Source organism: Podarcis filfolensis (assembly GCF_964270895.1).
Source record: "Podarcis filfolensis genome assembly, chromosome: 7".
Classification (NCBI taxonomy): Eukaryota; Metazoa; Chordata; class Lepidosauria; order Squamata; family Lacertidae; genus Podarcis; species Podarcis filfolensis.
Window position 1 is genome coordinate 51,211,304 of NC_139603.1, and position 288,358 is coordinate 51,499,661.

The 288,358-nt window shown below is 41.0% G+C and overlaps 6 protein-coding genes and 1 long non-coding RNA gene across 14 annotated transcripts in view; 4 read left to right on the top strand and 3 right to left on the bottom strand.

The window, feature by feature from the left end:
• The window catches only part of SPIDR (scaffold protein involved in DNA repair), a 161,904-nt gene extending 138,211 nt beyond the window's left edge, over positions 1-23,693 (top strand). For 3 of the 7 annotated variants that reach the window (XM_083622897.1, XM_083622894.1, XM_083622896.1), the window contains exons 11-20: positions 428-586; positions 4,297-4,384; positions 5,914-6,063; positions 6,164-6,223; positions 13,198-13,396; positions 15,134-15,286; positions 18,598-18,691; positions 20,383-20,497; positions 21,848-21,901; positions 22,635-23,693. In XM_083622897.1, the coding sequence (XP_083479023.1) occupies positions 428-586; positions 4,297-4,384; positions 5,914-6,063; positions 6,164-6,223; positions 13,198-13,396; positions 15,134-15,286; positions 18,598-18,691; positions 20,383-20,497; positions 21,848-21,901; positions 22,635-22,766 (1,204 nt within the window). In that variant the 3' untranslated portion in view covers positions 22,767-23,693. The remainder of the gene's footprint in view (positions 1-427; positions 587-4,296; positions 4,385-5,913; positions 6,064-6,163; positions 6,224-13,197; positions 13,397-15,133; positions 15,287-18,597; positions 18,692-20,382; positions 20,498-21,847; positions 21,902-22,634) is intronic. The other 4 variants (XM_083622898.1, XM_083622899.1, XR_014550261.1 and 1 more) reach the window with 3 other exon arrangements.
• Positions 23,694-25,483: 1,790 nt separating this feature from the next.
• Positions 25,484-27,286, bottom strand: CEBPD (CCAAT enhancer binding protein delta). Its single transcript, XM_083623099.1, has one exon. The coding sequence runs from the start codon at positions 27,004-27,006 to the stop codon at positions 26,053-26,055; it is 954 nt and encodes a 317-aa protein (XP_083479225.1). The 5' UTR covers positions 27,007-27,286; the 3' UTR covers positions 25,484-26,052.
• Positions 27,287-35,744: 8,458 nt separating this feature from the next.
• On the bottom strand, positions 35,745-121,977 carry PRKDC (protein kinase, DNA-activated, catalytic subunit). The gene is made up of 86 exons (XM_083622813.1): positions 121,532-121,977; positions 119,599-119,675; positions 119,355-119,447; positions 118,572-118,646; positions 117,675-117,783; positions 116,143-116,255; positions 114,847-114,946; positions 113,799-113,854; positions 113,671-113,701; positions 113,213-113,370; positions 112,631-112,777; positions 111,725-111,889; positions 111,074-111,242; positions 110,159-110,208; positions 109,310-109,447; positions 108,205-108,357; positions 106,625-106,740; positions 106,182-106,341; positions 104,639-104,725; positions 104,324-104,443; positions 103,735-103,894; positions 103,265-103,371; positions 100,010-100,100; positions 97,565-97,728; positions 96,775-96,927; positions 94,694-94,801; positions 93,912-94,138; positions 93,587-93,681; positions 93,102-93,201; positions 92,436-92,566; positions 91,110-91,364; positions 90,332-90,558; positions 88,929-89,137; positions 88,692-88,824; positions 87,913-88,071; positions 84,974-85,177; positions 84,146-84,331; positions 82,882-82,986; positions 81,965-82,132; positions 81,442-81,569; positions 80,824-81,031; positions 80,509-80,687; positions 79,967-80,135; positions 77,987-78,052; positions 76,350-76,422; positions 75,992-76,140; positions 75,354-75,491; positions 73,489-73,608; positions 72,626-72,769; positions 71,991-72,142; positions 71,358-71,489; positions 70,368-70,479; positions 69,567-69,691; positions 69,318-69,467; positions 68,765-68,938; positions 68,379-68,477; positions 67,087-67,297; positions 66,309-66,480; positions 65,510-65,725; positions 65,064-65,176; positions 63,382-63,513; positions 62,990-63,169; positions 61,323-61,540; positions 60,098-60,236; positions 58,837-59,025; positions 58,025-58,249; positions 57,661-57,769; positions 57,077-57,188; positions 56,568-56,757; positions 56,204-56,378; positions 55,885-56,075; positions 54,387-54,567; positions 52,936-53,096; positions 52,265-52,476; positions 50,836-50,923; positions 50,498-50,641; positions 49,607-49,811; positions 47,964-48,031; positions 47,478-47,698; positions 46,476-46,568; positions 44,725-44,817; positions 43,668-43,739; positions 43,104-43,305; positions 39,966-40,154; positions 38,067-38,206; positions 35,745-37,137 (listed from the first exon to the last, which is right to left on the bottom strand). The coding sequence occupies exons 1-86, from the start codon at positions 121,695-121,697 to the stop codon at positions 36,933-36,935; spliced, it is 12,429 nt and encodes a 4,142-aa protein (XP_083478939.1). The 5' UTR covers positions 121,698-121,977; the 3' UTR covers positions 35,745-36,932.
• A 351-nt stretch (positions 121,978-122,328) lies between these two features.
• On the top strand, positions 122,329-134,894 carry MCM4 (minichromosome maintenance complex component 4). Its single transcript, XM_083622966.1, has 16 exons — positions 122,329-122,628; positions 123,625-123,783; positions 124,498-124,658; positions 124,798-124,899; positions 125,219-125,314; positions 125,401-125,496; positions 126,265-126,403; positions 127,026-127,246; positions 128,786-128,906; positions 129,461-129,720; positions 131,113-131,478; positions 131,813-131,940; positions 132,479-132,686; positions 132,902-133,130; positions 133,276-133,409; positions 134,428-134,894. Exons 1-16 carry the CDS (start codon positions 122,535-122,537, stop codon positions 134,518-134,520), a joined length of 2,607 nt encoding a protein of 868 aa, XP_083479092.1. The 5' UTR covers positions 122,329-122,534; the 3' UTR covers positions 134,521-134,894.
• Positions 134,895-144,250: 9,356 nt separating this feature from the next.
• Positions 144,251-159,552, top strand: UBE2V2 (ubiquitin conjugating enzyme E2 V2). Of its 2 annotated transcripts, none has more exons than XM_083624204.1 (4): positions 144,251-144,378; positions 151,128-151,273; positions 156,372-156,497; positions 158,678-159,552. In XM_083624204.1, exons 1-4 carry the CDS (start codon positions 144,363-144,365, stop codon positions 158,822-158,824), a joined length of 435 nt encoding a protein of 144 aa, XP_083480330.1. In that variant the 5' UTR covers positions 144,251-144,362; the 3' UTR covers positions 158,825-159,552. The 2 variants fall into 2 exon arrangements, with proteins under 2 accessions (XP_083480330.1, XP_083480331.1); XM_083624205.1 differs by lacking the exon at positions 144,251-144,378 and adding an exon at positions 150,701-150,725.
• A 9,170-nt stretch (positions 159,553-168,722) lies between these two features.
• LOC310766587 (chloride channel protein D-like) lies at positions 168,723-231,457 on the top strand. Its single transcript, XM_083622982.1, has 15 exons — positions 168,723-168,901; positions 174,141-174,221; positions 174,992-175,167; positions 175,561-175,653; positions 178,146-178,389; positions 185,470-185,664; positions 187,559-187,656; positions 188,341-188,444; positions 189,198-189,369; positions 191,037-191,208; positions 198,805-198,971; positions 205,990-206,169; positions 227,111-227,207; positions 228,661-228,756; positions 230,697-231,457. The coding sequence occupies exons 1-15, from the start codon at positions 168,773-168,775 to the stop codon at positions 230,925-230,927; spliced, it is 2,235 nt and encodes a 744-aa protein (XP_083479108.1). The 5' UTR covers positions 168,723-168,772; the 3' UTR covers positions 230,928-231,457.
• Positions 231,458-279,821: 48,364 nt separating this feature from the next.
• Positions 279,822-287,047, bottom strand: LOC310766683. The gene is made up of 3 exons (XR_014550355.1): positions 286,931-287,047; positions 283,309-283,399; positions 279,822-281,337 (listed from the first exon to the last, which is right to left on the bottom strand). It is a non-coding gene; the product is annotated as an uncharacterized lncRNA (long non-coding RNA).
• Positions 287,048-288,358: the final 1,311 nt, after the last annotated feature.

The following is a 288,358-nucleotide window of genomic DNA, read 5'->3' on the forward strand; positions in this document are numbered from 1 at the left end:
TACAGAAATTTACTGCCTCTGATAGTAAAAAGTACTAGGAATCATTGCCTTGTAGGGTGGAGGAGATTAATTTTTTGTTACATCCTTATATTTTAAAGCACCATGTGAAATTTCTTCATGGGTACATATAAAGATAATGAAACTGCCTTCTCTAGAGTCAGAGGCTACATATTGTCTTCCTTGATTGGCGGCTGCTCTCCAAGGCCACAGGCAGAGGACGTCCCATCATTTGGATCTTTTTAACTTGTGTAGCTACAGTAAATCAGTTTTGCTACCAGTTGTGATGCATTAAGATTTCATCAGAATTTAATAAGCCTTTACGAAAACCCAAGGCTTCTGTCCTTTGAACAAATGTTTAATTCTGAGATGTTAGAGAGCTCCTTTGGGCATGCCACTAACAGACTAAATTTTATACACCTTTTTGCAGGTTGTGCCTCCTCGTTCAGGATGCCTATGGAATATTCAGTGAGGTACAATTTCATGCCCTGTTTTCTTCAGAACAGATAGAAGAATGTATCCAAAAATGGGAAGGAAAATACTGTCGTTTATCAGGAATTAAAATTTTGCAGAGACTTACTAGAGGGAGGTAAGAATAACACCATAAGTTTATCTTCCAGAACAGTATCTGTGTTTGAGCCCTACATTGGGCAAAAGAGTCCTGCCATGCAGGGGATTGGACTACATGTCCCTCAGGATCCCTTCCAACTCTACAATTCTGTCCTTGTGTGATACAGCAAAAACACCAGCACCTTAAACACTAACAGTTTTATTAAGGCATAATAACTCCCATGGTCTTTGAAGTGTCACAAGATTCATTGTCGTCTGTGCTTTAAGATTATGCTTTTATGGTGTTTCTGGACTACAACTCTCATCATTCCTGACCCTCAGCCATGCTAGCTAAGCTGGTAGGAGTTGGAACAATATTTGGAAGGCCACAGGTCCCCACCATCCCTGATATAAACAATGGGTGACAAACCTGCATTATGAATGCTATAAGTGGCACTGACAGGATTTGAGGCAGAGAGAGCAAGAATCTGACTAATACAGAAACTCAGGCTTCACATACCTGCACTGTGCTGCTTTCCAGACACAAAGCCACAGCAGAGCATTGGGGGAATGCTGCATATGGTACTATGGTGCATGGCAGTGTGCCACTCTATTGTGACTCTTGGCAGAAAGGTTGGCCAGGGTCCTCTAGATTGTTCAGTAGTCACACAATTTGGAACCTGTAAAAAAAGGGAGGGGGAGAGTTGCATTCAAGCAATCTCGCTCTTATTATTTAAAAATTAGAAAATAGTTTACATTTAGAAAATTAAAAATGTCAATGTAACAAACCAATTATCCTGCTTTCAAGTAAGATTTGATGCTTGGGTAAAAATGATCGATCCTTTGAAACCTTTTAGTTCTTCTCTCCACTCAGATGATGGGAGTTGTAGTCCATAGGGCTTACCCCCTGTTCTAAAGCATGATGCTTAAGCAGGTGAGTTAAGAGCACAGTGCCATGACCACAGTTTTGTTTGGGTTTCTCTTTAAGAAGAGAGAGAAAAGGGGAAGGTAGGTACCCTGCATGAGTGGCTATTGCTTTTTCACTCCACCATCGCAAGCTGCACTTTACGAAATGCTGTGTTTTGTACAAATATTTTAAAATTGAGCCTTTCCTACTCTCCACATTAAAGAGAGAAGGCTCATAATGGGCGTATACTGTATTGTAATAACAAGTTGAAGTGGGTCCCATGTTGCAGTTTGGGAATGCATAAAGGTCCTGGGCCTGAAAGGCTGGAAGACTACTCTTCTAAAGCACTCTTGTCCATGGTGCTTTACCATTAAACATACTTTATAAATATATTGCTGCTCTGCCCCACTTCATGCTAGCATTTCTCCAGGGCATTCTGTTCTCATGGACTTGACAGTGTAACCTAAAGGGTGACTATCGCTTCAGCTTTTCCTCATAAAGAAGACATTTGTTATCCCTGACCTTTTTTTATTGCTCTTCTGAGTTTTTGAGAGGGGGGACTAGAACTGCATGCGGTTGTTACTAAATCCGATGCGTTATCAGCATGTAGGGCAGTATCTTTGTTTCCTGCCATCCTTGCATGCTATTGCTCTTACTCACATGACTACCAGCATTCCCTGAGCTCTGCTACCTTAACCTGAATACTTTGTCGCTGCCTAACAGAGGGTGACTAATGAGAGATGGTGATAAAACTAGGAAAAGAGAGCAATGTGCTGAATTCTATATTTGTCAGAATTTGTCAGGTTTCTGTCATTCTGTGTAGGAAAAGAACTAGAACCAGTCCTCAGTGATTCCTAGCAATTTAGGTAAAATCTTCCACTGAATAGAGGCTCTGTCATTAAAACCTTATGTCTTAAAAACAATTGAAACCCATCTTTCCCTTGATTTGTCATCTTTATCCCAGACTTTTTTATTTGTTGTGTAGTGCCCAAGAGTTGTAAGCCCATAAGCAATATGAGCACAATAGTATTGTGTTTTCCTGATGATACATACTTTGAATCAGCAGTAATCCACAGAGATTAAATACTAGCTCGCCAGAGGTGTGCCCCTTCCAATTCCACTGATCACATTATTTACTTTATTTATTAACTGAATTTATAAGCCGTCCATTCATGGATCACAGGGGAGTTGTAACAACATTAGGGCTCCAACTCCACTTGAGTGGAGTTTAGCCCTGGAACTTCCCAATTAACTCTTGTGTTGCCAGGAAGATAGCACTACTTGCCATCATTGTGTTTCCATGGAATTATTCTGTTTTGGTGGCCTTTCCATCTCTCCTCTGTCTCTTTTGCAACATACTTATCTTCATCTTTCATTAGTCCCATACCTCTTGACATTTCCTCCTGAGTCAATGTCTCTAGCTGTACACTGTAAATGTGGAGCTCTTCCCCCTTTCCCATTTCTCAGTCAATTTGGGAAAACCTTTATCTGCTTTTTCACAGACATACCACCACCTTTCCCTTTTTTTCTCCTCCCAAAGTTGGTGACTCTTAAGAACTACTGCTTTCATCTTTGTATCTACTGATAAACCTCTTTTTAAAAAGGCTAGTAATCTCTCGTTAGGTTTTCGCATCAGTTTGCTAGCCTTCCATCCTGCCTTTTTTTACCACTTCAGTTATTTCAGCAGGGGGATTCTGAATTATGCTTCCTTTTGCTATGCTAATGCAATTATCCTGACCTTTAATCTCTGCATTGGCACACTGTTGTTTTCTGCTGTATATCTACTTCAAACACTTTTTACATTTAACATGCTCTACCTCTTTGCCAAGGCCTGTTCTCCTAGACATTCTGCTTCCCTACAGCCAGCGTTGGTAGATTGGATGAATTCTATTATCCTTCCCATGTTATCATTGCTCCGCTCTGTAGTTGGTGGTGCTGGCATGGGAAAGAATCACATAAGTTGCCTGACTGGCATTGTTCTTCTTTATAGACATTGCAAAAAATGAATCTGGTTAGCTATGTATTTGGTTCTTATACTTCTCCTTATTCTTCTGTTTACTTCACACACTTTGGGGCCGGCTTCTCTGTCAACTATTCCCTTGGTTTTCTTCTCCCATTCCTTTTTAGTCTACCACCTCCCAATGCCCAAGATATCTCTAGCAAGATTCAGCTTCTGATATTAGCAAAAAGAGCACCTAGCACAACTCATCAGACCTGTAAGATTGTATTTTCCAGCATACATATAATTTTAATTTTATGAAAGTGCATGACAACTGGTTTGGGGTTTTACTTCCTTAAAAAAACGGGTATGATGAGAGAATGCTTTGTGTACTGTGGGCTCAGATCATATCATTGTGTAACAAGTTGTTGTATCATACACAAGCTCATTCTGAAACTTGGGCAGTTCCAACACAGTTTGTTCGTAGATATGTTCCTCTTCTATATTGTAAATAGTTAGTGTCTACAAATGGAGACAATTTCTTAACCCTAGGTAGTAGATATTATTTCTTTGCCTAATAAATAATATCCAATAATAATATTAGAAATATGTAGAGAGCACTTCCATAGAATTAAATTAGCTTATTCAACTTTTTTAAAAGCAGTAGTCAATTCCTCCCTCCCCCTTGTAACAGCAAAATGGAATTCCATTAGGGAAATTAAAATCTAGAATGCAATGTTCAATATGGCAGGAATTTGGTTTTGTGGTGTTTCAAATTATTGAAATTATCTGAATATAGCATTTTAAAGCATCGTAATACAGCATTGTAAAGCTAAATTTCACCATGTTTGTGTGTTGTCTGTTTTGTTTTGTTTTGTTCTTTGTTTTGTTCTTTTCTTCAAAGAGTGCCGGGACTTTTTAGCCTAATAGACAGTTTATGGCCACCATTATTGCCTGTAAAAGTTCATGGTCAAAGTCAAGAGAGTGAAATGGTAAGCTGCTGTTTCAAACTCCTCCTTTCCTTTTCATTTGTTCTTCGTTTCAAATAGTGCTTTCAAAAGGCAGTAACTTTTAATTACCCATTTATCTATTATTTATTTATTTATTTATTTATTTATTTATTTATTTCTAGTATCACTCCTCCCCATCCCCCTTTTCATCCAAAAAGGCTTCCAAAGTAGTTTCCATATCAGCAAAAACTCAGACAGTCCCTGCCCTCATGCTTATAATCTAAAGACATGACACAGAAGGAAAAAGGAATGAGGATGGAAGAGGAAAACAACAAACTCAAGCATCAGTTACAAAGAACTGACTGGCACTGAAATGGTTTAGGGCTAGTGAGAGCCAAATGGAGCCATTAGAGTAGATCTTCCTTCCTCTCCCTCTGCTACAGCTGTGTTTACATTATCATAATGCCTAGCATTTGTGTAGCACATTTCAAGTGTTTGACACGTAGGCCAGTACTACTGTTTAGCCTGCGTTACAGAAAAAGGTAGAGAGCTGAAGCTGAAACAAGATTTAGAATTTGGGTCTTCCCATATTGTAGATAGTGTTCTCCAACACTTGGTTAGCTCTTCTTTGAGCCAGGGATGTCATAAGCAATCTTAGGAGCTGCCAGTTTCTATATATATTTGTTCATGTCCATCATTTTTAGCAACACAAATGTGTCCGTACAGTACACATTCTTCTCCTTCTAAATTTAAATCTTTATGTTAATTTATTGTTTCTTCCTGGAAGGATCTGTGAGTCATCAGAACCCAGCGTATCAACGAGAAATGGGAAGAAATCCAGTCCCGGGCTGACATTTTGTGAGCAAGTCAGGGACGGGGATTAATAGCTAAACAGCTGTTTTCATTAATCCTAATTTATTTATGTTTTTAGTAACTCTCAGGCGATGACTCCCAAAATGAATAATATATTACTTCTATAGCACTAAACGAGAGATAAACACATTGATCTATAATCTGTATAAATAGTGGATATTCTCCTGAAACAAAAAAGATTTGTTCTCATCATAACAAGGGGAGAGAGTCACGTTGCTTCATGTTCCCTATTATTCTCTCGCTGCTTAAGATTTAATTTGGCAGCATTCATGTTTCTCAGTGACGCGACTTCATCTGTTTATTGTCAAATTCACCCACGTGCTAAAATTCTCAAATGTCATAGAAATCATCGAAAGGCATGAAAATAATGGAATCCGTTTCATCCGTGACTACCATGACAAAAAAAAAAGATTTTTTGATTGTTGATTGTGCTTAGCTATGTTTTCTTGTGACATAGATTCATGGGTGTAGCCACTCAGGAATGTATAAATGATATATTGTTCCAGATTATGCCAAAAGGGTCAGCCTTCTGACATTTGGAAGACAAGCTACGATTAACCATGCCTTAAGAAAAAGTTTCCCTATGTCAAATGTGCCATTCCCAATCATTTTCACCAATTTACTCCACCAAGTAAATAAGTTTAATATAGAGCATTCACATTTTATGACCATGCCTATTTTGATTGCTTAATTTTCAGCAGATTACTGCTAACCTGCCTGCTCCTAGTTTCTGTTACATTATTGCTGCTCAACCGGACCAAAGACAAATTGATATAGATGACAGCGAAGAACAAATTTCAGATTTGTATTTCCCCCCAGCCGTGCACAATCTTGAGGAAATTCTTCAGGTATTCTTGTTGTCATCACAGGTTTTGCAAGTGGCATATTTATTAGCATATTAACATGTTTGAAATTATGCATTTTGCTTACATTTTTATTGCATTTCAGATGGTTGGCTCACATCAGTGTTGCAGCTTTTGGGCACATGTTGTACATCGAAGACTGCAGGTAATTCTTTGAGTGGGCTGGTTAGTTGGTTTTAGAGGTCTGTGTCTTTGCAAACTAACAAAACATTTCTCTTTAAACATAGCTGGTCCAAACAATATATACAGTGGTACCTCAGGCTAAGAACCTAATTCGTTCTGGAGGTCCGTTCTTAACCTGAAACTGTTCTTAACCTGAGGTACCACTTTAGCTAATGGGGCCTCCTGCTGCCGCCGCGCTGCTGGAGCACGATTTCTGTTCTCATCCTGAAGCAAAGTTCTTAACCCGAGGTACTGTTTCTGGGTTAGCAGAGTCTGTAACCTGAAGCATCTGTAACCTGAGGTACCACTGTATATGTAGATGGCTCCTCTCTCTCTTTTTAGTCTTTTTTGGATATCATTTCCCAACCTTGGGGACGCAGGTGGCGCTGTGGGTAAAACCTCAGTGCCTAGGACTTGCCGATCGTATGGTCGGCAGTTCGAATCCCCACGGCGGGGTGAGCTCCCGTCGTTCGGTCCCAGCTCCTGCCCACCTAGCAGTTCGAAAGCACTCTTAAGTGCAAGTAGATAAATAGGGACCGCTTTATAGCGGGAAGGTAAACGGTGTTTCCGTGTGCTGCGCTGGTGCAGGCTCGCCAGCTGCAGCTTCGTCACGCTGGCCACGTGACCCGGAAGTGTCTTCGGACGGCGCCGGCTCACGGCCTCTAGAGCGAGATGAGCACGCAACCCCAGAGTCGGACACGACTGGCCCGGACGGGCAGGGGTACCTTTACCTTTTACCTTTCCCAACCTTGAGCAGGAGGATACTGTTTCCGGTTAGTGGAAAGGAGACAGAATTTATCCAAATTCTTTGAGAGCGCATACATTTGCACTGTTTAAAGCAAGCAACAGGTAACTGATGCCATTTGATAACAATCAGAATAACAGGTATCTACAGCTCCTATCAGTACCACCCAGCGTAAGAGATGCTGAGTGTTGCAGTTCAACAACATCTGGACGCACCACATTGGCTGTCCCTGATTACCTATGATGTGATTCTGCCTAATGGGATTTGGTCTGACTGCCGGCTGTCTATAGAGCAGAAATGGGAAACCCATGGACATCTGGTTAACCACAGAACAGAGTACTGGAGCAGGTGGACTTTTGGCCTCTTCCAACAGGCCCTTCTTACATTCTTATACAGTGGTACCTTGGCTTGGCTCCTGGACACCACTAACCCAGAAGTAAGTGTTCTGCTTTATGAACATTTTTCGGAAGGCGAACATCTGACACGGCTTCCACTTGAGTGCAGGAAGCTCCTGCAGCCACTCGGAAGCTGCACCTTGGTTTTCAAATAGTTTCGGGAGTTGAACAGACTCCTGGAATGGGTTAAGTTTGACAAGGTACCACTGTATTAACCTTTGCCCCTTCAGCTGTTAATTAGATTCCAGCCGCTTTCTGCCCTAGTCAGCAAGGTCAAGTAATATCAGGAGGGCCACAGTATCGTGCTCCTGATATAAAGAAAGAAGTTTACCAAAGCATTTGCAATTCAGCTAATAGTATATATACGGGTTGTAGGGATTAAAAGATAGATGGAAGGTGGGTGTACCTGCAGGGACCCTAACTTGTATTGAAAAAGATTGGGGAAGCATTGGCAAAAGGTGGATGAGGAGTTCTGCGGGTGGGAGGTTAAGGCACTTTTCCCAACAGTCCCAGCATGCACTTGAGGAGTGCATGCAGGCCAGGAGTTGTCGACCTGTGATTTGGACAGTTGAGGCTATAGCATTGCAAATGGGCCAATTACAAAAAGATTGGCAGATTGGAGAGAAATTTTTACTATGGTATGAATTGGGGCATTTGCTATTGCCGTAACCAGAAACCACCCTGAGATGCATAAATCTGACATCAGATTTATATTTGGGGAACAAAACAAGCACTCTTATATAATTATAGGAGCGATGACTAAAGTTCCTACACCTAAAAATTGCATTACAAAAACTGCATACGACTGAGCCATATTTCACCTGCCCCTCCCTCTGTCTCTTAACAATCCAGGCGTGTTGTTGTTTTTCTCTTCTTCTGCAATAGTCCTACAGGTCCTGGTGTTTTCCCCTCACTTAACATTTCTATATTAGATAGTGGGCACTTGCTGGGGGGTGGGTGGGAGGTTTTGTAGCTGCAGTACAGAGCAACCCTGCCAATGGATGTAGTTTTTCAATGCTAGCAAAACATATTTGATGTCTCTTATTGGGTGGCTGACAACACATAAAAATATATGTAAAATGGCCCATTAAATTAAAATCCATTTAAACATGAACAAAATCCGAAACTTGTCATTTTGGATGTAACTCTAGAAAGTTCAGGTAAATGATTAGAAATAGTCCACTTCATAAAGATAGCCAAACTTAGGCTGAGTCCCTTTCTTTTAACTTAAGCGATGCATGATTAATTGTCTTAAAGCCATTATATGTTGTTGAAGGGCTAACTCCAAAGATTGAATTGGTCTTTTTCATAATAGAAAATTCTTTTTTAAAAAAATAAATCTTGTGTGTTACCCAACAAATTAATTGTTGGCAAGTCGCATGCCCCAACATTGCTTCAAGCTGGTTGTGCTCTGCTCTCACATAAATTTGTATGCCTTCTGGATACATGGGCCTCACATTTGGAGGGAGTTAACATCCAGAGACTCAAGACACCAGCAAGCTCTGTTTAAATCGCTTTCTACTTCTAATTTCAGCTCAGTGTTTACTGGATGCTTCCTTATCCCTGGGCAGATATGTTGAAAAGATATCATAGCTACTCAAGTAATTCACCTCAGCTGTCTTTAATAAGTGATAATTCTAGATATAAGTGTTTTATAGCCACAATCCAGTGTTTAAATCTTCAAGAATGATTTGAAAGAACTAAAAGCGTTTGATTTTGCAGCTGTGAAGATAAAAAAGGAACTTACCTTTTGTAAACATTTTGGAAACAAAATGCCATGGCTGAAACTTGTTTACTGCTTCAGTCTTTGCCAGTAAAGATTTGTCCTTCGCACAAGTCTAGTGCATCATAAAATATGAAGGTGAAGACCTTGGCTTAGTTTGGTTTTCTCTTGTTGACTAACTTTTTCAGAACACACACAGAGAAAGAGAGAGAAACCCCTGTATGAACCCTGTATGAATTTATGCATTTTATTTATAAAATAAGTTTTGTGCTTAACAATGATAAGATTTTTTTTATCACCAGTGTTGTTCAGTATAGCTCTTTGAACTAGAACTCTTCAGGACTTCACTTAATGTGAAGTGAGAAATGGAAACATGGCCATTTTTATTATTACTATTCAAAATAAGTATTATGGTACAAAAGGAAAATAAGGAAATATATTCCATCTGTGCTTGGGGGAGCTGTACTGTCGCATAACTCAATCCTGCTGCTGTTTTGTCTGTTTTGTCCTTTCTGTTCAGAACAAATTGACACAGAAACAGAAAGATGATGGTATTAAAATGATTTATTGTTATTTACTTTTTGGCTGACTGTCCCATTGGTCAGAATCTAAAGGTTAGAGTTTCAGATTTCTAATGTTTCTCCATGTGAGTCTTCTTTAAAAAAAACACCCTGAGTCTTTCAATTAACTTTTAAAATCTGTAGTTATGGAAAGTAAGTCCTGGGTATGAAATATAAAAGTTTTTTTTAAAGAACAATAGCAAAACTGAATTTAATAAATTGCCAAATATAAATTGCCAAATTGCCAAATATTTTGTCACTCATATTTTCCAACCTCTCTGCTATGCAGCTATTAAATAAATCATTAGATGGGTATATTTTTTTTTAAAATAAATATTTATATAAGTGGTGACATCCGAATGAAACCTTAACTCTACAACTTCCAGAAGGGTAGGAATATCAACAAAAAAGGAAGCAAAATGATATTATTGTGTCACTTTAAAGACTAATCAACTTATTATGGCCACCAAAGCATTTGCCACAATATTTTTTTAGCCTTTTAGAGTGCTGCAAATCTGTTTGTTGTTTCCCAGACAATACTGTTTTATTCTTTAAAAGTATAAATACTTCATTGTAACAAGCTGCAAATAAGAGAGAAAAATAAAACAACATTGTATGCTTTTACCTAAGCATACTCACTTCAATAACCTTTGCTTATATATTTATATATAACACCATATTTCTAGTAAACTACTTGGGTCCTAAAGGAGCCCAAAGACAGCTATAAGGTTTCTGTGAATAGTATGAGACTAGTATTGTGGAGGCCTGGGTTCAAATCCCCACTCAATCATGAAGCTCATTGGGTAGCCTGTCTCTCAGCCTAACCTGTCCCATGGAGAATGGAGGAGCTGGAGAACCATGTTTTTCTTATAGGAAATATAGGGTATAAATTCAGGGAATAGTATGACTGTTTTTGCCATTAGCACTGATGGCATAGGACCAAAGAGCTCATCAAGTGTTCATTTATATTTTGGGTTAAAATAAATAAATCAGTAACTGCATTGATATTTTCAGTCTGTAACATTACGTAAACACTTTCGGTAGTATTATGTAGATGCTTACAAGACGCCATTTTGCAGAAACAGTGAAGACATTTGGGGTTATGTGACTCCTCCCAGAGGGCTTTTTGTTCTAGTGGAGGTTTCTCTCAACAGAAGTGGGGAAAGGCAAAGTTCACTGATTCCCCCTTTCTCCCGAATCTCCTGTACAACTTCTAACACTGCTCCAAAGGGCTTCCAAGGGCAGATTAGATTTATTTTTTATAGTGGGTGGGGTGGGGGGATTTGGGGAACTACAAAAGGAAGATAGAATCAGTGAAAATCTTCTCCCCATGCCTTCTATTCATGGAAGCAGCTGCTAGAGATAGGAGCCTTCCTTCCATGATTGGATTCAGCCCCTAGGCAGTTTAGTGATAAACATGAAAAAGTTATAAAAACTACAGACAAATTTAATCAAATTGCATTAGCTATATATTTTTCCAGTAAAATAATTAAATGTCCTAATTTTGAGCTGGAACTACTTCCAGTGTCAACCCAAAAGGTAGGCACTTTTACTATGAGTTCATTTGTTTTTGTATCCTTTACCTTTAGCTTGTTTTCCCCTCTGTTCTGAGCAGGACATTTATGTTGTTTGGGTAGATGTATTTGTTTCTCCCATTATCTTTCATGAATCATCTGGTTTAAATGCATCCTTGAAAAATGTTGACATTTATCCAAGAGGAAAGATTCTAGGTTCATACCAACTGCAGTTTTTACCAAGGGAGTGGAGCATATTACGCAGCTTAATAATAATGCTTCTGGTGTTTTTCTTATTCAGAGGGAAAAAATGTAAATTTGTAGATTTCTTTAAATGAACTAGGTCAGAAGTCATAATCTGACATCATGAATAAGAAGTGCTTTTTTTAGTTGATTAGTAAAGAAATGTTCAGGTAATATGTTTGAAAACCCTAGTGCAGGCAAGGAAAACATTACAAGGAAACATTTACTTATTTCATTTAGGAGCTGCTTCCTATGAAGCATCTTGAAGTGATTTCACACTGTGTGGACTATTGTGGCACCCTCAAGAATAAAAAATGTATTATTATGTAAGCTTTTATGGGATACAGCCCACTTTATCAGAAGTTTTGCCTTGAGTTTTAGGTATGCTGTGCAGGGGGAAATTGCAGACAATGAGGTCAAAAGATAATGAAAAGCAGGAAAATACAGTTGGTGATAATTATGTTAACAGTGGTCATGCACATTGATAACATTGACATCCTGAAATTCCAAAGCCAATCAATACATGTAGCGTGCTTTTCTAAAAAGAAAAACCATTTGTCCCAATTCATTCTATAAGTGACGGCACTGAACTTCTTCATGGATTGTAATTCACTGGTTTCAAGCTGCAGGCTACCCCTCTGGAAAAGGAAAATGTTTATCCTTCCATCTTATTTGCCAGTTTAACTGCTAAGATTTATGCTACAACAGTTAAGCAGCAATCTGTGGCAAGGCAAGATTCATGCAGTTCTGTTCCATAGGCAGGGCCAGATTTAGGTTTGATGAGGCCCTAAGCTACTGAAGGTAATGGGGCCCTTTATATAGCAGGCGGGGCCCATTACTTACATCATAGGAGCCTACGCAACACAAAACACTGTTGCTGTATGTAGGTTTTATTTTATTTGTTTTTTATCTTTTATTTTGGAAATGTACATCCAGTTGTTTTTTTCCTATAATTTTTTTGGGGCCCCCAAGAGAGTGGGGCCCTAAGCTATAGCTTGTTTAGCTTATACGTAAATCTGGCACTGTCCATAGGACTTCAAACAACTACAGTTTATTGCAATCATTTACTGGTTCAAGGTTGTATAATAGCTTCGGGTGTGAAAGCAAATGCAGTCCTTTTGTTAGTACAGTGGTACCTCTGGCTACTTACAGTGGTACCTCAGGTTACATACGCTTCAGGTTACATATGCTTCAGGTTACAGACTCTGCTAACCCAGAAATAGTGCTTCACGTTAAGAACTTTGCTTCAGGATGAGAACAGAAATCGTGCTCTGGCGGCGCAGCAGCGGGAGGCCCCATTAGCTAAAGTGGTGCTTCAGGTTAAGAACAGTTTCAGGTTAAGAACAGACCTCCGGAACGAATTAAGTACTTAACCCGAGGTACCACTGTATAGTAATGCCACATAAGGACTTCCCTGCAGGCTGAAGGCAGTAGTGGTGATAATTGATGCTGTCCCTATGCATACAGTGATACTTTGAGTCTTAAAAATAAAATTTAAAAAAATTGGTTTTCATAATAGAGAATTACAGACATACTGTGAGTCTTATACTCAGTCCTTTGCTATACTATTGTGACACAGCAAAACATAGAACCAAGATCTATATCACGTTAAGTATTATAAAATTCAGCCTTCAGAATTAAAGGTTTAAATGCTACCTGCTAAACTGTGGATTATATCCACTGAACTGATTAATAGTTTTGATCTAATCCTGGAGAGAAAAAGTAATGCTTTGTTAAATTTTAATGAATTACTTATGCTTTTTCTTTCAAATTCTAGGTAACAGGCAGCACTCCTTCAAACCAAAGGCAATTTTGGCTGTTTGTGACTACTTTCTCCCTGCAAAGTGGGGCTGGAACTCCAAAAACTCTGCCAGTTTCTATTGCTTCATCATGTGTGATCAGTGTAGAAGTAATGGAGGCACTGAAGAGCACATCCCCATGTGCAGTTTTCTTCAAAGATGCTCTATGTGGAAATGGTAAGCTCCAGCAGAAGTGGAGACAGATAAATCTTAAATAAGATTCATAAGCTTCCTCGTGCCATTGCAAATTACAGCCTAATGAGTCTCTAGGGTGGCTCCTACTGCTGTCTGCAATTGACTTTCCACAAGGGTGGTATACAAATTTAATAAATAAATATGATCTGTCCACACCAGTGAGCATGGCACAATGCTGTGAATGGGGCCATTTGTAGCCATTCACTGTAATTCTTGGGTGCCATTTTTACGTTGTTTTTTAATTATTGCTAAAATGCTTTTCTTGCTCTCTTTTTTAACAATCCCAAAAACAATCACCCCACTGCACCAGTAATTCCTGAAAGAAAAACTAGCAATGTAGCTGCATACTGCACCTTAAACCTAGTGTGTAATTTGGCCTTAAAAGATGCGGTGCAAAAGGAAAAAGGGATGAGAAGGAAAGAGACAAAATAAGTGAACTTGGGCACAAGTTCACAAAACAGCAGAGTACAGTAGTTATAATGACCAGCTGGAATGGACAGAAAACGAAACTGGTCTCACAGCAGATTCAGTGGAGTGTTCTTGATTCCTTTCTCTCTCCCTCTGCCACATCCTGATGGAATGGATGCTGGCATGTGAAGGAGGGGGGGATTTGCTCAGTGGAATTGGTATATCAATAGAATCCGTGGAGTATTCCTGTTTCTCATTCCTGCCTCTAGCCTCTTCAGGTAGCATTGTTGTACATAGCAAGTTGTTGTTGGGATACATTTATTTATATGTAATCAAGATACATTTGCCAAAGTGAGAGTTATGTCTTGCACACCACATTAGTGTAACTATTGAGAAGGCAGTTGAAAGAAAGATGCACTGGTGTGAGATCTCCTGTCTACTTTGATAACTACTTATGTTGCTGCACACATAATGTTGGTTTCATTTTTGTTATATCCCACCTTTCATTCAAGCAGCCTAAAGTGGTATACCTGGTTCTCCCCCTCCCCATTTAATCCCCACAACAACACTGTGAAGAAGGTTAGGACGAGAGGCAGTGACTGGCTCAAGGTCACCCAGCCAACTTTGTGGCCAAGTGGGGATTTGAACCCTGATCTCCCAGGTCCTAGTCCACCCCTCTAACCACTACTGTGCTCCCTCCTGCAGTCCTCTTAATACAGTGTCCAATAATGACCACTGTCCCTTTCTTCCCACCTGAAATGGCTAACATAGTATATCAATGGTTGTGCTGGAAAAAAATAGAATTGGATTGTGCTCATGCTTAGGGTAAGTTTTTCATTAGATGATTATGACCTTTGGTCATTGTGAACCTCTGTTGCATTTGAGCCACTGACCTACTTACAAAAGACTCCTTTCATGCATCCAAACCCATTGAATCATCCACGTGACACTCTGCTGAGCAAAGGTTTGGCCCTCCTGTCTCCTGCTTTTGAGAGCAAAGTGCAACATGTCTAGCCTCAGAACAGCTTGGCACCACGAGAGAGACAGAGAGACAGAGAGACAGATCCCACAAGCAATCTCAAGCCAGTTAGATTTTCTCCCCTTTAAATAATTGACACATAAGATAGTTTGGACTGGAAGCTGCTTTAGCAAGAGCATAGCATGTGCTTCATTTCAGAGTTTGTGAGTAAAGTGGACCAAATCAAGCTCTGTGAAAGACTGGCTGGGAATGTTGTCTTTATTGGCCCAGACAATTAACATGGTCACCTTTTTCCTTGTTACTGTAACATATCAAAATGTCTTTGTTGGCAGGTAGGATTATTTGCATTGAACGTACCGTTCTCTTGTTACAAAGGCCCCTTTTGTATAAGGCTGTTGGTGCTGACATCACTGAACTGACTGGTCCTGTCAAACTAGATGAGCTGGATTCTGCAACCCAAGTCAATTCCATTTGTACTGTAAGAGGTTAGTAAGCTTTTCCCAAAGCAAAAGTTGATCAGTCTTTCTTGCGTACTGGAAACCTTAATTTCATTGTGTTCCTCCAAAAAGCTTAGGGCAGTTTGCATGGCTTCTCCCCATCTTAAATGCCCCATAGTAGACGTTAAGCACTACTTGCAAGCAGAGTCACAGTGCAGTGACGGATGCTCCTCTTCACCCACGTGTTCAAGGGGACAGGGCAGAGATGGAAGAATTTCATTTCCCACATTCTTCCCCATCTCTTAACAGGTATGGGAAGAGCAGAGGGAGGGGAAAATAATATATTTCTCTCCTTTGCCTTTCTTTTTTCACTTCAAACCCATCTTTCACTGCTAAATCCTTAGACAGCGCAGCGCAGTAGAGGGAGGAATAATTATGTTTTCCCCTCCTTGCATCCCTTCACCATGAAGGAAGTTTACAGAGGTAGTGATGCTGTTGCTGCTCACCCTTAAGCTCTGGAACATTTGGGTCAAATAGGGAATAGATAGTGACTCCTGCTAGGCTCTTCCACCAGGTATAGGCCTAAAATGGGCAGAGAGTCACAAAAGCCTTTTCTCCTGCTACCATTTCAAATCGGGAGCAGGCCTGCCCCATATACAGTACAGGACAAATACAGTAAAACAATCAAGTAAATCAAGTAAAACAATATAAATACTTAACTGACCAATCATGTCGGTTCTGCCCCCCCCCCCAAATATCCTGGTGATGCCCATGAAAGGAGGCCTATAACATCAGCAGTTGTTAATCATTGAATGTCTGTTTGGGAGCTATGTCACTTTTGAGTACAACCCTCTGCAGCATCACCTAGCTGGTTGGATGTAAGTAAAGCTACAGTAAATGGCTGCAGTTACAGTATAGCACTTGCTTTCAGTTGATGTTTTTCCCTCTTCTGTACAGCAAAAGCTCCCATTTCAGAATGTTTTATTACATTCACTTAATATTGATGTGTGTATGAAACAGTGGCCTCTGCCCCTCATATTTCTGAATAATGATAATTGATTCACTTGTTTAGGTAGCTTTGCACCCTATTTCAAACTTACTGCCTGTATTACCTAATTTAAACATTGGCTTAGTCACCAGTCTGATGGAGCAGCTAGAGTGCTTGGCTTGGGCCGGAATTCAAATCCATGCTCAGGAATTCAGCTTAATTAGGGAGTGGGATTTGGTGACCTCATTATGTCACCAGACATAATTGTGTTATCTCATAATGTCATCTCAGAGGTATTACTTATTTGACAGGATCAATGCAAGGATAAGTTTGGGAAAACCAATATTTACCAGCTTGAGTTCCCTAGAGGGAAAGTGAGATGCAAATGTGACCAGTCAATCTGCTGCACTCAATCTATTGATGCTTCTCACTGTGCTTCAGGCTTTCCTTGAGAATTACTACTTTTTTTTTTACATACAGTTGGAAATAGCTGTCAATCCTAAAATGTTTCGGAAGCTCCTAAGATTGGATATGAAGCAACAAAAAGTCTTACATGGATGCTTTCCTTTTTTTCACTTTAAATAAAGTGCTCCAGCCTTGCTACTCCAGTATACATGACTTTGCCAGTTTTGATTCTCCAACATTTTAGTTTACCATAGAATTAAGTGCCTCTTACTCAACATAACAAGGATTACTAGGTGATTGGCCTTTGACATAAACACTGTAGGCTTGGCAACTGTAATCCCTTTACTTGCAGGTGTCCCAAGATTATCCATTTGTATGTTTTGCTCACAAACAGTGCTACATCCTTAATGTTTACTGCTTGGATCAACAAATCGCCATTGTTCTAAATCTTTTTACTAGCCTTCCCATAAAATGCCCCATTTATTTGCTTTATAATACTTGGCAACAATGCTTCGCGATCCAGAATATCTCTCTGACCTTCGGTTCCCTAATGTTTCTAGTCACGTATGTCAGGGTTTTTTAGCGGTTTCAGTTTCCAATTATGTGGATATAAATAAAAAGTAAGTCCCTGTTTTAGACCATTGTAAATGTTTTAAGAAAGCTATCTTATCTGTTGATATTCCACACCCATCCCTCTGGCATTTTCCAGATATAGGATTGAAACCATTGTGACTAAGAACATTTGCTCTCTAATGCGGAAATGTAGAATAGTGACAGAATTTTTAAAAGCTGTTGGGTGAGAACATAGTAAGAGCCCTGCTGAAGCAGGCCAAAGGCCCATCTATTCTAGCATACTGTTCTCACAGTGGACAGCCTAATGCTTATGAGAAGCCCGCAAGCAGGACACGAACACAACAGTTGTCTATCATTACTAGTATTCAGAAACATACTGTTTCAGATTTGGGGTACTAGATTCTATTAGTTTATAGTAGAAATTAATGAATGTCAGGATTTAGCTAATATTTGGAGCAATGAAGGGAAGATTCCAGCCCAATGGAAAATCCAGGCTAAACTTCCTTTCCAATCCTCGCCTGGGATCGAGATGTTAACATGACAAAAGGTGGTGATGGCCCATATTGGAGAGAGGAATCCTTGGGCCTGGGCCTGGGCGGACAGAGGTTGCCAAGATGTGTGTGTGAGGTGACAGGAAAAGAGTGTATTTAGCAAGGTGTTCTGGGAACAAGAAGGAAGAACAAAAACAGAACCATTCTGTCAGGCTAGCTGGGAGCAATGCGTTGGACTCCAGTGCTGCACTGCCGTGGGGAACAAGCCCCTCTTGAGATGACTGTGCTGTAAGAGCAGGACTCCCTCCAGCCAAACTCAAATGTTAAATATGTGAATTTCTTAAAGCTATGACAGTCTCCGCCTCATCTTGATTCTAAGAGGAACAGAGACCCTGGGTGAGCACCTGGAAATTCCCTGGATTCCCTCTACCACTCAACAGGGATAGGAGTGGCACAGAACCTCTGTAACAATTTTGTCTCTGATATTGGAAGTAGTACACAGCCATAATGAATCGTAGCCAATGGAAGCTTTATTCTCTATAAATTTGCCTACTCCCCTTTTAAAGCTGCCCAAGTTGGTGGCCATCGCTTCATCTTCTGGTAGTGCATCCCCAAGTTGTGTTGTGTATGAAAACATGTGAATTGCCTTTGATGGGGCTTTTAAATAAATGGCATTAGAAGAATGGTTTCTAGATGTTGTGAAGCTAATCTAAAGATATTTTCAAAAATGAACAGGTTGTCATATACCTGAAATCCCCCCTGCCCCCGCTTTATGAAAAAAAATGCTTAATTTTGGCAGAGAAAAAGGAGCCATCCTATAACAAGCCAAGAGCTTTGGTCATCTCTGATGCTTGTGTCAATGGCTATTAAGCCAGTAGAAACATTTCCTTTCTTTTTTCCAGGCACTGTTGTTGGTGTTAATGAAAGAACTGCTTTCTCATGGCCTGCGTGTAACAGATGTGGCAATGGGAAAGTAGAGAAGCGTCCACAAGACAGGTAAGAACAAGCTTGTGCCAACTGACATACAGATAAGGGCAGTCCTATTGGGCACTGTATATTTGGAGTCTCAGCCTTTTGACAGAGTGCATTCCCAAAGGCTGTAAGGAAATTTAGAAGTAAAGGGATAAGAGAAAAGTTCCCTTAATGTAGTGTTGGGCAATTTGTGGCCTTACCAAATTTTGATCAAGATGTTACAAAGGTTTTTCTATTTAATTTCATCTAGTGGATTAAAAGTTGTGGTACAGAGATATATCTCATATTTTAATGTTACACCCCTCTGGGTTTTTTAAAATATAATTACCCAGCCAATTGTTTCTCAAAGAAGCATCAGAATACTTGGATGTGAGTCTTCTCCATATGGGCAGTGTGCCCAGATATAGAGGACTTCCCACTATGCTTTCTTTCCTCCTTCCCACATGCAAGCAGCACGACTGGACATTACAGAGTGGGAGTTATGTGTATGTCTCCTATAATTTCTGTCCATCTCCTTTTCTCTGCTTGATCAAATAACACAAGCTCTGGACCTCAGGAAGAGAGGAATGGATGGGGAATGTGAAGGGGGCAAAGCATGGCTCTATTAAACCCTCTGCATATGGACACTGACTGGGCTCACTTGGAGCTGTGTCGGTTTATAAAACTGAATAGCATGAAGAAAGTGAAAAGGAAATATTTTATCTCCTAAGACATTTTGTTCTCTTCGCCATCCAATAAAAATGATTGGCAGTATATTTGGGAGAAACAAAAAGTACTATTTCGTGCATGCAGCACGTAACATTTGTAATTCAGTGCCACAGGATGCCATTTTATAGGGTTAGACAGAACCAGAGGGAATGGATCTGTCAATTGTTGCTGTAACTAAGAAGAAAACCTGTATCTCTATGAATATTGCTGGGAACAAACAACACAGGATGGATTTCTCATAATCTCCTCTTTGTTCACAATGCATTCCATCAGGCTGTAGCATAAGGAGGCATGGAAAGTAAGGCTCCTTCATCAGCTCTGCTGAGAGACCAGGTCCACTGAGTTTCTCCTTTTGGAGTTGTTTCCGTTTCAGCTGGATATAAGAAGAATTGGTTACCTGAAGAATTGGTGTCTGCGTTGTTTGCCTCTTTCTTCTTCATTCTCCCCTCCCCCCCCCCCACGTGTCTTTTAGATTGTAAGCCTGTGGGCAGGGAACAGCTTGTTTTTAGTAATCTTATGTAAGCCACTCTGGGAGCTTTTTTGGCAAAAGAGCATGTTAAAAAAAAGATATAAAAACAAATAACCCCTGAACAAAACTTTCTAAGGACATTACTGCTGGAATATTGGAATAAAATAGCAGGGTAGGATTGAGGGGTACTTAACTCTGCTGCTTTTCTTACAGGCATGTGCCTTCCTAATTAGTTTTTCCTTAAACTGGGTTAATTTTAGTCTTCGAGCCTTACTGGGGGGGGAGCATGGGGGGGATAATTGGTGAGGATGGAAAGGTTAAGCTCCCCTCTTACCCCTGTTCTCGCTTTCAGATTCCTTCTTCCCTGGCATTAGCATTATGAAGAGAACATGGGGGAAAGATAGCTTTTCCTTCTCCCAGCTAATGATCAAAATTCACATCAAGAAGACTGATTTTGGTCACCTTCAAACTGTCAAAGGAATAAAGAAAAATGAGGTGCTGGATGCATATATAACATGAACCTTTCCCTGTATTTCAGAGGCTTGCTGTACTGCAACCAATGTTGCGATGCCATAGCTTCCCCACTTCTCAAGATGCACCTGGAAGTCTTTCTGCACTGCCAGTCCAGACCACAATGCATAGTAAAAGTAAAGGTATGAGAAGAACAAAGTACAGGTTATAAGACTTATGTCCTTTATAAAAAATACAGCTTAATATAATAAAAAATATATAAGCTGTTTAACATAAAAGTAATAGCAATCTGACATTCAGTAAAATTTGACATATCAAACCAAGTTGGTAATGGGCACTCAAAGAAGCCACTGAGGTCACCTTGATCTGTTTTCACAGTGATGGATCTAGGAGCACTCCCAAACTACTGTATGTACCTGCTCTTTCAGAGGGAGTGCAGCCCAGTTCCTGGGTACCACCTATCCACAGGGTCTCTGTCTCGACAGGACTGAGTTGCAGTTGATGAGCTGTCATCTGACCCATGACTGCATCCAAGCACTGGCTGGGGACACGCACAAACTCTACCAGTTCATATGTTACAGAGAAATAGGATTGTTCTGAGACGTGTGCCAATTTCTGGAATGAACAACCTTACCTGAACAAAGATATTCTTTAATTGCAATGCTCAGAACCCTTTTTTATGGGACATTTATAATGTAGATGAACTTGGTTGATCTGTAAAGAGTTAGGGGTGGATTGCCATGTGGAGTGATCTGCCTTATAATTTGGACTACAGGGCCTTCAGAAACAAATGGAACAGATGCTCCTTTGTTAGTTCCAATTTCTAGAGAAATACTTCCAAGTATATATGGACCAAGGACTAGTAATATTTCTAATGGCAAGGTTTGGTAACCTTCAACCCACCACATGTTGTTTGTCTCCAACTCCTGGCTAGCATGGGCCAATGGTCAGGGTTAATGGAAGTTGTGTTCCAACATCTGGAGCCTCACACATTAGCTACCCTTGCCCAGAGGGAGAAGGGACAAGAATTTAAAGCTCTGCTCCAATGTTATTATTCATTTGTATCATGATGACTCAGGGCAGGCTACAATGTGTCTTTATCTTTCACTCTGACTTCACAAGGCTGTTTAGGAGGCTAAGATGAGATAGAGCTGCTTCCCCAAGGCCACCTATTGAATTTCAAGATTTAACAAAGTTTTGAGTCTGTCAGCTATGTCCTGTTGAATTATAAATCCACGGTGCAACTCTTTTCTAAAATGATATTTCTGCAATAATTTCTAAGGACTTATATGTGGGGAAATTTCTTTGAGGGGTTTTACTGGGATCATGATCATGTTACGTAGCATACAACAACTTGTTGGGAACTTAGACCTTAAGGGACATAAGTTGATTTCTGTTTGGCTTTATCATAATCAAGAGGACAGATCATTATAGGCATACAATTTTAACTTTTACTAAATACTGTTGTTGTTTTATGTAGCCAAATAAAATTTAAACATGATTCTTTTCTTTATCTCCATTTGTTATATTAGCTGCTGCAAAATACAATTTCTTCACTCCTGGAGTCCTCTCCCTCTGAGAATGGGGTATGTATACTTAAAAACACATTGATTAAAGAAATTGAAATGTCATCATTCTAGCTGTAAAAGGGTGACATTTAAAAGTGGGCTGAGTCACATGAAGGTGCAGTGAACATGGGCAATTGATAATGGTTTAAGTTTATTGAAGCATCAATAAAAACAACTGTCTCTGTAGAAAACACAAATATTAATTGATTCACCTTTTGGTCTAAAGATCCTTTCTATTGGATGCTTGGAATGTTCCCTAGAGGCAGTTTGGTTCTCACTTAAATTGAACACAGACAGAACAATTCTGTACATGTCTACTCAGAATTAAGTCCCATTGCATTCAGTGGGACTTACTCCCAGGGAAGTGTATATATGATTAGCAAGCCTGATTAAGCAATTTTTGTGATACTGTATCACATTTTAATTCACATTTGTTTATCAAAGTGATTGTTTTTCAAACTCATTAGGAATATAATAACAACAACAACAACAACAACAACAACAACATCCACCTGCCCTTCACACTTGACCAAGGCTAGTTACAACAATTAAAACATGATCATAAAAGCAGTTGAAAACTACTTGCAGTTGCAGAAATGAGGTGTATGCATGCTACTTTTCTTTTTGAGCAAGAAAAAACAAGAAATTTTACTTTGGATATCACCTTGCACTGGGTATATTTCAGCTGTTTGGTGACTGGGACAAAATGTACAAGATTGTTTGTTTTAATGAATGTGCTTTATCATTACAGAGTTATGAAGTGAAGAGTGTGCTGGGAAAAGAGGTGGGGTTTTTATATTGTTATGTTCAGTCTGTAACCAGCCACCCAACTAGCTATGTTGGATTGGAAGAAATTGCTCTCCCAGATGCAGGAAGAAACTAAAGGAAATACCGTCTGCTACTCTGTCTATGAACTTTGTAATATAGTTATTTATGGACTATTCTTGTATATAATGTGTAATGCAGACATGATAAATACTGCATTTTAAAAAGAGATTACTCTGAAAAGAAACTGCTATTTTTTTGAACGTGGACATTGGGCATGTGCCAGGCAATATTAAGCATGTTCAGCTTCCATTGATTTTCATGAGATAAGGTAAATGGATGTGCTTCTACATCTGCCATTGAAACCAGTGGAACTTGCAAATGCTTAACTGTGATGGCACTTTTTCTACTGTGTATGTTTTTCTTGTAATCCATAAGTAGTTTTTGGAGCACTGAAGCGAAATGTATTTTTGTAACAATTGTCTTGATCTATCTGTAAGGTATTTTTTGTAACGGGTTTCCCAAGCTATCCTCCTCACCTCCCCCAGTAGATGTAAAAATCAATTATGCATGTTTGAAGAGGTATTTTAAAATAATTTATCTATACGTTTTAACATAAACTGTGGCTGTTACTCCAGTAACATATGTTCTAATGAAGCTTTCCTGAATGGTATGCATTGAAACAGTGTGTCTAATATTACATGGAGTAATGCTAATTTATATTTGTTACAAAAATTGATTAAATATTACAAAGAGTTAAATAAGTCTTTTTTTCCTGCTGAAGTGATGAAGGGTGTCGGGGGCATGTGTGCAGCATTAACCATCATCTAAATATAAATACTGAACTGTTGTATCTTTAAAACAAATTCACATAAATGGGCTATATAGTTCATAAAAACTAAAGAACAGTGGCTTCAGAATAGTTTCTAACCATATCAGATATATTGTGATTTTAAACATATTGTCATTTTAACTACACACTTATTTCTCTAAGGAATCATAATAATTTTTTGCACCAAACAAAATAAAATAAGTTTGCTTTAAACTGTTTTTAATTGGACTTGAAATGTTTTAACCCAACCTAGGTAAAGGGCAGGTGCTGGTGATAATAATATATGTTAATAATACCACAATCCTACAAATATCAGGTGAAATCCTGGGAACAGCTAGACTTTCTTGTGATAGTTGTGATACAAAGTCTTGTACGTGTATGAACTGCTTTTGCAGAGAACAGGGAACTCCCTGCATACATTCGCATACTCAGGTGTTGAATTTCTGTATTGGAGGTGGAGAGAGATAGAGATAATATATTGGGATCTTGAATCCTAAGCATGCATACTTCAGGTTGGTTTGTTTGTGAATCATCAAATTCCAAAATTTTCAGAACAGTGCCTAGAGACTTCAAGTTTGTGCCTACCTATTTGTAATTCTAAAATGAGTAATAGTTCTGCCTTATTTGGGGCTTTTAGCCAAGAAGCAGTATGAAATCTAGGTCGTGCATATTTTCTGTGGGCAACAAAAAGAAAGTGGCTCACGTTTTTATTGTTTTTAGCAGTGGAAAGGGGGGTTTCCTTGATGGACAGAAAGGTTGGATGTAAATGTTTTAAATGCTACCCTCTTGTGATGAAGCTACAGCTATGCACGTTGCTGTGCACTTGGAAGCCATCACTAGGACTTCCCAACACACACACACACACGGAACGAAATACATGCGTGTGGTCATTGTGTATGACTATTTGGATGCAGATTGTACAGCAGTTCCTAAAAGTGTTTTGTGTGCCGGAATGCTGTCAACATTTGAAGTAACCCAGTAGCATGGCCCTGTAGCAACCCAATTAAGGCCAAACCCCCTTTCCTCCCCCCCCCCCAATGATTTGTGTTAAGAGGTAATGAAAGTTCAAGATTTTGAAACCAAGCCAAGGTTATGTTTAGAGCTGGAAAAGTCCTACTAACACTACTCATATTTGTGTTCTTGTTTACAGGTTCAATCTTTCTGTGGCTTCATTTGCCTTCACAAGCGTCATTACAATCACTGCTTAAAATTACTTCTGCTAGCTATTCAATCTCCTAACCAAACCACCTTCTGTTTGCACTGAGATTTTACCACTTTGCAATGCTGCCCTCTGATGTAAAGATGGCATTTTCAGGAAACATGGTGTACATGTATCTGTTTGAAAACTGACATGTGGATCCAATGCTAGTCTTGCTCATGGTAGACCAAACAAAAATTAATGAACAGAAACAATTTAGGTGCATTAATTTAAAGAGGTGTAATCTGAGTAAAACTTAATTGGCTACAACCCTTTATGTATTCCCCCCAAATATATGTGTGTGTGCAGTTGCACTGAGTGTGTGCTTAAAGTTCAGCTTCTCTCTTAGAGGCTAGAGCAGGATTTCCCAAACCTGGGTCTCCAGCTGTTTTTGGACTGCAACTCCCATCATTCCTAGCTAGCAGAGTCAATGGTCAGGGATGATGGGAACTGTAGTCCAAAAACAGCTGGAGACCCAAGTTTAGGAAACCCTGGGTTAGGAGCATACAGTTGGTTCTTACACAGGGTTAACCTCCCACCCTGACTGCAGAAATCTGCAGCTAGTGTGTTTTTGCAATTAAAGAGCAGAGTACAATATGGATACCTTCCCTTTAACTCCCGTTTTATTAGCATCTGTCCACCATAAAACTGGCATTTAAATGTCATTTAACACAGCATTAATCATGGTGCCTTTTTTTACATGCTTAAAGTCAAGAAACCGCACACTTAACTCTTGCATGGAGCACTATTTCTTGCTGCATCCCCTCAGCAGCTGCCCCCAGCATAATAAATACAAAGTCAAAAGTAAAATTCAAAAGTTTTTTTTTATTTTTAGAAATGCTGTAAAAATTTATATAAAAGTTTTGAGCATGCTCAGTCTGTTTCCCCCCTCTTGCTGTTTACAATAAAAAGTATTTGCAAATCATGTGCTTCTTACAAAGTACCGTAGCTGCATCCGTATAAGATAGATGTAGAAAAACGAAAACTATCATTACAAAAATAATTTAGGAAGATAAAAGGAGACATTTAGCTTTTTCTTTCACCCTTTTTTTTTTGGCAAGTTTTGTGGTTAAAAGACCCAAGCTTAGCCCATATTCGAAGAAAGAAACGCGAAAGGCAACACATTTTCACGAGGCGTTTCTTTCCGGCCTTGTAGCTTAGGCTGCTTCTTCCTCAGCAGGGAAGAAGTCCGGAGAGGGGAAAGGCGCCCTTTGGCCCAGTCCGGGGCGCCGCCGCAGGCCTCTCCTCCCCGCAACCCCCTCCCTCCCGCGCAGCCCCCGCTGCAGTCCTGTGCGGCTCGCTCTGAGGTATTCTGGAAGAAGTTCAAAGTCTGTGGCAGAGCCAGCCCGGGGGGGCGGCTCCCTCTGCAGCCGGTTACCGGCAGTCCGTGGCCGCGGCCGCCTGCAGGAAAGGGTTGCCGGGCAGCTGCTTGAAGAAGTGCCTGAGGCTGGTGAGGTCCCTGGTGAGCTGCTCGCACTTCTTGTGCAGCCGCTCGTTCTCGGCCGACAGCTCCACCACCTTCTGCTGCATCTCCTGGTTGCGGCGCTTGGCCTTGTCGCGGCTCTTGCGCACGGCGATGTTGTTGCGCTCCCGCCGCTGCCGGTACTCCGGGCTGAACCTGTCCACGCACTTCTTGGCGGCGCGCTCTTTGCCGCCGCCCGACGACGACGACCCGGACGAGCGGCTGCTGTAGCTGGACGGCGAGGCGCTGCCCGGAGGCTCCGGGGAGGTGGGCGGCGTGGGCTGCCCGCTCAGGTTGACGATGGTCTGGGCGCAGGTGGCGATCTGAGAGGGCAGCAGCGAGCCCGAGCCCGACGCCTCGTCGCCCCAGTCGGGCTCCTGCTTGACCGCGCCGCGCAGTGGGCCCGGCGGGACGCTGGCGTGCAGCAGGCTGGCCAAGGCGCCGCCCGCGGGCGCGTGCTGAGCCGGAGGAGGCGGCGGCGGCGGCAGGTAGTCCCCGTAGGCGCCGCTGCTTCCTCCGCGCTCGCTGCCCTTGTGGTTGCTGTTGAAGAGGTCGGCGAACAGCTCGTCGTTGCACAGCTCCAGGTTGGGCACGGCCGCCATCGAGTCGATGTAGGAGCTAAAGTCGATGGCGCTCTCGTCCTCGTACATGGCCGGCGCGGCGGCGCTCAGCTCGGCCAGGTCGCGGCTGCCTCCGCCGGGCGCTGCTGACGAGACCTCCTCGGCGCTGGCGCTCATGCCGCCCGCCTTGCACGAAGGACTCAGCGCGCCGCCCGCCTTGGCGTCGTAGAAATTGGCGGGCTCCAGGGAGGACCAGCTCCTGTAGCACGACAGCGAGTCCAGGCAGTCCAGGGTGGCGGCGCTCATGGAGGGCCCGGGGGCCGCGAGGTGAGTGAGCAGCGGGCGGAGAGCCCTTTTTCTCCCCGCTCGCAGGTGGAGGCGGCGCGCGCGCGTGTGTGAGCGGCGGCGGCGGCGCACCTGGCTGGGCGTGGACTTTGCCTCAGAGTCAGGCACCTTGCTTTCGGCCTCCCCCGCCCGTCGGCTCCTCTTTGGGACGCGGCTTCACGCCGGACTTCGCCTCCTGTCCGGAGCTGCACGTGTGCGTGTGGGGCAGGGTGAACCTGGCAGCGAGGTGCCGCCTCGGCCCTTTATAGAGGAACCTCGGACCCCACCTCCTGGCCCTTGTGACTGCGGGAGGGTGTTGCTGGAGAAGCCCCGCGGGGCGGGAAGGGAGGGCGGGGAGAGCCCTGCGCGCTCTCGGGCCTCGCTGCCAAGGGGGCGGCGGGAGCGGCAGCAGCCGCAGCCGTCAGGGATTGGTCTGGGCGGGATGTGCTTCAACCCCCCCCCCCCCCGCCTTGCCACCTTTGATCCGGAGGGCAGCGACCGGGGACTGCCGTTTCCTCCTCCCGCCCCCCCCCCACTGCCGTACATCGAGGGCGCCCCCTGGAGGGAGGAAAAGCCCGAACCCACCCGGGTTGGTGTCTTGCCGCGTCTGGGGAGCCGCGAGCAGCGAGAGTGTCGTCTCTCCGGCCCAGGGGCTTTGAAGCGGATTCCCTCCCCAGGTCAAATTCCTCAAGCCCTCCGCGCAGGAGAAAGTGGGGCGACACGCCGTCCTGCCAGGTGTAGCGAGGGCAGTTGGAGCAGGGAGACCTGGGGCGCACGAAGCTTAAACCCCCGCACCCCAAGTTGCACGGGGCAGCACTTTCCGCTGGGAGCCGTGGTGGGATTTCCAATAATGTGCAGCGGGGGGGGGGAGGGTTGGGATGGCGCAGGAGCCTTCCTGGCTTATTTCCTGGGTGCTCTCCCCCTTTTGTTTTCTTTTCTGTGCTTGCGTCCGGATTTGAAGGAACGGATCTGTTCCTAACAACCGCTCACCTCCCCTCTTGGCTGTTGGGTTAGGCAGCGCAGCTACTGATGTCAGTGAGACGTCAAGAGAACCGACGGCAGCGTTTGAGAGAAGGGGAGCCCTGGGGCTTTGCTTCTGGCAGCCACATGTGGTTGCAGCTATTCCCGTTGGCGACTTCGCCTGACTTTGCCTCCCTTCCTGGAATCGTCGTAGATCGTTGCGACTCGCTGAAGGCTAGTTGAACCCAGTAGTGACATTTGAACCCAGGCTTTGGACGTTAGTTTAGCAAGGCAGGCTAGAGGCACATTTATAATAACGTCAGAAGGGTCGGGGGTACGCTGATTAGAATAGCAGGAGGTGCCTTGAAAAGATCCCGAAAGTCAGCTTATCTTGCGTTTACCAACGTTGCCCTTAAAGCTGGATATCTGAGTCCATCGGATTTTTTTTAAAAGTTAACTTCCCTTGTTATAGACTTGAGTGACATTTTGCTCCCATGTCATTGCTAGAAAAAATGGCCAAAATATGGACTGGCCTCCTCGTCAGCCCTTGACGTAAAACTGTTCCATCTTTTAAAAACACAAAGTAATTGGACACAAAGTAATATTTCTCTTTTGCTTTGCCATGCCAGTTTCCCCCTCTGTAGCTGCTTTTATGTTTACTTGCCACAGAAAATACCCGCTGATTTATCTCCTTAGTATAACCGTCAAAGCATTGCCCCCTTGTGGCTGAATATCGCAATAATACTGTACAGTAGTAATATTCTGGATGATAAAAGTATGTGCAAACTGCAGAGTAACAACAGGTGATTCTGTTTCCATATGACCATTAGAAATAGGCATGCATGAAGTAGAGGACAAAGAAATCATAAATTTAATGCTGAAAATGAACATCAGAAAGGGAGGAATATCTATAAAAACATTTAGTAAGCTTTTCCACAATTATTCCTCCAAGGAGGAAACATTTAAGGCCAGAAATAGCACAGACTGAAGTTTAAGTAGGAGGTATTTTTCAGGTAAAGTACCACAAATGATTTAGAGAATCACAACAACAAAGCATATTGAGCTTAGCACAGTTGGTTTATTAAAAAATGCAAGCTTCACAGCACTTTTGCCTCGTATGTTTTTTTTTAGAGCAAGTTGACAGCTGTTGCAAACAAATGAAAATGTTCAGCAACAAAACTCTAAAGTTGCACTGCAAGTCTCACAGCTTGCCTTGGGACACTTAATGACAACCTAGTATACTAACAGTGCGACTAACAATTTATTTATGAATATGGGTAGAACAACAACAAGAAGAAGAACAACAACAAGAAGAAGAACAACAACAAGAAGTGAGCCTAGTGGCAACTGGTAAAATGTCTCAGTTAAGGGCAAGGATTAAAAAAATCCAGGCACCTTCCTAGCAGGTAACCACTGATGAATAAAATCCTTGGTTTGCCATCTTGCACTTGGGCATCCACAGAGCTCAGCCTCCTGTTTAGCTCCTAGAAAAACATCACAGGTTCTCCACTTCTCCTTCTGCTTAAGGGTATGATCAATAGGGAAATAATTTCGTGGCATTCAGGAGAGATGTGCATTCAACTGCCAGTGTGATGTAGAAGGTGCTTGGTATTTTGCTGAAATCTGTCTGATCAGTTATTCCCTCTCCTTGAGGAATACTGAGAATTGCAGTTTTACGAGACAGGTTAGAACTCTCCGGCAGATGTGTCTCAGCACCCTCACCAAGGTACAAGTCCCACTTTTCTTAATACCATGTCAATGTCATTCACGAAACTTAAGTTTAAAATGTAGATAGGTTCTCAGACTATTTACTGGGTCAGCAAAGGTTTGTATTGTAGGTAAGAGCACAAGCTTTGCATCCAAAAGGTCATAGGTTCAATCCCTGGCATCTCCAGTCTGGACTGGGAATGGCTTCTGCCTGAAACCCTGGTGAGCCACTGCTAGGCAGTACTGTCTAGCCCATACTGGGCACCATGGATGAACAGTCTGACTTGGTACAAGGCATCTTTCCATGTCCCTCTTAGGCTTTCAGTTACATCATAAAACTGCATTTATTTCTTTTTTTTTTAATTAATTAAAAATTTATAACATACTAATAATAGCGGGACAAGGGCAGCACAACCAGTGAAATCCACAGATAAAAAAAAAATTCATTGGCCCTTATCCAGCAGAGGCCAAACTACCGTATTTTTCGCCCTATAGGACGCACCGGCCCATAGGATGCACCTAGTGTTTTTTTTGGGGGGGGGGAATAAAATATTTTTTATTCCCCTCCCCAGCCGCGGCTTCAGCGCGCCCCGCGCTCCGTGCAGCTGGCTGCTATCCGCAGCCTAGGGAGCCCTGCAGGAGTTCCTGCATTCGCGAAAGCCTGCATTCGCCCCATAGGACGCACACAGATTTCCCCTTCATTTTTGGAAGGGAAAAAGTGCGTCCCATAGGCCGAAAAATACGGTATGTATAGGAAATGGGTTTTTGGATGTGGATGCTGTCTGCCACATATGCTGTAAGGTTAATCCTCTGTACTTAGCAGGTGTGCTTGTGTAGGGTTTTTTAAATAAAAAAACCATTTTGTTTAATTGAAATATTTTCATGGATAACAAAGGTACATGTGTCTCTGTTTTCAGTTCATAAAGTCCTTTCTACAGGTCAGTTACATTTGCTGTAAGCCACTGCTATCATTGTGAAGTGCGGGGGGGGGTGAGTGGGAGGGAGACGTGGGAGAAAGAAGTGGGGTAATGATGGTTTATTTGTGGAGATTTGTGTCAGCGTCATGTGGTTAGTTAGTTTATTCATTTATTTGTTTTTGTTGGTGTGAGATAAAGGAGATCCCAGGGCCTGGTTGGTTGCAGTCGGTTGATTGTTGCGAGTTTTTGTTGCGTGCATGGGGGGTGGGTTGTTGGGTCAGGTTAGCCCAGGCACCCCCAACCTACGGCCCTCCAGATGTTTTGGCCTACAATTCCCATGATCCCTAACAGGACCAGTGGTCTGGGATTATGGGAATTGTAGTCCAAAACATCTGGAGGGCTGAAGGTTGGGGATGCCTGGGTTAGCCATATAAATTTATTTGCTGTTGGGGAGTTTAGCTTATTGTCTTGAAGGGAAGCCACACCAGGGTGAAGGCCTCCTCTTTTGTTTGTCCCAGTGTTAATTTCAGTTTGTTGCTTAGCTTTTCTAAGAGGCCTGAGGTATCCCTGACCATCATTCAAGGCACCTGAGGGTGCCATGGCACACTGGTTGAAAACCACTGGTTTACACCATTGGTGTATTGGTGTATTTCATATCCTATCTCATTCTCTCATTGGTCTTTATTGTGAGGAGTCATGGACTACTATTTTGTATATTGTGAATACCATCCCCCTGCTGTGTCCCTCAGTTATTAGGAGGAGTTTTTCAAAGGCAGTTAGGCCTAGTGGCTGCTGCTTTTATTGCTGGATTATTTAAGAAGGTGTGTAGTTGGTTGTGAGTCAGCCAGGATATCTGAGTGTCTCTGTCATGGGCCAGGAGTCAGCTTTGCCTGCTGAACCGCAGCCCAAAGGCGGAGTGACTCCACCTGCAGCTGATCAGCCCATCAAGGACTCAGAGGAGAAAGCTGATGAGAACCAGCTGGCTTCAGCCTTCTTAAGCAGAGCTTCCAGCAGCAGTCAGGTGCTGGTAACAAGACTTGTAGTTCCTAGCCTGACCTTGCTGCTTCCTGCTTGTCTTTACCCTTGACCATCCGATTCCCTAAGCCCCTGGACTGCTTGACCACATGGATTGCTGTTTGCCTGACCCTAGGACTGGACCTGACTTTGGCTACCGACTCTGCCTCCAGGCAAGTACACCTCAGAGACTCTTTTGGTTGGCTGGCCTCCCACTCCCCTTAGCTCTGCTCATTGTTGCTCAGCAGTCTCCTAGTTTGTCTTGTTATGCAGTCTCCTAGTTTGTCTCCTAGTTTGTCTTGTTATGCAGTGTACGCCTTTGGTGTGCCATGTTTTTATTTGGAAGCTTTGGGCTGCATGGTAGAATATTGGGTGGTGAGCCAGGGGGATTCATGGGGATGGGGTTTGAGTAGGAGTAGGAGTAGTTTTCCTACTTTTTATTTCCTGTGTGAACCTGTTTTGTGTTGTGGGAATTTTCCTTAGTTTGTGGGAGGAATGGGTACACTGTGGGAATTGTATCCATATGCACCTATTGTTTTGTTTCGTCTACTAGGTTGTATGGGATTGTGTGGCACACTTGGTTGGCGATGTAATACAGTTCTGTGTTGGGAATTCATCCTCCTCCTCCTGAGGAGAGGAGAGGAGATGCAGGTATTTGGGTATTATTCATGGCTTGTTGTGTAAGATCAATGAATGTAGCTTTTTTTCTGCCATTTACGGAGTTGGGTTGGGGAAATTCACATTGGGAGTTTGGAATAGGTAGGTTACTTTTGGTTGCGTTATAAAATTTGATCATGGGTATTCTGAGAGGGTGAAGTTGGCTTTATTCCATTTCTTCAAGTCTTTGTTAATTTCCCCCCATATGGGGTTGTAGTTGTGGAGGTACAGTTAGGGGTACAAATAACCAAGAACCTTAACTAACTATCTGGATTTGGTGCAGCAAGGTTGTGTTTTTTGTGTGTGGTGTCAGTGAATTCTTTTTGGATATGAGGGGTCATGGTGTTGAAACACATGGCATCAGATTTTGTAAAGTTCACCTGTAGGCCCGACGCCATTGCGAATGTGTTGAGTTCTTTGGTTAAGGTGGCTGTTCATGGGGTCTGGTGTTGTGACCATTAGGTTATCTGTGAAGAGCGCTAGTTTATAGGTTTTGCCTTTTATTTCTACTCCTTTCATGTTGGGGGTGGGGGATGCTTGTGTAGTTGAAAATGCCCTTGCCAGCTCAGAAATCCGCAAGTGGTACAGTAGCTACCATAGCCAGAGTTTTGGGGGAGTGCAGAGGAAAGAAAGGGTAGGGCTGAGTTTGGAAACATCAAACTGATAATCAGCTTGGTACAACTCTCATGGCTCACTGGCTTAGGATTGTGGAGGGCCTATTAATCAGTATGTATGAAAATGTTCCCCCACCCCATCCACCTACTATCTCATTATGAGTATTAGTTTCATTTTGGTTGTTATTGGAATTTCATGTGTTTCTGCTAATGTTGCTGCAGCCACTTAATACCAAAGCTTTGGTCTGACTGTCTTTGTGAACACTAAAGAATCAGTATCCTCACTGGAAAGGCCCCAAAGGTTTGTCACTTTACATAGCAGAAGGGATGAAATAGTGGAGTGTATGTTAGCAGCAGAGAATGTTTAGCTAGGTAGGTAGTTAAACTTTAATCATTTGCTCTGCCTGGAAAATGCATTGTCCTGTTAGAAAGAAGTGTGATTAATACTGGCTTGACATGCAGCAAATGTTATTTTTTGCTGTCTTCAAAGAACTGACCAACTGTATGAAGTAACAGTGCAAGACAATAATAATTAAAATGGATTACCGTATTTTTCGTCCCATAGGACGCTCAGTCCCATAGGACGCACCTAGTTTTTTGGGGGGGAAACAAAGGAAATCCCCCCCTTTATTTTCCCCCCAAAACCAGATTGGGGAAACTGAACCAGGTCGAGGAACAGTGGGATGGCGGCGCTGCGCCTCCCTGCTGTCCCCCGAGCGGGACGCTCTGCTTAAGGGCGGCTCTCGCGCCGGGCGGCAGGCTGCTATCCGCAGCGTGGGGAGCCCTGCGGGGAACTCCTGCAGGGCTCCCCACGCTGTGGATGTTTGCCCGGCGCGAGGGGTGCTCTGCTTTAGGGCGTCCTTCGCGCCGGGCGGCATGCTGCTATCCGCAGCCTAGACAGCGCTGCGGGACCTCCCGCAGGGTTGCCTAGGCTGCGGATGCGTTCACCAAGCGCCGGGCGCTCTGCTTTCAGCGCGCCCGGCGCTCCGGGAATCAGGCTGCTATCTGCAGCCTAGACAGCCCTGCGGGACCTCCCGCAGGGCTGCCTAGGCTGCGGATGTCTTCCTGAAGCCTGGAGAGTGAGAGGGGTCGGTGCGCACCGACCCCTCTCGCTCTCCAAGCTTCAGCGAAAGCCTGCATTCGCCCCATAGGACGCACCCAGATTTCCCCTTCATTTTTGGAGGGGGAAAAGTGCGTCCTATAGGACGAAAAATATGGTAAATTCTAACAGAATAAACTGCCAATTTGCACTGGGTCTCTTATTCTCCAGAACATCACTATGATATATGCTGCCTTGTGTGGACATACTTCCACTGTTCCCTTTTTGAGGAGAGTTTGCAAATAGTCAGAACCATTGCTTGGCCATGGAGGCAGAAACATTGACAGAAAGGGCCCATTAAGGTAGCCTGAGCCATGGTCCTAGTGACTAACATTTCAGCATGGTTTTGCTGCATTTAAAGCTACCCCGAGCTCCACCTGTTTGGATCCTGCACACACGGATCTCCAGACCACCCTCCCTCTAATGTCATGCATTCAACACCTGACCTTGCTATGGACCTCGGTTGGTCGCCTGTTGAAGGGTTCTGGTAGGAATTTTTTCCACTTGGCAGATTGGCTAAAGCCACTTAGTTTTTCACATACCTCGTTAGGTTTGGCGGTTAGGCATTGGAAAGTGCGTTGTGTGTTGGAGGGGAGGTTGTGGCCATCACCTACCCCTCCCCTTGAAGGGTATTCCATTAAAGGAATCTGGCTGTGTGGTTCCTGTCCGATGCCCAGGTGGTGGGATGACTCCTAGGGGAAAGCTTCCAGTTTATTTGCATCTGCAAGCTCCCCCTACAGATTGTTAACCCTTGTGTGACTTCCTGCAGAGGCCTTTTTTAGCCCATTAACCTAAAATACTTGTGTCCATGTCTCTTATTTCACCATAAAGCGGGGGTGGGGCCTTGACTAGATTTCCCCTAACCTTGCAGATTTGGCCCTTGTGTGTGGATGGTGCTGTTTTGGCTGCATAACCACTAGCACTCAAGAGAATGAGTTTGAAATTTGTATACAGCATGATAGGCAGTGCTGGGGAGGCTGGAACCGGGAGCAACCTAGTAATACTGAGCAGGGGAGGCAAAGGGTGGGGGAACTAAACTGTAGCCTTGGACATTTAAACCTTTTGACAACCAGATCTTCCACCTTTGAAATCTTAATTATTGCTGGCTATGTCATTTCCACCAGACTGCCTGATTGAAAACGCTGCTATGCATACATGACTATCAATTAAGGACTTGGTTAAATTATAAACTTGGAACTTTGATCTGTAAGCTTGGAGGGTAAAGTGCTCTGTAAGATGAGGGAATGAACAAAAGGATATCTGAGGCAGATATCTGATTTGTGAGTGGTTGCATCTTATCACATACCTGTGTGTTATCAAATTGTATTTGCAATAATGCATTTATTTTACTTTATAAGAATTTTTAGTCCACCCTTAACCATGCAATCCCAGTAAATCATATAGTACAGGGTTGTCCAATAGGTCATTCTGGTCCCCTAAAAAAAGCTCAAGAACTTTTACCTGAACTACTCCCAAATGGGACTTTCCTCCCTAAAAAAAGCCCAACAAAAAGGGGTAGGTCACTGCCAGTTTTTTTATTCCGTGAGTAGATCGCAGTCTCTTGGGAGTTGGATGCCCCTGGTATAGTACAATAAAACCATAACGGTTAAATCAGACAGATGTGCTGATTCCATCTTCTACTCCTAAAGGCCTGTGCAAAAAGGTGTCTTGCTCAGACTCTGAAATGCACATAATGACACAGACATGCAAGCACACTTGTTTGAAGTCATATTGAAAACACTTTCACATCACTTTCCAATCTTGACACTTTTATTGATAACAAATATATAAAAGGTGAACTGTTCTATTACTGTGGAGATTTCTCTGTAAGTGGAGAGACTTTTTTTAAAAAGTGGCTTTAGGACATATCTAATTAATGTATTCTAAACTGTTTTTGCATTCTTATGTTTTTAAAATACAAAATGAAGCTACAGAAGTATTAGCTGCATCGTAACATTTTCTGAAATGAAGGTAATTTAAATAGGTTTGTCAAATAATGCCCATTCATTCAAAATATTGCACTAATCACAGAATATTTGTTCCAAGGTTTTCACCTTGCTTTTCCTTTGCTAATGAACTATTGAAGAAAACCTCAGTGCAAAACCAAGTAAATGTATATCTTTTAAGAGAGAAATGTTTTGTTTTTTTTTGCTGTGCTTCACAATGCACAGAAGTCATGAGAAGGTAAACAGAAGACTTAGTTTAGTAACATTTTACCAACATGCCTCAGTATCAAATATTCCCTAATCTTCCAAAAGCAGAGTTTGCCCTTCTCCAAGTTTGGGAGCAATAGAAGTTGTAACTTTGCTTGTTTCATTATTAGAATTACAGCCAAGTTGGCAACAGAAAGAAAACATCTTCATGAGATACCGAATTTGCTGATAGTTCTTTATTGCCTAAGGACTACTGGCATGACTACTGCTGCTTATTTGGGGTATCACATATTCAAATGTCAGCTTAAGGTTAGCTGTTATAGAACCACACATCTGGTGCAGACAAAGTTGCACTAATTAACACAAATAATTGTGCAAGTCGCCTACTTACATCAATAGCAAATCACTAGAGAACGTAAGATTGTGATTCCTCTTCTGTCTATAGCAAAGTCACAACTTTAATTTTTCCTTTGGCTTTTCCTAAGTTTTGGGGAAGCACCGTTTGTTTTTTATTTTCCTTCATTAGCAACAGCAATTAAATGTGTAATTACTGAGCTGTAAACATAATGGTTTAAGTTTCCCTAATTTAATACCTCAAACAATGTGACATTAACAAATTGTCAGCATATATCATTGAAATTCTTCTGCTACATCACAACTTCGACTCATGTGCATTAAATGCCATCTTCTTTGTTACTAGTACACAATTAGATCAGTCTTCACTTCCAAGATAAACTGAAATATTCTGGTAATCTTAGCAGACAGGCACTGATGAGGATTCAGTTTTTCACATCCAGGGCTCCCATCCTTCCCAAACTCTGCCAAGGACATTTGGATCTCTGGCTTGGTCTATAAGGCACTTCACCTGCGTTTCTTCTGAAAGTCCATCCTCTGGTTCTCTGGCTCGTATGTTACATTCTTTACTTCCTCGTGCCACAGAAACATAATCCCTGTAGGCAGCTGATTTCTCATGGCCCAGCCGTAATTCATCACTTTAAAAAATGATATTAAATCACTGATATTAAAATCAAGCAGTGTACCCAAGTTTCCCTATTCGGATGCAATACCGTATTGGCCTGAATATAAGCCTCACTTGTCCCCCAAATTCTGACAGTGAAAAGTTAAAGTGTGGTTTAAATTCGTGACCTTACAAAAATTGGCTTTTACGATATCGCTGCTGAAACAGACATACGGTAAAATGGAATGGGTGTGAGTGTTTACGGAATTTTAAGGGAGCGGCTTTTACAGTGGTACCTCAGCTTACAAACATTTCAGGTTACAGACTCCGCTAACCTAGAAGTAGTACCTCGGGTTAAGAACTTTGCCCCAGGATGAGAGCAGAAATCACGCGGTGGCGGTGGGATGCCCCATTAGCTAAAGTGGTACATCAGGTTAAGAACGGTTTCAGGTTAAGAACGGACCTCCAGAACGAATTAAGTTCATAACCAGAGTTACCACAGTATTTGGGTATTGTCTCCCCCTCCCTTGAATTTTAATGGTGTGGCTTATATTTGGGGCAATATGGTATTTTTCTCTCTCTCTTTAGCTCAAGAGCTGTATGCACAGGTCAGCTTTTCCCTTACTCAGTATTTATTGTTCAACTTCTGGTTTATCCATTGTTGTTTTTAAAAAAGCCTGGCTTCTGGCAGCCCTGCCTTCAGACAATGGGGCTGCAGCATTGACCCTACTTGCTAAGTGTGCTTTATTTTTCAATTTTTAAAATGTGGGCTTCCTTTCTGCAAATGCACCAAGGTGCTCAACTTCCAAATTTACCTAGATAATTACTGCAGGTCCCCAGCAATTATTCATTTTTGTTTCTATTCAATCACACACTTTATGAGTTCTGTGCTTGCACACAGCCTCATTTAGGAAAGCAAATCAACACGCTGAACATTTCAAAGCGCTTGAGAGAAACATATACCTGGTAATCACTGCTGGATTAGCACCTGCTAATTTTCTTCTTGCAAAATTTACTTTTTGAATGGGGTACCAATTAATCTCCTCTGTGTTTATTTCCTTAGTCCATGTGCCTCCTTTTTTCAGCTGCTTCAATTCAAAATTCTGGAAAGAAATGGCACATAGCCAATCATGAAAAACAATACTGCAGTCTTCACAGTATACATCACAGCATAAGGCATGATAGACATGCCTGATATTTAGATATTTGAGGGGGCGTGAATATGGTAAAAATGATAGGAAAATGGCATTATGGTTCTTTAGTATTGCTTAGATTTTCAATACAGAAAGTGCACACTTTTCTAATAACTGACTGGAAGAGTAATGATGTAAAGATAACTATAGTAGTCGATCTTATTTTAAAATTTTGTTATAAGCTCCTTCAAAGGACTGTCATGCAATTCCTCCCTTCTGAAGGCCTTTTGATTGTTCACAGTGGGAACCCTGCAGTGTGTGCCCTTGCCATGCTGCTATAGTAGGTCATGGATGTATGGGAGTAGTCCTTATGGGGTGGCTCCTTCCCATGTTAGTTTTGTTCCAGATTATGGTAAAGATGCTGCTGCTGTCAAAAGGAACTGTGGGTGAGTGCCTGGATTTCTTACTTTATCAGGCTGGCATGGAATGAGAACTAACTTCATGAGTTCCAGCAGTACTAAGGTGGTATTGGAAGGCTGAACACTCTTGAATGAAGTGTTTTCTAAAAATGACTAAAGTGCTACAAACTACTTTGTGTAACGAATCCTTTAAAAACATGAATTTTCATCCAACGTTTGGGCTAATACTTAAGCGTGTACCATATTTTTCGCTCTATAGGACGCACTTTTTCACCTCCAAAAATTAAGGGGAAATGTGTGTGCATCCTGTGGAGCGAATGCAGGCTCCTTGGCTTCAGCGAAAGCAACGCGAAGCCTCCAAAGCGCTACGGAGGCTATGCGTTGCTTTTGCTGAAGCCTGGAGCACCGACCCCCTCTCGCTCTCCAGGCTTCAGGGATAGCCGCCTGAAGCCTTTGGAGCACAGCAGGACCTTGCGCTGCGTTCCAAAGGCTTTGGGGTTAGCTGCGCAAAGCCTCCACAGGGCAGCGGGGTGCCTTCATCCCGCTGCCCTCCGGAAGCTTCGCGGGCTGTCCCAGAAGCCTCCACAGGGCACGGGGATGAAGGCTCCCCGTGCCCTGCGGAGGATTCACGCAATGCTAGACCAGCTACCCCAGCAGCTATCCCAGAAGCCAGATCCCTCTTGATGTTATGGCTTCTGAGATTCAGAATTTTATTTTTTCTTGTTTCCTCCCCGCCAAACTATAGAGCAAAAAATACGGTAATTGTCCTCCTGACCTACCTCAAAGCAATAGACTGTGGGGCAATCTTCGTTACATTCTGTCTCTGTTGATCAACAACTCACTTCTTAAACCATCCCCTACCTCTTCTAAGCCAGATCTTTCTTTCTTCCTCCCTCCATTATCCGACTCCTCCCTCCCTAAATCCCTGCTCTCATGAATGGTATTCCCACCCATATTTTCTTTCCTCTCTTTCCCATCTCAATCCTCCTGGCATATGCACTGTTTGTGACAAGCCTTCCCTGCCACAAACACAACAATGCAACCTAACATTGGGAAACTGCAACTTATCACTGTGTACTAAATAGGAAGTTTTACAAATCACTCTTTTCCTTACAGCAGAGGTAGCCAATGTTGCCAGACTCTAGTTCCCATCAGCCCCAGCTAGCATGGCCTGTAGCCAAGAATGATGGGAGTTTGTAGTCCAACTATGTCTGGTGGTCACAACAACGGCTACCCCCTACGTTACAGCAGTCACATAACCATTCCTCTTCACTTTGTTTAGACAAACCAGGATGAAAAAAAGAACCTACTTTCCAATCTAAGGAAGGCTCCTTCACAAACACATCCATAGTATTAATGAGAAAATCTTGATCTGCACGGTAGGCTCTTAAGGAATGCACCATCACATTGTAAAGAAGACCCGATTCCTTCATGGGCAACATCAAATTAATGAACTGGCGAGTCAAACGGAAAGGCATCAACTCTGGCACTGGCAGAAACTGCATACAAGAAAAATTAAAAGTTTATGTATTATTTATGGATTTTTCAACCACTAACAATTGCTCTTTTCCTTCATACACCAGGATTCATAATTCTTTCATACAGGTCATTTATGGAGAGGCAGAATTCAGTATAATATTTAAGGGAAATTGCTTTTAATGAAACCAGCATATGTTTATCTTGCCTTTTCTTCAGGGAGCTTACAGCAGCTTTCAGCTTGCCATCTCTGTTTTTGGCCCATGTAAATCTTGCTCTCCTTTCTGCCTTTTTACTCAACAATTTAAGGTGATCCATTCTGTAACCACCATGAATTGGAGACCCAGATCCTCACCATCTTGGTTTTACTAATACTGTATTATAGTGATAGAGGTGGTTTTGTTTGTTTTTTGTTTTAAAAAGATTGTCATGCTTCAACATGGGGGGGGTGTTAGGGGGGGGTGTTAGGGCCATTAACTTCAGTGGGTCTTCCTTGAATAAAACTTAGTTGAATACCATGTTTTGATTTTTCCAGTCTTCTGCTATGACAACAAGCTCCTGCTTAAAAATGGCTGGACTATTCCCTGAATGTTCCAGGTGAGTATGGATACTTTTAAAATACTACACTGAAGAAAAAGACAATTGAAACCTATCCTCATCAGTGATAATAAGGTTGCATCATCCGCATACAGTAAAAGTGGGACTGGGTTTTGGTTAATTTGGGGGGCATGTGATTCTGTTTTTTGGATGTGCTATGGAAGATCTGATAAAGAGGAAAGGGGCAGGAAGACAACCTTATTTTACATCTTTCGTGTTAGGGATATCTGAGGAGAGGTAACCTTTGATATTGAGTTTTATTTGGCAGATGTTACAATAAAATTCTGTATTAAGATCAACAAACTTGAAATTAATGTATAATTCTAGTGAACTATATATTTATAATATCTAAATTAGATTAAGGGATATTGAAAAACAAAACATTGAGTCAGCTGTAAAGAAAATCTGCTCCCCCAAGTTCTATGGGTTAAATACAACCAATAACAGGATCACTTACCGTATTTTTCGCTCTATAGGACACACTTTTTCCCCTCCAAAAATTAAGGGGAAATGTGTGTGCATCCTATGGAGCGAATGCAGGCTCCTTGGCTTCAGCGATAGCAACGCTAAGCCTCTGAAGCCTGCGCTCCGGAGGCTTCGCGTTGCTTTCACTGAAGCCAGGAGAGTCTGGTCTTTGAGGCTGGCGGTGGGGGAAAGCAGCGCTTCCGCCCAGCGCCAGCCCCACAAGCTGGGTCAAAAAGCCCGCAGGAGCCGTGCGCTCTTTAAAGGGTGCGCGGCTTCTGTGGGCGTTTCTATGAGGTGGGCGAATTCCCCCACCTCGTAGAAAAGCCCGCAGGAGCCGCGCCGCTCTTGGGGGCTTTTCCCCAAGGAGGGAGAAGGGACCGACTGGCCGTGTAAGTCCCTTCTCCCTCCTGGTCGAAAAGCCGGCAGGAGTCGCGTGCGGCTTGTGTGCGCTTTTGCGGGAGGTGGGGGAATTCCCCCACCTCCCGCAATAGCAGGGAGAAGGTCTGGGAGAAGCGCACAGGCTGCATGCAGCCTGTCTGCTTCTCCCAGAGCTTTGGGGGGGGGATCATATTTCTTTCCTTGATTTCCCCCTCTGAAAACTAGGTGCGCCCTATAGAGCGAAAAACACGGTATATCTCAAAGCTAGTACCGTATTTTTCGCTCTATAGGACGCACCCGACTATAGGACGGGGAGAACAGGGGAAAAAAATTCTCCCCCTCTCTGCTCAGCGCCCCTTCAGCGAAGCGGCAGGAGAAACAGAGCCCCTTCCATTTCTCCTCCCGCTTCGCTGTAGGGGCGCTGCGCAGAGAGGGAAAACTGTGCAGTGCCTCTCCAGCAAAGTGAAGCCTGGAGAGCGAGAGGGATCGGTGTGCACCGACCCCTCCCACTCTTCAGGCGGCTATCCGTGAGCCTTCTGAGCACAGCGAGAACTCCCGCTGCTCTCCGAAGGCTTGCGGATAGCTGCCTGAAACCCCTGGAGCACAGCGTGGACTGCCTTGCCTCCGCTCCCGGACCTGGGGGCGGGGGAAGCCCGAGCTTCCCCCGTCCCCAGCCCCCAGGACAGGTTGGGGAGCAGCGGTCCCTTCTCCCTCCAGGGGAAAAGAGCCGCGCGAAGCTTGTGTGCGGCTCTTGGGGGCTTTTCCTGCCTGCCTCCCCCCGGCATTCGCTCCATAGGACGCACAGACGCACAGACTTTCCCCCTTAGTTTTTAAGAGGGAAAAAGTGCATCCTATGGAGCGAAAAATATGGTAATTCCAACCCAACACAGTGCATTTATGTTAGCCCAACTGAATGTTTTCCCCTCAGCCTTTGTTAAGGGCAGGTATTTAAACATCCCTAGAAATGATAGACATTGCGGATGTAGAACATATTCTTTTCTACTGTCCACTGTACAACCAGCTACGGTACTTAAACTATCCAAAAAGAGGGAAAATACATATTTAACATTATGGCACAATGAAAATAGCAGATTCTACCTGTCTGATATTAACTTGGAGGTGCAAGGGTGGCTGAGTTTCTGTCAACAGTAACTTGGAATGATGAATGGCATGATTTAACAGGAAGACACTCAAAAAGTTCTATTACTATATATCTTCTGTGGCTGCTTCTTTGTATATATTTTTAAAATTTTGCATAGGGATGTTTTAAGATGGTCTATATCTGTAACGCCTAATAAAGACTTTGAAGAAAACCAGAAAGTGTCATTAAGTAGTGTGCAAGGTTCAAAAAGTGGGGCGGGGGGGGGGGACAGGCAGTATCATGCAAGATCCTGCTCCACCTGACTAACAAGCAAAATAAATAAATACCCCAAAGAGGAAGCAAGAGTGATTTTGAACCTTTACAATCCCACTGAACTATTAGCATTCCATTCAATTTAATATTCCAAAAAGCAGTTTGAAAAGGAGAATACCTGTGTGGCTGAACCGAACGCATGTCCAAAGTCTATTCCCACCATGCCACCTGTCTCCATGCTGATCATGAAGTTGGATAAGTGTCTGTCTCCAATACCAAGAATCCAGTGGCTGATGCACATCAACGCATGGGAGCTGGCGAAATGGGATCGCAGAGATAGCAAGGCCTCCGGTGTTGTACTCATCTTAACAAAGGCCCTCCTTAAGAAAAGCAATATATTTATACATATTAAGGTTGGCTTCAGCTGTTTCTAAGAAGGGGAAACATTATGAATTCAGACAAAGAGCTGCCCATCTTCCTCACTGTTCCACCCACATGCTAATAATCGGAAACTGGAGAAGGGGCTAGATGATTATCAGTGTGGCACAGGCTGAAGTTTGAAGGGCCCAAAGAGAGGGTTGGTGTTTTGTTTTGTTTTTAATAGGAATTGCGGGCCAGCAGCCTGCATGTGGAAAAATGAGGAAAAAGGAGAAGGCCATATGAGGATTACTGGAAGCAACTCTTCATTCAGCAACATTAATCCTCGGTACTATTTTGAAACCCATATTACACAAGAACACACCTTAACAGGTCTTCAGGAACACGGTTCTCTCGGCGATGGAAAGACATCACTGTTTCTTTACGATCAGCTCTCCTAGAAGCGAGCAAAACAATGACAATTATAACCATATAATTAGAAAATGGGAATCAAGCAGAGACAACTGATTTCACCCACCCACCCACACACCCTTAGGTTGAATTGAACATTTTGGACCGGCAATATGCTCTCTTATATGGGCAAGGCATGGTAGCAGCAGACCTGGCAGAGTTCCTTTGGTGGGTTCCACAACCTCTAGAGTAGGTTGGGTGGAGGGAGACTGCAGAAAGGAACTTCCTGTTTGTGCAAGCAGATATGTTATGCAAGCAGGACAGCACCATTTGATATTGCCCTTTATCGTTGGTGCCCTGAGAAACGTTTTCTGTAAGAATCGGCTTCTTCAAGCCAATGCAGGAATCGGGAAGGGGCACCAATATGTGCATGCAATCACTGCAGATTACTTTTTTTTAAAAAAAGGAAGAAGTGGGTTTCTAACTCCCAATTTTTCTGTGGACATGAGCCAGTAGCCAGCAGCACAACCAGAAAATCTCTGCCACATTAGTAAGGGAAGAAACTTAATGATCATCATCATTTGAATTTCTATACCACCCTTACCCAAGGAACACAGGGTGGGGTTACAATATAAAAGCACAAAAATACAAACCTTTGTGACAAACGAAAACAAAATAATCTGCCCACACACAGTTTAAAAAGCCATGGATTGTTTAGTTGGCCAAAGGGCCTGGGAGAAGAAGAATAATGTTTTTGCCTGGTAGCTAAAGATATGTAACAAAGGGGCCAGGCAAGCTTCCCTGGGGAGAGGATTCCACAAGCAGGGAGCCACTGCAGAAAAGGCTTGCTCTAGTGTTGCCACCCTCCAGACCTCTCGTGGAGGAGGCACATGAAGAAGGGCCTCACATGATCACAGAATTGGTGGAAGTGGTGCCACCCACCCCTGACTTGGATAGCTGTTGAAGGATAGCATGGTTGATATCACAAGCCACTGAGAGATAAATGGGTAACAATTATTTCTAAGACTCACTTGTACATGTATGTGTAGCGTGCAACAGGGTTTGTATTCTTCTCTGCCATCTTGGACAGCCAGTCAGTATAATCAGCACGAGGACCCTTGTAGCTGAATAAAAAGGGGGGAAAGCAAGTAATTTACTTCTATATTACCTGAAAGGAACACCAAGCATTGGGGTACTGTGCTGTTAAAGAGCAATTAATGAATCAAACCATTTCTGAGAGTGCACTCAGGGAGATGCTGTTTTCCAAGCATCATTGAAGAACGAGCTCCTAGGAAGTACTGAGTCTACTATATTTTGTCCTTAATGTTTGTTTATAGCAAATTTCTATTTCAATAGGCACACTAGTATTACACAAGTTCCTGACTTGCAGAACACATTCGTGACCACATTAAGCAAGCTTTGTCATTTCCTTCTGTCTTCTTCCAAGTAACATACAGCTGGTACAGCTTTATGAACCGATTCTTCAGCATTGAACACACTGGCAGTTTCTTCCTCAGTGAAAAACACTCCAAACGAGGCACAATACATTTAAAGCATTGTTAATTCAATTCATTCCACAACTACCACCTTAAAAGTGTAAACTTGTAAAGAATAACTTATCATTTGCTTCGCTAGCTAAGAAATAGTTTCTGAATATTAGTACTTTCTACATGATTGTTATGTTTATCAGCAAGCAAATTCTCTTTGAATACTGAGTGGTATTTAACTCACGTACTCAGAGCAGACTCACTGAAATATAATGGAACTCACTTAACTATGCTCCTTACTTTCAACACAGTGGTACTTTGGTTTATGAACTTAATCTGTTCCGGAAGTCCATTCTTAAACCAAAACATTTAAACTGCTTTCCCATACCAGCAGGGGACTCAATTTTACAAATGAAACACACTCAACAGGAAGCGAAACATGTTCTGCTTCCAAGGCAAAGTTCACTTCTAGAATCTAGTGTTCACACAAAGATAAACTTTCATCTTCTCCCATTCTTACTGCTATTGCACTATCTAGAGCTAAGCTGTGGTTTGTCTCACTCTCAACAAACCATGATCTGTAAAAACCAAAGCTTGTTCTTGATTTGACAGCTCATGATTTGTTTGGAGAAGACAAACCACAAGCCTGGGTGCACACATAATGTTAAGTCAAACCATGGTTTAGTTCTGGAGCAGCGTAGCAACAGCAGGACAGAGGAAGAATAAAACAGCCACAATTCCCCCTCTGAAGTCACTGCCTGTCACTACACTTACTGGTTTGTTTTCAACATTATAGGGTTTGCTCATGTGAGTACAAGTTAGTCCCAAGATCAGAACAGGCTTTGGATATGGTTTCTGGTCACAATGGCAAGTTAAGAGTTGTGGCTCTCCAGATTCTCCTTATTCTCCATCACAGGAATTATAATCCATTTCCATTGATTTCAATGCTGAACATGCATTTATACTACTCTCCATTCTGACTGAAGTTCACTTCCTAATTCAAACTAACATTTTAAAAAATCCTTTGCTTGTAAAAAGCAATCTGTTGATAAGAAAATGATGAAGAAGCCATGGGTGATACATGCTGTTTGTTTAAAGAAGCAGACAGAAAATGTAGGTCAGAGGTGAAGTGTCACCCGTTAAACAAATAGCTGCCAATTATTAATCTAAGATAGGAAGTACTTTGACATCTGATGATTAATGCCAATTGTTCCTATGGATATTATCACAATTCTTCAGCTATCTCCAAAGAATGCCATTAACATCCAAGAAACAGATTTATGCACCTTCATTACCTGTTATAATCGTTTTTTTCCTGTTCAGACATGTTCTTCAGAAGGAACTCCTTTAAAGTGCAGGTATTCTCAAGCCACTCAATCAGCCCTAGTCTGAAAGAAAATATAGCCAAGGTAACAACAAACACAGAAAATTATTCTTTAATAAAGGGGTAAAAATGTAGAGGATGCAAACTAGTGGACACTTTTCTTTTGTTTTTAGCTTCACTACTTAAAGTGTATTAAAATGTAATTCACACAAGAATTAAAAAGGTAAGCAAGAGTTTGGGGGGGAAATCTGCTTCACTCAAGCAAATTATATGCATCCATTTGTAAAGCGGTATAAAGCACCAGCTAAACATTATGATAGGCATCTAATGCTGCTTCTTCCTTTATTGCTCTGATGCATGGATTTACCTGGTTGTTACTGTTTCTCTATAGATAAATCTTCCCTATGTTCTGACCATAGGTTCAGACAAACCATGCATGGGAAACGGTCAAGGAAGATGGTTGGGTAGTGCAAAGATGCACAGCCTGCTCTTCGGGATATCTCACATGTTTAAAATTATGAGTTCACGGGAAGACACAGAAAACTTTGCAGTTAAACAAGCAACACAGAAAAATTTTGCCGAAAAATTGCCAGTTTGCAATTACTGGTGTTGAGCAACCCTACAAAAGATGTTCCAAGGTTCTCCTTATATGGTGGGCCTGCTGTAAAGACATTTCTCCTCCTAATTCATGCAACAAAGACTGGAGCACATATACAGTGGTACCTCGGGTTAAGTACTTAATTCGTTCCGGAGGTCCGTACTTAACCTGAAACTGTTCTTAACCTGAAGCACCACTTTAGCTAATGGGGCCTCCTGCTGCTGCCGCACCACCGAAGCACGATTTCTGTTCTCATCCTGAAGCAAAGTTCTTAACCTGAAGCACTATTTCTGGGTTAGCAGAGTCTGTAACCTGAAGCGTATGTAACCCGAGGTACCACTGTACTATATGTGAAGGAGGTCAGGAAGCGCCTACCTGGTAGTCATTGGTATAACTTGGTAAGTTTTTAATTTCATGTTTCTTTGGCTGCAGGCAGCATCTCTTGAAAGGATGGTGTTCATAACATCAAAGAGCTGCTCAATGCGCTGGTCTTGCCGGAGATCCTCTCCTCCCTTCACAAGAAAGGGATATTCCCGCTCATCGCTACCTCTGATAATAATACGCTTTGGTTTCCGGATGGACTCCATAACTTTTATCTTGGACAAAATGGGGTGGGGAAAGGTTTTCACTCAAGAAAGGGTGAGAAAACATTGCAATATATAAATTACATTATAGGAGAAAGTCCATCTGCATCTCTGCAGTGTGAGAATGCAGAAAAAAGTTACTATAGATATAAAATTTCACCAGATGTGGATGATATCTGTTTATATGCACAATGCACACTTATTAATATATCCGTAAGTGTACCTTTACCTTTCAATAGACACATGAAAAAATATGCACATTAATATAGTAACATACCCTCTCATCAAATCCAGAAATTTGTGCATGATATTCTGGCAATGGTTTTCCTTTACCGTCATATTGACCTGAATAAATAAAATGTAATGCTTTAGTTGAGCTTTCAAACATTTATGTGATTAACAGTGCATTCCTAGCCTACTGATCCAGTGGATGGAGGGGAAAGTGCCCCTTTACCACTGAGAGGGGGGGAAATCAGCTGCAGAGAGTTCCATGGGTGTAAAGCTGGTGGTGTTTTTGACATCTGTATCCTGTAGAATGGGGCATTCTGGAGCCAGGTTACAGGAAGTCTTGGATGCAAGGCCCCTTTAAGAGGCCCCAGGCTGTGGTAGGCATGGTTAATTCCCCCCCGCACTGGTTCCAACTGAGGGAAGGATTAAAAAAAGCAAAAATCTGTCCCTTGACCTCCTGTCCTGGTCAGCATGCCCTCCACCCTATCCACAATTGCTGAGTAAGGTAGAAACATTATACTGGCAGAAAATTCCTGTGGCTGAGAGACTCTTCTCATGATCTTGTTTGTGCTGGGTGTGATCCCAACATTATTCTAACAATCCTGATCATGACAGCAAAACTGCCCTCAAAATAAGTTGCTGGTTATCAGCCTTGCTAACCATGTTAGACTCCGAGGAGGCAGGACAAAGACTGGTTTCAGGGAACAACCCCCAGCTCAGTTTCCTTTCTTTTAGAAAAGACTGTGGCTGCTAAGGATACATGGTGGCACTTGGTCCTGAACAGTGGCAAATAAGGAGCAAAAGTGTCTCGCACAGGAGTCCACATATTCTGTGCTTCAGACGTGTCACCAGCAAGACATATTAACTTTGTGGCTCTTAGATCCACTACAGGTTTTAAAATAAATTCCAACCACAATCATTCATTGCAATTGGTACCATATTTTTCGCTCTATAGGACACACTTTTTCCCCTCCAAAAATTAAGGGGAAATGTGTGTGCGTCCTTTGGAGCGAATGCAGGCGCCTTGGCGTCAGTGATAGCAATGTGAAGCCTCCGAAGCGCAGAGGGAGCGCTCCCTCCGCGCTTCGGAGGCTTCGCATTGCTCCAGGCTTCAGGGATAGATTCCCCTGGCTTCAGCAAAAGGAACGTGAAGCCTCTGGAGCACAGCGGGAACTCGCGCTGCGCTCTGGAGGCTTCGGGTTCCTTTTGCTGAAGCCAGGAGAGCAAGACTCTCCTGGCTTCAGCAGAGAAGGAGAGCTGCACAGCGCCCCTTCAGCGAAGCGGGAGGAGAAATGGAAGGGGCTCCGTTTCTCCTGCTGCTTCGCTGAAGGGGCGCTGAGCAGAGAGGGGGAGAATTTTTTTTTGTTCTCCCCCTCTAAAACAAGGTGCGTCCTATAGAGCGAAAAATACGGTATGTGTTTATTTTAACGTGAGCTATTAGATTTTGGTAATACATTTGGGCGGAACTCCTAAATAAATGTTACATCCTGCAAAAGTTGCTTAGAAGAAAGTCATAATGGTCAGAAAGTATCTGCCAAAGAATAAAAGTTTATCTACTTTTTAGATAGTCAGTCAGTCACTCTGTAGGTCTTAACTATGCAGTGTATTAAACGAAAATGAACTTTAATAACCATTATTTCATTTAGCAATGGAATAATATTCTCCAGATTACCAACCGAAACCATAGCTTACCAGGAACTTCCAGCTCAGTCCTCAAGAATTCTGGTTTGAAGTCACTCATCCAAGTTGAGCACTCCTTCAGATTTCCAGGTTCTTTTTGACAATCTCTCATCTTTAATAAAAGAGGCTCCACAATACTGTTGAAGTCCCTGTCTGTCATATTTAGCAGCTTGGAACCTCCTTTTCCAAAGTGTTTGTCAAATTCCTTCCCAAATTTCTGAAGCAGAAATTTAATCAGACAGTAATTTTTCACTCTTGTTAACAGCCAAAGTACTTAAACTAGTTTATCACTTGATATAGCTGAATGAGGAGGAAATACCACTTGGTGAAATGCCAGAACTTATTAAATTTCTCTTCCACCCTATCACAGGCAGGTGTTTGACATACTCCTATGCAATGCCTATAACATAGCAGCCAGCTACTAGTATCTCAAATTGGTAGAACCACAATTCTTACTAAGCTCTGGTCAGCACTGACTTACATATGCCTCAGCTGTTCCTATAGATAAACCCAGAAAACCTACAGAAGTTGTGAATGCAGATGAAGGACAACTCCTCTCCACTCAGTAGTACCAGTTACATCTCTGTAGTAGAACAAAAGTACCAGTGGCTATACTTGGGCTAGAACTGGAAATCATATTCCTGATCTTACGAACCACAGATTGCACTCCTTTAGAACTGTTTTAATTCTTGCTAATGTTCCATGACACAAAGGGTCAAGGACTGTGGTGGCAAATAATACACTTAACTACAACATCCATTTCTGAAGCCTATACAGATGTGCAAGGCATGTTCAGGGCCATAATAAAATGCAATTATTTAGTTCAGGTTTTCCATATTATATTTTAACTTTCCTGCTATACATGTAAAACATTCAACCAAAGGTGCTATAATTAATACATGCCTGAATGAACTTCTTTCTGTACAACCCGAGACCTGGAGCCTGTAAATTTCCCAGATTCTGGAACATTCCATCATACAACTCCTGGATGTTATTTTTACTCTTCTTAGTTTTCCCCAGCTCATTTCTAACATCTTCAGTCCAATCCTGTGAATCCAGAATAACACCACTTTACCACGTTTCCCATCCAACCAAAGGACAAAAGTTAAAACATAGCAGCTACTAATGGAAACCAGGCTGCTTTGATAATTATTCAGGTGTGCCCTCAACACTCAAAAAGCACATGCATGCATTTAAACATCACAGATCCCCTCACAGTATGAAGAATTCAGTCACTGTACCTTGAAGAGCATTGCAGGGTTGGACAGCTGCTCGAGGGCATGGACAAAACCTTGCACCACTCCTCCTCTGTCCAATTTGTTCTTCAACCTAAAAGAATAAATCACAAAGGGAAGAGGAAATATAACCACAGAAGCATTCTCTTCTGCTTTGTGGATAGATAATATAGCTCAATTCCTCCATAAAACACCAAAGAAGCTTTCTTAAACTGCAATACTAAAACAGAATATTTATTACTTAATGGTGAGTGTGCTTGAGGTATTTAGGTAAAAAGGACCCCTCCAGTCACGAACGACTCTGGGGTTGCAGTGCTCATCTTGTGTTATTGGCTGAGGGAGCTGATGTTTGTCCACAGACAGTTTTTCCGGGTCATGTGGCCAGAATGACTAAGCCGCTTCTGGAGAAACCAGAACAGCACACAGAAACGCCGTTTACCTTCCCGCCAGAGCGGTACCTATTTCTCTACTTGCACTTTGGTGTGCTTTCGAACTGCTCGGTTGGCAGGAACTGGGATCAAACAACAGGAGCTCACCCTGTCATAGGGATTCGAACCGCGGACCTTCCGATCGGCAAGCCCTAGGCTCAGAGGTTTAGACCACAGCGCCACCTGCGTCCTGCCTGGTAATTTAGGTAAAAATGGATTAAATGTCCCCCACCCCCCGGCCTAGGCAGTGAGGATATGTGATCCAGACTTTTATTGGCTAGGCAAGGTTCCTTCCCATTTCCATCGTGCTGCTAAGCAGAAGAGAAGCAAAAGCAAGCATGCTCCTCTGAGCAAGCATGAAACAAAACATGTGAATCTAATTTACAGATTCCTGCAATAACTTAGAACAGCTCTCTCGGCAAATTAGGTGGGGCTGGGTGCCTCCTGCACAAGCACCAGAAGTAAGCTTCACAATAAGTGACCAAGTGGTATCTACTGACAGAAAACACACCAACTGGTGGAATAGGGGCAGGAAGCAATTTATAGCAATTCCTGCTCTGCCTTGCCACCTACCCCTCTCAAAATTTGCTCCGGAGGGTGGAGGGCAATATGTCTAGAACATATTGGAGGGAGTGGGGGGCTGCAGGGGAAAAGAAGCATCGCTGAAAATTGCCTCCCTCTACCATTCCACAGACGGAGGCTTTCTCTCAGTAGAAGGCAAGCATTGAACACCACCCAACAGAAGAGAAGGAAAATAAAAACAGTTGTTACTTTTAATTTTGCTGAGAAGTATGTTACAAAATTGGAACTCTTTAACAGCTAAGGAAGTGCAGAAAAGGGAAACGCCTATATTTCTTAAGATACAATGCCTACCTCCAACGCTTCAATTTAAAATGTACTATACTGTAAACTTGTGACTGATATATGTGCTTTTTGGAATGTATAATTTCTTGTTACCAGCAATAAAGATTATTTGCTTCCAAAAATGTATCGCTCAACATCCTCACCTTGCTACAAACTCCTTATTCCTATGGCCCACGACAGTTTCCTGGAAAGAGAAGCTCTCACTGCTGATCATGAAAGGATACACTAAGGCCTGTGGGTAGTTGTTGGCAATTTCTTCCACTGCATGTTGTACGGCAATTGCTTCCTCCTTGTCAAGCATCGCCATCAACTGGCTGATCCAGCCAATGAACTGCCAACAGGGTACTGAGGAAATCTGTTTAAAAAACATGTAATGTATGTGAAGGTGGCGAAAAGCAAACAATACACATTTCTTCTACCCATCTCAGCTGAGCCAACAGAATAAAATGCAGCATTTACCCTCTTGTAACTTTCATCTGGTAGTGTGCATGGATGATATCAAAATTGCATCAAGTGTTGACTTTGCCAAAGCACATTACAGCACATTTCCAAGAACGTTAACACAGAAATAAACAAGAATTCTTAACTAAACTGGGAATAAAAAAAGTAAATCTTGTGTTCAGCTGCTAAAGCAGTTTTACACTTCCTTACACTGAACTGCATTTGCACCATTTTACTGCCCACTCACCCAGTTTGGAGAGATCTTTTCAAAGCTCTTTGCAATCCCTTCTTATTTTTACTACCCTGAATAATTTTATGTCATATCAAAACCAACCTTATATTTTTGTTTGCCCACAGGGAAGGGAAGGCTCACCTCTTGTGCCATGAGGCCCAAAGTCTCTGTTGGGTACTTTTCTACAATTTGCAACAGCCTGGGAAATTTCAACCTGGCTTCTTCAGAATTCAGTTTTAGAGCTTTGATGACTTTCTCCACCACAATGGCTGGAAATACCTGCAAATCCACAGCATTTATATCTGACAAGACACAAGACGACAAACAGAAAGCCATAGTTTGCAAAGTTCAATGAAAAACTATATTTCAATGAAGTACCTTGTCAAAGCCTATATATTTAAAAACAACAGCTAACTCTGTTTGGCCTCTTTCAGACATTTAGTCTGTGATAATGCAGCTCACTGCTCTAAGCATTTTGCATATGTGGGTATTATAACATTCTCTCCATGAGACAATAACCTCGGGACTCATCAATATTGATGGTTGGCCAGAATGAAGTTTACAAAATGATGGTTTGGGGGCATCTAGCACTTTGGAGCACAGTGTATGCTAAATCCATTTCTTTAATTGTAACCTGTTGTTTTTGTAACCATCTCAGGACTCAACTGGCAGTATCTCATTGTTGTTTTTTAAATAACTATTTTATCAGTTTTTACTTGTTTTAGTTGTATTGTTTTATTGTTGTATACCACTATGGTTTTTATAATGTTTAGTGGTTTATAAATATTCCAAATAAAATTTTTTATATAAGATTGAATAGCATGTGAATGAATGAATGAATCTTTATTTGCATCAGCCATCGGCCATAGCAATAAAACAACAATATGATATACAAAGAATAGAAATAAAAAGTCAATTATATAAAATACATTTTAGGGTTTTGAATCAGTAGTCAAATAGTAGATCTTATTCTAATTGCCCCAGCATCAAAACCTTGCAACCTTTGCTATCACCTGCTCATCTTGATCTGCCAAGAGAAAGGACACTGTGGCAGTGGCTGGGCGACCCGGAATGGACAATAAAAGAGGGGTGATAACCTCATTCCTCAAGTCTTTATAAAGAGTGCAAGCCAGAAGGGCATGTGCCACCGATTCAGTACTGCCATTTCCACAGGGACATAAGCATTTTTCGTTTGGAATCGTCTCTCAAGTACAGTGGAGGGCAATACATTCAATCTTGCAAGAGTAAAAGTGTCTATATTTTAGAATTGATAGGTGAATAACGTGTTATTTTCTGATGATGTAAAACCACCATGAGTTGATTTTACTTCTTCAGTTTTGGTTAGGGAAAACATTTGTAGGAACAGATCATTGTGGTAAGGGATGATATGTACCTTACCAGAACAAACATGAAAACTAAAATCCAACCTGATGTTAGATATAGTAGCTGTCATCATTATCAAAACGTTCAACTGGGGTAGATTTAACTGTCCAAGAAGAATGCATCACTGTGGCCTTAAATATATACCCACCCACCAATCTATCTTTGTCATAGCTGCATAACTGGCATGAACAACCCCTCTTTTATCTCACCTGCTGAGCTTTCTTCTTCCTTCCGGAGATGACTGTCACAGAAATTAGCCAACGTCATATAAGCATCTATGACACCCTTTGTATCTATGTGTTCAGATGAGATGGACTGTACCTCTTCTTCAGCTTTCCTTGCAGCCTTGCTGAAGCATTGGAACGCCCTCTTATTCAAACCTGCTATAACCTGAAATTACAACAAATCAGAAATCCCAGAACCAAGCTCAAGAGTCACGGAAGTGGGCACTTAAATTTAGAATCTAAATAAAAGCATGTTAAGGCAACAAGATTATAAATGATTTCTTAAAACAAGACTACAAAGTGCCTTTAAGGCAGACAGATACTAAGGCACAGGCACAGAAATAGGAGGCAGGAGGAAAGAAAAGATTCAAAGAAGGAAAGCAGGAACAGCTTAAAAAGTGTGATACAGAACTGTTCATGGACAGAGCACATTCCTCAAGCTCCCCCCCCCCAAAAAAAACCCCTTGGGCTGTGGAAGTGTGCCCTCCTGCTGCTGCCAGCACCTAGAACTTGGGCCAGTAAATAAAATCAGTTGATAGAAATTAAAGTATGTACAACTGGAAAATACCATTTCATGCAATGCAAAAATTAACCTATGGAGATTCATTGCTACAAGATGTGATGGCAACCACTGTGCTGCATTTGTGAGATTCTTAATGGCATCTGGCTACTGCTAGGAACAGCAAGGAGGAGGAAGATGGAGAGCACAGGAGAAAGGTCATCCCTGCAAGTCCCTGCCTATTCCCGCTACAGGTATTGTGAGGCAGAAGGCTTAAGATGAACCAGTGCAACACAAAATTCACTGGTGCAGAGAGTGCCATCCAGAAACCAGTAAGAAGATTTCATGGCATGGAATTAGTAAGTTCCACTGAAATCACTATAACATTTTATTATTATATAATAGATATGATATAATCCAGTGGTTTTCAACCAGTGTGCTGTGGCACCCTGGGGTGCCTTGAATGATGTTCAGGGGTGCTGCGGGCAAGACTGGCCTCTGTCCCTCTTTCATTCCCTCCATTCCTCTGATGCCCTCTCGCGTCTCTGCCTGTTAAAGACTTGCACAGCTGTTTGTTGCAACAGCTCTGGCGACAAGCTCCCCAGCTGAATGGTGCCTCTGGGGCTGGCCAAGAGGTGCTTCCCATGCTCCTGGGGGAGGGGGGCAGCTCAGAGACCAGAGGCGGCAGCTGCAGCTGCCCAGAGGACTCCTAAGGAGAGGGGAGAGGAGAGGAGGCTGAGGGAAGACTTCACAAGGGAGGGTGTTTGAAAAAGGGTGAGAGGCTGCCGGCTCTGCAGGCAAGGGGTGCCATAACTGGGCTCCTGAGCCTCACAGGGCTGCCGCAGAAATAATGTAGTTGGTCAAGGGAGCCGTGGACCCAAAAAGGTTGAAAACCTCTGATATAATTGATTAGGGCAAGAAAGAAGAACATCAAGTTGTACCTTCAGTCACTTGTTTAGCAATTCTGAGAGAAAAAGAACTTACCTTTTCAATATTATCAGGCTTTTCTCCTGAAAGCACTAAGACCTTTTTAGCTTTCTCTTCCTCGATTTGGTCAAGACACCCTGGATCCTTGCAAAGGGCACTGGCCATGATGTGGAAAGTGGTACCCAGGAGGTGGTTTTGGTTGCGGAAGGTTAAGGCACTGCTGCTCAAGCTGCCCAATTTATCCTCATCTGTTGGACCAAACATTGTAAAACTGACACTGTTACAAATATGATATATGCAGAAAGCGCAGTTAAGATCCTCTCTTAACCAAGCACGGTTGCATTATGCATAGTAGACCGCTTCATGAAACACATACCTAGAAGGGAGGTGGTTTTGAGTACTGTAAGTATTTGTTCAGGACTACTCTGGCTTTGGCTGCGACTGTGGCTGAAGCGGCAATAGCTGTGGTTCCATCTCACAAGCCAGTCTTCTCTTGTCTTAGAATCTGCATGCAGGTCCTTCAGAAGTTTCATGGCTACTGAGAAGCTGTTCTGCATTAACATTTCAGGGGGGCGGGGGCGTGTGGAGAGAAACATCAGTAAAAAACAGCAAAGGATATGGAAGAAAGGCAAATCTATTCAATATGAAGGTAAGAAAAGGGTAACAGAAGCATGTGTTATCCAGATCTACTTCTTATGTTTTTATAATGGATTAAGGGCTGCTAAACAGGACATAGGCACCTGTTTCCTGGCACTCTCTATCATTTTCATTTTCATGGTAAATTTGCAGTTTCTAATCAGTGAGTGTATATCTTCATCCTCGTGGTCCACTTCCATTTTGAAACTAGCATCTCCCCCTCCATCCACTTCTATACTGTCTTCCAGACTCGTTTTAGGAAGTCTCTCCTCAATTTTGTCAAGAAAGAAACATCTGCAGAAACATAAGGAAAATAATATAACGTTGACAGAAACAGAACTGGAACCACAGAAGACATTTCAGTCCTTACTCTTCTTCTTCTATATGAAAAGTTGGAAGAGAAGGAATATGCATTAAATAAACAACTGAATGTTGTGGGTATATAACATGCAAAACCAGTCCTTGAACTGTCATGACTGTCTATCAATAGAAATGATTAATTACAGAAATAGTTGTAGACAGTGCAAGAACAATTTCACTGGGAAGATATTAAATGACTGAATGTTTAATAGATATATGCAATCACAAATAATCAAGATCAACCTTTATTTACCGATTTGTAATGATATCATCCCAAATGTTCATAGGATCCATTTTGGTATCTGGATATCTGTTTGTCCAAATACTAAGAAGTCTCTTAAGTGATGCCTGAGAACCTATATTACCTAAGAACCATTTGTTGGAGGAAAGAATACAAAGTTTAAAAATTACACCTGCGACCTGATAATGCAGCATAAGAAACACATGTCAAAATCCTAAATAACTAGCATGGCCAGTTACTGATGTTGAATTGTTTGTATGCATATTTGTTTTATAAACAGGAGTTCACTGGAAGCTGGTTCTGTCAGCTTCCGGAATGTCAAAACAGGTCATTATGTGGCATAGAAGAACAGTAGTTTAAAACAGAAGAGTAGCTTAAATACAGAAATACACTTGCATCAGAACAAAGTGATAAAAAACCTGTAGTAGTAGCCACTATCAAGAAAAGGTGACATCCAATATCATTATAGCTATTCTGTACATTCTTGTAGCTGCAAAATGAAAGATACATACCTCCGAGTTGGGATTAATTTCCCCCCAGATTTACAAGTCTACTACAACAATGTGAAAGCACCGCATGAAGTTGAAAAAACTTACCTGGCTTGCTTATAAAGTTGACAAAATCCTGTATTTCTGTTAAAGCCTGAACGGACTGCAGCTTGGTAAGTCGACTCTGGTGCAACAGTGAATCGATATTGGAATAGTTCTGTGGAGCAGACAACATTTCCATTTGAATTCCTGTACAACAATTAGTGGATTTTCCTTTATGCTATGCTTTTCCTTACACATTCTGCAGTTAGCAAGCCCTGATCATCTCAGGGAATCAAGACTTTAAACCTGAACCTATTTTATCCCCTTTTAACTCCCAAGGAGGCAGTGGAGAGTGACATAATCCCGCAGTAGCAATGAACTTATATCAGTTATCTACTGACTTTTCACACCAGATGTATGTGATCCTCACCTGCATGAAAACCTGCATAGCATTATTGACATAATATTTGGCTCTGTCAAAATCATCCTGTAGAATGTAGAGAAGACTCAACTCTTGGCTATAATACATTTCTATTAGAGCTTTCTTCTGTTCAGTCTTCATAGCTTCATCAATGAATGTCAGTAAAGACTGGTCATTAGCACCATGAAGGAGAAGCTTCAGTTTGCTGCGAATTATGTATGGCAGATAGGTTTCCTAAAGTGGTGGGAAATTGAAATTAGTTTTATTACATTGAAATAGCATTCATGACCTGATTGCATTATCTTGGATTATATTTCACTTAATTATATTTATATTAAAACTTTAATGTCCTCTGCTGCATTAGGTGCTTTCGTTTAATATTTTAATACATACTAACAGTGAGATTCTTCCACACAAGACTAATATTAGGTTGAGAGCTCTTTCCACAGGGAAAGACCAAATGACACATTACACAGCAGATCCATGACTGATCTCAAAACCCATTTTTTAAAGAAAAGAACAAAAATAAATTGAAACACAGCTGCTAGTAGGGTAGCTGGTTTTTCTAGAGCAGCAGCAGGGGGAGGAGAATACTTAACTCCCCGCCCCCTGCAGCGCACATGCACACATACACACTTTGCATACTCAAAACCCACACACCCCAGAAGCTGCTGTTAGACCTGAAATGGGAAAACACAGAGATGAATCACAAATCTCCATTATCGCATGCAGTTTGGCCCTGACATACAGTACAAGCAGACTGATGCAATGAACAAGTGCAACGTAGCCAGAATAGAAAATATATACGTATGTTTGAAAACCTGATAAAATGGATCACTCCATGTTTTATTTAGGTCTGAGGGCTGTCCATTATCAATGTTTACAGTCGAACAGTATTCCAGAGACTTCCATTCTGTCAAGCGGTTGTAACATTCAAGAGATGCAAGCTCCCAAAAATCTTTTTCCGCTTCTGTTGGTTCTTCATCAGGCCAGTCTTGCATAGAGAGTGCCTGTAGAAACAAATGCATGTGTATCTCAGTGATTAGCTGGTAATTTATCTGTATGCAATTATGAATTCATAGTCAATTTGCTCTTCCATAACAGTTTTGATACCTGTGCAAAAACAACAACACCACGTGACCTAGGAGCAAAGGAAGCTGCCGAATACCAAGCCCAACCATTGGCCCATCTAGATCACAACCGCCAATGCTGATTTTAGACAGGCATCTTTTCCAGCTGCACCTAGAGATGCCAAGGACCTTTTGGCATGCAAAGCTTGTGCTGCATGCATGAAAGACAGCCCCTCCCATAAAAGCAGAACTACCAGTCATATAATATTTCTGGATAACTGCCAAAATGGAGATGCTCCTTTAACAAAACTAATTTTTAAATACAGCAACACTCCTTTGTTTTTAAGCATATCCAACAATATATAGACTAACAAGTTAACAGACAAAACACTGAAAGCAAACTGTTAACTAATTAAAGAAAGGGATAAGAAGAAGAAGAGAACTCAGGAAACCACCTCAACCAGTTTAAGCAGGGAGGGTGTCGGGCAACAGGGAGGGTGGTACGCAAAATGCATCCCTGCTTTGTTTCTCTGGCCCAACACCAGGAGAAATCCCTGAAATTGAGTTCTCAGAATGGCTTCATGGGAGGGCTGATAGAATTCCTATCAATGGGATTCCCCCCCCCCACACACACACACTGCACACCCTGCCCAGCCTTCCAACCTATGTTGGTGTTGCACCAATTACTCTGACCCTCCATTAATCAATATTCTGAGTACACCTTAGGGGTACCTTAGAGGTCAGTAAATCAAACTCTCTTCTACATCTGCTAATGACTATAAAGCTGCATTGAAAAGCTTTTAAAGTCTTAACACATTTATGTGCAATTCATGCCTCTTCCTTTCCTCAGTCATGAAGAAAATTATCCTGGCTAAAGCAGAGAAATGATGATTAGAAGAACCTTTTAAAAATCCATATTCAGCCTGAACAATTACTTATTTTTTCTTCAGACTTGAAAGCAAGTAAGACTTTTCTTCTTACTTGAAAGCAAGACTTCGTATGAAAAGCATACCTTATCATATTGCTTCGCTGCTTCAGCATAATCATTTTTTGCTTCTGCTAATAGAGCTTTCTGAGTAATTTCCTTAGTGTCAATCTTTCCACTAAAAATAGCCCGCAGAACATCATAATCTCCAACTGATCGATAAAGCCTAGAAAGTGAAAAAAAAAAGTCCAGGATACAGCTGAATGCTTATTGCTTAAGTACACGTTATCCTAACTTCCATAAGCAATGGCCCTGAGGTCATTTCACGCATGTATGTGAAATCGTGTAAAATGGGGAGCACCCTGGAGAGCCCTCCTCAACCCAGCCCCTCCATCCCTCTGGCCTTCAGGAGCCTGAGCTCTCGTGCACAGTAAAGCTTCTGCCCTGCACACGTCAGCTGGGCCAGCTACACCGCCCCTCCACTTCCCGCGTGTCGGAGGAATGGTGGGGCTTGGTTGAACATTTCTGGGTACCACTTCCAGGTACTTGGCACGTGTGTGCATGGTCGCAAACAAACAAAATGTACATAATTGGGGCATTGCCTGTATATTTATGTGATTATTTCCCTCCTTCTTTCAGAACCTGTCTTCCCCATCCCTAATTCCCCCCAATACATTAAATTTGATAACCATTGCAATCAATAGTTGGTGCTGACTCCCTTACTTCTGTTCACTGCTGCCTGCATTGTTTTTCCTGCTCTGGTGCCTTTGCGGGTAATCAAGAAGGATAGTTTGTCATCAGTTACTGAAGACATCATTGCACAACAAATGAAGAGAAGGGGAAGACAGTAGGCTAAAAAGTAGCACTGTTAATAGAGCAGCAGGAAAGATTCCATTAAAGGTTTTTTTTAGAAGCTCCAAATGACTTAGAAGTGGTGAAGGTTACACTAGGGTGCTTGGGGAAAGTAGGGGAGTTCCCCCTCCTATATATTTCCACATATACACCACACAGAAGCTGGGAGGGGGGTTGTCCCTGAGGGCCACCCAAAACCTCTTGGCAGTCTGTATACACCCCATGGTTTAGCCACCCCAGGGCAGCTCAAAGTAATCCAGTGAGTATCACTGTTGAGTAAACATTAGAACCTGGGTTTGTTTTTAGTCCTAGTCCAACAGCATCACTATTGAGAAAATGCTAATTCAATAGGTGTTATATAGGCTGCAAAAATACTACTACTTCTAGTTTTTTTATACAGTCAATTTAAAAAACATACCATACAGTAACGTAACTCTAGAGAGAAAAGAAAAAAACTTACTTGGCAAGTTCAATCCATTTGATCACATTGGGTGAAAGTTCTGTCTTTCCACGCATCCTCTTGGAGGGTGGCTCCTCCTCCTCCTCCTCATGGGAAAGGTGAATTAAAGATTGTTCAAGAAGCAGGATACCCACTGGCTGCTGCAAACTTGCTAAGCAGCTAGTGCTCACACTTGAAGGGCTGAGGTCCAGCAGCTCTCTGTGTTGGTAGCTCATTTCCTATCGCACCAAACCCATAATTAGTTATTGGAATTACTTTGAGGTTAGATTAATATGTAATGCTTAATAAGCCATGTCACTCCTTCTCTCCCCCCCCCCTCGCACACACACACGCCCCCATTTAATCCAACAGCCCCCTCTGTTATGCCTAGAACTAGGACAACTTACCTATGTCTTGACATCATAATATTGTGCATTTCCCTAGCCTCACTTCATATTATTATTAGCTGCAGAGACAGGGAGATGTACAACACTGTCATAATCAGACACAAGCAAGTTGTTTTTGTAGTGATTGTTTGAAATGCATCCCTGTTTCATTGTTGTGAGCCACTTTGAGCATGGTTTTCTTTGTGTGTCTCCCAAGACAGATGGATGTTAACAGGTATGCAAATAAAATGAATGAATGAATGAAATAGAAAGTGAGTGAATGGAGCCTGGCAGTTCCACACTAAACACCTTTGTCTATCAAGAAATTAGCCAACTAGGTAAATTTTACAATGTAGAGAACAAGAATTAAGGCAACTTCACAGACCATTAGAAGAAGGAAAAACTAGTATGTCCCTGGGCAAATATTAACAAATTTAAGTAAGAATGGTGTCATCTTTAATCAATTTTAGCTTGTGCTCATTTATATCTTCTGTAAAAGTGGTGGAAATTTTCTGGTCTGCTGGTCAAATTTGGCCCACCAGCCTGTTTTGTTCAATTCACATCAAGTGACACAAATATGTGGGAAGCACTTCAGAAGGGGCTTTGGCAAGTTTCTTTAGAAAGAAAAAAATGTGTCATCTTTGATTGGAGCATTTCTTTTTTTCTGAAGGAAGTACAGTAGTTTGTTTTCAAAGCACTTCCCCCACTGCTCTGAATGCAAACTACTTCCTTTGCAGAGGGGGAACTGCTCCTGTGTTTGGGTCATTTTCCTCTGTGCAGAAACTTCAAAGGGGCTCCCTCTAACCGACCATCAGCCAACTGTCAATTAAAGGGAGCCTATTTGAGATGTGTGTCTTTAAAGGGGGTTGCTGTACAGCAGAGCTTTCCAAACCATGTGTTGCGATACGTCAGTGTCTCAGCTGCAGTGTGGAGGAGTGTCGCACAAACATTCCCCACGCTTCTCCTGGGGCTGGAAAGGGGTTAGTTTAACCTCCGGTTTGCTAGTAAAACTGAATTACTGTGTCACGAAATGATGCATGTCTAAAAAGTGTGTCACCAACATGAAAGTTTGGAAATCTCTGCTGTACAGGGACTTCCATTGAACTTTGACATATGTCAATATCATTATGAAGCCAGATAGTTTAGAGGTGAGTGGGTCCACCCACCGGTCAAAGATGCCTCATGGTGGATGGAGGGAATAAAGATCTGGCCACTGGGCTAAAAAGGTTTCCTCCCAACCTGGTGTATATGCCTAAAAAGACAAAACAGGACAAATTCAAAATGCAACGTAGAAAGCAATACCTGGATGCAAGCTATGAACGGTGGGAAATACAGCACAGATGTTGTCAGGAAGTGGTTGAAATCCTCAAGCAACTGCTGGACAACATTGTTCTTCTCAGGCAGAGTTTTCATTTTCTTCATTTCCTCCAGAATTCCACTAAACAAACTGCTGAAAAGCTGCTTAGCCAGTATAGGGTCTCTCTGTAATTGACAATGCAAGCAATGAATCCTTGGTACAACTGCACTGGTGCTTCCACAGAGAATCATGTGTCTCTTCTGCAACTGGAGCGTAGACGTTTACAGGAACAGCTTTACATTCAAGTACCTTACACAAATTTTGAAATGCGTTTACTGAAACTGTGTTACCAAAAAAAAAAAAAAAGCAGTTAAGTAACATGGATAAAAGAGCATACCTGAGCTACGCCCTGCAGAGGGGTAATAAGACTGCTGTATTCAATCTGGATGTCAGGAAGGTCGCCTTGCCTGTACTTCCTGTACAGAGTGACTTGAGCATCATGTTTCATCTTTAGCTGGGTTTTAATTTCCTGCAACAATAGATCACTTCTGAATTAGTTTTGATGTGAACAGAAGAAAAACCAGCTTATCTTACAGTAACATTGAGAATGGATTACTACATTGAGCATGTAACACCTTTGCTGAGAGAGCCATATTATTGGCTGCCAATATGCTACTAAGTGACAGGTTAGGGTTCTGCCAGTTGCATACAAAAGCCGTGACCAACTTGGGACCAGGTTACTTGCAAGATATCCGTTCTTAACCTAAAACTGTTCTTAACCTGAAGCACCACTTTAGCTAATGGGGCCTCCTGCTGCTGCCGCGCTGCCAGAGCCCGATTTCTGTTCTTATCCTGAAGCAAAGTTCTTAACCTGAAGCACTATTTCTGGGTTAGCGGAGTCTGTAACCTGAAGTGTATGTAACCTGAAGCGTATGTAACCTGAGGTACCACTGTATACCAGTTTGGTCACAGCAGTCATCAGGACAGGCCGTCCTAATGGCGTCTGATTCCCCCAAGGTCCACTCCATAGTACTTAGAGCAGAATCTTTAAGTGCTGCAGCACTTGCCTTGTGGAATTCCCTCCCTGGGTATATTAGACAGACACTGACTATGCTACATTTTTCAATGCCTGTTGAATGCTTCTGTATTTAGACAAGACTTTCCAGATGATTAACCCAAGCCATGAATACAGATCACTGATATGAACTGTATAATTGTATTTTTATACAGCTTTACTATATTACTGATGCTTTAAATAGCTCTGATATTTTCTATATGTAAAGTAATTAATAAATTTCCAAAATAAATAGATAAATAAAAATGCATCTCCTTTTTGTGGATCCCACAAAGGGAGAGCTGACCACTCAAGAATGTTGATACAGAAAATGCATGACCTCAAGTTTAAGTCACATATTCCAATTCTTCCCAAAAGTTCAATTTTAAGGTTTAGTCTTCGAGCTGCACTACATCAAGTAAGCAAGAAGAGCCCTGGATTGTGATGAAGAAGAGCAGAACTCAGGGAATGCATTTGCTTCAGAGTGGGCAAGACATGAAATGGGGTGTGTGAGAGAGTGTTCCACTTCACTCAGGAAATATATTAGGCTAATTTGAGTGGCCCTGAGTTACTGGAGCAAGTGGGGCACACCTGCCCCATGCAAGGATAGCTTCCTCCACAAGTCAGCCAACTTCTGTCCTCAGAAAAACCTTGATAGGCAAGCTTCCTGGATCAGCTTTGGAAAAGGAAGCAACAAAACATGAAGATCATAACACAATCTCCTTAGGGGGGGAAACCCCCAACATCTCACATTTCTTTGAGAGAGAAAAAGAATGGAGCTCTGATACTTCAGTCCCAGCTCTGTAGTGCCTCACACTGTCAAGAGCCCAGCTAGATACTTCACCACTTCTTAGGAAGGAGAGGAATCTTGTGCCTTGGTGGTCTCTCAACCCCACTGCTTATGGGACACTTGAACCATCTGCTTCCTAGGCATGCAGGCACTCTGTTCCTAAAGAGGTACTTCAGTAGAAGCACTCTAGAACAGTTTAAGTCTCTGTTTATTATTTATACTATAGGAAACAAACCTTTTCTTTTTTCTGTTCAACAACGCCCTTCCTTGCATAAATCAAACTAAGCTTTTCTTTGTCTTTTAAGAACCGTCGCCTCAGTCTCAGAATCTCTGCCCGTTCATCTATACCTAAGCAACAGAGAAGGAAAATTCTTTTTAAACTTATACATAAAGCTACTTTTTAATAACTTGCATACAACACTTTCCTAAATAAACATTGGGGTGGAAAAGTCTCACCCATAATATCATATAAGACCTTGTAAAGGGATTTTGATGACATATGAAGCCTTTGATTTAAGAACTTTCCTAATGTAAGGGCTTAAACTCTTGAAACCAGTTTCTTCTGGTTGCTTGAGCAAAACTCATGGGTGACATTATGTATTTTGCTTTGCCATAGATAATAAAGAAGGCTTCTTTTAACTAAGGATGTAAGGGAGAAATCTGCATTGACAGCTGTGGTACCTTGAGCTTTGCTATCCACCTCATCACCGGGCAAACCCAGTCTTTTCTCTCCAAAATTAGGACCTATAGGTTTGAAGGCGGTTCTGTGTGATTTGTCAGCTCGTTTGTTAATGAACAACATCGAAGATGACAGGGATTCAGAAGATGAAGGAAATCTGTATTCTGAAAAAGTGTCAACGCTGTTTCCTATCAGCCAGTTGAAAGAGCTTCTCCCACCTGAAATAAGAAGAAAGCATTAATAATTACATCTCTTTCCATTTAATATAATATGTGTTGCCCCCCTCCCCGCCACTACTATTCTTTACTTGCCTAAGTTACAACCAGAAATAGATGTTAAAGAAACAGAATATCAGGAAAAGGTTCAGTATGAAAACTGAAATCCTTAATATTTTTAGTATATGAGGCCAAAGATTTTACACACACACACAAATAAATAAATAAATACAAAAGTATATGCAAGTACAGTGGTACCTTGGTTCCCAAATGGCTTAGCTGATGAACAAATCGGCTCACGAATGCTGCAAACCCAGAAATAATTGTTCCAGTTTGCGAATGTTTTTCAGAAGCCCAACATCCGTTTCGGCTGTCAGCATTGTTTCTGGGGCCAATCAGCCAATCGGAAGCCGCACCTTGGTTTTTGAACGTTTTGGAAGTCAAAAAGACTTCCAGAATGGATTGAGTTCAAGAACCAAGGTAGAAACTTCCATACACACAAGTTTTTGAATGTATGGAAGCATGAATTCCATACACAAACCCTTTTAAGTTTTTCATTAAATACTACTGCTTCAGGAAAACTTACTGGCATTTTGTGTGGGAGTAAATTCATACTGTTGCTGTGTAGCCCTTATCTGGCCACCCAGAGATCCTTCCTGTGAGCGATACCTGTTGGCATTCTGGGAAGCTTGAGACTCCACAAACAAAGGTGTAAGAACAGTACTTCGGTACTGCCAACTTGAGTCAATAGCAAAATCCTAGAAAGTAAAAAACAACAACAACCCAGTGCTGAGACCATCTTTGCCCATTGAAGTCATTGAATTTGATTCAGCTGAAATACCACTAAACTCAGTGGGACAATGGAATAAATGTGCCTAGGATAGGTTTACATGTGAAACTATTAGACAAAATCTTAATGTACTTCTTTCTTTTAATATTTTGCTGTAAGTTGCCCAGAGTGGCTGGGGAAACCCAGCCGGATTGGAGGGGTATAAAATTTTGCCCCATTAGGCATTTATTTTTGAACTGGTGTCATTTCCTAACCCAAATTCCATTTCCCCCTCTGATTTCTATCCATTTCATTTTATAAAAATATCCCCCTTTCCCAATGTAATCATTAATAATAATGTATAAAACTGACCAATGTAAATGACAGCCAAATAGCTATTCAATGGATTTTACTGGCTCTGGAGTAAAGGGTGATGGATCCTGAAGACTACCCCACAATTCTATATAAAAATACATAAGAAGAGCCTGCTGGATCAGGCCAATGGCCCATCTATTCCAACATCCTGCTCTCCCAGCAGCCAACCAAATGTCATGGGGAAGCCATTAAAAAAAAAAGGATATATAAATAAATTCACCTGGAATTTGCATTCCGAAAGCGGATACTCAAACATTTTTCTGGAGTAATCTGGGCTCTTGCTGGTCATCTCAAGCAGAAAATTTGTAGCCAAGCTCAAATACTGAGTTTCAATTTTAACAGAGTATAAAGAGCTTAACAAAGTCAACATTCGATCAAGGGTATTGGCTGGTAGCCTAGTTTCATCACTCCAAAAGTTCCTGACAATTATTCTGTAAAAGGAAATACAGAGCATAGTACAACAATGGGAAGCTCAATAATGTTTTATTTATCAAGCCATTATTACCTTAAATGGCTCAGGGTTACATGAACCTACCCAGAACCTGAAATCATCCTATGAGGTCCTTCTTCGTGTACCAACTCCACGAGAGGTCCGGGGGTTGCAACACGAGAATGGGCCTTTTTTGCAGTGGCTCCCCACTTGTGGAATGCAGGGAAGTTCGGCTGGTGCCATCATTAGGCACCAGGCAAAAACGTTCCTCTTCAACCAATGCCCTTTTAAATGTGTTGTGGGGGGGAGGATTATTTGTTTGTTGTTCTTATTTTTATTATGTATTCTGTGGTTTTTATATTGTAATTTTATGCTGTGAAGCACCTTGAGATCTATGAATGAAGGGTGGTATACATATTTAATAAAACAAAACAAATATTGCAAAGCCATCTTCCCACCCCCTATTTTTTACCAGTAGATTACCATTTCAAGATCCAATTCCTTATTTCTTACTTTATCAAGGCAAAATCAGGAAAACGAGGACTCGAACCTAGTGGTAAATTCCTTTGTTGTATCCAGCTAAACTGTTCTGCCAATGCAATGACTTTTGGCTGTGCAATGGAACTTCCCTGCCCTCTCCTCCCCCTGTACAACCCCTAAATCTGTTCCAGGGGTTCCCCCAACCCTCCAGAGCTGATGTAGAGGTCATGCATTAGGCACAATGGGGAAGTTCCATTGTTCAGTTAAAAGTCCTTACAGTAGTGGAACTGTTTAGTTGGATACTACCTGACAGCACACTCCACTCATTGACAAAATGAATACATGATCCTCTCAGTTTGTTTTCATGTGATGGTGAGAGGCAAGTTGGTACTGACCAAAGGAAGACAGGAAAAGAAACTGAGATTCAGCAGGGGGAGAGACTTAAAAGCAAAAACAACCACCTTTACCTCATTTCCTTCCTTCCAAGCCGTCAAACCCAGACACCCAACACACTCAAGTTATAATTCTGATTTCTGAAATTAAATAGTTTTTAAGGCTTTGATTTTCAGTTACACACACACATACGTAATAGTATTACTCACTGCAGTCCAGAATTTTCATCAACCAGTCCTTGTAACAGAACTTCTTTTGCTAGTTTAAACACTTCTGAAGAGTCCTCATCTGCTTGGCTTTCAGGATCCCTGAGGAAAAAGAACAAGGAAAAACAGTTCAACTCTTCTACTGCCTTCTCACTAACACAAAAGGTTAGTGGAAAATCTGCAATACTTCACAGTATTCCATGATGGTCACAAGGATATATGCCCGTAAGTTTCTCTATCAGTCTCTTAAGACAGCTTCAGAATTCTCAAATGTCAAGAGCTGGAGGTTTTTTTCCACATGACGACACAAATGTGCGGCGCACTCATGCAACAGGCAACACAATTTAATGGAGGATTTCTTTTTAAAATACCTGTGGTTGGATTCTTACCTGTAGTTATCATATAGCCACATGAGAACGTCATACATTCTCCCCCGACATACTGGTGACGGGTGAGAGATGAAGCTGGTTACTGCAGGAAGAAGCTCTCGAACCTCAGCTGGTTTCAGGTTAGGTAGCATCTTGTAGACTATATCCATACATATGGTTTGCCTTTCGTCGTCTCTAGGAGAGAAAAACAAAAACACGTTTTTTAATTTATCTATGATTTTAATTTCAAAAGGTTTTTTTAAAACATATAGTGCATTTTTATTCACTTGAAAAAGTGCAGTCAAACGGATTTTAAAAATAACTTCATTGCAACAGCAATAAGTATGTATACAAAAAGTGCAGCAAAGCTAGACTTTTGACTGAACTTGCGAGGATTTTTCTCTGAAAAATGCCAACTGAAAAGTGATAACAGTGAAAAGCTTCCTCCTATCCTCAGCACCCAAAGGGAGAATGTGAGTTTGAGCAACTCACATTTGCTCAAATAGGGCTTGTGCAGAAAATAGGGTTTGTGCAGAGTTCCTATAGAAATATGGATAATTATGCCCCTACCTACCTGTGACTCATGACTTGTGTAAAATCCTTACTCTTCAACTGTAAATACAGATCCGCTATTTCTTGGGCACGACACATTACTACCTCCAGGCAGTAAGTTTTCATCACCCCATGAAGTTTTGGTATCAGGAAGAAGACTGTATTCATAAACCTTTCCATGAACAAGAAACAAAAAGAACAGGAAGTTATAACACTGCTGAGCTAACTGAACCTCTCTAGGGTATAGGACAATTGAGAGTTCTCAACTTACCTGTCAGCAAGAGAAGGGAAGTTCTTTGTCACTTTATTCAGACACACAATAAATTTGTCCTCTTTGGTATTCTGATGCTGCTTTAGCTGCTGTATGACCAAGTCATAAACCGGACCTTCAAATATCTGAAAAATTGCACATATCATCAGGTACTTTCAAATGCCAAAGTCTCAATATCCTGACAAAAAAAATAGTAATAATTACTAATTATGTGAGTAGTGAGAGGCCTCCTCAGTCATTTTTATAAGATTAGATAAATCTGTGAAAGCTAACTCAGGTATAGGCAAACTCGCCCTCCAGATGTTTTGGGACTACAATTCCCATCATCCCTAGCTAACAGGATTGGTGGTCAGGGATGATGGGAGTTGTAGTCCCAAAACATCTGGAGGGCTGAGTTTGCCTATGCCTGAGCTAGCTCTTTCAATGCCACTGTAGGAATGAGACTTTTATCTCAGAGGCAATAAACTGCTGCCTACTGAAGGTTGGGGAACAATCTGAGTATGGCAATCTTCACCCTAACTTCTAGCTAGCAGCTACTGGAAGCAGATTACTGGAATGGATGAGATCTAGTATGACAGCTCCAATGTTTCAATAAAAGGGTAATACTTTCTCCCCTGTCAAAATGTTATACAATAGACATGTTATACAATGAAATACAGTGGATTAGCTAAGATAACAACACAGTTTTAATGTGTATTTTAGGAACCATCTTAAAAAAATAAAACCGCATAGAATACACTTAAAAAGCAAACTCCTGCTTTGGTTTTAGAAATTGTAAAATACATAGCCTGTTGTACCCACTTTTTCCTTCTCAGAAATATAGTGAAGAATGAGTCCCAGCACTTCGGCGGCAGCTGCATACACTTCCTTGTATTTTACTAAGGCCATGTTGTTAGTCAAAGCTTGGTAGTATCTAGCATAAAGAAGAAATATGCTTAGTCTCAGAATGCTATTTTAACATCTAATGTGTAATAAACGGATATCAGTAAGAGCATGTTTAGAAACCCTATACAGACCACTTGTTTTATCTGTAACCTAAACAAACTGAATTACAAATAATTTAATGAAGGGATGGGGAACTCTGGACTTTCATCAGCTCAGTGTCAGGGATGGTGGGAATTGCAATCCAACATCTGGAGGATGAGAGATTCCCCATTCCTGGCCTCATGCATGCACTTTATACATGTCTACTTTCCCGTTGCTGAAAATTTCAATGTCAGTCCCCAAAGTTCCAGTTTTCATTTTGGAAATTGATTACCATTCCTGTCTGTTTCTCCCTCCCCTCCAGTGGTGTACATGAAGCTAGTTCTAATTCAGCATTATATGCATAATTTCCCCCATTTTCAGATGATCAACATGAATTCAGAGATTGAAGCATGCTTGAGTAACCTCATTTAACACCAAGTAAATTTCTGCATCATCTCACAGATGCATTACGTGATCATTGTAGCTCCTGATGCAATCCTTTGAATATAAAATGCTGTAGGGATCAATTTAATTGCTTTACTCAAAGCAATAAAACCATATCCAAATATGAAAATTTGGAGGAGATTAAACCTACTGCAGTGAGAACACTATGAAGTTTTATGTTGAAATCAATTATCTTAAAATCCCACCACCGGCCTCCAAATTTATCATCTGATTGCGGGTTTTGTGTGTTGGGTTAAGAATAAGTAACAGGTAGGAGAATTGCAAGCCAAATATGCAAGTGTTTCATGTTTCCTTCTCTATTGGCCCCACTTCTTCTGTTCAGTACATTCCAGCTGAATTGCACAAAAATAATTTTCTTACTTCACACTGCCTATTTCACAGTTTGGATCATAGGGAGGCAGGTTATTGGCAAGAACAATTCCTAGTAACTGAATTCCCACGGAGTTGTCTTTTGTGTTGGCATCTCTACCAGAAAACCGTTCATATATTATCCTATAGTAAACAAAATCACAGAGATCATAAAAATAGTAACTTAGATTGAAAAATAGAAGTGGTCAAGTTCATACTGACTATTCAAATTGGAGCATTTTTAGAAACCCTGCATTAGATCAACACCTGATCCCCAACTCCCACCCAGTCGTGCTATCGGTTTGTCTTCTAAGGGTGTTGTTGGAGAACTCCATCAGCCCCAGGCAGCACGGTCAATGATTAGGGATCATGAGTTGCAACCCAGCAACATCTGGAGAGAACTGTGTTTGCCATCTGTGTCTAAGGCATAAAACACGTTGATCCTTAATGTCTCCAGGTTAAATACTAGAGAAATGGCAACAGGTATATTCTAATATTGCTAGACATGTATGATGACAACAGGATTTAGTATAAATGCAACAGTCCACCTACCCAAACTAGCTTTTAAAAAGAAGCCTTCACACTACTAGAATGATTTTTATGTGTATTGCAACTACAAAGAGTACCTTTATTAAGATTATTTACCTGTAAGGTATGCTGAGACAATCTTTCCAGCACTCTACTACTGTCTTGACAATTTCTAAGTTATGTCTGAACACTGCTTTTTTCTGGTGAAATACGTTCTTCATCAAGAACTCAAGCAACCGGTTAGCTAGGATTTCATCCTTGATATTTCCCTAGTATAAAGCAAATCACAAAGCACTGGACTATTATATTAGTAACTATTCTTCTCTGGTGAAGAATATCATCAAATTTTAGCTAAGGAATATGCTTTAAAAATTAATCTCCAATTTTTTTTAACAACGCGAAACTGCAGAAGACAAATCAAACTTTAAATTTAAATCACACTTTAAATTTATATATACATTATGAGAATACATTTATAGTATCACTAACAGTTATTTAGATGAATGCATTTGGCTATTATTTTCGCTAGAGTGCCTCCTCAGGATAATGCTTAAGAAATCATTTAAAACTAAAGGTGCTCTAAAAATCATCGTACCTGAATTGCCAGGGACATTTCTCATTATGAACTTACAAATTTCAGTCTTACTACACCTTTTAATCTTAGTGAGTGGCCCATAATTACACCTTGACCCTGCATCAGATCATTACGACCTAAATATGCGCACACACATATATATTTCTTAGTTCCTTACTTTGGGTGTAGCAACACTAGTCCAGGAAAGTAGGGTGACCACTATCTCCACCACCATGTAATGAATCCCTTCTCCTCCGTTATCTCCAGAGACAACCAGCTGCAGTAAGGGGCCCAGCCAGTGCTTTGTGTAAGGTTGGAAAACCTAGAGAAGAAATGCAGAATGCCATCTATACAGCAGTGTCACTTTGGAAACTGCTGCACAATTATTGAAAAAGTAAGTAAATGGAGAGGGCACTTCTTACAAATGCCCAACAATGAGATTACATTTCATGCTTCACTGATAAATAATCACACAATACTTAGGAAAGTAAGCACGGTACTGATATTTGAACAGTTGGGTTTATATGAACACCCTGAACATGCCACTCAGGTATTTTTCTCCCCTTACCATTAGCACATTCCAATTAGAGGCAGTAGATCAGATTCCATGTCTCTTACATGAAAAGTTGCCTATCTTAGAAGTGCTACTTTTATTCACCTGGAGGTTTCAAAACTACAAGCCCAATCCATCATACAACACTACTGCTTATGTATGCTTATGATGGCTGTTTTATGGAAGTCCAGGGATTAGTACATTATTTTAGGTGTTATTTATTTTATTTATAAAAATACTTATATACTACCATCTCATAAAATATCAGGGCAACATGCAGCAATATGCAAATAAAACAAGGAAAACCATTAAAAACGGAACAAAATCATCATAAAAATGCCCGGTTGATTAAGATTTTAATCAGCTCTGTATTCCAATCTTCATTACCTTCTTAAACTTTGAGTTCAACCTACTTTACTCATACTGTAGAAAATTATTACAACAACCAGTGCCCATTTACAGTCTCATTTTTTTAAAAAACGACTCACTTCTTCTGTATTCACGATGAGTTTTGCCACAAAGAGGCGAATATTCAATGGTACAGATGGATTTCCTAGTTTGCTGTGTAGAAACTTCATCCATGGAGGAAGATCTGGTGAATCTGTACCCTAAGTCCCCAGAAGATTATAAGTACACAGACACACACAGCCAATTATATTACAAGGCATAATTAAAAGGCAACAAAAACACAGCGCTAAACCACAATTCTTCCTCAGTTACCAGTAGAGGTGCATCCCAAATCACGGGGGTGGGGGCACGCAGGCAGGGGGGAATGACAGGGAAACAGATGCTTTACAGGAAGTAGAGTACAGTGGTGCCTCGCAAGACGAAAAGAATCCGTTCCGCGAGTCTCTTCGTCTTGCGGTTTTCTCGTCTTGCAAAGCAAGCCCATTAGCAGCTTAGCGGATTAGAGCTATTAGCGGCTTAGCGGGCTTAGTGGATCAGCTGATAAGCGGCTTAGCGGATCAGCTGATAAGCGGCTTAGCGGATCAGCTGATAAGCGGCTTAGGGGATCAGCTGTTAAGCGGCTTAGCGGATCAGCTGTTAAGCGGCTTAGCGGATCAGCTGTTAAGTGGCTTAGCGGATCAGCTGATAAGCGGCTTAGCGGCTTGGGAAAAGGGGGGGGGGAAGGAAAAAAACCCCCGCAGGAACTCGCAAGACATTTTCGTCTTGCGAAGCAAGCCCATAGGAAATTCGTTTTGCGAAGCACCTCCAAAACGGAAAACCCTTTCGTCTAGCGGGTTTTCCGTCTTGCGAGGCATTCGTCTTGCGGGGCACCACTGTACAGTGGACGCTCTGGTTGCAAACGTGATCTGTGCGGGAGGCACATTTGCAACCTGCAGCACTGCGTCTGTACACACGCGGGTTGCGATTTGGCGCTTCTGCGCATGCGCAAAGCGCGATTTAGTGCTTCTGTGCATGCGCAACCGCCGAAACCTGAAAGTAACCTGTTCCGGTCCTTCCGGGTTTCAGCATGTCCGTAACCCAAAAAAATGCAACCTGAAGCGTCTGTAACCCAAGGTATGGCTGTATGTCAGTTAGTTTCCGATCTACCGTAAGACAATATTTCTAAATGAACACAAGTACTTTGCTCAATATGAAATCAAACTTCAAACCATGGAAAAAGTTTGTTCCACAAACAATTTAAATTAAGGGTAAAGAACAGGATCCAGTTGGCAGGCCAGATCCTAAGCTTCCCCACAGGCCACTTTTTATAGGTGGGTAGGGCTGCCCATCTGTCAATCACCTAATGTTACCAGGGGATCAATTCATTCCACTTCAAAGGAAAGAATCAAGGGGCCTGTACTCCCAGGTTTTCCTTTCCAGGTGCACCTTGCACTTTTGAAGTCAGGCTTGAATTCAAGCCAAGGAAGCAAATAAAGAATCAGAACCACACTTCTGAGTGTGAAACATTTTTCCATTTAGCTTGAGGTTTTAAGATGCAGCTCAAACCTTTCTGCATCTGATATGTCTCAGACGTGAGAACAGTGGGTGCATTTTGCCCACAGCCTGATGGCTGCATCTATAATGACTTAAATCAGTTGAACTTTTATCTATCTATCATCTATCTATCTATCTATCTCACATTTCTTTCATGGATCAATTCATCTAGTTGAGGTTATTTCCTGTAGTAACTGGGGATAAACCACGGGTAGGACAAGATCTTGCAGAATATGGAGTATCTGCACACAATGCTGAGGTCTTCACAAAAACAGAAAACATTGACCTAGCAAGTATGCTGAATCTTCAAGCATTTATGTGACAATACACTGACATCTTTCTAAACAATTAAACCTAGAAAGACCTAGGAAAAGATTATGTTAGCAACATATGAAGTCATGCCAACACTTACCTTTTCTACTGTGGGTGTGATTTTATTTCTGTGCATGTGTTTGATCAGGGTTGTCATAGAGGCCATACATTCATGCTGGTTCAGCTCATCCATCTCCAGTTCCATAAAATCATCTGAAACTATAGGTTCTGTGGGCTCCTTTTTAAACAAGCAAAAACTGCCAATTAGTTCTGAAGATGTCGTACTTATTTTTTTAAAAAAGTGAAATTAAACATGAATTTCATTTTATCCTTTCATTTTCTCTTCATAATATTGCTTTCCTACAGTTAAGTGCTTGGTAGTAGTAGCAAAAATTATGAGGCTCTATACCAGGCTTCCTCAAACTCGACCCTCCATATGTTTTTGGCCTACAACTCCCATGATCCCTAGCTAGCAGGACCGGTGGTCAGGGATGATGGGAATTGTAGTCTCAAAACATCTGGAGGGCCGAATTTGAGGAAGCCTGCTCTATACACTGATATATCCTCTACAGCTCTACATGTTTAAAAAGACCAAAGCTGTAACATTTGAAAATTCATGCCGATCTTTTAGAAAGAAATGGAACACAAACCAGTGTGTGTGTGTGTGTGTGTGTGTGTGTGTGTGTGTGTGTGTGTACATACTTGCAGCTTTCATACACAATAGACAAGTCAACTCACCTTTCTCCTGAAGCGAGAACCGGAGGCAATACGGTCTTGGGAATTATATGAAAAACTCTGTACTCCAGTTGAGAAATCAAATTGGCTCATCTCTTCACTCAGACTGCTATCTGCCATATACGATGCAGAAGCTAAATAGTGTGGCTCGACTAAAAGGGAAAGGCATAATCTGGTTATACTACTGCACAAATATCTATGCACATCTCCAGTGAAGAACTTCTAAGTAAACTGGTGTCAACTCTCAGGCTAACATTCAGAATACAAAAAAGAGAAAGATCACAGTTATTTTTATGTTACTCTGTAAAGCTCCAAGTACATCATCATCAACACAGTTAAAAAAAGAAGTAACAAATAATACCTGAATCCTCACTCATTGCTTCCCTTGCTTCTTTCCTAATGGCAATGTATTGTTTCTTTCTTTCTAGTGGAACCTAAAATACAAAAAAGTTTTCAAAGCTCGTTAGCTTAAATAACGCATAATGCTACCAAATCTAGAGGGATCGAATGGAAGCAAAATTTACAAAATATGGAAGAGAAGTTAGCTCCAGGCAAAGGGTGAATGCTGCCTTGTGCTCGTTTTTTTATGTTGCCCCACTTCCTTTGTAGACTATGATCAAAGCTTTTTCCATTTCTTGTGCTCTCTGTGCATCAGGCAACCATTTTGTCTGCCATTTCCTCCATTCACCTTGCAGTGAAGGAACCATCCCTACTAATCTCAGTCTTGCTGTTGGACACACTTTGAATGTGATGCCAGGCCTCTCTTTATTCATGCAAACTCTGATCTGCTGACATCATGTATCACCATCACACATTCCTTGCTATCATCATCATCTTGCATCTCTCAAAACTTGAGCAAGCACATACTGTGTTGTATTTTCTTCTAAGACCTGCTTCCCTCCATGATCAGAGCACCACAGTGGGCCCACAAATTCCTACAGAAAAACTCCCCCACTACCTGAGACCACCACAGAAGAGACTGTGTGCAGTGGCGGAGGAACCCTCTCTGGCACCTGGGGCGGGATGCCAGGGGGCGGGACGCACTGCCCAGTGGCGCATACGCAACATCCGTACAGATTGCACTCGCGCAGCAACCATACAGGATGCCACTCTCGTGCGCCATCCATACAGGCATCATCTGTACGGGATGCCGCTTGCATGGCGACCATACAGACTGTGCATGTGCGGCATACTGTACAGAGTGGGCATGCACAGCAGCCCATACGGTTACCGTGTGAGAGGCAGCCTGTATGGATGGCGCCGAGAGCGGCAGCCCACGCGAGCAGCGCCCATACTGACTGTGCACGCCCTCAGCTGCTCTACAGCTGGGGGGAGGCAGGGGCCATCTTGTCACACCCCCTCCAGAGTGGCACCCGGAGTAGCCAGCCCCCTCCGCACCCCACTCTGTACGCCCCTGACTGTGTGGCAAGTTTACTGCTACAGCTACTTGCTTGGTTAGCCAAATAAAATACACAGCGGGATCTGGAATAAAATCTGGCCAAAGCACAGAATCTATGAAGGCTACCAAACATCACCATGAAAGAAATAATTCAACCTTTATACAGTGGAACCTCGGTCATCAAACGCTTCGGAAGTTGAATGTTTTAGCTTTCGATAGCCGACAACCCGAAGTGAATTATTCCGTTTCTGAACGTACCTTGGAAGTTGAACGGCTTCCGAGGCAAGTTTCTCCATGTTTTCAATGCATTTTGCTGACTAGAATTACGCCTCAGTTGTCAAACGTTTCAGAAGTCGAATGGTCTTCCAGAACAGATTACGTTCGACAACCAAGGTTCCACTGTACTCTTAACTTGGTCTAGAACTCTTAAGGCAGTAAGATCTTCTCTTAATAGGGAGGTAACTTCATTTTACCTTCTCAAAACTGAAAGAGTATCTTATTTCACAGTATTATTGTTGATGTTGCTTTCATTGTATTTGATTTATTGTTGTGGGAAATAATACATTAGCAGTGAAAATTTAAAAGGAACCTTTTCCTACCTCAATCTCTATAGGAAATGAATAATGGTGCTGTAAATCGAGCAAGTTTTCAAGAATAAAGAGATTCTGCAGAAAAAGAAGACATGCAAATTTTAAATGAACAATTATACTGCAATTTACAAAATGTTAATTACCCAGTTAGCTGTATGTTCCAATAATACATTTATAAGTAATTGCCATCACAAAAAGTTCAGTAAAAATTCATTTTTTAAAAAGGTTTATTTATTTATTTATTATTAAAGATTTTCTTGTTTTACAGAAGTTTGTGTAATGTCTCTCACATAAAAATCCAATATATTAATTGCTCTTATTAAAATCTAAATTCCACAAATCTCACCACTGAAAGCAGACATTCCCAAGAGAAATAAGCCCACACAATGTATTCCAAGCCCTGACAGAAGACAGTCAACGTGTCCTTTCCGCCTACTGCAAGCAGCAGCATAGCTTAGATAGGAGAATCTCCTGCACCTATGGTAAAGAGTTCTGTCCTGGGCCCGTTGTTGTTCAACATCTTTATAAATGATTTGGATGGAGGTATTGCAGGGATGACACCAATCTCCTTTATAAATATACTGTCTCAAGTTACATTAAAGCCAAAGTATGGATAAGAACCTTATGCACTTGGCTAAGACTTAACAACTCGCCGGCTGGACTACTTTCCCTGATGCTTCTTGACAAATTCCAATCTAGTTGGTTGAAGGGCACTCTCAGAAAACTGGCCACATATGGTCTCTCCCCAGAGTATCTATTAAGTTTAGAAAGGGGAAGGGCCAAGAACATAATCAAAGAAAGACTCAGGGACATTGAAGCCCAAAATGACTTTAATCAACTTCCGATAACTTACAAACTTCTATACAACCCCCAAAGGCCCCATCTAGCAAACTATCTCAAAGTTCTAGACAACGCTAAACACCGATGGGCATTTTCCAGGGCCCGCTTTAACGCTCTCCCTTCAGCTCTTCTAGAGGGAAGATACAATAAAATACCGATCGAACAAAGATTATGTCCCTGTAACAGCAACGAAATCGAAACCATTGGGCATGTCATCTTATACTGCCCATTATATCGAGACTCAAGAAAAGAGCTGATCGAACCGATTCTGAGGAAAATACCTCGCAGTACAGACGACACCTATATCAGACACCTCTTAGCTGACAAAGAGCCCGAAATTAACAGGTCCGTGGCAAAGTACTGTTACATTGCAACAAGAATAAGACGAGCAATGATGTCAACAACGGAATTCAAATTGTAAACATCGAAGGAACGATAATAAACAGTAGCGACACCTGAATTGAAATTTTAAAACTTTAAAAGTCAAAACCTGGTTATAAACATAAGCACCAATTCTGTGAATTGGCCATATTTCTACTGTTATTTGTAGCACAATACTACTTTTAATGTCATATTTTTATAAATTGCTTCCTGGTCACTGACCGTATTAAAGATATTTGATTTGATTTGTCTCAAGTTACTCAGTAGATCTGTTATGTTGTATAGCAATCACCCACCAATCTCTTTATACAGTGGTACCTCGTGTTACATACCGTCCCCCTTACGAATGCTGTGGGTTATGCGCTCCACTAACCCGGAAGTAGATGCCACTTGTTGCAACCTTTGCCCTGGGATGCAAGGGGAAGTCGCGCTCCGGCGACGCGGCAGCAGCGGGAGGCGCCATTACAGAGAAAGCGCGCCTCATGTTACGAGCCGTTTCCTGTTATGAACGGACCTCTGGAACGGATTAAGTACGTAACACGGGGTACCACTGTACTTCCAATAAAATAGGAAGTGCTATTAATTTATCCAGTTTCCTTGTACAGGTACCATGTTGAATGAACTGACTTGAGACTACAGTAGCATCAATAAGTGTATGGCTCTTACTTGATTGGTGGGCCAGCTGATAACCTTTCTAAAGCCAAATTGGATCTCAGAGCCAGCCACTATTAACCTCTAAGCCTGGGTGACATTTCAATATATACACACCTTTTCTGGTTTTTCTGTGAAAAGAAAGCCTTGGTAAAATTTACTTTCGCTGAACACACAGCTAATAACAGCAATGGCACAATTATATGCAGCACAATGATACTGTCTCCTCTTTTCCAATAGCTGAGTTTCACCAGACATGTTTTCTGTAAAGGCATCATGGCAGGACCTTGAATCAAAACAGATAAAGAGCACTTTTACAGGAAATCATACAGTCTGTAAAACAGTAAAAACGAATGTTTAAAACATGTTTTAAAAATAAAAATCAATATGCTAAAACCACAAAAAAAAACACATGGCAGCTTCTGTATGTCCACATAGACTTCGCTAAACATGGGTATTTTTTAGCAGTTGCCGAAAAGAGTACAGTGGAAGTGCCTGCCTGATGTCAACAGGCAGGAGTTTCAAAATGTTCAAACTTGTGAATTGGATAAAACTTAAGCTGATGGGACTGACCTACAGCCTAACTTGAGTTGGGGCATCATGTGAAATCAAGCTAAATGGTGGCACACTGGTTTAAAGGAGAAGTGAGAAACTCTTACTTCATTAGCACCTTCGTAAGTTCATTTCCTTCTGCACATGTGGAGCCCTTGAAAGCCTGGTTAATTCTAGAGTCTTTAGAATATACTTCTTCTTTAGAAAGACGTGAATACATCACTTTCAGAATTTTGTAATAGCTCATTTTCTTGCTGAGTTGTGTTTCAAAAGCAGTTTCATTTGACTGGAAAAAATATAAAAAAGTAGAAAAAGATTCTAGGTGATGACTCAGCAAGAATGCTTAAGCAGCTTCAAAGATAAGTGTACCATTATTCAGTTATTTGAAATGTCAGTTTCAGAAGGCACAGATTAAACTTTACCTTGGTAAATCTAGATTTCAGCATCTCCATAGCCTCCACAATAATCTTACTTAAAAAAACTTTCAGGGCATCCAAGCTGCAGTGAAGCAACAGGATGAGAAGAGAGCGATCTACATAGGCTTGACGAGTTGCATTTGAGAGAAGGGCTTCACTCTGGAACATTTTGTGAATGGTGTCCAGCAACGTTACTTGTTTGTCCCAGCTGCCCCTAAACATAGTGAGAAAATTTAGAATGATGTTCAATCACATTCCTAGTTAAAACTCAAATCCAATCCCAAATCTCTTCTAGAAGCATCTTAAGAAGCGATTAAACTATGACAATAAATTAAAAAAAAAACAGGCTCTGCAGGGATATTTTCAAATAAAAACTTTGGGCATATATGCCATGTAAGTAAAATATTTTTGTACACTAATCACACATAGCAGCCTACAGGAAATATAGACAACCAAGAAAAGCTTAAATTGCTGCAACTAAAGGAATCTGAAATTAAACAAGTTCCCCTGCATTCTCAATAAACCTTTGTTTCAATGCTTGAGTTCGACCAGTTACCAACTCTTGTCTTTTAAACTGTGTGATTTGTAAAAACTGGGAGATACACTACCACTTTAAAGCACTACCTTCTGGCAATTCTTTGGAAGCTGAGTTCAAATAATTCTTCCATTATATGTCTCTGGTCCCTGCAAAGAATTTCTGTCATCAGCTGCAACAACATGGGACTCTGGGATAATTCAAGTGCATCTAGGAACTAGAGTTTGGCGAGGGATGGGCGGGGGCGAGAAGAGATAAACAGAGTATATGCAAAATCTGATTAGAACTAAAGATACATATGAAAGTGAAAACAAAATATAATATATATTCTATAAAAACATATAATAGAAATCATTTTTACTTTAGCCTACACAGATGCAGCATTTCTGCTTGCAACTTGTTTCACAGGATTGGATCCAACCAAATATTCCATTAGCACAAGGACTTTGAATCATTGCACAAGCAGAATTTCTTGTGAAAATGGAACAACTTTGTTTGATACAAGCTAAAATTTGTTTGTTTTTCATTTTTAAAAGTGTATTACTTAGGGCTCAGAACAGGTAAGAGCCATTCTAAAATGCCTATGAGTAAATCACAGATCTTTTCACTTACTTTTTTCGTGCAATCCACATAGTTATTGTATCTCAAGGTTCCTTTAGGAAACTCATCCGATCTCAAAGGGAAATTAAAGACTACAAGCTGGTCAAGTGCATTCTTAAGGTCATCAAGCCTTTCTCCAACGAGATTAGTAAAGAATGGAAGAATAATAACAGCTTGACTCTGAAATACATATGCAACTTAGAATCAATTGTATTACATGTTCAGGCACATCTAAAAATCTTTATTCTTCCAATAAAATTCTGAGGAAGGAGAGGATATCTGCCAAGTACAAGTTAGGCATGCTGAATTCTATCACAGCCAACACTAACCATATTTCACTGTTAACAAGGGAGACGAAATTACTGTAACGCTCTAATTTTGAATCTTGGGTAATTGCAAGCAGTAAACACAGTTAAAGCTGTGTAGGGAGGACAGGGGGAATGGGTGTGGTATGGAAATGGGTCGTCTGCAGTATGAAGCAAGGCATCCCCCTAGTCTACTTAAGATGCAATGGTAAACCGTGTCGGTTTAGCTTAACTCTGGGTTGATTGTATATGCAAACCTGTTCAGGCTCACTAACTATGGCTTGTTTGGGGCCGACAAACCACAATCCAAAACCATGGTTCACATTCAGCTGTGAAAACTGGTTTACATTAACTGTCGTGTTGTTGTTCGATCCAAACATGGTATTCTGGGCTTACTCCAAAGTTTGTTGCATTGCTCTGTGCCCACTGCCCATCCTGGCTACAGAGTGTGTGGAAACAATGGCTTGAAAACAAAACTGTTCATGTGGTGAGGAGTGACACTCGCTGAGGCTTTTGCAGACCTCTCTGAGGGTACTTGCAAGTTTCTTTAAGAATGAATGAATGAATGATTGTGTGGACAAAGTTCTCTGCTAACTCTGCAAATAGTAAAAAAAATTAACTTACCTTGAGATTTAGACCCAACATCTGGTCAGTAAGTAGACTTGTATATGTATTAAAAACTATAGAAAATGCCTCATGGTGTGTATTGAATGACACAGAAGAGTCAATCTGGAGAAAGGAAAGAAATTTAAAGCCAAATTTTCACTTAGAATTAATTCATGTATACAACTACATCAGTCAAAAAAAGTTGTTAAAATATGTTTTAACTGACACCACATGTGTATGCTAGGAAGTTCGGATTGAATATTTATTTATTTATTTATTATATCCTAAACCTTTTGTGGAATAAGATTCTCTGGGTGGATAGCATCCAGCAAAAAAGAAACAAAGAAAATGATAATGATGCAAATTAAGAACAGGAGCAATCAGAAGAAACTCTTCCCTACATCAGAACACACACCCTCAGAGAAAAACAAGGTCCAATCATTTAGAAAGACTAATGTTACCAGACATGTTTTCAAGTTAGCCCAGGACCTGATCCAACCATTATTGTACAGAGTCCAGGAAATGCATCTGATTAGCTATGCAACATCCAGGTAAGGAATACAGCTGTTGTTGTTAAAACATGCATAGACCACTTCACAGCATAAAATCATCAAAGCCATATACATAGTAAAAACAGAATAATATAGGGAGGGGTGCTGTAATAATTACTAGGGTGCAATAGGAATGCTAAAAGAGGTGTAGATAGACCAGAATGCTCTGGTCATCTTAATTCAGCACCCTGAAAACAACTGCAGGGTGCAGAACACCCCAGTGCAGCTGGCCTTATTGCACATCTTCAGTTTCCTCCAAATACCCAGGATACCTCCAGTGTTTCCCTAAGCGACAGCCAAGGTTGAGTTGCATGTTTCAAATGTCCTAGGCCACTGAATTAGGATATGCATAGGCCTTTCACTGCTGCACTGCACAGCAGAGAAAGAGGTCGCAGATCTATACAGCACCTAAGGACTGGATCTGGGTGTTAGCTGCACCACATAACCAGACCTTGGGATCACTTCTGTACTGGAGACAGCTCTCTGAACAAAAGCCCCCAAATATTTCCATGCTCATATTTTGCACACTTTCCAAAATACAGTGCCAATAATAAAATGTTAAACCTCAAGAATAAACATTTCAAAATTAGAAGAAGAATATCATCTAGAGTTTTCTTAAATGTTTCACACCTGGGATCTGTTGTGATATCACCGACTCTCTAAAACTAACCAGAGTGGGCCTTGGGCTCCCTCAGATGCCCTGAACTCAGCTATTACAGTTGTAGCTTTACCTGCAGAACTTTAGCTAGCAGGGTTAGGACAGCCATTTTGCTTTCAGGAGCAGAATCTTTGGTCCACCAGTGGTCAAGCTGCCTCCAGTTTTTCAAGATAGCCACCACCAGTTTCACTCCTTGTTGCTTGCGAACAGCACGGTCTCTAAAGCTCTGGTCCAACATACCATTCAAAACAGTACCAACCTGAAAGCAGAGTATGGGTACCATGAAATATTGATGTAATTCAACACCCGGACTAAAGCATAATGTTTTCAAGATTAGCAGCCAAATGAATCATTACAGTGGTCCTAAGCTTTTCTATGGCCATTTCTGCCAAAGATGGCCTTCCACAAAGAATGGCTGAAATCAAGCATCTGAGAAAATGAAAATGCAATGTCAAAAATCCTTAGATTCCACATAGATTACCAATGCTTACGATGCATTAATTTTTTCTCAGACATTTAAGCTGATTAAATTTGCAACATAGCAAAGTGTAATTCATTATTTCAGACTTTGCCCAAAACCTGAAATAAGAATGTATAAGTTAAATGGTCTCAAGATGTCAGTACCAGGGGAAAATCCTTACAATCACTGTTTGTAGTACAGTAGGAGAGAGAAAAATTACATCTTTCCCATTTTGTCGCTAGGCACAGACTTTGGAAGCGCTGGGGCAGCCGTATACAAACATTCACAGGGATTATGCTTACTGAATTAAAACAGGAAACAGAATATTCCTTGCTGCAACAAGAAGGTAGGGTTACTGCTCTCTCTCTCTCTTTTATTTCAGTTGCTCAGGAGTAAAATGTGTGAGAATAAGTTTGCCAGCTGGAAGTAGAAGTACATTACCATTTTGGGGCTGTCTTGAGCTGATTTCATAAGCTGAAGTACCGCTATATCCATATTTTCCAGCAACTCTTCATTAATGGTTTCCCCAAACAAGCTGTAGAAATACTCTCCATGAGAAAAACTGATAAGGTTTCTTTGAGATGTTCCAGATAATGGCACAGATAACATTAATGTGTTCAGCAGGAGACTCACCAGCTCTATGCACTATAGGGAAATGAATATAAAAGTGTTACATCTGTGCATCTTAACATCATTAGCAAACTTTTCAGTCAAAAAATGTATACCTTTCCCCATCTTTACAACTTTGGAGCATCCTCAGTTCCACACAAACGGAGGAAGGGCTAAGAATCCTGTTTGGGTGGAGGAGCCCCACCCAGTCTGAGGAGCTATTCAAAAAAACTCCAACATTAGAACAAAAATCTAGTAAACAATGAGCATCCTGGACACCAAACCAGAGAAGAGAAAAAGAGGAATTAATATGATGAGCTTTCTTCAACTACAGTGCCTTCTCGGGTCCTGAGGTAACTATGGGTCTAGGAATTAACAACCTTAAAAAAATAACCTTGGGTGAATCAGGATATCCTCCATCCATTGAGAAAAATGAATATTTATGCTGAGCAATAGCATCCTGCTTTTTGTCTGCCTCAGAGAGATTAATTATTGGGGTTAACTCAATAAATTTATGTAATAAATTAATTAAATAGATCAATTAGTAAAATAAATTGGGATTGTTATTAAAAACCACCATTCAATCTATTACCTACCCTTCGTCATAAGGCCCAAGGGTGGGTGTCATCAATTTAAAATGCAGTATTAAAAAAATACATCTTTGGACCCAGCCTATGCTTCTGACTGTATCTGAGGTGTCAAAAGCTAGGGTCAAGAGCTGTATGTTCAGCATATGATGCATATGAAACAGCAGGACCCATGTGGAAGAATCAACCTGCTTGGAATGTTCTGCTCAAGAGTTGTGCCAGAGTAGCATCAGTATCTGCTAGTATAAGGTGATTCTGGGCTCTAGCTACCAGCCAGTCACTCTGGAGGACCATGGTCTAGGTCCTGCTTTCTCTTTTGCTACTGTTGGTATTTTGATTTATTTCTCTTTCTTAAATGAACAATATGGTGGAGGAAGAGAGAAAGAAAGAAGGAAAGGTCTCCTGAGCATTGCTGTTCAGGTGCAGAGCTGTTCCGACATCAATGTTCCCTTAGTGGAAAGGATGAGAGGGGAGAGATTTTGTGCGTACAGAGGTACCTCAGGTTACAGATGCTTGAGGTTACAGACTCCACTAACCCAGAAATAGTACCTCGGGTTAAGAAATTTACTTCAGGATGAGAACAGAAATTGTGTGGCGGCGGCGGCAGCAGAAGGCCCCATTAGCTAAAGTGGTACCTCAGGTTAAGAACAGTTTCTTTTTAAAAAAAAAATAATTTTTTTTAACTGGCCAATCACATCAAATTAAATCACATCACATAAATTCCGAATTACAAAGCTGAATTTTAAATTTTGTTGGGGGGACCCATATTTCAAGATCCAAAGGGGAATTCTGATCATCTTCTTGCTGCTGCGTTAATGTCCAAATCAGTTCAAACAGAGTTCATAATTCTATCCAATCTTATCTTGCTGTTTCCACATCACATCTTGTTCATATATTTTCTCTTTTTTCTTTATGATCTCTTCTGATAGTCTCCTTAAGCCGATAAACACCAATAATAATAATAATAATCCTGTGTGAATTTTCCGTTCTTCCAATCCTCCAATCGAGATGGTTTCCATATATCATCTCCTTCATAGATAACATCGCTCTTTCCATCATAATCTCGCAAAACTGTCGCTCTTAAGTCCCACTGAGGAGTTTAACCCACAATATATAAACAGCTCTATTTCTCTCTTTCTCCTCCCAGACTCAAGACCCCCGACAGAACTTCCCAATATGGCGACGGCATTTTTAACTGCATCATTCCAAAGCTCTTATACATTCCACGCTCTTCTTAAAACGTGCTTTGGTTTGAACGTTTATCTCCACACAGCCTTAAATCCACAGTTTAAGTCCTTAAAACGACATTTCTGACTCGAGGGGAGGGGATTCTTGTTTAATCACATAAGAAAAGAAAGGAAAGTTTTTTCCCCCTCCCCCATCAGTCATTTGCCATACCGTGTCTTGGCGTATCTTCTCATATTTTATTCTTGTCTTGTTTTATCAGAGATCTCTTCTGTTAGCAGTCTTTACTCCCCCTTCTTCCTTGAAATATGTGCATTCGCTTCATCCAAATTGTTTCTTTTGAAGTTCTTGCAGCTAGTGGCGCGAATCAGGGACGTCGTCCAGGAGTGCCGAAATCCCACAGGAGGGCTTTGTGCCTAGTGCCCCCATCCCCACAAATTCGGGGGTGGTATAGGGCACAGCAGGCAAGGGCAGTCCCCCCCACCATCCTGGGGGGGGGTTAGGGAGGCTAATTACTCCCATCATAGCCTCCAAATTACCTCGTGTGGGTCGGAGAGATGTTATTGTCAGCCATCTTCCAATGCGCCCCCTAGTGCCCCCCTGTTAAGAACAGTTTCAGGTTAAGAATGGACCTCCAGAACAAATTAAGTTCTTAACCCAAGGTACCACTGTACAGGATCCTGGTTCCCTTGTGCAAAAGCCAGGGTCCAAGAGCGTTCTCCTCCACTTAGAGAGACAGAATGTGCTCATCACAGAGTTTAAGTGAAATCTATATCTACACACACACACCTATGTAGAAAGATATGAATGAAGGACATGATTAAACTTATTCATGACAGAGGACGCCATTTAAATTTTTCTCCTCTGTGATACTGATAACAACTTGGGTGGCTAACTAAAATCACAGGTAGCAGCAATCAGAAAATCGGATAATCTGAAATATCAGGGACATGAACATCAGAAAATACATGCATGGCATCAACAAGGCCTGGGTCCTACCTGTACACCGAAAGCAAAAGCCAGATGCAGCAGACTCTCAGCTAATCGTTTACTGTTGATGTCCAACAAGGGTAGGGACTGCCTTTCGTCTCCTGGTGCAATACCTTTGTATACAACTAACATGAGTTTAGAGCCAGTCTCGCAATGCAGAGCTGAAACCTTAGGGAGGAGGAAAAAAACAAAAAATGCAGTAGAAAAAAAAAGTTCAGAATCATTGGGGGGGACGACAATAAAAGTTTTTAAGCTGAAGTTACGATGTGCCTTTTCTTCTCTTGCCACTTGCAAACTCTTCTTAAGAGATTCTTCTGGAGTTAAGCAATCATCAGGAATGAAGGAAACGTTATACCTTCCTCCTGCAAGCATGCCCTGCCCCCCAAATAACCAAGAATCGGAACACCATGGTTTTAATGCCACCAGAACAGCAATATCTCCTGAGCAGCTGTCATTACGAGAACCTCAATGTGAACAAAATTAGATTCACCCAACAGTGCACAAATTCAAACATGTGATAGCAATCTTCTTAAGGAGGCAGAAGAGAGGAAGCATTTGCTCCATTTTTGCAAAGGAAATGCACTCCGTTTATCCTCCAGTCAAGAAGCATGGTTACTGGTAACTGCATAATGTACAGCACCTTATATTGAAGTTTTGTTATGCTATAATAGGTTGGCAGTGTAGTTACTGCAAAACTAGTGAACTTACATTATACTACTTCCAATAAATAAATATTTTTTGCTTTATAAAGTGCTGATGCCAGTACAAATGACAAGATGTGTTTTTACCTCATGCTGCAAGGTACAATGAAGAAGGCCGGCGTTATGAAGCTGTTTGCATGCAGACAGGATGGAACCAATCCTAACGTGATCCAACCGTGCGTCTGGATTGTACAGCTCAACACTGCAAAGTTCCTCAATGCTGGCAAAACAAAAGAGAACTGATACTAAGCATGTGGCTCGAGCAATAAGTCATTTGTTTTGTTTTATGCATTTATTAGATCCTTATGTTCAGAGACATCCTACCTTTTTGATGTTATTATTTTCTTTATGCTGATCTCCAAAGGTTCTCTATAAGGAGATCTCATCAAAGCTTTTATAAGCCTGACGCAAACATCCGGAAGCTTTTCCATAACTTGTACATCAGCTATATTAAACCCTATGCTTCTGGGGTCACAGACGGTCCTCACAACGAGCTCTATCAGATTCTCATTAAGCAACTGTCTCTCAAGCAGCTAGGAATTACAAGATAAAAATGAGACAAGAAGTTTTAATTTCATAATCCAACCATTTTCACTTACATTCAAGGTTTCATCATTCAAGATTTTATCTGCCTGCACCTCTCAACAGAAGCAAAATAGTCCCTTTGATCCTCACACCTTACTTGTTGGTTTTGCTGTCTTAATGTAATCCACTTACCTTGCCTGGTAATTAACCCCATGTAACAGGATCCACAGCTCATTCATCAGTAGGGTCAGAGGACACATTTTACCATGTACAATGGCAATCTCGGATCCAGAGTGTTTTTTTAGGTTGCAGCAAATGGCTTATACAAGTAATTACTGGATTTTCTTCTTATTTTGAACTCCTCGGTGTAACAAACAGCTTTTGAGCTTCCCTTCCATTTAGCAAATAATTTGCCACTTGTGGGAAGCATCCAGCGCTGCCGGGGAATTTTTAGAAACCCAAAAATATCGTGATTTTTAAATGGACAGTATAATTTGTGAGTTTTCACCCATCACACCAAAAATCAGGTAAAGTCATGGCAAAGTCACATTTTGGTCTGCTATCTTGATTCAGAATGGTGCCCGGAATCCAAACCTCAAGAAAGATTGCTTCCCCCACTTCTGGAACACTTGTGCCAAGTTGGCAGTGCTTAAGCCCTGGGGAGGTCACTTCGGTGCTGCTAACACAGTGGTTTGGCTTCACCGTCAGAGGCACACTCCAGTGTCTCTCAGGACAGGTGGATGCCAATAACAACAACATGCCAAAATCAAGTTTCAGTCCACCATCTTGAATCAAAATAGCTCCTGGCATCCAAACATTGAAAAAGATTATCCCCACCCTCAGAAACCATCATGCTGAGTTTGGTGATGGTATTTCAAGAGGTTGCCAAACCTAGACAAAAAAGATTGAAATTGCACCAAAGCCATGTTTTAGCACACAATCTCGATTCCAAACAATGGCCAACATCCAAACACCAATGGAGAGCACTGCCCCCACTTGGGAAACCCTCATGCCAAGTTTGAGATCTCAAGAGGCATCTCAACATATAAAGAACAAACGAAAAGACAGACAGACAAATCACACTCCAAACTATATAGTAGATGAGGCATGGGGAGCAGGGCCTGTTCAAAAAACACATATTCTTGAGCACAGGTAACTAACAGCACTTTTGTTTAGACCTTGGGCAACAAACACAGGCTTACCTTCCAGAATTCCTGCTGGTGGGTCTCCAAAACCATGCTTACAAAAATCATAATTCGAACTACAATGGTACATTTGCTGTAATTGTACTCTTCTCTTTCTTGTGGACTGAACATGTTGCCTTTGGACCCAGTGCTAAAACACTGTTCTGCGCCAGACACATCATGCAAGGCCATTTTTTCCAGGAAGAAGCCCAATGATGTCAGGAATGAAGACCCTATATTTGTAGCTTGGAGGGGAAAAATGCACTAGCATAGAAATAGTTTCCTCAGAATATAAAATACAACGTTATTTTGTTAGACATAAGAATTATGTGAAGGGAGTAAGTAGCAAAACCAACATACTTTTTGCCCCCAACGGTCTAGAACTATACTTCACTCAATTTCCCTTCCCTTCTATCGCACCACTAACATTATATTTTAGATACATATTTTGATAATACTAAAATGGCAAAAGAGTAATGAAAAAAATCACTGAATGTTATTTCACGTAATGTGGCCTACAGTGGTTAACAGCAAAGATGACTATAAGAGCTTGTGGAGATAAGACAACTCCAGATGACAAAGGCTGCTATAGAAGAGTACTTTGAACTTTCTGTGGGAGAGTAAGACAAACATTGTAAAGGAGAACCGAGGTGCTGGGATAAAGCAAGGGAACATCTGAGCATGAAGGCATGCCGGCACAATGTGTGGAACGGTGGGTATCCCACTATTATGCACTTTGCTCTAATGGATTATGAAAGACAAGTGATCAAACAAGCTGCTTCTGTAGTTTACTTACCCAGCATCTCATTTGGTTTGATCATTCCCTGTTCGATAAAAGTATTGTAACAGTCCAAAGAAGCCAGAAGCATATCCATCCATTGCACAACAGCGCGCAAACTAAAGGTCTCTTGCAAATCATGAAGAGTTGGGTGGGCCAGTATTCCGGATATATTTTCACCCTCACAACCACCTCCTTCAATTTTTTTAATGAGGAAAGAGATTCCTTGTTTCTGAAGGATATCACCCAACCAAGAAGATGGGGACTTGTTATCTGATGAAGAAACAGAAGTAGGACCTTTGAATGGTATATAGCCTATGTCTTGGCAGATCTGAACAAATTCTTAATGGAAACTGTGGCTAGATCTCTCTTTTCTGGCCGCAAAAGCATGAAAGAAAATTTTCCCATTAAAACCACCCTGTCCAGCTGCTGTTCTCATACATTACAATTTTTAATTTGGTTATGTTATTCACCTTTAAACTCACTCCTACATTTTAAGGCATAGTGTAATAGATCTTATTTTAGCCATGTTTTAGATATTCCTGATATTCTGTATCATTTATGTATCATAACTCTGAAGAAAATTGAAAGATAATTTCACAGTACTTTTATCTAGCAAAAGAAAGAAAAAAGACCTTAGCAAATTCTTAGGCTACAATCCTGAGCTATTTAAATCCCATAATGTTAACAAGGTACCCACATACCTTATTTCAGATCCAACTTTTCACCAGTGAATGAAGACTTCATGTGGATTCATATGGGGGACTCAAGCTAAAAAGAACACTGACTTGCCTAAAACCATTTGGTGAGCTCAAGGCAAAGGTTACAGCTCAACTGAAGAATTCTTGATTCACCACACAGACCGCATTCAGAGGTTTATATTTCAGTTTAATAAGTCAAGCTACAAGGAGCGTAGGAGTCCCTTCCTACTCTACAATTCTGTGGTCTATGATTTATGACTGCACATGCAGCCCCTTTGTTCCTTCCTTCATGCAAACAAGCAAGCAAGCCAACCAAGAAGGGTGCCATCAAGCATAGTTTTGTTTTGCTTTTTGTCCAAACTAGAAAACTATGGCTAACAACTCTGAAACAAGTCAGGATATAAAGCCAACTTTAAACCATGGCTTTTCCAAAGGAGTTGACCATAGATTTCAAGTTTGGACAAAACAGGCAACGATAGTTAATGGAAGACTTCCTGGTTCGTTTGGTTGCTCTCACAAAGGGACAAGTGAAGATACCATGCACACAGTCAAAAGACCACAAAGGCAAGAAGTCACTCACTGTCTCACAGCCACCATATTTACACCAGCAGCATATTGCTCACATATGCTGCAGCATACAAACCTGGCAGCAACGGAACTAATTCGAAGAAAAGCTCCATAACTTTATGCCGGCATTCTGTTTGGGGTCGTCCACACTGCATCAAAAGCCACATGACAACATCCTCCAAGCATATGGATGTCTGTGGAAATCCCCTATATAAGGTGGTTACAAAAAAGAAGAAGTCTGAAGTTATTAGCCAAAGAATAATAATTTATTATTTATACCCCGCCCATCTGGCTGGGTTTCCCCAGCCACTCTGGGTGGCTTCCAACAAAATATTAAAATACAGTGGTCTGTTAAACATTAAAAGCTTCCCTAAACAGGGCTGCCTTCAGATGTCTTCTAAAAGTCTGTTAGTTGTTTTTTCCTTTGACATCTGGTGGGAGGGTGTTCCACAGGGCGGGGCCACTACCAAGAAGGCCCACTTCCTGGTTCCCTGTAACTTGGCTTCTTGCAGCAAGGGAACCGCCAGAAGGCCCTCGGCACTGGACCTCAGTGTCTGAGCAGAACAATGGGGGTGGAGAAGCTCCTTCAGGTATACTGGACCGAGGCCGTTTAGGCAGTCAGTTACTTAAAACACTGCTCTGCTTATAAATTTGAAAAAAAAGTATTTCAAATCTACATTATATGTGTTGTGCTGTTTCTCACAACAAACATGCCTCTCAGAAATCCAAAGAGATTACTAACCTAGGTATCCGCCGTTGATTTTCTTTGTTGAGGCTTGATGCTTTATGCTTAATTATACGCTTCAGGTGATCAATAGCATCACAACATTGTTGGGTTGTGCCTGTTTTAAATGTTTTGAAAATATGATATGGTAACTGGCCCAAAATAAATTTTCTAAAAGGTCATGTCTGTTTCTGGCTGTGTACACAATGCTAAAAATACACTTTACTTCACAAATTTACACTTTTAAAAAAGTGCATAATAATGAAAAAGTAAATTAACATAAAATGTGGAACATGAGAAGCATTTTAAAGGGATGTTATTTCAAATTTGCCCTTCCAAGCATGCTTCTTTATTTTTATTACAAGGTAGACATTTTAGCAGTTTCCAAAACTTAAACATTTTAACTAAAAACTCAAAATATATAGGTCTGCATTTCTTCAAGATTTGAAGCACCAAGTATGAAGCCTATCAAACAAACTTTGAAACAAGCTTTAAACATATACCTAAAGATTTCTCATCTCCATGTGTTAAGGCCAGACTTTCCAGGTACACAACCAATGCTTCAAAAACGAACTGGTCCACCAAAGCACTTTCTTCCCTATGAAACATGAAAAAATTAGATAAGCAAACTAATATTTTCAGCATTAGACAAGAAAGCATCCTTTTCTTTTGCCAGAAATATCACACCATTTTTCAGCCACAGTATAAAAATACTGTTTTGATCTCTGTGGAAACTTTAGTAAACACTGCATTCTCTCTCCTCAAAGTATGAACATTCCCTCTATTATTTTCATGCAGCATAGCAAAAATACAAACTCTGTTGCTTACCTAAATTCTCTGTAGATGTTGTTAAAAGCAAGAGAACTTCCCAACCGCTTCAAAGCATTGGGATGGAGAGCAAGACTGTATAGTCTCTTGAAGAGCGACTTGGTATTTACTGGACTTCTCTCCTGCTGCTGCGGCGTACTCTGCTTAATGGACCATTTCAAAAATTCTCGGACACACTGACCACAGAAGTCTCTCAGAGCACTGTCCACGGGGTCTACTATCCCTTCCTGAAACAGAGAATGGGCTTGGTTCACCATAAAGGAATTTTGTGATAAGAGTTTATTTCCTTGACACCTGTACTGCACTCTTCATTGGATGAGTAATGTAGAATCAGTTGATAAGGAAAAAAGTAGGGAGATTTCTCATACTTTTCATCCTAAATTTATACAGGAAAATATCTCAAGGTCTACTTTGAGAATGTCTTATGGTTCTAATAATTGTCCAAGATTTCTTTCACATTCTGCTTGCAAACAGACTCAAAACAGGTTTCTGGTTGGTTGGTTGGTTTTTTTAAAGGATTATTTTGTGATCAGTGTAATACAGACGTTTTTTTAAAACAAAACTTAGCTGGAATCCTGCATGCTTCAAGACAGTAAAAAACAAATCAAAGAACAAGTTTGGGGTGATTGCCCACATCACTGAACTGAAAGTGAATCAATGATGTATGCCAAGACAAATAAAATCTTCTCACCAAAAAAGCCTGAGAATTAGAGCATGAAGTGTTTATAAACACCTTTGACGAAAAATATTGATTATTCATCTTGCATTTACTAATTACCTACCAAAATTGCTTCCAGTAATGCCACAGTATCTTGACTTTCAAACTTTTTGTTGTTTGTGAACCAGTGAATTAACTCCATAACTAGTGTCCCGTAGAGTTGTCTTGTAACCTAAAAGGTGGGGGAAAACATTGCGTTTTATGTTTGACAGGTACACTGTAGATCAGAGGTTTTCAACCTTTATGAGTCCACAGCTCCCTTGACCAACTATATTCTTTCTGTGGCACCCCTGTGGGGCTCAGGAGCCCAGTTATGTCACCCCTTGCATGCAGAGCTGGCAGCCTTTCAACCTTTTTCAAACACCCTCCCTTGTGGAGTGTTCCCTCAACCTCCTCTTTTTAGGAGTCCTTTGGTCTTTGAGCGGCCCCCCACCGCCCTGCCCCAAAGAGAGGTGCCTCCCAGAGGCATGATTAGCCTCTGGTGCCTGTAGCAAGGGCTGCCACAATAAACTGCTGTGCAAGCCTTTGGGAGGCAGAGACACAAGAGGGCATCAGAGGAGGGAGGGAAGGAAAGAAAGAGGGACAGAGGCCAGTGTTGCCTGTGGCACCCTTGACCATCATTCAAGGCACCCCAGGCTGCCACAGCACACTGGCTGAAAACCACTGCTATAGATGATTTCTCATCAACTAATTCCCAACACACCTTGGGGCTTTTCCCAGAAGTTCATGTTTAGCAAGCTGAATAAAAGACTGAACAGTCTTTACATAACTGAAATGTTTTTAGTTTTTTTGTTTTTATCTAAAGCAATCCAGACAAACCATGAGCTATAGTCAAGGTGTTTGTGGTTTGGTTGGGGGAATCAAAAGCCCAGGTTCAGACACAATGTCAAACCAAACCCCAGTTCAGCTTCAGGAAGCATTACAAGCATTACAGTAGCAGGACCAGGGAGGAGTGAAGTGGCCACAATTTTTGCTACAAGGACCTGCAAGGTCATCCTTAGCTGTTCTTTGTCTTAAGTGTCACATGCAAACTGGACCTCTGTGTATTTCCATTATTGCAGTTTTGGATAAAAGTTTGTTGATAAAAATCAGGACACAGCTTTTCCTTTTCAGTTTCGTAAGTTTACAATTTGTATTCTACCACTACATAAAAAAAAGCCTTTATGATAACTGTAGGAAAAAGTGTTTCACTGTTGGGTTGAAATAACCGACAGACGAGCAGCAAGTGTCATATGGGAGGCATCTCCCGAGCAAGTCTCGGGGAGTCTCTTTTATTGAATATTACAGCATTGCCACATATGTGCTTATTGCTGATTGGTTAACACAAGTACAAAGCAAAGGTTGCATATAGGCATTAATCACCAATAGATTAAAGGCTGGGAAAGGGAGCACAGAACTAGACAGGCATGAAAACCTCTTAATTAAATTATAACTAGTGATTGATATAGCAAGACTTAAACAATTACGTTCTGATAGATGTGGTCAACTATGCATTAAGAACAGGTCAGAGTATAATGTTTTCCTGAACTCAATGTGAACTGAACATTCTAGGGTGATGAGGAAATGTCTTAGTATTAGAATGGTTTGTGCAGAAATCATGTGCAGAAGCAAAGCTTAGAAGCAAAAACTTCCCATCATGCCACAGTCATGTGCAGAAGCAGAGCTTCCCTTCATTTCACTCCATAGGTAATTGGACAAAAAAAAATTGTGTCATTTTTAAACAAAATTGCAACTTCTTTTATCCATAATCTTGAATTTCATGCAGAGTTGGGAATGTTTTCATATGGTTCTTGTTTCATCCTTCTATCTTAATCATTTCAAGGGATTGAGTTTTGTAAAGAAGTAAGCAAAAAAATAAGAGAGATACTACAAAAAGCAGTGTACAGGAATTTCCTGAAGGCTAAGAGGCCTTTGTGTGTTATACAGAACACCTGAGCATCTAAGTTTTAAATACATTTTCCCCTTCTCTCCAGTTTCCATGGTTCACAAGATATAAAACACAAAAAACCTGTTTTAGGGGGGGAGGTGGCTGAAAAATATACTGAAATCCAAAATAACCCCAACAGCTTCTACCAAATATTTAAATAGAAATAAAGTGCTAACCATCTAAAATCAATTTCAAGCAACAAAAGTTCTTTAACTTGCCTGGTCCACATCACAGGCAAGTCGAAGCAATACAGGAAATGTATGTTTATACAGGTGAAACATTGGTGGAGAAGCCTGTTGTCCTTCGGGTATTTGAGCAGCTTTCCCCAGCATATACACAACTATGCTGTGTAAGAGCTCACAAGCTGCAACCTGGAAAAGGAGATCTAATCAGTCATCTCAGTTAAATACTTCCACAAAAAAATAAACACAGAACAAGGAGACTTCCAGGGAGAATTTCCAGGCCTTTGTTAAAAAGAAGCCAGTGGAATTTCCAGCCATGCCCCATTGCTTGGAAAATGTACTTTACTAATCCAAGATTGGGTTGTATTCTCAATTAAGCTGTAGTTATTAAAATTGATGGCTAATCAAAGACTCTGAACTAACGCTAAACACTAAGAAGCTAAAACCCCTTTCTTATTTTAACAAGAGCTGTCTTACACTTTGCAGAAACTGACAACTCAAATATTATCTTTATATTTTACATTTCTATCCCACCTCTCCTCCAATGCATATACCGTAACAAGAGAGAGAGAAATTAAGAATAGCAGCGTCATTATGTTATGTCAAGGTTTCACAAACTTAGGTCATCATCAGTTTTTGGACTACAATTCCCATCATCCCTGACCACTGGTCCTGCTAGCTAGGGATGATGGGAGTGTTAGTCCAACAACAGCTGGGGACCAAAGTTTGGGAAACCCTGTATTATGGTATATTAAGCACAATTCAGCGTTTTCTGCATAGCTCATTAAAAACATCAGTTTGATAGCATAAGCAGCAATCCTAATACCTTTGTCTGCCTGTCACTTGCAGAAAGAGCCAATTCAGTGACACGGGGCAAGAATAAATCCAAGTAGATAACAGGCTTCATATCAGCAAATGGAACTGCAAAGCTCAGGCGTTTCTCTGTGTCCCAAGATACAAATTTCTTCATATTTTCCTCTGTAGAAGCAGCTAGTATATTTGGAAAAGAGCACCGAAAAAACTCAGTTGTGTTAAGCAAGACATTTCAACCTAGGCTTAAAACAGTCAGTTTTTATCAGATGCTATTCTGAAGCAGAGCTGTATCCTAAATATTTCAATATCTATTTAAATTCCTGAATCATTCTTCAATAATAGCAAATGTTCTCTTTGCAGAATATATTAGGTACACATTTGCCATGTTGTTGACTGAATACTAGACATTCAATACTAGACATTTAATAAGGTTAAGGATGGTTTTCCAGTTCAACCAGAAGCAAAGGTTGTTTGGCTTTTTAATATCACCTTAATAACATTTTTGAAATTGCTCTAAGTTGTTGGTTTGTGGGAAAATGCTGAAATACACTTCCAACCATTTTTATTTTGCAATGGTCATGTTAATTTAGTATGATCTTTGTTGCAAAAAACAAGTTTTAGACACATCTTGGTCATAGTACAAATTCTGGAAGAGGAAAAAAAGCAAAGAATTTGGACAAATTTCTGAGCAGAAATGTTGAGCTACATCAAATGAAAAACCGAAGACAATTAGAAGATTAAGTCTCAGGCCCTAGGTCAGATTCAAGTATCAAAGCAAAACGGCAAGTCCAACAGAATGCACAAGCTATGTGCTTAAGTAGTCCTGGTCAGTTTAGAAAATTTAGATTATTTCAAACTGTGCACAAGTATACTGAAAGTACTGCTTCTGAATGAATAAATAAGGTCATGCCTTAGCAGGCTCAAATCCTAAGTTTGTTTACTCAGAAGTCCACTGAGAGAAGATTGCAGGATGTTTAGTAAAGCTGCAAAAAGAACCTTTCAACCTGATGCTAATCATGTTCATTCATAAGTTCTGTTACTTCTACAAGGCTTATTTCCAAGTTAATATGTCTAACATTGCAGCCTCTGAGATTTTCTTGAGTAAAAAACCAGACAAGGCTAACCAGAGCCAATCACATTTAATTTGAACCAATTTAACAATTTTGAGGCTCATGCAGACCCAATTCCAACCTCACATTTGGCATGCATTAATGGTTTTGAAAATACTTCTATGGATGGACACACATGAAATCATTTCCAGGAACACATCATCCATGCATCTTGTCCAAAAACAGTCTTGTGAACTAATCCCACGAAGAATCCAGCATTCTGCTCATGGGCTTATCTTTGACAAAAGGGCATGAGACAGCATTTACTAGCACACACTTTCATCAATGTAACACCATGGGAATAATTTCCAAAGTCACCCTGTAGAATCTACAGTGTAGATGCATACAGAACTACCACCCAAAGCATGATGGTAGTCATGCAACATGTTTAGGATCTTTCCCATAATGAACAGAAAGCTAGTCAAGCTGTGGTCCAACCACCAAGTGTACATGAGCCCAAAGATTCACCTTGTAGCTATGTTTGAATTTTTAAAAACTCTAATCTGAGTTGTTCCTGAGTCACTCTGTACCCCTCCTCTCTGTGATTCAGGTTCTGAGCTGCTCTGTGCTGCCCATTCACTATAGTAAGAATGTAAAAACAGCTATTTCCCTTTTGGCCAAAGTGAATCAAATTTATAGGCAGAGGAGTCCCTCCAGAAAGGATCAAGTCTGCCAAATTGCAGACAAATGGGTTCAGGGGCATGTTGTGGGATAAGTCAAGTGCATTGATTTCCTTCTTAATATACTGAAAGAGAGGAGGGGGAAGCAGGGGGTCTGTCTCTTGCTCTGACTTATTTAAAAATAATGAAGAGGTAGATGAGTGATGTGTACTCTTGCTTGTACATTTAAAACTTTGCAGCTTCCGATGGACCTCAAAGGCGTCTAATAAGTTTTATAAAATGAAGCTGTCCATAACAATGCCTGTAGAATTCTGAAGAGCTGGGGGGGGCTGTTAAAGCAAAGCAACCTTTTTATTAAAGAAAAGAAAAGAAAATTTTAAGCTGCTGCACTTAAAAATTAAATAAAATAAACCTTTGAACAGACTCACTTCTTGGAAAGCCCATGGACCTGCACAGTAAAGTACAGAAACAGAGCAACACAAAGCTTTGGGGGGGCGGCCCTGATCCAAGCCAAGGGGGTTTATTGACATTAGATATGGACTCATACGGAGGAAAGAATCACCTTGTTATTCAGTCCCTGGACAGAGCAGATGTAAACCTTTACTACCCACATTTTGCTCACGGGCACCCTGAAGCATAGAAGCCGACATGTCTCAAAAGCATACTTGCCTACCAGACAAATCAGAATGTCATTTGCTTTTAGCATTTCAAAACAGATTTAGCACTCACCAGTAACTAAATTCCGATTAATCTGTCCCCCCAGAAATCCAAGAAGGCGTACAACTCTAGCCCGTACTGCTTCCAATGAAAGATCCTCCTCCTAGATAAAATATGATTGCAAGAAGGAATTCCTAAAAAGTTGTTTTTGCCTAAAGGCATTTTTTGTACATTTTAAAAAAAGAAATAAAATAATTCAGAATTTGCATTTTAACCTGTATTTTAAATTGGGTTTTTTCCCCCTATTATGTTTTTACTGTAATTTTACTGGTGTTAGCTGCCCTGAGACCAGCTCTGGCTGGGGAGGGCAGGGTATAAATAAAATTTATTATTATTATTAATTCTACAAGACTCCAATATTTCACAACAAAGCTGTCAAAAGAAAGAAAAGAAGAAGGAAAGAGACGCTGTTGCATGGTAATTCTTGCTGTGAAACACTGAAATCTCCCAGAATTTTAATTCTTAGCAGTGTGGACTATCTCTCTGTTAAGTTTTTCTTCGTTAACTGCTAGAATTTTCAGACTGCTGACTGTAAAATTGAAATCTCACTGAAAACTGGCTTACACTGTTTGGATCTGGTAAATTGTTGCAGGACTGACCATAAAGTATTTTGGAAATCATACAGGTTAAAAATCTGTAAATCAAGGTGGACAGTTGAGCAGAGTTCTGCAGCAAGAACCTCTTTCAGTATCGAAAACAACAAATTGTGGACTTGCATGTTCCAAAGCTAATTACATAAAACATATGACACGTCGTAACTGTGATTCAAATACTGTATTCTGAGGCTGCCCAATTTCCCCATTGTTATTCATCACAGTCCTGGAGGTATTATTGAACATGATTAGAAGGGACCGTTTGATAAAAGGCATTCAGGTCGGAGCTAAGCAATATAAATTGAAAGCTTTTGCAGATGACTTAGTTTTAACATTACAGGAGCCAGAATCTAGTTCGAAAAGAGTTTTGGAAGTGATCCAAGAATTTGGGCAGATGGCTGGTTTTAAGCTGAATAAATCTAAAACAAAAGTTCTTGAGAAAAATTTAACACCGATTGAGAAAGACAGGTTTCAGAAGGAGACAGGCCTAACAATAGTAAAGAAGGTTAAATATTTGGGGGTTAATATGACTGCTAAGAATTTAAACTTGTTTAAAGATAACTATGAGAAATGTTGGCTAGAAGTGAAGAAAGATCTAGAGATATGGTCAAACTTGAAGCTTTCCTTGTTGGGAAGAATTGCGGCTATAAAGATGAATGTATTGCCAAGGATGTTATTTTTGTTTCAATCTTTGCAAATTGTGGACAAGATGGACTGTTTCAAGAAGTGGCAGAAGGATATTTCTAGATTTGTCTGGCAGGGCAAGAAGCCTAGAATAAAATTTAAAATACTAACCGATGTAAGAGAAAGAGGTGGCTTCGCCCTGCCAGACCTGAAACTCTATTATGAATCGGCCGCATTTTGCTGGCTGAAAGAATGGCTGCTTCTTGAAAACACTGACATTTTGGATTTAGAAGGTTTTAATAATGTCTTTGGGTGGCATGCATATCTGTGGTACGACAAGGTCAAAGCTCATAAAGCATTTAAAAATCATATTGTCAGGAAAGCATTGTTTAATGTCTGGTCAAGATATAAAGACTTATTGGAGAACAAAACCCCAAGGTGGTTGTCACCAATGGAGGCAAAGGCACTTAAAAAGTCCAATATGGAGGCCAAATGGCCGAAATATTGGGAAATACTGGAACAAGAAGGGGATAAATTGAAATTGCAGAGTTTTGAGAAATTAAAAGATAAGGTGCGAGATTGGCTGCACTATTTTCAAATAAGAGAAGCCTATAACATGGATAAAAAAATAGGTTTCCAGGTGGAAAAATCAAAATTGGAAACTGAGTTGTTAGAACCCAAAACTAAAATACTTTCAAGAATGTATAACTTGCTGCTAAAATGGAATACGCAGGATGAAACAGTTAAATCTGCTATGATTAAATGGGCACAAGATGTTGGTCATAACATCATGTTTGCTGACTGGGAACGGTTGTGGACCACAGGTATGAAATTTACGGCATGTAATGCCCTAAGAGAGAATATTATGAAAATGATATACAGGTGGTACATGACACCAGTCAAGCTTGCAAAAATCTACCATTTGCCTGACAATAAATGTTGGAAGTGTAAAGAAAGTGAAGGAACATTCTTTCACCTTTGGTGGACATGCCCAAAGATTAAGGCTTTCTGGGAGATGATATATAACGAAATGAAAAAAATCTTTAGATATACATTCCTTAAGAAGCCAGAGGCCTTTCTCTTGGGCATGGTGGGGCAATTGGTGCCAAAGAAAGATAGAAATTTCTTTATGTACGCAACAACAGCAGCAAGAATTCTCATCGCAAAGTATTGGAAGACACAAGAGCTACCCACCCTGGAAGAATGGCAGATGAAGCTGATAGACTATATGGAATTGGCGGAAATGACTGACAGAATCCGAGACCTGGGAGAAGAGTTGGTGGAAGAAGACTGGAAGAAATTCAAAGACTATCTTCAGAAATATTATAAAATCAATGAGTGTTAAAAATGTGCTTGGATGGGTAATAAGTGGTAATTAGTGATAAAAGTTATTAAGACTATGCAAAAAAGGTATTGATAATTGGTTGAAAAATAGGGATATAGTATATGTTATGGTACAAAGTTTAAACATTTGACAAAGGGTAAGAATTTGCTGAATTAAATATTTGAATGGGAACACAAAAAGGGGAAGGTGCGAGGAGGTCAAGAACATAAGCATATGAAATTGAGGCTATTGGAAAAATGGAATGGTTTTATTTTTTCTTTGTTTAAATGTAATTTTTCTTAATTAGTTGTGCTTTTCTTTCTGTATTTTTTTTCTTTTTTTCTTTTTTGCGTGTTTCTTTTTTCTGTAATTTATGGTTTTTTATTCTGTGAATTTCTATTTTTCTTTTTTTGTAAAACTTTAATAAAAATCTTTTTAAAAAAAAAACAAATACTGTATTCTGCATTCACAAGCAAATATCACATGGTGATTATCCCACTGTATAAACAAATTAAGTATAAATCAGCTATGTATGTGTTTCTTTTAAGTAACTGCGGATAAGTATATCCACTTGAGTATATATCTGATACACAAAAAAAATCTTTGTAATAAGACAATGCATAATTATATAATGTATAAAAGCACATATATCTAAATAAGAAAAAGTATGCTTTGATCTTCCGATGGAAAATTTAATTATTTTTAAAGGGTAGGAGGGAACTTTACCAATGCAAGACTCTTTGCTTTCTTCAGACGCTGGATGACTACTTTGTTCAATCCCTTCTGAACTGCCCGAGAAAGTTTCTTCACCTCCCAATTACTATGAGATTCATCTAATTTTCAAGAAACAATATATTAATGCTCACTTATTGTATTTATGAAAGTACATTAGGTGTATTTTAAAACATTTCTGCAAGGTGACAAAAGAGCAAGTTGTCCAGCTGTTGTTGGACTACAAATCCCATCATCCCTAGCTAGCAGGACCAGTGGCCAGGGATGATGGGAACTGTAGTCCAAAAACAGCTGGAGAGCCAAGTTTGGGAAACCCTGCACTACAGTATATAACAATGAATAATTAAAAAAAATTCCCAAATTCAAACCACTCCACAATAAGGTTAGTCCAACACTGGTATGTTTAACACCTCAACACCTTTAAAAAGCCTTTCCATTTTCCTGTATTCATTTTTAGCATGTACCTGTCAATGCAGAAATTTTCAAATAGCCATCAAGGCAAGGCAAGATGTCCTTGTAGTAAGGCTGTATTATATATCTGGGAATATGGGCTGACCAATCTTCCAGGGCATCCAGTGCTGCGTCAGCCATTGGGGTATAGCTAAGGCCCTGTTTAAAAGCATTCTGTACAGACGGCATAAAGAAAACAGATATTTAGAGCTCCAAATATATGCCTTTTACAATATATTTGTGTCTTTGGATGTAAGTATCCTATTGGCCAATATTACAAAATGCATACAAAGTTATAATTTTAATACTCCTAGAATGAGATACAGGTTAAGTATGGTGGTCAGCACAGACAAATAAAACTATGAACAGCACACATGGTTGCCATACAAATCTGAAATTCAAACTTTGGGTTTCCCCACTAATTCACCAATGGTGACAATGCAGATGTTAAAGGCTGTAATTCGATACACACTTACCTCTCATTTAGTTCAGTGGGACTGACATCTGAGTAAACATACATAGGATCATGCTGCAAATTCCACCAAAACGAGCATATATGCAAGGGGGAAATGACTGTATTGCTTATTCACCATACTGACCCACCTGCAAAGCAGGAATGTATGCTTTAATATCCAGCATGATGATGTCATGTGGCAAGGAAAGCACAAAAATAAGACAGGATGCCAATAGTTCATCTTTGTACTGCTTCATTTTTGCTGTTACCTAAATTGAGAAAAATGGAATAATGTTAAGAACTACCTGAAGTTCAAATCATCTTGACAAATGTCTTATGTTGGACAAGCAAGTAAAGTACACCAATCTTTGGAAATGAATTGATTTAAATACAAATTTACTTATTACACATAACTCAAAAGACTCAACACATATTTCAAAGAAATATCACAGAGAACGTCTCACCTCTTTTCCAAATTTTGCAAATAAAGCAAAGCAGGAACTCTTCTCCGGATCTTCATGACATTTCTTTTCACTCTTTGGACCGACACCCTGAGAAACAAAAGAATATGCAGAATTGTACAAATAGGGTTAGTCTTCTCTTAGTGTTCCATTAAAAAAAAAGAACCAATTGAATAATGTCATATAATTGAGGGAATCCATGCACCCACCAATGTATGCAGGATTAATAGATTATGTCCTTTACATGGGGCTGGTTTTGAAGACTATATGGGAACTGCAACTGGTTCAGAACACAGCAGACAGCGCTAGCAGTAAAGGACGTATCCTGCCAGAGGTAAGTTGTTTCTGGGCAAAATTTCAAGTGCTGCCGTTCACTTATAAAGTCCTATGTTCCTGACACAGTCAAGACAGATTAGAGATTCTGCTGGTTTACCACCGATCTCACTGCCCAGATGTTCTCAGATGCAGTGTTGAGGACTCCCAGACTTCTGGGGAACTTCAACATCCATGCCTAAATGACTGGCTCTGGGGTGGCTCAGGACTTCATGGCTGCCAAGACAACTGTAGGGATGGCCCAACATGCCATTGGCCCAACACATGTAACAGGCCGCATTCTGGACCTTGCTTTCTCAACTGGGCAGGAAAAGGGTGATCTGAAAGTGGGGGATATTGACATCAGCCCCTTGTCATGGCCAGATCACTTCCTGTTGAGATTTAGGCTTTCAGCACCTTTTCCCTTCTGCAGAGGCAGAGGACTTATTGAGATGGTTGACCCTTGAAGGCTAATGGATCCAATGGGTTTCCAGAAGGCTGTGTGGTTTTTTTCCTGACTGGTATGACTGGTGTTCCTGTTAAAACCCTGGAATGTGTGCAGGTGGTCCAATAAATAACTTGGGCTCAATCTGTTTAGGGCTTTAAAAGGTCAAAACCAGCAGTTTAATTGGGCCCAGGAATGCACAGATAACCAGCTCAGCTGATATAATAAAGAGGTGTTACAGATGCTGTCTGCCTTGCCCCCAGTATGACTCTAGCAGCCATGTTCTGGAGCGTCTGAAGTTTCTGAACAGCCCCAAAAAGGGCACACTACAGCTGTACAGTCCAGTCATACCCAGAGCATAAACCACTGTGGTAAGGTTAGTCCCTTTCCAATAGGCGTGCAGTAGGCATACCCACTGATGCTGGCAAAAAGCACTCCTGGTTACTGATGCCACCTGGGCTTATCCAATCAGCATCAAATCCAGGAGCACTCCTAAACTGTATATTTGGTTTTTCAGGCAGAGTGCCGCCCTATTCAACCCAAGCTAAAAACCACCTTTCACAGCTGAAGGATCTCCCTAAACACACCACCCCTCCATGTTGCATTTTTGCCCATTTCCATCCCAGAACTACCGCCAGGTATAAAAATACAAAAAAATTCTTAACTATTAAAATGAAAAAAATCACAATTATATCAAGCACATATGCAGCGCAGGTACAAAGCAGCATAACATTAACTTTATCTTGAACAAATAACAGGTAATTACCCTCCTTACAAGAGTTATCTCACCTGAAAGTATTTTGTTTTTTTAGCAATTTTCATGGCAATAGACAGCATTTTGTAAAATCCACTAATAAAGGGTAACCGCGTTGACTGTATAATTAGCTCATAAGCAAATGAATAAACCCAAGGCACAAAATACTCAACGTGCTTCTCTGGGAGGATGTCTCTGCAGAGATAAAGAGAACAGCAAGCAATGAATTGAAGTCATCCCCCTCCCCCCCATAAAGCTACAGGCCCAGGGTGCCCTGTTCTAAGCAGGAGATCACTATGTCTATTCCACCCATTCACAAACACTGCCAGCAAACAATGAATAGGCCATGCCATTTCCAGACAGGAGTTTGGCTGCCCACTGGCCCCAGCATAATATAAACTATACCAGCACAATGTAACTAAATTGTATGTCTCACATGTGTTCTGCATTTCCTTGAACTACACACAACAGAACATACCTGCAAAACTCCACTAGGTTAATGAAGGCTGTAAAGTCTTTAGGCTTGTTTGGCTGAAGGTTTGCAGCTGGATCGGAAGTAGGAATGGTGAGATCAACATCAGCTACACTTCCATCCTGAGAAAAGAAAATCAGAAGTATGCACAGTCTTTGCAACCAGGTTAGGCTGGATAGCGTTTGCATGTATCTCTCCTACTTGTCTCTATTTTTCTTTAATTTAACATGTATACAATCTCTTTGATGAAGGCATGTTGGAAAAAAATGAATTATTCTACAATTAATTAGAATCCTATAGAAAAGCAGTGCTGCAAAAAGTATCCTATTTGTTGAATTTTATTGCTACTTATGGTATTTTAATCTAGCGGGGATTTTGTGGATGTTTATTTTAAATACGATGGGTTCTTTAAATGAAGTATCAGTTCATTTTTAGGACTCCCTTAAATATAATGAGTCAAATTCACCTAACAAGACCCATCCACACTAGATCTGTATAAGGACTTCCCCTTACACAATGCAACTTCCCCACTTCACATATCCTCTCAGTAACTGGGTCTGGGAAGATTGGGACAACTCCTGGAACAACGTAGGAGGGGGAGAGGGGGGATAATTCTGCCTGGCAAGTTGAAATACATTCGTAGATGGGACAGCTAGACATTGAATTCCATGCACTATAACATTCTCACAAACGCCTTCGGGAAAGGAGAAATAAAAATTGAAATATCTGCTATTCATGGCAATTTGTACTTCTACAAATTATATCTGCTTATGTCTCCACTCCCATAAAGTAACTCAATTCAGCATCTGATTATGTATACCTTCTTCCTAAACCCTCCTGTTGTTGGATTCTACAGTGCAGTATATAATTTAGATTATCAGCTTTTTAGTCTTAAGAACTGTTATAAATATTGCACTCGGTTTTACAGCCCTACCCATCCTAATGGCTTTTTAAAGATGGGCTATAAAACTTTAATGAAAACTATGGCTGCATCTAGATGTAACACTAAACCAGTTTAGTGCTATGTGAGCAATTTCTAAACTCTTGTGCTTCTCCTTTGACACATGTTCTGACTCTGCTTTGTCTAGACAAAGCCAAGTTAAAAGTAACCACATGATAGTCCCAACTCAGACAAAATTAAACTTCAGTTAGTCGAAAACGAAAATGGATGCATCTGATTCCCACCTAAAGGTTGTACCAGGGGAAGCACAAGCTCAAAGCTCATTTATGCTGGGAAAGCCAATGTGGTGCCCTCCAAATGATACTGGACTAAAATTTCCATTATCTCCAGAAAACATGGCAAATGGTCAGAGATGATGGGAGATGTTGGAGCCCAACAACATCTGGTGGGCACCACATTGACTATCCTTATGCATCACTAAATTATTGCTTACTGTTGTGTCTGAACATGATAAACAGATACATGTATGAATAATGTAACAGTAAATCAGTTTTCATTTGTTGAAAGTGCACCCTGAACCCGTTACATGGGCAGAAATGCAAAAGGTGAGAAGGTGAGAGAGAGAGAGAGAGAGAGAGAGAGAGAGAGAGAGAGAGAGAGACTCTTTTCAAATATCCAGTCTTACCTTCTCTTCCCTAATGTTCTGTTTCTGAACTGTAAGATCCAACTTTTCAACTACTTTTAGGATAGACTTTATGAGTTCATCATATAACAACCGATTTAGAGACTGTAGAGGTGAATTTGCAATTAGAAACGTTTCATCTGTGAACAGAGAGTCCTACATTGGAGAACAGAAGAACATAGTTTTAGTTACGTCAGAGTTTATTCCGAAATTACAGACCAAGTAATTTCCAGTACAAGCCAAGCCAATGTTTAAGAACTTCTGAGGAAGTCCTGCTGATTATTCCACAACTTACTATCACTTAATGACAGTGTAGAAGCAGGCCTTCTTGACAATAGCACTTACCACCTGGAATGTCCTCCCTCAGGTAATTTTTGAAGTACAGTCAGCAATGGCCTTTAAACATCTCTTTAAAACATATATGTATGCCCAAGCTTCCCTACTCTTAACTCTTTATTTTTTTGTTTTATAACTTGGACTACTGCAAAGCACTGCACATGGGGCTGTCAATGAAGAAGGTTCAGAGGCTGCAGCTAATGCAGAATGTGGCAGCCAGGATGCCAAGTGGGACAGTCTGATGGATCATGGATCAATGGTCCTGGCTGCCAGTGAGCTACCAGGCCCAATTCAAGATGTTAGTAGCAGCATATAAAAACCCTAAACAGCTTGAGATCCCATTACCCCAAAAAGAACCTCTCTCAGCATAAACCATATTAGGACCTACAATCAGTAGAGGTCCTGTTGTTAGTGCTGCTACTAGAGCTGCACAGCTGTTGGCGAACCATGACAGGTCCTTTTGGGTGGCAGTTACCTCACCAAGAAGGGCATTTCACAAATGGGTATCCATGTCTCCCATACTGACAACATTTAGGAGGAGGTTTAGCATATTCCTGTTCACTGAGGCATGAGCAGGCAGAAAGAGACTGCACCTGGCAACCTTGAAATTATTCACTGTGAGTGTATGACTGCATTTTAAAGCATTTTTATTTTCTTTTAATTGGTATTGTTTTGTGAGAAAATGCATACAACGGAAATGAAAAGCATTTAAGTAAAGCTTAAGTAAGTCATTTTTTTTAAATTAAAGATCCAGCATTAGTGGTTTTTTTACCTTCATTGTGTCACAGCTCAGTAAACTTCTAAAAAGATCCAAGTAATCCTTGTATGTAGGCACCTTCCATTTCCCAGCTCGAACTTCTCCAGATATAGGAGGCTCTTCTGAACTAGAAACGTTTTTTCCAGAATATTCCTAGAAGGCAACATAATACTGAATATCTCTACATAGCTTATCCTAGGATAGCAGAAATGAACACTGCCTAATTCAGAAGTATACATAAGTGATAGAAGAGCACACAGGACCATTGTACTAAGACATGTCAAGGGCATTCTCATGTTAAGTGCCCCATCTTAGGAATGTATAATATTTCAAATAATACACATTCACATACTTAAAACAAGGTAAAACAAGATATTTCAAGTGATCAGCAGCAAATTTTACTTCATATGGTATTTTAATGCTTAACGTTCAAGCAAGACCCACTTCTTTAGTCCCCAAAGTTCATTTTCTACAATTATAGTATTAACCAAATGATTTAATGTTTGACCTCTCACTCAGGCCCCCTCTGATACTTCCAGTAAACAAAGAAAGGGCATTTGAGAAGGGGAAACCCAAGTAGTGTTCATCAAGAGAAAAAAAGAACAGTTACTGAAGAAAATATATAGGTGACATTACATTCCTGGTGGGTGAGCAGTATAGGGCACCATGTAAAAATGGATGCATGTTTTCATGAGGGGACTATGGAAAGTGAGGGAAAACCCTAGCAATTTATGAAGCTAGCAATTTGTTAATAAATGCACCCCCTTGGAAGAAAAAGAGTGCAACAAAACGTTTTTGTACAGAACACAAGGAATAAGGATACAAACACAAAACCTAATTCAGCAAAACTTCAACAACACTTACCGATGAGAAGACAACTGGCTTAGAACAGACTCTGATTAAACCTTGATGCACTGAAAAAGAAGGTATTTCAATATTTAAGAAAACACATCAAGAAGGTGGACTGAAAAGTGTCTGAATATTCTAGTATCTTTCTGGCACTGAAAATGAACCCCAAATCAGCAACTGTTGTCATTACCAAGTTGCTTTATTAGTTACCAGGTTACACTGAGGCCTAAATATGTGCAGTGGTTTAAAAAAAAAGTTTAAAAGAAAACAAAATAAAAACAAACAGCGACACACACACACACACACACACACACACACACACAAAAGCCCCCCACCTCCAGACCAAAGAAAGGATCTGGCAAGACAGCTGAGCTATTGTAAGATTCATTCTTGTTATGGGTCCAATCACTGCATTTCTTCTAGGAAAAAAGGGTGCAGGTACTGTGTGTCCTTGAGAACCCCCAGAAAAAAAGCACTGGGTCCAATGCAGAAGACACCATATTAGTCCTACATACGACATGAGGCAACCATAACATTAACTGATATTTACCACATTTTAAAAATAGCTTTTGCATCAATGTAAATTTGATTACAAGTGAAACTAAAATAGTAAAATTATACTTAGGCACGTACATTTGTATTAGGCACTGCAGAAAAGTTAACAAAAGAATTCTGTTTCTTGCCAAATTCAGTTTCCAATTCACTTTCAAGCAGAATCACATACAAATTGCCCACATATGCAACATAACCTAAAAAGTCATTGTGACTAAGGGTGCAGTCTTGTACTCATTACACTGACTGCGACACTGCAGAATACGACAGAAACTCCACTGGCATAATTTTCTATTACCCTTACTTTTCAAGTTTCTCAAACCTGAACTAGGTCCTGCAATAAAGAAAACTTGTTTTGAGACAATCGACAAAACTCACCCACAGTGCTCATAAAACTCCACAGTACAGGGCCTTTTCCTGCCAGCGCTAAAAAAACCTTTATAATGGATTTACAACACTGAAACTGCATTTTCACACTGTATTGTGGGAAGCTATCTATTTGCACCACAATCAGACGTTCCAGAACTGGAGTATATACTTCAGGAATCTAGAAGAAGAACAGTGGCATATTAGGAGATAGCAGCTACACATTCACTAAAAATCTTCAAGATTATTTTTCAAGTGGGAGGGGTTGTAGGTTTTGTTTTTTAGTGAGAGAGAAAATTTGCATCACCCTCATCACAAATAAGAGTCGTACAAGTAGAGTCATTCTCCATGCTCCCCTCTACACATGTTCTATTTTCCCCCTCCACAACAGTTAGGGTGCATTTGGTGGTCACTGAGCATGCTCAGTTCTCACGAAGCTGTTTTCGTTCTGCCTCCCTAAAGATCTGTGGTGCTTCTGCAAACCTTGGGGTTACCCCTGATGATGTCTCAAGCCTGCTAATATTCCATCCCACCCACCCCCACCACGTAGAGTGAACCAAAGGATTAGCACTTGAAGAACAAGTTTGCTATCAGGACATATGCAATGCCTTCTACTTTATACAAATAAAAGCCTCACAAATGTGATCCAAACTAGTCACTTACAGTATCTAAGTGCAGTATGACACTAGCAATAGATTGAAGGAAACTTGGTAGCTGATACACGTGGTCATCTACAGTTTCTGCCTCGGTGAGATACATTTGCTTACAGCGCTGAAGGAGTTCAACATACATGAAGTCAACATCCTTGGAATTGATAGCTTTGCATGGCTTTCAAAGAGAGAGAAATAACAGTAGATTAAAATAAATAATTGGTCTACCAATTGGAGAGGGAGTAATCCATTTCTCTTTGCCTGCAGACCTCTGGACCTTCTGAAAAACCGCTCTGGCCCTATGGAGCCAGTCTGAGATTATTAGGGCACAAAGGAAGTCAGCAAGCTTCAGTCATGTTACAAGAACTGCCTTCCATTCATGGCAAGATTATCAAGTCCAAGCCATTATTACAGTCTAAGTTCTTTGATTTACTAACTGCAATTTCTAAGCACCAAGGGCAAATTCAAACATTAATTCAGTAAACCTAAATATCTGCAAAAAGCCACTACATTAAAGATCATGGAAATGCTATTTCTCAGTTGAGGTGCACCTCACTTATTGCAACGTTCTGTGATTTAAGTTCACTTTTTCTAAACATTGTATTAAACTCAATTTGCGACTCACGTATTATAAGGTTTCATTTATCCCAAATGATGCAGCTAAGATTTCTGCACAAGGATCATTAAAAATCTTTATAAAATAAATGTCTTATTCACTCTAATATTAAACCTTTCCAACATCAGAGTACCAGGATAGGTTGTACCCAGAATCTGGCTGCCCATTGTTTTTTAGTCTCTCGGGTCCAAGAAGTGGGATAGGAAATGATTCCTGCATTGCAGTGGGTTGGACCACATGACCGTTGGGGGTCATCCAACTCCAACTCTACAATTCTATGATGTCAGGAACTAAAATACATACCGCTGCAAAAAGCCCATATCCACGAATAGCAATGGACAATTCCTTGTTGCTGGCATCCATCTTCCTGATGATACCATAAAACTGTTCCATGAAGTAGCGCAGCTTGCTCTTATGCATTTCTGCATCCTTTGCAACCATTGCAGAGATCTGCATATTATGTATAATATAGGATATTTATAATTTAGATAGCTCATACAAAATAAATTCATCATGACTTCATATCTATGCTACTCAGCAGCTTCTTCAAACCAAGCTGATATAAAGACAATATCATCAACATACAATACCAAAGAAAACTTTTAGAGTCACAATGAAAGGAATAAAAAGACTGTGGTCCCATTGGTTCAGACACTATACTAATACAGAATAGCTATCCATATGTCAATATGTACGTAGAGCCTTTAACTCCCACATAAATACATTATGTGCATGGCAGTAAAAACCTTGCTGCCAAAAGCACTTGCATCAAGAAGAACGACTGTGGGAACAGCCAGGCATGGGAGAAAAGTCCCATGCAGAAGGAAGGGAAAGCAAAACAAAGAGAGAGAAAACTGGACATGGGAGACAAGGTGGTTATTTTACCTGTTTAAAAAATGCATCCAAAGCTGAATGGCCAGCTTTCTTCAGTTCTATATTCTGATGGCCACACCATTTGGACATTACTTCATATAGTGTGATATAGTTGTCAAGAAGGCATGTGCTGAATTGAGCAGCATGGATACTAAACAAACGCAGTCCAGCTGAAAAGTAAAATTTTAATTTAAATTCGACTTTTTGTTCCAGCTGATTACTGATGCAAGTGTTATCTTCCTTGAATAATTTTACAAGAGCTATTTGTTTATATAATCACTCTAAGAAATTAGGATTGAAATTGGTAATTATCTTGCCTTTATTTATTTTTTGTTTATTACTTAAAGTTACATTTTACTTCTTGTAGACAAAAAATAGATTACATGCATTACATCTTATCCAACAGAGAAGAAATATGCTATCAGAGATACTGTTGCAGCCAACTATTTTACATGAAACAAAGTTCTTACCAAGAGGAACTGCGTATCGCTTTAAGTCAATCTGCAATGTCAAAATATTTTGTATAAGATTTGTTTGTCAGATCTAATTAACAAATTTAAAGAATGATTGTTTTGAAGGCAAAAAAAATCCATTATACCTGTGGACTTATTGCCTTCATTGCAAAATCAAAGATTTCTTTAGATGTTTGAGGATCTGTAGAGAAAATACAAAAAAAAAAGTAAATAAGGTCATGAGGTGGCAGCATTTTAAACTTCTCATATGACACAAAACCTCTCATATGACACGAAAGTTCAGATCATCACAAAAGCCGATTCAACCACAGTGTATCATTGTCACTCCAAAACGATCTTCTATCAAATAAAACTCAACTGATCCTCTGTGTATCTAAATGGCAGATCATACAGACATTAGATCTATGGAAAGATGGAGCAATGCCACATGCTACTTTGAACAAACTATGCATTGATTCTTCACCACAGAATGAACATAGGGAAGCAGCACAGAAAGTATGCCATATAGACATACCTCAGGACCCTGAAAGTTATCAGAACTGAGTAGAGTACAACTGCAAGACCAAATTTAGAAAGAAACTATTCCCTATTGCTGAAAATGTCACAAATAGAAACAGACAAAAAGGACAAAAGGCTGTTCAAGGTGAAAGAGTAGCATTTCCAATTAAAACTACCCAGACCACAGAGGCTATAAAATATCCTTATTTAGTGATTTCCAAGAAAGACAGGCCAAAAGTCTGGAGAATTATTTTATGTGCAGCAGATACCAGTTCTCAGGACAGGGAGCTGGACTAATTGATCCACTGGGAACATTCAGCTAGGTGTATCAGCATTCCTCAAATTTATAGAACATCTCCGACAAGACCATATGGAGCAAAGTAGAGAAGGAATGTACAAAAAAAAAATCTGTTTATACTAGCGCTATAAACTTATTGTTCCCAAAAATGTGGGCTAAAAGGGAAGATAGAGATAGTGGATTACTTGCCAAAGTAACAGGACTTGCAGCCATAATTGATTGCCTACACTGATGTAAAATCTGCACAAGCATATCCAACAATGCTTCTGGTTCTGGGTGTAGAAATCAAAAGTCTAGCGAATTAAGAAAGGGAGGCAATTTCCTGCAGTTTGACAGAACTGTGCTACTTATAAATTTTAATAAAAGAAATACTGCACCTTCATCCATGGACTTAGTAAAGTTATTCATGAGCGCTGTCAGTCCTTTCAGACACCCAGCTACTACTGCAAACTTAGGCTCTCTTGTTGCAGAAGTCATCTGAAAACAAGGAAGTGATGTATTTAATACGGAAGGAGACCAGGTATCCCGAGATATCAACATGCAATGCAAGACACAATTTCTCAAATGAACTTAAACATAGTAGCTATATCCTCTGATTATAAAACAAATCTGTAATTTGTTTCCAGTATAGCATATAATATATAGAATGTAGCTAATCATTCTACAGTCTCACTAGGTTTCTTAGAAAAACTGGGCACAATCCAGCAAAAATAAAAAAATTGAGTAGGTACTCTGTATGCACTGCAACTCTGTACCAGCACTTTTTCCCCCCTTGAGCAACATTATGTTAAGAAGACTCGCAACAATGGCACAGAAGTCTGGTCTGGGGCATGGGGAGGAAGGAGCAGCTTAGCTTCTTGCTGACCTTCAGCCAGGTGGAACCAACTACAGGTGCTTCCTTTGCCCCTTGTAGGGGCTTTAAAAAGAAAAGAAAAAAAGCTGAAAGAATAAAACAGTAGCAGGCCCTTGGACTGGATTGTTCATTGCCCGCCTGCCACATGCAGCTAAAAAAGATTTGCTTGCCTTGCCCCTTAAAGAGGATTTCCTGAGTGTTGGTGCAGCAAGAAGCAACCGTCTTCCTTGTTTGTTGCCTGCTGCCAGTCGCATGCTTCACCCAGTAAAAAGGCTTTCCTGATTGTTGAGCGAGGGGATGAAGGCACAACAGCTCCACCACCACCCCTTCTTGACCGTCCTTTGCCTGCTATCATGAGCTGTTGGCAGTGACTTGCTTCCCTTGCCCCTGAAAGCTTTCCTGATTTGGGAAAGGGGTCACTTAGGTGTAAGAGGAAAATCAGTAGGGTGATTTCTACAATCTGGATTAGCAAGGCATAGCTGACTATCAGAAATTAATTCTAGTAGGTAATTCCTAGCAGTGAGCCAACAAGGAAATATTGCAGAACAGCATGAGCTGGTGAAGGGAAACACTATGCTATAGACGTGGGTAAAGGCAGGAAAACCCACCATCTTGGAAATAAAAGCAAAAACGGGGCCCTATGATGAAAAGGGCTTTCCAAGCCATAGTGGTAAAGGTCCCACCAGGCAGTCTGTGAGGCAAAGAGGCCGCCTGGGGTTCTAAGGATCTAGAGAGCTAAAGGAGGAAAATCTGACACACACCAAGACAGAACATGAAGGAAAAGCTTTTGCTGATATCCCACAAGAAGTCCTTACTTTACCTGTGTTCTGAGTTCTCCCAAATAAGCTCGATATAGTTTTTCAGAGTTGTCAAGCATATCACTAGGTTGGACTTCTCCCAAAACTCCCAGGAGTTCATAAATCCTTTCCAACACTTAAAAAAAAAAGAATATTTAGCACCCTAATTATGTGTTCACATTTTATTTTAATCTAGCTACACACACAAAAAATCTCTCCTAAACAATGAAGGATTTAATAAATTACCCAAGTGTTGTTATAGATCCGAAATGTCTTATTCAGTCTCACCCATATTATCCTAATATTTAGTTACTGTCACTGCCAGCTGCGCTGTCAATGTTCCGCAGACAGACACAAGGTGGTTACTGATTAATGTGCCACTTAAGACTTAAGGCCTTTGTTATTGGGGGAAATAGTGAAAGCGTACATGCATAGTTATTACTTCTTGCTGTCCTAATCATAGTTAAGTTGGGCCCCAAAGGAAGAAATTAGCACATGTGGAAATAGTTCTGAAAGAAGCTACCTCACATCTAGTTCCAAGAGCTCACACTAATGTAACAGTCGAAAGAGAAATAAGTTTAAAAGTACACCCCACTCCAGTTATGTACAAATGGATAAAAAGCTTCATCTCAGTGGGGAGGGAATGAGCGGGGGGGGGGGCGGGAATTAAGGAAAGCATAATGTTCCAAAATTATCTGTGGATGAACAGAATTCTTATGTGTGAAGGCACAGAGACTATGGGGAGCAGAATTTTGAGGGGAAGTGAAAGTAAGTATGAAACTCAGAGGCGGCTCATGCATAGCTAAGGTCTGCAGTGTTCATAGGTCTGGATTCAAGGGATGAAAGTCTTTATTTTAAGGATTTATACACATTCCTTAGATAAAGGAATCATGCAATAAGATGACCCCCAAGGCAATTTACACCACACTATAACCATACAAAGAATACCCAGTATTAGTTCCTGCACCTAGTGACAGAAACCAAAGTTTCATTTCCCTTGCTTCTGCAGTCCCAGGGCAACTGGTGGCAAGTTAAGAGTTCTTTCTGGCAGGGAACTCCTCACAGCTTCGTCTTGAGTGCCCAATGACTGGGGCCATGTTCCCTTTCCCTGATGTTCTTCCTGGGACAAAGGCAGTATAACCTCCCAGTGGCGCTTGTTCCTCTGGTAGCATATTGCAGAGTTCCCTTCCCCTCACTTTTGCAGTCTCAGGGCAGCAAAGGCTTGACTTAATGACATTCCTACTGTTGAACTGGAAATGAGGTTATTCCAGCAACAGTTAATAAGGACTAGGTTCTACTGAAGTCAAGTTACTCGTTACTAGATTCCATTTTCTTGCTCTCAAAGGGATTTGCAGGCTAATCCAAGGTAGAAGCAAGCATTCAATGTGACTTTCTCCCTAGTCACAATTAACTTTCGTTGGATTATTCTCAAATCCGTTAGCAATTTAGAGTAGTGACCCATCATCCCCTAGCTGTGTATGTTTGCTAATACAAGTATAAATAAATAAAAATTACTAATAGTAAACGTAAGTAGTAATATAGTTAAGATACTTACCTGTATCAGACACTTTACTTTTTATAGCAAGTTCACTATAGAATTTGGTAAAGATTTCTCTGACTTTCATGTCTTCCATCACATAAGATGACCGTAAGCTGTGAAGCAGCTGAAAGGATGTTGATGTTAACCAAGGACAATTCTTTAAAAAATCTTTTAAAAGCACTCAAAACAGTATTGTAAAATACATTATTATTTTTTCTAGCTAAATAAGAGTCCTTCAGAGTTTTGGAAGGTAGAGCAAGCTTGTTTTCTCCTACTCTGGAGGGTAGGACCCAAACCAAGGAATTCAAGTTACAAGAAAGGAGATTTTTACTAAACCCCAGGAAGAAGTTTCTGACGGTAAGAGCTGTTCAACAGGCTCCCTCAGAAGATGGTGGACTCTACTTCATTGGAGGTGTTTAAGCAGACGTTGGGTGGCAATCTGTCATGAATGTTTTAGCTGAGATCCGTGCACTGTAGAGGGTTGGACTAGATGACCCTTGTGGTCCCTTCCAACTCTACAATTCTATTTTATCTTTTATTTTTTAGATTTATATACTGCCCTTCATCATACAATCTTCGGGCAGTTCACAGAATAAAGTGCAGGATAAAAACAAGTAAATAAGTAAAACAAAAAAGCAAAACCATAACTCCTTCTATTATTCTGATTCTATGGTAAATATACTAGGTAGAACATATGTTAGCTACTTAATAGAAAACACTTTATCATTTTTATTATATATGTTCTTATGTATTCTTCTGTAAAATTAGATATGAATCTTACTATGAATATTATTTACTTTTAAAACACATAGATTTAAATTATTTCTACTACACTGAACTTTGATATTGTGACATACAAACATGCATAATTACTGGAAACAGTTGACAATCATAAAGACCTATAAGTTTTACCTTAATCAGTAGATCTAGTGCTGGGATTCTGCACTTTGCCAGTTTGTCTTTTGTATAAACGCTAAGACACATCCGCTGTATTTTTAAAAGACAAAATATAATAGTGTTGATGTACTCCATTTGTAGTGCAGTATCTTGCACTGTTTTAACATTTGTTCCCTATTTTACAGCATAAAAGCGTAAACAAACTGCCCAGGTAAAGCAAACTCAGTCTATTTTTCTGAATAAGGATTTTCCACATTAGAATATTCTGTCTTCCTCTATTTACTCTTGTCAAAGGCCACACCAGTGAACAACTTCCCCAATAGAATCTGGATGCACTACAAATGGGCTCAGGGCTGAGAAAGACTTCAGATCCAAGAGACTGTACTCAGCTAGATGGACCAGTGTGTCTGTCCCAGGTTCTTACACCCACCAAAGAAGAGTAGCTAGAATGTGAAAGTTACAGGGAACACGAAAAACAAGTGCCTCGTGCCTTCTCTTCCTTTATAACATTGTCCAAAATATAATTTTCACTTTCTCCTGCCTTGGTGATGTGAAACTCCTAATTCAGAACAGTTGCATCTTCTAAGAAACGAAAATACACAAAAAGATGCATTTTGAACATGATGGTGCTGCAGAGGAAAAGGAAGCAGTCTAATGCAAGCATTTAATATACAAAGGATTGCTAGTTTCTCATTGCTGATAATGGATCATAATACTACATGTATTATTATACTAGCTGCATTATTTTATCTGTCTAAGCTACCTAGTTTTGTTTGCAATTTTAATTAATTGACTCACCTTTACATCTTGTGCATAAGGGTGAACTTTTTGGCCAATCTTTTCCAAAAAGGCAAGAAGAAATTTTAATGCTTCTTCTCTGCATTCTCGAAACTGAAAACAAGACATTGAAAGCATTTTCAGCAAAAGACACAGTAAGAGACCTTGTTGGATAAGGCAATATATAAAGCAAATAAAAACAAATATATAAAAGTACAATTACTAAGACATCAAAGGATGCTTCAGCCTACGATTATCAACTTACTTCTTCACTATTCAGTGATTTATGGATAAATGCAAGTAGTCCATCTTCTTTGGAAAACACCAGTGAAATCTGCAAAGCTGTGGGAACATGGGTGAAAATAGTATGAATCAAAGCAAATAATATCTTTCCAAACATATGGCCTTAGAACACATACGATTAACCCCTTGACATGAAATGCTGTTTAAACATGTGAAGATCAGGACTGGCAAGCACAATCTTTCCGCCGCCCGCATCCTGTATGCAACATGTGGTGCGAACTGGGTTATCATACAAATAAAAGTAGTACTCAAGCTGCCAACATGGAATGACAACCAAAATACCAATTACTCCAAGTACAAATTAGCTCAAGGGCTTAGTTGTAGAATCTCTGCACACATCAACATGTCACTGAATTGAAAGAGACAACAGAATCCCATCTAAGTAGACCACCTACAGGGATATGAAATTTATCTGCAAAGTGTCTACTGTAGTCACAGTAGGTCACAACTCATGATGTTTCTCACTAAGAACATTAGGCAGTAATTAATTCTTGCCTGTAGAGAAGGAATGCTTGAGGTGTCAAACAGATTTAAAGGAAATGCATTTCCCCCAAGCCTTATTCACACACTATCCTTGATAATGTAAGCATTGCAAAGAAATGACAACATCAGAAATATCTGAAAGCATTATTTTGTTTCTGAAGAAAGGACAGTGCTATTTCCTTGATATAAAGTAAGGCATTTCACACAGCAAGACACAACTGACAGACTCAATAAAATATAGCACTGACCTTTTATTTCAGTAAACCTGGTTTTTAAACTTGCAGCAGTATTGTGAATATTATTTCAAATTAAAGAGTAATTTGTGATGTTTTTTCTTACATGGCTATACTCTACTGTAGGGGAAAAGAGAGTGTACATCTTCCAAAACATCTGTTTTGCAGTGTGTATAATTTTTAGTGGCTTCACAATTTAATGTGAATGTAGTAAAATAACAAATTAGTGAAGTTCACTTGACTCAGGAGTGTAGAGGCTAAGGGTGTGAGCTGGAAAAGTATTGAGTCTGTATCTCAGTTCTGCAACAATTGTTAGCATACCTACCTACAAGTAAGTCCTACTGTGCTCAGTGTTGGAGGAGGGGTACTAACAGCAAGTGAGGACTACTGTACAGTTAGCCCGCAACGTACGCACATTTGTGTGCATTTAGTTTTACAAGCAAGGCATGAATAAATAAGTAAAAGTGGGTGGGAAGCGGGGTTCCGGGAAAAATGACTTTGGCAATCCCACCCACCTTTGAAACCCGATGTGTTTTGACTATGTATCACTTTGGCTTTAAACAGGATCGCTGGAACATCAACCCCTGTGTAAGTTGTGGCCTTACTGTACTCCTGTCCTATTGTGGGCTTCTCACAGGCACCTGGTTGGCTGCTGTAAAACAAAATGCTGGACCAAAGAGGTGTTTAGTCTAATCCAATAGGGCTGTTCTTCTGTTCTGAATAGACACATACAAACTTGTACTGTTGCTCCTCAGTAAGGATGCTTAGGACTGAATAGCTACCTTGAACATACTTAATAGAATAGACACAAACCTCACTGAACACACTAAACATGCATAGGAGAAGCAAGACTCTGCAAGCATGCAACCTCATGCATGCCTTATATGGGAATAATATCAATAAAACCGAATGGAACTTATTTATGCATTCAGTACCAGGCAACACAGCTGTCAACTTATGCACTAACAAAAAAGCCTCACTGAACAAACAGCTAGTTGGGTCCCGTTACTGATACTGTTGGCCCTTTGTACTTCAGGTGGCAGGGAGTTCCGCCGGTCAGGAAATGCAACTTGCGAGGGGAAAGAAAGTTTATTTCACATGAAACCCGTTAAAGTCTCACAAGGCGCCTTAAATCACAGCAAGGGGCAGCCCCGCCCGAGCCCTCAGGCTCATACGCACCCAGGACGCTGTCGCCGCTGCTGGTCACGCAGGTCTCCGCCAAGGAGCGGATGAAGATGTGGCCGTGAAGCGCAGCGTTCCCAGGGTTCGGGCTCCGCAGGGCGCTGTGCAGCTGGAGCAAGCAGTCGTGCAGCCCCCCGCTAGAGGCTGGGAACAGGGCGGCCATGGTACCCGCGCGCCCGCCTGGGTCAGCAGGAAGGAGGCGCCGCTAGGACGCCGCCGGGTCTCCCTCTTCCTCACCCGGGACTAGAGAGGAGAGCGCGCAGAACCAACGCCTCCGACGGGAAGGGGGGGGGAGAGAGGAAACTTCCGTGGCCGGAACCAGTTCTTTCGTAGGGCAGAAAAGGCGACGCGATTGGCTGCAGGAGGTGCGGGGGGGGGGAGGAACGAGGCCGCCAAATGTTGGGCGAAACCATGATTGCCTCCAGGATACCGGGGAGGGGGGAGAGGGCGTTCCCGGCTTTTAAACAGCGTTGTGCCGCTTGCCCCGCAAGCACCAATCCGGGGAACGCAGAGTTAACCCCCGCCCCTCTCGCCATAGATCCCCGTCCGAATGGCCGAGGCAGCCTGTCAAGCGTGAGCGATACCATTCTAGAACGGGGCCTCGACGTTGAAGAAAAAAGCGTTTGGAAAGCCTCTTGTAGTTTTCGTCAGCTACGTCAGTTTGACAAGCTTCTCCTCCTCCTCCTCCATCATCATCCGCACCTCTCAGTTCGAGCCCTTGGCCGAAAACGTACAAGGAGCGGCACTTGCTCCCCCCTCCCCCCCGTGCAAAGTTGGAGTTTCCCACTTCCCATTGGCGGCGAAAGCCCGCGAACGCTCGAGGTCACGTGATCCTTTTGGCGCGAAATTTTCCTCCTCCTCTGTTGTGTCTCGCGCTTAGAAAAGCTGCCGCCTTCGCCGCCATCGTCTTGCGCGCGCTGTTTGCCAGCAGCCGCTCGCAGGGCTTTGCTGCTTCCTTGTCCCGCCGCCCTTCCTGCCCTTAGGAGGATTGCGCTGAGCTATGTCCTCACCGGCGTCCACCCCGAGCCGTCGCGGCAGCAAGCGCCGCAGAGGCGGAACTGCCCCAACCGATGGCGGCGCCAATCCCGCTACGCGTAAGTCACTCGACACCTTGCTACCGCGCCTGCCCCTGGGCTTTTGCACTTTTCAGGTTCCCTTTGGCGGTAATAACAATAATAATAATTTATTATTTATCCCCCGCCCATCTGGCTGGGTTTCCCCAGCCACTCTGGGCGGCTTCCAACCAAACACTAAAATACAATAACCAATAATGTTTGCCCGGCTTTGTAATTTATTCGAGGTTGCGTGTGCGCGCCTCTCCTCTTCCTAGATTTTACAAAGGGCTCCATAGGACAGCTTCACATGCTCTTGGTTAGGATGCAGCACCGGGGGGAGGGGAGCCCGTGTTACACCGGTGCTTCTCGCAACGATTGTGTAAGACGCTTGGTGCACGCTCGTCTGGGGAAGGCAGATTCCGGTGACAGCACATTATACGCTTGCCTAGGAATAAGCCTTGTTAAATCCAATGCAACCAGCTTCTGCGTAGAGAAGAATAAGGCACTGATGCGGGTTTCTCTGGTGCCTGTACGCTGTTTTTTATTTTTGTTTCTAAGAGACCTGCACATAGGGATTGGGAGTTTTGTGGCCCTTCCTGCACTGTTGTACTCCACCTCCCAATTGGACTCTGGCCTGGCCAGTTTTTGGGGAAGATGGGAATTATAGTCCAAAACATTTAAAAGTGCAGTGGTTCCACACTACTGCTATGCGCTTGTGTGACATCTTCATGTTCTGTGTTTGCTGCTTGAAATGTTGTAATGCCTGGAACTGCCTGTTGTTCAGTGCCCCATCTTTTCTTAATTTCCTTGTGCAGTTTTGAACAGCTGTGTGACACTAGCAGGAGCCAAAGGACTGTTTGAACAAGGATTTAATCCAAGACCCTGTTGTGATAGTGAAGCTAATCAAGATTGAATCTGAACACGTGCATTGTTTTTGTTTTGAGGGTGGGGAAAGGGAATCTGTTGCTTATTAGTTTGAAAAGTGAGATACGTACAACAGCGTAGGCAGGAGTTCAAACTTTCGCTTTGTTACAGCTCTTTCTGAAGATGTACAGTCTCCGCCTTCGCAACGACGTCACACAGAAGACTCTACAGGAGACTTACAACCAATGCCCACTTCTCCACCAATTGACTCACAAAGCCCAAATGTTCAAGATGCTCTGTTTTCCAGTCCACCACAATTCCAAAATTCAGGTATCTTTGACTTTGGACAGGGCAGTTGGCAATAGTATCAAACTGCTCATTTTTATCTTATCAATATTGTAATAAATTGTAGACACAATGTCTACAATGCTGCTGATCAGCCAGTGCAGAGGTTCCCAATGTGGTGCCCTCCAGATGTTGTGGACTACAACTCCCAACTGTGATCATTGCCTATGCTGGCTAGCATTGATGGGAGGTAGAGTCCAAAGTATCTGGAGGTCACAACATTGGCCCCCACTGAACTAGTGTGTCTATTTTAATTTCCATGTGTTACCAGACTTGGAGTAGATTCAGATGACAGTATTATTAAGCCTCTGTGGACAGATTGTGATAATTTGTCATTTGGTATCTCTGATGCCTCACAGACTTGAAATAATATTGCAGTTCAGTATCTCCCCAAAAATTATCCTGTGGTATTTTTACTCTTAATTCCAAGAGATCACTTGAGATGTTTCTTCCCACTTCTAGCAATGTTCAAGCTACCCAAGTAATTTTATTAACACTTAACAAATAGTCTTGTTGAATTGGATGAGATTCATCCACTTTGGGAGCAAATGTGCCAGGTATTGCAGTATGCTAGTTTTAAAGCTACTTTGCATAATTCTGTAAACACCTGTCTTCTGCTGGGGAAAACAAAAGTGCAAGCTTCTGTCACAAATGCATTAACATATTTCTAAAACAATAATCACATTTTATTTGATACAGTTCCAATGGACTTTGATATTAGTTCACCACTTACCTATGGCACACCCAGTTCTAGAATAGAAGGAACCCCAAGGAGTGGTGTGCGAGGAACTCCAGTGCGACAGAGGCCTGATCTTGGCTCTGTCCGGAAGGCTAGGCAAGTAGATCTGCATTCTGATGTGGTAGGTATTGACATTTCAGTCATCTGTATATTTACTCAAAGGAAGTTTCACTCATTGAATTCAGTAGAACTTTTTATCTGATAACCAAGCATAGATTGTGGCCTTAAATATAATATTGATAGGTTACTCTTGTACTTAGCCTACAGCAGAAGACGCAGTGGCTAGTGAACAGTCTCTTGGACAAAAGCTAGTGATATGGGGAACAGATGTCAATGTGGCCTCATGCAAAGAAAAATTTCAGGTGAGTGGACAGTGGTTTACACACTTGTATATATTTGTTTGTTTTTAAATGTTTCTACTTTGGTGTGAGATGATGAGGTCTGGAGCAAGAATAATAATATCTGGCAGTTCTTGGGGAAATCTTTTTTTCTCAAGAGACAATTTGTCTAATTTTTCCACCTAGTGATGTTAAATTGTAATACTCTATTGAGATAACATAAAATCAATATCATTCATGGAGGAATAACTTGTGCGTGAAAATTAATAGCATTTTATTTATGCCTGCCACAGTTCTAATGGAGACTGAAATTGTATTATTGTCTTGTTCTTTTAACATTCAGAGATTTCTTCAGCGTTTTATTGATCCAACAGCCAAAGAAGAAGAAAATATTGGCTTGGACCTTAATGAGCCTCTGTATCTGCAGCGACTGGAAGAGGTATGTTATGGCAGTATTGTTTAAACCTGGCTTGCATTTTTAGATGTAAATGCTTATTTATTAACGTGTGGCTAAATATCTTCCAGATAAGCTTGATTGGGGAGCCATTTCTGAATGTAAACTGTGACCATCTGAAAACATTCGATGAAAATCTTTACAGACAACTGATGTGCTATCCTCAGGTAAGGCAAATGTTTTCAATAGGCTCTTCAGTGCAAGAACTGTGAGAGCCAAAAGTTAAAGTTCAATGTGCCTAATTTTGTATTAGTTAATTTAGTTATTTCAGATCTGCAGAATGGTATTATGATCTAAGGAAACTGGAATATTGCTGCCGTATAAAATTGCTCAGTTCACAATTCTAATAAGTAACTCCCCTTGTTTTGAAAGAAATTAGCTATGCAACATGAAGTGTTACTGTCTGAAAAACAAATTCAAAGCTTTCTTGGATAGGTAGAGCTAATTGTTTTGTTCTTTGGATTCAGGCATCTACATTTTTAAGAAATGACAAAAGTTTGGCACAACACAAAAAGAAGACCCTGGCCTTGGACACAAGCTTCTATTCTTAACAGACATTAAAACACTGTAATCATTAGTAAAGCCAGTGCTGTTGTTATTTAGCAGTCAATAGGCTTAGAAAGTCTGGGCTGTATTCTGCTAATGAGTTCTGTCAGTGTAAGGACTTACACTTGCGCAACAGGACTTCACTCACTGTCTTCCACCTACTCATGCCCTCCACAAATCTGCCCCAGAGGGTTAGTGAAACCCCAAGACAGATTTAGGGGGCATGCAGGAGGATGAGAAGGGGAGAATATTTCTGCACAAGCAGAAATCCTGGAACAATTGCCTTAGTGCTCTGTTAGATTCCACCCTTTGTTTTCATAATGTTTTGTGCAGGTATGGAAGCAAGTATTGATGTATACTTATGGTTCATATTTGTCTCCTTTGTGCAGGAAGTTATTCCAACATTTGATATGGCTGCTAATGAAATTTTCTTTGACCGCTACCCTGATTCAGTATTGGAGCATCAGATTCAAGTGAGACCATATAATGCTGTAAAAACCAGAAGCATGAGGAGCCTGAACCCAGAAGGTAAGGTGCTTTAGCTACAGCATCTTTAATAAGTTATCTGACAAACTGTTACATAAACTGCTTGGTCTTGGGCAAATAAATGCTGGAAGGATGGTCGTCTTTGAGTCGCACTGCACCTGAGTCCCAATATTATGTGGTCTTATACTGGTCAATACCTCCGTCTGCTTCAGAAAAAAATCAAGAACTAGTAAATGCATCTCAGTCCGCCCTAATTTAGTAGCAAATGACTGAAATGGAAGAACTTGCATTCCTCACATAAACATGTAATTCCATAATGCATATCACACATTTTTTCTCTTTAGAATTGTTGACTTATGTGATGCCAGGTAGCCATTTTATGCTAATAGCTCTTTAACGATTTATGCATTTCTTAGTTACCGTATTTTTCGCTCCATAAGACGCACTTTTTCCCTCCTAAAAAGTAAGGGGAAATGTGTGTGCGTCTTATGGAGCAAATGCAGGAGGGAAGCTCTGCTCAGCGCTCCCTTTAAAGAATTTTTTTCCCTTGTATTCCCCCTCTAAAAACTAGGTGCGTCTTATGGTCAGATGCGTCTTATGACGTGAAAAATACAGTATATTGATAAAACATGATTTGGTTTTTCTTCTTCTCTTTTAATATTAGACATTGACCAGCTGATCACTATAAATGGCATGGTAATCAGGAGCTCCCAGTTAATTCCAGAAATGCAAGAAGCTTTCTTCAAGTGCCAAGTGTGTGCTTTCACAGCAAGAGTAGAAATCGATCGCGGTAGGATTGCCGAACCATCAGCATGCAAGAACTGTAACACCACGCATAGTATGGCATTGGTTCACAACCGCTCAATGTTCTCGGATAAACAGATGGTATGTTCTTTTATTAAATTATTAGGTTGAAATGTTCTGATGTGTTAAATTTTCCTCAGTAAATGGTTACATGTATATTTTGCAAAAATATTAAAATAGTTCCTATGGTTTTCATTACTAGCCAGCTAGAAATTTTGCAGTTCCCTAGCACACTTGCTCAGGCTGCATGCATATTAAACCCCTTCTATTAATGCATGGCTACATAAGAAGTTAATTTTACAGGATGGATTTTCCTAATAAATCTAGTGTATTACAGTATGTTATGTTGCTATCGCTAATACAGATCGTGCTTTTTAAAAATTGTCTGATATCAGTTGCTGGATTCGTTTCTCAAGGCTAATTGCTTCCACCTTGCTTTAACTCCTTGTGGGAGTTGATACATGTTAATTAAGTCACATGTAGCTATATCCACACCTGGAACAAAGGTTGGTTCTCCATTTGAGAAATGGCTTAGCCCTGTTTGTTTCTCCAGATTCACAGAGATGAACCTAAATGTTAAAAAAGAGCAGCAGCAAAAACCACAAAGAATATTGTGGCAACTTAATGACAAATGTATATTCAAGTGTTGCCTCCACCAAAATAGTACAGAGGGTGAGACAGAAGTCACTTGTTGGAAAGACTACTATGACTCAAAGAGTATGATAGCTTTAAATTTACCCCCTGTGGACACCTCATCAAATGCACCCCAAAAATCCATTAGACTAGTCTCAATAAGTTGGAGCAGGGCACACCTGTAACCTAACTACCCTAATCTTTGGGAAACTGGACCACATCATCCTACTTAGAGGGGAGATACAGTGTTGCCAGAAGAGTCCTGAGAGAAAGACTGAGATGCTCTGGTTCTTTTTAATCTAGCAGAAAGGCAGGTGGGCAAACAGTTGTGTCTACCATTCAACAGGTTCCTTTGGGCAGTTGCTGCTTGCCCAGACCAAGAAAGCACAGTTGCATGCCTCAACTAGACAGTGCTCTGGTACATCCTCTAAAGCAGGGGTCGGCAAGCTTACCAAACGATGGGCCGGTCCACGCTCTGTCCGTCGGAGGATGGGCTGGAGCTTGTGCGCACGTGCGCTCTTCCGGGTCAGAGGAGTGTGCTTGCGCACATGCTATTTCCGGTGCTCCTCTGACCCAGATGTGCGCCTGAAATAGCGTGCGCACAGGCGCTTCTCCGTCCCGCACACATGCGCACATGCTATTTCTGGCACACATCCAGGTCGGAGGAGCGCATGCGCAGAGACGCTGTCAACCCGGAAGTCAGTCACCACGCTGCGCCGTGCCAGTAAGAGCGGGGCAGCGGCAGGGGTCTCCATGGGCCGGATAGACAAGCCCTGTGGGCCACTACCGGCCCATGGGCCTTAGGTTGCCGACCCCTTCTCTAAAGAGACGTGTAGTTTCGACAAACAATATAGTTTACTGGTTTTTGTCTCATCAATTGCCTGAACAAATACATAGTTAGGAAAGTTTATGTCTAGTATTTCCAACAGACAGTCGGTATGTTTAAAAATATTGTTGCACTTTAACTAAGGATTGTTCTTTTACCAGATCAAGCTGCAGGAGTCTCCAGATGACATGCCAGCTGGTCAGACACCATATACTATTGTGCTCTTTGCTCACAATGATCTAGTGGATAAGGTTCAGCCAGGTGACAGAGTTAATGTTACAGGTAAGAGAAATGTTTCGGCATCAGTTCTTGTCCTTAAGTAAAAATGAGCCTAGTATAGAGCACTGGCTCCTATAGATAAAATAGTAAGATGAGAGAAAGCAGTGAAATTGTGGATGTATGGAGGAATTTCCTGTTCTACTTTACTATAGCAGCTTCTACACTTTTTTGCGACAGCTATTGATACAGGCATAGTTGGAAGAATGCAGCATTGGCTCTGCTTGTCAAGCTATCAACATTAATGTTATGGTTATTTCCATTTATATTCTGGCGTTCCTCCCTAAGGAGTCTAGAGTGGCATTAATGTACATATAAATATTGTATTGAGCTTTTCAATTTTAAAGTCCTGTAAATTACATACCAGGTGTTATGAGTTACATTGGGCTTGCATGTGTTCAGGGTTAAATGATATGATCTAGCACTGGGTAACTTTTAACGAGGGCTGCACAGCCTGCCAAAATCTAAACTTGTCTGGTTAGTGTCTTGGGGAAGAGGGGGAAGAGATGAATGTTGCCTTTTAATCTGGAAGATCTAATAACGGCTTTATGTTTGTTCAGGTATCTACAGAGCAGTCCCTGTTCGTGTCATTCCAAGAATGAGCAGTGTGAGATCTGTCTATAAGACCCATATTGATGTTATTCATTATTGCAAAACTGATTCAAAACGCTTGCATGGCATTGAAGAAGGAACTGAACAGAAAATGTTTACAGAGGAGCGTGAGACAATGCTTCAAGAGCTTTCGAGGAAACCTGATATTTATGACAGGCTTTCTTCTGCACTTGCCCCAAGTATTTATGAGCATGAAGATATTAAAAAGGTAAAGAATACTTAAAATTATACATTTGCCTCACTGACTAAATACATCAAACTTTGCATACCTGTCTTGGTATATAATATATACATACTAATACATAAAAGTAATTTATTCTGAAAATATTACTCTTATTTTGAGTTCATAAAGTACTTAAAGCTGGTATATTTTAGCACATCATTGTTTAGAATACACAGTGGGTATATGTGAAATAGATAAAAAACAAATACTTTAATTATATAGACATCACCTTTTTTCTCTACTAAGATTGAGCTAATGGATATGACTAACTTTCGCCCATTAATTTCACTTCATTAATTTCTGCACTGCATATAACTTAGTTGGATAGAACCCATAATTTGTAAAGAAAGATAGTAATGTTGTCCCACCTGCCATAAAGCACACATCCTTATTTTTTATACTGCCAATTGAAAACTTCCCACTGTAGCTGAAATTTAATTGATGGCTAAATAAAAATGAATTGAAGCAGCTAATGTAGAACAAGGTAATTTTAAAGCAGAACAGGGTAAGACTTTGAATAATCCCTTAACTCTTGTGCCTATCTTGCTGTCAGGTCAGAAATGAGCAATTGACTAAAAAGAACAAGATTTCTTGCATTGTGAAGATTAATTATAATTTGTAGTGTGTTTCAGTGTTGATTGGAAAAAGATTTTAGTTTGCTAGGTCTGAAAATCTGGACTGGTTCTTCTGCACATGTGTGATTGTCTGCAGCTTTGTGGGAGCTTCTGTGAAGCTTTGTCAGTTTTGTGCAAGAGATCCATGTCATCATGTTCACCTGTGTGGCTGCATCATATAGACATGTATCTAACACTCGCAGAAATCAGTGTTCAAAACTCCCATTGTTCTAGCTGCATTTTTGCGACAGGGAATTTCATTAGCGCAAGCAGTTTCTGAGCTCTGGCCACAGTACTGCGCCTGAGATTTCAGATTAAAACTGCAGAGTGGAAGGAAAGGGGGACTCTTTTCTGCCTCCCCACTTCTAGCTACTCTCTGAAGACTGGAGCAGAGACCCTCTTTAGAATATATGGGGGGTGGGCAGGGGAAGGACAAGACCATGTGAAAAATGAACATAATATTTTAGCTGCAGTTCACTCATTTTCAGCTTTGCATTCTTGTTATAAAGAAAAGGCACACTTAGACATTCTGTTGTTGTGCCCATAACCAAAGTTTAACGTGCCATTTAGCTCCTGGCTTTCACATCTCAGTTTCTAACATGGACAGAAATGCTGCTTCCACATAGCAGTGGCGTTACCTAAAGGGCACCCAGTTCCTCGTGAGTAGTCCTTGAATCAGGCCTGTGCAAACAGTATATTCACAAATTGGATTTCCCTATTTTAAGAAAGCAGCTGTATATCATTCAAACTCCTCCTTTTGCAGGGCATTCTTCTTCAGCTGTTTGGAGGATCAAGGAAAGATTTCAGCCACACTGGCCGAGGCAATTTTCGTGCTGAGATCAACATTCTCCTTTGTGGAGATCCTGGTACCAGCAAGTCCCAGTTGCTTCAGTATGTCTATAACCTGGTTCCAAGAGGCCAGTATACTTCTGGGAAGGGCTCCAGTGCAGTTGGCCTTACGGCTTATGTGATGAAGGATCCCGAAACAAAACAGCTGGTTCTGCAGACTGGAGCCTTGGTCCTCAGTGACAATGGCATTTGCTGTATTGATGAGTTTGATAAAATGAACGAAAGTACAAGGTCTATGCTTCATGAAGTCATGGAACAACAAACATTGTCAATTGCCAAGGTAAAGACTTTCCCCCAAATAAATCCTTTTCTTTTGATCTATGGGAGATTCTGATATTGGCATTTGCATCATTGTATTTCATGTTTATATGTGAACACTTATGTTTATGAAGCCAAAATGGTGCCACATATGCACACACACAGAAAGAGAGAGAGAGCTATAACAGGCTTAGTGAGGTTCAGAAAATCTCACTTTTAAAAAATCTCATAAAGGGATCGAATCTCACAACACAGTTTAATATTTGCACTCATGACTACAGTCTGCACATAAATTGATGCTTAGCTTTCCCACTACTAGAGTTGTAAATGAATTTCAAATCTTTACTTCCTGACAGGCTGGAATTATTTGCCAACTGAATGCTCGTACCTCTATTCTGGCTGCTGCTAATCCAATAGAATCCCAGTGGAATCCAAAGAAAACAACCATCGAAAACATCCAGCTTCCCCATACACTGCTATCTAGGTATCCCTTGAGACATTTTATTGCTGTGTGTTAGCTGTGCCTGAAATAGTCCTATTTGGAAACTTCCCATGAAGTCGCCAACTTCCATATTGTGCGGGTTTTGGAACATAAATATCAGAACCTTTTTCACTGCCTCATAAATATTTAAAGACTTTTTTTAAAAAATTGAATTGGCATTGAAATCCACTGGTGCCTCTTTGTGTATGTATTCATGGAAGCCTATGTAGGCTGCCAGAGCTAGCTGACAACCTGAGGTTTTTCCCTTGGTCCACAGAATGAGCAGGGTTCCGTGCGATTAATTTACAGATTGTGGGGCAGAGACTTAATAGAAAACATATAGTTTGCTTTCCAGAAATGGCAGTTGTGTTAGAGCCTGAATATACCACCATCTATGACTGATATTAACAACAGTGTCAGTTTCTGACAACTTAATTATATCCATGAGGCAATAGTTCCAATGGTGCAGCAGTTGTTCATGTTGCAGCAGTATTATTGTTGTTGTTATTATTGTTGTTGTTGTTATTGTTATTATACATAGGTTTGATCTCATTTTCCTAATGCTGGACCCTCGAGATGAAGCATATGACAGACGTTTGGCTCATCACTTGGTTGCCTTATACTACCAAACTGAAGAGCAGATGGAAGAAGAGCACATGGATATGGCAGTTTTAAGGGATTATATTGCTTATGCTCGTAGTTATGTTAACCCAAGACTAAGCGAAGAAGCAAGTCAAGCTCTCATTGAAGTAAGTACGGGTTAAGACTAAAAATATGACTAAAAAAAACAAAAAACAGTTCCAGCATTTAACCCAAATAGTGCTTGGATTTTTAAAAAAACGTTCACTTCTCAAAATGCCCTCAGTGATGGCTGCAAATATCTGCCTACCTAAGTAACATTCTTAGATTTAACAATCCTTGAAAACATATTTACAGTGTACTTTTCATTTTCTCTTCACACTAGGCATATGTGGATATGAGGAAGATTGGAAGTGGTAGAGGAATGGTTTCTGCATATCCTCGGCAGCTGGAATCTTTGATTCGTCTGGCGGAAGCGCATGCTAAAGTACGGTTTTCTAAGAAAGTAGAGACAGTGGATGTTGAAGAAGCAAAGCGTCTTCACCGTGAAGCTCTGAAACAGTCCGCTACGGATCCAAGGACTGGAATTGTGGACATATCTATTCTCACCACAGGTGAGATCAGCCTGAAACTTGCTGATACAGTCTATGGGGGGAAGGTCTGATTTGTAGCCTTGGAAGACTTCTTTTAAAGAGGTCACTCAAATGATTTATTATATTGTGGGAAAATCATTGTGACTCTTTCTGTTTCTTTTTTAAGGGATGAGTGCCACTGCCCGTAAACGCAAAGAAGAACTGGCTCAGGCTTTGAAGAAGGTTATTCAGTCTAAGGGTAAAACACCAGCTCTAAGATATCAACAGCTCTTTGAGGATCTTCGCGCGCAGTCTGAAACAGTAAGTTTGTTGTAAGGCTTGCATGCTGTGTTTGTTCTATTCACTTTCACAAGTACAAAATATCTAAGGAATGTCTCCTTCCCCACCCTGAATTCCTCCTCTGGGTTTTCCAATGCTGTACCATGAGTTGTTCATTAGGTATAATTTTGTTTGTTGTGATTAGGCAGGGAAGTGTATTGATGAAGTTTCAGGATTGAACAACATGAAGGCTCTTTAGTCGTTGCAGCACTGCCTTATTGCACTCAAGCCTGAGCCTCTAAAAGAGTTAGTTACATGGCACTTTGTACATGCACAGTCTTCCTTCCCACCTCTTATTTTCCCTATTATCTTTCTACTGATTAACTCAAAACTGGACTGGATTTGCAATAATCCAAAAGGTACTTGAAACTAAACCATGGTCATTGGCATACTGTACTTTTCTTCCTCAGGGTTGTCTACCACCTAAAGGGGTGATCTTTTCCACATTTTGTCATAATCATTTATTTAGATTTGTTGTTACTGACTGTTAAAAATATTGAAAAATCTCTATCGTTCCAAAACATGGAATATCATCTCGCTCATCTGCCACAGAACCCTAGTACATTGCAGAATGTAGTGGCCTATTCGAGGGTGCATGCTTGGTTCATGCATGGCAATGATGAGCAATTAGGCCTCACAGTTGCCATGCATGAAGTGAGGATGTGGCAAAAGCATCTTCAGTGTTTCCCCTTCAGCTGCATGTTGCAGATGGGGCTCAGTAGTGACAGAAAATCTTTCTTTCCAGCATGTTTCGCTGCTCTTACTCATCATCTCCCTGAAAGCCCCTTAATAAGCTCCCAAGAAACTCCTGGATGCCCAAGCACAGTTTGAAAACCACTAATAGATTTTAGCTTCACACTGGAACTTAATATTTTATTTCTTATTTCATTGTTGAAGTATAATGGCTTCAAGGTGCGCAAAAATAATACAATCCCTACAGTCTGGGTTGTTGTACATAGTATTTGTATGTTAATGTCAGTATTTACTTTTTTCTTTTAAGGCTGTCACTAAAGAAATGTTTGAAGAAGCACTGCATGCATTGGCTGATGACGACTTCTTGACTGTGACTGGGAAGACTGTTAGACTTCTCTAAATAAACCCTAACTTTACAGGAATGGAACTGTAAAACTAACTTCTTGGTGTAACTTTGCTTTAATACAATATGCTTAAATCATACTTGTTAGATTGAAATTGGACCAGGAGGTCATCACTATCACCATGGAAAATTACTGTTAAGATTTTGCTTATTAAGGAATGTTAATTCTTTCAGCACAGTTAATTTTAGCACATTTTTTCTCAGCATCTTTTAAAGAGTAAGCTCTATACATAAAATTTCAAATTATAAAAACTTATTGTTACAATTTTTGAATTCAGGTTCATATGAATGTCTCCTATAGCACTATTTCTGCATATTAGATAATGCTTGTGAAGATTTTGTTTGTAATAAAATGCAGATTACTTATTCTACTTCATTGTGCATTTCGAAAATTTGAAAAGTTTGTTATGCTGAACCTGGTCAGTTGATACTTTGTGTATAATTCTCTGTCTCTGATATAGAAAACAGTAAGGCTTAATTCAGATTAAATCATACTAAACCGTGATTTTTGCTAATCAGTACTTAAAAACTCACACATGGTTTCCGTTTCCAGACATATACAGAAGGTAACCATGGATCAGAGCTCCTTCTCTGCTTCCATTTTTCATCTTGTCAACACCTAAGCTTCATAAGTTTATTCTGTTTTGCATATAGAAGCAGCTCTTTCGATGGAGCAACAGCCCTAACCGTAATCTGAAAGCTTGGTTTCTCAGCACCTCACAACATTGACATTTCTTAATGAGGAGATGAAGGCATTGGGGACTCAAATGCTGATGGAAAGCTCTTTGATTCTGTAGAGGCTTTCTTCAACAAGAAAGGCAAATTTTGCCAATTCCCTCTCCCATTTGAAGCCTATCAAAATCTGTTTCAGAGGGATGGAGCACCATTTGGAACAGCATGGTAAGGGGAGTACAGTGGTACCTCAGTTTACGAACTTAATCCATTCTTAAACCGCAATGGTTTTTAAACCAAGGCGCGCTTTCCCTAATGAGGCTTCCTGCTGCTGGTGCCCTTCCACCGTTCGGATTCCATTCTTAGACCAAGGTAAAGTTCGCAAACTAGGACACTACTTCCGGTTTTGCATAGTTCATAAACCAAATCATTCGTAAACAGGACTGTTCTGAAACCGAGGTACCACTGTATTGTCAGAAAAATGCCTTCTTTTTGTTGTACTAGCAGAAGATTTCACTGAATCAAAGAACCTTCCAACATAGCAATAAATGAAATTGGACAAAACCTGAGCTTTCTAAAGTTTTGTTCTTGACAATAAAGCTGTAATCCTGTTTATGCTTACTTGAATTTAACTTGCAATAATGTACAGGAGTATCAGCTGGTGATCTGGGGCTTCAGAAGTCTGACTAATTATTTACGTTACCCTAAATCTATCCCTTGACATGTTTTTCTTACTTATGAATTAGCATTATATCAACAAAAGAAGTTTAGTGTGACTGATTTGCATGTGTTGCATATTACTAGTTGCACACCCTTTTAAAAAAATACTGTTTATAGCTTTTTAAAAATAGAAAGCTCATGTACAGCACATGATTTAATATTAATAATTTTTCAGAGAAAACAAAAGATAACTAACCAAAACCATATTTTAGAGGCACAAATAGGCTGCAAACTTAATCATCATTCCAGTTATGAAATCTCCCTTTAGTTGGAGTGCCATGGCTGCAAGAGAAACACTGGAAGAAGTTTCCATAGTACCTAAGTAAGAAAAGCTTTGAAAGCATTAAGCTGGTCCATGCTCTGCCTGCTGCCATAGGAGCTTTAAGGTACATTAGCAACATGCATCTAAATAAGGCTTGACACAAACAGGAACCCTATTAATTTAGGAAGCCCTATTCATGCATATGCTGGCCATATTCTACAGGCATGCATTTCTTCATGTAGTAGTAGAACCTGTCCTTGCCTGTATGTTCACTCTATAAAAAAAGAAGCCGAAATATATATTGAGAGCCATGATGAGTGTGGAAGGAGGTCATATATAGATGGACGACAACCTGGGTGCGTGGTATCTTTAAAAACACACGACACATCCTGTCGGGTTCCTGACAGTGAGCAAGCATAATAATAGCAATGTGCTTAAATGGCAACTATTCATTATACGAAAAAAGGAATGCAGTTGGAAATGACAAAATGTAGAGGTTCAATACAATACTAGCAGGTGGTTAACCCCCAGTTTGGAACCTGACCTGGTCCCAAAAGATCACCACCACCACCACCCCCATTGTGTGAAGTGAGCAAGTGTCCTGCAAATCACTTCCTCCCTGGTCATCAGAATTAGATCATTTGATGAGCACAGAGACAACACCTCCCTCAGCTGATGTGCATGGGTCATCTGAAGGGGATGATGTGTGCAAGTAGCTACACTCATAACTGGTATGCAGCCCCCAGGGAATGGATCAAGGGTGAATATTATTCCCAACCCAAAAAACATTTGCTGCCCCTGATTTACATATTAGAGCCTGGACACTTTCAAATTACAATTCCAGGTGCATAGCAGCTAGCCCAGCTATCTTTTCCTGCAACAAATGAACCGCATTTTGCCACCAGCTGGGTAAGTAAGCTTTTGTACGTTGTAATAAATATACCGGTAACCACAAGGAGGAGACGAAGGCAAAGACTGGGGCCTATTCTGGACTACCAGCTGTTGGTAATATAGCAGTATTAGTCAATTATGTATAATAATTGTTTTTTAAAGGAAATGTTAAGGAAAACAGCATATAATGGAGACAATGCAGGGACATTAATCCTGTTGGTAAAACATGCATAGGTCTGCCTAGTTGTGTTTATTTAATTCTGCATTGAAAATATGCAAAAGATGTACACAACTTCAGCTCCTCTGAGCTTAAAATAAAAAACAATTGTTTTGATAGCTAAATGGATATATTCTGTTCCTGCTGAAATAGATTGTCAACTTGCAACAGAAAAAAGCGTTAGCTTTCAACTCTGTTCCTTATTTAGAGTTTTAAATTTCTCTCCAGTTTTAGCTCTGTTTCCAGTGCTTCGCTAGCATATTTAATTAATATTGTAATAGGGAAAATGTTTGTGTTTTTAAACCCTCACAAGCATGAAACGATTCTGCATTGGAAATTGAGAGTTCAACAACATCGTGAGGGCCACAAATTAGCTCCTCCTGGGTGTAAGGCAGTGGCCAACAAATTTGTTGTCAACCCAGCAACCCATCAAGCCAGCAAAATAATAAGGCAGGCCAAGGCTAACTGGAAGCCAAACGACAGGGAAAAGAAGTGTGGAAATCTCTTTTTCCTCCTCCCACTCCATGAATGGATATGCATTAAAAAGTAGTAACAGGAACTCTTCAGGGCTTATCCATGTAGTTGTAACAATTAACAGTAGCTGATCTCCATATTTTGAAAGAGACGCATGCAACAGTGTTTCATTTGTTATTATCACGTCTTAGAATCAGTTTCAACGGGACAATATTATATTGTTACCTATTCAAGCAAACTTAAGTAGGGTTGTATTCAACTAACGTTTACTCAGAATATTGAAATTAATGACTGACGTGTGTTCTTTAATTTCAATGGATCTACTCCAAACCAAAGTTATCATAGTGTTTACAACTTTGTAAATAACGATTAACTTTATGCAAATTGATTTAGAGTTGTTTCACTACTATCTCTGTCTTTTGAGGGGAAAAAATTAAACCTCCAGTTGTAGGTACACATAATGGAGAGTAAGTACCTTTGCAAAACTTACTTTTGAGTAAACATGCATGGGATAAGGACGGGGTTAGTTTCCTGAAAAACGCACAAAATAAATAATTAGAAGATGCAGAAAGACGACCCCAGTTCCTTTCTCCCTTTCATTCTGCGTGAGGAGCTGTAAGTGAACAACCTTTTTTATTAGACGTGTCCCACAAACGTTTCAAAACCACAACCCTCTATTAATTTATTCCAAAAACCCAGCTGGAGAATGCGGGCATCGATCCCGCTACCTCTCGCATGCTAAGCGAGCGCTCTACCATTTGAGCTAATTCCCCCTCTGCAGGCGGTTGTGATATTCTACAATGGAAAGTCTCCTCTTGAAACATGAGTCTTTACTGAGTCAGGGATGGGGGCAGAATCATTTTTGAACAACAAGCTGAAGAGGAGCTTCTGGCAGGCACTCTATAAAGCCACTCTCCCCCTCATTGCTGGATGGAGAGTTGGAGGCAGGAAGTCACAAAAGTGCAAGTGCTAAAGCGGCAGTCTTTGCGATGCCCCTTGCTGTGCGTCTTCCGAAGGTTCCCATTCCCACCATGAAAAATAATTTGGGGAAAAAGCATGCATTGACATCTGACTTTCTAATTAAGGGATCTGCCTTCTGAGCTCCCATTTACCTCATCCTGCTTAGCAGAGTCATAAGCAACAGGTTGGTGGTGGGGTTGTTTTTTAAAAAAACCAAACATAAATAAATCTGCCCCCTGGGGAAAGCGTGCCTCTATCCAGCTATCCTCTTTCATTCTTACATACAAGCCCTCGACTGTATGGGGCAATTCCCCTGTTTATTTCGTTTGACAGACTGTGATGAAAAAAAGCCTTTATTTAAAATAAAATAAAAAACACACCAGGTAATGTTAAACATTTTTTTTTATCTTGCTGATTATTTTTCCTGTTAAAATAAACAAAGGAAAAAAAGCATTAACTGGAGAATGCGGGCATCGATCCCGCTACCTCTCGCATGCTAAGCGAGCGCTCTACCATTTGAGCTAATTCCCCTCCCTGAGCAATGTTTGCTGCTTAGCCTATGGCGAATCGCCGTAGGAAATGGGATTTCCTTAAAAAAATAAAATTCTGCAGTTTACTTCCTAAGTGGTAAAAAATCCCAGGTTTAACTCTATTTGGAAGAGGATTGAGGAAGTGGAAGGGGTGCATAAGCAGCGGCAAAGAGATGATCCAAAAAGATCCGTCACCAAACAACTGCGGCAGCCTGCACCATCCATCTCAGACAGCTCCAGCTTCACTCTCTCACCTGTCTGGTTCCCTCCCTTTGGCTGGAGGAGCATCGCCCCCTCCAAACCCTGGCTGCGCGTTTCATTCACAAATACTGATCAGGTTACAGCTATCGGGTAACCTGCTCTATCTAAGCCATTAGTTTTCGCGTTATTAAGCAGCAATGTGTCCAACAACGGACTGGTTCTCGTTTGGCCAGCAGCTATAAGGAAGGGAAATAAATATGTGACATAAAGAGAGCACAACCTGGAGAATGCGGGCATCGATCCCGCTACCTCTCGCATGCTAAGCGAGCGCTCTACCATTTGAGCTAATTCCCCTTCCTACTGGTGTTATGCAGTCGTCACCCTTAGGAGTGCCATCGCAGGAAATGAGCTGCCTGGTCTTCTGCACTGGCATATTTTGCTAAAACACTTCTTTCTAGGAATCGTCCTTTCACAACCTACTATAAGCATAGTATCCCATACCAGTCCTACTCAGAGTAGACCCATTTAAATGCATGATCATGACTTAGGTTAATAGCTCAGCCGGTACAGCAGGACACTCTTTAATCTCACTGTCATGGGCTCGAACCTCACATTTGTGCAGTGCAGGGAGTTGGACCAGATGATTCCTTGCGATGGTCCCTTCCAGCTCCATGATTGATTTCAATGAGTCTCCTCTAAATAACTTAGCTGGATAGAGCCCAGTGTGGTGCATTCAGTTTTTAGGATTTCAATACACAATACTGCAATTTTGAATATATTTTTATTTGTCTTAGGCATTGGATAGTCAACTTATTTTCTTACTTCTCTGTTTCCTGCTTCCCACTAGCAGCAGCATCCCACATCCACAAAAATAAAATAAAATAATACTGGAGAATGCGGGCATCGATCCCGCTACCTCTCACATGCTAAGCGAGCGCTCTACCATTTGAGCTAATTCCCCTTCGCTCCCAGCTTCTTCAGCGCTCACCCTTCAGTGCGTCATCGCAGGAAATGAACTGTCTAGCAAACATTCATGCAGTTGTTCCCTGGCCGGCAGTTCGCGCAAGCAAGCAGTGAAACAACGCGGTGCTGAACATCTGTGCTTTTAATCCTCTCCTTCCGGGAGTTTAACTCTCTGGACTTGGACAGAAGGCAGATATTTTATTCTTCTGCAGTGAATTAGCAACATCAGGTTTCAAAGCATTTCAATACTGTTACAGGCACGGATCGAATCTCTGGAAGAGCCACGTGCAAGAGCAGCCAACAAAACCCCAGCCAGGCCAATTAAAGAAGGAGAGACAGAGCAGAGAAAGGGGAAAGATGAGAAAGGGGTGTGCTGAAAACCCAGCCCAAATCTGGAGAGCACTAATTTAAAGAGAGGACATCTGGGGGGGGGGGTGCTGAGCTCACAAGGAATTAAACCCCTCCCCCTTGGCAAGAGAGACAAACCGGGGCAGAGATAGAACTGTTACAGAGATATCCCAAGGAAGTTTATTGTCACAGGCTATGTAAAAGAAAGGCAGTTTAATCATCATCAGTATTCTGTATTGATTGCATGAAGGGGGGCACAAGCTAAAATGAGGATTCCCTAGGATACTTGTGTCACAGCCCAATCTAAGGGACATCACCATCACTATTTGTATGTTTGTTTGTTTGGCTTTCTTTTTAGATGGAAGGAAGGAAACAAGAGACAGGAGAAGGTGCATCTGCAATGGTCCCTTTCATAGTTGTGTGCAGAAGATACTTTGGTAGGTCTAGCTTTTTCACCTTGGCTTGTCCAATGGCACCTGTCAAAATGCCCTCTTCTATGCAACAATTTAAAACAAAGGAGCCCTGCCCTCCTTTTCATCTGGATCACCCGAAGAGGAAAAAAGGAGCAAAACGGGCATATGAGGTCAAAAATAAATTCAGAATAAAACTGATCTCCATACTGTAGTTTGGAGTTAAAGGCAGGTTTGATTAAGCTGGACACTACTACGCCAGAATTCTTAGGCTGCTGGGGAGTAAGTCCAAGTAGACTCAGTAGGGATCTACTTCTGAGTAGAAGTGCCTTGGTTTGTACTGGTAATCCTCTAGTCTAAACTGCAGCCCTATGTCTGCAGGCTGAAACAGTGCAGCTCAAATTTCAGTGGAACTTCTCCCAATCTGCCAGCCAAGGAGATGAATCACCAAGGAGAGATGAGTCACCAAAGGTTAAACTCTTCATCTTGTGAGGGGAATTAGCTCAAATGGTAGAGCGCTCGCTTAGCATGTGAGAGGTAGCGGGATCGATGCCCGCATTCTCCAATTTATGCTTGTCTTTTGTGTATTTTAATAGAATATTCAAAAGTAAGGTAAGTTTGGTTAAAATTCTGTGGTGTGTTTTAATACTGTTAAAAGTTGAGGGGAGTTTCAGTCTGGTCACCTCACCTCAAAAATAATATTGTAGTGTTGGAAAAGGTTCAGAAAAGGGCAACCAAAATTATCAAGGAGATGGAGCAGCCATGATATTTGAACCGTGGGTGGTCAGATTCCAAGAATGTCTGCAACTGATCTTCAACACATGTTCAGCAATCTTGCTCAAGAAGAAATGTTAGAAACAGGTCAAAACTTATATTTAAGTACCTTGTATCAAGGAGAATTCCAAAATCCTTATTAGGGCAAATCCTTTATCTGGCTGTCCAAAATGTCAGAAAACAAACGGTTGCGAAAGAAAGGGAGGGCGGGGGGGGAAAGGATGATGGCGAAGCCATGGAGTCTGCATCTGATTACAATCTTAAAATGGAATGTGGGAGTAGTAGTTCTGGAGAACTTTGAAAGCTTGCACACTGTTTTGTGATATTTTCATTTGTCTAATAAAAGCATTGTCCTGGTATACATGTTTTCTTATGGATCAAGACCGATACTTTTAATTCTTGTATCAAGGACCAGATTTCCAGCACATAGGGTTGTATGCAACAAAGTTGTTCCATTTGTGCAAAAACGTCCACCTGCACAATGGAATTTCCTTCTCTCCTCTCCCTGTGTGCCGCCTCCCCCAGATCTGCTCAAGAGGCTTGGGAGAACTCCCAGAAGAGATTTTTGGTGCACATAGAACAGAGCCTCTGGTGAGGATCTTAATGTTCAAACATGTATATATGAGAGAAACTGGTGAGGATCTTAATGTTCAAACATGTATATATGAGAGAAAATTATCTTTCAAGTATCCTGGTCCTAAGCTGTTAGGAATTAAGAGGTTAAAATCAGCTCTTTAAATTGGGCCAGAAACAAAATGAGAGCCAGTTCAGCTGGCTAAGCACTGACAGGTTTAATATGATCAAAACATCCAGTCCCAGTAAAACAATATTGTAGTCCTATTTTGCATCAACTATTTTAGATCTACTGACTGTTTTTAAATAAAGCTCCATGTATAATGCATTGCAGTAATCTAAATGTATGTGTGCACCAGAGCATGGTCCATCCAGGTACGGTTGCGGCTAGTGTATCAACTGAAGCCGATAAAAACTGTTTCAGGCTCTAATGACAGCACTGGACTAAGCACCCTCAGAGAACAATTTTAAAATTACATTTCTCTTCCATCCACATAACTGAGTTCCCTTAGCAGTTTACAATTAAAAATATAATATACAATACAAAATATAAATTATAAAAACCTTCAATTATAAATAAATCAAAGCAGCAAAAGCTAACACAAACACAGAAGTTATTTCTCTAACTTTTTACAGGGAAGGGAGGATGAGGAATATATGGCCTTCCAGATGTTGTTGGAATTTAACTCCCATCATCCCTGACCATGACTCTTGCTGGCTGGGACTGATAGGTGTTGTAACTTCCAGCAACATCTGAAGAGCCATAGACTCCACATTTGTTCTCTACAGTCAGGAAGGAGGGTAACATGCAGTGCTTGAGTTATGGTATGAATTCAACCTATAGCCTTGTCTTTCTGTTTTGAGCAGGAAATAAATTCCCTTGCATGAAACACAATAGTGTATTAAATACAGTAGTATTGTATTAAATACAGTAGTATTTAATGTTGGAGCAACTGGAAATTAAAAGGGGTAATGTCCTTCATGAGCATAAATCACTCCATGGATGAACTAATAGCAGGTGCTAGGTCAGCCAAGCCAGTTACTATGGTAACGGCCTAGTGCTCCAACTATATATGTGATTAATATATGTCAGCTCAGTTAGTCTGTGAGTCATCAGTCCATTGGTGTTACTAGTCCAGTGTTACACGTTGAAATGTTGAAGTTTACAGTATTTGGAGCAACAGAGAAACTTTTTACTTGTATGTATCCGTATATATCTGCATCTGCAAAAGCCTACAAGCCGTATAACTCTACATCTAGAACCGTTTTACTGAGCCTTATCTTCTGCCATAGTAAAGTATTTGGATCTTAAGCTGCTTCTGTGTGGTGACTGGTACTGTGAGCAACTATCACTGCCTGTGCATTTCATATCAGTTTCCCAACATTTAATACACCAAGCGAGCCTCTGTAGGTTAAGGTTTTATTCGACTACAGCTCCATCATCCCTGACTATTGGCCATACTGGCCGGGGCTGATGGGAGTTGGAGTCCTCCACCACCTGGAGGCCACCCCATTGGCTACCTCCGCAAACTCCGTAATTAACCCTTTCGCAGCCTCACTTCCCGACACCAGAGCGACAAATGCCCTGAAGGGCTCTCTTCTCCTGTCAGTTGCTTCGCGTAGCCGCCTCCCTACATCCCTCCCTCTCCATCCACCCCGGTCAGTCGGTGTTTTCCCTTCCCTTATCTGCAGCCGCCTTAGCCGCCACCCTCTCGACGCGCAGAAGCAGCAAACGCCAGCGCGAGGCGGGGCTAGTTTCCAGGAAGTGACGTAGGGCGCAAGGCAGAAGTCACGTGCTCGGCGCCCGTGTGTTTCCTGGCTGGTGGGGGAGGGGTTTGGACAAGATGGCCGGATCCACAGGTCTGTGTTGAGAGGAAGGCGGGGGGGGCGCCTTGGAAGGGCTGGCGGGGGGCTTTCGCCGGGGAGGGGGGTTCTCTCCCTAGAGACCCCGGTGGCGGGTCCCCGGCGCGGCTCATTCCGTGGAGAGCGGTCGGCGCCAGCGCAGCCGGGCCAAGGTTCCGGCGCCGGCGGGAGAGGAGGGCGGGGAGGCCGCGGGGGTTGGCGCTGGGGCCGGAGTCTTCCTCTTGGTGCTGCAAGGGATGCGGGGAGGAGACGCCTGCGGGGCTGGCAGAGGCAGGCGGTGCAGCCGGGAGGTGGGGAGGCCGAGGCAGCTTTCCGCTCCTGGGGTCGGTTTTTGTTCAGGGGAAGGTGGAATTCGGGGTCTTCGGACCTCCTTCTCACGCTCGGTTCGGGTTTGGGTGAGCGGAAATGTGGCGTTTCTTGAGTCTCTCTTCCGCCCTCCCCCCGCAACGTAATACTGATAAATATTTCCCCTCTCTTCGAAAACGAAGCCGACCCCAGTGGCATTTAGGTGGCTTTTAATATCGCCGATTTCTAAGTGCAGGCGTTGCTGGTTGCTGAGGGTAGGACAGATACGTTCAACAAAAAACACACAAAGTGTGTATGGGGGCGTGTAATTAAGTTCTGTCTTGGTCTTTTTGCTGATGAGGTCCGTTGTCAATCTTGCGTATGAATTTTTGTTACTGGCACGCTTCCCTCCTTTCCCGTTTGTGATCTTGTCGAAGTATTTCCTGCAAAACTCCAGAAGGAAATTTGGTTTTGCTGGTCACCAGTTAGCGATGAGCTTTGAGGCTTTGTATTGAATTTACTTTCTGTTTATTTTAATCGTATTGCTGAGGCAGTAGGCTAAGCGAAACCAAAACCTTTAATACTTGGACCTTACAGTTCCCGTTTTCCTGACTTTCTCTTTCGTTTCCTCCCTACATCCCCTTTTATCCCAATCCCATTTCTTGCCTTTTTTGTATACTGCCCACTTTTCAGCATCCCCACTTTCCTAATTCCCCGCACCCTTCTTCCCACTTTCAGTTTATTCTAGTTCCTACCACAGCTTTTCAATACTATGTCTCAATTCTCCCCACTTCTCATAAAATGGTAGAAATGCAAATGTTTATCAGTCTTCCAGTTCATGCGGTTATTGGTGAAGTGGAAATATTGCAGCTGAGTAGTGCTTATGAACGAGGGGTGGCAGTTATTCAAAATTAATGTGAAGTAAAATCCATAACTTATACTATGGATTATGTTACAAAATTCATTTGAGATTTAAACATGTCAAATTATTATGGCATGTTGTCCTTGAAGTCTGTTGTTAATCATAGATGGTGTTACCAAAGAATTTTACTTGAAAATAATAACCTTTAATAACTTTTTAATAACCTGGGTCTACTTGCTTGAACTGTCATTATCTTCCTTTTCATCGTTGGCAATATGTTTCGCACCTGGATCTTTCACAGCACTGATAGATACTGAATTTGAAAGGGTATTTAAATAATTTTGACTTTGTGTTCCTGTATTCCAGCCTTTTATTTAAACACCGTTAATAGGTGATTGTTTTTGTAACTGTGGTTGGTACCTTGTGCTGAATAAACTGTAAATAATTTTAACCTGGAAGCTGTGCACATTGTTCAATTATCTTGAAAAGGCATTTTCTTTCAGATTCACAACATGTATATCTATTAGTCTAATTATTTTTAATTGTGTTACAGCCACATAGGAATTAGCCAAATAAAGCCATACATTAATAAAAATTAAAACTTCTTAATAATATCAAACCCACCCATAGCCCTGTTTTAACATTTGTCACAAAATACCTTCATAAGTCAGGCTTGATGGGGGATGGGTGGAGTTTCAAACCTAGTGAGGGGGGAACACTTGCTTGATCTTAATATTCTGTGATGGGACACAGAATACAAGCTGCTAAGATAGTCGGTCCCAAACCATTTAGTGGTTTAAACCAGTTCTACTGGGAAATACATTGTACATACATATGGCTCTCTGTGGAGCAGGTTGCTATGCACAGATCTGGTTAATATTACAACTCACTTTTTCAACTTTATATGTTGTGCTTTCCCAATAATCATGAAATCTGGATTTAAAAGTATTGCTAGCATGAACATAATTGCTGTTTTGCATTGAAGTTCTTGAGTGACAATCAAAATATAGGATGTCGTATTGGATCCCATGATGATCTCCAGTTACCTGTATTTGTGCCAACGCAGAAAAAACAAAATAAGCAGTACAGTATTTCTATGTCCAGACATATGACTGCTTGGCTGTTTTTACTCGTTTAATAAATGCAGTCAACAATACATCCACAGTATTTTAAATAGCAACTCATTTCAGTTATTTTTTACTGATGAAATACAAAACATAAACTGATACATACATAATTTATTTTTTCCATTAAACATTTACAACTTATTTATAACAAAACTATTCAGAATTTTGCCAGAGTTTGCTGCAATTCAGGCCAGAATTTTGTTTTTAGCAGCATGTCTTTCCATGAAAACTAGGGTGTTGTAGGATAGTCTCTGGGCATCACTGACATGCCTTTCTTAATTTGTCCATTAACCATAAACTGCCTTGCATAGCTCCCATCAAACTTCATACAAAAACAGTTTCCAAGCTGTGTTCTCTTAAGGGAACCGTAAGCTTCTGCAGCAAATGTAAACAGCTAATGAGAGTTCATTTCATACTCTCATTATGAATCTGCCTCTGGGCGAGGAAAAGCTCCTTTCAAAGATAACACTCAGCACAGAAAATCCACTAATTTGGGGTTATTATTTTAATTTACTAAATCTTTATTGGCACATTTTCGAAGCAAAAGGTAGAACAAGCAAGTATAGGTCCTCTGCATGGAGAAGATGGAGAAATGCTATAGGGTCACAGAGAGAAGGCAGAATTGCTTAACACCTGCTTTGCCTCTGTCTTCACCCAAAAGGAAAGCAATGACCAAGCCGGTGATAACAGAATAAACAATGCAAGGAGGGAGCTGCAGCCCAAGATAGGAAAAGAGTGGCTAGGGAACACTTAGTTACTAAATGAATTCAAATCTCCAGTGCTTGATGGGCTGCACTCAAGGGTACTAAAAGAGCTTGCAGATGTGATCTCCAAGTCTCTGCCTATAATAATTGAGAAATTTGTAGAACAGGTGAGGTCTCTGCAGATTCTCCCAATCTTCAAAAATGTGAGAAAAGAAGACCTGGTATATAGATAGCAGTAAAGGGTTGGTCTGTGAGAATTTAAGAAATAGTGCTTTGATTACTAAGACTTTGCATGGGTTTCTATAAACAAGTCATGCCAGACAGAGTTAAAAGTGTGGTTGATCATGAGAATGATGGGGGCATAGTGTATCTTGTTTTCAGTAAGGCTTTTGACATAGTGCCCCATAATATTCTTGCAGGGAAGTTGGTGGATTGTGGACTGGATTGGGTGACTGTTAGGTGGATTTGTAGCTGGTTGACTGAGTGAACCCAAATAGTTCCTCATCTTGGGGAAAAAGTGAAAAGTGGGATGCAGCAGCATTGTTCAGTGTCTTTATAAATGACTTGGATGAAGGAATTGAGAGGATGCTCATCAAATTTGTAGATGGGTAGCTGCAGAAGACAGAATCAGGACTCAAGATAATCTTAACAGATCAGAGAACTGGGCCAAAACTAACAAAATGAATTTCAACAGGGAAAAATGCTATGTTCTACAATTAGGCAGCAAGAACCAGCTGCACAAATATAAGATAGGGGAGTCCTGGCTTGCCAGTAGTGCATGTGAAATAGATGACAAACTTAATAGGAATCCACAGTGTGATGCAGCAGCAAAAGAAGTATAGTGGCCAGATCAAGGGAAGTCACAAAACCACACTATTTTGCCTTGGTCAGACCACACCTAGAATACCATGGCCATTTCTGGGTGCCAGATTTAAGAAGGATATTGACAAACTGGTAGGTGGACAAAGTAGGGCAACCAAGATTACCACAGGTCTGGAAACTAAGCCATATGAGGAATGGTTGAGGGAGTTGGGTATGTTTAGCCTGGAAAAGAGGAGACTGAGAGGAGAGATGATAGGCATCTTCACATATTGAAAGGGATACCACATGGAAGATGGGGGCAAATTTGTTTTCTCCTGCTCTGGAGGGTAGGACCTGAACCAATGGCTTCAAGTTACAAGAAGAGGGATTCTGACAAAACACCAAGAAGAACTTTCTGACAGTAAGAGCTTTTTGACAGTACAACAGACTACCTTGAAAGGTGGTATACTCCCCTTCCTTGGAAGTTTTTGAGCAAAAGTTGTATGGCCACCTGTCATGGATGCTTTAGTTGAGATTCCTGCATTGCAGGGTATTGGACTAGATTACCCTTGGGGTACCTTCCACTCTATAATTCTATGTTTTCATTATGCACATGGATATAATATTTAATGCTGCAGTTAGGGGAGGTAATTATTGGTCCAAAAGGGGGGTATTTTTGTAGTCAACTGAGCATGTAGCTAATCATGCAGAAAGAAATGGTTCTGGCCTTTATCAGATGCTAAATGTAGTTTTGCATGTTTAGAAATATCTGTTCTTCTTTGTACAATAACACTGTACAGAATGTGAGTCTGAGGCTGCACAGCAATACATACAAATGTTTTGTGTATTATCCAAATGTTCACCGTTTGGTAATGGTGATATGATTCTATACAAACAAAGGTACTGAGCAGCTAGAGCATGTGAGCAATTTTAAAATTTAGTCTGCAATACATTGCTGTATTGTGAGGGGTTCTAATTCAAAAACTGTTTTCCATGGCAACCATTGGGCATTCTTAATCTTAGCTGGAAACTATAGCAGGGCACTTATGGAAAGGAGATCTTTTGGTGTGTAAGGGGAAACTGCTTATTGGCTAGTGTAAAGCATGCTTTTGGTTGTGTGTATGCTCAAGCTGATTTTAGTCATATGTCCTGGAGTGATAGCATAGGGAATTACTGCTTTGCTTATAGTGGGGCAAATCCTGGTTTATTTAACTTCCCTTTTTCTTTTAAAGCCAAATATATTTGTAGTCCTGCTTGAAGCAGAGTGCGGTGGGGAAGCTTTTACTCTAAGAATGAAAAATGGCCAGTAATGGTGATAACCTTCCCATGGTTAGGATTTCCTGCTCTGGTTTTTTGTAATTATAAAAGGCAACCACTTTATTGGAATCTACAGTGTATTCCTTTACAGGTTGTGTGATATCACAGTATGGCATAGGTCAACTCATTATCTCCCATTGCTGTATTTCAGCATAATGAATACACATTTAGATCTCCAGCATCTTTGGTATTTAGAAGTCTTGAAGATATTATCTGTTAAAATCCCTTAGCACTTTTCACTCCCAAAATAGCCACCTGAGCATGCTTGTGGTCAAAGCAACTTAGGGCAGGCATTGCATGCTTGCATAATTGTTCGACCTATGCAAGGGATCAGATATGTACAAACCTGCTTTAGTAACCTGATACAGTCGTTTGAGCTGCCAGTACAGTTTGTGGATTTGGATCATATTTTGAAATGCATCCCTTTATTTGTAGGAAAATGGTGTATTGTGAATTTGCTTCTCTAATCCTTTTCATACAACCAGTCCTCTGCGAGAAATGAATGCTTTCCTGTATTCTTACTTTTGTTATGAAATGGGAAGTAACTGATTTCTACTCTGAACTGTTGTTTAGTTAGACAATTGCAAAGAGCAATATTTCTTAAATGCCTTCTAGTTCTGAAGTTCATCTCAATTAGAATTTGTGTGCACAATATTCTTATTTAATATGCAGTATGTGTGACTAGGACCAGTTCAAATGATGATATTGGCTTTATAATAAAAGATAACGAACAATATCATTGATTTTCTGTAAATTGTTGTGAGACATATAGCGAAAAGCAGGATTAAGTGATAAACAAACAAGCCCATACCCCATGCACTGAGCCCCTTTGCTCATCCGTTTGCAATGTAAGCAATCAAACCAGGAAGCACCTAATGAACCATAGTGCCCTCGGAAACTAGGCTTACGAGCTTTGGAACAAGCTAAGACAGTTAACCCACTTAAAGTACGGTTTAATATTCTAGCTTGTTTCAAATGTGGTGACCATAATTTTTTGGGTTTGCTTATGCTGCAGAGGGAGGAGCAAATAAGCTGAGTGTTTGGGCAAAGACTCATATTTATTACTACTATAATAATTATTATATATTTGTTTATATCCCAACTTTTCCTCTAATGGTACTCAAGATGACTTACAGCTAAAAATAAGAGCCGCTTATTTCATCTTAAACTCATAAAGGATTGTCTGAATGTAACCAGTATTCCACAGAGAAGTAATGACTGAGTAGTGCTTACTGTTGTACCGCTGAGGTAACTGTCATATATTAAAACTTACTTTCTGAAGCAGAAAATTGATGAACTAAATGGTGAAAATTATGGCTGTATATGACTTCCAGATATGAAATTTGATCATTTAATTTAGACTGTCACTTGAAAAAAAACAACATAAGAAAATCAAATCTGCATCCAAATAATTTGATGTTGCTGAGGAATTTAAGATTCCATGTTGTATGATACTTCATAAGTGGAAATAAGTTTGTTTTTCACATTGGTTGCAATTCAATATGTATATCAGTAAAATGTGTTATATGCATAAATTCTCAGGTGTGGATTTTTTAGTTGGCTCAACCAGGCCTTCATGCTAAGACGTGACAAGAGATCAGCTGTGATTTTGAACATCGCTATTTACATTGCTTTACTTTTTTCAAATAGTTAAAGTCCCTCGTAATTTTCGCTTGTTGGAAGAACTTGAAGAAGGTCAGAAAGGAGTAGGAGATGGTACAGTAAGCTGGGGCCTCGAAGATGACGAAGACATGACACTTACAAGGTGGACGGGCATGATTATTGGACCACCAAGGGTCAGTACTATAAGTTAAATCTTCATTTAGCGGAACTTTTCAAACATTTGCAATGCATGGTTGTTAGCTATGGGTTATGCTATGGGGTGAATCAACTAAGTCAAAGAGTAGACTCATCAATTTCAGTGTATTATTCTGAGTAACTTAATTGGATTCAGCCCAAAGATTGATGAATATCAGAATTCAATTAGGAATTTTATAAGCTATAACAGAAGTTAGCCCTATAGCTAACCTTGCTTTTTCACAATTGGTAACAATCGTAGAAAGGTGTGGAATGGTTTCTTATAGGCCCAGGTCAATATGGGGGCCACATAATTGTAACATTAAGGACAATGGTAATTTTTTTACATTTTATTGAATACTATCAAATCTGTATTTAGATGACAGTGTCTCATGGTGACTTCTGCTCAAGTTGAAGTGTTCCAAATGCATATTCAGTAGTATGCAATTGTGGCCCAGCACAGATGCATATTTCTGTTGTGTGCATTCAAACAACACATTGATGATATTAGCTATCCCTCATTAAACAACAATTTCAGTTCTGCCAAGAAACAGTTTGGGCCTTTAGAAACATGAGATGTTCTATTTTGGTTTTTAACTTATAATATACCACTTCAGTGTGTGCCTGTTAGTCACACTGAGCTTATGGCACCAAATATTCTCCCTTCCTTTAGTTTTATGTGTGCTTGTGTGTGCAGGCATAACAAACAAAGTAACTTGATGTGGATGGTGACAATTGACATGGCTATCCAGTGTACACAGAGTTCTGTGGCCTTCCCCTCCTTTCCCTTTAAGACCTGCATGTTGGCAGCAGAGCCTGGTATCATGCTAGTCACATCTCATTTGTTTTGTATTATAACCCCAGGATCTACTCCCAACAGCTTAGTGTGAAAGAGATTCAGCCATTAATAAAGAACCCAGTATGCCCTAATGACATTCTGAACCTTTCAAATTTGTTTTCAGTACTGGAACTGAACTGAGCTCAGTTTTTAACACAAGTCCGTGCCTGATTAGATTTCAGCAGCCTACTGTAGGTGGGAAAAGTATTTTTATTTTATTTTATGCTGTTAGGAGGCAGAAGCCTTGTCCAATCTATTGCAAATTAGCCTGGTCTACCTTCTCTCCACCCCTTCCATAAGCCAACAATCTGCTCTGGCTTTCCCTTTGAACCTTGGCTTGAGAAGGTTGGAGTAGCAGCAACATCTGGATCACTTCAGGATACTGTGGCTTTTTGGCTTGGCTGCTCTTGCCATGCACTCCAAAGGCAGCCCCTACCCTTGCATTACCCCAGACACATTTAGTCTTTGAAAATCAGGTATCTGCATATTGTATGGCTGACATATTGCTAAAATATAATATAATATAATTAATATAATAGGAGTATTCTGGGCATCCAGGAATTGGACAGAAATGTAATTGCTTTCTGCCCATAGGCAAAGTTAAGATTGATTGTATTTCTTTGCCGCTTTACATTCAAATGAATTGCAAAGTGGCTTACAAACAATAAATATCAATAACATAATAGAGCATAATAGAGCAACAGAAGTACAGCATAAATCATATAACATAATTAACCAATCTACCACTACAGTCTATAAAACACTATTAACAAAGCAGCAACTAAAAAATAAGGTAAACATCACAATTACCAGCAAAAGTCATATGATTAACAAATCAATATGTCATTTATAATTTATAAATAGCAGCTAAAAAATAAGCTAAGCACTGTTAAGTTCATACACAGACTCTCCACACCCCTATGACTCATAGTATTGCATTCTATTCAGTTCATTAAAATAAACACAATGCCTGTTGCTAAGCCAGCTCAGCTAGATGCTGCACTTGATGGGGTTTTCGGTTAGTGAGCCATGGTGCAGATGGTGGTTTTTCGGACCTACCACTGGTGCTAAGGCAGAAGTTGGCTTTGGGTAGCCCACCCAGGCGCCTTTAGTAAGAAAACGGGTTAGATTACCTGACTGGTTCAGCCATTTGGTATGAATGGTAGCTTTGAAAATAGGGCTATGCCGGCAGTAACTTGTTTTACTGGCTTCCGTGATTCTAGCATAGAGTATATACCAAGTTTTCTGGATAGCAAAGAATAGGGTTAGAAAAACTTAATCTTCACACAGTTACACACAAAATTGTATGATCTGCCACAATTTTCAGACATAGCTAGATGCTGAGCTTTCTCTTGTAGATTCAACCTGCATTATACTTTGGCCAAATGTGTGTTTATTTTTTATTAATCTGCCAGTTTTGCAAACAGAGGGCTTCTTCACTTGTGTTTCTCCTTAGGATGTTCTTATCTTCTGGCACTTGCACTTCATTTTCTTCAATTCCTGAGGAATTGGAGTGAACTCTTCTCCCCTCACCCTCATATAGTTTTCAGTGCATATGTGTGTTTCTAGGTAGCACGGGGGGGGGGGGGGAGACATACCCAAGGAGTAAAATACAAGAAATCATGGGAACATTGGTAGGAAGAGGTCATGGTGAACTGCAAATTTGGAGGAAGCTGCTATAATCCAAGAGTAAAATTCTGACCAAAGATAGAGAGGATTTGGTACTAATATTAGGACTGGTTTCCTTTTATTTTAGTTTTGAAGATCATTCATAAAATTAGCAGCATCAATCATTGTTTCTGCTTCAGCATCACACATACTGAATGTCTTAAAGTTAGTATCAATTTGAATTTGTTTTGATCCCATTTTACTGTAGTTGCATTAATTATATGTAGAGACTGAGAGCAGCTAGGGCAAGGCAATTCTAGTTCTGTTTCCCCAAAACTGACCTGTCAATGTGCTTACTTAAACATCTTTGACACAGTAGTCAAAGCTTAGGCAAATCTGTCTTTTCTGAGAAAAGGGGATCCCAGCAATGATAGGATTTGAGGGTGTTCTGGTCAGTGTTGTGGAAGGAATAGTAAATATTCCTGGAACTCATTCTAAATCTAGCTAAATGGTAAGAAGCAGTCTGGGTAAGTGATGAGAAATTATATACTAAAATTCTGTGGGCAGCTTCTGTCTTCTCTGAAGATGAAGGGATACGGCATCTATGGGATAGGGAAAGGTTTTAATTTAGTTAGTTTGGATGGTCACTGAGCACTGAGCCCAGTAGGTTTTTGAGCAGCGGTAGTGAATCTCGGGCCCTCCAAGACTCTCTGGACCTTGGAACCTTCCCTTGTCCACATCCCTCACCAACACTTCTTGTGTGCTTCTCAAGTGCTGTTGCCTGAGGGGGGCGATGTATGTTTGAATTGTGATAATGGCTCTTGCTTGCCTGGATAGAGGTTGGTGTTTGGGTGTGTAGAAAGCTGACTTTTGCATGGCTGAAATGTAATCTACTGAAAGGGGTAACGAGTCACAGCCACTGTTCTGCTGACTTTTGCCTACATTCCCACTCTGTTTTGCATCTGGGTGCATGCACCATGGACATGTTGCCTGCCTCCCAAGGTTGCCCATGAGAGAATGTGGCCTTCATGGAGAGAGAGGTTCTCCACCCCAGTGTAGAACATTCATGAAGGGAATTCTCAAATCTATATTGTCTCTCCCCCCTCCCCCGGCAAAAAAAAACTACGGTATATGCAGTTTCATTTAAAACAGTTCTGTGTCACCTTCCTACTGTGAAGCCTTCAAGGTGACCTATAAAAATTCAAATGCAACCATAATGGAACCCACAACAAAATTACCATTTATGAATTATACCCAGTTGTGCCTGCCTGTGTGTGGAATGTTTGCCCAACAGGACTTCCTCATTCTTCCATTCCTCCTGCAGCCTCTCACACTTCCATGTCGCTGCTGCTGCTGCTTGTTTCAGTTTTTAAGCAATCAAGATGAAATTGCACTGTCTGATTACTAGAGTGACCCCTGGTCACAATTTTCCCAGATTAATATGATATGCATATTTGTTCGGAGTGTTCAGTAATTTGAGTACTTCATCCACACTGAGATCAGAATGAGTCATAAGGTAGTTTTGACAATGCCATATAGTACACAATTCAGATTCTTCAGTAACTAATAAACTAGAACTTAATTTTAATGATAAGCCACTTTACTCAGTGAAATAATAAAAGAGTTAAATATTGTTTTTAGGGCTGACAGGTGTTGTGAAGGAACCAACATTGTATTTCAGATCAGGGAGATGCCTTGAGTGGGGTCGTTGTGAACTAGGTATGTATATACAGGCCCAGGATCCACAAGGCTACTGCAACACATGTGGAAAGTAGGAGGAGATAGTTTCTCATATGTGTAAGGGAAGAAGCTTTTTAATTGCACGGGTGATGTTTTTTGGAAGGTCTTTCCACTATTATGGGTATTGGGCTTCTTTACTCAAGCACAGTTCAGTTTGGAAAGCAAGTGTGATTACCTTCCTCTTTATCTCAGCAACTACTAGATGCAGAAGCCCATCCTAAGTTCTGTCGCTTCCTTCTTCTCAATTTTGGTTTGTTTCAAAGTTCTGTTTGAGGTTATTGGCTGCCTTCTGCCACATTTGTTCTGCGTTTACATGTATATATTTCTCACAGTTTCTCTATTAAAAATGGATCCTTTGAATGATGGTGGCATTGAGGTTGGCTGTTTTGTGAGTATTAAGGGGAAGATACATCTAGGTTTTTCATTTTATAAAAATCTTTGGGCAAGAAACCTGAAATAATGGTTACCAGGTGAAGGGGGAAAATCTGCCATGAAATGATAACACCATTTTCTTCTTGCTAAGCCTTAGTTAAGCTGAACCTCCTTTGTTGCTTTAGTATTATAAGATATTTATTTGTCCCAATCCTGCTAGTGTTATCTACGTATCTCTAGATGGCTGGAGAACTGGGGATATATACAAGCCATGTTCTTTAGCTAGTCTGCATGCATGGAGCCCTTCAAAAAATATTAAAATTTCACCAGTCAGCTGTTAGGAGAGAGCAGGAAGCTGAATTTACCTGCTACCCCTCTTTCCTGCCAAACAGCTGGTCAGCAGAATCTTACCAATTTTGAAACAGCTCTGCACACAATCCTTGAGATGGGGATGACTGACTTTGTTTCAGTATTGTTATTTGGAATGCATATTAGCTTTCAGTATGATTAATTCTTTTTTCCCCTCCTCTGTTTACTAGACAAATTATGAAAACCGAATATACAGCTTGAAAGTAGAGTGTGGGCCTAAATATCCAGAAGCACCTCCAACAGTTAGATTCGTAACTAAAATTAATATGAATGGAATAAATAATTCCAATGGAATGGTAAGATGGAATGCAAGATGATCAAGCCAGTTGATTTTTTGCAGAAAAGCTGTTAAGGATTCTGTTTCTTTTTTAATCTCCCAAAGTTGTATGTTCATCTGCTGTTATATGCCCTCAATTAACACATTAATTTGTAAATTGTGCTGTCATATTATGTGTTGGTGGTACCTATGGTCAAGGGGTTGCATCCACATTTAGTCATTTTTAGAGCAGACCCATTGAAATTAGTGAAACTTAAGTTTTCATGATTACTTTGCCCCATTGATTTCAGTGGGGTTTATTCTGACCAAGTCTGGATCCATACCAAAGTTATAAAGTCACAGTAAAAACAAGAGGCTTAATCAATTTTATGTGGTGTGAAATAGTTAAAGGAATGGAAAGCATTTTTTAAAAATTGTGACTGCCAACATTATCAACTTCTTACATTAGTAAACATTTTGTGTATAGGAACGTGCCAAAGCCACAAATCTCTTTCTCTGTGTAGGAGATTCATCTAGGAAATGTGTAATGTTTGGCATGCCCTTGGGTCCATATATTATAATTTTACAATTGGAGCCATAATTTGGAGTACTGCAAATTAAAGGAAATCTATTCATCAATTATAGTTTGCCTTTGCTGTCATGTTAAATAATTAAATTTTACAAACTTAGTCCTTTTAGCTCCCATTTTTCTATTATGATCAATCCAACTAAAGCTGCAGAAGTTGCCCAGTGAAAATGACTCTTTGAGTCTCTCTCAGTCAAGTACAGGAATAAATTTAAAGCAACAGCACATCTGTTGTCTGGGCTTGCTCTGTATCAGTTGTGTTGGTTTCTCCCCCAGTTGAGTAGGCCATTGATTTCAGTGTAATGGACTGAAAATCCATTAAATGGGATCTGTAGACTTGCAAGTAGGTTGCTGATTTGTGAGTGAACAGTCAGGTAAAAACTGAACTGATGAATCCCAAACAAACTTAAAGTTATATTGGATTTTTTTTAGGAAGAACTGTGATCTAGCTCTAAAATATTCTGTATGGATCAGGGGTGGCTAACATTTTTGGGGGTTTGTGTGTCATCCAAGGTCTACATTTGCTCTTGGCCAACACTCTGGAGGCTGAATGTCAGCAGGTGGTGTGGCTGCTCACACTCACACATGCATGCACAAATGTACAGGGCCCACTGCTCCTGTGGGTCTGATTCGTGCCATCTGATTTAGAAAGGGCTCTCTTGCCCCTTCCCTGCTCATCAGATGATTGAGACTACTGTGAGACTGCTGGGGTGGGCAGAGAGGTTTACCCATCCTCCGCAGCCCCTTCTCACATTTATTTTTATTTTTAATTATGGACTTGGCAGTGTGGGGGACAGCGGCAGAAATTTACTTGGTGGCCAGTGGCTAGCCACTCTCAATACAGACCCTCTATAGAATGTCCTATAGTATAAAAATTCATTGTGGAAGTACTGTGAGATCTTGACTGTTGTATATCCCAGACCTATAAACACATTTTCTGGGGTTGCTTTTTTTTTCATGGCCTTTAGGGGTTTCATACATTCTTTACTTATTAAAGAAACAGTATTCTTTGTTACCTTGCTGATTCATCACAATAGTTTCTGTTTTATATTCCAACAGCTGCAAGTGTATATTCTAAGCTCCTTGAATTGTATCCAAACTCAAATTATTCATAAGAGACAGAATAGTTGGCCTGTTTTTTTAAGGATGAATTCATAGAGAGGTTAAATCGCTTCCGCACTATCCAATAATTAATTAGTTGATGCATGCTGACATTTACATGTTTCTGTTGACTATGTTGCTAAGCTAAAATGGTCAGTTTTTACTAACCTATCCATGAGATATGACAAAACATTATTTTCGCCTGCCTTCCTCCTCTTGAACTGTTTAACAGGAGATGCCAAATGTTTTGAAAACTTTCCCTGAATAGCTATAAAAACTAAAAAATCTTCAAAAGGAGCCACAAATTCTCATCCTTGACATATGTATCCATAGCGGTTTATGAGGAGTCACAGTGATAATTAAGGCCTCAATCCTACCACTTCTGTACTAGTGCAGCTAGTGTTAGCACCAGACCATAAGAGCAGGTGGCTGGTGTTTAGGTTGTCTGAAAACTCAATGCAAGCATGCTACTACAGTTATGGAATTGGTTATTTTATGTGCCTTACTTAAATGTACACTTTCTTTCCTTACAGGTGGATGCACGAAGCATACCAGTGTTAGCAAAATGGCAAAATTCTTATAGCATTAAAGTTGTACTTCAAGAGCTAAGGCGTCTAATGATGTCCAAAGAAAATATGAAGCTTCCACAACCTCCAGAAGGACAAACTTATAACAATTAATTTTAGCTGAATCCCAAACTTGTCTTAAACAACTTCTACTTATGTTTAATGTCTTGATTCAATCTCACAATGCAAACCACCCACACATTAAGAGTTTCTGCTGGTGTACGTGATCTGGACATTTGAAAGAATATATATATGTATATGTATGCCCCATATGTTTTCAGGCACAATCAGAGAAAAAAAAAGGCAGCACAATTATTTTTCCTCTTTACCAAGGCACTATAATTTTAAGCATAAACCTGAAGTAGCCTAAAATTGGAGCTCCGGTGTTTCAAGACGAAAGCATGACAGGAAGTGTCAGGTTGCTGTGGAATAATGTTTCAGAAAACTTTTTCTCAAGAAGAAAAAATACAAATGGCATGCTTTATCCATCTTGCTTTAGTAAAAGAGCTGCAGATAAAATTGTTTCAGTAGCAGGTACTGCAAATACCATTGCTCAACTTGTTTAATTTTTGCAAAGGTGTGGGTGCTGACTGCTAGTAGTGTCACAGAATACGGTCAGGATTGTTTTGATACTTGTATTTATAAAATGGGGAAATGATTTTCTTTTAAGCGGCTCCTGTGTGTTACATGTAATGGACATTGCAAATATTTGTTTACAGTCTTTGTTCTAATAAACCATGCATTTAAGTTTTAGTGAAGCAAAACAAAAAAGGAAAATAGGTGTATGGATATGTGATTGAGAATAAAATTAGTCTTCAAATGTAAATAAAATGTGGAAAGTATTTGAGGCTGTGCTTATCTCTCTGTTTAAGTTGTGCCAGTAGTACCTTGCAGCACTAAGAGGTCAGATGTTGCTCCAAATCTATGGCAGTGTTCCACTCACTTACTATCTTAGGCTGTTGAAGTGATTTCAGCCAAGCCAGATCCTTAGTCTAGGCACAAGTTAGGTTCTACATGTGTAATACTTTTTAAGACAAAACACAAAATAATGATGACAGAATGGACACCCAGTTGTAACTTTACTGCTTTTATAACTGCTCATGCCCATGTATCTCATATTATTGCGATGCTTTATTGCTTTTTTAAAAAGCAGGTTTGCTATTAAAAACGATGGGTTATATTCCAGAGTGTCACTTAGGTTGGCACTACAACTTCTGTTAGTTGAATGGTTAGGGGAGCAATTTTGGGCTTGGTTAGGGACCCTCCAAATCAGATGTAGGGGGAACACATGAAGCTTCAGGGGGAAATCACTGAAAATTGCTTCTCTCCTTATTCCAATGACTGAAGCCTTATACTCAGCTATCAAATACAACCCTGTGAGAATAGGGGAAAAGAAAACTGTTGGTAAGCATTTCAGTGCTATCTTAAAGTACTTTGGTGTTGCTGCTAGAAGGTTCGGGAGGTTTAGAGGAGCAGGATTGCAGTTCTTGGATTGGCTGCCCTAAAATAATCATTTAAAAAATATATCCAGTTGCACGGACAGGTGCACAGATGACCTCTCTTCAGCAAAAAGAACATACCAGTGGAAGGCTGCAGTGTGGATAATTTGCAAGAGAAGACCCTTTTAGAATGAAAAGTTACCTGGAGCTTGCATATATACACTTGCTAGGCATGCTGTGGTCACTGTATTGACCAGCTACTGTATTGACCAGTCTGCATTGTGAGTGCAATCTTTTTCCTTGCTTGAGCCATTAGAATAGGTGTGGGAGACCTTTGACTCATGGGCAAACTTTGCCCTCTAGGTCTCCTCTCCTCGTGTAACTGACATTACTGCAAAGGGATAATCAAGCTTAAAGTGAGCTGATCATTCATTTGCTGGAGCAAGATATGTTCCCATCATTGTGAGCTCATGGGTGAGGGGAATGCAGCTCTGATAGCACCAAGCTAGACCTTTCCATGTTAGCAGTTTCAATGGAAACAACTTTGGTGTTGTTGGAAGAAGAAGAAGAAGAAGAAGAAGAAGAAGAAGAAGAGGAGGAGTTTGGATTTGATATCCTGCCTTTCACTCCCTTTAAGGAGTCTCAAAGCGGCTAACATTCTCTTTTCCCTTCCTTCCCCACAACAAACACTCTGTGAGGTGAGTGGGGCTGAGAGACTTCAAAGAAGTGTGACTGGCCCAAGGTCACCCAGCAGCTGCATGTGGAGGAGCGGAGACGCGAACCCGGTTCCCCAGATTACGAGACTACCGCTCTTAACCACTACACTATCATCGCACCTCATCCTTTTGAGAGCACCCCAGTTCGTCCTGCCAATGAATTGCTGCCTGTAATCCTGTTTAGAAGCTCACCAAGCTAATGGCCATCATCAAACCATGTGTTGGCGAACTTGATGCAATTTAATTTTGTTGAGTGAAGAAATACTTCCTCTTGTCTGTCTAGAAGCTGCTGCCAATAATTGCCATTGGGCAGCCCTTAGTTTCTAGTACTATGGAACAGGGAGAAACTTGCTCAGTCTCACATATTATAGATTCGCTTTACAGTTTTTTATTTGGTGTTTTTAACAAAGCAATAAAATGGTCTGGGACCCATCCTCTGGTATCACCTGTTCCCTGCTCCTGTGCCTATACATATGTACATGTGAACCTGCATCTTACAGGCATGTTCAGTTGGGGGATCTTTACTGGAGGTGATCTACATCTACTGTGGCTTGAACCATTAGTAAAGAAAAAGCAAGATGGTTGTAAGTTACACAGGCTACCTCATGGCCTGGACCATAAGCTGAAACAGTTCCTATCACAGAATGCTATTGCAGCTAGTAGTCACCTCTGAAAATTAGGGAAACTCAAATGGGTTGCTCTTGAGTCCTGCTTTTGGGATTTTCATAGGCACCCATAGGCTAGATCCAGCTGGACTCTTCTTGTGTTCCTACAAGAGCTTTCCTTACATGGATTATGTTGTTGTGTAGTCGTTTAGTCGTGTCCGACTCTTCATGACCCCATGGACCAGAGCACGCCAGCTTCGAGAACACTGTCCAACCATTTCTTCCTCTGTCATCCCCTTCTCCTTGTGCCCTCAATCTTTCCCAATATCAGGGTCTTTTCCAGGGAGTCTTCTCATGAGGAGGCCAAAGTTTTGGAGCCTCAGCTTCAGGATCTGTCCTTCCAGTGAGCACTTGGGGCTGATTTCCTTAAGAATGGAGAGGTTTGATCTTCTTGCAGTCCATGGGACTCTCAAGAGTCTCCTCCAGCACTATAATTCAAAAGCATCAATTATAGGTGGGCACTAAGGAGGCAGACTCTATGTAGTGCAGATCTAAAGCCACCAGGGGGAGAAGCTCAAATGGAAATAACTAATTTTGTGTATGTAGAGATCAGGAAAATGAGAAAGGCAGAGAGAAGAAGCAAGATCCTGTGGGATGAAGGGCGGAGAGAAGTCTGAATTTCACTGTGACTTATACATGCACTGTCATGACTAGGTTGAGAGTTACTGGCAAAGGCTAAGCAGTGGAGGGCTAATCTTCCCTGATGTCTGATGCATACAGTTTTCTAGGCTCAAGCTATGATAAGGTGGTTGAGGATAAGGTAGCATTTGTAGGTCATCCTTGAGCTAAATCTGCTCAACTCTGGGTTCTTTGGGACCCTCCAAAAAAGTTCAAAATTATTAAAAAGGGTTTTGGGGCAATAATGGTAATTTGTGCTCTTTGAAATAGTTCTGACTGACCTGAAGAGAAAACTAACTGCTGAGAAGCAATGGAATGGAGCGGGGAGGCAGCAGGGGTGTAAGGGGTCTAGCTAGGCTGAAGAAGTCTTGCTTCTGCAAGTATCTATGGAGTGAGAGCAAGCTTGGAAAAGAGTGGTGCAGAAAAGACTTCTGGAGGATCTCCAAAATGTAGATCAGTGTCCTGGGTAGGATGCTGAACAAGGTGGGAACTGAGAGGCGCCTAATTATAGGAATTAAGCTTCCTAACTGGGATTAAATAAATAATGCTAGTTATTTATGTATAAATAAAATAAAATAGCTCCAACGCAAAGACCAAGGCAGGATTGGACACAAGGGACTTTTAAAGGATACAAGTAGTAAATTGTCAACAAGTCAATCACATGTCACAGCCAGGTGATTAGAAATGTTTCAGAGGAAATGCATATTTAGAGACTTAATCAAGTTACAGGGGAAGATGTCTGGTGGAGGATGACTCTTTCTAGGTTCTTAGTGAGAAATAAGAGTGTCTGTTTGCATTAGATATAGAAGTTCAGGATATATAATTAACCTTTTTGCCATTAATTTTATGACTTGTGCAAAGGCTGTTTGAGATTTGAATTACCGTAAGCCGCTACAGCTTCCCCTCACAGGATTGACTTTATACCACTGTCTCTGTTTGTTTGCAATAGTACTGCACTCTTTTACACAGAACAAAGCCAAAATAAATGCTTAGTTTCAGGGCATATGCAGAGTTCCAGTTGAAGTGATATTCTTGGTAATGTGCCACTACCAGCTTCCATGTTTCTGCAACCTCTTCACTGTGTTCTAATCATATTAAATATCACCCCAGTACTTATTGGTAAATGATTTTAAAGCTGTCAAACACTTATTTGTGTGCCTGTTATGATGGAAGATTCAATGTTTGTGTCCCTAAGTATCCTCAGGTTTGCCATATTTATTCTGAAGTAGAAATTAAGATAGAGCTTCTATCTCTTTCTCCCCCTCCCTCCTAACATAGCTGAGAAGGCCATATTCCCACGGCAGCATGCCTAAAGGAAAAACTGTTTTGCACAGCATCACACAGCTATTCTGAAAGTTTTGTGTAAATCACAAAACTTTTGTCTCTTAAGAAAGGTCAAGGGGTTAGGAGTGGCTGTTAAAGGCCACACGCTTCCATTTCCCCCATAATTCAAGGGCTGCCTGAAAGGTAACTGCAAGATGGCCACAGAGACTGTTGATCTCTGTTGTGTTGCTCACTCTGAACCGTTGCATCATTCCTCTATTGTTTTCCTACTGTATAAACAGCCAGGCTGCTGGAAAGCTGTGGAACTCGAATCTAAGGCCCTGTATGTAAACATGCAGTATTGTTACTGTTTTTCAGTTTACAGTAAACGCAGAGCAGCAATACGATGCGGGGGATATTCAGTATTCCTGCCCTCAAAGAATACGTAGATAAAATATCTGTTGAGTAGATTCAGAGGTGTTTCCCCAACTACGATTTGTCTCCTCTCTACTACCCCAAGTGTATATTAGCATGGCAGCACCTGTGCTGTGGAACTCCCTGCCTCTTGACATTAGGCAGGTGCCTTTACTGTACTGTTTTAGACAGCTGTTGAAAACCTTTCTGTTCTAGTAAGCCTATCTAGACACATGCTTTAGTTTACATTGGTTTCATTTTTTTATTCTGCTTTGTTTTTAATGATAGCTTTCTTCATGTTTGTTTTTATTGGTTTGTTCATTTTATTCATCTGTTATATATAACAGAATCTGCACACTGCTTGGACTTTTTTTTTTTAGGAAGCAGTTTATATTTCTCCCCTAAATAATAATAATAATCAAAAATAGTAAATGATTATTTAAAAATGTGAATACATTGAATACCACCCATTATCTGTATCCAAAAGTATATATGAAGCACTACCTATCCATGCATTGTTCCCTGTCTCTTAAGATGAAGCAATAATGTCCTGTTATTAAACCAAAGTAATAATGACCTTATTGCTTTGAAGCGTCAAGGTTAGGTAGGTGGGCTGTTTTCTTTTGTCACCTTCCTGCTTCAGACACTGATTTGGGGGAACCTCTAGATAAAATTTCCTGTGCCACTTCCCACCTGAGAGCACATACCACCTTCTTATAACCTTTTCCCACTGCCTATTTGTTTGCCTCCTTCTCTTGAGACCAATCCACAGCACATCCCAGAGAGAGGACAAGTTGTAAACCATGAATTTGTCACTATGCCTTCTTTTTGCTCTGTTCACTTACTCAATCACTTGTTTAGGAGGAGTAGGTAAACAGGCAACAGCAAGAGCCGGAAACTCCAGATATTGGCAGTGGGCCCAGGCTATGGGTATCATTAGATGCCAGATGATGCCAGCTCTGTAATGCCTGCCTTGGTGCTAATCATTGTTATTAGTGCCTTTTGCAGCCTTTGTCTTTGCTTGTTGCTTGAATTTTGACATTGCACAGGGCACTGCTGAAATTTGAGACCCCGAGGTCTGCCACTGTGGCCAGCCATTATGTAAACATAACATTACAATATTGCATTATGTATGAAAAATGTTACAAAATTTTAAAACACACAATGGTTTAAGCAGCAACGTAGGCTAAGCAATGAGGTTCCCTCCTGAAGTTGTTTAACTACAGCACCCATCAGCCTAGCCAGTAAGGCTAATGATAAAGACGATGGGAGTTGCAGTTCAAAAATATATTGAGGATACCCCATTGTCTAGCCTTGCTTTAAAATACAGTTGGTCCAACATAAACCATTTTTTAAACAGTCCAATAAAAGCACATAAAAGGCATTTGGGAGTGGAGTTTTTAGCCATTTTAAATCCTAAGCAGAAGGGTCAACTATACCTCTGCTAGGAGTTCAACAGAGATGGGGTGCCACTCCTGAAAAAGCCCTGTCCTAGTGCCTGCCCGTCTAATCAATCTTAAAGGCAGATTACTTGACCAGGGCCTTCAATGCTGAACTTGGGACATAAGCAGTTACAGATAGCCTTGCCGTAATCCATTTAGGACTTTTTAACGCTCAAGACTCATGCTTTGAAATGGACCTGGGAACACACTAGTTACCAGTTCAACTGATACAGCATTGTTTCAATGTGTTCAGAACGCTTAGCGCCTGATATATATTTTTACATTAAGTGGCTGGGAAGTATGATGACCAAACCCTCTGCAATTGCCACTTGATTTTAAACCCTAAGACTTCACATTCTCTGTGTTGTTCAGGAAAGACCGTGTGTTCAGTTGGCTGCCTGCCCAACCCTTCTGGTGGGAAAGTCACCTATGAAACAAAAATCTGGTTCTGACAGGTTCTGGGTGACACAAACACGCAGGATCTGTGTGGTGCTGCTACTGAAGCAACCCAACCCACAACATAAGTCAGTGAGCCCTTGTTGCACAGCAGTCAGTAAGTCCTCTCCAGGTGCATTTGTCAACCATTGATTTGCAGACAGAGGTCCGAGGTCTTCTGCTGCCACTTGTGATTCTTCAAAATGGCAACCCTCCTTTCTTGCAAGAGATGCACACATGATGGTGAAGAGGAGATGCTGCTAGCCGAAGATCGGCCAGATTTGATTGAGTCTCTTGATCCCAGATGCAACAGCAGCAGAAGCTGCTCAGGAAGGGCAAACTTCCTCCAAGAGAAAGAAAGGGAACGCCTATCTGTCCACGAGAGTCTGGATTATTTGCCTTCCCACAGCAGCGTTTACAAGAAGTGGCTGCAGGGACAAAACTACAGGTAATAAACAACCTGCTTGTTGTTCACACTGGAAATTAGCGCTGAATTAGTAACACCGAGTTGGAACCCCATTTGAAATTCACACAAAAGGGAAAATAAGCAATAGCAGTTGTAAGGGAGTTTGGAGTTGGGGATGCACACCTTACAATTTATGCAACTTTCCCTCACTCCGTCATAAGGGATCTGCCTACTTCAATAGGCCTTTGCGGAATAGGCATGAAGAGGGCATGCCCACTATGCTGGGACCCCTGTTTTATCCAGCAGGAGTTGGAATATTGGAGTTCAGGGATGTGTGCCAGCACCTGTGCACCCCCTCACCCCCCTTTTCTTCCCAGGAGGTTGAAAGGGAAGCAAATGGAAATAACAGGAACCCAGTTTACAGAGGGCTTGGAGGTGTGTTCTGCTGCCATGCCATCCAGTGTAGTTAGGCAGATAATTAGTTATTTTGTGTTAAATGGTAAGCTGTATTGCTTTAAAATGTGGTGAGACCTTCCACAAATGGGGCTACCTCTGTTCAGCCCTGGACGTCTGCTCCAAAGACCTGTTCCAATGGCACAACTGATACCACCAGAGTTACAGTGCAGCAGGAAGGCAGTACATGTGTGAAGCCTGTGATTATTTTTCTTTAATAAAAAGTCCGTGGGTATATAGAAATGATACCTTTGGGTCTGGGTTTTGCTGCTATATACCAGTTAGCATGGGGTCAGCTGCTTCTGTCTTAGAGTGAGTTATATAATTAATGCTCAGTTGTCTACATTAGGATTTCCTGACAAAACACATGTTTGTTCTTGCTTTGATTTAAACTTTATGAGAGTCAGTGATATCGAACACCAGCAGAGAGTTCCATAATAGAAATGGCTTTGGAATAAATATTTCTCATTAGCTTCAAGCTTGATGCAACAAACTTTGTAGTGATCAGCTTTAGCTCCTGAGGTTTCTTTGGGCAAAGATATCCAAACCAATCAAACTAAAGTTTGTCGGTTTGGTTTCATGTTGCTTAACTTCTTCCAACTTCTTCATTGCACTGATTTTCTATAATTAAGTGTGCTGTTCACTCAAAGCAAAGCATTTTAAAAACCTGACCACACGCTTACCTCTCTTGTTCAAATCAATGGCATGCAGATGTACCAAAATATGGGTGGGGGGAACATGCCCTAATTTTCCTCAGCTTGTACAATAATTTATGTAAGAGTCAGATAATTTAAACCTGCATTTTTCTTAGTCCCCAACATGATGACCAGCAGAGACAAAATAATGGATCAAATATATTTCAAATGGACATGGTGAAAAATATCATTTCGTAGCTTAAGTATTAAAAGCACATCAAGAACACCTGGGCTTTCTACCTGTCCCTAGAAAGATAATTGAAGTGAGTTGCAGGCTATGAAATGGTTCTGTCTTCATTTGGCTCACTCCACTTGCACATGGAGGATTCCGCCCCCCCCCCCAGCAAAAGCTTTCACAAGTCAAACATAGTTTCCATTATTTCCGCTTTGCGCATATGACTGTAAAGTATTATTACATTGAATGATAAGCTTAAACCAAAGTGTTTTGGTGCCACCTATTGGGAACAGTGAAGAGTGCACTCAGATGTTTGGGGGGAAATGCTCTGTTAGGGGGGACCAATGAGGAACTGCCACATTCTGAAGAGATGCAAATCACAGGAAACTCTGCTGGCAGGTTAGAGCAATTTCCAAATCCACAGTAGGGCAAGACCTTCATTTGTACCAATCTGAATGCTACAAAATACAGCAGGGAGGGAAAAGGTACCAGGAACATCCTAAGCATGTCTTCTTAGGAGCAGTTTATAAAAACATAAAACTTGGTAATACACAGTATTGCTGCAAAAGTGCAGGTTACACATCTATAATTGTTATAAGAAAGAAAGTCCACTGTGACCAGGAAAGGTTGCAGTCTACATTGGACGGATTGATTACAGACTGAGTTTCTTGCTCTTGCTGCAGACTCTGTTTCTTTAGACAATAACTAGGTCTGGGATTCTTGGAAATGTTAAATAGACCCAATTTCCAGTGGGAAGTGGATCCTTGGATCTATTGTTACATTCTTGCATCAGAGCAGTCATAAGAGACATCACACCTGCTTATTTTAGCTGTTAAGGCAGCTGTAGCGAATAATCAGAAGAGCTAAATGGAGCATATTTGTTACCAGTAAACGATATCTTGAAAGTTTATGTTTGTAATTCTCAACTGTTGTGTCTGGATTAAATTATGAAAATTAAGTCAATTTGCTCTTGTTGCAATTTGTTTTGCAGAACCTAAGATTTGGATCAGGGACAATTCAAAGGGCCAAGTTAGAGATGTAGGCAATACTTGCCTAGGGATATGGACTTGAAGCTTTGGGGAAGGAAGAACAAGGCATATGGGTGGAACAAAGAAGTCTCAATCCTTCACTTCTGAGTCATTAGTTAAAGAAAATCATGGCTGGAAAGACATGAACACCTTTCAATCACAATTCTTCCGAGAGATTCTCAGCTCTTCTTTTCAAAAACTGTGATTCCAGAATAACTGTTTGGCATTTTAGATGCATTACCAAAAGGCTACTTATTAACATTCTGAGGTTACTGCAACTGATACCAATTCCCTTTTATTTTTATTTTTTAGAATGGACTGGGATCGATGGTTGGTGATGGGCATCATTGGAATAATAGTAGGAACAGTGGGTTTCCTGATCCATCAAATAATTGATTATCTCATCAAACTGAAATGGGAACTGGTGAAGAACTACATTCAGGTAACACGGCAGAAGATAATAATCTCTCTATTCAAATTGCTTTGGGGGAAGCAATAAATATTGGCATCATGCCACCTCTGTCCCTGATGGCCTCTCTTTCTACAGACACTGAATGACATACTCGGGTAAAGTGTGCATAACAATGCACAGATTTCTAAAAATAACATACAAATAATCTTCATTAGGGGAGACTGCTTTGCAATAAAAATTATATTAGTGAAGATTGAATGCAAATTGTGTATATTAAGCATAGCTGTCAACATTTCCCTTTTTTAAAGGGAAATTCCCTTATTATGAATAGGATTCCTCACAAGAAAAGGGAAAAGTTGACAGCTATGATATTAAGAGAAATTTGCACTAAAATGCTGATGAATTATATATATTATAATATTATATGTATTTATTATATATATATTTGTAGGGTTTTTTAAAAAACGCTATGAATTGCTGCAAAAATGTGGAGAACAGAATTTAAGATTGGAAACATAAGGAACCAAGGTAATTGAAATTGACAGATTCATACATCCCCACTTAGGAAGAACAGTTTTTGATACAGCTAAGCTAACCTGAACTTGGTCATAGCATGGGAGCCCTTTGTAAGCCACAGTGAACTATGACCCTGGCTACCCACATGTTTTACTTTTAGGTTTCCCAGAGGCATCTGATTGTGGGAAACAGGCTGCTGGATGTGATAGACCTTTGGTCTACTCCAAAATCACCTTTTATTCTTGCTCGGACATAACTGTAACAATTAAATAAAGCATTGTGAAAGGGAGGCTCGAAGAATGTTGGAGTCTAGAATCACGCTGTAGTGGACTCACCCTGCTAATTGCCCCCAATTAAATATAGGTACCGCTCTGGCGGGAAGGTAAACGGCGTTTCCGTGCGCTGCTCTGGTTCGCCAGAAGCGGCTTAGTCATGCTGGCCACATGACCTGGAAAAACTGTCTGCGGACAAACGCCGGCTCCCTCGGCCAATAAAGCGAGATGAGCGCCGCAACCCCAGAGTCGGTCACGACTGGACCAAATGGTCGGGGGTCCCTTTACCTAAATATAGTGGACTGACCGCACATTACGCCAATTAAACAAATTTCTACAATTTATCACAGGCTATCTTGTGTGAGGGAAAACTTAGTGATTTAGAGTCTCAAGCAGGAGTTCATCAAATAAGAAAAGTTTTATTTACAAAAAGAGGTTGGTGAAACCAAGTTGGGTCAGGAGATGCGTTCTTTCAGGTAGAAGTTAACTTATTAGTTAAACTAAATATAAAGATGTCACAGGCTTAAACACAGAAGTCTATGCACAGCTTTTCTTAAACTTCAGTTGCTAAAAATTAGTTGTTATACTTCAGGTAGATGTTCAGGTTTCTGGAATAGGTGGTAAAATGCTTAACTCAGTTTCTGTTCCTTTACTTAGCTACGACAGGTGTTACAGTTAAATACTTTTGACACAGCACGGCTTCCTTCACAGATTAATATTTTGGTTCATGTGTGAGGGGCACTTTTAGTCAGTTACCCACTCTTTGAGCAATCCCACACCTGAGGCGTTCTAATTAGTATAACAGACCCAGGGGATCACCTCACCCCTTGTTACTGGCTTGGAAGTCTTCTGTACCTAGAAGAACTATCCCCTCCTGGCTATACTGAGGCCCAGGTAGTCTGTATTCTCACAGCTGCTACCTTCCCTGGCTCAGACACAGTCCTCCACTTAACTCCAGTTAACTGTATTCTGTCCCAAGACACTTAACATGGTCTTACTTTCTAAGCTATGAAGGCACCTTATTCTAGCTGTAGATATTTTCCTCAGAGCAGATGTTAAATGCAAATTTGAACCAACTCTCTCAGACAAGCCCTATCCTAATCACTGTCTCTCCAACATCAAAAAGTAAGCCCTATCTAAAACACACACACACAACCCCCCCCAAATCCCTCAGAAACTGTTCCTCCCAAAGTGCTGCTCCGCACCTCCTATTTGGTTAGCTGTCTTGGTAGCCATTTGGAGAGACGTTCCAGCACTCTGGTAGGATTCTGAGGGACTGCATCACCAGTCTCTGGTCGGGCTCTGCTGCCTGTCACACATGCCACATCTACATCATACATAGTAAACTCTTATATCACTTTATATCAATTCTGCTTCTCACAAAGGATCCCAGGAACTGTAGTTTAAGGATGCTACAGGTTGTTAGGTGACCCTCTCAATGAGCTACAATTCCCAGCACCCTTTCAAAACTACAGTTCCCAGTGTTCTTAGGTGGCAGCCATTATTGTTATGGTGTGGATATGGTAAGTAATAACAATGTTAAACAATGAAGCCACAAAGTATATTTACATTTTTATTTGTTGTAAAAATGGGAATAACAACTACCATGAGTGCACCACTCAGGGGTGCAATACAGTGGTACCTCAGGTTAAGTATTTAATTCGTTCCAGAGGTCTGTACTTAACTTGAAACTGTTCTTAACCTAAAGCACCACTTTAGCTAATGGGGCCTCCTGCTGCTGCCGCGCCACCGGAGCCCGATTTCTGTTCTCATCCTGAAGCAAAGTTCTTAACCTGAAGCACTATTTCTGGGTTAGCGGAGTCTGTAACCTGAAGCGTATGTAACCTGAAGCGTATGTAACCCGAGGTACCACTGTATATGTTAACTATAGTCCCATGGTTGTAGCAAAGACCCCAAGTCAGTTTTTAAACACTACACTACACCAATTTTGTGTTCTCCAAGAGAGACTCCAAGAGAACTGCTACTTTCTTAGATAGGCAACTGAAATAACAGAAATTGTCAGTGGACTTAATAATGGTTCCTTCAGTGTTTATAGCTGATGTGACAGGCCCAATACTGGGCCTATGGCACACATACAGCTTAGTTTCTATTTCCTTTAGACTGAGGCCCATAATAAATTGGTATGTTGGCTGCTTGAGCAATCTGTACAGAATGTGCATCTTGTTGAGTCTGTTGACAACAAGAACACAGTTGTCAACAGAGAGGACATTATGGTTCAGTCAGTCCATCTGGTCTTATTTTAATGTGGCAGAGGTTAACAGCATCACCATCAAGGTGAAAACAAATGGAGACTAACTATTATACTTGAAACTGCATCTAACACAGCATGGAAGGATCTAAGAAGGAATAACCATAGAGGGCATCTCCTTATAGCACCAGTTGCAACATCTTCTTCCATGGGCGTAGCCAAGATTTTTGCTGGGGGGGGAGGCTTTTGTTGGGGGGGCAGAACCTCAGATTTGTATTGATTTGTATTGATTTAGGGGGGCAGCTGCTCCCCTTGCCCCCCCCAACTACACCCGTGTCTTCACCTTTTTGTTACACATGCTCTTGTTGGCATCCGTCTGCCTTGGGAGACAATGGAGGAGTGTGCCTTTGAGGTTGAGGTCAAGCTGTTGTAAGGTTGCAGCTCCTGCTGTAGCTGTAGAGACTGATGTAGGAGAGACATGTTTTGTTGCAGCTGGGGCATAATAGCCAGTTGTCAGCTGTCTTTGATACACTCAGTTGTCTTTGTCTGAGATTTCAGGCTCAGAGCAACCGACGAATAGAAGGTAGGCAACAAAATTGGGAAGAGGCCTTTGACAAAATCTTGACATTACAAGTCACATGTAAGCAAACTTCAGGTAATCAGAGGAGAAGATTCCAATATAAATTATGTCTATCCCTTTAGTTTGCAAAGAGGTTGACCCAAATTGCATGTATCTGGTCTTCCTGGATGACTGCAGAGTAAGCACATGTTTGCAATTTACCATCAAAGATCTGACCTGAGGCCAAGACAGGAAATCTGTGGTAGCTTGCTGAGCCATTTAAATTTGGGAAACAAAAACAGCATCTTTGACTTACAGGCACAAGAGAATCCAATCTCAACAAAATGACTTTTTTTCTTGCAAATTTGTGGGAGTCAATTTACTTGCAAAGGGCAGTGGAGACAACATGATTCTGGCTAACCCAAACACAAACAGTTTAAAATGGAATAGGATGACACTCAGACAAAATTGGTGGAATGGAAGGCATATTTTAAAACTTTCTATAATAATTCTATAAGGTATTCACTAAGAAAACTGTACAGCCTTTGTTAATTGGATACTGGGGTATATGGGTAGTTATGGTATTATTCAGGAAGAGCATTTTGATGAGCATTTGCCTTGAGAAAGATGAGGGTGCAAAATCTTAAAATAATTAATAGTCAAATTACATTTTAAGCAATATTAAAATAAAGTTTGTTCTAAATAGGAATCCACAATTCTATACATGCCCAACAGTAAATTCCATTGATTTGAATCCGAATTTCTCCTAGGCAAACAATTAGAATTGTAACCTCAGCTAGGCATGCAGGAAAAAGGGATTTCTTAAAAATAAAGTAAGTTGTATTTACCGGTATGTCAAGTGACACTAAAAGTGCCTTTTTGTCTTTAAACCTTTAAAATAAATATGAATATAGTTAATTAATATGCAATATATGTTACGGTTGCCATATTTCAAGAAGTAAAGATCTGGACACCCCCAAAGTTGCTGAGGAAAACTGAAGATCCAGGACAAACCATTGCCTGGATATTCCCCCCGGACGTCACTTCCGCCTTTGAAATCCCGGTAATGTCCGGGAAATCCTGGACATATGGTAGCCCTAATATATGTGGCATGGGATCTTGCTATTTTCAGCTCAGACAATACTCCCTGTTTAATGGCTATTTCATTCAAGTGATCAATTTCAAATATTGTAAAACAGAGAGCATAAATCCACATGATGACTTCCTTCTATGAACATGTGTTCTTTAAAGACATGTATTCAGCTAAGTGTACTCAGAGCAGACCCATTGAAATTAATGGACCTAGCTTAGTCATGCTCATTCTTTTCAATAGGTCTGCTCTACATAAAACTTAGTTGAATACCATCCTTGGATTGGTTGCTTGAATGACATTTTTACCAAGAGCTGTAATGGCTGGTGAGGTGGTTTGGTAGCAGAAACTGCTGGCATCTGCTATATGATAATTGTATGTGTGTGTTGGAGGGGGGTCCTGTCCATATATTTTAGCAGTGGGAGAAGTTGATGGGGGCAGATGGTGCTGTACTCATCACTGTGCAAACAGGATGCTGGACAAGATGGTCAATCGGTCTGATCCTTAAGGCTCTTACGATCTTCTAATATGTGCATTGACAATGTATTTGTTTGGCAAATGACTATCCTACCATATTATGCAGTTTTTTCTACCAATAACTATTTATTTTGTAAAACTGTCAGACAGGAAACTTTCATATGACCTGGTTATACATACTTGGAATTGGACTGGCTATGATCATTGTATCCTCAGGACTGGTTGTGGTAAGTGCTGAACACCTGCTTATTGCTCAGCTTTTAAAATACCAGGATATGATATGTTTGCCTGGGTGGAATGTGTCCTGTGATAATGCTTGTTGCTTGCCTATGTGGAAGATAGAAAAGGTGTGTATATTTGTGTTTTGTGTGTGTAGAAACTAGCCTACTGTAGAAGGTAAAATTCATATTAACTTTTCTGTCCAATTTTGCCCCTGGTCCCACCTACCCCTAGCATGTGGCTCCTGGAAGGTTGCCTCAGGCTGAAAAAGTTCTTATACTCCTGATTTAGGCATGTTTACCTGATAATCCAGGACATGGGTGGTGCTGTGGTCTAAACTACAGACCCTAGGGCTTGCCAATCAGAAGGTCGGTGGTTCGAATCCCCGTGACGGGGTGAGCTCCCGTTGCTCGGTCCCAGCTCCTGCCCACCTAGCAGTTCTAAAGCACGTCAAAGTGCAAGTAGATAAATAGGTACTGCTCTAGCGGGAAGGTAAACGGCGTTTCAGTGCGCTGCTCTGGTTCGTCAGAAGTGGCTTAGTCATGCTGGCCACATGACCCGGAAGCTGTACGCTGGCTCCCTCGGCCAGTAAAGCGAGATGAGCGCCGCAACCCCAGAGTCGTCCGCGACTGGACCTAACAGTCAAGGGTCTCTTTATCTTTTTACCTGCTAATCCTGTTGACTGACGAATCATGACTGGATATTGGATATTTGATTCGAGCTGTGCTATGTGTGCTTTTGTGGCTGCTACAATAATATTGCCTTTTTCTTTTCCCAGTTCTTTTGTCCAACAGGTGCACCAAGTGGATTACCGGAAGTCATAGGTTTTCTGAATGGAGCTTCTATTCAGCACATTTTTAATATCAGAACTTTTGTGGGAACTTTTGTCTCTTGTGTTCTGGCTGTGGCATCTGGGCTCTTCTGTGGACCAGAAGGTCCCATGATTCACTTGGGGTGAGAAATCAATATTTTAAAAGTTACATATTTTAAAGAAAATAGGGATAGGGAGAATGGAATGGAGGATATTGGGAAAAGGCATTAGATGACTGGCACCCTAAATAAGGACACTTCCTACTGCAATATTTTGTTGCATGCCCACTCATATATATATAAAACACATAGATAAAATCTTATGAGTATAATCCATAATATAAAGAATGAATTTAATTTGTCATTGCTATTATATTAAAATTATTCGTCACTTTTTCTCGCCGAGCAACTCAAAGCAACTTGCAACCAACTAGTTTTGCATGCCTTCTGCCATCTAGTTATTTGTTTTTTTTAATTTGAAACTTTGTAAATCAGCAAATTAAATACACCATTAATTTTTCACAATACTTTCCCCAGTGCAATAATAGGATATGGATTGAGCCAGTCCAAGCCAAAGATCCTTGGAATGAATCTCCCCTCCTTCACCAGATTTTGGAACTCAGCTGACAAGTAAGAGACCTTATCCAATAAGTATGCAGTAGTTAACTAAAAAGGGTTGCTGGCTGCCTTAATTTAGGTAACATGTAAAAGTAACAATAGAAACATGTAACTGTAATGGTATCTTCAGTGGAAACATAGAGTTGCGTATCCAGTGCTGTCAAACAGTGCAATGGGACTTTACATTCTTCTCTGCCATTTGGCCGTCTCCACATATTTGGGGAGAGCCTGAGGGCTGCAAGAGGAAAGAATAGAAGTAGAAGTTTGCTTGTGCAATGTTGGACTCAGCTCATAAGGGCTATACTGCTGAAGAATTGTATGGACACTTTCTTTAGGAGAAACAAGGGTCCGTTTTGGATGCAAAAATCCAGACAGCTTTCCTCCTAAATCATGCCTCCACAGCAGCAAATACAGCATTTCAAACAGCAGTTCACAGGGCAATGTATATGTGTTTACCTGGAAGTAAGACAAAAGGTGGTCATTCGGGCTTAATGCTGTGTGGTGTGAGTGTGGAGCGGAATCCACATCCACATGTGTTTGTCTTGACTGGTGAAGCTTGATTAGTGAAACCTGGTTATGTTGCACTTTTGAGCACCATCATTATGAAGCAGACAGCTGCCAAATAGAATATGGTAAAGCTGCTATGTTGAATGCATAGAATAAATGAGGTTTAAGGCTGCTCATCTGATTTTTAATTGCCTTCTCACATATGTTTCAATAGTGGCTTACTCAGTTATAGAGCATGAACAAACCAGAACTTTCAGGTCAAAATGGTATAGGGATTTTTAAATGGATGTTGCTCACATGAAATGACTTCATGCAATGTGACATGGAGAATGCTACTTTTGTATAAAATAACGTATTTTCAAGATACTTGGATGCGATAAATCACCAGATCTTGCAGTATGGACATGAATCACAAACACTTTATCTTCTATTTGTGAAATGCTGGCATTTGCAAATCCATGGGGTGCCCTGTAAGATCTTACTTTAAACAGGATCTATTATACCAGTGTTATTGTTCATGTCAAGCCTGCATTTGGAAAGCTTTGAATGATCAAGTTCCATAGCCTTAAAACAGTGGATTATAAAAATATGTAAATAAAACATGTGCCTTTGACCATACTGTTTGTTGTATCTCCAAACAAAAAGCCATTACAAACTATCTGTGGCTCAAGGATAACCAGACAGCTCAAATAAACATGATACATTTTGCTTTTTAACTTGCCTCAACAATTAGTGAAAAAACTTAGAGATGTGTTTGTTAAGCTGTTACTTATGGAAGAAATTTGCCCCGTGACCAATGGCACAGATTCCTGAAGTATTTTTGCATGTTCATTAAAATCCCCATGGCAGTTTGAATCCACCTGATACGGGTCACAACCAAATACATTGGCCCTTGAGGTCTATCTAGTAATAGAGGACTTGGGTTAATTCAGTTTGACAAGAGTTGGCTAGATTGCTGTTGCATAGCTTGCTATGGGCACTTCCAGATGACCTGTTCATCCTGATTCGTTTGCAGGGAGATAGGACAATGTTGGCTGCTCAGAGAGCATCCACCAGTAGTGGCTGGTGAGGCAGTAGGTGTAGGGTACCCAACACAGCAGGTTTCTAAGAAGCAGAGGGGCAGGTATGAGCAGCTTGGCATAGTGCAGTGCATGGTGGCAGAGCCAATCCAACACTCTTGCCTGTATGCACCACACTGAGCTCCCTGAATTGGGGCCCTTCCTGTCTCTATACACAGCAGCAACCTGCTGGGTTAGGAAGCCAGGAGAGCAACAGACCCCGCCCCCTGCTAGTGCCTTACCAGCTGCTACTGGTGTTCAGTCTGATTTGCTTGCAGGAAGGTTAGTTGATATTGCAAGTATTAGCCTACACTTTCCAGTACCTTTCCCAATCACTTTCCTCACTGCAAAAAGTCTGAACTTTTGGAGAAGTGGATTTGTTTCACAAGCCCTCCTAATCAAAAATAGTTGTGAGACTTGAATTTGCTGTTGCGGGATTGAATCCCACCTGAAAATAGCAACAGTCTGGAAGTGCCATATGCACTATTCAAAAGCAGGTATCATTTTGACTTTATTTTGATACGAGAAAATATGTAAAATTGGCACTTATTTCAAGCTCATGACAAAGTAATTAATTATGCATTGTATTTTAATATTCTGTTGGAAGCCGCTCAGAGTGGCTGGGGAAACCCAGCCAGATGGGCAGGGTATAAATAATAAATTATTATTATTATTATTATTATTATTATTATTATTATTATTATTATTAAAACTAAAGATGAAGAAACAACAACAAAAAAATCCTTCCAGTAGCAAACTTAGTTGGTCTCTAAGGTGCTACTGGAAGGAATTTTTTTTATTTTGTTTCGACTACGGCAGACCAACATGGCTTACCTACCTGTAACTAAAGATGAAGAGTATATCTTATCAAAAGTAATGGGATTATCCTGAAACTCTATTCTCTCCTCTCCCCTCACCCCATACTCTTCTTTGTTACAGGAGGAATTTTGTTACAGCTGGTGCTGGAGCAGGGATTGCCTCTGTGTTCCATGCTCCAGTGGGTGGACTTCTGTTCACACTGGAGGAGGTGGCCTCTTTCTGGGATATCAAGCTGGCCTGGCAAACGTTCTTCTGCTGCATGACGGCTGCCTTCACCACAGATCTCATCTCCTCTTCTCTCTGTGGGTTTGTTTACAGGGGCCAATTTGGATTTTTCAAAGCAGAGATGAGGATTTTATTTTGGGTATGTACTACATCCACACTAAATTAAGCCAAGGCCACATGTGTATTTCGCTGTGCCTGTTTATTTAAAATATTCATATTCCACTTCACCTTATGTTCAAGGTTGCTTATCCTATGAGGAAAAGCTGCCACATTGGGGGCTTTTTAAAGTTTAGAGAAAAGGTGAATAAGAGGTGGCCTGATAGACGTGTATAAATTTATGAGTGACCTGGACAAAGTGGATGGAAGAAAAGCTTCCCTTCCCTTCTCATAACACTAGAACTCATTGTCATCTAATGAAATTGAATGTTGCAGGATTCAGGCAAGCAAAAGAAAGTACTTCTCCATGCAGCACATAGTTCAGGGGTAGGCAACCTAAGGCCCGTGGGCCGGATGCGGCCCAATCGCCTTCTCAATCCAGCCTGCGGACGGTTCGGGAATCAGCGTGTTTTTACATGAGTAGAATGTGTGCTTTTATTTAAAATGCATCTCTAGGTTATTTGTGGGGCATAGGAATTTGTTCATTTTTTCCCTTCAAAATATAGTGTGGCCCACCACATGGTCTGAGAGTTGGTGGACCGGCCTACGGCTGAAAAAGATTGCTGACCCCTGACATAGTTAAACAGAAGAATTTGCTCCCATAAGAGGCAGCAGCAATCCCCAACTTGAATGGCTCTGAAAGTAGATTAGACAAATTCATGGAGGATAAGGCTATCAGTAGCAACTAGACATGATGACTGTGCTCTGGCTCTACAGTCAGAGGCAGCAATGCTTTTAAATACCAGTTGCTGGTAACCACAGGAGGGGAGAGGGCTCTTTTGCTCAGGTCCTGCTTGCAGGCTTCCCATTGGCATCTGGTTGGCCACTGTGAGAACAGGATGCTGGACTAGATGGGCCATTGGCCTGATCCAGCAGGTTCTGCTTATATTTTTTTAAGAATCATAATTAAAATTCCATAAAAACAGAATTACGAACAAGTTGAACATCTAAAACAGCAGTAATAAACACCCAGCTCAATTGATTTCAGCTCCCAAACACCATCCTGAATAAAAAAAACCTTGCAGACTCCTTAACATTTTTTAAAAATTAAATTTATATACAACACTTCATGTGAAGATCAAAGGGTAGTTTACAACATAAAAACATTCCTCTGAAAATGATCACAAGTTAACTTTCTATGGAAGGCCATTCCACAACCCTGAACAATCACCCCCCCATAAACTCAAATCTTTGCTGAGGTTGACTTGACCTCCAACAATGATAGAACACTGAACAGGGCACCAGATCAGGTGGGAATAAATCATTCTGTTAGGTGTGCATGTCTAAGGCTATAAAGAGCTTTAAAGATTAAGAACAGTGAGTGGTATCCAATGCTAATTGTACTCAGAGCAGACCCATTCAAATGAATGAACATGACTAACTTAGGGCCATTAATTTCAATGGGTCTACCCTGACTAAAACTTAGCTGGCTATAACTCAGTGTCTTGAATTGTTAGCAGATGGCTCCTGCCTCCCCATTATCACCAGGACAATATCAGAAGATCATGGGTAACATTCATCTTGGTTTTAGTGAATACTCTGGGCAGGAGCAGATGCATCTTTGGAACCCTGCAGAGCAGGAAACAGCTTCAAGGCAATTTTTTTTTGGGGGGGAAATCATGTGTGGGGAACCCAGGCTGCTTCTCCCTTCTATATTTCCCCACTTTGAAACTGATTTCTTTAAAATAAGGAAGTTCCTACAATGTGCCTTTGACCCTCTCTTAACTTGCTTGCTCCATATGTGGATCTTAATATGGGAAAGCCCACAGTTTCGACTGATTTAAGGCATATGCCACTTCATACTTCTCGTGTGAATATGCCATAAAACACAGGAGACTGTTTTATAAACTGGAGAGTAATCCAAACAAAGATTGAGGTGAAGCATAGTTGGGGACAAGTAATACCTTCATAATATCGGTGTTCTTGGCAAGGTTGGAGACTTACGGAGAGAACTGAGTGAGAGAAACCTTTTGCAGAACAATCTTGTTTTATAGCAGTGCTTTAAACAATCCTAAAAACTGACTAGAAGTACCAATATAGTTTTCCATTTCATGTTTGAATTCTTTATCTCATATGATTTCTTGCAGGCTCTTCTTTAGTATTCCTTTGTGGACTCATGTTCTTTCTCATCTGATCCTCAACCAGATGTATGATAAGGGAATTTAGCAAATATTATTGAATGTGGATGTAATGAAAAGTGGGCAGGAGGGAGGGAAAACTCTTAAGAAATAGGCTCATGGAAACACACTTACCTGTCCAAGAAGGTCCTCCTGAGCAATTTAGGGACTAGCTACTCATTTATTTATTTTTTGCAAAAGGTATTACAATGACATCATCATTATGTGTCCAGAGCACTGTCTAGTCCAATGTTGTTAGATAAGTTTCAATTCTTAAGCCTCAAGAATGTGGGCAAGGTGCTTGAATTGGTCAGGGTGACCACTTGTGCTCTGGACCCTTGCCCCTCTTGGCTGATAAAAACTAGCTGGGCCAGGGAGGTGATTTATGCCTCCTTGTGAGAGTGAATGGTCCCTGCCTGTTTGAAGGAGGCAGTAGTAAAATCATTCCTTAAGAAACCCTCACTGGATTGGGAAAATCAAAGTAATTATCGACCAGTTGCCAATCTTCCCTCCTTGGGGAAGGTTCTTGAGCAGGTGGTCGCAGACCAGATCCAGGCACACTTGAAGGAAACTGATTTTCAATTTCAATTGAGGTTTAGGCTCAATTTTGGAGCAGAAAGTGTTTTGGTTGTAAACTGCCCTATGGGCGTAGTCAAGGAGGGGCAGGGAGGGGCAGCTGCCCCCACCCCAATCAAGTGAAACAATAGGAATACTTAACTAACTGACCAATCACGTCAGTTCTGTCCCTTAACAAAAGTCCTGCCCCCCCTAACAAAAATCCTGGCTACACCCATGAACTGACCTGTGACCCTCATATGAAGGGCTGTATAGAAATTAAATAAATAAATAAATAAATAAATAAATAAATAAATAAATAAATAAAAAAAACAAGTTAGTTTTAGTAACTTGCATAAATATTTTGGCACATCAATGGCATGCTTTCCATACTGGAGCAAACAAAGTTTCTGCGGGCATAACAAATAACAAAAGTATGTTCAAAACGAGTAATTTTAATGTTACATTCTAGGGCCAAGGACAGGCAGAGGGTAAGCAATTGACCAATAAACTGTGGTCCTTGGCATCTTCAGTTTTCACATATATGTAGGATAATGATACTTGACACATTGTTTTGCCCACTGAAGTAACTTTTAAGTGCTGTTAACCTGAGAAGATAATTCTCCTCTGGCTAGACAGGATAAAACTGGCACAAACTCCTGCCTTCTGGATTTGTGCTAAGCCACCTTACTGTAACAAAGGGACACAGACCTTGGCAGATATAATGAAAAGAGAGTTGAAACTTTGGATTGTATTACAACACCTGCCGTAGGAAAGTTAGCCTAATAATGCCACATTTGTGAACAATTCATTTTTATCAGATAGCATTTACAAAGAACTGCTGTTCCTTCGTGGATAGTTCGATAAAAGAATGTAGGCCAGCATACCTTTGGTACTTTATAATATCTATTAACTTAATATTGATAGCAAAAGAGATCACTCATGGATTTGCCAGACATAAACACAAGCAGTTCTACTGTGTCCGATCAGACCAACAGCTTAGCTTAGACTTAACTACATGCTTGGGAGACATTTCCAAAAGAAGCTATTATGTCACCCTCCACCAGGGCCCTGGTTACAAGAGCTATTAGCCACTGTTACAGACAAAAATGAACGGAAGATGTCCAAAGGTGCTGTAGAAGTCAAGACTCACTTTATTTTTAGAAAGTTGTTTGACACATTTCAAGCTGTGTAGCCTTTTCTTTCCAAGGGTATTTCCCTTGTGCAACTCTTTGCAGAGAAAGCAACGTTCTTTTTGCACTTGCCTTGTTTAGGTGAAGAGACAGGTGGTATACGGTGGGGGAGAGAACTTGCTCTCTCTGGAAAGGGTCTTGCAAGAAAACACCTTTTCAAGGGTATTTAAAACCCTATGTTAGCTCATTTTGGGGCTGTGTACACATTACCAGTTTAAAACTCAACTAGGCCTCCCCCTCCCCCCAGTTTGGATTAAAACTGGTTTGGGTGAAAACACATTAAAATGCAGCATTTTATAGGAAACAACAGAACAGATACAGGATTGTGGCTTACATTGTGCATGTACCACTTGTGCATCTATGATCAGAAACAGGTACTTGTTGGTAGTGGCACCTGGTTTGGTTTATGGAACATCTTCCTTTGAGGAAGTTTTTACTCAACATGAAGAAAAACCACTTTGCCGCAATTGTCATACAGAACAATACAGTGGATTATAATGACTTCCGCCTTGAGTTACAGTTTATAGTCCTTTATAAGTTTATTTAGGATATTACACAAAAGAGCAATTGATTTTGACTCCCACTCTCCTGGAGGAACTGTTGCCAATGTGGTTTCTACAACGGCTTCACTGTTTTTTTTGCTTGCCAGCAAGGCTAGATAATCAAATGCTTTCATTTCATTTAGTGTGGGGCTCCAGGGAAATCTGGCTGCTTTCATTTTTTATGGCCAAACTCTGAGCAGAGAGCTTGTGGGTTATGTCTTTCAAGAAAAAAACCCAAACATTTATTTTCTTCAGTTTATGCTGAACATAGCACTGTAAAGAAGTCTTAAGACCCTTGATTTTCCAAGGGTAGGATTTTATGGAAGTTTGAATTTATTATTTATAAATTCTGCAGTACTATGCACACTTAACCTGGGAATAAGCGTGCATAGGACCAAGCAGCACAACTTGCTACTACTCAGAACGAAGTGAAGTTCATCTTGTAGTTCAACTATGAACCAATATAAATCTTATGAACTCATGCTGCAAATGCAATGCACACTGTGTTAGAAGAAACATGTTAGAAGACAAAAATAAATTATATATAATGCATATTTCACTTGTAATAGCTTATGGTTCAGCTTCAGTTATATCATGCAGGTTCTTTTTTTCTTTTGGAGAAAGCTATATGTAGCAGAATCAAGGGGCGACTCTTTGCTGGAGGTATGCCAGCCAAGTAGCTATAGGGCAGTGCTGCGGAACAAAGTTAATTACCGCTCCACCCACTTTCTACCTCTGGCCCCACACAGCATTGACATATGAACCACATAAGTTTGCCCAGAAGGAATGCAGCCCACAGGCTGAAAGAGGTTCCACACCCCTGCTATAGGATATGGCGGAAGCTCCCTATATCTGGTGCAACACCCAATATGCCACTGCTGTTGCTTATTCACTGGCACAACTCTCCAGATATGCTGGCTGAGCACTCCATCAGTACATCTGTTCCTGGAGCCACTGGAAGCCAGATGAAATTGTTTCTGGCATATGCCAGCCCCAAAACCCAATCCTGAGCCGGGAAATACAAGTTATAAGCAATTGAGCAAGTGCTTCTGTTTTAGGGAAGTAGGATTGTATGGGATTACTTGCATCCTTTTAAAAATCATTTCTGTTGGTATGCATGTGTTTGATGGAGAGCAGTGCAAATGTTTAGTAAGGCTCTGCTGGTTTTACAGACCTGTAGAAGACATACATCTGCTGTTAGGACGTTCAGAAGGTCAACAATGTAGTCTACTGTACTAAAGTACCCAGCAGTCTCTGTAAGGCTAGAGTCCCCAACATGGTACATAGGGACACCATGTTGCCCTTGGCACCCACCAAGTCTCCCTTTCTTCCATTTTTTAAATGTCCCCCCTTTTTGGAGACTTGGTAGTTTTAGCTGTTACTGTACTTATCTGGGGTTTGTGTTTTGCCTGTTTTAGGGGAGGTGGCTTCTGAGTATTGTCATTCTATGAAATGGGTATTTTGTGGTGCCCACAACAGTTTCTGAGATTTAAAATATGTCCCTGGGGATCCCCTGCTTCTTAGGGACATATAGGAAGTAAAAGGAATCAAGAAGCAATGAGCTTGCCATGGAATTAAAGAAGAGTTCTAGATTGTGATACAGTAGCAAAAAATGCTAATGCTTTTCTAGGCTGCATCAACAGAGGTATAGTGTCCAGATCAAGGGAAGTAATAGTACCACTCTATTCTGCCTTTGCCAGACCATACCTGGAATACTGTCCAATTTTGGGCAGCACAATTTAAGAGGGATGTTGACATGCTGGAATGTGTGCAGAGGTGGGCAACCAAGTTGATCAAGGGTCTGGAAACCAAGCTTTATGAGGAACAATGAAAAGAGCTGGGTATGTTTAGCCTAGAAAAGAGGAAGCTGAGAGGATATATGATAGCCATCTTCAATTATCTCAAAGGCTGTCACATGGAAGAGGGAACAAGCATTGTAGGGTAGGACTCGAACCAATTGGCTTCAAGTTATAATAAAGGAGATTCCGACTAAACATATGGAGAAAATTCTGACAGTAAGAACTGTTTGACAGCAGAATATTCTCTCTCAAGAGGTTGTGGACTCTTCTTGCTTGGAGGTTTTTAAGCAGAGGTTAGATGGCCATCTGTCACGAATGTTTTAGTTGAGATTTCTGCACTGCAGGGGATGATCCTTGGGATCCTGTCCAACTCTCCAATTCTATGATTCTATGAAATTAAAGAACTACAACAGGAATAAAATTGATTAAAGCAACTCAATGTCTGAAAAGATTTCCTTGATAGAGAAACCTCAAGGATATATACAGCATGACAAGTTCTTTGGAAGGCACTGGCAAAGCTTATAATTTCAAGGGAAAACATGCTGTTGGTTCTTAAATAATAACTGGCACATCCAGCAAAGCAGGCCAGCCCATCCAGTAGCCTATTCCAAGCTTATTCTGGTTTTATGCAAAACTAAAGGTAGAAGACAGCATCGGATAAAATAAAGAATCTGGCATGAGGTCCTTGGCTATGATCCATAAGCTATTACAAGTACAACCTGCATTTTCTACATCTAATTTCTGCTTCTTCTTTTTTTGAGTTGTTGTATCACACCTCTTTTAACAGAGTGGCTGCTGTATGTCAACTAAAATGGCAAAATTAACAGAACATATTGTTTCTTTTCTCTTCAATGCAGGTTAAGAACTTACTGGACATGAGTGTGTTGGCCTTCGTTCCAGCCATTTTCCTTGGAATACTTGGAGGACTTTTAGGAGCTCTTTTTGTTTTTCTGAATATAAGAATTAATAGATTACGCATGTGGTTCTTCAACACAATTCCAAAAACATCCCTCAGAAAAACAGCTAAGCTCTTAGAATCTGTGCTGGTTCTTGTAAGTACTTAATGGTGTTTTGCCAAGTGTTTCAAAGTTACAACTGTGCTAGCTAGAATTAAGCCCTAAGTCTGAAAACATAAAGGTTACTAGAACAATGGAAGGTGCTAAGTTGCCACATAGAACTGGCAGAATAACAGCAGATACTCAGAGGCCCTGAATCTATCTCCTACCAATATTTTCCAGTCTTTCTGAATTATGCAGAAGTCTAGTCATTAACAATCAGGTTAGGATTGTAATTTACAACAGTTATTGTTGATATTGCTACATAATACATTGTTTGGGAATATATCAATAATTCATAAATTTATGTTCAGCTGTTCAGACATATTTTGATCTTATCACATGCATACAAATTTAAACAGAGGCTTTGGGGTTAGGGACCCACATATATGGAAATAAAACAGATAAGAAACAAGGTAACTCTGAGTACCTTCCTGCTAAGAAGCTGCTGATCTCTAGGCTATGAAATGAGAGGTCCTTCCATGCAATAAATAAAAGATTATTTCTTCACTGTATTTTTTATAACAACTAGCTTAATTAACTATTGGAACATTATTATTATTAGTAGTAGTAGCATTTATTTAATTTCTATACTGTCCTTCGTTTAAAGATCACAGGTCGGTTTACAATATAAAAATGCAACAATACACACCATAACAACAAACAAAAAACAATAACATGGAAAGATTACTTCAAAAAGTTTAAAACAAAACAACAAAGCTTGCATTAGAATTTTTGCTTAAGAATGGAGATTGGCAAATGCAGTTGATGCATGAATAAGGATTCTGAGTGCAGGGATCTTTGAAGCATAAGTTCGTGGGATTCCAGGTCAGCATCTATGCTTCTTGGCCTGACTTTAATCATTTCTTTTGTAATTAAGGAATTTCCCCTTATTGTTCTTCAATACACTCACACATTTCTCCTCTGATTGACTGACTGCTCTCACCACCATGTGAAAACTCAGTAGGTCACACATGGTAAATATTACTGGCAAAATGAGTGTTTATAGAATAGGCAAGTCCTTGCATAATGAGCAACACTGTCTATTGTTTGGATGCTCTTGAAAAATATGGGTCAAGGCACAAAAGAAGCATTTGGGGAGAGTTCTTGCACACAGATCAAACCCACCATACTCACCTACCCTCCTTAGCTTCCTCATAGTTCCTTCCCTAACCAAGCAGCAAGAGAAGGTGGACAGACATCATGCACCTGTTAATTCTCCTGTGCAATATACTTAAAACATAGAACACTTATTACAGGTACCTATTGCCTACTGTAGGAAGGTGGGAAAGTGGGCAGTGGGTCCAGTGAACTGCCTCTTGCTTTGGAGTAATGTGGCTTCAGTCCCTGCATGCTTTAGCATGTTGTGGCAGGACCACAACAATCATGGCTAGCTCGATTGAGGATTCTGCACAGTGTTAGGGCTCACCCACACTTCCACTTGTCTTGTACCTAGAAAGTAAAGGTCTGAAAGGTTATCTGCTTGTCCTGTGCTTTTTAAGGGCAGGTTCAAGCAGCTTTTCATCTGTTCCATTGCTTACCCTGGGAAAACCTTCTTTTTACCACTGAATCAGAACCAACATCAATCTGCAGACAAACTGACATTTTTTTTCTGATTCAGCGGTAAACAAGTAGGAATGCTAGATATCTTGAAGAAATGTTCCAGTAACTAACGGAAGACAACCACATACATTTCCAATCCTAAAACCAGTACAAAAGAAGCCAGAATTCTAGTCATGGATTGCTGGATTGTGAACTTTGCTATTAGATCTTTCAAGAGCTTAAATACACCTTTCTTATATGAACATGAACTTGAGTGGGTGTATAAGGGTAAATGTGTTTATTTTATATTCAACATTTCTCTCTTACATATTTTAAAAAACATGTATAGGTTTTGACCATTACTGCAACGGTCTACTTGCCATATTTCTTTCACTGTACTCCAGTCAAGAACCTGCCAGAATTTGAACCATCTACCAAGCCAGAAAAGTAAGTAGTGAAAAGAGAAATGCAGGCATCTTTATAAGTGCCACTGGCTTCTTCAGTTTCAGAATTCATGAAGCTTAAGTGCAACTTCATAAGTTGCTGGTGCTAGACCAACAATTTGCTTGAATGTGGGAGCCCAGGAAAGGAAACATTTCCATCCATCCATTCCATCCATCCATCTATCCATCCATCCATGCCTCCATCCCAATAAATATTTTGGAGAGATATTGAGGACTTCAGATGCTCACACATGTGTTGAAAGAACATGTGAGGGGGAGTTGTGGGTCCACATGGGCTAATCCCACCCCTAACTGGTCTTTGCTGGATGGTGAACTTTGATATTAGATCTTTCAAGGGCTTAAATACACCTTTCTTATATTTAGTTGGTGTGTTATGGGGCTCTACATGTGTACTTTCCCTTTATGAAAGGGAGAATACAGATTGGGTGAGGATTATGAAAGGGAGAATACAGATTGGGTGCATATAGTGTTCTGTGCACTTACATGCTCCTCTGTTGCATTTGGATCTGGGAGGAAGATATGTCTATCAAGGATGGTGATGACTGGCCCAGTCTGCTTGCTCTGCCTCACATGTTATTCAAAACATGTAGTATGTCTGAACCCCCTATTGCAGTATGTATTCTACTCATTAATACAATGTTGTTTCTTTTATTTTTGAATTTTCAAGTATAAGCCAGCCTATGTGGCACATTTCAGAATATAACTGTCCCCTGGGAACAATCCAGACTGGACCAGATGGAGCGAACTATTCCAACCAAACCTTTAATGAAGGTATGCAGGAGGGTGGCTGGGGAGTAGAACTAGGAATAGGAATGACCAGCATTCATGTAACTGCATTTCTCCAACTATGCTGTTTCTCTCCAGAACACAATTTGACCAAAGTCTTTGATTTCACTGTTACTTGGGGTTGTCTGTGAATAACAAACCAGAAACAGTTTCTGAGGCATTCAAGGAGATCAGATGCTTCTTAACCGTGTTATGCTCTTCTACACTTTTCTAGAGACTTTGGTAGCTCAGCCCTATTTAGGACTTTGGTCACAGGACATGATAGCTTAGGTGGATAGGCAGCAATACTAAAATGATTTGCCTTGCCTACCTGCCCAATGAATCTTGAGTTGGAAGATGTGGCATAACAAACAGCAACCACAGTCACAATGATCCACCAACATCAGTGTCCTTGGTGCTCTGTAGAGTTTAACAAGCAAAAGCAAAGCTAGACAGGTCTCCTCCACATCATCCTTCTAATCTATAATAGACAATGGAAAAAACAGAAGGTGGCATGGAAGTAGAGAGGGGAAGGGAAGGTAGCAAGGGATGGATCTGAACAACTTACATGTCCTTAATTGTGGTTTACAGTTGCCAATTGAGATTGAAAAGTTAAGCCATTGGTTTTGTGAAAAAAGTAATTTTGAGACCTGTGCAGATGTAACTCCACACAGAAGCCTGTTTGATAAACTATCTGGAGATTAGAACCCTTCTGTTTGTTCTTTCTCTCACCTCCCACCTTTCCAATCTCATTTAAAGCTGCTGCTCTCTTGGCTGAGAATGGGATGAGAGGAATCACGTACTTATTCAGACGTGGAACTCATGAGGAATTTGGATATGCTTCTCTTTTTACGGCACTTGTATTCTACTTCTTGCTTTCCTGCTTGACAGCAGGCTCTGCCATTGCAAGTGGTTTGGTTATACCTATGCTGTAAGTATTGCATTCATTTTATGCTACTCTAGGACGCAGGCATCTCTACGGAAATCCACAATATGGTGAAAGTCCCTCAGTACATTCCACTTACACCACACATTGCAACTGCCTACATGTAAACCAAAGAGGTTAGTTATTTACTACATATGGTGATGTGTAAAAATAGTCATGTATACCATCCACCTCTTATTCTGGACAAAATAGATTTGCATTTATGTCTCATATCAGAAAAGTGGGTCAGCTGCCTTCAGAAAGATGCTTAACAAGTGGCTGAAAAGAGCAGGCAGATCTAATGATTTATCAGAGCCTTTCTGTCTTTGCATCTCAGATTAGTTGGGCTCCTCTAGGCTGGTACTTTCTTGCAGGTGTTTTGTGAAATGTATTATTGGCACAGTAATAGCACATTAGTGATGGATTTATTCTGTTTTATTATTTCTGCAATGCTTTCCCAATGTTATCACATTATGGTTGTCTAGTGGTACAACAAAAGCAGGACACCTCCGCCCCTCAGAACATCTGTAGTATGTAAAGCAATGGCAAGATACAGGATGTGCACTGATTGGAAATGAAGCAGTGTGACCACCCCAAAACTTTGGCAGGTGTAAATCGTATTGAAAGTGGGAATGATAGCATCGTGACCACAAATCATCGTGCCTGTGCAATAAAAAGGATGCCTGGAGATATTATTTTGAATTCCTTTGAGATATATCTGACACTCTAGTGCCAAAACTTAGCTTTTCTTTTCAGGTGATTAAAAAAAAAAATCAATGTGCAGCTTCTACTTATATGTCATGCAGTAATCAGAGACCTTTCCTCAAGATGCTGCTCCTGTTATGGGAAAAAAAATCACAAACATTTCAATTTCAAATGCTGTGGGGTATGTGGCTGTGTGTATGTCAGAGGCATCTGTTGACTAATACTTGGGACATCACTAGAGATTAGCAACACACTGCTCCTACCAAACCATTATGAAAACTTTTATGAGAACTTGTATCCAATGTAGCATGAAGTCACTTGTTCTGCAAGTACAAGAAATTATCATTGCAAAGTGAAATTTCCACCACTCTTCTCCCCCTGTGCACTCCCTAAATCTGCTCTGGAGATTCCTCCAACCTCTCCTTCTCAGAGAAGAGTTTCATCTCACCAGGGTAAATTTTTGCACTCATGGAATGAGTGCATTGGATACCACCTTTAAAGTTCAATTAAAATAATTGATTTGATGTCTAAGAGCGTTGAATGCTGCTCTGCTGTTCCACATCAGTGTTGGAGGGCACATACTGTCTTTTAACAGGAAACGTGGAAAACACCAGCCTATCACCTCCCACTGAAGCAGGGGCTCTTTTTTGGAGGGGGAACTTTCAAAATTTTCTAAAATTTAGTTCATTGAAGGCTGCATGCTTCCCTCTTCTGTGCTACTTGCCTGTTATTTTATCTAACATCATAAGCAAGCAAGCAAGCAAGCAAGCAAGCAAGCAAGCAAGCAAGCAAGCCAATTTCTCAGAGCATAGCTGGCCCACCCTTTCAGCAAGACAATCCCCTTCTATAATGCAGAGACAGGTTGTCATGCTATAGTGCCAGATCTCTGCTAGCACAGTTACCAAGAGAAAATGAAAACCATTTATCTGCCCAGACAAGTATCTTTACTGTCTTCTTTTCCTTTGCAGGTACACAGGTGCATTATATGGCAGGATAGTTGGCTTGATACTGGTTTCCATTTTGGGGGTTCAGACTGATGAACGCAGTGCATGGATTGATCCAGGGTTGTTTGCTGCAGTTGGAGCTGCTTCTTTCTTCAGCGGTGTTTCAAGGCTAACCATCTCCCTAACAGTTATAATGGTATGCAATAAACTAACTTGTATGCTGTTTCGCCATCGGCCGCCATGATGTTACCAAATGCCTCAAAAGCATATTTGGTATTCTGGTCTCTGAGTAGTAGACTGGCAGTGTGGAGGAGCACAGTCGAAATCAGCAGCAGTTTGCCCTGCTTCAAAAAGCTCTGTGGTAGAAAAATTGGAGCCCTGCCAGAATCCTTGGAGCATGTGGGCAGAGGTTCCTTGTCCTTTTCACATGGTCAGCAACTGAGTAAGGTGAAGAATGAGGAGGTTGCTCTGTACATCTTTACAGGCGAGACTATTCTAAGCATGTAGGACCCCCCTCCCCTGGGCTGGTGATGTGGAGCCCTGATTGTGTTAGTAAAATGTGATATCTGAAAAGCAAAACAAAACCAACAAATCCCTGTTTGAACGTTTTCTAGTCTCTGTGTTGAAAGCTGTGTCCAGCATTATTGACTTTTAATAATAAAAAGGTCAGAAACTGTACAGCTACCACAGAAAAGCTGTAACTCAGAGTACGCAGAAATCATGGCACCATTAAGAAAATTAAAAAAGCTGAAGGGTCTGCAGTAATGTTGGCTACTCTGCAATATTCCTTTTTGAGATGAAAAAAGGACTTGGACGTGACAATGCAAAAACATAGTTAAAAGGTGGTGACCTTGAATTGTAAAATGCATACATTTTTCCTATACCGTTTGATAGATTCCAAAATAATTTTGGAATGTTTGCTTTGGCTGTCTATGCAGTCTTCCATTTGGAAAGAGTTATATGGTGGTGATGAACAGGTTAGTAAAATGCTTTTTAAAAAGAAATACCAGACCCCACAGGCTTTTGCCCACTTCTTCGTTCTTGGCTGCTTCCCTTTTCCATGTTGATACTCAGCTCTCTGCCTTTCTTTTTTTGCTGAAAGTACTAGGTCTGATGGTAACATTTCCACATGCTCCTATTCCAGTATGGAGAAAAGTCCACTTCATCCCAGTTAAATAACTGTGCTTAAGCCCATGCAACTCTATATGAGGCTTAAGACTGTTTAAGTATTCTATATTATCCTAATTAATTAAATTAGCTATTGCTTGATGGCCAAAAGGGCTTCTCAGTGGTTTACACTTTATAAAATCAATGTAAAAAAATATAGCCATACATAATTAAAGTACACAATAAAACACTTCTATCAAAATATTAAAATAAGCACCCACAATTAAAATGCATAACAAAACTAGCTCATTAAAACAGCATAAAAATTAAAAAAAGCAATTAAAACAATCAAACAGGAGGTTCAAGCCAGGAAATCAGGGGAATGCTTGTTTAAGCAGCTGTGACTTCAAGAACCAGCAGAATGCCAATACAGACAGGTTAAAATATTTTATGTTGAGGGACAAGCTTCAGTTAAGTACATTTGTATCTGCAGATGCAACTAGGAAATGAATGAATGAGATCAAGGGCACTTCCAGACTATCACTATTTTGGGGTGGGATTCATACACATACTGGCAAATTCAGTATGCACAATTATAGTTGATTAGGAGTTCTTGCACAGCAAATCTATTTCCCAAAAGTGATGGAAAAATGTACTGGAAAGTGCGGGATAACACTTGCATTGACTTAACATCTTTTGACCTGCCCACCAACAAATCAGAATGAATGTTAATAAAATAGCCAATGTTCTCTAATCTCCCTGCAAGCAAAGTGGGATGAATGCCCGATAAATAGGTCATCTGGAAGTGCCCCAAGAGTCCATTGGCCAGGCTGTCTCTACTGTCCACTGAAATATCTCCTCAGGCAGAGGATCTTGGATGACAAAAATTATTGCAATGACCCTTATATGGCCCAGAAACAGGAGTGGTTGGAAATCCTCTACTCAGTCTCTTAAATTGTACTATAGCTAATAAAGTGCTCAAAGACCACATCTGATTAAATCTTGGTATGAACCATTCACATTGTCTCTTTTGGGAAGCCCAAATGGAATAAAAGTAGAATGCTGTTCGTTCTTTAGGCAGCAATAACTTAAACATTGCTGGCTCAAGTGCAAACCTTACAGCTGTAGGTGCACATCCAGCCGGAAACTAGTAGTAATCTCCTCATGCAGATGGTAAGAACTGGCTTTGGATAATAAAATGGAACGAAATCTGAATTGGAGAAAGATATAATTGTACGTCTCAAGAGCCAAATACAGTTGCAGCCAAAAGTAACAGCTGTCCTTATTTGTGAAGGGAGTGACAAGCCAGTAGTGAGGATTGGGAGGGCAATGGTCTTTTTTGCTAGATGGGAACAGTCTTAGAGCAGTGACTAGGATAGACAGAAGCAGAATCACAATGACAGTTCTGTGTACAACTGGAAGTGTAGCTGGTGCTACAAATACCGTATTTTTCGCCCTATAGGACACACTTTTCCCCCTCCAAAAATGAAGGGGAAACCTGTGTGCGTCCTATGGGGCGAATACAGGCTTTCGCTGAAGCTTGGAGAGGGAGAGGGGTCGGTGCGCACCGACCCCTCTCGCTCTCCAGGCTTCAGGAAGACATCAGCAAGCCTGGGGAGCCCGCGGGAGTTCCCGCAGGGCTCCCTAGGCTGCGGATAGTAGCCTGTCGCCTGGCACATGGGGCGCCCTGAAGCCGAGTGCCCCGCGCGCCAGGCAGACATCTGCAGCGTCAGGAGCCCTGCGGGAACGCCCCGCGCGCTGGGCAGACATCGGCCAGCCCCACAAGCTCGGGGGACAGCTGGGAGGCACAGCGCCGCCATACCGCTGTTCCCTGACCTGGTTTTTGGGTGGAAATAAAGGGAAAAAAATTCCCCTTTATTTTCCCCCCAAAAAACTAGGTGCGTCCTATGGGACAGAGTGTCCTATGGGACGAAAAATATGGTACCTTCAGCCAATGTATGCAGCTACAGCTATTGCTCATGCTCTAGGATGAACTGTCTCAGCAGTTGCTCATGGTTAAAGCATGACTTCAGTTTCTTTGTATCACGACACTGGATCACAACCTTGCTGACATTTCCTCTTGGGAAAGGAAAATAAATTTCTAAAAGGTTTCCATCTGTTACAAAACCCACCAAAACATCTGTCAGCGTCATTAAGCGCTTTTCTGGCTGTGCTTGACATACACTAGCGGCAGCAATTTCAGAGTGGAAGTGTTCTGTTGAGCAAGCAAAAATGGGCAATTGCACCGACCTTTTTCTTAAACATCATTGTTCAGAGACTTCCGATGGTTGTACCAACCTTTATGCTGTGATTTGAGTAACATTGCTAGAACCAATGTGTTAGCTAATTGAGTCTGCCCTCAGATTCCAAGCATACCTTGAGTAGAGTGAAACATGAACATGAATTCTATATGGTCCCAAGCTCTAACACTTCCTTATAACCCCTCCACCCTGGCACTTGAGAATTGCAAGCATCAATTTTATGTGTCCCTTCAATGTAGGAACATCTAATGTAGGCCTGTTAAGGGTGAAGTTGGAAGAAATGCCTGCATCACTTTGTCTACTTTGGGAACATATTGAAAGTATGAACTATGCTGTATCCCATAGTCTGTAGAGCAATCTGGAGTTGGAAGTGAAAAGGAGGAGATTAATAGAGCAAGGGATATGTGTGTGCATGGTGGTGGGTGGGTGTGAAGATTGACAGAAAATTGATTTAAAAAACCAACCTTCTCTGTTCTTAGGACTGCAAAATTATCTGGACTAGTCAGTCTTCCAGGCTTCAAGGTTATGCTGTACTGTTGTTTGTTATAAATGAAAACCGATACAATGTATTTTAAAATCTCCAAAACTCCAGTGATAACAAGATGCTAGCATAGTGATGCAGCCCTCTGGAGTTAGTAAAAATATAAAAACCTCAGAATTATTAGAGTTGTGCATCCTTGGTGTAAATCGCTTTTGTAAAGTGTGTTAGACAGTTCTGAGCTGGATTATGCGGTACATTTTTCAAGAAGAGAAAGGGAACTTGGTGAGGAAGGCAGCAGTTAGGTTTTAAGGAAAGTTCACATTTACCACAAGCCACTTGCCTTTTTATGAATGTAAATATAAATGGTGCCCTCTTTGCCTTTACAATTTTTTTTTTTGCACCTAATGACTTCATTTTAAACTAGATTCTCCCCTCCAATGAATTCGAGTAAAAAAGATCGTCAGTAAAAGTCTGCTGGATCAGCAGGCCCAACTCTAATGAGGTTCCATTTTGACTACATTTTCAAAACCAAAAGCCAAACCGAGAAACAAGTTAACCATGGTGTGACTAAGAATGAAGGCCAGGGCTTTTATCAGTAGTTTTATGTAAAATGTGTATTTTGAATTTCCTGGGCAGCTGCCCTCCTCTCTTTGATGTGCCATGCCCTGTTGATGCTCTTAATGAAATGCATAAGTATGTGTTATGTAATAAAACTATAATAATAGACAAGGGGCCAACTGGTTATAATGATGTGGGGCATACATCACTGTAGGGCTTACAGAAAAATTCCATCAGTGACTAAAATAAGGTTGGTTTTTTCTAAAAGCCTCTGAAACATTCCACCAAGCATGCAATTATGTATGAGGTAAGCAAAGTGAAACTAATTTGCTGATTTATGAATTATAAATCTGCCTATTAATGGTATTTTTCCTTAATCCATTAGCAGTGCTGGCTGTATAGGAGCAGGAACCCTAAAGGCAAGTCGTCTTTAGCATGGCCTGTTACCTCTATAAGACCTAAATTACATAAGATAGCAAAATCAAGCATAGCTAGTAAATCTTTCCTTGTGATCTGCCCCCTAAGTGCACTTTACATTGCACATGATTAAAAGATAAAATTTACTGGCTGTTAAGCTGTTTTTCCTGTTTTTCTTTCTCTTCCTTTTCTTCCATTTTTTTTTTAAATCTTAGCACCAATTTGTCTACTTCTTATATCTGTCCCTTCAGTGTAAGTTCTATTTCTACAAGGTATAGGGCTAGGGGAAGGTTTACCTATTATGAGCAGCCCAAATCAAGTAGCAAGTTTTCTTGAGGTGGGGTCTTTTCAGATTATCAGTTTATAGAGCTGCAGGTGTGCTCTTGTCCATTTTTTTTTTTTGCTTGAGATCTAGTTGTATTTGAGGATACAGTGGTGCCTCGCAAGACGAATGCCTCGCAAGACGAAAAACGCGCAAGATGGAAGGGTTTTTCGGTTTTTGTGTTGCTTCGCAAGACGATTTTCCCTATGGACTTGCTTCGCAAGACGCAAACATCTTGCGTGTTTGTTCGCTTTTTTCTTAAAGCCGCTTGAAGAGGCGCAGTTGCGACAGACTGTGCTTCGCAAGACGAAAAACATCGCAAGACGAAAAGACTCGTGGAACGAATTAATTTCGTCTTGCGAGGCACCACTGTACAGTGTTTCCCCAGAAGCCAAACCTTTTTGGAGAATTTGAGTCTTTCCCCAGTTAGTGCGGCTGTTATGATTTAGAGAACTGTTCAGAATTATATTGTTTCTGTATCATTATTTTGTGGTGTCACCATTGCGCACTATACTTGACTTACTAACAGCCAAGAGAAAGATCACTGTCCTGAGGAGACTACAATCTAAAATAGTTAAGATTATCTTTATACATAAGTGTAGTTATAAGGAATGAAATTAACATGCGTGTTACATAGTTAAATTACATTTGAAGAATAGGATCCAGATAGGAGCTCCCATATTTAAAAACATAAAAAAGCAACTGTGCACCATTCTGATTTGGGAGAAGGTTAGCTGTTGCGGTGGTGGTTCACTCTTTCACTCTTTGCTATTTTTCTGATTAAAATTGCCCTTCGTTGCAAGTTGCTGCTTTTGACCAACAGGGAGAAATGTACAGATTTATCATGGGTACTTGCATGTTTCTTCCGATGGGACAAATAATAGCTTTGGGAGAATAATTTCAGTCAGGAAAATGGCATAGAGGGAAAGCTTTAAGCCTCTTCCATGGTGCTTTTGTACTGTTCCAAATTGCCCATTCCATTGCAGCTACCTTTAAGTGTTGAAACACAGGTGATTTTGTACATGGCTCTCCCTTACCATGTCTAGATTGGTCCATGAACATCTACCTGAGAGTAGCTGTGACATCCATGACGATGGGTAGCACAATTCCACCCCTCTGTTGCATCCTATATTGTGCCTTGTACCCAGGGGAACCACACAGCTGCTGAAGCTGACTAATCTCATGGCAAAGTGTGAAGAAATATGTCTTGACAGTTTCACATGCAGTAGCAAATAATTTAAGACTTCATCTTCAGTGTCTGCTGAGGTGAAACATTCAAGTGGATTCTTTATATTTGCTTTGTAACAGTCTTATCACCTGTGTGAGTCTCCTCTTTGCAGGTTCAGTACTCTCTCTTTCACACACCTCATGCGCTAGAGCACACATAATTCACCTATTATTAAATAAGGGCAGCAAGGCTATGTCAGTTGCCACACATCAAGGTTATTGCAAGAGTAGTGAGGCAACCACCCATCTATTATAAATGGGCTGGATGTTGTAGAATTACCTTTGAAAGAAGACATGCAAGACGTTCTGACCGAGGTTAAATACAGATAGGGCAGTCATTATTTTTCTTTACAATGTCCATGGGTGAGACTGCATAGAATCATAGAATTTTAGAGTTGAAAGCAACTCCAAAGGTCTTCTAGTCCAACCTCCTGCAATGCAAGAATCCTGCCCACAGCCATCTCTGGGTGGGCTCGAACCACCAACCATCTGGTTAACATCCAGATGCACTAACCCATTGTGGCACCAGCCCTACCTGTTATGTCAGCCTGTCTTTGATCACTCCCAGGGACATCTGCAACCCAATTTTTATCCTGCTTTGCTACCCAGGCTTTCCAGCCACTTCAATAGGCTCTTACCTGTTCAGGGGTTGGGGAGAGACTTTAAAACATCGAAGTCAGCCCTTCGACTAACTTGTAAAAAACTTTTAAGTATTTTACTATGCATTTTAGTGATGTTCAACACAAAGGGTAAAGGGAGGGAATGGATGGAGAAGGAATAAAAGTGAAAGTTACATGGACCAGGAATTGACTGAATTGTCCATCCTTATCTGTGACCCCAAAATAGGGATTACTGGAGAGCAAAAAAGCTCTAAAACGCATCTGAGAAATGCATAGTGTTTCTGTTTGGGCTGGTTAGGAAAAGTCTTTTGTTTCTTCTGGCAGCTTCTTAGCAGAATGCTTCCTTACTTTGAGAATCCATACTTTAGTGGGTCCTCCATATTTTAGTGGATACTGGTTTTTTCCTTCTTCTTTTGAGCCTGTGAGCACGTCAGGCATGCTTAGAAAGTGCTGTAGGCATCAGTTTCAGAATGGCTGCAATGGAGCGCAGGCGTGACCTTAACTGAAAGGGAGTTCCATAAAATTTGGCCCACAATACTCTCAACTCTCAAACAATGCTATTCAAAAAGTGCTGAAAGTGGCTGTTAATTGTAACATCATGTTGCAGTTATTTCTTAGTTTGGAACATAAAGCCTACAGTATTTTGTTTAACAGAATTTTTGTACCATGTAATTGTGAATAAACCGGTTTCTTTAAACAGATGACCTCTAATTATCAACAACACACTTCTTTTCTAGTTACTTCTTTTCTAGTTACTTCTTTTCTAGTAATGCATGTTCTCATTTCCCTGCTACTTTAGGTAGAGATCACAAATGATGTACAGTCCTTGCTACTCATCATGCTGGCAGTCATGCTAGCCAAAATGGTTGGTGACTGGTTTAACATGTCTCTATACAGTTCTTTACTGAAGCTGAAATCCATTCCCTACTTAGATGCGGAGCCATTTGTTTGCCATAGGAAAAAATGGTGAGTGTTTTCTTATTTTCCTATTGTGGCTGTTCTATGAGTTAGTGTAAAACAACTGGATGTCTTTAATTTGCTGATTTAGAGATTGATTTGGCCATAATGTGTGACTTCTTCTGAGTTAGGGACAAACAGAAACCTGGAAGGAACCTACTGGTAGTTCAATTTCTGGCTGCACCAGAAAAAAACCAAACAAGACAGGAAAATATAGTAAATGCAGAATCATGTCCCTTGAAAACATAAAATGCATAGCAAAGCTATCTCCATGTATATATCAGATGAAGACTTATCTGCAATTGCCTCCTAACACAAGAAGCAAAATGAGTTTTGTTCTAGTATCACAAGAAACTGCTTAAATTATAGTGAGTGTTGGCATTGCAGCATTTTGGCAAGGAAAGAAGAGCTATACTTCTGGCCCACTTATCTAATTTCTAGAGAAGAGACATTTTAAGTGTGTGTCTCTTTTCTGATACAAACTTCTGATATATAGTGATGGGAAAGAGGTAATATATTCATTGTGGCCTTTTGCAGCCAAGGCTGGGCATAATCCCCAAATGTTGAATAGGCTTCCCATTAATAAACCAATGAACAATGGGAACAAAGTTTCTATTCTTTTTTCTTTTCTTTTAGCACATCATAGATATTCACTTTTGCTTGTAAAAAGTTATGTCAGATCATACAGTGTGTTATGTTCTAGATACTGGATGATTAAGCTGTGTCTAACAGAGGGATGCACTGTGACTTCTAGTTATGCTGCATACCACCATAAATTGTCCCCTCCCTGTTATAAAAGCTAGCTAACTGGAACACTCAGAGCTGCTGGTTGCCAGGGAGTGCTTTTTAATGAGGGCAAGAGTACTCAAACACTTCTATAACTTGGCAACTCTTCCTGCTTTTATAAGCCACTATACACTTCAGAAAGAAAATATCTTACAGCCTACTTTTTAATGGGACAAGTTAAGTGCTGAGTGAATCTGGTGCTTGTTCTGTTCTAGCTTAACGTTAGCCTTGTCAAAATTCTCTGTGTTTCTGCATGATATGCCACATAAAACTGATTTGAGGAGCCAAGAAATCAGACTATGATAAAGTAATTGTACATTGTTTTAAATAAAAGCATGTTGGAAAGTGGCATTACATTAAATAGTAGATTGTATTGCATAGTTGAGCTTTTGATATTGCTGACTTGGATTTTCTGAAGTGGGAGTTTGTACATTTTTAACTGGAGTGAAATGAACTTATAAAGAAATCACTCTGAAAATTTGCATGTTGAAACTGTCACCTTGAAATTAAATGGGTTGGTTTTGTGTGTATGTGTGTGACTAAGAAAGAGAGAGAGGCCCGGCTCACACATCACATTAACAAGAGTTAAAATAAACTGTGGTTTAATATGAGCAAGCAGCATGCTGGTTTTTCTGGGCATGTTGCTCCTCCCGCATTCTGGCTGCTGTTGTGTTGCTGGAGAAAGCCATGGTCTGGCTTGTGTTGTCTGATCCCAGGCTCATGGTTTCTTGTCCCTAAACAAACTACATGTCACAATCCAAGAACAAACTTTGGCTTCTGGACATGCTTTGTTGGGAAAACAACAAACCATGAACCTGGGTTGGGATTACCCAACAAGATAGACCATGGTTTGTCTCCTGGTAGTACAGCAGTAGCAGGAGTTGGGGAGGAGCAAAGTGACTGCAATTTCAACAGTGTGCACCAGCACGTCCTTGTTCACATTAAACCATAATTTATTTTAACTATGGTGCAGTGTGATGTGCAAACCAGGCCAATAAGAAAATCAATGTGACCAGACACAAGTTTCATGGAAAGAAGGTGTTGGCATGGCTGTCATGATACTGGTGCATACCTCTCCATATTGTGGTGTGATGTTGTGGCATGACTTTCTGTGCTATTTGGAATCCTTTTTTAAAGGTACTAATCATGACCTATCTTTTCCTTAGTCTCCCTTGGCCCTTCAGTATTTTTGGAAAACATTTTTGGCTAAATACTTTTTAATGACTTATATCTTACTATTTAACTTACATGATAACCTTTGTTTCCTTCAGTCATAAGTGTATTCTATTTCCTCAAAAGTAGACACTCGTTTCTGAATTAATAAAGAATAATAAGCCAGCTGGCAAAGCAGAGGAACCCCGTCTTGTATGCACAGCTTTGGCAGAACAATAGGATTGCTAGTCACAATTTATTTATTAGTTCTAACACTGACCCATCTTACTGGGTCTTGTAAACATTACTGAGATAATGATGTGAAACACCTTTAACATACTAGCTAAGTTATTATTGTTATGATTTGAAGCTTAGCACAACAATCCTTACACCAGAGGATCAGATTTCTCTGCTTAATTCCCCAATGTGATGATTTATAAGCCTGGGAGTTTTATGAAGGATGAGGGCATAAATCTATAAAATGAAATAACAGTTGCTTTTTCTTTTAAAATCTTCCACGTGACACAGTTGCAACCATGTTCCTGGGTATAAACAAATTTTAAATAAGCAAGTGGAGTCTGCAACCAAATGAATCAGTGTGGAGTGCTTCTGTTCAGGATTCTAGCCACTCTATTCCATTCTCCTCCTCACAGTTTTGTTTCTCTTGCCCAATAGTTAATCAACTTTATGTGCGCACTGAACATGCTCAGTCCTCATTGGGCTCCTTTGGGGGGGCACACTGGTGCCTAGTCTGAGCTACATTAAACTCTTGGATATCGAGGACTTCCGGGTTAGCGCCTCCGGTAATGGCTGAATTCCTCTGATAGGGAGGAATTTGTCTCGTGGAAATTCAGGTCTGGCCGCCACGGCGAAGGCAGAGACCCACTAAAAATCACAGGTGGGTGAAGCCTGTGAACGTGGGATTCGGCTGGCACCTTTTGCGCCTCCCCTACTCACGGGGAAACCCGGTTTCGGGGATCCGGAGCGACGTGGGGTGAGCAGCGCGGTGCTTCGAATTGACTGCTTCTTCCACGGAGCGAAGCCGCATAGCTGTTGCCGGAGAGCGCTGACTTTTTCCTGTGGACAATTTGATCTTAAAGCAACTACCCGTGAGTAGAGCGGAGAATTGGATTTTTAAACGTCTTAATTTGGTGTCGAACGGGGGAGGTCCAAAACAGGAAGTCCACCTTCCCCTTCTGTAAATAGACTGAAGCAATGAGGATGCAACCTGAAGTCGCGGAAAGCTCATTGTAAAGGACTAAATTTCCATCAGTAAAAAATACTAAACCCCCCTTGGTGGCAGGAGAAGAGGGGGGAAAGTTTTGGACTGAATATACCTGCAGGAGAGAGCGAACAGAATTTAAATATCAAAAGTTTGATAGATCCCCCCCCACAGGGATTTGCTGATTTTTGGGACCTGGACTTGGGTCAGGAGGAGATTGGAGTCGTGGGGGCCTTCAGATTTGGAGGAATCCTGAAACACGTCCTGAAATATCTTTTGGATCTTAGTTTTAACTATGGAGATTTGGTTGCCCGGTCGAGAAGGAATAAAAACATTGCTAGGTGGGAGTTTCCCCGGGATCTACTCTTCAGCATCAAAGGAAGGAAAATAAGAATAAGATCAACAGAAGACAAAGTAAAGTGCATGCATAAATATGAAGAAGACTTGCAGAAGGGACTTGGAAAAGAGTTAAGAGCCTCGGACAGAAGATTACCAGGTTGATGGACTATATGGAATTGGCGGAAATGACTGGCAGAATCTGAGACCAGGGAGAAGAGATGGTGGAAGAAGACTGGAAAAAGTTTAAAGACTATTTATAGAAATATTGTAAAATTAATGAGTGTTAGAAAAATGTTGGAATGAAGTTACACGGCTTTAGTAGAAATGTTAGAAGGAATTAAGTACAGATAGATCATTGGAGTATTAAAGGGAAAATAAGGTTAAAATATGTTAAGACAATTATTATGACAGAAAATAAAGGAAGATGGAAAGGAATTGCTGAAACATTTAATAGAAGTGGAATACAAAAAGGGAGGTGAGAGGAAGTCGTTGAAACAAGGGAATGTAAGATATGATATTGAAACGGTATAATGTGTGTTTTAAATTGTTTTTGCTTTGTTTTGTTTAGATTATTGTGTTAATGTGTATTGTTTATATATTGTATTGTATTGTTTTTTCTTTCTTTTTTCTTTTCTCTTTTTTCCCCTTTTTTCTTTTTTGTAAGGTCTAAAAGTAATAAATATTTTTTTTTAAAAAAATAAACTCTTGGATATCTTGATTGATTACTATATGCAGCTTTCACTTTCATTCCTGGAGACATTTAAAACATTCCCAGTGAGAACCAGGAAAGGGCTTATGAAATAGTTCTCCACCCTTTGCATAGGCCTCATCTGCACCAGAGTGCCTCCCCTATGAAGGAAGGTAAATTAATATCAACAGGCAAACTACTTCCATGATTGCCACCTAGTGAATTTTCTGTACGATTCAGAGTTAAAAACTTAATGTGGCTGCCTAAATGTTACTGACAACCATCATGAAAATAAAACCATCCAAAAAGCAAGCTCTTGAAATGTATTTATATAAGGTCCAATGTTACTTATCATAATAAAACAATGGTTTACAAGAAGCCCAGCTAAAATCCATTGTTGTTTTGAAAAAAACCCTTCATTTAGTCAATAGATAAACATTCCCACCAAGTGATGCGAATGATCTGAGTGAGGTTTACTTAGATAAATGCAACCATCCAGTAGGGAAAGATGTGAATGAGCAGAGCTGCCTGTTTTCTCATGCTGATTTCCACGAGCATGTCTGCTTATAACTGTAAAATGTTCTTCAGGAAGAATATTGTCATGGGTTTAATTAAGTTTCAACCTAAGGTATCACTCTAATCCAGGGGTGGTGTGTTGGGATACTGCTAGGGAGACAAAGACGACCAGCCATCGGGCAGGCCTCCACGTTATCTCCAGACGATCCATCAATCTCCCATAGAACAGCATCAGTCAATTAGCGACGCGAGCCTCAGACACATTCCAGGACTCAGGCATGCCCTTGCAGCAGACTCCGCAACAGAAGATGCACCCAGAAGAGCATATTTACAACTTTATTCAGCGTTGGTCAGAACAAAGGAAAAACATGACTGCCTGCCTTCGTGTCGAGGCAACAGACAGAAACAAAAGCTATATACAAAACAGAAACTTCCGGTGAGCAGGAAGTACGCAGGCTTGGGACACACAACAGCCTGCTCCCTTTTTAAGGAGGAACGGAAATATCCTAACATGGTGAACCTGTAGGTTGCAGGCTGGACCAGGCCACAAAACCATTATTCCCCACCACAGTCCTAGGTTGGGAGGAGAGCCTTTCTTCTCTTGTGCAAGTTAATGGAGAGATTGCTTTTGCCATTAACTTGCCTTGGGTGGGGTTGGGGAGAAAGAGTACACTCCCTGAAATGTTTGTTGGGGGAGAGAATCTATCTCACCCCTCAAGGATCCTGTTACCTCAAGGGTCATTGAGTTTCTCTCCCTACCAGCCATTTTTGAGGCTGTAACTCCTGCCCCCTGCAAGTTTATGGAGAAAGAGCCTTTGCTATTAATGTGTGTGTGTGTGTGTGTGTGTGTGAGATTGCCCTTCTCACAGTGCTGAGTTTCAACCTCCCCTCTCAGCCCAGCAGTGTAAGAATGTGTGTGTGTGTGAGAGAGAGAGAAAGAAAAGTGCTTTGTGTGTGTATGGTTGTGGTTTCCATGTGTGGTGAGTGTGCAGTCGTGGACTTCATGAGTGGTGACTAACTATGATGCATACATGCAAGAGAGAGGGTGTGTTTTCTGGCTTACAATCACCACTGGAGTGTGGCCCTTGGAGACTTGACCAATATTGAATGGACAAAAAAAGTCAGCCAGCCAGCTCTAATTCCAACAAACAGTGCATGAAGTGGTAACTTTGTTTCTAGAGGGTACCATTCAAGGTGGTAGATGGCTGAATGGTCCTTTGTACAGAAATTCACTGCATGTAGAAAAATGGCATATCAGAAAGAAGAGTATAATGTTTTCCCAGATATTTACCGGTAGTTTTCTATGTGTACAGATTTTTCTTTTTTGTATGGAGGACTATTAAATCATGGGATTTGCTACCTGCAGTTTGAAGTGGTGCAACCAGATAAAGGCTAATCACCACAATTGTCACTTGTTAGAAGTAAACTAAGACTAGATGCTACTACTTGGTATAGTAATCGCATCTGTATTCAAAAATTTTGTAGTCCCAAGAAATAAAACACTGCCTTTCACCAAGGGCCAGATTCCTACTCTGCATGAAGCTCACTGAGTGACATTGGGTCAGTCACTATCTCTTTGCCTACTGTAGCACACAGTGTTGTTAAAGGGGAGAAGCATGTCCAATGTCCTGAGCTCCTTGGAGCAAGAGTGTTGAAATCCTCTAGTGACACCAGATTTTCTCTTAAAATTTGTACTGTGCCAACATGCCTCTACAGAATGTTCATGGTGGCCAACCAAGCTTTATAAACAACACTTAAAATAATATAAATAGAACAGATGTGGTACAGATGTTCTCTGATATCTGTACAACATGACCAGAGTAGTTGTTAATGTTTCATATATCGCCAAGAGGTCATCAGTGATCACAGCAGCTTATTGAGCTTGGTGAACAATTGGTGAGAACCATTTTAACTGTTGTTATGTTATTATGAAAGTTTTATTTCTTCTTTACATTCTCCTAGTTCCAAGAACTTTTTGTAATCTGAACATAATTTTCTGGGGATTTCATTTTGAATTAAAACATTTTTTAAAAAGCAGAAAAACTCATGGAAACTGATTAATGGCTCTTATCTTCTCTTAGAAAACTAATGCTTACATCTGGTTGGTTTTATCAAGCATCTTACTCATAGGCAGGAAAGTCTTGATAATAACTTTATTGGCTAATTACATTTGAAACAACATATTCACAAAATAAAACCAATTTATTTGCAGCTTGAAGTAATTCACCAGCACATTATAAAGTCATCAAACACTCATGTGGTACGGTGTGCCTTGTTCCTTGTTTACTAAATAAATTGTTGGCTGTCTGCTTTATGTCTTTCAGGTTAAACCTGGAATTGTTTGCTGCCAGAGATGTCATGAAGCTTCATGTCAGGGTTCTCCATGTAAGAGAAAACATTGCTTTCTTGGCTCAACTCCTTGCCAACACCAGCCATAGCGGATTCCCAGTGGTTTACAAATCTAAGCCAGATCAGGCAGAGGTGTTCCTGGGAACAATTACGAGGTAAGAAGCCACTACATTCTTCCCAGAAGATAAGTGGCCCCTAAGGCCAATATTTAGAACAAAGAATGACGGCCTTAGCATACTGTATTAATGAGAAAACATGTCATGAAGTAGAGGGCTTGTGATCTGCAACAGTTTTCTCTTTAAAGTTTGGAACAACTTTTGCCAGTGCGTGTTTGCATAAACCACTCCGTGTGTTCCTCTGTGTTAACTGTGCAACATTCCTTTAGAAACAGGCACACACCTCAAGGCACTTGGAGGCTTACGAGAACAATGAATCAGAAGGATGTGTGTTATCAAACTGATCACAATTTTTATTTATTTCAAATATCATTGGCAAACTTCCCTTTGTTTACTCTTACTCAAGTTCACCTCTTTCAAGATAAAACATGTCAGAATTCGGATGAAACAGCAAAGTCTCTAATGCTTGTGATGGCTTGCTTCAGTAAACAGGAAATAAAGCCAGCAAGCACTTCCACTCCAAGAGAACAGAATATACATGGCTTTGTTTTCTGGCCTCACAATAATTTGGTTTGTAATGCTATGGTACACAATTGTCTCCAATCCTTCAATAACTTGTATCAAAGCTGACATTTGTTCTTAGTGAGTTGTCAGTCTGTAGACAGAAAGAGCCTTTTGTGAATTTAATGTTAAAAACAACAACCCTACCTTTGTCCACAACTACAGATAAGCAGGAATCTTTATAAATAGCAGATTTTTTCTATATAACCCAGGTTTTTCATTTATTAAAAAAAGTTACTCAAGCCACTCTGTAAAACAGCATATGAATTATTTAAATAAAAAATATGGACATATGAAATGTTTAGTAGTCATACAAGAGCACAAATAATCTAAAGATAGGGTATGTTTTATGATGAAAGCTACTGCCTTTTTTAGTGCAATAGTTACCTGTTTAGAGGGAAATTCTGGATGTTAAGGATGCCAGACGCGCTTCATCAGAAAAGAGACCAAGAAACATGAGAGAGGAAGTTGGGAAACCCGCCTTAAATGCCCTCTATAATGGAGGATTGCATCCTGTGTTTGTACACAGTTGTGGTTGTTTTGGCACAGCTGGGCTCTTCCTAGGAATCCTTGGCAATAATTTCCAGTTTCTGTTTTCTTTTCATGTTTTTAAAAATATCTCAGAGGGATTACATAACTACTCATTCCTCCTGCTGTTCTCTATTTTTTTTTAAAGAACAGAGCATATTTACAACTCAAATTTGTACAATATCAAGAAAAAGACAATGGAGTAGCAATGCTGCTGCTTTTAAAATTCTCACTGAACAGAGAACTCAGTTGTTGATACTGACCTTGGGTATCTGGTGCCTGCAATCTAGCTCTTTAGAGTAAGTGGAGGGAGTCACAGTTGAGAAAAGAAAGTAAGAATGAGAAAGCAGTAGATATGGGAAAGGCCAAGTGTTAATGGTCATGGGCATCACTCAGCTCTATAGGGAGACCAATGACTATTTCTTATAGCTACTCATATGCTAGCAATTTCCAGGGAATGATGGCATCTAAATATAACTGCTAGGGTGGCATGTCCACTGTGATAGTGGTTTTGAGGTAACTTTGCAGCAACTAGCAATTTAGCAGCTTGCAAACTAATTGGGAATTGCTGATCCCCACCATAACATTTGCTGTCCCACTCTTGCAGTTTGGGTAGGAGCCAGTTTGGAAACTATTGGTAAATATTGAGGATACAAATGTTGGTAAGCGTAAGCAAGCTTCCTTTGAAAAACTTTCTAGTCAAAGACACTGCATTTTCCTGTTGTACTGCTCTTTCCATAAGCTTTAATGAGCTTTTTTAATTACATAATTTCAAGAAGAATAAAACATGGAAGCCATGTTATTAAGCAAATGGCCAGATTCACATGTTTGACTGAGCTATTGTTAATTATGTAGCCCTTGTTTCCTGTTGTTTGGTCCAGTGCAAAACATTGCTGTTCCGCTCATCCCTTACGGATATCTATAATAGATTATTTCACAAACAAGCAAACCATACAAATAGCCTCTATCCCATCATGGTATTTGAATCAAAAAAGAAAGCAGCAACAACAAACTTCTTAGGGGAATATCCCAACATTATAACTTTTGGCTTAGTTTCGATGAGCAAACAACAAGAAGATGTGTGCTTATGTGGGTGAGTGTATGACATATATAAGAAATTGGACACATTTAGAATAGAACACCCTACCTTTTTTGCCGTCTAGACAACTGTTTCCTTGCTTACCCCCAACCATTAATGCATTTTTCCCAAGAAAAAATTATAAATAGTTGGAATGTAAGCAGGGACCTCTTTACTCAGTTAAACCTGAAAACCTGGAGATGATGGACTATGAGAATCCACTTGATCACATCATTTGGGCATTTCAGAAGAATAAAAAACAGTTCCTTAAGATGAGTCACTTGATTTGAAATCTATACAAGTTATCAGAGTGTAATCCATGATGTGCATATTTGGGTGAAGTAATGTGCATTTCATTTCAGTTGCATCAAATTTTAAACCCTAGTGATAATTTCCCCCAATGTTCCTTGTCACACACAGCTGTTTCACATATTGTGAAGGGCAAACGAGATTCTCCTATTGAGTTAGCCAATCAAGACTTCTTGATAAGTGTATCTATATGATGCACTAGTACCTATATGAATATTTGTAACATTCATACTTTAAAATGTCACATTTGTACTGTATGCCTACAAACAAAATAGGTTGGATCCAGGTTTAGTTAACAAGTTGTTGTTGTTGTTTCTTACTCGCCTGCACCATAAGATCCCAAGGTGGGTTGCAGCAATGTAGCAACATAAGAACCTGCCTTATACCATGTCAAATCATTAGTCCATCTAGCTCAATATTGCCTATATTGACTGCATGTTTCCACACAAGAGTCCCTCCCAGCCCTTCCTGGGGATTTCAGGGATTGAATCTGATACTTTCTGCATGCAAAGCAGATAATCTGTCAAGTGACCTGTGGTCCCATCCCTAAATACAATATTTAAAATTGTTTAGAACAAGTTACTAAAATATGGCTTACTGTGACTGCATGAATACGTGGGCTCCTGGAGAGAGGCTTGCAATCACTTTGCTCCTGCTTGGTCCTTTTTGCTCACACACCATGCTGAGCTAAGGCAAGGTTTGGCTTAGCATGTTGTCTGAACTTGGATGTATGGTTAAGCTCTGTCCTTGCTAACTATGACCTGTAACAATGGTATGATTAGCAAAGGGAGAAGGTTTAACCACAAGCCCTGGTTTGCCTTAGCGCAGTGTGTGATGAAGGAGCAAAAAGCACCAGGGAGGAGCAAATCAGTTGTGTGTGTGCATTTGTGTGGCCATGATAAGCCATGGTTTGGCTTACTGTGTCATGTGAACCAGGCCACTGGGACTTAAGTCATGACCCATTAACTTCAATGGATCCTAAATTCAATGAATGTCTGGATCCAACCCAAAGTGTGAAGAGACCAACATATATTCTTATAATGTTTTTCTGTCATTGTCCTGCTGCTTCTGTTAAATGATATTAAAAAGCATACGAGAAACCACAGAACTACACTGCTCATGGCTCGCAAACTATGGTGTCCACCAGGTTGAATATGTTACATTAAATAAACATAACCCACTCATTTATTTCCCAGCTGTCCACTGCAATAAAACCAGAACTGATGCTAATAAATGATCGAGCCAAAATGCTTGTCTCATTCTTTCCCTTGTTAACTTGCCCATACCATTTTGAACTTCCCATCACTTGCCAATTGTGAGAGTGTCTGATAGTTGTAAAATACCGCACTAAATCACAAAACAATGGGAATAAAAAGTGAAGGTGTCTGCCACATCTTCACGTGAATCAGTAAGGGATGAGAACCCAACAGTACTAGGCACTGTGAAAAATGTGTTATCTGTTTGTTTGAGAAGTAGGGAGCCTAAGGTCTGTGTTCAATGTTATTCCTATGCACAGCAGACCCCCCAAACAGGTCCATTAATTGAAATGAATCTACTCTGAGTATAATTTAGCTGAAAACATCCCTATCGTTTCTACATTTTAACAGTTCTGCAAACCTGTACCACACTACAGTTTTTGGAGTTCTTACCAGAAAACTGTGACAATTTTACAGTTCAGATGTAATGATAAACTATGGTTTCTTGACCCAAGAATGAACCATGTGCCCAGTTACTCCTGTCTCTCTCTTTGTATGCCTTGCTTTATATTATGTCATTTTAAAGGAGTTTTCCATGATGACTGAACCGGAACACTGTGGTCATAACTATGTTTGCATGGGACGTGCATTCTATATATGCCTGGCATCTACGTTTCCATTACCTGGGAACTAGCCCTTCAGGACCACAAATAACTTAGAGTGAATACTTTAGTGCTAGGAGAATCTTTCCCCTGTAGGCCTGGCTGTATTCTGACAGGCTTCTCTTAGGTCTGATAGAGCTGATCCAAAAACTAGCTTTATTTCTTTTTTAACCACAATATATAGTAGCACAGTGTGTGTAATTTTAGCAGTATTGTTCTGGGTTTGGGTTAGAGTATCCTCACAACTATTATTCCTTGCAATTATTATTATTATTATTTGTTTATTATCACCATTTGTGGTTCACAAGACACCTGAGAAGGCAAGGCCAGAGATTTTTTTCCAGAAAAAGGTGAATGGCAAGCTAACTTACAGAAGGCTTGTCCCAGAAGTGGGGGAGTGAAAGATTAGGCAAAAGTGAACTGTGAGTGGCTGCGTGGTATGATGCTTTAGTTTAGGGAGCAGGGGGAAGAAAGGGGGATGCTGTGGAAGCTGGGAAGCTAGAAAGAGGGGGAAATCAAAGGAAGGAAGGATGTGACTTATTGCAATAGATCTGACTGAAAACACTTCAAAGGGAGGGTGAATGGGGGTCCTCAACATTGGGGTGAAGAGCAGGAAGAGCTGGTGTGGCATGGCAAGGCTTTACCAACCAAGGATTGCGGGACAATGGAGTGAGAGATGGGCCCCCAAAGCTGGGAGTTCCATGAATCCGTCATACTGCATGTGTGCCTGCAAGAGTGCTCTCTTTAAATCAAGCTGAGTTCAGGGGGCCAAAACCAGTTATAGCCTTAAAAAGACAGAAACTGGCAGCAGCTCAGGTGGCAACAGAAATAAAGATTTCCAGATGAAAAAGGGAGGTTGATGGCCTGTGCTTTACTGAATAGACGCATGCTTCAGGCTAGGTGAGTGCAGTTCAGTACTATTTGGAAGAACTCTGGGCTGTGAATAGTCACTTGGTAAGTAGTAAGGGGTTTTCCTGATTGCGTTACGATCTGGGGAACTTTTGCCTTTTGTGCATCCAAGAACTCCTTAGCCTGAGGCACAGAGGAACTGGAAGCTCTCTTGTTCATGGTGACTAGCGCTGCAAACACACTTTGTCCTGGCATGCCAGCTTTTGCCAGCTAGCTGTTAACAGGCAAGAGGGGGATTATGAGCCAAGGTGTTCGTATGGGGACAAAATGGAGACAATCTTGTGCTCTCTGGTAACATGCTACTTAGCAATCAAGATAAGAAACCAGGATCTGTTTTTGAACTGAGGTTGTTATGTCTTAGCCAGGCCTAAAGATAATGTAGTTAGGACATAATTCTTTTCTCTCTGTGGAACCAGTTCTCTCACCCACCTTATTTTCATAGAACCATAGAACTGTAGAGTTGCGGTCATCTAGTCCAACCTCCTGGAATGCAGGAATTTTGATACCACTTTTCCAAATGAGTGTCAAAAGCAGCTTCTGAGACTGAGTGCCAAACCAGATATTATAAGACAGACCTTTTAAAAAAGTATTAGCGTACCACCTTTGAAGATAGTTTGGAAACTGTAGCTAGTGCAGTATGTGGCCACCTAATTCAATCAATCTCCTTTGTTGGCATCGTATACATGGATCAGAACACAACACAGTTGACAAAACATGGCAGGATCTACATTAGGATAAAACTGTCCAGACATCATGAGGTACGAAGATGGCTCTTATGACCTATGGTGATGTAATTTCATAGTTTCACTCAAAAATCTTGCCACATTCTCCACAATGTCATGCTTTGGTATTCAGAGCCATATGCCATATGGTATCCAGCCATAGGGCACACCATTTGGCAGCCCCAGGATTTTGCACAGAAATTTGGATTGGATGCATTCCAACGATTGGTTAACTGCACCAATCCATAATGGAACACCATACAGGAGTTGGGGGGCTACTTTATTATTGCTTGTAAGCCGCTCTGAGCCTGGCCTTGGCTGGGGAGGGCGGGGTATAAATAATAAAATTATTATTATTATTATTATTATTATTATTATTATTATTACTTTGGCGTTAAAGACCTTTAGTGAAGCTGGGAGCTGTTAGAGAAGAGATGGGTGATAGCCAGAGCTAGAGTATCCTCTCTGTTAAGTGCAAGCTTACAATGGTATTTCCAGGAAGCATTATATAGGATGCCTAGGTATTTAAAGTTTTCAACCTGTTCCAATGCGTTTCCACTGATCTCCCACCTACGAGGCTTCCAAGATCTTGAGAAAACAAGCACTTTAGATTTTGTGAAGTTCAGTTCTGGTCTGTTGGCTATACAATATTTCTGGCTGCTGCACACCTAATTGTTGACAGGCTCAAGATGAGCAGATCATATAACACCAATCTTGACACAGCTGTGCAGGATGCCTGCAAGTTTCTAGTCCCAATTCAAAGTGCTGGCTTTAGCCTTTAAAGCCCTATATAGCTTAGGACCCCAATATCTTTTGCAATATCTTTTGCAGCAACTCTTGCTGTATGAACCTAACCAAACCCTTCAGTCCTCTTCTGAAGCCTTTTTCAGGTTCCCCCGTCTGAGGTAGGTTTGGAAGATGGTAACAAGGGAGAAGGCCTTTTTATCTATGGTTTCCCATCTATGAAACACTCTCCCCAGTGAGCTCTACCTAGCACCATGATGAACATCATTTCAGTGTCAGGTTAAAAGCTATCTCTTCTCCCAGGCATTTGATGGATTATAATGACAAGCTGGTTGATGGGCTATTGAATGAAATGTCCTTGCTGCAGGAGCTTTTGTTTTTCGCTTGCTGGATTTGTGTATGGGTTATTGGAATGGTTTTATTAAAATGTATTGCTTTGTATGTTATGCCTTTTGGCTTTTAACCTTTTTTTGTAAGTCTCTTAGGGAATTTTGTGGTAAGTGTCTTATAAATAAAGAGAGAGAATTGTTGTTATATGGGCACTGGAGGGTCCAAGTTCAAATGGCTGAATGGCAGGAGGGAAGGGATTGCCCTTGGTCTGCTCAAAACTGTCCTCCCCAACCAGCTTGTCTCTCTTTCCCTCTTTGGTCGTGAAGAGGGAGAATAAAGTAATTTTGAGGGGACAAACAACAGGAAAGGAAAGGGCTGAGAGATCCCTCTTCTTAAGCACAGAAACTGTTTTTCAGTAAAAATAAAAACAAAATTTCCCCGTAGACATGCTGCCTCTGCATCTCTCATGTAACATTACATCTTGTTTGGCTCTCTCACAATACATATTGTATTTTTTTATTGCGGCTCAGTCTTTGGGTCATTGAATTTTGCTATTCAAAGACTCCTGCTATAATAAGCACATTTGTTAAGCTTTTGTATCAATTTGTGAAAAGTATGAGAAGTAATTACTAAGGAACTATTCTGTTTTCTTTGCGTTTAGTTGTTGTTTAGTCTTTGTAATATAGACAGGAACCTATTATTCACCAGGCAGAAATATGGACAAATCTGTCAATTTTTGGTTTCTCTCAGTTTCTTGTTTTTCAGTTCACTTCATCCTGTTTCCATATCAACTGAACAGTGGGAGGTTCAGGACAGAAAAAAGGAGGTATTTCTTCACACAGCACGTAGTTAAATCACAGAATTCACTACTGCAAGCTGTAGTGATGGTAGGGGTGCATGAATAAAATTCTCTTACGAAAATTAGTCAGTATCTTAGTGTGAATTTCTCCTAATTAATCTGCTTCTGTGCAGTTTTGACAAATATTCACATTTTTGCAAGCAATTTCCTCTAATGCAGCACATTTTTGTGTTACTTTAACTAATGTTTGACTTTTGATGCGATGCAAACTTTCCCCTAATGTATGCATTTTGTACATGTGGTTTGACTGGAGAACTGCATTGCAAAATTTGGAGAAAAACAAATTTTAAAGGGGAGCTGTGTTTCAGTTTGTATGTTGGTTTGACAAGTACAAATTGGGTAGTTTCTCATTAAAATGCCAACAGAATTGAATTTCTCCCCCATCCTTGTGTGATGGCTACCATCTTGGATGACTTTAAAAAGGCTTTAGATAAATTAATGGAGGGTAAGGCTATCAATGGCTACTTGCAACAATGGCTGTGTACTACCTTCAGCATACTCGCTCTACGTGGGGCTGCCCTTAAGACTGACCCAGAAACTCCAGCGGGTGCAGAATGCTGCAGCGAGACTCCTTACGGGGTCTTCGCTACGAGATCACATTCATCCGGTGCTATATCAACTGCACTGGCTCCCGGTGGAGTACAGGATCAGGTTTAAGGTGCTGGTTTTAACCTTTAAAGCCCTATACGGCCTTGGACCCTCGTACCTACGGGACCGCCTCTCCTGGTATGCCCCACAGAGAAACTTACGGTCTTCAAATAAAAATATCTTGAAGGTCCCAGGCCACAGAGAAGTTAGGCTGGCCTCAACTAGAGCCAGGGCTTTTTCGGCTGTGGCTCCGACCTGGTGGAACACTCTGTCACAAGAGACTAGGGCCCTGCAGGACTTGACATCTTTCCGCAGGGCCTGCAAGACAGAGCTATTCCGCCAGGCCTTTGGCCAGGGCACAGCCTGACTCCCTCCCTCGGCAATCTTCGCGGAGCTCTGGCCCAATAGTGGCCAGTGGCTTGAACTTAATTAATTTTATAATGAATGATTTTAGAGCGTTGTTTGTGTTGTACTTTTGTATTGTTTTATTGTTGTTAGCCGCCCTGAGCCCAGCTTCGGCTGGGGAGGGCGGGATATAAATAAAATTTATTATTATTATTATTATTACTGTGGGAGCACAAGCGCTTGTGCCCTCTGCTTACATGCTTCCCACAGGCATCTGGTTAATCACCATGACAACAGTCACTGTGAGAGCAGTGCTCTTTTTCTGTTCTGAACAATGCAGTAAATCTGTTGTTGCTTGTTTGTCTTGTCTGCCTTTCAACAAAAGGAAATATTTTCGATTTATTTAGCAGAACAGAAAAAGGTGAGAAACCAGAAACCATAATGCTGTATCATGTCTATACAAATGTCCAACACTTTGCCTGTAAAGATAAACTAGTGAAAAACTTGTATTGCCAGTTTAGCAAATAAGTGAAACTTCTGGCAGTTTACCTGCGTTTCTGTGTAATTTCATCACTGAAGCAGCTCCTTTTCCTCGCATCCTTGGAGCTTACTGAAATTTCAGTGGTAGTTGGAAATTGGTAGTCTTCAGGCTAAACTGTTTTGCAAAAGTGTGGGCATTGCCAGAAACGTATTCAACCTGAAACTGACAGTAAGCCAACATAAAAGTGGGGAGTGGCATTTGGGTGGCAGATATTTTTTGCTCATTTTTTGATAGTCTGACATTAATAAGCCAGCATAGTTTGTGCCCTGTATTGGTTGCTCATGCATTTTTTTAAAATTGAAGGAGTTCATCCTAAGCATTTCCTCTACTGCTAAAAAATATGACCTTAGGCAATGAATTGTCACTAGCTAGCAGTCTATGAGTTCATTCATTCATTCATTCATTCATTTATTCATCCATTCATTCCTGCCTTTCCAAACTGGTAGATTCAATTTCTCAGGATTCATTTTGACAACAGAGTTATTTGAAGCTCAGCTATTTTTCCAAATGGAGGCTTGTTTCTGGTGCCCCAGGAAATAAGGCACTGTAATTAGATTACTTCAAAATGTTGCCACACTCCACATTAGAATTACACTAATGTGTGAATGGTTCTGTAGCAGCTATCTCGGAACGCCTATGAATTCTCATACTGCATACTTAGAAGTGAAAGTGTGAAGTGCTGGTAGTACCCACACAGGTAGCAGCAAAACATCTCTGTAAGGAAAAGTCAATGTACCCTCTTAGTTTTCTTGACACTGTTTTCAAAAAGAATAGTAAGTACATTTACTATTAATTTGCATAGTGAGATTGCTCAAACCCATAGCTTGTTGGTTACGAACATAAGAATGCCACCTTATACTGAATCAGAACTTTGGTCCATCTAGTGCAGTATTGTCTACACTGACTGACAGTTGCTCTCCAGGATTCCAGGCAGGGGACATTTCTACCAGGGATTGCATCTGAGATTGGGTTGCCATACGTCTGGAATTTTCTGGACATACCCTGAATACTGTTGCTGGAAGAAGTGTCTGGGCGGAAATTGGGAAAATGTCAGGAAAATCTGGACATATGGCAACCCATGTCAGCAGTGCCGTTTGGGGTGTGATTTTACTTTTTAAAAAGCTCCAAAACATCCTCTCTCTCTCTCTCTCTCTCTCTCTCTCTTGCTATTTTGTCCAAAAAGCTCAACAACTTTGCCCAAAAAGCTCACTAACTTTTGTTTCACTTTTTGAAATATGGCGGCACTAACTTGAGATCTACCTGCAAAGCAGATGCTTCTGCTACTGAGCTATAATCCTTCCTTAGTTTCACTGTGATAGCAGACTATGGTTTGCTCATAACAGGAACACATCAATTAAGTCCTGTGTGTGAGAGGAGTGGTGAGGAAGGGGGAGCCCTTGAGCCAGTTACTTGTTAAAATTCCTCAAATCTATAATTTGGAAGATTGTTCGAAAACATCCATAGTCTTGAATTAGTTTCTCTGGTAAGAAATGGCTCTTGTGTTAGAAAGCAATGGCAGAGCAGATGTACTCAGTAACAATAATGACACCACTGACGAGACAAACACTTTCATGATGATGCATGGGAACACTAACTCCAAACTGCATTGTTTAGCTAATGCATGCTTTCACTCCAGTAAAGTGCAGTGTCACATAACTGAAAGTAAATCGAAGAGATCATAGTTTAGAAAATATGACAAAGTTGAAAACTTAAAGCTGCATTATGCAGTAATATCCTTTTAGAGATAAATAATTGATCCAAAAGACTACGTCTGTGTTATTATATGTTTATTAGGTATACTTTTTCCTCTGGTTGGCAAACGAAATCAAAAACTTGCTAAGCCAACATTTGCTTGGGGACACGTGTGTTTCATCAGTGTAACCATATGTTTTGAGTACGTGCTGCTTAAGAAAGAGAATACAATGAGATGATACATTGACCTATTTTGGCGATTCAACAGGGGAAATTTCAGTGGGTTTTATCCAGTTCTTTGGAGTACATCCATTCAAATCCATGAACCTAAGCTAGTCATGCTCATTAACTACAGTGGACCTACTCTGTGTAGGACTAGCATTAGATACAACCCAATGTCATAATTGCTTTCAAGGCCTTCCTTCACTATAAGTGTATTGCACAAAAAAATGTGCATTAGTTTCTCATTTGTTCTAATCAGATTTCATATTCTCCCTCAGCTTCTCCACTGGACTATTTCAGCTTCTGAGTAGCAAAAGCACAATATGCTCAGTTAAAACATTAATTGCTATTGTCATTTCTGTGTATAATTTAATTACTTGAATGTCACAGGCCTCTAGAATACTTTATAGCTATTGTAATACTTTGGAAAGTATGCCGTCCCCTGCAGCACAATTCTAGTGTGGGAGTGCTCTTTTAACTACGGTATGTAGATTTTTGAAACAAATCACAATCAGCATTTGCCTCTTCTGTTTCTCTGGCATATAGCTCATGGTTTTGTTGAGTGCATGTGTGTGTACACACACATATTTTTCAAACATTTACCTTCCACTATGCTAGAGCATATATCTATTACTGTTTTTAGAGGAGCAAGGAGCACTATTTAATCTATGTTTAAAATAGAATAATTCTTTCTTTTCACAAGAAGGCTGTTCCTATCCTTTACACATACTGACAGGATATTATGCTGTTCTCATTGAAAGGGTTTATCATGCAAAGACTAAGGGCTTACTTTTATTGATCATGTAGAAAGCCACTTAAGTGACAGGAATGCAGATTTACCCAAGTCAGGTGTATAAGCAATAGTCACAGGAACAGTATCTTCTATAGACCAGTTGAGGGTCACTTTCCAGTTCCTCCTCCACCTTCAGAACTAATTTTTCCCATTCATATGCAAATTTAAGTGATTAATGAAAACTCATACGACTGATCAACTAAATATGGTGAAATGGCCTTAGTGCTTGTATGCAAAAGGTTTCCTCCTGAAAATCTGATCAAAGTACAAATAAAAATAAAAATATTCAGATAAAAAACAAATAGATGATCATCCTGCTCAAAAGAAAATGTCCAGTGCAGTTTTCAAATCTTTCTTCTTTGCAGCTTTGAAAGAAAACTCTGAGAAATAAACTTTCTAAGAGGCTACATTTTTCCAAGATTAGCACAATAAAAAAGAGTCGTTCTCTAGGAAGAGTGCTTAATACAGTAAGTGGGGTACTTTTTTAACTGAATATTTTGTTCCATTTGTGATTTATTCAGAGCATATTTAAGTTTATCTTCCCATACTTAGGTGTTTGGTGCCTGAAAAAACGCATGAAGTGTGTGTGTGGTGTGTGTGTAGGTCAGAACATGTAGGATAGTCCTTACCCTTGGAGGCCATGTTCCAGCCATGACTCGCTTCTGCTGCATATTTGGTAGGGAGCCAGTATGGGTACAGATGTATGTAGGGCTATTCCATAAGGGTGGGAATACTGACTGTCCAGGATTTTCATCTCCGTAGAATGTCACTGAACCTGCAGCATCAGGAATGTGGCTGGTGTGTTTGTTGGTATACAGGGAATGGGTCTAACCTGTGTGTTCTTGTTTGGCATCCATGTCTACCAGATATATGAATAGGCTTCTGTCTGTCTTTTGGACCATGGACTTTTAGCACCAAGGACAGCACAACATTTTTAGCTGACGATCATTTTTTGCTTTGTTGTTGTCTGGTTGATTCCCACCATCTCCTAGCTCCTTCTTTGAGAAACCCAGTCCTCAGAAGTATCACCTCTCCTGATATGCCTAGGATTAAACCAAATGAATGAGAGCCATGGGATAAATTTTGTGAGACTGGAATAAACAACATGAGACACTCTGTATTTCTTAAATAAGAACTATGGATTGTTACAAACTGTCCAGAAAATCAAGGCCAAACACCTAGACTGGTGCAATACCAAAATGTTGAACATTTTATCTTAGTTTGCCTTTGGAACCTTGCTCCCTCCTGAGCCTATGAGATGATGAGGCAAGTACAAACTACTGCCTGAAAGCAGAGTGTATATATGATTTATTGAGGGTGGCATCTGATTATGTCATAGTCAGAGAAGACCCATTAAAATAATGACTAACTTAAACCCATTAATTTCAGTGGGTATACTCTGAGTATCACTAAGTCACATGCTGCCCTTTATCATAGTGCTGTTAAAACTGCAGTAAATAACTGAACACAGTAGCGTTGACATTCTTCCATAAATCGCTGCTGCTAAAAATGTAGTAAGGCACAATAGGGAATTTGAAACAGAGCAAATGGGAATGGGAAAATGTCTGACGTGATACACGATGTGTAGCTTCCAACCCTATATTGTAATCTGACCTCGCTAAACATGAACATATGCAGTCTACAAAGATGATAATGTTGGGAAGTTATAAGATTATAATTTAAATAGCAGTACAGGGGTACCACAGGTTACGTACTTAATTCATTCTGGAGGTCCGTTCTTAACCTGAAACTGTTCTTAACCTGAAGCACCACTTTAGCTAATGGGGCCTCCCGCTGCTGCCGCACTGCCTGAGCATGATTTCTGTTCTCATCCTAAAGCAAAGTTATTAACCCGAGGTACTATTTCTGGGTTAGCGGAGTCTGTAACCTGAAGCATCTGTAACCTGAAGCGTATGTAACCCGAGGTACCACTGTATCTAAATGCAAATAATCTCTTAGTCTATACATGAATAATTTCTATATAGTTATTTTTTCTTTGTGCAGTTTTTTCTAGATCACTCTAAGGCAGCTGTCTGGAGCATAGTGTAAAATGTCTATGCCGAAGAACGCCATCATTTCACATTGTTTAAAAAGTAAAGGGTTTTGAGAGCCAGTGTGGTGTAGTGGTTAAGAGCGGTAGTCTCGTAATCTGGGGGACCGGGTTCGCGTCTCCGCTCCTCCACATGCAGCTGCTGGGTGACCTTGGGCCAGTCACACTTCTTTGAAGTCTCTCAGCCCCACTCACCTCACAGAGTGTTTGTTGTGGGGGAGGAAGGGAAAGGAGATTGTTAGCCGCTTTGAGACTCCTGAAGGGGAGTGAAAGGCGGGATATCAAATCCAAACTCTTCCTCTTCTTCTTCTTTGCTTTGTTGCACAGATAGCTGTGCAGGTGTACAAAGCTCTTTCAGAGTGAGCTGGAGTGATGTAGTGTGTGAATTATAATTCTGAAAGGCAAATGAAAAACATATGTAGCCAAACTACAGCCTGTGGGTGGCTTTGAGGTAAGTATATGATGTTAACAGCTAGATTCAAATATGGTCATGATGGGAATGTTAATATGTATGGAAAGACTGATCATATATTTGTCCTATAGTGCAAGTATGTGATGGAGTCATCTGCAATTGAAAGTTAGCTAGGTTCATTATAAACATTATTTTTTTTTACAATACCACATCTTGGAAAAAGAGATGCAAGAACCTCTGCAGGGAATTTTGTTCAGTCTCAGAACCAGGCACAGCAATTAAAATCCTCTTAAACATTTAGGTGCATGTTTCCCTTCGTACTTTCTATTTCTGATCACCCAGCAAGAGCAAAAGTGACATGAAAAATTGAAAGTGTACTTTGAAAGAGCAAAATAATTTGTGTATTTGACAAAACATACTACCTTTATCATCTAGCAATTTCACTGATACCTCCTGGCTAGGTTTTGCTTTGGATGTATTTAAATGCATTTTTATATTTTATTTCATTTCTTCAGTTATTGGTTCTTTGGATTCCTTCTTCACTTGTTTTACTATCAATTTACACTGGCTTTGTCAGAGTGTATGTTCTCCTTCACCCCGGTTTACACCAGTTGCTTAGTTGTAAAAATATTTCTTTCTGCCTTTTATGGTTTTTGTTGACTACCATTTAACCACATTGTCATAATCTTGGACTTGTTTGCACCCTTTCTAATTTGTACTCCACCCAGAGGAAGGATCATTGTTGATGTGTTTTTTGAAAAAATATAAATGAATGCAAGAATTTTCTTTTTAACAGGGTAATTTTGTGTTTTTGTTTTGTGCCCAATGGAATGATTTCTTATGTGACTCCACCCTGTGCTCCAAAAAGGAGGAAGGCTGGAGTAGAATGACATCAGATGAATAAAAATAAAGATAACTTTGCTCCCCCCCCCCATATAATAGTTCTACATGTTTCTATTCTTCCTTGGGTGCAGTGCTAAATAATGTAGCTCCAGCAGCAGCTATAGAGTACTGAAGAAAAGGGAGTATCTTTGGTTGAAAATTCCCCCCTTATTAGAAGGTCTGGGGCCCTGAGAGTTGTGGATGGTGATGCTGGGGAGCAGGAAAAACTTAATGCAGCCATTGCATTGTCCGAGAACTCAGTTTGAAGGCTGCCTCATTGTCTTTCTCTACTCTGTCAAATGTAAACCTCATTGAACAAGACCAGGCACTTCCAACAGGTAGATCGTGATTTACCGGTAGATCACTGGACATCTGTGGTAGATCACTGGTAGATCACTAAAAAAGGTAAAGGACCCCTGACAGTTAAGTCCAGTCGCAGACAACTCTGGGGTTGCGGCGCTCATCTCGCTTTACAGGCCGAGGGAGCCGGCGTTTGTTCGCAGACAGTTTTTCCAGGTCATGTGGCCAGCATGACTAAGCCGCTTCTGGCAAAACCAGAGCAGCACACGGAAATGCGGTTTACCTTCCCACTGGAAGGTATCTACTTACATTTTTGGTGTGCTTTCGAACTGCTAGGTTGGCAGGAGTTGGGATGGAGCAATGGGAGCTCACCCCGTTATGGGGATTCGAACCGCTGGCCTTCTGATCGGCAAGCCCAAGAAGCTCAGTGGTTCAGACCACTGCCCCACCCAAAGAAGTTCAACAAGTTTGGCTCCCCTAAAAAAAGCTAAACATGTTTTTCCTGCACCCCCCAAAAACACGGCTTTCCTCCTCCCTAAAAGAAGCTCAACAACTTTGACCTGAACCCCACAAAAGGGAGTAGTCACTGCCAGTTTTAACTCTGTGAGTAGATCACAGTCTCTTGGGAGTTGGCCACCCCTGAATTAGACTAATCACATCAATTGGCTTTGCAGCATATTCTGGTTGAATAAGTTGTAGCTGCATGGAGTCAGTTACTGTTCTTGGAAAGATATTTATAATCAAGTTGTATAATTTTGCCACTCACAGGATTGTATTCGGTGCTTTCAGTCTATGGGTGCAATGTCTCTTGTGCTAACAGAGGTCCATTTATAAATGTTGGGCAACAGAAGAATCCATCACAACTGGTCGACTTGTGAAATAATTGTGCAACAGCCTGTATGTACATACAAATAACACTTTTCTGCTTGTGGAACCTTCTGCACAAGAAGATCTGCCTGACTCCCTTCAATTTAGTTCTTCATTGGATGTACAGTGGTACCTCTGCTTACGAACTCTTCTGGTTACGAGCTCCGCTAACCTCGAAGTAGCTGCTCCTGGTTGCAAACTTTGCCCCAGGATGCGAACGGAAATCACGCACTGGAGGCCCCATTAGTGAAAGCGTGCCTCAGGATAAGAATGGTTTCAGCTTAAGAACAGACCTCCGGAACGAATTAAGTTCGTAACCAGAGGTACCGCTGTATACCTCATATTCTTAGACACATTTCCGTAAAGTCAAACGTAGACAGTAAAATGCAGGATGAAATGTGATGTCTTGATTATCTCACCCATAATATAATTGCTTGGACTTCTTCTTCTTCTTCTTCTTCTTCTTCTTCTTCTTCTTCTTCTTCTTCTTCTTCTTCTATTAGAATGTACCCCTACAACAATTGCTTAATCTACATTGAGTGCATTTTGTAACTATTTTGTCAGGGATAATAATAATAATAATAATAATAATAATAATAATAATAATATGTCTGCCAGTTCCCTAATGTGTAGAATTTTCTATATCCACAGAGAAAGAAATTTTTGCGCAAGGGTGGGGTACAAGACCTTTCCCATTCTGATAGCTTTAGCATAGTGCTCAAGAATGAATAGTATCTAAGGTGGGACCTTTGGGTACAAACGGGCAATCTTAAATGTGTGTCTTTATGATGCCTGTTTCATAGCGAATATCATAAATTAAAAATGCTCTAAGGCCTTGCCAGGCTACCTTTGAAAAGAGGTTCTTTCCTAAAGGGGTTTCTTCCTTTCTAAATAAATAAAGAGCAGAGTAACAATTGCCAGTTCACCGTCTGATCTCTAGAACTTCCTGTTAAGCCCAAAATATAGTGCAAGAAACATGCTTGGGCTGCTGTTTTAGAGACTTGATGATGTGATAGGAAGGATATGTGCAACATCAAAGAATGATCTTGTTATACTTCTGAAGCGTGACTTCTGCAAGTCCAAGTGAAATAATGGGTGCTCATTTTTCTCTTGAATGTGGCAAGTTTAATAGCCTTGGATTGTTTTTCATTAGTGGTGTTCCAAAACTTTCCTTCATCGTACTTGCGGCATAGACGTATTGCGTGTCCATGTGCCTTTTTCATTATCCGGATTTTTCTTTCATTTCTCAAAGCCTAGCTCCTATGTGATTCCCTGCTGGTTTATTTCAGGCCAAAGCTGAATAATTTGGAATATGATCAAACTTACCAGCTAGACACGGGTGGCAAACAAATGTTCCTTTTCTTTTGCATTGTGCTAAATGGGACATTTGTTTTACTCCTATAAAACACAGCTAGTATGGGCTTGTTTTAGGAAAATAACAAACTCCAGGTCAGAACTAAAACAGGGTGATTTTCATTTTTGGCAAAACACCATTATTGCTGTTTTCGTTTCTTATAGCTTTTTATGGTGATCAGATATCTAATCTTCAATTGCCTTTCAATAAAGTAGGATAAATAATTCTCTTTGGAGCAGCAGATGCACAGAAATTGGCACCATATGTATGTAATCCACCTGACAGCACAGCTTTTTATAAGCTTCCAGCAGCCATCCTTACTAACATTTCAGGCAGCAAATTCCAGACAAGGTGTCATTTTCTTGCACCCAGACTCCATCTCTCTGTATCCTGAACAATGAGTGTTGTACAGTGGTCAAAGGGGCCCTGTTTGGAGTTTTTGCTTCAGGTGTGTAAATGTTTGAAGTAGGGCAGCTTTGGTTAGGGCACACATACAATACGTAACTACAATGGTTTGTTACATCACGGCTACTGCTATGTTCTACCTCTGCTAACAGAGGCAATAGACCTTTGAATACCACTTGCTGAGAATCATAGGTGGGCAGTGTTGCTGTGCTCAGGTCATGTTTGCTGTCATCTAACAGGCATTGGGTAGCCACCGTGAGAACAGGAGGCTGGACTAAATGGGCCATTGGCCTGATTCAACAAGCTGTTCTTATGTTCTTATGTTATGAAGCAGAGTATGGAGCACAGTTCAATTCAGAGCTATTATTTAAGAATACCAGATAAAGCATGTTCATGCTTGGGGAATTCCTAAACCCTTTATTGCCTGAAGAGGAAAACAAAGTGGCATGGATAGTTTCCAGAAGGGTAACTGTGTGAGTCTGCGGCAGCAAAAACAATGAAGTCTTCATGGCATCTTAAAGACTAACACATTTATTGTAGCATAAGCTTTCCTGGATATGAGTCAGTGAATGCTTATGCCATAACAGATTTGTTAGTTTGCACAGTGCCACAAAGACTTTCTGTTGGAATTTATAGATATATTGAACACATGCCATATTTCCATTAACTGCCTTTGAAACACCCCAACTCCGAAGCTTCCTTTGCATCTAGCCTGAATGGTGTAGCTAGTCCCACACTGACCTCCACTTACATGATACCTTTTACAGTGGCTTTGATTGCATAGCAAACTGTACTCTACTGGCTCTTTATATGAACCTCAACTGGTGTAGGAACAAAGTCAAGTTAGGTAGAAGTATTGACTTGTGTCCGGGATAAGTTTGAGCAGTCAGCCTCATGGGAGCCTTTAAGTGACACCTGATCTGGGTTTAAAGACTGCTCAAATGTGAGGGGAGCAATATTGTAATAGCCAGCCCCACCGACAACTGATACACATTTTTCTGAATGTCAGAAGTGAGCTCATATATGTGTAAGGGGGGGGGGCTCTTTTCAGGCTCTGTTCATGTCAAACAAAGATGCATAGGTCAGGGGATGGCAATGTAACACCCATTCATCCAACATGAATATGTTCATTCTACTCGGATCTAATGTCTGTAAATGGCTCATGTATGTCTGTACTGAAAACGTTGTCTAATGTGTGAACATGAAACAGCTGTCACTCTTTTCAGGCTCATAGTTTTAATGAAATTTAACAGTGTCTAGAAAAAGTCAACTCATAACAGAATTGAATGGTAGGTATAAATGAAATTTCAGATGGCCAAATGGGAAGAGGCCAATGGCTAAGATTCCAAATGTAAAACTGGCATTGTAATGAGCTATCTCGCAGGATTTGTATGAGGATAAATATTGTAACGCTCTTTGCACATTTACAACCAGATAATAATTTCGCATTGGCTCCTGCTGTTTACATTAACAAAATGCCTATTACCTATTAAACCTCCACTTCAATGAACTAGAGAGTAACTGAATACAACCTTGCTCAGCTTGTGTTTAGATTGCATGTCAAGTCTTCTGCAAGGTATCATTTGATATATCTGTTAAACCAATTCTGTTTCTCTGTGAGGCAATTTCTTTCAAACAGACCCATAATAACAGCTATTTGAAAATTGAATCAGGTTGCAGATATATATGGTTTTGAGTACAGCTGCTGTTTAAACCATAATATCTTGATTTAATATAAAACATGATGCAAGATGGATGTATAATGATTTATATACCATAGATAAAGGAAAGCTGTGTGAGAGATGCAGATTATATTTTTAAGAGAAGGTTGCTCAAACTTTCTTTTTCTTCCTTCTATCAAGTATAACTATTTCTTTTGCTATATGAACTTATAACAAAACTAATTATAATTGAATGGTCACATTTAATCAATAGAAAAAGAAGAGCAAATAACAAATCCTAAACCAATGGAAGTTCTGTAGGGTGTCAGTAGGTCATATGAGCAGTAGGTGGTATGACCAGCTGTCATTAAAAAAAACAATAATTCTAACGAAGATATCGCTTTTGTGTGGCAAACTGAATTTATTGTGTTATATACCCTCCAATTTAAAACTATAGCGGTGTTCAGTTTGCCATACATACATACTGTAAGCATAAGAACTTAGCTAGATCAGACTGAAAGTCCACCTAATCCAGCCTATCACATTCACTGTAGGCCAACCAACTGCCTCTGACTTTATGTTTGTCATATGTTCCAAAGAAACTGTAAGTCTCTAGTACCCCGAAGGAAACTAAACCTAGTGGTAGTGCAACTTTTGAACTTCCTCTCCTTTTAAGGAAATAGAGAACACAAAATAATAGGGATTTGGTTCTTACCTGTGAATTTTGGCCCGGCAGTATGGAAGACTATGGTGTAACACTTCTGTTAGTTGCTAATAGTTGTATGAGCTCATCCCCTGTCTGATATTTATTTGAATGTTCACTGGGAGTACAGAATTGAGCCATCATGAAGGCCAATGCCCAGAGGAACAACATAGATGAAAAATTCTGGATAAAAAAATAATCTTGGTCTCATAGCTATTTTGGAGTGGTCATTAGGTCTGCTGATGAATGTATTCTTCATGAAACTAGGCTTGAGCTCTGTGTGCTATTGGAAAACGAAGCCGTCTTTGAAAAGGAGACTACAGAAGACTCTGAATCTTGTGCACCTCTTCTTTCCTATCAGAAGGTAATAAATGTCCTTTTATTTATCTTACACACACACACGGAACAGGGAACACTTCTGGATCTGAGGACCAGGGTGGGCATTTACTGAGGCTTACCCCCTAGCAAAGGACCCACTGATTTTCTCTGGAGCCCCCCAGATTTTGCTGTTTCTCCTCCTCCCTATTGCTGTCTGTTCACTTGTTCCTTTTAAGTAAGTGAGCAAGGAACAGCACTTTCCAGTCCCCTTATCCTCTCATGCTAAGTGGCTCTATGAATTAGGCCTAATGGAAGAGGGCAAGTGAAAGGGCTGTAGATACAGGAATGTGAAGGACATGGGTCCACTCAGAGAGGGATCCCACTCTGGGCATCTTGCCCAAGGGCCTGCTAAAACCTGACACTGGCCCTCCTGGAGATCAGACTGCTAGTTTTGAAAGTAGTGGTTGGTAAATACTACATATGTGTTATACAACTCCGTCCTTCCCTTGCTTCCTGCTTGTAGTAGCCTAGCTTTATTGGTTATTCTATTCCCAGAGTGGATTTTTTTTGCTGCAAAAGGCTGGTAAGAATGTGAGTGACTCTTTTTCCTGTGTTCAGATGTAACAATTTCAAAGTAGTGGAACACTATAGTAGTGCTTCAAGCAATATTTCTAGGAAAATCCAGTTCTACAAGGGAGATGATTACATAGAAGTTTGTAGGGCTGATTATTATTGATTATTGAAATAATTTATTCTGTGATTTTGATGATTTTGATAAATTTTAGTTTTGTAATAAACCTGTAATGGAATATATTGTTGTATTTGTATGTGTTGTGAATCCATGTTGAGTTGGGGCATTGCAGAAAAATGGAATATAAATCAATCCGGCATGAGTTGCCTCTCCCAGATCTCAATCTGCTGTTTTTGTTAGCATCTGTCTGTTTCAGGAGACCATGGAGTATGCTTCTTTAAGTCAAACCGCTGCATTAGCAGCCCCAAAGTGACTTCCCTAGGGTGCAAGCCTGGCCAGTGTCTATGGAGGTCCTGGGTTGCCTATACAACAAGATGTGGTCCAAAGGAAAGCAGAGCAATACAGTTAGCACCAGTTTGGCTGCAGGAGTTGCTGGAAGGAGGCATACAAGGTGCCATCCTCCATCTTAAGGACTCCACTTCATATTTGTGTAGGGTTTACTCCTTAGTCTTTTCTTCTCCCAAAGATCCACACGGCAGCAGAGGTTTAAGATCAGAGTTTTCCTTCTCCTAGATGGGCTACCCTCCAGGGTAGGGAAACTCTATCTGCTCTCGCCTTGCACTACAGCATGTACAGAAGCCATCACCTTGACTTGCTGGATTTAGATGTCACCCCCACCCAGGACCTTTGTCCCATAGGGTAAAGAACTTCAGTGAATTTTTCTGTACTAATAGGTTTCCTTGCTAGAAACTGAATCTGGTTGCATTGCACTGCACTAAATAATAGTAATGCACCTTGTCTATTGCAGATCAGAGTTGAAAAACTGCCTAATCAGCAATGGATGACCATGTTGTTGGGTCGCTACACTACGGACCCTCAGTATCAGCAACGCTTCATCAATCTGGTAAGAGCGGAGCCAGCTCTGAAAACAAACATTTCCTCCACGAACAATGTGTTTGTTATATTTTCTCTTCTGTTTATGACGGCTCTGTCAGCTACACTGATTTACATAAACACTGCCAATCCCGGGACGCTACACTCTCAACAAAAGTAGCCGAGTACAAACAGCATTCCTGAGTTTTAATTCATATTATATAAACATAACAGATGTTGATACGATGAGCCAACAAGAAAATACAACAAAGGCAACCATTTCAAGGGGGTTTGAGATTAAAACACGTTCCAGATTGGCGAAAAGATCCAGTGTTAATGGAACAAATCATTTAAATGTCAGTGTTTGACTTCTATGGAATTGCAAAGACACAATGTATAGCGAAGCTCTTGAATTTTCCCTGCTCTCAAACAGCACAAGGAAAAACTTATTTTCCTGTCTCTGTATTCCCATATATATTTTCATATTTCACTGCTGTGTTGGAAAGCTAAAGTGAGAGGCAGCTTTGTTTGGATCTCTCATAAAGTGACTAGAAGAATAGCAGCAGCACTGTGTTGTCTGTGAATGACAATATTTTATTTACAGTAGCTGGAGGACAGCCTAAGAACTGCCTTATGTCTTTCTACAAGCATTGTCTCCTACCTATGGCACACACACAGCAACCTCTTTAAGGTGATTTTGGTTAACCTTGTGGTTGTGATATAAGAGAGGTGGTAGATGGTAGGTATGTTGGATCCAAGTGGTTGGGGGCTTTCTGGCTGAGGGCTTTCCAGTTTGTGTCTTGAGGACCATCCGGAACCAATATGCAGATCACACTGAGCAGTGCTGTGTACATTTCCAGTGGAGCAATTCATCAGGGGCAACCATCAACATGAGTTGAAGCTTCTGAGCAGTTGTCAGGGAAACCCCAGCAAGAGTGTTTTGCAGCAATCTAGCCTGGGAACTATAAAAATGTGAGTGATTGTCACCAAGTGAGAATGTTTCTTGACTTGGGGTGTTTGTTTTTAGTTTTAGGAATTGTGTATCTGCATTAAACTTTCTGCTGTGACAATTTAGTAAATCTAGAAACAATGGATTTAACCTCAAGGCCACTTCATACTTGATGTTTCCTTGACCATGAGATCACATCAGCTTCCTGACTGGCATGGTTGTGGCAAAATACACTTGTGCTGTGCGTCTAGCTTTTCCTACACAGAAATAATCTCCGTAGCTTTATGTGTGAAACCCTGACTCCGCTTTATGGAACCCATCTCCATGTAAGAAGAACACCCTATGTTAGCAGTTCTCAACCTGTGGGTCCCCAGATGTTGTTGGACTACAACTCCCATCAGCCCTGAGCTCTGGTCTTGCTAGTTAGGGGTGATGGGAGTTGTAGTTCAACAACATCTGGGGACCCACAGGTTGAGAAAGGCTGCCCTATGTGCAGTGACTCTTTGCTTTGCTTGTGGCAAAACTGGTGGCTGCAGTGGTTCTTCAGCCAAACTACCTTGTATTCTGAGTGCCAGAGTGGTATTTAAAATTGCCTTCTTAGAAATAGATTAATTTTATTTCCCCTTTTTATTCTTTCGTTCTTTCTTTCTGCAAGTGTCTGCTGTGGAATGCTGTAGGATGTCATTAAGAGCAATGTAACAAAACCTCACTATAAAACGTATTTGGTTTAACAAACTGCCACATGCCTATCAAAGCCACGTAGAACTCCTGAACATACCACTGGAGTTTAGCTTTAACTGCCCTTCCCTGTATGATCTGTGTACATTCCTGTATCAATGTGAAATTCTAGTGAAAAATGAAACCACTATTATACCATGTTTTTTAAAAAAGAAATAATTTAAATGTACAAATGAGATAAAACAACAACAACCACTGCATTGTGCTCTTCTTTCATTTGGGAGTTAAGATATGATAAGGTTACACCTGTTTTCTCTTAATGTGTCCTTTACTTTATCTTGCAGGAGCCCTACATAAACAAATCTGCAGTGTCGGTTCAAGCCCATTTCTCACTGCAACGCACATACATCATATTTCGGTCTCTGGGCCTTCGGCACCTGACAGTTGTTGATTTGCAGAACCAGGTTGTTGGGATAATCACCAGAAAAGATCTGATATCTTTCCAGTTGGAAGAGAAGCTGGGACTCCAGCAGTCATCAAATCAGCTTCACTCTGATGATGAGCTTTTAGACTAGGAAGCAATCTGAACAGGGAATGCTCAGTTTAATTTCATAAAGAACAAGTATGTATGCTCGTCTTTAAATCTGGATGTGTGTGTATTACAGTGTATCCTCTGCATAACAAATGGATATGCCTTGCCTAATTCTCCCAGTTATCAAATCAAAAAATAGGGACAAATAGATTATCCAGGCTTTGAGTTCATACAGTTGGGATCTCATTCCCAACTCACACAGTTCTTTCTCATTCCAATCTCAGATAGGATATAATAATAGCATATAAGGTACAAACAGCAATCATTTTTATTGATTTATGTATTGACTGTTTTATTGCTTTATTTTGTGGAAATTTTTATATTGCAATGTTAACATCTTGTGTAAATCACATAGGGTTGATGTGTCTTAAATGGTATAAACACATCATTAATAATTAAGTATTCCTACCTAAAATCATAATAAGTGTGCTATTTCTTCCTTACAAGATGGTACTAAGGGCCAAACTATATGCAACTTTAGTCACATACTATAGTCCTGTTCTTAAGTGCAGGTTTCTTTCCCCCCTCCCCCCTGTCTTTACCCGGGGGTGCAAGGGCTGCGGGGCACCCCGGCGCCAAATTCTAGGGAGCGCCAGATGTATTCGGGGGGGGGGGCGCATCAAATGTATACCTACTGTATACCGGTCCCTCTCAAAAGTCCCCATCCCCCTCCTCCGTCACTCTGTTACTCCATAGCATCAAATATTCCCAACGAGTGAGGAAACAAAAGCAGTTATTTCTGCTGCGTTGTTGTTACAGGTGAGCGATTTTCCTCCCCCCAAAAAGGTCAACAACTTTGAGTTTGACCCTCTAAAAAATTTGGGGGTGACTAAACTAAATTTGGGGGCGCTGGGTGGATCTTTGCACCCCAGCGGCGCATATGCTAAAGACGGCCCTGCTCTCTCTCCACCCCCACCCCCGGTGTGCTCAGGCATGGACTGGACTCCTGCATTGCAGGGGGTTGGCCATTCATCGTTGGCGCTAACCCGGAAGTCTGGTGGGGCCAATTTTGATTCCAAGTTCTACACAAATACATCTATTTGTTACTTGTTCTATCAAATTTACATAAAACGCACTGTGAAATGTATTATGCAAAATAAAAAAGGTATAGCAAACAGAAAGATAAATTTTAACTTAATTTCTTAAGTTTTATTTTAACTTAATCCTTTACAACACCAGATTTTGGACTTCTCTATTTTTTTCCAGCTGGGTTGAGATGGTACCAGCCTTCATGTTGGTGGAATTTTCTCCCTAGGTAAATGGGTTCAGCCTGTAACATTGTTGTGCAACATTTATGACTAGAATCTTTTCCATTTTACTAGTAAATAAAAACCTGAATAAGTTCTGTTTGATCACATCCCAGTGTACAAACACAGAAAATCATTTAAAAGCTTCTCTGCTATGACACTACTGGAATATGTGATTCATCCTATGAATAATTTTATTAGATTTTATGCAAGCAAAGTAATAAGGGAAAAAACTCCTCAGGAAGTAGATGGGCACAGATTATTCAGACAAAAGATAGGAGTATCAAGTGGGGCAGTGATCTCATGCTAGACACAGAATTACTAGTAGGTAAATATTGAGGTTTTTAATTAGCATTGCTTGATGAAGTCTTCCATCATTGTGATCTTTTCCTGAATTTTGCTGCAAAATTCAAGAAATGTCTGAGAAAATAAATTGCTTGTTACATTTTAAAACAACACAACAGCAACAACAAAAACCCTCGAGTTTCAAAATGGGGGTAAATTGTTTCTTCAGGACCCTGATTCTCAAATTCATATTGGGCAGGGGAGCATTGAAGACATAAATCCTTGGAGAAAAATGGTAGTAATGGGGAAAAGGAGAGTAGCCTATGGAGAAGTGCAGAAGCAGGCCTTGGGCACACACAGTCCAAATATCTAGACTTGGTCCTGTTTTCCATTTATGGGTGGCAGTTTATTTTTCCAGTTTCTCAGAATCATTGATTTATTAACCAGCTTTGCAGCAGATCAGCACTGTGGCTGTCCTTTCATTCATGCTCCTTTCATAAGGTTGCCAACTTATTTTCTTAAATGTTTGCCAGAGACTCCACATGTCACTGAGGATCCTCAGCTGTGCTGTCTCTAATAGGCAGACAGGCTCTAGAGCTAAAAAGCAAATGCCTCAGTGCTTTTGGCAGTCTGGTCTGCAACCCTTCATAGGCTCCTCCGTGAATTGTACATGTTTGTGTGCACACATATGCAGAAAGTAATGTATTGGTTAAATGCCTGCAGCTTCTTTTTGTTAGACATTTCCACAATCAGTATTGTTCAATTGAACAAGGAAGGAGACAATCTTCAAATATCAAACAGAACTTTAAAAAAAATCTGATGATTGATTACTGACATGATACATCTGATCTGATTCCTACGAAGTTAGTCTCTGCCAGCAAGTAGGTTTGTGACAATAATTCACTCAATTGCTTTAGTGTAAGGTTTGTTGCCTTTGGCATCCAAATATGTGAGATGATGCGAAAAAAAGGTGTGCATGCAAATGCAAAACAAAATGGCATACTGACACCTTAGCACCAACCCATAATTAGGAATAAAGTGAGCAGAGCCTGAATATAGTTAGTAAATTTAACATACCACATTGATTATAATTTGGAATGTTAAGTCTTAAGTGCATACATGATCTTGGATGGCAAGTCCACGGGAACTGTGGATAATCTGAAAACAGTATGGGAGGAAGATATAGAAAGAAAAATAGACCCTATAGTATGGAATGCAACATGGTCAGAAAAGCCATTCAAATAAGTGTTGGCACATGTACAAGAAATCTCCCTCAGTGTTGTACATAGATGGCACTTCACCCCACTAATCCTGAATCATGATGTCATGAATGGGCAGGACGACTGAGAGGAGGAAGGGGATCTTGGTGAGGGATGTAGCTGCTACTGATTCACACCGGGGCAAAGCTGGGAGTGGAGGAGGAGAGGTTGGGGGCATAGAAAGTACTCATGGGGTGACAGAGGATGACAAGGGGGTGGGGGGTCAGTGCACAGGAACCAGAGCTAGAAGGACCCATCACCAGAGCCAGAGGGGCCCCCATCTCCATGAACATGGTGGGCTCTGAGATGTAGGGAGCAGAGGGAGCTGAGGCAAGCAAGGGCCCACAGCCCAGCTCCCTAGCTGGCCAGGTGGGGCTCGTTAGCTCTGGTAGGAGCTATGTGATTCCTCAGCTGGAGTAGGCTTGGAACAGGTGAGGGTCACATGCCTTGTCAAGCCCAGATGCTGCAATTAAGAGTCAAGGGGTGAAAGGGTAAGCAGAGCTGAGGTGCTGTGTCTGCTTAACTTTCCATATTGATAGGCCACAGCTTGGGTGTCTTAGAAGTTCCATGGGACTGTGCTTTTCGGGACTCAACTCCAGGTTCCCTGACCATGTGTTTCCTGACCTATTGGACTACTGGACTACCTGATAGCATGTGCCCTTGGGACTTTATACACCAGCAGGACCAGTTGCCAGGGGTTCAAGACACATTGATCAGGAGGTAAGGTCATTATGTTGGAGAGGATGTGGGAGTAAAGGGTCTTTCTACTATTTGTTATGGTTATGGCAAAAAGGCAACAAATTTTTTTGGTGGAAGCATTATTGGAAATGTCAGAAATTACAAGTTAAATTATTGCATGTAGACCTAATGCTAGCCTTGCTACTCACCTATGACAGAAAATAAAAACCTATGACATGCAGAACTGCTTACCTTTAGACTAAAGACCAGAAGACTGGAAATGATGAGGCAATGGAAAATGATGTATAAACTTTCTGTGGTCAGGTGGTACCAGCAACTATGTTGCAAGAAGGCTACCAAAGAACAAGTAACAGACAATGAATTTGAAACCTATCACTTTATTAGACTATTTGGGGGTGGGATTCGGTCACGTATTGGGAAATTCAGGTTGCACAATTATAGGTGATTGGGAAATCTTGTGCAACGTATATGCTTCCTCCCAAAATTGGACTTCTGCAGTAATGAAAGTGATGGGGAAATGCACAGAAAAAGTGTGGGATTACATTTGTTTTTATGTGGTGTCATCTAACCTCCTTGCAAACAAGTAAGAATCAATGGCCTACATAAAAATAATAAATAGACAACATTGTCTAATTTCTCTGTGAATAACTCAGGATAAATGCTCAATAAATGTGCCACTTGGAAGCACCCCAAGTTAGCACAGAAACTGCCAACCATGGAACATTTCGAAAATATTTTCTCAGTTTATAGCTGAGATAAATGGGATTGACAGTTACCTGATGGAAAAATTGTAGTAGGTTGCTGTTTGTCATTAACACTGCTGGATTATATTATTAACAAACAGGGATTCTGGTATGCAGCATTAAATTCCAAACCAAGAATGCCCCTCAGAGAAGGAAGCAGAATGTCCTGCTTGCTTCCACCTTGTTTCTTCCAGAGTGTGCATTTTAAAGGAACCTATGGTGTCCCTGTTTTATTAGCTCTCAAATTTTTCCTCAGTTGCCTTTTCATTACTAAGATGTTTGATTTGATATATGGAACCCACCTGCCAGAAGGAACCACTAGATGCCACTCTTTCCAACATCTTCACAAATCTCGGCTGGATTTGCTTAATGAACTGAATGAGTCACAGGCACACAGCCCACCGTGTTTGAATAGAACTGTAGCGCCACAGTGCTGCAGAAATGACCTCAGTAGATGTTTATCGTTTTTGGATCGTTTTCAGTGGTTTTGTGCCAAGGTAAAAGACGATACAAGTAGAACTAACGTCCCAGGGTATGATTTTGAAAACCTCCACTTGCTTAACCCTTGAAATACTGTTTTCTGAAGAGAACATTATTGACAGAGGCTGAAGGAGCAACTGGTCGTTCCATTCCGGGGGGGGGGGGACCTTTCTGAATGAACTGGAACTGCAAGCCAGGAGCACATCTGCTGAGCATTTGTTGCAATTCGGTTCATGGCTGCTTCTGCATCAGCCTATGTCAGGTCTAAGGCCAGCAAGTGCAATATTGCAAATCAAGTGGTTGATTTGAGGTTTCATGGATATAATCAACTATCATTAGTCAACACTCAGTTATCTGAATGTCTTGATTCAGTATGTGCTCCTCGTGTACTTTGTAAATTACACTTCTGTTTATCATTCTAGATGTTTATTTTGGTGTTCACAGAGTAGCATTTTGTTTTACGCTCGCCTCAGAGCGCTTGAATCATGGCCAATATTTAGAACTCCAGCAATTGAAGCCCATGCACCCAATAAAAATAAATAGCATAACAATGAACTAAAGGAATGTTGCCACATGTGCAAGAATATTAAATCGAATGGGTGGACCGAATAAGATTATGCTGTGACCTCTTTATATAATTATCCATGCACTGAAGCTAACTCAAAACAATATATTTTCAAAACACTGTTATATCCTGAAGTTGAAAATGAGTGTGGAATAGTCCCTAAAAATCCATGGTTGAGCAAGATTTTTCCCCCCTGACATCTCAGAATATCAGGTTTGCCCCTAGTAGCTAGGAAGGTGGTGAATAATTTCTGTGAGGAATTTTTATATGGTTTCTGAAATAAATGCAGAACCTGGATTGGATCCAGTCTTTACTCCCATGGCTGGAAGTGGCTACTAACTAAGCAGAGTTCTACCCTGGTTGGTGGTAAAAAAAAAAAATCTCTGCAAGGTGAATCCAACCCCTTGTTTTCAAGGACCTGATCCAGAATGCAAGAGACAGGATCAGGAAGCATCTGAAGATGCTGTCATTGTGAAGAGTCATGAGCATTTCTCATATGTATGCATGCAACCAACCACCTTCCAGGAAATTTCATGAATGTCTGACATCGATTCAAACATTTAAAAAATCATGTGGTGCACAGTTATCACTTTGTAATGAAGGTGGAGTGTGCATGTCTCAATATTCTCCACCTCTAGAAACGATCTAGAGGGGCCTTTTATGTTTATGGAGTTTGTGATGTAGTAAAGTATTTAGAAATGCAACTTTGACATGCATTACGTGAAGTGGTACAGACCTAGAATGGGTTTTTTAAAGGCATTTTGTGACAGGCACCTGATTCTCTGTAACTACATAAACGTCCATCTTATGATTCCTTCTCTATCCATGTTTGTTAATGATGTTGGCATCTATCTGTCTTGGGCTACAATGGAGGAGTGATTGTTTGTGGGTGAAATCAAATAATCGGAGAGTTACAGTGCCTGCTGTGGCTGTAGGGACAGATATGGGAGAGACATGTTTCGTTGCAGATGGAGCAGATTGTTTATTAATGTGTTTAGGAAAATATAATGAAGGAAACAGCCCTAAGCAAGGTTGGCCCATAGCTTTTTGCTGCCTGAGGTGCTCACTCCTATTCCATGTTCAGAAGCTGCCTGGACTGCTGGTTGCATCTTGCATCAATACTGGCACTGGGAAAATGTCTTCCACTATATTTGAGGCCAGCAGGCCAGCTAAGAGGGTATATGACAAGCTTCTTGGCACATATAACTCTATTCTTAACATCATCTCCCTGCTCTGCTGCCTCACTTTGCCTAATGATAGAGATAGCCTTGGTTTAGATTGTGAAAGTCATGGGAATTTGTTTGACTGCATAGCTGCCATAGTTTGCTACATCTATTGGCTTTTGAATTCCTAATTTCTCCTGAGTTGTCCCATTGAAAATCACTATTAACAGTTCGCAGACTAAAACTGTGGAGTTATGGGGCCATAGTAAATGTTTTTATGTCTCCAATGTTGCTTATGCCACATGCAGAAAGTTCTGAGGCAGATCAGAGTATGAACACCTCACAAGTTTCTCCCTGTCCTTCCCTAATGGGAGAAGGAGAAAAAGCACAGCCTACCTATGGTAGGGGGAATATGGCGTCAAGTCATTGGCAAGATCTTAGGCTCTGCCTATCCTTATTTTATGGGTGGGACTTGAGAATGAATGACAACTATCTGGGAGAAACAGTAGACTTTGCTTACCTTTCTTATGTATTTGTAGCATAAGGATGTCTATAGTACTCTGGGCTAGATAATGGCTGCTGTGTTCTGTATAACATAAAGACTTGCTTCCAGCAATGAAAACTCCTTGGCACAGATAAGGTCATTGTGATATTCTCTCATTTTCCTTTAACATATGCCTAATATTTATATTTCTGATATTCAGAAATATTCAAGCCAAACTGAAACTAATGGTAAGAAATAGCTTTCCCAACCTCACACTTTAAAATAGTTTAAATTTGGCAAGTTGGCATATGCTTAAAGGTAAATGTAAGAGAGCATAGAAAGAATACCTTTTCCAATATCTCTTGAAAATGAAAGCAATGTCCCTCAACAGACATTGATTAAGTGAGGAAAAATGAACTTCCACCAAAATCATGAAATGCATTTGAATTGTGCCAAGTGTTTTGTTGTAAAATGATGAGATCCCCTTTCTTAGCAGCTCGTATACTTTACCAGCAAGACATGAAGTATTTCATTATCTCATATGCTATAGCTGGCACACATCAATTTTAGACAGAGAAAATGCATGCATGTTATTTGTTTATTTGATGGTGGTTTGTTCTTCCGTGTGTTAAAGGTGACAAATAAATGGTAAGGTCATTATGTTATTTGGCACCAAGAACCCCTGCTTAAGTCCATAATTCTCCAGAAGACTGTTACTAATTTATGTGTCTCACTGATATACTGTGATAATTGTTTGCGCATATAACCAGGCTTAAGCAAGAGGAATCATGATGCAATTGTCGCCAGGCAGATGGCTAACTTAAATCAGAGGCACTGTGGGAGGCAGTCTGCCTCTGAATATCAGTTGCTGAGAATCACAAGTGGGGAGATTGCTGTTGTACTTGATCTTTTCTTGAAGGCTCCTCATAGGTATGTGGTTGGCCACCGTGAGAACAAAGTGCTGGACGAGATCTTGGGCACCACTTAAGATTAAGTCCAGGATTGCCACCCAGAAATTCAGTCAGTAGTGCAGAGGAGTATAGGTTTTTCTGTAGTCACAGCTTCTTGATGCTACTTTTGGTTTGCAAATCAAACATCTGGGCTTTGTTCCATGCATTTGTATGTAGTTTACCTCTTAGCTCACACTCCAGGTTCTAGACAACTCTTGGTTTGGCTGCATATAGCATCTTTACTCAACCTAGTGCTCTCCAGATGTCTTAGAGATAGCCAACAAGGTGCCTTCTTTTTGTTATTGGACTATAGCTCCCATCAGTCCCAGCCAGCATGAACAAAGATGAGAGTTGTAGTCCAAAGCATCTCCTAGCCGTCTCCACCATATTACCCATTCAAGATTTATAGAGGTTTGTGCTATAGTCCTTCTAATAAGCAGTCATATTTTGCAAGCTATTTGATGTGGTCCTATTTCATGAGCAATATTTCCTTCAGGGTATTTGCTGGTATTTCCCCTGCAGTGTCAATATTGTAAATGAGGTAACAATTAAACTAAAACAAATCCTATGAACTTAAGCATTTAAAAATAGTGTGGAAATAGCTTATGGAAAAAATGTGTCAAAACTTTATACCACTAACTTTTTTTTCTGAGATAAGGGCTTAGGTCCCAGAGCTGCCAATTACTGCTTGTTCTAAAAGCCGAGACAAGCATGTTTACTTGGATGTATGTCCCACTGTGTTCAATGGTGCTTACTTCTGGGCAGGCATATATGAGACTGCCCTGTTAGACTCCTTCCTAGTCTTCCTGCAGTGATCTCCTGGAACGAACTGAAGACATACATGCATTTGCAGCTATAGTATTGAGAACTCTGTGCTTTCACATTTTGTTTAAAGCCTGTTGCTTTGCTTTCCTTTTAAGAAAATGTAAGGGATTTGGAGAGCAAAGAAAGAAACTTCTAGGTGACCTTTCTCATTTTAATGAAAGGCAGATTTTTTACTCTGGAGTTTTAATTCAATGGACCTGGACATTAATTTAACCTTTACAAGTTCTGTTTTAAAGTGCATTAAAAATTATCTAGATCATTGCTAAAATTGAAGTGCTGGAGTTCGCTTATAGCCTTTGTAGTGCTTAATGTTTTAAAGCTGACCAGAAATTTCAGATCATGAGAATAACATATCATTAAAGTTCTCTATTGTGCCCCAGCATGCTATGATTATATGGAAAGGACAGATTAATAAGGAGTTCTAAGTGTGGTTACTCAGAGGTCCTGTTGAATTCAATGGGACTTACCATTTAGTATACATGTTAAATTTGTTTTGTTTCTGAACTTACCTTCAGTTTCTATAAGGCAAAGAACTACTAGACCATAGATTTAAAATATTTAGTTTTGTCTCTGCAATTACAAATGGATATGAGTTTATTCTTTTAGAGTGTGTCTCTTGTGTTCTCAGCAAATGTCAATTCTTTTGATTCTTTGGAGGAAGTCATGACATTTAGGATACACTCCTAAACACATTTGCTGGACTGTAAGTCTCATTGGAAACAATGGTGCTTAAAAGCTGGATAAATATGCATAGGTTTGTGCTGCACAAGTGCTAGCCAATATAAGTTTGTGGTATAATATGCCCCATTTCCTTCTTGCAGTGCTTGACACAATGGCCTGGTTTTCATGTCATGCTAAATCGTGGCATAGTGTTATATGTGAATATAGTTCAGCGACATAACTATGGTTAGAGATTACTCATCAACGAAGGTTTATATCTGGTTTATAAACCATAGTTAATTTTAACCATAGCTTAGTGATATGTGCAAACCTGGACCACTTCCTTAACTATGGATAAGATAGGAGTAACCAGTACTCAAAAGCTTCAGATTTGTGAGTGAAAAGTGGCCAAAAACATTCCAACTGCTGTCAAGGCTCAACTGCTCTTGCTGGTGTTTTTAACTGTTCTGTGCAGTAAAAAAAACTTATGGCTTAGGTGATTGTCTTGCAGATACCTCATCTTTAACTATGATTAACAATAACTGTCATGGCTCCTTCTCTCAGACACAGTAAACAAGATCAAGATACAGGTTTTATAGTCATTAGTTCAGAATCAGGGCTTTAAGATGCATGCCTAAGCACAAGCTAATACATTGCCTCAACACCCGAAACACTTCCTTTGCTCTTCTTGAAGTGAAGCAGGGAGGGCACAGTCATTTGCATGGTTCTTGTCCCAAGCAATGTGACTGGGCAAGCAAGGGAGTAGTCGGGGCCTGACCCCACTGGTGCGTCCAATGCTGCATCCTTGGAAACAGAACCTGGGTCTGCTCAGCAGGCTCATTGTCTGATTCACACACTGCCTTGGTTGCTGGGGAAACCTTGCTGTCAGGAGGTGGGGTGATGGCTGGCTCACATGACTCTCCCTCCTCTGCTGGGATGGCTGGCAGCAGCTGGTTATGGATGTCTCCTAGTGGACTACTCAAACTCTCTCTGCCAACAGTTTCACCAACCTCCTCCTATTCCTACTCTCCTTCTGACAGAGCCTGCCAGGACTGCCCTTCCCTGCTTGTCACCATAGACCTCATGAAATCTAGTCATCGTTAAGAGTTATGTGTGAACTAGGCCATTACTTATCTTCTGTTCTGCACTTCCCTCTTTCAGCATTCTATTTTTCCCCCCTGCCCCCTAAAGAGACTTTACTGATTACACACAATCCTAATATTTGCGCTGGCTTTCTGACCCTCTGATGTCAATGCAACAGCATGTTTGGGGTAGTGGTGATATACTGGTATAGCTATTAACAGGTCCTTAGTAAGTGTGCATTAGTAAATCAGATTTTATAGATTTTACTTTGCCTTATCCCTTTAGGCTCAGGGCAAATCATGACACTGAAAACAAGGCACATCACGTGGAGCCCCGGTAGCTCACCATGTTAGGTACAAGTCTATGAATCAGAAGGCACATCACGCATAGCACATGGAAACAGGTGGCCCAGTTTGGGTCACAGTAATGTGACCCGGTTTGAGTCTCCCAAGATGCCTTTCTTTTGATGTTCTGAACTCTGTTCTGTTATTTCTTTGGCAGCCTATCTGTTTGCCAGGCGTTTGTCTAACGCAGCAATCCAGAAGTAGGAGGAATGTGCCTTACACTTTTCTGGAGACATACACCATACATTTAAGGGCACCACATAAATGATTGGTCATAATAATAGTATTAAAGCAGCCATCCATATGGTTTTGATTTTGACCCTCAGTCTCAAGCTAATATTTTGCCAACAACCACCACAGAAGAACTTTGGTGGAATTTGTTGACTCATCAAGAAAAAAGAGAGACTATTGCAGTGTTGGCATTGGCACCTGGCGAGCCCACTGAAGATTATGAATATGTTTCTCACTGAAACATTGCAGGTATTATTAAAGCAATTTCCATGATAGCATTAAACCAACTTCCTATAGACTGGCCCCTTTTCTCCATTTCCTTTATACAAACCAGCCTGTCTACTTGTAGACCTCCTGTGTACATCAAGAAGATGATATTTGCCAGATTGATAGGCTCCTCACTGCAGAGTACCACCACAGATTTTTCTTTCTCTCTCTCCCTCCCCCCCCCAACTTTGGAAAATGTCATATTTGACATTACTCTTGCTTTGGCTATGATTGTGTCCTCTCCCGCAACCTACCTGCCCACATTTTGGAATTTTAAAGGCCCTGATAGCAAGGCTTTTAAAGTGGTTAGGGGTTGGAAAAGTTCCAAATACGTAGAGTAAGAAATGCTGTATTTGTATTTTTTTAAATAAAAAAACAAATTGCCATTTATTTAATGGCATCACATAGTCTATGACCCTTAAGAACAAATTATGTATGTAAAATATTTATATACTGCCTTTCATTTGAGATCACAGGGGTAGCGTAAAAAAATACATTAATATTGCAATACAAAACAAAACAGCCATGAATAGGCAGTTTTGAAATAAAGAAATACGAACAGTGTATACGACTCAGCATTTCAGTTCATCTCTGCTGGGATAAGATGATGGGGGAAAGTGTGAATAATAGGCTCATTAGGCCTGCCGGGCTTGCCAACACAAGTGTCTGTGTATCCTAAAAATACACAGTACTCCTCAAGCCCTATGGAGACAGATTTAGGATACAAAGAAACTGCAGGCCAGGCCCTGAGGGGAAATCAGCTGCAGGGCCCTTTCTGTGCAAGGGTTGCCCTGGTGAATGAGAGGCAATTTTGCATTAGCCACCACACAGTGCTGCACCACTGTGACTGAACAGCAAAGATAATAACCAAATGCTGATAGGTGCAGTAAAACAAGATCAGTTGCCCTTTACAGCAATAATTAGTGCTCCTGAAGTACAACTTGAGTTTACTGATTTTTTTTTAGGCTTAACCTGATTATTGCTCATTATAATAGACTCAGATCTGAAGACAGATGGTTGACTTTAAAAAACCCTTTTTTCATACCAAACACTCACTAAGTAAATGAATATGGTTATCTAGTAAACTCAGGTTTGCTTGTCATATTTTACCGATTTGTTTCTTTCTCATGCATTGATTTCAGCCTCATTTCCATCAAGACACTGAACATTCTACACCATTCTTCATTCTGACAAAAACTCAGTTTGACTTGGTGGGAGCTGCATGCTCCATGAGACTTTCTAGATTGTAGCACCGAGGTGGGGAATCTGTGGCCCCCCCAGATGTTGCTGCACTACAGCTCCCATCCTCCCTTCCTCCTTGACCATTGGCCACACTGGCTGGGACTGGTGGTAGTTGGGAGTTCAACAACATCTGGAGAACACACATTCTCCACCTCTGCCTTAGAAGCTGAACCTGTATTGCACTGATTCTCACTTACAGTTAATCTATCTGTTAATAATATTGCTTTGGTAAATTGCAGGCGCTCTTGACATGGGCGTAACTTGTCTCAAGTAAAACTATGCCATCTGTTCCAAGAGATGGAGAAAGAAACAGTAAGTTCAAAGCAAACCATACCTTTCAGGGCAGATAAGGAACCTTCCTACACAGTGTTTAAAGTATCTGGAATGGTATAGGTTCAGCGTGTATGTGAAAGAGGGTGCTCAGATTTTCACCGCCAGCAAAATGTTTGTTTTAACATAGCTGAAGATCTCACGTGCTGGGCTTGGTATCAAATTTCTTCACTGATGTAACATAGCTGTGGGATGTGAAAATGCACACTGTATTCCCTCTTATGTGGGTTTGATCAACAGGAGGTTTGGTATGTGGTGTGAATGTACAGAGAATCCTGTACTCCAGAAGAGGTTGGGCAAGATGCTGTTAGGACCTGTCTGTCTGATTCTGTAGTCTTCAGTTTTGTGCCATCTCTCCTTTGTGCCTCTTCTGAAGGGTTATATGGTGCATAGAGTTGTATGTTCATTGGGGAAGACAGATTATTTTCATCTGTGGGAAGGTTTGCAGCCAAGCACCCTTTCAAAATGACATGGCGAGAAACTGTAGCATTGCAGAAATACTGCAGTACAAAAAGTGCTCTGCTTTTATTTATACATGGAAGAGATCTCTATCAGGATTCCAGTTGGAAGAAAACCACAATTTCACTAGTTGAGGGAGGCCTTGCTTTCTTCTGCTCGTGCTCGTGCTCTCGCTCCAGATTCTGTTCAAGAAACAATAAAAGCAGCAATAAAGTAATAACTGGAATGAAATAATCACTGCTGTTGCTGCAGTACTGAAGAGCAGCAAGTGGAGTTTCAGAGTAAGAAACACCCTGTTCTTTGTTTAAACACCCTTTATGAACTATGCTGATTGCGTGAACCCACAGGAAGGTAAAATCAGGGTTGGAGCTATCTAATTAAATAAGCATGTCCTCTGTGTGGTCCATTTCTAATGAATGCATCAAGGAATGCCTCCAAGTTAAATCTATAGGATATACTATCACTTTAGTGCATGCAGAAGCACTGTTTGCAGACTACATGCCTTGTAGTTATTTGTAGGCAGTTACATACCCTACCGAATACAGAGGCAGATACGTGACTGCCTTTGTGGCTGTATATGATAACACAACAAGGTGAACTATTAGGTACTATAAAATAGCACACACATTCCAGCTAGCTACTAAGAGAAGCCTAACTTCACTTTGGTGCTAGAAAAATGCAACCTGTGCCATTAATAAAGATAGTGCGACTCGTACAGCATGTTGGCAACAAAAATTCACACCGTTGTTCAAAAATAATTTTACACCATTTATCAAATATGTGAGAAAGAGACAAATACTTAGAGAGTGCCATGAAAACTTACAAACTATCTAAAATAAAGTGAACTTGCAATATCAGATTTTACTAGGTTCTTACAAATTCTTGACTCAGTTTTTTGTTTTTTCTTGTTTTTTAAATAAGCAAGAAGATTCAAGAAAAGGGTAAGTTCAGCGTTGTTCCTGGTAACTGAGTTGCTGATGAAGCAGCAGATGAAGTAATAAAGAAGACAGGGTGCCAGTGTTTTCTCCCTGTTTCGCCCTAGCAGTCCATGCAGTTGAGAGACTGCTGTTTTGCCCCAGTGGCGCCAATTTGTTGGGGTTGGCGGACAGCACACTCCCTGAGCACAGTTTTCTGGGCTTCTTCAGTTGTCTCGTGCCATTGATGCATCTACTAGTGCTAACTGATAATAATCCAAACGAAATCTTATCAGAATCAACATAATACACTTCTAGGTGTTCAATTAAATACAAAGTAAATATAAATTCTCCCACTATATACAAAAATCAATTATACTGCAAAAGTTCATAATTATGTACTTACATAACTTTGAAGATACAATTTCTTGGCTTAAGCATACAAGACTGAATAGCTTAGCAAGGTAGCCCTGTTTGGTTACAAATATATATACACATCCTCTCATTATAGGTTTTTCAACAGGTGTTTTACATTAGTAGAGAGGTGAGGAGGTGGAGTAGAGGATGGACATGATACTATTAATACTATTATCAAATTTGGAATTTAATATTCAGAAATATAGCAAACAGGACATCAAAAAATATTAAAACAAGAAGCACGATTAATATTTTTATTTAAAACATTACAGCCAGTAGGATTAAATTCGGAATTTGATCTTTCGGTTTTCATTTAATTACAGCAATGGGTATTGAAATGTGTATCCTGATGTGAAATGTATGAGATGTAAGTATTAATAGTATCATGTTCATCCTCTACTCCACCTCCTCACCTCCTTGCAGAGAAATATTTGAGCTCAGTTTGGGAAAGTCAAAATGACTTCAGGATTGCTCTCCTGTACTATTTCAGACACGTGGTTTATATACTTATGTGTGTGTTTGCCTTGTACATTTATGAACGTTTATTTTATATTTGGGACCTTAGAATTCTTATAACAGGAGACTTTTGTGATAAGGAGAAAGATGGGGAACTGCTCTGGAAAGTGTGGAGCTTGATGCAGCATTGTATATCCTCCCTGCGAACAAATCCAAATCAATACTCAATAAACAGGTTGCCCGGAAGTGGCCAACACCACTAGGGGGCTGAACTGTATGTCTGAGGTTATGACCCTATCCCTGCACAGCAGCATTTTCCATTTCATTCACAGAGGCAGATAATGAAATTCAGTTCTGGAACATAACCATGCCAGTGAAATGTGAATTTATTGGGGGGAAACCTCCAGCTATTATTTTCTTAGCTCTCTCCCTCTGTGGGTTGCTCATGATCTTGGTGGGGGAGAGTACCATTTACTCTTAAAAAAAAAACAGGCAGTAAGGCAATTTCCTAAACTGGCAGGTAATCCGATCTGTGAAAGAGGAGGGGGTATTGGACTCAGAGCCCAAAGTCAATGGAATATAAGCAACTGACAAGGCTCAAGGGGCCAAGACTGGATTTCTTATTCAGTCCAAAATTTGATTGTTTTATTTTTGTTGTTGAAAAAGGCATATCTCTCGCTTCTGCTCTTGTTGACTTGACTCAGCACTTTTCAGTCAGGGAAATTCATACTGTGGTCAGTCCTTAGACAAACCAGGGGTTTACATCACATGGTTAGGACTGTAATAACATTAGAAGTGAAGCATATTAATGGGCAAGATTCCCATGCAAATTGTTATAAACTGTTTTTAATATTGTGTTTTAATGTTGTGACTTGCCCTGGGACCTTAGAATGAATGAATGAATGAATTATAATAGCATTAATAATGACTATTTCTTGTTCTTGGGGCAGCTTTTCTGATATGAATGGGGGCTATTTCAGTGGCAGGATGAAGTGTTAAATAAAGTTTATTAATGTATGTTCCATAAGTGTTCAAAGGCTGTGTTGCCAGCAATCTTTACAACCACCATGCAAGGCGGGCTGAGTCTCTTTATTTCACATTGCCTACTAGAGAGCAGATGCTTAAGTTCACCCTATGAACTGGGCTTTGAACTGGAGACTTTGGCTGCATATGCTCTTTACCTTTAAAGTGCATTTAAAGATGCCTCTCCAAGAATCCTGGGAACTGTAGTTTACCCCTCATGGAGTTTCAATTCCCAGCATCCCTTAACAAACTACGCTTCCCAGGGAGGGAGAAAATGTGGCTTGAATGTGCTTGAAAGTTATAGTGTAGCATATGCTTTTGACTTGTAAGCTCTAGCAGCTCTCACAAAATATGAATAAGGACAGCAATCCATGCATGCTGAAAGACATAGAAAAGGAAACACACTGCACATATTTTCTGTAGAATAGGCAAGCACATGCTTTTAAAAAAAATCCCAGCATCTTCACAGATCATTAATCTTTCCATGTAACCACAAACAATGCACTGTGCAAACCCGAAGAATCATTTCCTACTATTGTTGCTTGGGGGGCTTAAGAGCAATTTAAATGTGATCGCTATTTATACACACCCCGTTCTCCGAAAGCCATTTGTTCTCTCTCTCTCTCCTGAAATAAAAAGAATATGAACAAAAGAGTTGTCTGTATCTCCAGTGAGAACCTCAAGTTTCCTCTATTTTCTCTGCAGCTCTTTTTCTCTAAGAGTTAAATCTGCAGAAGGGGAAAGCAGGAGGGGGGAAAGCAAGCTAGACTTTATGTCTGTACTTGGTGGGATCTATTAAATTACTGCGGGATGTTTTTAATTATGCCACACATAAATGGCTCCACACAACAGCATTTGGATCCAAATGTGAGCCTCATTGACGTGTGCTCTGCATTAGCTCTGCAATGCACTTGCCTGGCACTTGTCTGTGGTGGCCCCTTTGTGGCACCTTAGCAGCCTGGGATTTGTCCTTTTCTTTTTCAAGTTGGAGGATGGGAGCTCATGCTGGCAAAAGGGGAAAGGAAATGGGTAATAAAACAGAGAGCTAAGCGGCTCACTGGAGCCAGCAATACTGGGGATCTGGTTAATTGCTCAAAAATGAAAAAGATTCAGGATTTTTCATGAAATCCCATAGGTACACTTGCCAAGCCTCAAATATTAGATTGAATTACAGTTTCTAATTCCTCCCCCTCCTCCCCCATTTTACCCACAGCCATGTGTCTTATTTCTTCCAAAGGCTCTTCCACATCACAGAACAGTCACTCGAAGGGGGCTAAGCTAAGCATTAGGCACTGTTTTTTCTGCCTGCTACTTGCTTTACTCAGTCCGATTTCTTTATTCCTAACATTTTGCCTTGTGGTGTCCGGTAAGGGTGGGGGGCAGTTCCTTCTCCTCACCTCCTGATCCTCCTGGACATGGATGGTTATTCGTTCTCTTTTCTTATGCAGGAACCTTGCCAGGGACCTTACACAGAGCTGATGCCTGACTGTTGATTGTTATATCCATGTCGAGGAGCCAAGGAGCATGGTGGGTGGGTGGGTGGAGAACAACAACACACAACCAGAAAATACTGTTGCACACCACCACAATCTCTGAGAAGTGAGAGATTCCAGGGGTTCCATGTGCTTACCCAGGGTTTGGTTTCCTCAGAATGAGGGACAGTGGAGCCTGAGGTGTCTTTATAATATATGGTTTATCCATCAGAGCCTACAATGGAAGTGATCACAGCATTAACACCCCAAGAAGGTTTTGCTTCTCCCACAGCCACAGCCTTGGATTCCAGCAGAAGTCAAGCATGGCTCTGGCTCTCTGGATTCTGCCTGCTTCTAGACAGTTTTCAGGAGTGAGCAAGCCAGCAGTAAACCACACGTAAGTGGAGTTAACTCTTTATTAAAACAACAACAACAACAACAACAACAACAACAACAACAACAACAACAACAACAGGATTTGCACTGGAGTGTCAGGGCTAATGAGCCTAGCAACTCTTCTTTGGTAGGTCATGCCCCTATGAAGGAGTTGTGGAGAATGAAGGTCACTTCTTCCCTATAACTGTCCCCTCCTCTTCAGGGTTTCTCCCAAGCAATCTGAGATTGCACCTGCATGCTTGTCTTTTCTCCTCCCACTTTATGCTTCCTCTGGTTATGGGAGACCTGGGTGGAGGGGACCTTATCACAACAGGAGGGGGAAACACCCAAGTCTCTTTACCAGGTGGACTCCTTTCTGCCTCTTGACCTCCCTCCTTTCCTCTCTGCCACAGACTCTCTCTGCTCACTAAACCCTGTTACCTCTTTAGCTTCCAACAGCTCCTCCCAGTCTTCTCCCTCTGACCACTCATTTTCATCCCACCACCCATTCCTGGGTTGTGAGCCTTTTTTTGCTTGGTTCCCTAGCTGGTTCCTCCCAGCATTCCTCTGCATCCAACCAGTCCCTGACAATAGTACATAGCAAGAAGGTTCAAGATCCACCCAGAGAGGAAAATACTCTTTTTATGAGCAGCCAAGAGGAGGTGCAACCACAGACGCACACTCAGAGCAGCAGCCTTCCACCAGCTCTATCCTAGGAACACCTTAAAAAAATAACTGCCTGCCATAGCATGAAAGGGTACAGCAGATGGCCTGGACCAAGTAGATTAACAGCCAGTGTGGTGTTGGAGATAAAGTGTTGGACCTGGGAGAACAGGGTTCGATTCCCTACTCAGCTATGAAGCTCACTGGGTGACCTACCTAGGGGCACTCATAATCTCTCAGCCTAACCTACCTCACAGGATTGTTGTGAGGATAAAATGGGGAGGGGGAGAACTGTATATGCTGCCTTGAGCTGCTTGGAGGAATGGTGGAATATATTAAATATAATAAATTAATGAAGGAACTGCCAGGAACATCTTGGTCACTGCTGCTGGTCGTGGCTTGGGCCGCCTCCTCTAGGCTGCATGGAAAAGCATGTGGGATGCATCCTGTACCTGGGGAGAGTAGAACAAACAATAGATAGCAGCTGGCACACAATAGGTGGCTGAACCTGGCTGCACAATAGATGCTTGTGGGGAAGAAGGCAGAGGGGTGCCACCAGGTTGCAGAGCCACTGCTTTCACCTCAACCTCACCCCAAAAGTGGCTGTGATACTGCAAAGCAAAAATAAAATCAAATCAACTTTCACGAATGTTTGGTAAGCAAAGACTGGAACCAAGTGCCTGGCCTTTACCAACAGAGGGTTTACTTGCTTGTGAAGATAAATACCTCCACAATGATCCCCGCTGTTGGGGTGTGGGAAGGGAAAGAGCTTTAGAGCAGGCATAGGCAAACTCGGCCCTCCAGATGTTTTGAGACTACAATTCCCATCATCCCTGACCACTTGTCCTGTTAGCTAGGGATGATGGGAGTTGTAGTCCCAAAACATCTGGAGGGCCGAGTTTGCCTATGCCTGATTTAGAGGAATCAAGTTCAGATAAGACATACCACGTATAGTGCATGGGGTGACATGGAGCTTTGGGAGACAGTTGCAGTAGTTGCTTAGCTGTATGGGATGCTTTGTTCTGTTGCCCCCAGTTGTTGGAGTGGAGTTTGCATCTGGAGTCCCAAGCCAAGGGAAGATTTGAGGCAAAGAACTTGCATTGCTGATGACCAGTGTTGTTTTAACACAGAGCACTGAACAGACTTAGTTTTTGTGAACCTAGGCCTGCTTTTCTGCATCAGTTTTGCCATTCTGCCAGCTAGGATGCGGGGCCAACCCAACCATGAGACAGAGTGAGGCAGTGGCCTCAGGTAGCTTGCTGGGCATGAGGGGTAGCCATGAGGTTGTTGTTGGGTTGTTGTTTTTTTGGAAGGGGGGCAGAGCTGTGTGGGCCACAATGCCTGCCCTGCCTAATGTTTCCCACCCATGGCCTCAGCTGCCCTGGAGAATACTGTCCTGTTGTCTGTGCTGAGGTAAAATCCAACTGCCAATCTGGCCGCCTTCTGTATGTGAATGGGTGAGGGTAGGGGTGGGGCGAGTGCCATCTTGTTTTTCGCCTCAAGCAGCAAGGATGAGGCAGACTGTGAATGGGCCTGTGTCACAAGGCTTTGCTGGCATTCTTGTACAAAGAAAGCTAAAGAAACCTCCATACTATGCTGCACTAATAAGCCAATGGTGTAACTCCGACACCAAACATAAAAATACATTCCATACATAACGTTGGCACAACCTTTTGGGAAAGTGCCTCAGAGCTGTGTTAGCCCTGCATCTATAAATCTCCATTAAATCAGTTTGACCGGGGTGAGTGTTAAGAGAGAGAGCTGCCAGAAATAGCTCTTTTCCTGCAAGATGTAGAAAAGATTACAGCCGCGACTGAAGGGAGGGTGGGGGTGGCAGTGGCGGCAGAGCGGGGGTGGGGGGTGGAGTGGAATCAAACCAGAGGAGGCAGGAGAGCTGTGAAAGGCATCTCATAAAAGTCTCATTTGTTGGAAGCCTGGAGGAAGTGGAGGCAGCTCTGGCACACGTGTCCACGGTGCTAAATTAGCTGTTAACACAAATAATCAAAGTGCAAGGCCCATCAAGCCGCTGGCGCCAGCAGAACGAGGGAGTGGCCAGGTCAACGCTCCCTCCAGAGCCAGCCAGCTAGCAGGTGGAGACTGTGCGAGGGGACTTCACAGGATGGAAGTGCTTAGAGAACACATTGATCCACTGACAGAGGAAAACGCCACTCCACTCCCACTTTCCAGCTATTGTGTGCGGCGAGTGTTTGGTGTGTGTTTTTATTCCTCCCCCCCCTTCTCCTCCTTTGACTGACTTATTTAATTCCACCCCCACCCCCAACAAGTTGCTTAAGTCAAGAGCAGTCCATATTTGGCATTGGCATCGGCCAAGCAGCTGAACAAAAAACAAAGCCAAGAGTTATCAAAGGTCGCAAAAGAGCTAATCAACCCAAAAGCTTCCATTTGAAAAGAACAAATGCTTTACAGAAATAGGATTCGAAAAACAATATATGCCATAGCTGGAGGGTGTGTTCCTACATTTTTATTTTTATTTTAAAAAAGCACTAACAACACTCAAGCACCACCCTGGATTTTTTCAGATGGCTCAGCCTTGGGAAACAGAAATTTTTGAGCACGGAAATGAGGAATCACACCCTCAGCGCAATCGTATTCTCATATTAAACCGTTTGGATGATGATAGGATTCCTAATTTGTTTGTTTGTTTATATCCTGCTTTTCTCCCAGTACAGAACCCAAGGAAGCTCCCACCATGAATTAAAACTAATACAACTAAAACATGCACACCCACTATATATATGAAGAGAGAGAGAGAAGTAACCCTATTAAAAATAGCATGGAAAATACTTAATACCATTTAAAAGCACACATAGAAAAGGAGAGAATGTACAGCACCCACCTTCAGAAGACCCTGCCACAATGGTCAATGTCAGTGATAAGAAAGCAGAAAGGAGGTCAGACTACACTCCCATGGCAAGGAGTCGAGAAGCCACCGAGAAGGCCCTGTCTTTTGTCCTCACCAAATGTGCTTGTCAAGGTAGCAGGGCCGAGAGAAAGGCCTCTCCAGAAGATCTCAAGGTCTGGGCAGGCTCTTAAAGGGAGATACGGACCTTCAATTTGCCTGTATCCAGGTTGTATAGGGCACTTTTAATTGTGCCTGGCAATCAACCATTAGCCAGTGAAACTGTTGTAAGAAGTCAGCAATCTGCCCATAGCATCTTTGACTTGCTGAACTTTCAAGCACTTCCCAAAGACAGCCCCGCATAGAGCATGATGTTGCAGTAATCCAAACAGGACGTAACTAATGACCAGATCTCCTGGAATGGGCACAGCTGGCACACTATTGTTAAATGAACATGCGGATGCTCTCCCAGTCACTACCAACCCCTAGGCATCTAAGCTCAGGGTTGAATCTAGGAGTACACACGAGCTGTGAACCTGAGTTTTCATGGGGACTATAACTCACCCAGCACAAGCTGAATTGCTATTTGCTGATCTGCTTTTCAATTGACCAGGATAACCTTTGTCTTATCTGGATCAAGCTTCATTTGTTCTCCCTCATTCAGTCCATCACTGACACCAGAGAACAAAAAAGTTCCCTCAGATTTAAATGAAGAGAACCCCCAAATTCTGGGCAACCTCTCACAGTGCTTTAATGTAGATATTTAATAGCATGAGGCACAGGACAGAACCCTGAGGGATGTCACAAACCAATGGCCATGGAATCAAACAGGAGTCCCCTAGCACTACCTTCTGGGCTCTCCTGTCCAAGAAGAACATTGGTTTCAAATCCCATTCCAGGGAAGTGGCCCAGAAGGATACCAGAGTCAGTGGTATTGAAACCTGCTGAGATGTCCAGCAAAACAAACAGGGATGTGCTTCATCCAGTGGCGTAGCGTGGGTTGTCAGCACCCGGGGCAAGGCAAGTAATTTGCGCCCCCTAACCCGTGGATTTGCGCCCCCTAACCCTAACCCCCAGATGTTGCGCCCGGTGCAGCCGGCCCCCCTGCACCCCCCACGCTACGCCACTGGCTTCATCTGTTCAGCTCCTGAAGTAAGTCATCTACCAAGGCGATCAAAGCAGTTTCCAAGTCATAACCTGGGAAATGGGTGTTGTCATTTGTGCTGATGGTATGGTTTTCTTTGTCTATTGTTGGTGTTGGGCATCTTTTTTTCTCCTTCCTTAGCAAATAGTTCCCTCAATTCTAATTCGTTTTCCATTGTCTACCACCTTCAATTATTTCTGAAAGATTACTTCTGGTGCAATTCTTCTTCTTTTGCTTCAGTGAATGATACAAATCTGGGTGAAGCATCAGTCACAAGAGTATTGACACAAACTTCTGACTTGTTTAGTTTGTAATGGTGGATTTGTCTCACTCGCCACACAGCACAGAACAAGTAGTCAACTGAACCGTCTTTGCTTGATTTGTCCTTCATGGTGGTGATATAGAGTTACACAGTGTCTCCATTTCTTAATAGCTTGTGTTTTTGAATTTGGATTGCTGGATCTGGTGGTCTGTGGTCACTGATTGGAAGAAGTCTTATTCTGTAAAGATCCAAAGGAAAGTGCTCACATCCCTACAACTGCCAAGGCTTCTGTTTCGGTTAACAAGAGCCACTGTTCTGTGTCTGTTCATGTTCTTTTTGTATATGCCCTGACATGACCTAGTTGCATCAAAATAAGCAAAAATGTCCAGTTAATTCAAGAGGGCTTGAAATAACTATTATATCTGGTTATCTGTTTTACCTCAGCTTGCAATGCAGTGGGTTTTCTTCATTCGCTTGTTCATTTCCTTTTATTGTCTGTTGTTGGGTTCTGATTTATTTTCACCTTGCCATCAGGTGCATTGTTGGTAGGGCTGTACTACTCAGACATGGGCGTAACGTTATGACACAAAATGGCTTCTGTTGCTCTGCCCATTGCTTGCTCTGAACCATTTTCTTCAACCATCTCAGCGGTTTTCTCTGTCCCACCCCACCTCCTGAGAATTCTTCCCAGTCCTCAAACATCCCTTGTATGAGGTTTTTAACCCCACATGGACTGACAACTTTCCCTCTCTCACAGAAGGTGGCTTACACTGCTTTGTTTCCTGAACAACCAAACATTTTGAACCACCAGACCAGCTTAGCTTGTCAGAGGCTTCCACAATGCAGGACTGTGTAGGTGTTCTAGAAAATCTGTCTACTAGGAGGAGGGCTGTAGTTCAGTGGTAGAGCACAAGATCAGGTTTCTTCTTTTGCCTTGTCAACAGAGCAGGATCAGCTGCTTACTGCACATGAGGTTTTATCTGTTAGCTTTATGCACTAACTTTAGGTACACTGAACAAGAGAACTCAACTTCCAGGTTCAGATGGGGCCATGACTGCCCACATTCCCACCCTGACCACCCCAATATAAGGACCCCCCCCAGTTTCCACAAACATGTTCTTATATCTGCAGAGTTCTTAATGTTTAACATAAATCTTCCTCTTGATAGCTCAAAACAGTTGCATCACTCCAAACCATACATTCAATGCACCCTTATACCATATTAACAGTTAGGGCTTTCCCAAATAATCATGGGAACTGTAGTTTCTCAAGGGTGCAACTTCACAGTTTCCAACATCCTTAACAAACTAAAGTTTTCTGGATTCTTTGACTGTTAAAGTGGTACTAGCTGGTAATGAAGAACTGCTTTATTACTTTTGTTCTGAGAAACTTACAAAACACAACTCCAGTTTGTTTCCACTTCCCCTTCTCTGTCCTGCACACCATATCAAAAAGTCTCAAGTGGCCTGGTCTGCGCAGTCAAGGCAGTGCTGTAGAATATGCAAGCCTCTAAGAATCTCTCCCCTACAAGTGAGAAAGGTGTTGCTTATTTATTTCTTTTCCAGGGAGCTACTGCTGCCAAAGTGGTAACTATGATCCAAGCTAAGCCCAGGGCAGAGAGAAGGATCCTTCTTAATCCAGTTTCAGTCCCTGCCAAATTTTAGGCCCCTACCAGAAGTGTTAGTAATGCTAGAACTCTTTAAGAAATGGGCTGCGGTTAAACAAGCTATCAATCCCCCACAACCCCCAGTAACCTCATCCTGCAGAAAAGCTGGAGCAGCTTCAGCAAATTCACTGCATCCTTTTTTGTTGGGGTGGGGGCAGAACAACATATAAAGAAGGTGTCTGGAATTACTAAGCCAGCATCAGAGAATTCTGCCTTGACAATTAATGTTTGGCTAGCTTAAAAATAACTGAAGGGAGGGGCTTTAAATGGGAAACATTTGGCAGGTTTAATGAGGCCTTCTCTAAGAAATGACACCAATAACTTTGAATGCTGAGGATTTTTGTTTGTTTGTTTAAATATTATTAAAATATAACCTTCATGCATACATGTGAAACCCGCTAATCAATTCCATAAGTGTATATGCAGTCAACTTTTCACATTATTATTTTTTAAGTGCCAATAGGAGCGTTTTCTTGAGGCTAATTTCAGTGGTGAATGAGGGTTGTTTTTTTTAATCGGGATCCTGGCTGGAGAGGGAAGGGTTAAACCTCCCCTCCCCACATGCTGTGGTCCTCATGAAAATTGCGCTTCAACACCCATTATGAAAGGGTAATATCCCAGTGGTAGAGCATCTGTTTTGCATGGATAATTTCCCAGTTTCAACTTCTGGTATCTCCGGGTAGGAGTGGCAACGTCCCCTATCTTAAACCTGTTGACAGTCAGTGTGGATAATACTGAGCTAGAAGAATCAGTGGTCTTGATATTTCTTAACATCAAATTTGACTGTCAGTTGCCCTCAGCTCTGTTAGGGATGCTATTCTGCATTGAACCTTCCAAGCCAAAGTATTATTGGGCATTATGTGCAGTCATGTGTCCTGACAGTTTGGAAATAAAGTGAGCAGCTGGTGCTAGAACAGGCATAGGCAAACTCAGCCCTCCCAGATGTTTTGGGACTACAACTCCCATCTTCCCTGACCACTGGTCCTGTTAGCTAGGGATGATGGGAGTTGTAGTCTCAAAACATCTGGAGGGCCGAGTTTGCCTATGCCTGTGCTAGAAACACCTTCTTCTACAGCAGCTTTTTATAAGGCTTCCAAGGGCAAGGGGTGAGAAAAATGATAAGAGGCTGGCCTAATCTGATAGAAAGAGGGATTTCTTAATCATTGGTTTTTTGATCTAAGCAAATCCCTCTTCATGTTAGCCTAACCTAATGTTGAGTTTTTGCAAGTAAATCTGAAAGTACCTTAATAATTCTAAACACAAAATAGGCATGTCTTCTTTGTCTCTTTAGACTTTTTTAATTTAAAAAAATTAAATTAAATTACTGTTATGCCACCTAAGAGATTCTGTTCCCTTCAACAAATGTCTGTGAGTAAGCCTCATAAAGTTCCAGAAACTTCAAACCAAAAACTTCCATAAAGTTAAAAGAAACCTTTTATCTTGTCTGTCTTTTTTTAATTTAGAAAAAGCTTTACATTCTAAATCCAGCATCAGTAGTGGCATGACCCTGAGTTACGAGAAAGTTAGCAGCTTAAACACCGTAACAAGCTTCAAAAGCTATGTGCGATTTCTATTTCCAGATGTTGAAATGAAGAAGTATTGAAATGTGAGTTCAACCTGCTATTGTTCAGAATAGTGAACCAGTCTGATTTTAAACTGCATTTGCCATTTTTAGAATTGTTCCTTCTTTTTCTTTTTTCTTTTTTTTACTTAAAAAAAATCTTAATGAAGAAAATGGTAGAAACTGGATTTTTCTAAATTGCTCTATGTGACTTTTAGCTTGTGTAGGGAAACCTGATCTAATGGAGTGAGTTTTGGTTCCATACTGTAAATAAGGGGTGGGGATGCTTTGGCTCTCCAGATGTTGCTGAATTACAACTCCTATCAGCCCCAGCAAGCATAGTCAATAGCTGAGGGTGATGGGAATTTAATTCAGCACAAGGGCGGAAGAAGGGGGGTTGTGATGGGTGCAGGCCACCCTGGGCGTCACCACTGAGGTGTGTGACAAAATGCCAGGTGGCACTCACCGCAGGGCCTGCAGCGCATCCGAACCACTCATCTTTCCTGGGAGTGATGCGGTGGCTTGGGCGCACACAGGCTCTGCGCTGCCCCAAACGGTCCACCCACTGCCTCCCCCCCAGCTGTAGGGCAGCTGAATGGGAGGAGGCAGGCAGACTCCAGAGGCCCTGCGGTGCGCCCCGCTCCTATGGGCAGCTCACCACGCCCCTGGGCATGCCGTCCCAGATGCCTGAGCAGTTTCCTCCACCGCTGATTCAGCAACACCTGGAGAGCCAGGGCTTCTCCACACCTGCTGTGAATGGACGGTACAGAGATGATTCGTATCCCCCTCAAATGGTTTCATATGGACCTCACAAAATCCACCCAAAATTTCATGGCAGCAGTTGATTTTTGAAGAAATGTTGTTGTTTATTCTCAGCTGTCCTTCTCAGGCTGCATTCACACAGCAGTTTATTATAGTTTCCTCATGTTTTCCTCAATTAATTTCTGCATTACATTTGAAATTTCACATGACATAGAAGCTACTTCCAGAAATATAGCAGAATATAGTGTAAGTTTAGCATTCATTTCTGTGTGGTTTTTTTGTGGAAACAAATAACACAGAAACGAACACTAAACTTAGACTCATAGAACTCTAGAGTTGGAAGGGACCCTGAGGATCATCTAGTCCAACCCCCTGCATTGCAGGAATATGCAGCTGTCCCATACGGGGATCAAATCTGCAACCTTGGTATTATCAGCACCACTCTCTAGCCAACTGAGCTATCCAGGCTCGTGCTGTATTTCATTATATTTCTGAAAGTAGCTTTTACATCATGTGAAAGCTGAAATATAATGTGGAAATTAATACTTAGGGGGAAACAGAATAAACTGCCATACGAGTGCTTCTGCCGTACTCAAGAAACCTTCATTTTCCTTTGACTCTTCTAGGCATCAGTTGGGATAGATGGTATCTCTCTGTCATTGTGTTTGGAGCTGGATAACATCAGCCAAGAGGAGAACACAGCCAGCATTTGATGGGAGTGTTAGTATGTATATGTGTGTGTGGTGCTTTTAGCTCTGCTTTTTTGAATAGAAAGAACAAGAGCTTGGGCAGCACTTTAAATTCCTGCCAACATTATTGCTGTGCTCCATTTGTATGGTTTATATGTGACCTGTCTACAGTGTATGAGAGATATACCGTATTTTTTGCTCTATAAGACGCACCAGACCACAAGATGCACCTAGTTTTTGGAGGAGGAAGACAAGAAAAAAAAATTCTGAATCTCAGAAGCCAGAACAGCAAGAGGGATCGCTCCGCAGTGAAAGCAGCAATCCCTCTTGCTGTTCTGGCTTCTGTGATAGCTGCGCAGCCTGCATTCGCTCCATAAGATGCACACACATTTCCCCTTACTTTTTAGGAGGGAAAAAGTGAGTCTTCTAGAGCAAAAAATATGGTACATGTGGTCTGTGTGTGTGTGTGTGTGTGTGTGTGTATGTGTATGTGTGTGGTGAATGCATGTGCATCCTGCGTGTATGTGTTAAGAGAGTATGGGGTGGCAACAAACACTTTGGAGATGCACCAATATTACAACATTTCTTGGAAGTATAAGTTGTCCCATTGCACCAGCCCTGCTCACCTCATATCAGCCTCAGGAACCTCAGCACATCAAATTATAGTGTCAGGCCACTGGAGAGCTTTGGCTCAGAAAGCAGCACGATAAAATGGCGGTGATTTGGCCATGTGGTGGAACTGATACATCACATATTCACTGCTAGCAAAGAAATCTAGGCCAATGATACACTTGTGAGGAACTACAAAATCTGCCTTGTCTCATTGGAGAAATGCAACTTTAGTGGAAAATTTTAGAATAATGTATTTCAGTGCTTTTGCCATATTTGGTAGGAACCTATTGCACAAGCTTCTAAATAACCTTAACAAGCTGGTTGGGAAATTTTGGAGGGGAAATGGCAAGAAAGTTATTTGGGGTATTCTTTCAGCAGAACCACCAAAGGCCTGCTGTTGATGCTAAGCAATAAACCTCACACTCCCTATGTCTCAACCAGTGATCTTCCCCTAATATTACTAATTCCTCCCCAAGAATGATTAATGGCATACCTCTAACTGGTTTGCAAAGCATATAATTTGGTTCTTTGGGAATTATGGGGCTACATGCACTCATGACTCACACAATGGCATTAATGTCAGTCATGGGTAACACCACATGTCCTTGCTGAAGAGGGCGAGAGTCAGATGCTAAAATTGTGGCCAGCCGTAGGAGGGAAATTTAGTGGGAAACAAGACTTGGAACATGAAGGTCAATACCAGCAGGGATTTGCAATAAAAATCTCTGACGTCTGAACAAGAGTGGAGGGAGAAGGGATTACAATAAAGATCACACCCTCTGCCATCTGGGGAGCAATCACCAGAAACTAGACAATCATAAATCAGTCCCCCCACAGAGCAACTGAAAATCTTCCTTTCTGAAAGCCTTTTGTTTTTAAAGGAATGAATTGGATCTAACCAGAGCCAAATAATATAATCATATGTACTAAGAAACAGATTTATCAATGACTGTTCTACTGCAGTGTTGCTTTTGTCCCACATCTTTTAGGATAGCAGCCATTTTTTCCAGGAGAAAGAGGGAGTTTTTCCAATGCCTCCTGGGGAGAGAAACAAATATTCTGCTTAAAAAAGGCATGTGCAGTGTTGAAGTTTAATCTGTTTAAAAGTCAGGAGCCGAGGACAGTGGCTGCTTCCAAGTGAAGGAGTTGCACTCATGTCCACCTTGCAGGCTTCCCACAGGCATCTGGTTGGCCATAATGAGAACAGATGCTGAACTAGATGGGCCATTGACTTGATCCTGCAGACTGTTCTTCTGTTCTTCAGTAGCCTTTTCCTCAATATGCATGAGCAGTAGGATGGAGCTTACATTTTAAGATAGGAGATCTAAGCTTCTCTCCAGGCTATTGTCAATTGAAACTATTAACCTTTCAACCTGTTGTTCTCCCTGTGCATATCACAAGGGATCAATGCTAAGAACAGATTTAAGGGGGAAGCCCTGTCCCTGGACTCTTTACATTTCTGTCTCTTCATCTGACATCCAACCCATATTTTCACCTTTCCTTTGAGAATACTAATCTAACATTAGCAATAAAGTCAAGTACAACTGTATGATGCCAAACAGTGAAATCCATCATCCACCACATTCTTCTTGTACACTAGGGTGCTGGCTTTCATTCCAATCAATCCTGGTGCTTTTTGAAAGACCTCAGAGGTGTTGAAATAGCAAGGTCAAGTCATACCAAATGTTGCATTAGGATGGTATTTCAACACTTTGTACCTCATAAGCCTCTAATTTTGACATTTTCTTGCAGTCACTAGAGTCTTTCAAGATGAACTATAATGAACTGCGCCTTGCTGAACACATTCACATATAGAAAATACTATGTATTTAAAAACAAATATGTGTTTAGACAAAGTTGCTAGTCTTTTTCTTTTAAAAAAACAGACTCAGGTCCTCTCCAGATGGCCTTTTTATTGTGCATTCATAATTATTTGTGCTTATGATGCTATAGGGGCACCCATATGTGATTTCGCTTTCAATATTGCAAAAATTTCAGGGTAATCCTTTCCAAAAGTACGTAACGTGTAACTTCCTGCTGAAATTCTGTCACTTTCCATACCACAAATGTTCTGTGTTTTTTGTTGTGCTATAGCCCTACTGGACAGCAATGATGTGGTAGCATTGGGGAATCACTTCAGAACAGCCAATAAAGCAGAAAAAATCCACCAGTAATGCACTATTACTTAGTTATTTTGTTAAGATAATATGTTGCAGAATATATCTGCAATAAAACACCAGTCTGGATTGGCCCCTTAAGAACAGCTTTCTTAAACTGGTCACAAGACAAATGAATATGGTGTCAGATATGTGAATTGTTTTTGATTTTCTATAGCAGCTAAAGTTTTTTATTTGCTTCACTTCACATATAGTATGCTGATGTTTCCAATCACAGTACATTATTCTTTTCATGGCTCCTCCTTGCCTTGTGGGCTAAATTGTTGATAGAAATATTCAGAATGGAATGGATTTTGGGATCTACCTGTTGGTGCAGCACTTAGAATGGATTTGTAATACCACACATAGAATTTGGTCCAACATGCAGTCAGTTTTGGCATAGGATGTGACTGGCAAATGTAAGAAGGTTCAGGCTATTCATTTCTGAGGAATTCTGGGAGCTGAATGCATGCCAGCCCTTTAATCTAGGTTTTATAGCAGGGAATTTGCAGAATGCACCCTAAGATGGGAATGTAGTTGGCATGTAGCTCTTAGATTAGGGCTAGCCACTTGGTGCCCTCCAGATGTTGTAACTCCTGGCAGTCCCATTTAGCTTGGCCAATGGCCAGGCATGATGGGAGTTTAAGTCTAACATCTGGAGGACACTGTGGCAGCTGTCCCTGTCTTAGGTGGATAGCCAGCCATTTCTTTTTGGTCAATGCTGATCCCACTCCCCCTTGCTTCTTTTGCACCTGTTGCAAAGGTGCAGTGGTATAAACTGCAATCTCACTGCAAACACCGGAGTGGAAGTCTGTTGAATCCTTTTTGACATCCATGGTGAAAGATTCCAATGACCTCTTTACTGCGGGCATATAAAAATGTAGGGCTTATCAACACTTCTGTTTGTCCTGTGCCCTGCACTTTCCAGGCACGGATCTCAACTGTTTTCCACATGTCTCACTCCTTTCCCAGGGAAAACCTGCCTTTTAGTGCTAAATTGGAGCAAATGTCAATCTGGAGAAAACCTGAATGCTCCAATTAAAGAGCAGTTTTCCTGAGGAAAAGCAGTACGACAAAGGAAGTGTGAATGAGCCCTTAGCCTGGTGAAAAAATTTGGGACACGGATAAAAGTAATTGCTGAAGGGTTGGGGTTTTTTTTGCTCAAGGGCTGTGTTAACTAACACTCTCTTTGGAATCTTCCTTCACTTGGATGTTAGTTTCTGTTTTAGTCCCTTCTGTTATGTTGTCTCCAAATTGTGACTCACACACAAGGATCATACCAACAATCACTTTAAGAGGAAGGCTGTGAAAGAGTCTTTCGGGAAACCATTCATGCACTTCTTCAGGAGGTTAGCAAAAGTATCTATAGAATGAGCTGAGTTGTTGATTTAGCTGAGGCCAGATTTGACATAGCCATGCTACTTTCCAGGATAATTTTAGCAGCTCATTTTGGTAAGCTTTCAAAAATGTAATATTGTTCTGGCAGACCAGAAATGTCTCCTGCACAAGTCCCCAATGGAAAGGAAGGGGAATTGCACAAGAGCAAACTTTATTCTTAGCACACTATTATACAGTTATATGTCCGTTATTAGCCCTATGGACAGAGGATGTTTCACTTCTGTGTTCTATATAGCCGGGATGGTGTGTCCTGTTTCACTGCTTGAGGTGAAATGGGGAGTGCTACTTTGCCCTGCTGCCACCACTGCTCCTGGCACAACCTATCTGCTCCTGCTGCTGCCATCTGCTCTGCTGCTACCATGCGCCCTGCTCCATCCTCTGCTGGTGGAGAAGCACCACCAGCACCGGTGCCAATTTTGGGCAAGATCACACCAATTTTGGTGTGATCTTGCCCCAAATCATGTGAGATCACCCCCCAAATGGCCACAAAATCAACACCAATGGCAGGTGGTGGACATGGCAGGGCACCTTTGGGCATGCTGCCATGGGGGTTTCTGCCGCCTGAAGCAGCGGCCTCACCTGCCTCATGGCTGGTACAGCACATAATACATTACCAGCTTTATAGACATGATTAATATATTATTATAATAGTATATGACACCTAGAGTAATGATACTCCTGAATGTTCAGTTCTTAAAGGCACCTAAACTTTCCTCAGCAGAACAGTTACTAATCCTTTGTGTGAAAAGGATTTTCAAATCTGACAAAGAATTCACCACTGTCTGAAGATTAAACAAGTCTGGAAATTGATAAATTCTCAACATTGCAAACTGGGCAAATGTGAACGGTTCTTAATGGGCAAAGCAATTAGTTTTTATAGAAGAAGAGAGAACAATTGAAAAGGTGAAGGGTTTGCTTTTCAGAGCAATGGACCTTTGAGAACCACACACATTCTTTGCATGTTATCTGAATTATGTTCATCCTGTTGTGCTAAAGAAGAGGCACACACCCCGCCAGTATCTTGAGCTTGATGTAGACATGACCTTTCACCTGGAAGTCACTCTTCCTTAATTTCTTTCTGCGATGGACTAAGAATGCCACATATACATCAGTGGAGGAATGACTACAAGGATTAAGAATCCCTGCAGAGCCCTGGAGCTCATGGGGTAACCTTGACCCAGTCACAGTCCCTCAGTCTCACTTGCTTCACATGAAGATTGTGAGAATAAAATGGGATAACCCCCATGTGTACCACGCTGTGTACCTTGGAGATGCTACAGAAATCTGATAACTAAACAAAACATATCAAATTAACTCTTTGAGGGTGGCCAATAAATTTTTTGAACAATTTATTCTGGGAGCATTAAAGCGTTTTGTGCCATCTGCTTTGTGAGAAAGGGAAGGAGGGAGAAAATTCTTAGGAATGGGTCTGGTGGCTCCTTGTCTCAGGCAATGATGCTGAGAAAGCACAAATGAGCCACAGTGGTGAACTCATGCAAATGCAATGCCCCTCAAGGCCACAGGAATTGTGGAAAGATTTGTGTAAATATCTCATGCATTCTTGTGCTGTAAGGTTTATGGAAATGAAAACCACAGTTGAAAAGCCAATGCCACATTCATTCCCCCTCCTCATTGCCTTTTTTAAAAAATGACTAGAATAAGTTCACAGAAGATGTGATGAGTAGTCAAGAAAATAAGTTGTTCTTATTTCAGTACCAGGGAGGTAAAAAAAGAGTGGAGTTTGCCATACACGAGGCAGGACAGGATGTGAGAGTGTGGAAGGAGGAGGCCATTTTGTATGTGTCAAACGAACTTCTGCCGAAGGCATGGAGAGAAGAATCTGGGCCACACACACACAAAGTGGAAAAGTTGTTTGAATGTGGATCACATGTATATGTCATTGTACTCTTATTCAGCTTAAAGTAGGGCTAGTCCAAGACATCTTCCTGCTTTAGGCAGAGCAGCAAGTGGTATCCATTCCCTGAATCTCTCCCCTCTCAAGTGAAGATTCATAGTACTCATGACTGGTCAAGTTACTTTGGTGCCCGCGGCATAAAATTCTACAAGGGCCTCTCCTATCAGTAAGATATACAATAGTAATACATTAAATAACAAGTGGCTGCCCTTCCATGATAGAATTAGTGGTTGAGGTGACCACTCCACACTGCTTAATAATAGGGTTTAGCTCAGCACGAACCTATAAATGTCTCCTAAGAAGTAAGTACCATTGAATCCAATGGGGCTTATTCCATGGAAAGTGGGTAAAAGTTTGCAGCCATATTTCGAATAGAGTAGCCACTATTTTGTTCTTTGCGTTGGCTAAACAAGGCCAGTGGTGTGACTGGTTGAGGACACATGGGACTAAGGGTAGATAAAATTGCAGGTATTTCTCTGCAATGGGATGCTGCCCAGATAAACAGGCCCAGAGTTCTGTAACAAATGGCAGTTATGGCAAACCCAGGACTTTGGGCAAGTCTGTCTTGCAGCAGTCAATCAATGGTACTGCACCTGAAGCAGGAAATACAAGTTTTAGTGGTGTCTTGGAGCAACTGACATTCCCTTCTAGTCTGAGCTAGGTAGTCAAGGTGGAAGTAGGCAGTTTGGACTACAGCTACAACTGATACTATATATCTAAGTTCAGTGGCTGTTTTTGAATGACATAATTTAAAGGTGCTTCACATGTATTTCAAAATCTACAGACAAAAAATCTAGGAAGGTCATCAGCAGTGAGTTGCATTCTTTGTGGTATGAAGCAACTGCAGCAGACACTCTTTCATTGACCTCAGTTACATCACCTGGTTGCACAACAACTCTGATTAAACCAGAATAAGGTTGAGAGCTCAATTTAAGTATGGTCAATCAAGTGTCCACAGTGCATGTCTTAGTGGAGAAATGAAACAAATGTTGTTCAAAGAACTCAGTGGCAGTTTCTATGGCAAATATACTCCAGGGTCTGCTTATCATCTCTGAACGTTCCTCACCTCTTTGTTCTTCTGTGTCTGAATTTGGTATGAGGGTGGTCCATTTATGCATCAACAAGAAAGAAGATACCACCATGAAAGATCTGCATAGAATTTGCATATGCTAATTTATATGTACAGATGCCATTATATAAATTAATGATGGTTCCCCATCTGGGATTTTTAGCGCTTCTCAGTCTGGATGAAATGCCTTGCTATTTTCCCTCCCTACTATGTGTTTTTCGAAAAGTGAACTTGCAAGGATTTTTTTTTCTTAAATAAACCCCTTCTTTATTTGAGAATTTGCTATCAACTCTCAAATGCACGCTTGCCTTTCCCCCTTCTCCCCTGCGCTCATCAGTTTCTCTGAAGGAAGCAGATCTCTCCTGACCCTCCTGGAATGCTCTGTGCTTATTTTATCTCTGAAAACAAAGCAAATTTTGTAGTGTTTTGTTCTATTTCCTATGTGATAGAATCCTTTGTTTTCATCTGCAACCTCTGCAGCTTCCAATATTTTACTTTATTTTTCACTCCTAGCAGCTTGTCGAGACACCAGGTTCAATAGTCTGCCACCAGGCCCTGCCTCAAGGTCGAGGATTCCCTCCTTTTCCTTCCCAGTATTGTCCTGCATCCTGGAGGGCCCTTCTTCATACAGTGCAATGGCTGCTGTGACAATAAGGACTGGCACCAGGCACGCTTGCTGCCACGGTATTGGTGGCTGAGCGCATGCCAAACTCTGGTGACAATAGCATGACTTCAGATCCTTTATTAGGAAAGGAAAGGCCTAAATGGGAGGGTCCACTTACGAGCACACAGTGCCACCTTGGTTCTGCCTAGTGCATTGTTCTTGTCAGCCTACAGTGAAAACTCCCTCCTAAGCTTGTAGAGTTTAGAGACATAGATATATAAACTTGCAAAGATTACACACACACACACACACACACACACACACACACACACACACACACCTTTCTGTTGGGCCCCTTAACTCATTCTTGCATTCATGGGTAGTCTAATACACCTGCACATTTATTGAGAAACCCTTTGGGTCTAAGAAGAGGATTTGTTGACAAGTGTACAGAAGGTCTAGAGCTTAAACTTGTCACTGCAGCAAAATTGCCATTTGGTGTCAGGTGAATCACTTATGGAAGGGATGGAGAAAAGGTAGACCAGGATCTTCTGGCAGTAATGGAAGTAGATCACCAAAATGTTCTGACTCTCGGTTGTTTAACAACAATAAAAAATACCCCCTAAATGATACTGTTGCACCAAATAAAGCTGTGTATGATTATTGCATGTGTTTAACCTGAGGTGGCTTTTTGTGTCGAAGGACTGTAAGCTCAGTACAGTTTTGGGAGTTTCTGGGCTCAGAATTTTAAAATTCCAAGTATGCTTTCTTTAGAAATACTGTAGCATTTATTGAAATTTTCCAGTACAAAGAAGAAAAAAATACATTGTTGGCTGCCTTCTATGGTAAGGCACACACACACACACACACACACACACACACACACACACACGAATTTGTAAATCTGCCTGTGCTTGGCTACCCAGAGCTTAAATACATGACTTTTCACACACCCTTTCAAACACATGCACTTGGAGAGGATCTCTAACTTGACGCAGAGAGAGAGAGAGAGAGAGAGAGAGAGAGAGAGAAGACCTGTATTAATACAGGACAAAACTGTATCAATACAGGACATAGCATTTTACAATCCTGCATTATGCATGATAGCTGGCAACACTAGGCAGCACCTGTCTTGTGGAATATATTGACTACAGAGCTTTTCTTTTGTCCAAGCCTTCTTGCCTTGGACAGAGAATGCAGATGTTTATTTATGAAGGTTTTTGAAGTAATGTTTCAAATGTTTAGGTGATGTTAGGGTTAGTGGTTTTTTAAACCATTGCTTTTAGCTTGATGTACTTAAGTGCATTTCTGCTGAACAACCAACTAACCTGCATTGTTATTTATTATTATTGTAATCCATGAAATGCCGGCAAAACAATGCATGCCACTTTGAACAGATGCAGCAGCGATGGACAACCTGCAGCTTTCTAGAAATTACTGGACTACAGTTCCCACCATCCATGACCATTGGCCATGCTGGCTGGGGCTGATGGGAAGCTGGAGTCCAATTACATTTGGAGAACAAGTTTTCCATCCCGGCACTTTAGGCAAGTCAGTATATTAGCAGTTATGGAGATAATTTTGGAAGACACACTAGGTGAAGTGTATATTTAGAACAGATAATTATAGTTCAATGAATCATTACGTGCCTTGTCTAAAGTCAATGAGGAAATAGGGACAAGCAGTTCTGCGTCTCTCTGAATTTAGGGCCGATGAACGTTAGCTGAGTAGCAGTAAATCTATCACTTTTAAAGCTTGCCTCCGCTGATGGGTTCTGCCTTCCTGTCACAAGGAAGCTGTATCACTGTGAGGCATTTGACAATGCTTTCATGTCATGTTTGCATGCAGTTACCATGCGATACAGTGTCCCATGAATTGGTAATATAGCTGTCACACAGAGCTATAATCATTTTGCACAAAATGGCTGATAGCTCCTAAAAGGCAAGCGGGGTGGAGCTGGGGAGACCCTGGCTCTTCTCAGCTGGTGATTTATCCCACCACTTCTATCCCCCACAGCTGGACCTGTGTCTGTGTATTAGTAAGCAATGGCCAGTTCCCATTTTTCATGGTATATATATGTTTACAGTTGTAATGGCTTGATTTATAGTGTATGATCTATTGGTCCCCACAGAGCTTTTCCTAAGCCTAGGTTCTGGTGTGTGTGTGTGTGTGAGAAATATCTGTGTTCCTTTTCCACAGACTTTCCCAGTGTGAAGTGTAAACAGTGAGTGTTAGGGAAGTAAACAGCTTACACTCTTCCCACCCAAGCTGCTTCACATGAATATGTGGATCCCAAGGATTATCACACTTCTGGGAATATGAACATCAACTTAAGTGTGTGTGAGAGAGGGTGGGGAGGGGGTCAGTGTGGTTCAGGAGATAGAATGGAAGCTTCTGACCCAGTTTTGAAACTTGCTTCAGATCACAGCCTCCCTTGGTATCCCTGGGCAAGCAATTATCTTTCATTCTTCACTCCACAACTCTAAAAAGGGAGTAACAGCACAAGGGTCTGGAAGGTAAACGCTGAAGTCTCTTAAAAAATGTCCTATTAATTGTTTTAAAAGCATAGACGGTGTGATGAAGTGGTTAGCATGTTAGACTAGGACCAGGGAGGCCATGTTTGAAATCCCCATTGAGTCATGAAGTTCACAGGGTGACTTAGGGCCATTTAATGCCTCTCAGGCTAACCCCCCTCACAGGGTTGTTGTGGGGATTAAATGAGGAGGGGGAGAACCATGTGCACCACCTTCAGCTCCTTGGAGAAAAAGGTGGGATACAAATGATGTTTTAATTTGCTGGAAGGTGCCCAGGCAACCCAGTCAGATGGGCGGCATATAAATAAATTGTTATTGTTGTTACTGTTGTTGTAAGTAGATAGGTAAGTAAGTAAGTAAGTAAGTAAGTAAGTAAGTAAGTAAGTAATAAATAAATAGTTATGTCTTTATTCTAAGAAGGAAATCTGCCATCATCATTTAAATATACTGGCTTCTCAGTTTTCTTAAGCTGCTTGACAGCCAAACTCGAAACCGCATTAGGGCATATAGTAGCTGCCACCAAAAAAGGCAGCTGTATGTTTGATTTCCTTCCTTTTTTGTAATCTCTAGTGCAAAGCTCACATATCTTGATCCTCAGGCCAGCAGTAGCTGACAGTGTCAAGTGGAGGCAGTGAAATACAGAATATTATGACATCAGGGCATGGATAAACTTTAGTATGTACAGTGGTACCTTGGTTCTTGAACATAATCCATTCCGGGAGTCTGTTCGACTCCCAAAACCATTCGAAAACCAGGGCATGGCTTCTGATTGGCTGCAGGAGCTTCCTGCACTCAATCGGAGGCCACGTAAGCTGCATCAGAAGTTCGGCTTCTGAAAAATGTTCACAAACCGGAACACTTACTTCCGGGTTTGTGGCATTCGGGAGCCAATTTGTTCAACAACTAAGCCATCCGGGAACCAAGGTACCACTGTATATTGGAGGAAGACAGGCATTTTCCCTTTTCTTTTTAACAGTTGTGTGTTTATTGTAATGTCTTGCTTGGATCTAGTTTACCATTTTGCTTCAGGCTCTCATTGTGCCAGTTCCCTCCTTTCTCTCAATATGCAGTGCTTTCCCCCCTAAAAAAATGTTTAGGGGTACTCTCATTTTCCTACTCATATTGAAATACTGCCCATCAATACCAGGGAAGATTCTGGAGCAGATCATTAAGCAAACAGTCTGTGAGCACCTAGAAAGGAATGCTGTGATCACCAATAGTCAGCATGGATTTCTGAAAAATAAGTCATGTCAGACTAACCTGATCTCGTTTTTTGACAGAATTACAAGCCTGGTAGATGAAGGGAATGCAGTGGATGTAGCCTACCTTGATTTCAGCAAGGCATTTGACAAGGTGCCCCATGATATTCTTGTAAAGAAGCTGGTAAAATGCGGTCTTGACTATGCTACCACTCAGTGGATTTGTAACTGGCTGACTGACCGAACCCAAAGGGTGCTCATCAATGGTTCCTCTTCATCCTGGAGAAGAGTGACTAGTGGGGTGCCACAGGGTTCTGTCTTGGGCCCGGTCTTATTCAACATCTTTATCAACGACTTGGATGATGGACTCAAGGGCATCCTGATCAAATTTGCAGATGACACCAAACTGGGAGGGGTGGCTAACACCCCAGAGGACAGGATCACACTTCAAAACGACCTTGGCAGATTAGAGAACTGGGCCAAAACAAACAAGATGAATTTTAACAGGGAGAAATGTAAAGTATTGCACTTGGGCAAAAAAAATGAGAGGCACAAATACAAGATGGGTGACACCTGGCTTGAGAGCAGTACATGTGAAAAGGATCTAGGAGTCTTGGTTGACCACAAACTTGACATGAGCCAACAGTGTGACGCGGCAGCTAAAAAAGCCAATGCAATTCTGGGCTGCATCAATAGGAGTATAGCATCTAGATCAAGGGAAGTAATAGTGCCACTGTATTCTGCTCTGGTCACACCTCACCTGGAGTACTGTGTCCAGTTCTGGGCACCACAGTTCAAGAAGGACACTGACAAACTGGAACGTGTCCAGAGGAGGGCAACCAAAATGGTCAAAGGCCTGGAAACGATGCCTTATGAGGAACGGCTAAGGGAGCTGGGCATGTTTAGCCTGGAGAAGAGAAGGTTAAGGGGTGATATGATAGCCATGTTCAAATATATAAAAGGATGTCACATAGAGGAGGGAGAAAGGTTGTTTTCTGCTGCTCCAGAGAAGCGGACACGGAGCAATGGTTCCAAACTACAAGAAAGAAGATTCCACCTGAACATTAGGAAGAACTTCCTGACAGTAAGAGCTGTTCGACAGTGGAATTTGCTGCCAAGGAGTGTGGTGGAGTCTCCTTCTTTGGAGGTCTTTAAGCAGAGGCTTGACAACCATATGTCAGGAGTGCTCTGATTGTGTTTCCTGCTTGGCAGGGGGTTGGACTCGATGGCCCTTGTGGTCTCTTCCAACTATGATTCTATGAATGAGGCCAAACAAGATTCACAAAATGCGTACCCCCAGAAAAAATTACTGTCAGTATGTATCCATTTCCTTCTCTCCATACATCAGTAAGGGCCATAGCTCAATGGCAGAGCATCTGCTTTGCAAACACAAGGTCTCGGGTTCAATCCCTGGCATCTCCATCTAGGACTGGGAGAGATCTCTGTCTAAAATTCTGGAGAGCCACAGCCAGTCAATGCAGACAATACTGTGTTAGATGGACTAATGGACTATTTTGGTATAAGGCAGCTTCTCAAGGATGGAGAAGTATATAATGAAATGTGCAAATACGGTAAATTAAAATTTGCCTAGCCAATTTTTAACAACTCATGTCAATTAAAGCTTAACCCATACAAATGCTGGCAAAGTAGAATGGGTGGATATATATGATGCTCTTAACTTCTTGCATAACACAAATAATAGCAAACACAAAAAGTCTGCATTCCTGCAAGAGACTCCTGATTGTGGGACAGCCACCAATAACAGCTCTATATGGTAAGGTAAAGGACCCCTGGATGGTTAAGTCCAGTCAAAGGCGACTATGGGGGTGGCTCTCATCTTGCTTCAGGCCAAGGGAGCCGGTGTTTGCCCAGAGACCACTTTCGGGGTCATCTGGCCAGCATGACTAAACAGCTTCTGGTGCAACAGGACACCGTGACGAGTGCCAGAGTGCATGGAAACACCGTTTACCTTCCTGACACAACATACATAAAATAATTGACAGCATATTCTCAGTAGATTTAAATATATCATTGGAACATAGGGATGGGCTGGGCCATCCTGTGACATAATGCCTTGTTCTTCTAATGTTTTAGTACATTTTCATTACTGCATATGCAATAATGATGTTTGAGCTTTGCTCCTTAGCCCCAGCTGTGTTAGACTCCCCTGCCCCCCCCATCTTCATTTTTAAAAAATGTGTTTGCGGAGTTTTGTTTATAGGGTCAAGATCCAAGCTTTTGGAGAAATAAGTGTTGTAAGAGCTGTACAGGAGATCTGAAGTAATACTGCATGGAAATTTCTTTCACTTCCTCTTTGCAAGAAAAGGCTCCAGCACTGAAAGCTGTAGACTTCCCATCAAGCAGCCATCTGTGCAGCACTTGGGAACAGTGGTGAGTGCCTGAATCATCAAGTTTGGCAGTCATTTACCCACCACTCTGTTCCCTTTGGGCAGCTCTTTAGTGAATTTGGAGGAAAGGGGGAAGAGATGAGGCAGGACAAGGGAAGGAAGGATAGAAAGAGAGAGAGAGATAAACTGCCTTTTAGCTTCATGATTTATGTTTGGTCCAAGCGTAGTCCTGCTTTATTTTTTCCCTCTTGGAATTTATCTTGGACATGTTGTTTCAATATGAGACAATCAGCTGAGCTCTCTTTGGAATGTCCCCAGAGAGGAGAAACAGCCTCCCAGTAGGGTAATATGTTCAGCAGAACACTAAAATGCATTTTTGAACATCTGCGTTCTATTTATGCCTCCAGAGTACTTCCCATCAGCTTTAGGGGAATCAAAAGATGCTTTGAAAGATGCTCACCAATTCTTCATGCTTCACTGTAATTTGCAAGAGAGCTTGCTCTTTTAAGCTGGTTTACTTAAGGCATGTGATTGCTGTAGACCAAACATTACAAACCTATGGTCCTTCATAATGAAAGGAATCCTTTTATTGACCTGCTATTTGTAGATGTCTTAATAGGTTCTACTGATTAATCTTTCAGATACATTTTTTAGTTGTCACTAAGGAAAAGCTGTCACCAAGGAAAACACATCTGCTCAGGATGTTCAAGGAAGGAATGATATATCAGGTTTTATTAAGAAGTGATAATAAAGGCCACACTACATGTTAGGTTGGGAGTTCTGCGATTGGAGTGCCTTGTGAAATTTCTTTTAAAAAGTTGTGTGTGGTGTTTGTGTGATTTGGATCATTGTGTGTGACTTAAATTGTTCCTCTAATCTGCTCTATTTCACAGACGAGAAACTATACAAGCACAATTTTGTGGTTGCATGTTTTTCCTTCTGCACTTAAGCGCAGCTCAGGGAAGAGTGATTTGTCTTGGGTCCATGATGCAGATGGACATGTGTGACTAGTTTTTAGAGAAGAAAAGTGCACTGGGAGATGCAGCCACAAAACTATAATGTAAGATGGAGTTTGAATAAAAGAATATACTGTACTGTGAAATGCTAAAGAATGACACCAATTAATATACCACAGGGATGTTAATTTGTGATGGATGACTCTTGAGTTGAAGCAGGGTGCATCATAGAGACTTGGGGCTTGTTGGAAGTAAAGGAGCATCTGCACAAGGCAGCATAAGTTATTTCTGGTTACTTGGTGATTCTGACATAAGAAAATGTTGAAGAGAGGCAACTAGCAAAGAAAAATTAAATGGCTCTAAGCTTACCATATAAGGACAAACACCTAAGTCAAGTAATGAGATAAGGGGTAACAAATATCCAGTAGTGGGGTGTTGCCACTCACCTGACCTCTGGTCAACTGTGTCACTAGCTTACTAGGAGGTAGAGTGAAAGGGGCAAGGCAGCTGTGAGGTTGGCATGGTGCAAATGCACTGGCATAGCCAATCTGGTGCTCCCACCGGTGCATCTACACTTACCTCACTCCCACCTTGTCCTTGCCCCTCCCCCTCTATGTCCCAGTAAGCAGCAGTGACAGAAGTGACTGCAGGTCAGGTGAGCAGTGCCACCCCATCCATGCCATCCACTATTGCAAATACCAGACAGGGGAGGGGGAGATCTGTTATGGTGGGCAGGTCAACACTGTAATCCAAGGGAACAATTTTACCTAGAAAGTTACGTAATCCTTTTTAGTTCTCTCCCCTGCAAATTCCATCCACTTCTGTCAAAAAGAGGAAAAAACCACAATAGTTGTTTTATAAATTTACCAATAGTAAATGGAGTGAGGGTTATGGAAATGAAGTGGGCCCTAAATTTTATGAGCTGCTGTTACAGGAAAATCACTGTGGCTATCTTTTTAAAATTTGGCAAGCTTCATTCTCTTGGAAAAAATGATGAAAGCACTTTAGATCAAGGTGGGATGTTTCCCAAAGTGTTAGATCATGATCTAAACCAAATTTTGTGGTCTGTATACACCCCTAATATTCATGCAACGTTTCATCTGCCCTGTGAAGAATAATGAAATCTCATTGCTGAATTTATCAGTCTTGAAGGTAACATATTAAAATTGATGAGCCTTTTTTCTATGCTTCATGGCAAATATCTCAGCCAGGGTATTGGCTAGTTTAATTCTGCTTGATAAAAGAAAAGAAAAACTGCAAAAAATAGTTTGGATTTTTTTTTAATATAAAAAAGAATACATTTTCATTAATTCAGTCAAATGTAAAACAGACTATTAAAACACACACACACACACACACACACACACACACTCCTTGAACAAACAACCAGGGCCTTGACTTGTGAAATTTCATTCTCATATGGGTGCTGAAGAAGTTCCCATAGTACTGTTATGACTTGTTATCTGTCTTCACAGGATATACTCCCACACTCTTTCTTCCAGGGTCCCTGCTTCCTGTGGGTCTTCCCACAGCTGCCAGCATAGACAGCTTGCGTCTGGAATAGGCTTCATGTAAGCCTGAAGATGCTTATACTCTCTCACTCAACTGAGTGAGTCAACACACAAATGTGGCAGATGTTCAGCATCAGGAGGCAAAAAACTTGCATTTTGCACCATGCAGCAAATTCTTTTTTCTCTGATACCTTTAATTTCCTCTCCGCAGGATGTGGAATAATTTTCCTCTGCTGCTGCCATTCCTGTGAACTCAGGGGTCTGTGAATTTTACAAGGACATTTGCATTGCCATGTCATGTGTGCTCAGACTTAATGAGGCTAAGTTCACTGATGCGAGCTTTTCCTTGTTTTATTTCTTCCCCTCCCCATGGCTGAAAGATGAATGGCAACTCTGATAATATATGACAATTGTGGATTACTTATGCACTTTGCATATGTGAGGTGGCTAGTGACTGAGAAGGCAATTTTTAAACACACCAACAACCAATAATCTGTGGATATTAATGCATGAACCAGTGTTATAGAATCCCACCCACTGTACATAGAAACTCAGATGGGCGGGGTTTTTAAAAAAATTATTATTTCCAGGTATTTGAGTACTATACTGTATAAGATGCTAGCTTTGTAGTATAGAGAATTATACTATTTGCCATGTGGCATCCCACCACCATGTTGCTGACTACTGTTGAAACTTTGTGTAAGCTGATTCAGCTGGACACAGCTCATGGAACAGGTTGAGAAAAAAACACATCTAAACCAAGGAGTATAAACTTTGTCTTTTATTCTAGTTTATTATTTTAAGTAAAGTATTCAGACATAGATTTATCCTTTAAAACACAAGTGATATATCAAACCAACAATGTAATGTATGTTATAGTTTCTTTGGGAGATTCATGCTTTGTTATTTTTATTTAAAAAACACACCCCCCAAACCCACTTTACATTAATTGTAAAGCTAGCTTGATGTTATGCCTTGGAGAATGAGTACTGAGACTTGTGCAAAGCACTTAGACAGTGGCCCTGATCCAAGTCAAGTTCATTAAGACAGGCAGCTCAATCATATGCTCCCACTACACCACCAGCAGCAGCTGTGCCATAACCACACCAGCAAAGTGTAATCACAATTCTATGCACTCCCAGCAGAAAGAAAGAATAGTGATGTCATGATGGTGGTGGTGATAAAAATAATACAAAGAAAATATGTGTTTTCATTACTTATTCATTCATTTAAATTATTTAGATAATTCTAAAAGTGTTACCATCCCCCTAGCTTCAGGTGATGGGGGATTCAGGGCAGGGCATCAGGGGTTGATGTTAGTATTTGGGCAAGTTCTTGTGGGAAAAGACAGTGTGTTAGGGCAAGGGTAGCTAACCTGTGGCTCCCCAGGTTTTGTTGGATTCCAACTCCCATCTGCCCTAATGAGCATGTCCAATGGTCAGAGATGATGGGAGCAGGGATCCAGCATCATCTTGAGGACCAAAAGTTCACCACCCCCTGGTTTAGTGCTCCCTAGGTTGAAACTGTGCTTGGAAATGGGTTAGGAGCCACTATAAGAATCTCACTTCAGTGTCAAGAGAAAATTTGATGAGCATCCCTTCAATTCCTTCATCCAAGTCATTTATGAAGATGTTGAACAACAACAGGCCCAGGACAGAACCCTGCAGCACCCCACTTGTAACTTTTGTCCAGGATGAGGAGGAACCATCAATGAGAACTCTGGGTTCGGTCAGTCAACCAGCTACAAATCCAGAGCACTCCCCTGATTTGTCTGGCATGACTTATTTTTGAGAAACCCATGCTGGGTCTTAGTAATCACAGCATCCTCTTCTAAGTGCTCAGAGATTGACTGCTTAATGATTTGTCCTAAGATGAGTTGGTAGTTACCTTGGTCTTCTCTCTCCCCCCCCTTTGAAGATAGGGACATTTGCCCACCTCCCATCTTTAGGAACCTCACCTGTTTTCCAAGAATTCTCAAAGATTATAGTCAAAGACTCTGAGATTACATCTGCAAGCCTTGAACCCCCTCCCCAGCGCCACCGCCGAAATAAAAAAGCCATCATGAAGCCTACTGCCAGGGCGCCTGCCACCCTCTTGGGCCTGGCGAGGCGCCCCCCCTGCAAGCAGAAGCAGCGGAGGGGCCTTATGCCCCCTCCCCAGCACCACAGCCACGGAAAAACAATCAAAGAAGGCTGGCAAGCAGCCTGTAAACAAACAACGCAAAAGACTTACCTCAACCTGGTTGCTCAACGGAACACATCCAGCAACCTGGAAGATGATCCTGGAAGGAAGAAAACCAAGTGAGGCTTGGTTGAAAGGGTCAGCCTCTTCTCTTTGGCCTTAGCCCCACCCTCAGCTGGCCATCCATTGTCCTCCCTGGCCAAGGGCGGGTCAAAGGCAAACCCAAGCAGGTGGGAGGCACCCGTCCAGGTGAACCCCCGCTCGGTGCCGCAAACCCCACCCACCTGTAGGGAAGGGAGGGCGGAAACTGCCCACCTCCAATCTTTAGGAACCTCACCTGTTCTCCAAGAATTTTATAAGATTATAGTCAGAGACTCTGAGATTACATCTGCAAGCTCCTTTAGTACCCTTGGGCACAGCTGATCAAGCCCTGGAGATTGGAATTCGTTTAAAGTAGCTAAGTGTTCCCTTATAGCCTCTTTTCCTATCTTGGGCCGCAGTTCCCTCCTTACATCATATTTTATGTTAACACTAGGTTGGGCATTGCTTTCTTTTCCCCTTCCCATTTATTTATTGCAAGTTAGATTCTGAACAACTCAAAAGCTGCAGATATTTGCTTCCATTAACATTGGACCAACCTCCAAAATACTAAAACACATGCATGGTACTTGACCCTCAAATCTGAAAAGGGAGTGAGAGCACTTGGCAATCACTTCTGCCACCTTATTTATGCATAATGGCAACCTACCAATACTATTCTTGGGTATAGTGTACCTGTCTTTGGCCAGAACTCCATAATCCTTATTTGTCCAGCCATTTTACGAGAATTTGGCTACTCACATTAAGAAGGAAAGGATGAATGGTTAGGCTGGTTTTCTTGTAGCAAAGGATCACATTACAGGTGGAATCTTGGGGTTGCCTGGTCCAAAATCAGACAATTATTCTTTATATCTAATCCTTCTAACAGAACCTTACATAAAGTGTACACTGAGGAAGAGCTTTGCCAGGTCAAGCAATACTCTGTAAATCACACATGCATGGCTTGAGCTCACACTTATTTTACAAATGAGTGGACCGCATATTTTTCATGCGAAGTATAAATGCTCCCTCGTAGTAGAAAAACATTAGCTTCCATGAAAGGGCAAGTAATCTGCATCTAACAGAGGTCCCTCTAGCATATGCATTATTTTACATTCAGAAATTATTTACATCCCAAAGATTAGCTGCTGCTGAAGCCGCTTTCTCTTCTCAAGATGCTCCTGCCCTGTGAAAAAGAGAGTTGTGTTTTGATGAAGTCTCTCTGTATACAGGAATGTGAGCATTAATTAAACACAGACAGCAAGAGGTCTCTTCAGGTGGCATTTGAGTGAATGGCTTCCAGAAAGATAATTAACAAACTTCACATAAAAAAGAAACTGTTTTCTCACACGCTGAGCTAGATTAGTAGATGAGGGCAGTAATGTCCTGGAAAGGAGGTATGTAAACAAGAAAAGGTGGCAGTGTTAGGTTTGTGGTGAACTGCGTTTGTCAGTGACATAAACAGCATGAAGAAGACTTCTAAACAAAATCTCCAACTGGTCAGTGGAGCCGACCCACCACAGGCCTTCGATGGTGCAGAGAAAATAACTTCACATTTTCAGAGGACACTAGTGTGTCTGTAACAGCAGGGATCCTCAGATTTTATTGTCACTGTGTAATTGTCACTGTTGTTGCCACCAGGTGTAATTCTCTTGGGTGAGCTGGGGCTGTAGATACATTCTTTCTTTTCAGCTTGTATATTGGAAGCAGTTTGGTCTGGCTTTCATGCTGTCTCTAACACTGTTTTTGCTAGTGATAATTGAATCCATTTGGACATTTCCCATGCCTGTAATTCCAGTGTAAAAACTATATTGCCTAGAATCAACATTCAGGTTAAAAACGGAAGTAGATTGAAATATGATTCTTTACCTGGGCTTCTGCTAACTGCTCCAGACTTTCATCCTTGTGCAGAGCACTTAAGCATGAACTTAAGTATTTCAGTAGTCCATCTGAAATTGACTAAACCACATCTTAGGCAACAGAATAACATAGATGCTTAAAATGGGTCATAGAAACACATATTTATGACTAAATATGTGGCCTGTTTTAGAGACATCGTGTCTCCGCAGTACTGATCCAAATTGGCATATTTGAACATTGCATAACAAGAAGTGACTTCCTAAATAATGGATTACATGGCTGAAGCTAGGCACCCGCCACTAAGAAACATACTTATTTATCTGTTTCAAACATTTACATTCTGCATTTTACTAATAAATTCAAGGCAGTCTACCAAAATTAAAACAAGTAAAGCAACAATTCATACATTTAAGACAAACAGCATTTAAAGCACTATGATACCATAATGGACATGGCTTCCTTCAAAGATTTCTGGGAGCTGTAGTTTCTTAAGGGTACTGGAAGTTGTTAGGAGACTGCTATTCCTTTCGCAGAGCTACAGTTTCCAGAGTTCCCTGGGCAGAGGGATTGATTGTTAAACCACTCTTGAGAATGCCATGACTGTTTAAAGTGGTATCATGGAGCTTTAAATGTACAGTGTGAAGGTAGCCTTAGATCTGCAATTTTACCTCCATAGCTTTGTGTCCCGTACAACTGGCATGTTTGGTAGAGAACAGGCCTGCTTCCTGCAGGCATTGGCTGTGTGAGTTCCTATGGGGACCTCTCTAGCAAAGATGATCCAGCAGGATTTGGCTCTGCCAGCCAGAAGCTGACTGGCAGAAGACCGAAAGCCTGCTTTCCTTTGCCAATCAGGGAGTGCACTTTAAGGTTCTTGATTGTGCATTGGCAGCTGCGTCTTTACCTGCCTCACACCTGACATTGCATATGATGTCAGATGTGGGGCAGGTGAGTGTGGTTTGGGAAAAACAGCCTCATGGGCCAAATTTGAACCTTGGGACAGGGCTTATTTGGCCCATGGATGAGAGGTTCCTCACCCCTCTTGAACATCAAGAGAAGCAGGCTCACCACATTTGATCTGATCCAGCTAACTGTCATATGATTATGGGAGCATGCTTCTGTGCTTCTATCCCTAGCTGAATGGGCTATTGCAAGTGCACAGATGATTTCTGAGCCGCATTGACCAGCCCCAGGCAATGCACACCTAATCTGATTTAAATTGCAATTGCTGTTTGGATCAGGGAGCAGGATTAGTCTCCCTGCTCTTTCCTTTCTGCCAAAGAGCTGATAAACACAATTCAGAGTATCTGCATCTGGGTCCTGGTGTTTTGTAGCTTGTTCTTAGTTTTTCTGTGTAAGGCTTATTCTCTGCTTAGTTACCAGCATTGAAGCTGATCTGGGTAGAATGAAGCTTAGTTCTGTTATACTGTATAGCTACTTCTGTTATATAGTCTGAATGCATAAACATAGTGTGGTGGTATATTTTAACAACTGGGCTGCATATACTTCTCCTTTTTCATATGTTAGGGAGATAGACTTCAGATACCTTTGACACAAACAAAGGTATTCTGATGAGACTCTGCAAGCCAAGCATTAGTGCAGCTTTTCACCACCAGTAGAATTACTGTGCACTGAAATAACAAAAAAGGGAGATAGTAATAGAAAGAAAGCAGGCACCATATGTGATGGATTGGGGTGTGTGTGTGTGGGGGGGGACCAGCTTAGGAAGTTTAGAGTTCCTATCAGAGCAAGACCAGGAACTGAATCGGAAGCTGAAATGACTGTGACACTGAATTGAACTGGGTTTCCCAGTGGTTTGCTGGCAGAGATGGAGATCAGGTACTATGGATGATGGTTCTGGGTTTTGCAAGAAATAAAATAGATTGCATCCACTTCTCTCTGTCTCCAGTAAAGCTAGGGCAGAAGAAGCAGCTAATGAATATGAAGAACCACTCCCAGGGTTAATTTTGTGTTGAATTGCTATACCACTGATTTTGGCCATAGAGAAATAAACTGTGATGTTACAGTCAAGCAGCAAACCTGAACATTTCATGGAAGTGGGTTTGTTGTTATAGAAGAACTTTTTGCACAAATATATGACAGAACAAACTTAATGATGAAATCATAGCAGCATGTTTTGCTGATAGTAAGTTCTTATAATTCTATCAGACTCATAAAGAGTAAGAGGTCAATTCCATTTTTGCTTCATTTAGGAAATATCAAACCCACCATATTAATGTAGATTTTTATTATGCTGTTATTTTGAGGACTAACAGACTGAAACACTGTTAGAGCCTAGTGGTTAAGAAACTGAGCAATGAACTGGATCCAGATTCAGCCACGAACCCACTGGGTGGCTTTCGGCAAGGGTCTTCTCTCTGCCTCTGACTGCCATCTCTGAAATGTAGATCACAATATCAGCCTAGTTAGCAGTTTTTGTAGGATAATGGAGATAATAGATATGAAGCACCTGAAGCACTAAGGGTGTGTGTGGAAATAATAGAAAAAAACTTACCAGTATTCTTAGTGTTACTTCCATGTTGCAAACCTTTGAAGGTTTCTATAAGGTTTTAAAGTTAAACCTTAAAAAGGAAAAACAAATCTGTATGAAAAAGATGTGCAAAGAGAAGAAAGATGGGACCTTTGCAGTCAGGATGACTGTGTTTGATGGAAAGATCTGTTTTTGATTAACATGCCAAAAAGTACTTAGGTTGAAAAATTTACTAGATGCTTTGAAAGGCAAACCATTTAGAAATATGTCATAGAGTCAGTCCTGGGAATGATTTAAAAGCCAGTGTTCTCTTCCCATTCAAAAATAGAGGTGGGCGTTTCTACCTTTTTAGTGTGTCATTTGCTTAATACAAATAATAACACCAGTGCTCTGAAAACCAAAATACTTGATAAGCATTTGGTGAAATTTGTTAGCCTAGGCCAGTGATTGCCAACATGGCACCCATTTGCCCACAAATGGCCTTCTCTGGCTTCAAGGAAGCATTCTGTTGTAGCAAACAGAGTATGCTTGGGTGCCTCCTTGGTTGCAGCGTGGTGTGGTTCCCCCAGCAGTTTCTCTGGTTTGCAGATGTGCCCATGAACTCCAAAAAGGTGGTGTCCCCAGTCTAGGCATTATAAATGTTTGCAGCGGCATATGGCAGTATAATATATTGGCTGGTTTGGTTGGCATCCCTCTGCCTTGGGAGACAATGGGGGAGTGTGCCTTTGGGAATGAAGTCAAAGGACAGTGTAAACTGGCATTTGCCTGGTGCTTTTGCCAAGTGCTACCATGATCAGCTGATGATTGGCACTTGCAGAGCCCTGTGCCTCTTCAGCTGCACTAGGGAGTTCTTGAAGGGGCATTCCTTAATGCAGCAGATCCCAGTGGAACAATCAGGGGCTCACTTTAAGCTCCTGATTCTTCCTTTTGAGCCGTGTCCTTACCTGCTCCACATCTGACATCATATGTGGGCATAGGTTTGGGGAAAAAATGGCCCCATGGGCCAAATTGGGACCCATGCTAGATCTAAGCAGGCCACAGGTGGGATGCTTCCACCTCTGCAGATACACTTGCAGATACAGGTGTGTAGCAAAGGTGGAGGTATGAAGGCACCATTTGCTGTTCACCTGAATGAGGTATGAGAGACAATTGAAGGAAGATCTCAAGTTCTGGCCCCTGAAAACCACTATAAGTCATGCACTAGGGCTCAGATGTAGACTCAGATTCTCTCCTGTCCTTAAGACAGTATTTCTCAATTCACTCTAGATGCATCTTTTCCCAGCTTGGGTTTCCAGACATTGTTGTGGGCTTGTCATCTGCTTTGGTACCTCATCAACCAGAGCAGCTGAACTAGTTTAAGTTCTCAGCAGCAATGAGAAGTTCACCAGAGACAATAAATCATTGACATAATGAATTTCTGGCTGGTGTGTGAGGTGATTCAGAAATATATATCTCAGCAGATTGCAGCAATCTGTGGCATTCCCATCAGGTGATGAATACTCTGTTGGAACACACAATTCACATGAAGAGAACAAGCAAACGGAAAATAAGACATGCAGTATGGAAAAAATAGCATTTTTGTATATTTTTAGGACATTAAAAACATATATCTGTTTGGATTGTTCATGAAAGATGTAAATGGCAACTTTTCTCTCAGGAAACAAACATGCCTGCACATCCCATAAAGAAAAGAGCTGATTGCCAGTGCCACTTAATCCTGCCTGGAATTAATATCAAATTCATACATATCATAAGAAAACTTATTTGAATAGTGTGTTTTGAAGTATTTAAAGAAAATGAAGTACTGCAATTTTTGATCCCACAGCCACTCTGCTGCTGAACAATGAGCTTTGATTTATTAAAGTTATATCTCACCTTTATTCCATTATGGAGATAATGGCGATACACAACCAGTCTCACATCAAGGCACTGACCAGACCCAGACTCCTTAGCTCCAGCATGCATGCTGTTTGTGTCATAAGAATATAAGGAAAGTCTTGCTGAATCACCCCAAATGCCAACCTAGTCCAGCATCCTGTTCTCACAGTAGCCAACCAGATACCTAAGGGAAGTCCACAGGCAGGACCTGAGTACAATAGGCTATCCCCACCTGACCCTTGAGAACATGCTGTTGAAAGCAACCTAACACAAACTGAAGGTTTTCAGCTAAGCTAGTTATGGGCCACCTTCCTCCATTCTTCTAGGCTTGGCTTGTAATTAGTTTTTTAATTGCTTTTTGGGAGAATCCTGGAAAACCCCCCAACTCTTGGGATTTTCTGAGTTCTTTCCAAGAAATTTCATGAAACAAAATGAAAGGGAGCTCTTAAGATGATTTAGCACTGAAAAGAGAACCTGGTGTAAGCTTCTCCTAACCCTAGCTGCTTCTAATTTAATTGCATTGCAAGGGGTTGGACTGGATGACTCTTAGGGTCCCTTCCAGCTCTACAATTCATAGAGCATGGAAAACTATGTTTCCCACACCAGTAAATGCCTTTTATGAATTTAAACATTTGGTAAAAGCATCACAGAATCTTGTGGCACCTTAAAAGCTACCAAATTAATCTACAGTGGTACCTCGGGTTACATACACTTCAGGTTACAGACTGTGCTAACCCAGAAATAGTACCTCAGGTTAAGAACTTTGCTTCAGGATGAGAACAGAAATCGTGCGGTGGCAGCAGGAGGCCCCATTAACTAAAGTGGTACCTCAGGTTAAGAACAGTTTCAGGTTAAGAACGGACCTCGAGAACGAATTAAGTTCTTAACCCGAGGTACCACTGTAGCTGCACCTGATAAGGCAAATTCTGAAATGAAGGAACCTTCTTCAAAAGGGGGTATCTGGAAGTCTTAGCAATGGGAACAACAGAATGGAGCATCAAATGCAATCGTTTCAAAATAACTATCATCTTAAAAAGGGGATTAAAAGAATCAATACAGCACAACTGGATTAATTTAGACACACGTCTGGTTAGTCCTAAACCCTGCTGACACAAATCAGGAAACCATGATTGTTTGGGTCACCAAACTAAAACCATTACCCTCCCCAAACAGACAATGCTGTGATTTATTATTTCTTCATATGAAAACACTTGTCAGGTAGTTGGTAAATTGCTGTGTCTGCAAAGCTAGATGATAATCTTATTTTGAAGCTTCTTGAAATGCTTGCTCAAAAAACCCCCCCAAAACACTATATAAATATATTTTAACTAACTTGACAGATTTTCCTTTTTCTGGAAGGGGAAATGGAGTGAAAATATTAACATCAGGCATAATAAAAGACTGCAGTGCTGAGCACGCTTACAAAATGGTAAATTCAAGTGCATTTAGTAAGATGTCTTCTGAGTTAACATCCTTCTTCTTCTTCTTCTTCTTCTTCTTCTTCATCTTCATCATCATCATCATTTACATTTATTCCCCAACTTTTCCTGTTACTCTAACATACTCAACTCTCTCAATAAAAACAGATCTTCTTCCATGAGAGTCTGACTGAGGGCTAACCCAGGAGTGGGGACCCTGTGACTCACCAGATGTTATTATTTTTATTAGTATCATTAATTTATTAATCATCTTCTACACAACTGATTCAAGGTGGTATACAATAAACACAATTAAGAACGTTAGAAAAACAGCAGATACATTTAAAACAGTTCAAAAGCAATTCAAATGAACCACAACTCCCATCAGCCCTAGAAAGCATGAACAATGGGCAGGGATGATGGAAGTTGTTGTTCAGCTATATCTGAGCTAACCTAACCATTCTAGTCTTCCCTGCATGATAGCACTTTGTGAATGTAGCTTTTCCATTTGAGAAATGTGTTAGCCTCTTTGCTTCTCTCTGTTCCACTGTATTCTGCTGCTTGTGGACAACTTAGAGGTGTCTGCTGAAATGCTTTGGCTTCTTAGACTTAGCGTCTTGCAGTTGGAGTGGGTTGGTGAAATTGGGGATGTAGCAAACATGATTCATTAAAAAAAAATCCCTCAAGTCCTGGGACAAATTCTATGGGATTCCCACGTTTATTATGTGGGAAAGTGTTGAACATCTTGTATGCATTATTTTTTTTCAGGCTTGGACTCTCCAATTCCCCGTCTGCTATGCTATTGGTTCCTATTAGGTATTGCTGCAAGGGAGGGGAACCTCTAGGGCCACGTTGCCAATTTTAAATTGCCAAGCGACCCATGCCAAAAAACATACATGAGCATTGTTCTTCCTCAAGAACTCATGCAAACATGTGCATTCTCCCCTTCTCTCTTTGAAAAGAGTTGGAAATGGATTTGGGAGTATGAGGAACTAGGGTGGAGTTGCAGGGGGCGGGGGCAGAAAGAAGGAAGAGCCAGATTTCCCTGGCTGGTAAATCAGAGCAATTACTTTATTTAAAAAAGGGAAATTTGGAAATTGTGAGCTGGTAGGTAGAAAGTGTGCCAGCTCCAGTAGGGTTGGGCCCTTTGGCAAAATGTCTTCAGAGGCCTCCTCACTGCTGTTGCCACCACTACCCATTTGCTTGCCCCATTCCTCTAGGCCTGATCCAAGGGAAAAGGGCAAGTCAAACCAAGAAAGCCTCTTGTCTTGTGGTTTACTCAGAGCAGGCAGTGACGGGAATGTGGTGGAAGAGGAGGAGAAGCAGGGCCAGGGAGCTCAAGAGACTGGCAGTGGGCCCCTGGTGGGGCATAGAGACATTGCCAGTGATACCGACTGCAGAGGCACACTCTATTTAGAAACATACTAATAGCCCGTGGTAGATTTTCATTCTTATGAGTCTGTGAACCTTTTGTATGCAGTGATTCAACTATGCCTGGATGTTGGGACCTAAGTCCCGGGCACCACAGCCTAGCCCCCCTAGTGATCACTCAGAGAATGGCAGACAATGGGGGCAGTGGAAAGCACATCTGGTGGGCTGCCAAGCACATGCTGGAACCCTCAGAGGCCAATGCTGGTCAACGTAGCAGGCATTTTGAAAATAAGCATTTTATACTTGGGGGAGATGGGTAGCTAGCAAGGCATGTGCATGCTTACAGATCCTTGTTTTATTATTTTTATTATCCTTTTCTGCAACAAAATGGGGCTTACAGGACAAAATGGGTAAACAGGATCTCAGGGTAGCTGAAGCAAATCCTATTTTTTGGTATCATTATGGTAGTATGCCTTAAGTTAATTTAAAATGCAAACCTGGGCATGCATTAAAACAAAAATCAGGGCTTGCACACTGTTTTCTGTTATTGCTCTAACAGGTCAGGAATGTAGAAGGAGTTGTAAAACATGGAATTGAGGAGGAGAGAGAAGAGAAAGGTTACTTATGTGCATCACAAATGAAGTAAAATATATGGCTATCTAAAGCTCCCCCTCCCCATTAGACCATTAAGTTCAGGGTCTAAAATTACCTTTCTGCACCACTGTCCATATGTGCTCAGTGTACATTCCAATCTTTTATTTCTAATTCCATAATCATTGCCATCAAGCACTATGTGGGCAACATACTGATATAAGAAACCAATGATTTACCTATTTACTCTTTCCCAAGGGCAGCGCTGAGTCTAAGGCCAATTGCTCTGCTCTCAGACATCCTGCTAGGTAAAAGTCAATCCATCAGCGAGTCATTCAGTTGACGCCTGCTGGTCCTGCAGTGTTAAAAGTGACATTTCATGGACAATAGTGTTAAATGCTGCTGAAAGACTGAATTAAAATTAACAGAGGAAAATGTCTCCATCCAAACACATAGCACTGGGTGAGGACTATGGTCATGAGTGGCATCACGTAAGTTCTAAGACCAAAGGTGTATTCAGGAGCTGATTTTGATTTAGGTGTCACTGGAGTGGTGACCTGATGAGCTTCAATTTTACATCTTTTAATCAGCTGGCTATGACATTGGTGTCAATAACTGATTTATTCAGGAGCTACACTATCACAGATTTAAGTTGTTAGGCAATGTACCTTATGCATCCCCCTCACCCCCAAGCTGGTCTTCATCAGTCAACAAATATATGTATGGATAGTACAAATCAGAACTGATCAACATATTTTGAACCACATTGTGTGATACAAATAGGAGCTGATTGGTGTTTAAGAAGGAAGGACTATATGGGCCCCTACAACAGGAAGGCCAAACATTTCCCATACCTGTTTTATACCCTGATTTTAGACTTTGTCATCAAATCACTGCTCCTTGAGTCATGCAAGAAGTTAAAATAAACAAACACAAAAATTAAAATGAACAGACATAAAAAATAAACATAAAGTACAATAAAGTTAATTTCGAAGACAGAGGTAATTATTTTATATTGTTAATGTAGTCCAGCTTTCATTTTGCAAGAAGTCTAGGGAACCAAACCCTTTATTAATAGAACTTTCCCATGTTAAGGGATCACCTGACACTATTTCCCCCTTGATATTGTGAAACAGAGTTCTTGGTATTGCTCTGAATGTATCATTCCCATGAGGCCCTGCCCTTTATATTAGGGTTGAATAATTAGATCACAAGGTTTAGCATCGTGATGCAACCTGCTAGCATTGTGCACATATATTATCACTTAAGAAAAGGTCACCTTAAGTCTAGTGCAGCACCAATTTCTTTTTTTCCCTTGGGAATAGTTCTAAGGGTGGTGTCACTCTTTCGGTGTGTGACTTCTCTGTCATCATTTAACAAGCCTAACCTGAAGACAACAGGCTGCATTGTAAGACCAGGCTTTGATTTTGCAAATTCATACACATACAAATAAGTACACGCAAACACTGGCCTTAAGAACACTCCTTTTTACTCATGGGCAAACTACTGGCAAAGCAAAATCCAGCCCTTTTTTGTGCCCTCAATGAATTTCTCACTGCAATACAAATAAATTAAAACACAAAAGAATAACCCAAAACATACTACACACCTATATATTTAATGACACAGTCATACCTTTTGGGTTACCATTCACAAACCTGATGACA

Coding starts and splice junctions, on each gene's coding strand:
- CEBPD (XM_083623099.1), bottom strand. CDS start 27,006: ATGAGCGCCGCCACCCTGGACTGCCTGGACTCGCTGTCGTGCTACAGG.
- PRKDC (XM_083622813.1), bottom strand. CDS start 121,697: ATGGCCGCCCTGTTCCCAGCCTCTAGCGGGGGGCTGCACGACTGCTTG. Junction 113,855..114,846: donor TACTAAGTCCATGGATGAAG/GTGCAGTATTTC, acceptor TTTTCTCTACAG/ATCCTCAAACATCTAAAGAA. Junction 71,490..71,990: donor TGTCTCAGCATACCTTACAG/GTAAATAATCTT, acceptor TGTTTACTATAG/GATAATATATGAACGGTTTT.
- MCM4 (XM_083622966.1), top strand. CDS start 122,535: ATGTCCTCACCGGCGTCCACCCCGAGCCGTCGCGGCAGCAAGCGCCGC. Junction 124,659..124,797: donor TAGATCTGCATTCTGATGTG/GTAGGTATTGAC, acceptor TCTTGTACTTAG/CCTACAGCAGAAGACGCAGT. Junction 132,687..132,901: donor CAAGTCAAGCTCTCATTGAA/GTAAGTACGGGT, acceptor TCTTCACACTAG/GCATATGTGGATATGAGGAA.
- UBE2V2 (XM_083624204.1), top strand. Junction 151,274..156,371: donor TGATTATTGGACCACCAAGG/GTCAGTACTATA, acceptor TCTGTTTACTAG/ACAAATTATGAAAACCGAAT. Junction 156,498..158,677: donor TAAATAATTCCAATGGAATG/GTAAGATGGAAT, acceptor CTTTCCTTACAG/GTGGATGCACGAAGCATACC.
- LOC310766587 (XM_083622982.1), top strand. CDS start 168,773: ATGGACTGGGATCGATGGTTGGTGATGGGCATCATTGGAATAATAGTA. Junction 198,972..205,989: donor GTTTGCCATAGGAAAAAATG/GTGAGTGTTTTC, acceptor TATGTCTTTCAG/GTTAAACCTGGAATTGTTTG. Junction 206,170..227,110: donor TTCCTGGGAACAATTACGAG/GTAAGAAGCCAC, acceptor TCATGAAACTAG/GCTTGAGCTCTGTGTGCTAT.